Genomic DNA, 273,784 nt, shown 5'->3' on the forward strand with positions numbered 1-273,784 from the left:
CCGCGTACGTGGACTCTAATGAATAAAACAAACCAACACAAACAGCAACTAGTTACGCTCTTTCCGTTGGAGAACATATTGTACCGTCCCTCTCATTAGTATTATGTATCACAGAAATAGCCGCCTAGACGCCTGCGGCAACACTCCCCACCCTTACTGCTGCCTCTCGCGATAGTGGCTGCCTCACGCGATAGTGGCAGCTTCTCCTGTCTCGCGGGAAAACTGCCTCTCGCGAGAGTAGCTGGAGCGCGCCCCGCCACGAGGTTGCCTCTGGTGGTTGCCATGTTGTTGGGTCTCGTGCCTAGCTGCCTGTCGTGATATTGTCTGGCCGAGTAAGTTGCCTGTCCCGTTATTGTCTGGATCTGTGGCTGCACGTTACGGGATTTAGGGGGTCCTAAGGGAATATGTGTTTAATTTTTATGTTTTATATTTCATTTAGATTTTTTTTTTTTGTCGTCCACAAAACACCAGGTCGTTTCTAAGATGGCAGCTTCCTTTGCTTTTTCGTGCATGAGACTTGGTAAGGAGAGTCACTGGTTCATCTCGTTTCTGCCAAATTGTATCCATGTGGACTTCAAGTTGTTTTTTGGTTTGTTTGGGGAAATCACTGTCCTTATGAAATAATTTATTATGCTTTTGTAGTACACAGAACACTGGAATGTGTTTTTGACTCTTTTTGTGCCCTAAAATAGTGTAGGATTTTCATCACTTCTGAAATTTAAAAAATCACGTTACTTGAAGATCAATCATTAAAGCTATTTTGGAATCACATGCAACACTTACTCTCCAAATATTTTATTTGGAGGGACACTGAGTGAGCCTGTATGTATCAGTTTTTGAGTCAGAAAGATTGGGGTCAAATCCAAGGACTTAGTAACGTAGGACTTTGGGCAAAGTAGTCTTTGTCTCTGAGGCTCTTCCGTGAAATGAGGAAAAAGAACATCTTTGTGAAAGCAATGAAGAATAACACGAGTGTCTGAGACACGGGGGATGCTCACCAAGTAGTAGCTGTTTTGATTATTACTGTCCCTGTGGCTTCCCCCCACTGGGGTGGTTCCCGCAGGAACTTAAATACCAGCTGTAGGCTTAAAGCAGGGGTGAAGGTAAAGTGATTTTCATAAACAGAACCTTACGAAGATTAGGAGTCCAAAACAAAACAAGAGGATCTTGGAAGCAATCATTTGCTTTGCTTTCAGAGAGGTGCTTCTTTAGGCTCCCTCATGCATTGAAACCATGACTTCATTTTCCTGCCACTTTTGGGAATGCATTTCACACACACAGTGGGCTCTGTGCTTCAGGCCATTGCCCTAGACCCAGAAGAGAGTGGGAGTCTCTTGCAAAGCAGATTTAATGTAGAGGCCAGGGCTCTGCTAGCTCGTAAGCAGGGATAGCTGAGCAGGAGAGCTGGGGGAAAGAGGAGCGGCCTAAAGGGGCAGTGGCCAAGCCCAGTGGGGGACATCCCTGAAGGAGACCCCTTGGCAGGAAGGCATACAGTGGGGTGAGAGAGCAGGAGAGAGGCCAGGGGTCTGGGGCCCTACGGTTGAATGGGAAAAGCCACACACAAATGGTTAAAATGTTGCTCACGTCTATTATATCATGAAAAATTGGCAGTGACCAGAGCTGCCTGGATTAGGAAAAAAGGGTGTAATTCCATCCTGGGGCTTCTGGTGACTTGAGCTTGCGGTTTTGTGGTTTATGACATCACCAGAACCCCTGGCTGGAATTACAGCCTCTTAATTTACGAGTTGGTAAGTGGGAAGACTGAGGGTCCATTGGGCCTGCTGCAAATGTGGTGAGGACCCCAGGTCGAAGTTGGTTGGCCTGGGAGGTCAAGTTCTGGAGGCTGGTCTCTGGGAAGTCACTTTTCCCGTCTGTCCTGTTTCTTCTCTCCCTGATTCCCCGTCCCTCCTCGTTTACTCTAGTATCGCTTGATTTTCCCGTGCTTTGTTTTATAAAATACCCAAGTTAACCAGATCCCTCTGGCCTTCACCCTCAGGAAGCTGATGGTTTAACCTTTCCATCTCAGGACCCACCCCAGAAAGGCTGGAGTGTGGCACTGCTGACGTCTGACGGTGGAACCCTACTGTGAGCTGGGCGCTCACGTCTGTCTTCTGTTCTTCCCCCTAACCTCCCACCTTCCCGCCCAGGGCGAGGGCAGGAAGTGATGGAGTTTATGAGGGAGCCCGCCTGGGGTGCAGCCTTCTGAAACGTGGCGGCAGAGTCCTGCTCAGTGCTTTTGGTGATCTTGGTTCCTCAGCCTCCATTTCTTCTTCAACCGTTAACTCTGGTTTTCTGAAAACTTACTAGGTGCCAGGGGGCCCTGGGTCAGATCTGGGGTTATGGTGGAGAGGACGAGGGACAGGACCGCTGTCCTCATGAAGGCCCCGCCTGCCTGTTTGACATGGCCATTTGGGGTTGCAGAGGTCTCAGAGGTAGAATGTCTCAGCCTTGTGTCCAAATTCGCTCTGTCTTAAGTGGTCACATTCCAGTTTCCGCCACTGTCAAGCCAGAGATCTGAGTGTCCTGCTCGATATCCGTTATCCCCTCACCCCCTGCATCCCCGCCATCCGCTTGTCTTGGACGTGTGGTTCCTCTGAAATAGAGCCATTCCGGACCACTTTTCCCATGTCACTGATGACACTTCCCCCCTGCAATAGCATCTTGATCGCACCTCTTCTTTGTTGTTCTCTCTAATCCAAGGGCTCTCCGAGCGGGATCCTGGATGACGAGCAGCGGCATCACCTGGGGATTTGCCGGCTGCGCATGCTCATGGGCCTCTCCCAGAGTCTCTGATTATCAAACGCCTCAGGTGATTCTGATACACTTCGGAACACCTTCAGTCCGTTCTCCAATGAGGGAGGGTACTCGGCACTTCTATGCATTCTCTTACTCCCATTTTCCAGGTGACGGAACTGAGGCCTGATCTTAGAAGGTGAATCCTTGCTGCACTTAGAATAAAACTCTTCCACAGCCCTACACCACCTGGTTGGCCTTGCTCCCAGCTTCCCCGGGAATGGTGCTTTTTCTCGGACTCACTTGCTTCCAGACATTCTCATCTTTGGGCTGTAGGAATATACAATTCCCTTCCCAGCCTCGGGGCTTTTGCACACCCTGTTCCCTCTGCCTGGAGTGCTCACTCTCCCCTAATTTTACGTGGACAGCACCTTCGTCTCATTTTTCATGCTCAGCAGAAATGTCACCTCCTGAGAAAGACCTCCCTCGACTGTCTTGAAATAGGTTTTCCTGGTGTTTTTATTTCAGTGTGTTTCACATCTCTACACAGCACACAGAATTAGCAGTACCTTTTAAATTCATCCTTTTTCTTGTCTTCCGCTAGGACGTAAGCTTTTTGAGGACAGGGGCTGTGTCTGTTCACCCCCGTAGCCCAAGTACCTGGCATAGTGCTGGAAATAGGGTGTGGGATGAATGAATGAACGAATGAATGAACGAACGAACATGTTGCAGCTTATTTTGTGTTACCAACAAAGTCCTTACTCGTCCTTTGGGTCTTATCTCCAACATCACCGCCTCTGGGGAGCCTTCCCTCGTGGCCCCAAGCCCGCTAAATTAGTTCTTCCTACTCTGCTGCTGCACCATCTGGATTCTCACTTTCTTGAGAGGAAGTCAGGGGGCCGGTGGGGGGTGGGAGGAATGTGGGCTTGGGGGCCCTGAGACCCGGGTCACTTCCTGGCTGCTCCCCATTTTGCTGTGCAAAGTTCCCTCGAGTTTTGGATGGAGAGTGCCTGTGAGGGTCAGAGATGATGTGCACTGACCTTTCAGAGGTGGTGGCTGTCACTCGTGGAGCCAGTCACTCACGTGACTCCCCTCTCCTGCAGGGCTGGCCTGCCTTGTCCCCCATGGTGGCTGAGGGTGGAGGCTGAGGGTGGAGGCATAGTGGGTCCTCTGTGCGCCCCTCCCCCTGCATCTCCAGGGCATGGTTTGGGTGGCCTGGAGAAGGCCTGCAGTGTCTGTGGGTGAGCCTGGCACGTGAGTCGCAGGGAGAGGGAATACAGTTTGGAAAGCAAGCTGGACCTATGTACCCAAGCCCCCTCCAATGGCCACTGCAAACAGAGGAGCAAAGAAAATTGGGCTCACAGCTGGTGCCGAGGATCCCCTGTGCCGAGACACACCACTTAGCTATTTTGCAACAGTGCTCGGAAAGGCCCGGCAGGCCTCTCTTCTCCCTGAAGCCGCTCCCTTCCCACACTTGCCTGCAGTTGCATGGGTGGCCAGGAACGCGGGGGCAGCGGGTTCCTGTGCTGGGTGTCGGGCCTTTACCCCCAGCCCTCACTTGGTGATGGCTGGTCTGCTCTTTTCTCTCCTGGCCTCGCTGTAGGTGCCAATGTCTGCCGGTCAGTGTCCCAGTGTCCCCTCCACGGCAGTCTCCCTCTGGCTCAGAACTTCCTGAACTGCTTCGCCCACCGCTGACCTACACTGGGGCTGGGGAGCAGGGTGGGGGGCAGATGACCCTCCCCTCAGTTCAGTGGCATCTGCCACCGTGTGCTGTGTGTCTCAGAGGGTGCGGTGAGATCCTGGTCGCTTCCCGAGTGCTCCCTGGCACAGCATGCAGTCTTGGGACTCCCACTCTCAGGCTTCCCTGAGAAGATGTGGGTATTGTCCCCGCTTGAGGCAAGGGTGGGGACTTGATTTTTTGCCGTAGTACCTTTGCAGCTATTTACCTGATCTCAAATTTTCCTTTGAACTTACTGCTTAACATCAACAAATGTAGTCCATCTTAAATAGAGGATCAGTGTCGATTGCCGTGAAATGACAGTAATCATACAAGAAAGGTCAAGTTTGCACTCTATGCATCTCAGCTGTCTGCCTGCCAGAGACTTGAACTTGTGGCTTGCCTTCTCTTTGTTGAGAGGGAGAAGGGGAAGTTTTAGAGATACAGGAAAGTCGTGTGAGCATTAAACTGACTTTTCTGTTGACATAGAGAGTTGAGAACAGCTTAGTTCCTTGAGTTAAGGGTATTCACGGCCCTGTCTGGGGACCACCTACACCGTGGTCGGGGGTAACGGCCACCACTTACAGAGTGGAGGTGCTGAGCCTTTTGCACAGGTGAACTCACTTCATCACAACCACCCTCTGAGATTGTAGGACAATTACCCCCGTTTCCCAGAGGAAGAGGTGGAGGCAGCCGCCCCACGCCCGCATGGTGCGGAGTCCTGGAGGCAGGGTTGGGGCCGGCTGCCTGGCTCCGGCGCCTTGATCTCAGATGCTGCTCTCCAGTGTCGTGCAGGTGCCCTTGGCCCCAGCCCTCTGGGACCAGCTGGCCCTATGATGAGTCGTAGGTAGTGCAGCCAGGCTGTCTCTTCCCTGGACAGGGTGGGTCTGGCGTGGCGGAGGGGGCGGCTCTGGATAGCTCTGCTCCCTCTCGGGCTGGAGCTGGGGCCGGAGCTGTGCATGTGGCACTCGTGTGACTAGCTCTGTGCTCTTCACTGAGACATTCTCTTCGTCCAGTGTCTGCAGCAGATGGGGTACTGGGCTGGGCACTGGGGAAGCAGAGGCAGATGCGCCCAGGCCTTACACATGGCTCAGTGTCTGGTCGGGGAGAGAGACTTGCAAGTGGGCTCAGAGCCACACGGTGGAGTTCCGTTACAGAGCGGCGCGTGGTGGGCTGGGGCAGCTGTGGGCACCTCGCTTGGGTTGGGAGGTGGGTGGGGTTTGGAGAATGCCTCCTGAAGGGAGAAAGGGATGTCCAGAGCCCAGGGAAAGCCAGAGAAGAGGCCCAGGGTGACCAGCAGGGAGTGGACGGAGAGGCATGCTTCTGCTCTCTCTGGGAGGGGGTAGGCAGGTCTGGTTCCCCTCCCGCCATCTCTCAGGGAGCCTTGGCAGCACTGCAGAGAACTGGCACCAGCCCTCCTTTGACCTTGTTCTTTACAGGGTGCAGATTTGGGAGGCGTGCACAGTGACCAGTAAAGACATCAGCTCCACCGAAGAAAATGGGGCCCCTGGTTGTCAGCCCTGCCTGGAGAACCCAGGAGCACTNGTTTGGAGAATGCCTCCTGAAGGGAGAAAGGGATGTCCAGAGCCCAGGGAAAGCCAGAGAAGAGGCCCAGGGTGACCAGCAGGGAGTGGACGGAGAGGCATGCTTCTGCTCTCTCTGGGAGGGGGTAGGCAGGTCTGGTTCCCCTCCCGCCGTCTCTCAGGGAGCCTTGGCAGCACTGGAGAGAACTGGCACCAGCCCTCCTTTGACCTTGTTCTTTACAGGGTGCAGATTTGGGAGGCGTGCACAGTGACCAGTAAAGACATCAGCTCCACCGAGGAAAATGGGGCCCCTGGTTGTCAGCCCTGCCTGGAGAACCCAGGAGCACTGCCATCTGCTACATTTCTGCCTGGGACCCTGATGGGCCGGCCAGCCCTGAGCGGCAACCCTGGGGTGAGTTTGTCTGCTTTAAGCCCCACACTGGCGGTCAGGCGGGTTCCACGCGAGGACCGTGCGTTCTGTGTGTAAAGAAGCATTGCTTGCTGCTGTTACCAGTGTGCCCGAAATAGCTCTCCCCAGAGTCAACTTGAGCTTTGCTGATGACATGAGATCTGCCGGGACCCCCCTCGGAATTGGGGTGTCGTTGGTGTGCTGTGGTGCCTTCTGGTGAGGTGCTGACAAGCACCTTAGGGTGGGAGCTGCTGTGTTTGTGCTTGGAGCTCTGCAGCCAGGGAGCTGAAGGGCTGCGATGGGGGGCAGGGCTGTGAACACTGTGGGGGCTGTAGTGCCCCCCGGACTATTGGAAGGATATGTGAGCGTGGGGGAGAAATGGTGGTGGGTGGCCGAGGGCAGTAGTCCCATTCCAACCAGGCAGTGGAGCAGCTTGGGGTGTATTTCCCTGGAAAATGGCAACTGGTTGGGAATGTGCTCTGGAAAGAGGCCGGTGGGGCACCTGAGCACCACACATGTACTGGAAGTCGCTGGCTTAGTCTTTCAAGATAAGAGCAGCTTTTTTTTGAAAAATGTGGTTAGGCCACTCAGGAGTCTTTAGGTCACTGTTAGGTCTCAAGTCCAGCGATTTCTGGGAAAGGTCCGTAGGAATTGGCGGAGCTTGTTTTGCTCGGTGGAGGGGGCCAGGGTCTTCAGCTGCAGGTTAGAGAGGCATTCTGGGACTTTATCAGGTGGACACGGAGCGTGCCCATGGGGTTAGAGCAAAGCCAGGTGCTTGAGTCACGCAGAGGGGGGCAGGACGTGCCTGGGACGTGCGTGGGTAGCTGAGCGGAAAGGCCGTCTCATGGCTTCACTGACAGACACAAAAACGCCGAACAGGTTTTGGCCTGTATTGCTCTCCTCCAGCTTCCCAGTTCCTGTGTGAGAAGGGGTCAGACTGGCCTGGGTTGGGGCCAGCACCCATTCTGCAGGCGAGAGGGCACAGGGTGTCTGGGTTGACTGTATGCGGTGTGCCGGGGCTGGTGCGGGAGGGAGGGGAAGAATAACTCCCCCTGAGAAAAGTGTGTTGTCACCCCCCCGAGGGAGGCGTGAGTGCTGTGCAGGCTGTAATGCTCGATCTCCCTTTCTCAAGGGTGAGGAGTGAAAAGGAGGTGATTTGACCTGTCACCCTGTCTGGTTTTGAGGTCACATAAGAAGCACGACCACGGCTCTGGGTCTTCTCAGCCTGATCCCGTGGAACGTTTGCCCCATGTTGCAGTCAGCTGGGGTGGAGACAGTGTTTCCACATGAGGTCCATGGCCCGGCCACGGGGCAGGGCCCTGGCCCTTCCAGCCATTTGCCCAGTGCACTGATGCCCTGTGTTGAGTGCTCAGGGGTAAGTGACGCTGGAGTGACAGCAGAGATGGTGTTGGGGTCCGCCTCTGCATTTGGGGGTCATCACCATGGCTCTTTGGTCGGGGTTCTTTGCGGACATTCCTTGGACCAGGAGGGCAAAGGAAGAGGAGGAATATGAGGGGCTCGGACAGCGCCCCTTACGCTCTTGGTGCACTTCGTTCCCCTGCCCTCTTGGTTAGGTGAGAAGGTTGCCGTGGTGAATGTCCACCAAGTACCATTCTTGCCACTCACTGACCACAGAGCAGCTTCGAGCAGTGTTTCCAGAGTGTTTTCTGCGGGCTCTGGGCCCCGAGAGTGGACCGTATCGTACATTACATTGTCTCGGGCAGTGGCAGTGCCCGTTAGCTTGTCCAAGGGGCTCGTGAGTCCTGCAGTCAAGAAGCCTGCTTAGCTTTGTCTCATTTGGCATTTCCCAACCATTTTGACCACACAGCAGTTCTAAAATAATACTCGTTACACCCTGGCTGGTGTGGCTTAGTGGACTGAGCACCAGTCTGAACTAAAAGCTCGCTGGTTTCATTTCCAGTGCGGGCACACTCCTGGGTTGGGGGCCAGCTGGGGTTGGGGGCGTGCAAGAGGCGGCTGATCGGCTCATCGATGTTTCTCTCCCTCTCTTTCTCCCTTCCTTCTCCTCCCCCTAAAAAGAAATAAATAAAATCTTTAAATTAACACCTGTTTAAATTAGCACCTCTGGCTTCGGGGGATGTTCACGGTGCCCTCTCACCTCCACTGTTCAGGAACATGTGGGTCACTGCTCACTTCGCGGCGTTGCAGATTTCCCCAGGGTGACAGAGGCCGTGTTTGCTTATGTTTGATAATTCTGAAGTTACCCTGGGGCCTCACGCAGACTTCCACATTGCTCCAGATTTTCTGTGACAAAGTTTGTTCACCCTGCTACCAAATGTTTGTCACTTGCTCTTGGACCGAGTGTTTGGTGAGGCACAGTGGGAGGTGGAGACGAGAGGAGGGGACTTCCGGAGCCTCTGGTCCCCCAGGGGAACAGTGCAGCAGTGAATCACTGGAAAGAGCGGGGTGAATAGCCGTAAATGGGTGTCCTGTACCAGCCTGGGGCAGACTCGCACTCTGTGTGCCTGCCGTCTAAGGCCCCTCTGTGCCTGAAGCCTGAGGCTCTCTGCTCTCCAGCACCAGTCCCCTTCTTACTGTGAGGGAGCTGACACGCAGAGAGGTCTGTCCCTTGCCTGGGGTCACATGGTGGGCAAGTGATGCGGGCAGGGTTCAGACAAGCTCCACGGGACCCTGAGCCCAGGTCTCTCCAGATACCCCGGGTGGCTGCCACTTTCTGGCCAGATTCCCCCAACCCTGAAGCCAGTGAGTGTCAGAGGCTGTCGAATGGTAGAGTGGGCCCACTGTTTAAATGAAAACCGTCTTAGGAGACCTGAGCTGCCGTCCTTGTCACTGATGGGGACTGAGAGGAAGGCCACTTCGGCCTTAAGAAAAGTCATTTCTGACTGAGCGATTTATAAACACTCACAAACAAATACAAAGACGGCAGATAAGCTAAAGGACTCCGTAGTCTCTGTCCTGGGCAACTCTTCTCTGCCTCCGGGCCAAACCACGTGACCAGCCTGCTTCCTCCAGACCTTTCCCTGTGTGTTGCTTGTGCGTAGATGGACGTGGTATGGGGATGTCACACGTGCACATGTTCACTGTCACTCGGTGGCACCCTTGGAGCTCCTCCCACGCCAGTGCATAGTCTGATCATTCATTTCCTCCTACTTGCCTTTTAAAGCAGTAATTTTTCATTTTGAAACCAAAAAGTTGCAAGATTAATTCAGAGAATCTTCTAACACCCTTTCTCCAGATTTAATATTTTGCCCTGTGTGCTGTATGTATGCGTGTATTGTGTGTCCAGATAGTGCGTGGGCACGTGAACACCTTATATGTGATACAGCTTCCTTTCCCGACTCACTTGAGAATGGGTGCTACATGGTACGTCCCTAATACTTCGCTGCAGGTTTCCTGAGAGGAAGTCTACTCTCTGAGTAGTCGTGGAGTTTCCGCCTTCTTTCGACTTAATAATGGCGCGCTGCTTGGACCTAGTCCGCCACTGGTGTTCCGTTGTTGCTGGCTACCGGGGCGGCATCCTTTGTGGTGTCTCCCCTCCAGTCTAGGACCAGCCTGAGGTCGGACATTGCCTTCAGTTGTCATGTCTCTGTGTTCTCCTACGAATGTGGAACATTTTTACAGTCTTTTTGGGGGGCACCTTATGATAATGATATTTTTAAAGAATATAGTCACTTTTTATAAAGTGGACTGTTTCTTATTTTGGGTTTTCTGATATTCTGTCATCATCAGATTGAAGAATAGGTTCAAGTTAGGCCTTTTCCAGCAGAACATGTAGGTGACATGTCCCCAGGGGACCAGACCAGTTGGGGATATGAATTTGGATCACCCGATCAAGGAGTCATCTGATTTGTCTGCTGTGACGTTTCTGTTTTTCCCTTTGCAACTAACATGTAGTTGGCCGAGAGGTACTTAGGGCTCTGCAAATACCCACGTCTCGTTGGCACCCCCCGCCCCCCGATTTAGCACCCACTGATGGTGTTTGCCTGAGCCGTCTTTATCACGATGGCTGCAGCCTGCCCGGACAGTCCCCATGGCTGCCATGGGCCTGGCAGCTTGCTGTGAGCCAGGCTTCCCCCGCCGCCCTGTGTATTTGCGAAGTTACCAGTTTATTATGGACTCATAGGTTCTCATTTTTAGCAGTGTATGATTTATTACTGTCCTTCATTATTTGGTCCTCAAATTGTCCCAGATCCGGTCAGTGGGCTCCCCTTCCTGCATCCTTGTGATGAACCCAGCATTTTTTTTTGCGTACTCCATTACTTTCTGGCATTACAAAATGTTCCAGCCTCGTCTTGTGCCTGCGCTGCCTCAACCCTGGAATCATCCATTTCTCCAAGGACCTCTGGTTTCTTTTAGTCGGGAGTGGGATGGTAGACCAAGGTCTGTGGGCTGGCACGTTCATTGCCACTGGGTCTCATTGCTTCTGTCTACTGCATTCTTTCTAACTGCTGCTGGTATTTCACAGGCTGCACGCCAGTTTGTCTGTCGCCCTGCTGATGGCTATTCAGGGTGCTGCTTGCTTGCCCCTGCTTCACTCAGCTCTCAGAGAACATTCTCATTCATGCTGTCTGTGCATTCGTGCGCGGAGCATGTCTTCAGGGGCAGGAGGCGAGAGGTGGAGTTGCGTGCTCGTGGGTGTGTGTGTTTCAGATGTCCGCAGTTACTGACGACTGGGTCCCCACAGTGGCTCCGTCAAACAGAGCCCCACCAACAGGACTTGAGAGTCCTTATCTTCCCACGTCCTTTCTGATGCCTGGGGTTATCACACATGTATGTCTGTCTACCTGTGTGCATGTTTGAGTGACATGTATGTGTATCTGTGCATCCGTATTTTTTCATTTTGGCTGGGTCCTTTTAATTGCAAACATTATTATCATACTGCCCATTTGGGAGATAGGAACTACACCTGCTATTTGAGTGGAGAGAAGTTACTATAATGACTTGAATGGGTATAAAGTTATTAACTAGGTGACTAGAAGAGTAAACAGGGAACTGGAAGGAGTCATGCGGGAGGCAGTTTCAGCAAGAAGCTACCGTCTTTAGGGCTCGCAGCATAAAACCGAAAGGTTGGGATCACTAAGCTAGACACTTAGATGGAGGCTCTGTCACCCTGATTCTGATCTCCAGGGCCCGGCTGGTGCTGGTCTCTGAGCTGCAGGGTGCAGACCTGGACCTCTGAGGAGGGGGCTGGCCAGAGGGGCTGCAGCCTGTGGGGCGGATTCAGCAGATGCTGGGGGGGTGGGGATGGGGTAGGGGGAGAGCACTGGGGGGTAGAGCAGGAACAGGAGGAAGCCCATCCCTTTTTCCTTTTCAGCCTCACAGGCTCTCTCTAGCTTCCCCTTTTGGCCTGCCGCAGGGTTTGCAGAGTCCCACGCCCAGTGTCCAAGGCCAAGCAGAGAGGGGGAGTTTGTAGCCAAAAGACAGCATTTGGCGCAAACCTGAAATATTATAGCATGTGTCTCCTAAATCAAGAGGTTCTCCAACATATACACAGTGTCATCGCTATGCGTGAGAACCAGCGAGTTCCCAGTTTCTCTACTGTGCAATTTGTGTTACAGTTTCCCTGATTATCCCCCAGATGTGTTTTATGGCTGGGATTTGGGGTTTTTAGGGGTTAGAATCCAGTCAGTGTTCCTGCATTGCATTTGTGTGATAGGCTTCTTTCCAGAACAGTCTAATGTCATTCTAGAAAAGTCTGCTGCCTCCCTCCTCTCCTGCCTGGAAATAGCCAGGTGAGAGGCCAGGCCAGTTCAGTTGCACCAAGTCCCACGTTCTGAACATCCGAGTATTTCTCTGTGCTGTTGCTTTAGTTTTTCCTCTGTCCTCAGTGTCTCCTGTGTCTTAGGAGTCAGGTCTGCAGGCTTGAGTGGATTCATTCGTTTTTGTCAAGAATCCTTCATAGGGGTGTTGTGCCCTTCATTGCAATGCATATTTTAGCAATGAAGTCTAGGATCATTTTTAAGACTTTTTTAAACTTCAGATGAACTTTTGTACCTGGGGTAACAAAAGCCAGACCGTTCTCAAGGAAAGAGTGGGAAGGACAGCCTTTTCATCATTAGTACTGATAGAACTTGCCCTTGTCCTCCACACCTCCCCCCCCCACCCCACTCCCCCCCGCCCCAATCCTCTCGGCCAGCCTCCGGCCTCATCTGCAGATGTGCTGCTCCACACACTGGGATGTCCGCTCACTGAGACCAGGTCTCGTCCCTCGAGCATCTGGTTCATGGTCCACTGGGTTCCCCAGCTGCCCCACGACACACGCTGGGAGTATCACTGCTTCTCCCGGCACGCTGGCCTTGGCCTCTGCCAGCTCTGCAGGCTTGGCGGAACGGCCAGCTTGATGAGAATTGACAGTGATGGGGGAGTTTTCTCTGCGTTTCTTGTTGGCAGTGGTCCTCTTTGTCAGTTTTTTGGGGGCTGTTGTGTAAGTCCCACACTGTGTCATGCTCCCACCCCTCTCCCGATCATGCCTTGCCCACCTTCGACCCTTCAGTGTCTGCCTGCTCTACCACCCGGGGGTCTTGGCCATCCTGGTCTCCCTTTGGCATCACCGGGCAAAGCCTTCACCTGCTCCTTTGGATCCTTTTTTCTGGGCTTTATTTTCATCAGAGCCATTCACCTTCCCATGCTTGTGAGCAGAAGGGTCATACAAGCTTGTTCTGAGCCAAGTCCCAGGAGGTTCTAGGTTCCGTTCCTTAACTTGGGTGGCCCCACGGCTCCAGGTATAGTGACGTTTTGAGGAAGGCCAGAAGTAGGAAAACGAGCCTCTCAAGTTCAAGCAGAAATGGCACTGACCACCCCCCCCACCCCCTAGTGTCTGCAAGGTGGGGATTATGGTGAACTGGAGTGCCCATGAAAAAGTAACCGCAGATCCTTCATAGCTCCTTTTACCAAGAGGTGAAGTCTGTTTTCCTGCCCCTGGAGTCTGGCTGATCTTGTGTCTTGCATTAGCCAGTAGGACATTAATCAAAGGCATGTAGGCAGGGGGTGGAAGAATGTCTATTTCTCAGGGCCTGTCCTCTCTTGCCGATGGAAGAGCACCGAGGTGGCCTGCCAGGCAGGCGCGTGGAGGAGAATCCAGCTGTCCCTCGACACCTGCCAGCGCCCCCGAGTGCAGCCGTGCATGTGAGCCCGGGCAAGACCCACTGAAGAAGTGCTCAGCTGAGCCCTGCCCAAATTGCCGACCTCCGGAAGCATAGCCGAAAGGTGGTGGCTGTCAGCTTTGCGGTGGTCCCTTCCGCAGCCAGGGCTGCCTGCCGCATGTGCCAGCTGATGTGGCAGCTCCCATTCAGCCCCAGAGAGTTGCCATGCCAGCCTGCGGGCCCAGAAGCATCATAGCCTTAACTTTTCCAGAGAAGAGAAAAATGCAAGATAATTTTTATGTGATATATTCCAACTTTTAAATGATGACACTAATAAAAATTTAAAAAAATATCCTAGGGTCCCAAAGGAGCACCTGGGGGCTGTATCTGTCTCCCCAAGGCCGTCTCCCTCATCCCGCTTCTTGCTGCCGGCTCCAGTGTTGGTGCCCGTTGCTCTCCCTGACACAGGAAGGGTGGGTGGAGCCCTGGCTGAGGCTGGAGTGGAGGCTTCCTCTGGGTCTGCCTCAGGGCCTGGCATCGGGGTGGCTATTTGTGGCAGGAGGGGACTCTCAGAAAGGTCCGAGGAGGAGAGTTATGCTCATTCTTGTAGACTTGAATACTAAATTCTGTATTTTCTCCCTCACCTCTGTCTCCCTCACTGGACTTGGGGGGCTCTGAGAGGGCCATGTCTGATGGGCTTACTTTCTTGTCCGTCCTGATGCCCTGGCTGATGTGCAGCATGGAAGAACAGGTGACTGGGTGAATGCCTGGAATGCTCTCCATGCCTCCCTTTTCTGTGGGACAGGCCACGTCTTGTCCCGGCTTTGTCACCTTCCCCTGAAACTCTGGCGGGGGAGGCACCGGGCGCACATGCTCATCCAGCTGAGGAACTCAGGAAATAGAGTTTTCTTACATTTTTGTCAGTTTGTGGACAAGCAACCAATGGAACCGAAAGCAACCCCCCACCGAACACAAAGGCCCTCCACGCACTGAACACTGCAGAGGGTGCGCCACAGGGACGGGGCGTCCAGTTGGCTCTTGGCCGGGGGGGCTCTTGCTTCCCCTGCGCCTCGGAGCTGCTCTAGCCTCAGGGCAGCATGACATGCGCCTCTGAGCCAGGTGATTTACCCCGAACAGGGGGACTGTGGCATTTTATGGGCGTGTGCAAGCCTGACACGGCAGGCACCTGGCTGAGGACGGAAGATGAAAGCCTCCCGGTGTCTGGTCCCGTAGCTCCTTGAGCTCCATTGAGAGACCGAGAGTGTGGACATACTTCTTCCTTTCTCATTCGCCTCTCGACCTCTCACCGCCCAGGGCTTGGCCTGGACTGGGTAGGCCAGAAAAACTCTGAGCCAAGGCCATGAGAGGGCACAGGAGCGGGGGGTGGAGCCCAGTGGAGCCTCCTCTCCTTTCTGCAGCCCACTGTGCCAGGCTGGAGTAAGGCTGTTGTTGGGCTGGGGGGCACAAGCTTTTCTCCCTCCTCTAGTGGGTGGGGGTTTGGATGTCCAGCCCGGACTGTCTACATTAACTCATGGGCAGGGGAGCCGGGGAGCTTAGAGAATCAGTGGAGGGCAGGGCCCCACGGGGGTGAGGCCTTCTGATGGATCCTGCTGGAGGCAGGTCTGGTTCTTGGGGAAGGTAGGCATTTGGGTCTTGTCCAGTTCGGTCTGCAGTAGGTCAGTGAGAGCCGTGCTCCGGCAGGACCCCGTCCTTCTCACCTCCAGACCCATGCCCAGGCTGACCTCCCCCAGTGGCAGCTTAGTCCTTTGTCACAGACCCACCGTGAAAGGTAATTGGACACTTGGTGGAGGACATGGGATGGGTGTCTTCCTCTACAACACCCTGACATGGTCCCAGCCTCCCACTTATGTTCCCGCCCTGTGGCCCTGCTGCGTCTTCCTTGAATGAAATGGGGCCCAAGATGTCTGGGAACCCACCCCTCCTTGATCCAAGATACCCTCTAGCTAACACACAGGACATGGCTTTTGGCAGCGGGCTCGGGTGGCCAAAGCAAAGAGGGAAGTGAGATCCACAGGTGGACTTGGACTGTCCATCGGCTGAGCCCAAGCCCGCTTGCTCAGGAGGGCATAGTTCTTACTGCACCCAAGGCAGGTTTCTGCCCTTGACGTTCAGGGAGGGCTTCCCTCCTGCAGCAGAGCGGTGAGTTTTAGAGACTCACCAGCACCTCCCTCCGTGCAGGCAGATCCAGGAAAGCAAGGCCTTTCCAATGCAAACGGTTGCACAGGAGCCCCAAATGCTCCAGCCCAGCCGGTCAGCCTTTCCATGATTGCGTTTTACCCAGAGGTAGACTTTAGAGAGTGTGGGGCAGTGACTTGCAGGTTGTGTCCTGTGGGCGAGCACACACGTACTCTAGGAAGAGGGGACGGGAGGGGCAGCGGGCTGTTCTGGTGAACTGCAGGCAGGCTCGGAGCCCTTCCCGAGCTGAGGCACTCGCGCCTGTGCAGTTTGCAGGCTCCCTGAAACCTGGTCAGCTGCTTCCCTGCGTGTGTCTGCAGGCACTTGTGCGTCCAGAGGACGGGAAAGGGGGACAGCTGAGGCCAAAAGGCCCCAGAGCTGGAGCAGCAGAGTCTTGTTCCCCAGCCACACCCTTACCTCACACTTTTTTTGAAAGGGACACTCACTTGTGACACAAGGGTGTCACCTTGGCAGGGGCTCATCTGAAGCAGTCGTTCATGGGTCAGCTATTGTTTCCCCAGGAAAGACAGATAGCAATAGAAATACAAGTAATACAAATAATATAAACAGACACTATAACTGGTTTAACAGTGAATATTCAACTACGCCTCACCTAAAACGATCCTCCATCTGTTCACTGGTGAGTCTGCCCACTGAGCTGTAGATTTCTACTGAGTTGCAGCTTTTTTTTTTTTTTTAGAACCCCTCCATAGTAGGGGTAAAGGAGGCCTTTGAGGGATCCAGCCCTTGGTGGACTGTGGGCAGACATGTGTGCTTCTGTTAATCCTCCATGGACATGGGGTCTCATCCCTGAGATGTGAGGAGAAGCGTCGGGGGTGGCACTGCACGGCCTGGCCCTGACCGCCACATCCCTGGGCTTGGCGTGGTGAGTGAAGCCCACTACCTGCCCTCCATGGAGTGGGCAGTGGGGGCTCAGGGGCAGCGCCGGAGGGCGCTGTGCTTCCGGGACCAGGAAAAATGAGTGTTAGCTCCGATTTCTTCAACTCCCCAGTGGGTCTCCTTCTCTTTCTCCTTTGCTTGCATATGTTTTTTTGGTCTGCTGGTGGGGAGATTTCCAGATGGGATCCCTCAGGTTGTGGGAGAGGGGGTCAGGCTTGAGTCCTGTTAAGTCCTCAGCGTTTCCCCCGGTTTTGTGGCCAGATGTTTGGAAATGTTTGCTTTCCCAAGGCTGCCATTCATTTGTCTCGTTCTGCAGCAGACATATATCCGGTGCTGACCCTATGCAAGCACGAGGGAGCAGGCTCACATAAATACACATGAGAGTCTCCCACAGTGACGCAAATCCCTGTATAAATAGCATAAATCAGAATTCCTGCTCACAATGGCCAGCATCATGTATTTGACAAAGAACATTTATACAACAAAACCCTCTTTTGTTTAAGTAAAGTGGTTTTTAAAAATTATTTAAGTTTTTAAGATATTTTTCTATTTCACCCATCCTCCCATGCCCATCTCCTTTGGCAGCCATGGGCTTGTTGTCTGTATCTGTGGGTCTGTTTCTGTTTTGTTTGTTCACACGTTTGTTGAGATGCCACACGTAAGGGAACACACCCTGTGCTTTTAGTAAAGTGACTTTTAAACCACTTACGCCCAGTGATTGTAGCTTACCCGGCTGGCCCGATTATTACTTGGGACAGGGCGTGGTGGATGAGTTGTGGACCGGTTGACGTCTGTCTGATTTTTGGAGTCCCCTTCTGTGGCGGCCGTAGGGCCCGTCTCGGTCCTTTTCCCGATCGCATCGCCGGGGACCAAAACCCTTACTGCACTAGCACGACCCACTCAGCAATGGTTTTCTGCCTCTTGGGTCTGAACATCTTCCCGTTGGACAAACTGTCCTCTGTCCGTCTGTCCTCCAAAAGCCTTCCGGAACCCACCTTGGGTACAGAAGCTTTCCTTGTGACAGGGTTGGTCGGAAATGCTCAATCAGCAGAGAGAAAGACTCCAGGGTGGTTAAAACCCAGGGTCATAAATTTCTTTTACAATTCCATTAATCAGGTAAAAACCAGTATGTTAGAAATGAAATTCTGTCTGCATGTTAGGTCAAAGATCACAGGCGGCTATTGTGTGGCTCTGGGGAGGAATCAGGAACACAGTAAGGGCAGACCCTGTAACTCTGGTGAGCCGACTGTAGAAAGTCACAGATGAGTGAAAACGTTGTCTTGCCCGAAGGACTTGAATGAACCAAGGAGACTTTCCAGCACATGGTCGTGTCCGACCATGAGTCATTAATGGGTTTGCCAATCGCACTTTCCTATTTCTGGAGGTTTGTACCTGCCGGGGAAGATCTCTCTGGAGACTCAGTGGGGAAGAAGTGTCAGTGGGTCAATCCGTTAGCATCTTGTTTACGCTTTTCTCTTGTGTCCAACTTATCTCTTAATTGAGACGTTGCATTGTCCTGCAAATTCTAGTCATGTCGCCTGAATGTTTTGTGCTGGCCACTGAGGGGGAGAATATTTCTGGTGAAGGACGGGTGGCCAGGCAGGAGTTGAGGGAAGCCCAGTGAAGTTCACGGCCAGCACCTACTCAGCAACACTGCTCGCCAGGAGCTCAAGTGAGTTCTAGCGGCAGGGAGCTCCGCTGGCACGGAGGCTCTCGCTCTCTCGGCCCTCGCCTCTCTTCCTCAGCGTCGTGTACCAGTGTTCTGCAGCTTGCAGACGGCATTTTCCCTTTGAGTGGGGACCCCCTTGAAAATCTGAATTTCACGCTGGCACAAAGCAATGTCGATGGAGAACCAAACAGTCCTGCTCCCAGAACCCTGTGAGATCTGGCATCAGCCTTTTCCTGACTTTTAAAGATGTGAGTGTCTTCTCCCAGGAAAAGAAGGGAGCATGCTTCTTCCCTTTTCTGTGGGGAGGGTCAGGTTATGATCTTAGAACGTCGTCTGGTCCAGCAAGTTTTGCAACACAATGACCTCATCTGTATGAACCCAGATTCTGTGGGCTTTCAAAAAAAAGGCATAGAAGATTAATTGGAGGGGCTATTTGGAACAATGATACTCCTTTAATCTCATTGGCTGTGTCTTTGGTTCTTGTTGATTTAAAATGTTTCCCAATTGGTTACTTGAAAATGATTCCCAGATGTGCTTCAGCACTGGGTATTTTTTATTAAAAAAAACACAGATTTTTAGTTACAAAAAATGCAGGAAAACATAAAGAAAATGAAAATAGCCTATAATCAGATGTTTAAAAATTCAGTGTGGGTCCATACCTATATTTATTTATAAAAGCAGGTTTATATTGTATAAATAATTTGTAAGCAGTGTTTTCCAATTAATATATTATAAACATTTCCATGTCATTTCATATTTTTCTGTATCATCATTATAATAGCCTCATGGCTATTCCCTGTGTGCAATGCCATAATATATTAAACTCGTCCTTCACTGTTTGGACAGTGAGGCGATTTCCAACTTTCTGCTTTTATAAACAGTGCTTCACTGGATATCCAAATGCATGTATCTTTAGCCATGGTGATTCTCCTTAGGGATAAATTCTTACGAGCAGAATTGCTATGTCAAATTTTATGCATATGTTAAAAGTTAGTAATAGGTTCTTCAACCCTGCCCTCCAGAAAGGTTTTACCAGTTTGTCCTCCTGTGAACAGTGCATCCGCCTGTGGAAGTTGTCACCTGTCTGTCCTCTCATCAGCAAGTATCACACACAGGTTTGAGCCATAGTTGCTGGTTCGACAGACAGACATGTCGCCCAACCTTCTGCTGTGTGTCCTGGGTTATCCAGGGGGGTGAATAGTTTGTGTTTCCTCTTCTGTGATTTGCTTACTTATGCCATTTGCTTTTTCTTTTGTTGGAGTGTGGGTTTTCCTTAAGTGCTTTGTATGTGTTAGCATCGTAAATACTTTGGGAGTCCCTGGCCTTGAAAACTGGGGTAGTTGGGCTTGGTTCGGCGTGAGGATCGTTTTTCACTTGCGTGTGCTGTGATGGTGTGTGGGGCCCATGGCGATGGCCCCACTTCCTATGCAGTGTGCTCCCCATTCTCTTCCTGCGGGCCCCAGAGTTGGTACGGTCAGCAGGTATCTGGGGCTGGCAGGTGGGCTGTCATTCCTGCTTGGGGACCCTGAAAGCTACTGGCCCAGAGAGAGGCTGGGGTGGACTGAGAGTGGGATGGTCTAGCCGGCCAACAGGTTCTCTACCAAGGTGTGAAATCTGGCGGCAGGTGCTCTCTGAGGGTTGGAGTTCTAAAAGGGGGTATGCCCGAGGGGGCCCTCCCTGCCCAGCATCAGGTGCTTGAGTCAGGCTGTACGAGATCCACACCTCCCTCCCTGGACTGCTGGTGAGCACGGCCCGGGAGTCGCGTGCCTGAGGTCACAGGGGCAGCTGGGACGAGGACTCCGACGGGCACCGCCCTCTCGGGGGACGCGTTCAGGCTCTGCCATTTCCACAGCTCAGTCGTGGAATACTCTCGTCCGTACACGTGGGGAACTGACTGGTCTGAACCTTTCTGATTCATCCTTACAGAGGATTGAAATAAAGTAACACTTTTAAAGCACAGTCTTCACACAGCATTCCTGAGAACACTGAACCCACCCCACAGAGCCGTGGGGAGGTGCCGAGCTCTGGCTCAGATGAACATTGGTTTTGTTCACACAGCATTTTGCTGTGTGATTTTGGTTTCTGTTGAGTTGTCTTAGAAAATACACAGGTTCAGCTCAGGTTCAAACAGGGTTGCCTTTTTTTCTCTTCTTCTTTTTTTTTTTTTCTGGAATGAAACACTGGGGTTAGTTTCACTGTTTGGTAATAGTTCAGGTTGGGGCCCTGCCTGTTCGGGGCTCAGATAAAGGGTGCGGGGCTGAGTGTGGGCTGCGTTGGTGGGGGGTCCACGCGGGCAAGCTCCTGTGAACTGAGTTTCTCCTGTTCCTGGGGAGCACGGCCCCTCTTTCAGCCAGTGGCCTTCTCGACTCCCTGGAGGGCGCTTACAACTCCCAGGGAATGTGGCCTCGCCTGCTTGCCAGGTGGCGAGCGGGCTCTGTGTTGGGTCTGGGGGCAGATGGAGCTGGGCAGAGCAGACGCAGCCACCAGCGGCATGCTGGCCTCTCCACGCAGACCTGTGTTGCCTGGAGATGCATTTGGGTCTTTTCTCTAGCCTGGCCGGCACCTTCCTGACCTCCACTGCGAGCGGATGAAGCCACTGCAGGTGTTCGGGAGGACCTGATAAGTGATGAGTGGTGCTGGATTGAGCAGGATGTCTGTGGAGCACAGGGTATGATCCAGAAATTCATCATCTCACAGCATCCGTGTCTTGGCTCATCTGGCTGGGGGGCCTCTGGCAGGTGCTTCATTTGCTTCAAGCTTCCAGCGCTCATCTTGAAAACGGGGATGAGATAATAGCATGCTGCAGCTGCAGAGTGGCTGCGAGCGTCCTGCTGGAGCTGCACGTACTGGTTTCCCACGGTGCCTGGAATGTGGTGATGTGCTTAGCTGTCCCAGGAGCTTAGGTGGGACACAGCACACGTGCATGGATGTGACCCAAAGCCAACAAGGCTCCGTAAGGACCAGTCAGGTGCAGGAATCCAAGGCAGGGAGGGACCCCCCAAGGGTGTGGGAGGGAAGAGCAGGCTCCTGGGGTTCACGGGTAGGGGAGGCTTGCAGGAGAATTCTGCGGAAGGAGGGCAGCGGCAGGGAGATGCACTGCATTCCACGCAGAGCCAGGAAGAGACCGCCACCTCACCCTTCCAGGGCCTGGGCTTGAGGTGTCGGGGCTGGCCCTGAAGCCTGAGACAAACTAGTGGCACAGCTGGGGTGAGAGGTGGTTTCTTCTCCCTTGCATCAATATCCATCAATATTTCTGTTAGCTGTCATGCTTTTGGTTGCAAGGGACAGAATAACTCAATTCAAACTGGCTTAAACAGGCGAAGTAAAGCTGCAGCACTGTCCCAGCAGCACTGGTCTTGACTGACCCTCCGCATGGCTCCTGGTCACTTCCACACTCCTGTGCTCCCAGCTTCTCGCCCAGCAGAAGGATGGTGTGTCTCGCCCACAGGTCCACTGTTATGTCTCACCGGCCTGGCTGTGGTCATGGGCCCACCCCAGCCCATCGCTGTGGCTGAGGGCTCATGCTTTTGTTTCATTGTGTCATCTGGTCACCAGTGTAGACTTTCAAATGACAGGGTCCAGGGGTTCTGACCAGTAGGAGGCGGAATGGCTTCTGAGCAGACAGAAGCAGTGGTGCCCACTGAATGCTGGGACAAGCTGTGCCCATTCCCTGAGGGGCACCCATGGAGGGACCGCCACCAAGAGGTGAGGCCTTCCTTCTCCTTGAGCTACGAGCAGAAGCGTGTCTCGTTCCAGCAGAAGAGGCAGAAAAGCAGCCTGGCTGCCCCTGCGCCCCGGGGGAGGAGAGCCCTGTGGGGCTTGCTGTGTGATCTGGCATGTGGCGTGGGGGCCGGTCCAGGGTGGGTTGGAGAGCTGCCTGGTGGAGCTCCCGGTCACTGGACCATGGGGTTGAACTGGTGACCCTGAACGGTTCAGAGGCAGTGTGAGAGCTGGAGGAGAGGGAGCCACACTCACTGTGCAGGCTGACCTCCAGGCCAGGGTTCTGAGTGGGGGCGAGACTGTGTGTCCGAATGTCCCTTGTCACCTCTACCATTCTTCTTGGGCAGGGAGCTAGGTTGGCTTCCCTTCCTGAGTGACAAAGCTGGTAGTGGGCATTCGGCAGGCAGCCCCCTCACCGCTCTGTGGCTGCTGGGAGGAAGCGGCAGAGACAACAGCCCTAGTCACTGCTGTGACATCTTCCAGGGGTGGGTGGAGGGTGACCTCCAGCTTCCCGGTCCCGTGCTCACAGCCCCCATGGCCCGGGCCTCTTTGCACCTGGCGTCTGCAGAGGATTTGTGAGCGGTTGATGAGTGAGGTGAGTGCCCCGAAGGGAGGGCTGTTCCATGTGGGAAGTGGGACATAAAGTCAAGCAAGAGAGCAACTTCAGACAGAGCCCAGGACTCTGGGCTGCGACTTACCGTTCAGAGTTGGTTCTGAGCAAGAGAGCTGGGCTGTCACACCCCCGCAGCCTTCAGTCAGCAGCTCAGGGCTGCCCATAGGAGCGGTAGCTCCCACACCCTTCTCAAAACTTCTGGCCTTTTGAGCAAAACACAAGGGAGGAGAGGGTTGGGGACCAGAGCAGCAGATGGCACTGGGGTGCGGCTGTGGGCTGGGTGGAGCAGGGACACTGTCTGCTCCGGTATTTTCTTGTGCTCACAAAACTCCACCTCATCCGTTGTTGCTGGGAGCCCACAAGCAGATGTCTTCCTCGTGGGAAAGAGTCCTAGAAACACCCAAGTCTGTATGTCAGGGCCCCTGTGTTAACTGGGTCTAAGAAAACGGACTAAACACAATCTTCTCATCACACTGAACAGGACAGGGGGAGGGCTAGCTTCAGGGCTGGCTGCATCCAGGTGTCCAAAGGGTACATCAGAGACTCTCACTGTCCCTCAGCTCTGCCTTCCCCTTTCCCCTCAGCCTCAGGCGGAGGCTCCCCCAGTGGTGGCAGGGTGGGCGGACTCGGGGCCACCTGGTAGAAAGTTGGCTCTGCAGGAGAAAAAGGCGTGCGCTCTTCCGGCCCACAGAAGTACGTGGGAGTTGCAGTTGTCCTTCCAACCCACCCGGTGGTCCTTTGAAGTCCGTGTGCATGGTAGGCAGGCCCGCGTGGTTCCATTCCTCAGGGGGACCTGCTTTGCTTTCCACCTGTAGCCACTGCACAGAGAGGCTGAGGTGGTTCGTGTTTCTTCAGGCCGTCCTCTGTTTCTGTTTGGCTAGTGCCATGCTGGATGCTGGAGACACACAGGTGATTTTAATCAGAGTCCTGAGCCCTAGGAGCAGCGTACTCGTAAGCTGTGGGGAGTGTTCCAGTACTGGGTTGTCGTCATCGTTGTCATCATCACTGTTCACATTTATTCTGACTGTTGTCAGCCTTCCACACACTAACTTCCCGAGTCCTCCCAACTACCCTAGGGAGCAGGTGCTATCACACCCCCGTTGTACAGAGGAAAAACTAAAGCACAGAGAGATTTAGTAACATGCCCAGTCACACCACTAAATACTGCTAGTGCAGGGATTTGAGTGCTGGTGGGTTGATTCCAGAGCCAGGGAAGTAGCTGTGGTCCTCAGTGTGTGACTGCGTCATTCAGCGTCTTGGTGAAGACTGGTTTCACAGGTGTTGGTAGGCATTCCAGAAGGAAAGGGGCTAGAGGTTTAGGAAGTCCTTCTTAGAGCCTTTAGTTTGCTAAGGCATGACTCTCCAGTGGCTGCATTTCCCAGACTTAGCTGACCGTGCTCTCAGGGGTGGAAACGCCTATCAACATTGCATGGCGCCGGGACCCATGGAATGGTGCTTACGGGAGGCTGCTTTGTGGCTTGCTTTCCTCGCCATTTTTCCTTTTGGTAGTTTTCTCACTTTGTTTCTTCATGACAAATGTTTGGGTGTCCTTGTAGCACTCACCCTACTCATGTGACCCCTGCAGTGTAGGTGGGTGGATTTCACGTGGAGGCTGTTGTTCTGACACTTGTTGCTCGATAGCGTTTGTCACTGGCAGCGGTGGGGCTGGGGTGGAACGGAGCAGGCACTGAGCTGGACGGTGGCCCAGAGGGCGGGGGGCACCAGGAGGCCCGCTGAGACAGGCCATGTGTGGTCTGCTGAAACCCCAGCTGGCAGGGCAGGAATGGTGTCTGGGGTCTCGGACGGGTGTGGGGTCTGGCAGGGGGCCCCAAAGGAACAGGAGACCATCTGTGAGGTCTGCAGGCCCGGGCCCGGCATTGGCTTCACGCCTTAACGGGGCTCAGGGTTAGTCCCAGCCAGAGTGGCTTTGACCTCTGGCTCTTGTCACCTTCCTGAGTGCAGACCATAAAGGCTGGAAGGTTTGTGCCGTTTGTTCCTGAGTGAAGCAGGAATGAAGCACCTGAGTTTGAATTTCAAATTGTACTTGTAGGAACAATTTCCACACTTTCCTAGGACCTTCAGAGTGTGGGCACAGGTTCATGGGGCAGGAGTTGAAGATGCCATGTGGTCCTGACCGGTGAGAACTGAGCTGGAATTTAGTCTGGCTTCCCTAGTTCTCAGAATCCCAGCTCTGAGAAAGAAAAGACAAAAGATATAAGGCAGGTTTTTAAAAGAAGGGATGTGAAAACCCGAGCACTTTAAAAATAGGCAGTGGCAGCACCGTGTGGGCGCTGGGAGTTGTGGGTGCTGGCAGACTCCAGGGGAGGAGACCGAATGCGGTCTTCGTCGTGGCTGAGGTGGTGGTGGGCCTCCCAGTGCCTGCTCTCCCTGTGTCCGTTCTCAGAGCAGCACTTGTGCCTGGCTGGTCCCAGCCTCCCTTGCAGCTAGGTGAGGTCATCTGACCAAATTCTGTGCAATGAAGTATAAGAAGGAGTAGCGTGTGATAATTCAGGTCATGACCTTTAATGGGAGGGAAGGTCCTTCATCTCCTCTTTCTTCTGGCTGCTTGGGGTGCAGACGCGATGTCTGCACTTGAACCGCCATCTTGGACTATGAGATAATATAGGTTAAGGATGGTAGTGAACAAAGAAAGGAGGTGACACTGTGGAGCCACTGCACCAACCCTAAGTTGTCCATCTCTAGACTTTCATGTAAGAGAGAAATACATTTCTGTCTTCTTTTAAGCTACGGTTATTTGCAGGGGGCTGGCAGAGGGGAATTCTGTCACACAACCAAAATGACACAGCCGTAACACTACCTTTGTGTCCTAGGTGGGGGGTGGCCTAAAAAGTTAAATTCTGCAGACCCGAGGCCAGAGTAGAAACACGGAAGGCCTCTGGGCAGTGGCACGCCCTCCTGACCAGCTCAGGCTGCTGCTGTCTACGGCCTCGCTGCGTCCCTCCTTTTTGGCCAAAGCGGTGAAAGAGATGGACGTGGGGTGGTGGGGAGGGGAAGCTGTGACTGGTCCTAGCGAGGCTGGGCTGCCAAATGTCTTGCTCTGAAAAGGGAACAGGTTTCACATGGACAAGATGGAAGGACTGCTTGTTCCCTCTGGAAAGTTCTATTAAAACGACCAACCCAGACACACTTTAATATTAATGGGAAATTCCTCCCGTTGTTTATGAAAGTATTTTAGAATTGATTTTGAGAAGAGAGGAGAGAGAAAGAAGAAGCCGTTTGTTCGCTAAACGAAGCCCAGACAATTATTTATAGACACATCTGAGTGGCTTGTTTTAACATGGAGCAACTGTCGGAAAAGTCTCCGCTCGGACACCGGTAAGCACCCCTGATGCTAAGAATAAATTCATGAATGCCGTTTATGAGAGGCGACAAACGAGACAAGTAGCCCGCAGACCCCCCTTCCTGTTGAGAACCGGGGCAGAGACAGTCGTGTTTGTCATTTGCTCAGGGCGGGCACCGAGCCCAGCTGCGCGGCCCTCCCCGGGCTGGCCGTCCCTTCCAGCTAATGTGGTCCCTCTGGGCACTGCCACGGTGGCAGGCAGATGTCTGGTTTATTTCCACTCCTCCACTCTGTGATTTGTTTGGGTACCTCATCTCTCTTTCCCGGGAGAACATCTGCTCTTTCAGCAATGGAAAACACAGGAAGACCTCCAAGCTGTTACACAGGACTCACCCTGGTGAGACAGACCAGAGACTCGCATGATGTGGCTCTGGGGTCCGTGCCACATGCCACATGCGGCCACATGCCACACCTCCAGCGAGGGCTCCCGCTCCTCGAGCCCCTCAGGCTCCTGGAACTCGACCCAGCTGAGCGGACTTCCAGACAGTTCGCGCCCTCTGTGCCAGTGCCGCACGTGTGTTCATGGCTTTGACCAAGTTTAGGTCCGTTTTCGTGCCGTCTCATCTATGGATGGCTCTTTACCACCAGTAACAGAAACGGACTCACGGTAATTCAGAAGTGCAGAAAATACGGTGGCAAAGCCCCAAACCTGTGTGTGAAAGACAACCCGAATGCTTCTGCGTGCAAACAGCCATTTGGGGGAAACACTCCGAGCTTTCCATGTCTCCTCCCCCTGCCCTTTCCCTCGGGGTCCTCCAGGGGCCGAAGATACTCGGCTGGCTCTTTGGCAGGGAGCGGGGCCCTTCGCTGCAGCGGCCCATGGGTCTGGGTGGTGGGGCTGATCTGGCTCCGTGTCTGGTCCCCTGGGCAGGCCCTGCAGGGCGGGAGGCCGCTCGCCCTTCTCGATCTGTTTGCGGGTCACACCAGCCTCACTACTGAAGTCTTTGATCTTTGTCTCCTCTTGCCTTGGTGATGAGGTTCCTGTGTTTGGATGTAGCTGGTCCCACCCCGTGGGCCTCTGTGGGTCCACTGATACTTAGACTCCTAGGGGCACCTATCCATGCCAGGTGGCATCTCTGTGTTGCTTAGCCCCTCATTGTTGCTGTGGGGACACTCTTTGAGGTGGTTTCCATGTCTGTTTGCTGGGACTGCCATAACAGAACGCCATGGGCTGCATGGCATAAACAACAGTAAAGTTTTTTTCTCTCACAGTCCTGGAGGCTGGAGGTCCAAGGTCAAGGTTTTGGCAGGGTTGATTATTTCCAAGGCCTCTCTCCTGGGCTCACAGCTGGCAGCCTTCTCAGTGTGTCCTTAGTTCTCACTATGGTCGTCCCTCTGTTCATATGCACCCCTGATGACTCTTCCTCTTTTTATAAGGACACTAGTCAGATTGGATTAGGGTTCATCCTAATGACCTCATTTTAGTCCAGTCATCTCTTTAAGCAGCGTATATACATTTAAAGGTGCCAGATGATGGGACTTGAACAGATGAATTTCCGGGGACACCATGTGGCCCACGGCTGTTCCCTTCCCCTCGGTGTGTCTGGGCTTTCTCTTCTCTTACTGGGCCCTCCCAGGACTTGGATGAAAGCCCCTTGGGCACTTCTATCAAAACACCACGCTGAGTGGCGTCAGTCTGGGGCTCCGGAACAAGGAAGGGGGTGCCAAGCAGGAGGGAAGCCTGGGAAGTTGGAGGCAGCCGTGAAAAGTCCCTTCTAGAGTGTTATGGGCTCAGAGACCTGAGTCCCTGCTGAAGCTTGACGCAGCCAGGTGCAGGTGTTTCCCAAGGTGCCACAGTCAGGCACCAGGGCCACTGGACATCCGGTTGCCGGGAGCTTTGAAAGAAGGGCTTATGCGGGGAGTTCTGCAGGCTCAGAGCGCTACACAACGCCAACCCCCTTTGTGTAAGAAAAGGGGGAAATAAGAGGCCACATTTGATTTGCATTTGGGTAAAGAAACTCGGCAGCGATGGACCCACCAAATACCTAGTACAAGTGACTAACTAGAGAGGGTGGGTGGGTGGAGACAGGAGTGGGTGTGAGACGTCTCACTGTATGCCTTTGTATATTGTTTCTATTTCTTAGCCATTGGAAGGTATTGCAAGCTTTTTAAAATATAAATGAAAAAGAAAGCCTAAAAATTATCCATAGGAAAAAGATTGGAGGGAAACCAGGCCAGAACATTAGCAGTCGCTGTCTTTGGATGGCAGACCCACACATGATACTTTTTCCTTTGGGGTCGTTGTTCAGATGTTTCCTAAATGGACGCACAGGTTTTCATTTCGGTGTCAGGGCAGGTGCCCGAGTCACGGTCTGTGCGCTCTGACCCTGTCGGGGCGCCTGCCAGAGACAACCAGCCGATGTTTCTCTCCCTCTCTGTCTCCTTCCCTTCCCCTCTCTTTAAAATGAAATAAATTAAAAAATAAAACTAAAGCTAGACTGTGCATAATTGGATCTTTTTAATTTAGGAGGCACTCAGTCAGGTTTTTGAATATAACTACGTCAATAGACCAGAGAGAATCTATTGAGAGTTAGTTCTGGCTTTTCTGTGACGTTAAAGGACTATGGACCAGAAACTGCAAACGTGGGTTTGGGGCTGTTCCATACCAACGGCGTAACAGCATCATGTTTGAAATTTTAAACTGAGTGCCAGCCTTTAAAAATGGAGGGAGTTTGCGTCGCAGTCTGGACTTTAGCTGCTCCTGAGTGGTCGCTGGTCCCGAAATGTGGGGGCCCTGACTGCCTCTCTGACCTGCCTGGACCCCAGGAGCGTTATTGATTACAACTCAGGAATGTGCCTTCCTAAGTTGATTGCAAATTTTTCACGAGCGATGATTACATTATTAAAGATTATCTGAGTTTTGCATCTGCTTGTTACCTTTTATTTTTCAAGAGTTTCAAACCCCTTTGCTTCCTTGCTGGAGCCCTATGGGAAGGGCAGGGCTATAGCATCGCTCCCAGTTCCCGGATGGAGAAGTTAGGACCCCTGTGTAGAGACAGCACCCTTCGTATATTTTTAAAGGATTTTATTTATTTATTTTTAGAGAGAGGGGAAGGAAGGGAGAAAGAAAGGGAGAGAAACATCAATGTGAGAGATACACAGGCATGTTGCCTCTTGCACACCCTCAGTGGGGGACCTGGCCTATAACCCAGGCATGTGCCCTGACCAGGAAGGGACCAGAGACCTTTTGGTTTGCAGGCCAGCACTCAATCCACTGAGCCACACCAGCCAGGGCATATTTAAGGGTCCCTAATGCTCTTCAGGAAGTAGTTTGCAGTCTTCTTGCCTATGAATTTATAAGATCTCCTTTGAGGTTATATATATATTTCTCCCCCAAATAAAAATATATTACTGTTTATCTTCTGATTACATAAACAATACATTCTCAAAGCAGAGAGCTTAATGAATGTATAAGATGTACAAAAAGAAAGTAAAAATTCTCCCAAACATCTTCACACAGATAGCCACTGTTCATTTTGGCACAGGCCCTTCAAAACCTTCCTAAGCACCCTGGCTGGTGTAGCTCAGTGGATTGAGCGTGGGCCTGCAAACCAGAGGATTGCGGTTTGATTCCCAGTCAGGGCACATGCCTGGGTTGCAGGCCAGTTCCCAGCAGGGGACCCACTAGAGGCAACCATACATTGATATTTCTCTCCCTCTCTCCTTCCCTTTTAAAGATAAATAAATAAAACATAAAAAACCCCAGAAAACCTTCCTAAGCACGTGTGTGACGTTGGCAGTTATGTAAGCTTACCTAAGTGAGATAATGCTAATGACATGGTTTTGGAACCTACTTTTTATTTCAGTAATCCATCACCGACAGCTTCCCATATCCGTGTGCTGAGATGTGCATAAACACTTTTTAAGGGACAGCATTTCATTTTAGGTGCACACTGAGAAATCGTCAGTGACATGACTTTAACCAATCCTCCCTGGTCAGCTGTGTCGGTTGCTTCCTTTTTTCCATTGCAAACGAGGCTGGAGTGAGCACACTTGTATGTGGATCTTTGTCCACTTACTCAGTGCCCCTGGAAGGGTAAATCACTCATTTGAAACTGTACCTGTGCACATTTTAACTGTCAGCAGCTTTGGAGAGCTCTCAGATTTGAAAGGCAAGTCCATATTGGTGGTGTCCTAGTTTCTGTGTGCCCATGGGCATTAGAAAGATTGTAACAAATCTTTATCGACCATCTTTTATGTACACTAGGCAATATGTAAAGGCAAATAAAACACAATTCAGACCCTTACTGAGCTTGACCCCTAGTGTAGAAGCACACACACACACACACACACACAACTGTAATACAGTATGGTACAGGCTGAACTTCCAGGCGCATGAGTCAGGAAGCAAAATGGGTAATCATACCTGGGGAAGTCTGAGAGGGCAGCATTCCCGCTAAGTCTTGATGGATGAGTAGGACTACAGTAAGTGGAGATGAGGAAAGGCGTGTCACACGGAGAGATATACACGGAGAGGACAGCCTGACTGTTCAGGGGCTTGGGGAGCCTGGTCGGAGTCCTAGTGTAGCTGGACCTTAGCAGTGAGATGATGTGACTAGCCTTCCCTGGGGACTGAGTTTCTAAAGGTCCCTTGGTCTTGTCTTCTCATTCATGTGGGTCATGTCTACTTCATAAGATCGGAGGATTAAAAAGGTAATAAATGTAAGGTGCTTAAAATGGTGTCTGGCATATACTAAATGCTCAATAAATATTGTCATTGTGGTTATTATGTTTCCTTCATGATTCATTTGAACTCTCCTTTAGGCTGTAGCTTTCTTTTTTATTTATTCATTTTTATTTATTTTTGTTCTCCCCTGAAGATGTGTTCATTGATTTTAGAAAGAGGGGAAGGGGAGGGAGAGAGAAAGGCAGGGGGAGAGAAACATCGATTAGTTTCCTCTCGTATGTGCCGCAGCTGGGGATTGAACCCACAACCTCTTGGTTTATGGGATGATGCTCTAATCAACTGAGCCACACCAGCCAGGGCTGGGTTTTAGCTTTCTGAACAGAAGTCCAGTCATCTTCCTGGGCAGCTCTCCTGCGCCCACTCCTGTGGGCGGGCTCTCCGCCCGTCCCTGGCCCTGCTCTGGTTCTGCTTGAGAGCTCCCGGTGCCGCCGAGAGGGAGAGAGCAAAGGGACTCACATTGCTGGTTTCAATAGCTTGACTTCGGACAGTTTGTTTCTGTATTGAAGACTCTTACACGTCAGCCTGGACTTCTAATTTGGAAATGTGGAAAAGCCATATAATTTCAGCTATTTTCCATGAAGTGCTGTAAAGTTTTAGGCCCAGGCAATGGTGCTGTCTCAGGGTGATGAAATGGAAAAACCCACTGGGGTGGGAGATGTTTTGCTACAAGACACAGCTGTGTGTGATTTTTGGACAGACCCTTCTTCCTGGCTTTAGCTGCACGATATTGGTGGTGGTGGTGGTGGTAATGGTGGAGAGGAAGAGGACGGTGGTGGAGGAGGAAGGAGCAGGAGGAAGAGGAGACCTGCCACAGTGAGACTCGGGTGCCAGGCCCCTGACGTTTACTATTTAATCTTATTTAAACCCCACAGCAACCCTGCAGAGTTAGTGTGGTGGTCTCTGTTTTGCAGATGAGCCAACCGTGGCCCAAGACAATGACTCAACTTGTTTAAGACCCTGTAACTAGTGTCAAAGTCATGCTCAAATCCAGGCAACTTAACTCTAAAAGTGAATGGGCCCCCTGCTCCCTCCCTATGTTTTTCCTTTGGGGAAAATGAACGGATTTGGTGTGATGACCTCAATGGATGCTTTAAATTCTAAACTCCACAGTCCATGGAAACATGCCCACCCCCACCCAACGCCTGTGGATGGTGTCGAGTAGAATGGGGGATCTTTGTCACAAGCACGCTGTCCGAGCCCACCTGCCAGAGCAGGGCCGGGCAGCAAGACAGAGGGTGGAAAGTCGGTGTCATGGCCATCTATTTATTCTGCCCCAGGGCAGGAAGGATGGCGGGGCTGGTTCCTGTCCACGCTCCTGATGCCAGGGGGGATTAAATTCATCATTTGATTTGGGAAGTTTCAGCCACACCTTGTGAGCTAGTCACTTTTTATAGACAAAGGAGCTGGGATGGTTTCTGCAGGCGTCTGGGGGCCAGCACAGACTCAGGAAGGACAGTGGCCCCAAATGGCCGGGATCCTTGAGCCGCCCTGGTGAAGAGAGGCCAGCAGCGCAGTGCCCCCTGCAGGGCAGAGGCTGTCCTTCGCCCACGCAGGCTGGACCTGGCAGCTTAGCAGGGAGTGGAGCTTTATAAGGGGCCTCTGAACTGAAAGGGTGTTTAGACCCCCCCGTGCCGCTGGGGCCCACCCTGTTTCTCTAACAGGCACACACGTCAGGTAACAGTCCTTTTTGCGTGTGTGGCAAAATACGTGAAACACGGGACTTACCTCTTGATCGATTTGTGAGTACACAATTCAGCAGCATTAAATACACTCACAGGGCCGTGCAGCCACCGCCACCGTCCCCCCACTGCCCTTTTCATATCCCCCAACAAGACTGCCAGGCCCCACTCCTCCCCCCATCCCCTGGTAACCTCTGTTCTACTCCTGTCTCTGTGAATTTGCCTTACCTGGGTACCCCATGTAAGTGGGGTCGTGAACTGTTTGTCCTTTAGTATCTGGCTTTCTTCACTTAGCGAGATGTTATCTGTATTGTAGCATTGCAGCATTGTGATTTGTCAGAAATGATATCTGGTCTTTAGATGACTCAAGTGTGTTCACCATACACACATATTTGGTCTTCATTCCAGGTTCCTGGCTCAGAGCTCCGAAAAGCCCGTGGAATGTGTTGTGTTGAGAGTGATAAAAGTGTCTTTTGTTATGGGACTAGGTGACTTGGAAAGCAGCTGAGGATGGGGCCTCCTTGCCAGGTGATGGGAGGGTTGGCACTTCTATCCCCCTGGGGAGTGCGGAGAGACTTAAAGGTGAATCACCTGCCACTGCCCGTTGATTTAACCAATCACACTTCGGCAGTGAAACTGCCATAAGTCCCCAAGAGGATGGGGTTTGGAGAGGTCCTGGTTGGTGAAGTGGAGATTTGGGGGAGAGGGGAGCACCTGGGGGGCATGGCAGCACCCTGCCCCTTCCCCACTCTGCTCTGCACATCTGTTCCATTGTCTGTTTCCTGGGTTACAGCCTTTATGACAAACCAGTGATCTAGTGAGTGAAATGTTTCTCTGAGCTCTGTGAGCTGCTCTAGCAAAGTAATTGGACCGGAGGAGGGCACTGCAGGAACCTCCGATCTGGAGCCCGTGGTCAGAAGCGCAGGGGCAGCCTGGCTTCACCACTGGAATCTGACATGGCGGGGGGCAGTCTTTTAGTGCTGAGCCCTCGGCCTGTGGGATCTGACCCTGTCTCCGGGTCGGGAGTGTCCACATTGAGTTGAATGATCCTGAAGACCGATCGTTGGTATGGGCCCTCCGTTCCACGTTGGGAATTGAGTCTCAGAAGTAGCACAAGCATAGACCAAAGTTTCATTCCTCTTCATGGCCAAACACTAATCCACTGTATGTGTATGCCACATTTTCCACTTATTTTTCTGTAATCAAATACACACAAAACATCATCTTAACCATCATTAAGTGTTGACAGGTCAGCGGCATTAAGCACACTCACACGGTTGTGCACCCATCACCACCACTGTCTCCAGAGTGCTCTTGACCCTCAAAACAGAAAGTCTGGCTTGCTGAGATGCTGCTCCTCGTTTCCCTTCTCAGGCCAGACTGGCAGCCTCGCCGAGTGGGCTGCCTCCTTCTCCACTGCCACCATTTCTTTAAACTTGGTCTCTGTGGTGCCTGTCAGTTAAACTGCTTCCATGTTCGGTTAGGGCTTTGGGCTCCGAGCACGAATTTATAGCCACCACTCACGTCACCAGCCTCTGCTGCCTGGGGGAGGGAGGGTCCTGACTCTGACTCGGGCCCCAAACCCCCGCGGAGCCTCTGCTAGCCTGCTTCTCTGGTTTCCACTTCTGGTCCGGAAGGGGCTTTCCTCCTGGGACCCTCTGCGCCCACTCCTCACACTCAGCTCTCCCTCCAGCCGTTTCTCCAGCTGCTTTGCTCGTGTCTTACTGTGACTCTCGGGGGGCCTCCTTGTCCTTTCAGGCTCCCTTTCCTGCTTTGTGGCTTTTTCTCCTTTCCTTCTCCTCCACCATCTTTTTGGCTCTGCCTTCTTCCCTTCATTCTGGCTGCCGATGAGAGGGCGGGCCTGCGCTTTTCCTCGGTTTTGTTTTAACATTTCATGTTAGGGGTGGGTTCCTTTTATTCCATTTTCATCTTGAAAACTTGGTCGTCCGTGCCCAACCAGGCCGGACCCTGCCATATGCACACCTCGTTTGTCCTCTTGTGAGTGGCCACGGCTGTGAGACTTTGGCTCCTCGGACAGTTTGCACTTGCCCTTGCCGCCTCTGTGGCCCCTGGATAAAGTGGCCTCCCACTCCCCTGTCTGGACTTGCTCGTTCCTGCTCGTTCTGTATGTACGTGTGTGCCTGCTCTGTCTCCCTCCTTCCAGGCAGCTCCGTGAAGGCCCAGGCTCGTCCGCCCGGTTTGCTGTGCTTTGTCCTGCCCAGCAGATATAGAAGGCACTCAATAAACATGGCTTAGATCAGTGCATGGGGATGAACTTGGGACAGCATCGGAGCCTGTCGGAGGGGAAGTGAGTCAATGGTTTCGCTGGGTAGCACGCCACGGATGTCTGCTGGCTCCGATCCCAAACGGGCCCTTGCGAGCGTGCAGTGTGACATCCACCATGAGAGCAAACATCATAAAGCTAACAGGACAATGAATACTCTGGTTGTAGGAGCCACGTGCCATTTATCGGGCCAGTAGTTGTAATGCGGAGAGCACATGTTGTTGAGTGCGTACCATGTGCTTAGCTCTGGCTGTGTGATAAATGAACGCAGCCCCTCAGGGTGTCCGACTCGCCTGTCTGCAGGGTGGCAGTGGCTTGCCTGGAATGCGTGTGGCTTGGCTGCGCTGGGCTCTGGCTGCGGGCTGGGTCCAGGTGGGCTCCACGTGGTGCTCACCTGCCTTCACCAGCTAGTGCCGTGGGCAGCAACAGTGTCACAGAGGGCAATGCCCGCCATGCAGGCTCATTTCCCACCACTGTTAGCCCCTTACTGGTCAGAGAAGAGTCAAGTCCAAAGTCAAGGGAAGGGAAGCTTCCTCCATGTTCCCGGAGACAATAGCAAGGGTGTGGAGGTATAACACTACCACAGGGGCACACAGACATGAGGCCAGCGGTTCAGTCCTTGCCAAGTATGTCACTTGACCCACCAACAACCCTGCAGGGTTATGACCATATTATTATGACAGTATTACATATTATACTCTGCCGATAGTGTAGGATGGATATAGTAGTATACTGTATATAATATGTAAACACGTGTAACATGCACTCATGTGTATAGTATACTGCAACAGCCTTGGAGTCAACAGCCGCTGCTTATTTGCCCTGGAGGTACTGTGTTGCATTTCCAAGATGCCCAGTGCAAAGGCTGACCACTGTGGGAATTTTAGGCTCCAGACGGACTCATGGAGAGATGGTAATAGACAAGGAAGCTTTTGGGGATCCCTTAATCAGTTTGAGATGGGAAGCTCATTTAGGGCCTGGAACATTTTTAACAAGAGTCAGGATTCCCCTAGCATTCAGCTCCTGTTAATCTTGGCGGGAGAGAGGGAGACGAAGCATGAGGAGAGTAAGAGCCCTCAGGACTGATGCTGCGGGCTGGCACACGCAGATGCGCCCTTGCACGAAGGCGTCGCCCTCTGCGTGGAGGGCGGAGTCGCTGCCCCGAGTCTGCTCTGGAACGTTTCAGCTCCATCGTCTGGCACATTCCCTAACCAGTGGTCATTTGGCACAAGGTGGGCTGGTAGGAGAGGGGTCTGCCTGGAGGATACCATGCCATGCCCTGTTCTGTGTGTATCTGTGTTTGTGTGTTTATAGAAAAATTCAGTCCTTAGTTGTATGCTTGGCCTGCTCACCACTAATTTCTAAAAGAGATGTTCCAAAGCCTTGGCTAGGTTCACTCATCTCTCATAAACACTGTAGCTTGACTGTGGGCACCCGGAACTAATCCTGCGTGGGGACAAGTGCAGAGCCACCTGGGAGGTCTGATGTTCTGGAAGACCCACTGTGCCGAGACCTTTGGGTCACTTCCCCAGCATCCATCTTCCTTCTTTCTTTCCCAGAGGACCCCAAGTGTCCCAGCATGTGTTTGGGGTGGCCCCACCCCCAGGTCCAGAAGGGGACCTTTTTTTACTGGTGGGAGGCCATTAACCTAATTCCTGCTGCAGAAGTTGGTTCAGGAGGGGCTCCAACCAGAGGAAGCCCAGGGCTTCCTTGATGGTTGTGGGAAAGAGACGCTCTCTCCCCCTTGTGATATGAGTGAGGACGGCGAACACGGCTAGCTCTCCTGTGACCATGGGAGGAGCCAGCGTTTAGATGAAGCTGATGCTAGGGTAGGTGCACAGAGAGATGGCAAAAAATGGGTCCTGGGTTCATTGTTCAGCCACTAGATCAGACCATACCTGAAGCCTGACCTACCTTCAAAATCTTTGGTTCCCCTTAAAGGCTGAGCCTGCATGGGCTTTCTGTTACTAGGAGCTAAAATAACCTGCACGACCACAGCTGCCCGGCTGGAATGCTGTCTCTCATGGGCTGCCTCTGGTCCTGGCAACCCCTGTTCCTAAAACCACTGCTCTGGGGCAGTCCTCCTGTCTCAGCGACTTCAGGAAGCATGTCCGAGCATTGTCCTGGAGTTCCACTCAACTCAGGAAGAGTTCCTAGTCTCGTGCCGGAGACAGAGGTATCACGTCATAGCAAAATGGCGTGATGAACTTGAGGATGGAGTGTGGACTTGTGTGTGCAGTGTGAGCAGTGACCCCGGAGCTCCGTCACAGCCCCAGGCTACCTCCCGTTATTCTGACTAAAGAAGCATATTGCCTCCAAGTTGGGATATAAGCCCTGCTCAGAGGACTGTGAGAAGGTTTTATTCAGCAAAATTTATGGGGCAACCATCACCCACCAAACACTGCTCTCAGTAATGGAGAGAGCACAGCCAGTCTGAGCCAGCTCAGGCTGCTGCAACACAGCGTCATCGGCTGGGCGGCCTGAACAACAGATACTTATTTCTTATAGTTCTGTAGGCTGGAAATTCAAGACCCAGGTGCTGGCCGGTTTGTTCCTTCGTGAGGGCCCTTTCGTAGGGGAAAGAGAGACAGCAGCTCTCTGGGCTCTTCCTACGAGGGCACTAATCCCATTATGAGTGCCCCACCCTCACGACTTCACCAAAACCAGTTACCGAAAGGATACCACCTCTGTGGGGGTTAGGGCTTAAAAGTATGAATTTGAGGGCCGGCACAAACACGCAGTTCATGGTGTACAGTGAGCAAAACAGAGCCCTTGCCCTCATGGACCTTACCTTCTGGGGGAGATGAGACAATGAACAAATGCCCACTGTGCAATCCATGCTGGTCGAGGATAGAAATGCTGTGAAGAAAAACAAGGCAAGGTGGGGACAGAGAGTGGCAGGAGCAGAGGGAAGAGCTGTGTTAGAGTCAGTGGAGAAGAGACCCGGGAGGGACCTCGAGGCCTGAGGGGAGCGAGTTTATTGGACCAAGCCATGCCTGTTCTCTTGTGCAGTGTCTGTGGCTGCTTTGCTGCAGGTGGCAGAGTTGAGGGGTGACAGCAATTCACAACCCAAAAAGCCTGAAACGTTTACCACCTGGCCTGACAAAAAGTTGGCCGAGTGCTGTGCTAGGTTTTTCGTTGTAGCCTATCGCTTTTTCCTGCGTGCTTTTCTTCCTTCCTCCGAGCCACATCACAGGCCATAAAACATAAAAGTAGAGGGGGCTGTTCCTAACGGTGCACCCTGTTTTCATGGCATCTTACCCACGCTCAGGTGAGGAAGCAGGAGCAGGTGTATCATCGGGTGAGTTTTCCGAAGAGGGCCACTCCTAAAGTGATGCCAAGGATAAAAAGTGACGCCACATCCCCATAAAACGTCTATGACCTGCCTGCTCCGTTGCAGGCACTGTCCTAAATGTTGTTGGATTTCTCCCATTCGTAAAGTGAGGGGGTTGGAATGAGAGGTGGTAGGCCGTCGGTGAAGGTCCTCATCATCTCCAACACCCCCTGCGCCATCGCTTTGAGAGTCCCCCCCGCCCGCCGCCCCATCTGTAGGCAGGTGCAGGGCGTGCAGCAGTGCTGTGCAGTCGGACGTGCCAGGGAAGGGGCCTCCTTTCCAGAGATCAGCTGCATGGAGTGGGCTCCTAGCACACACACACAAAGCCTGGGTCTTAGGGACTGTTTTGTTTTGTTTTGTTTTGGCTCCTTCAGCTACAGCATGGGATGAGGAGGAGCCCTGCGTTCCCTGCAGGTACGCTCAGCAAAACCAACCCAGCTGAGGGTCGCCAGCAACAGTGGGGCATCTGGGTTGGCACTCTGATGAGGAGTTGTAGTGTCACCCCCTGGCCACCAGAGGACTTCCTCCTATTTAAGCAGAGGAAGCCATGTTCGGGGTTGTTCTGCACTATGCGAATTTGCTCATCTTCCCTTCACCTAATTCTCCAGCAACCCAACATGTGGATGCTTCTTGAGCTAGAAGGCACCGGATGGTATTCATGACAGCCAGCCAGGGCTGAACCGCCAAGTTCACCGCCAGCCTGCTGGGTGTGTGGCAGCTCTAGAGTTGCATGGGTTTGGGTCCGTCTTTGCAGCCCCCGCCACTTGAGTCCCCTGAACAACATGAAGTGTGTCCTGCTTCTGCATCACGGTCTCTTCCAAGATGCCCCCTCCACCGCCAGTGGACGAGGGACAGTGAGATGGCCTGTATTTAGCCAGCTTTAGCTTCCATAGCCCTGCACTGTGTACTTGCCGCCATTCTAAGCCCTTCACAAATGTGAACTTAACCCTGAAGTCACCCTATAGACAGCTGCTCTATTAGTCCCTGTTACAGATGAGGAAACCGAGACACAGAATAAATAGCTAAGGAACTCACTGAGGGTTGGGCGGCTCCCACATGGTAGGGCTGGGGTTTGAACCCAGGCAGTGACGCTCTAGCGGCCGTGCTCTTAACTAGTATGTTCTGCTCTGCTGCCCCCCTAGGAGCAGGATTAGATAAACAATGACACATTTAAAAAGTTTTAACCTATTTTTAAAACTATAAGTACATAACAGAAAATTTGGAAACTCAGAAGACAAAAACATCACCCTCAGTCTTACCCCTCCACCACAGTTGCAGCACACAATCTAGTGTTTTTGCTTTTATTTTTTGTGTACATTTGTGGTTCTTAAATATCTTGGTGCATGCAGTTTGTACCGTGCTTCTCCACTTAAGGTGTCGTGTCCTAATCTTACTACGTAACCTTCATAACCACTCTTAACTCTGGGGAGAATGTGTGCGCGTGGTGGCGTAGTGAAAGGAGCTGGCAGAAAAGAACGTCCAAAGAAGGACGGGAGCGGTACTGACTGAGCAGGGGTGCTTAGTGCCCCCGGGCCCTCTGGGTTCCCACAGCAACACGCTGGCAAAGGCTGTCGTGGTGATATATCATGTCAGTGGCAGGAGGTAGCAGCTGGCTCTCCGGGCCCCACAGTGTTTGGAGACTAAAGACAGCTCTGTCAGGGGACAGCCTGTGGGGAGAGACGGCTCACATTCACGCTGGCGTCGTGTAGTGGGGTAGATTCAGAGGAATCCTGAGTTCCAATTCCAGCTCCTTCAGCTGTGTGACCCTGGACACCTCAGTCTGCTTCTCTGGGTGTCAGTTTCCCTCACAGTCCCCGGTCTCACAGGGATGATAAAAGTACTCATGGAGGGTCTTGAGGAAGATGGTGTGTTGTGTCAGGGACACTTGGTCTACACGGGACAGCAAACTTGATCTACAGAGCATCAAGTAATAAAGACTTTCAGCTGCTCTCATAGCAAGAGGCTTGGCTGCAGGGGCTCGACAGTGTCGCCAAGGAGCCCAGATCTGTCTCTTCGCAGTCCACCACTCTGAGGCGTTGGTTGCGTTTCTTGCTTTTGAGTATAATTATTTCAACGCCTGCATCTGTGATGCAGTGGCACTGACCCTTCTGTATGGGAGCCCAGTTCCTGGAGGACTCTCTTGTCTGTCTGACAGGTCTGTCTCCCCGAGACGCTTCTGCGTCCCTCCTTGCGTGAGTGAGGAAGCCTCTCTGCGGACAGTCCCCCAGTGCTCAAACCACTTCCAACCCCACCGTCTAGGTCAGCTTGGGCTGCTGTGACAAAATGCCACCTACAGGGCGGCTTCAACAACTGGCGTTTCTTTCTCACAAACCCAGAGGCTGGAAGTCTGAGATCAGGGTGTTGGCAGATTTATCTCTCGGTGAGGACTCTTCCTGGCTTGTAGATGGCTGCCTTCTTGCTGTGTTCTCACAAGGTGGGTGGGGGTGCTAATCCCATCGTGGGAGTTCCCCTCTCTCGATCTCATTTAAAGCCAATCACCTCCTAAAGGCCCTGCCCCTGCAATGCTATCACATTGGGGGTGAGGACTCCAACATGTAGAGTTCGGGGCGGGGATATAAGCATTCAGTCCACAACACCAACTCCCTGTGCCATTGTTGTGTCCTGGGACCGCGCACGTAGTGGCTTCTGCAGTGTTATCAAGGGTTGCAGACTCCTGGCCTGTCTTGGATAGTCGTCCTCTGCAGAAAATGCCTTTCTCCACCTGGAATCTGCAGGCGGAGGATTTGTGCCTTTAAGTCAGCTGTCACAACTGTTACTTATTTTGGTGTGCAGTTATTGGATGAGGCAGGTCTCCTCTGCCAGCCTGTAAGCCCTGTGAAGTCAGAAACCAGGTCTGTTTGGTCCCCTGTTCTGCTCCAGAGCCAAGCCCCGTGCCTGGCGTGTAGCAGGTGTGCATGTGGCTCTGCTGTCTGAGTGACTCCGAGTACCTGCAGCGGAGTTTGGGGTGCCTCTGAGTGCATCTGTTGTGATCACAGTCTGTTCCCTGAGCCCCAGCGACTTGCTCGCACACGTCCTCTCCTCGACCAACAGGGACACACAGGGACACTTATTTTAGAAGCTGCTCCATGACCTCATGGCGGGCAGGGGCAGATTCCACAGCAGAGATTCCACAGCGGAGGCTGGTGGTGCTTGTTCTCTCCACCCGGGGCCCCTGGGGGTGTGGATGCCTCCCAGGGACAGCCCCAGCCAGCTGAGGATGAGAGCTGATGGGACGGGGCCCTGGGGGCCCCGCGCCGGCCCCGCCCCTGCCCCCGCATCCTCCAGTGCCCTAGGTGGGAGGCGTGCTCTGCACGGATTCTGAAGGCGTCTGTGGCCGCCTTCGTGGACGCCTCTTCTCTCACTCCCTACACTGGTGCCTGCCAGTGTGACCTCACACAAACAGCCAGTGTGTGATGGGGAGCTGCTCCGGATGGCACTTTGGGCTTCAGGCTCTAGGTTGGTGCCAGCATGACTTAAGATTTTTTTAAAAAAATATTTTATTTATGTATTTTTAGAGAGAAGGGAGGGGAGGGAAAGAGAGGGAGAGAAACATTAATGTGTGGTTGCCTCTCCCATCCCCCTTACTGGGGACCCGGCCTGCAACCCAGGCATGTGCCCTGATTGGGAATCGAACTGGCAACCCTAATGGTTTGCAGGCTGGCTCCCAATCCACTGAGCCACACCAGCCAGGGATACACTTAAGACTTTTGAGGCTGTTGGAGTGGTGTGAATGTACTTGGCACGTGAGAAGGATTTGGGGAGGCCAGTGGTGGGGTGTTAGGGATAAATGTTTGCATTTGCCCTGTGTTCGTAGGGTTAAGTCTGGTCCCCAGCATGGTGGTGGTTGGAGGTGGGGCCTTTGGAAGGTGATTGGAAACGGGGCCATCAGTTAGAGTTGAGTGACCGAGAGGGCCACTGGGTGAGCACAGCCGCTGAGGGGCAAGATGAAGAGTCAGACTGGGAAGGACAGGTACTATGTGATTTCACTAGTAGGTGGGATCTAAAGAATGCAACAAATAAACAAGCAAGACATGAGCAAACTCATACATGTGGGGGACAAATTGCTGGCTTCCAGGTTTGGAGGGGCGGAGGGGCTGGGTGAGAAAGGCGAAGGGACTGAGAAGTACAGACTGGCGGTTTCAGAACAGTCACGCGAGTGTGAAGTCCAGCTCAGGTAGCAGAGTCGGTCAGACGGGGGTAACTAGACACGGTGTCCAGTGGGTGCAGACGGACTGGGGGAGCACTTCGTAGAGTTACATAAGTGTCTGACTACTGTGCTGCACACCTGAAACCGACACAATATTGAGTGTCAACTGTAACTACAAAATAAAAATACATTTTATAAAAGTCATCACGGCAAGAACATCAGCTGGGAATCAGGAAACCCAGTCACCAGTCCTGGGGCTTGGGCGAGTTCTTTAATAAGGAGACCACAGTACCCACAACAGCTTCCAGCATTTGTTTTTCAATTATTTTTATTTTTATTTTTTAAATATATTTTATTGATTTTACCATTACAGTTGTCCCATTTCCCCCTTCATTCCCCTCCACCCTGCACACCTCCCCCACCCATACCCCCCCCTTTAGTTCATGTCCATGTGTCATAAGTTCTTTAGCTTCTACATTTTCCACACTACTCTGGCCCTCCCCCTGTCTATTTTCTCCCCACTGTCTATGCTGCTTATTCTCTGTACCTTCTCCCCCCGTCTCCTCCTCCCACTCCCCTGTTGCTAACCCTCCTTGTGATCTTCATTTCTATGGTTCCGCTCCTGATCTAGCTGTCCACTTACTTTGCTTTTGTTTTAGGTGTGGTTGTTGATAACCGTGAGTTTGTTGTCCTTTCACTGTTCATATTTTTTTACCTTCTTTTTCTTAGATAAGTCCCTTTAACATTTCATATAATAAGGGCTTGGTGATGATGAACTCCTTGAACTTGCCCTTATCTGTGAAGCACTTTATCTGTCCTTCCATTCTAAATGAAAGCTTTGCTGGATAGAGCAATCTTGGATGTAGGTCTTTGTATTTCATGACTTGGAATACTTCTTTCCAGCCCCTTCTTGCCTGTAAGGTCTCTTTTGAGAAATCAGCTGACAGTCTGATGGGCACTCCTTTGTAGGTGACTGTCCCCTTCTCTCTTGCTGCTTCTAGGATTCTCTCCTTCATTTTAATCTTGGCTAATGTAATTATGATGTGCCTTGGTGTGTTCCTTCTCGGGTCCAACTTCTTTGGGACTCTCTGAGCTTCCTGGACTTCCTGGAAGTCTGTTTCCTTTGCCGGACTGGGGAAGTTCTCCTTTATTATTTGTTCAAATAAGTTTTCCACTCGTGGCTGTTTCTTTCCCCCTTCTGGTACCCCTATAATCTGGATGTTGGAACGTTTAAAGATGTCCTGGAGGTTCCTAAGCCTCTCCTCATTTTTTGAATTCTCATTTCTTCGTTCCTTTCAGGTCGGATGTTTCGTTCTTCCTTCTGGTTCACTCCCTTGATTTGAGTCCCAGCTTTCTTTCCATCACTGTTGGTTCCCTGTGCATTTTCTTTCATTTCATTTAGTGTAGCCTTCATTTGTTCATCTAATTTGTGACCAAATTCAACCAGTTCTGTGAGCATCCTGATCACCAGTGCTTTGAACTGTGCATCTTGCAGGTTGGCTGTCTTGTGGTTGCTTAAAAGTATTGGCTCTGGGGCTTTGATTTGTTCTTCTGTTTGAGCCATGATTTTTGGTCTTGTTGTGCCTGTTATGTAGTGAGGAGCAGAGCCTCAGGTGTTTACCAGGGCGGGGCAACACTGGCTGGGTTGTGACGCAGTATGTGGGGGCGGGGTCAGAGAGGGAACAATGGCACTTGCTCCTCTCTCTCTCTCGGATTTCAGTTCCCTCTGCCACTTCCCACAAGCAAATTGGGCCCTACTGGTGCTGGTTCCTGGGTGGGTGGGCTTGTGTACCTTCTAGGACCCGTGGGTCTCTCCAACGAACTCTCCTGTGAGGCTGGGAGTCTCTCCCGACACCTTTTCAATCAGTGCTTTTAGGCTTTATTTCCTGTCGCTGGGGCCTTAGGTTACACAGTCTGTCTCGCTGCCCATTTATGCCGAATTTATCTGAGTGCAAATGTGCGACCATGTGTGCTCTGCTTGTTTCCTCCCTGTGCCCAGGGTCTGCTAGCCCCGTGTCACCTGTGCTCCCAGGTCTGGCAGCCACTGCCTTTTCCTGCCGCGACCCCTCTCTGCCAGCCGCTGACTCCGCCCCTCTTACCGGTTTGGTTGAATGGTTGTCAGACTTCTGTATAGTTCAGTTTTGTTCTATCCTGGTTGTGTTTTTGTTTCTAAATTTTTGTTGTTCTTAATTTTGGTTGTGCAGGGAGGCACAGTGTTTCCACCTATGCCTCCATCTTGGCTGGAAGTTGCTAGAATTTATTGAGCACTGACTGTGTGTGGTGCCGTATGTGGAATGAGTTATGCAGCTCAGTTCCCTGCACAATAGACAGTGTCCTATTTCCACTTTGCAGGTGAGACAAACAAACAGGAGAAACCCCCACGGCTGTGCTCCTGGTGAGGGGCCGAGCTGGGTTTTCCACCCAGACATGCCTACCTCCGGTTTCTCAGCTACTCCAGTGTGTTCTCACTGTCTCCCTTCCTAAAAGGGAGGGGTGGGTCAGTCACTGAGGATCTCAGGCCCAGTGACTTTGCAGCAGAATCTCTCTCTTAGAAGAAGGAGTCCCTTGGTAGCAAGAACGAGGCATCTTCAGAGTGAAATGAGCCCATCTCTAACGGAAAACGCAGCTTGACCCGACAGGAGAAAGTGCCAGTAGTGACCAGCACAACAAGAATGACCGTAAAAGTCAAAGCCACAGTGAAGTGTCACCTCCCATCCATTGGGAGGGCTGCTGCCCACATAAAGCCAAACAAAACCAAAGCCGGGAGAGTGACTGGTGCTGGTGAGGATGTGGAAACACCAGACCCTGTGTGTTGCTGGCGGAGACGTGAGGGGCTGCAGCTGCAGGAAGTACTGTGAAAACTCCTCAGAAACTTAAACACGGAGCCGCCATAGGACCCGGTAACATAGGACCCCTTTGGGGTGCAGATTCAGGAGAACCCACAGAGAGGCATGAGCACCCCTGTGTTCATAGCAGCGTCATTCTCAGTAGCTATAGGGTGTGGGAACAGCCTAGATGCCCATCGGTAGAGGAGCGTGCAATGACAGTGTGGTGTGTATGCACCAGGGAACAGTATTTCTCCCTGAGAAGGACAGATGTTGTGACACCTGGCACAGTGTGGACGGGCCTTGAGGACTTGATGCTGACTGAGATGGGCCAGTTATGAAAGGAGAGATGCTGTATGGTCCCACCCACAGGAGACCCTTGAGTCCTCCAGTGCAGGGTCAGAAAGTGGGCGGTGGGGGCCAGGGCGGAGGAGGGTGGGCAGGGAGTTGTTCGGTGGGCTCAGGGTTTCTGTTTTGAAAGAGAAATGCGTTTGGAGAGTGGTCGCATGGTGTGAATTCATTTACCACTGCTGACCAGCGCACCGACGGGTGGGTGAGACGGTCACTTTCACGTTACATGCTCTGGGTCCAGCAGATGCCTGAGTGTGGTCAGTAGGGTAATAATATGGGTGCAATAATTTTTGGTTTTAATTTGAATATTTCACCTAAGGGGTCATGTGGTGTGCTTGAGTATGATATTGTTATGTTACAGAATTACATGCTTATGATTTTGTAATAAAAGATTTTGTAATAAAAAAGGGGCCTTATTTATGTCAGACCCTTGTGATATTTTTATCACAAGCAGAGAAAATACTTAAAAAAAAAAGACACTAAAGCCTGTGACCTCAGAGCATGCAGTCGCAGCAAGGCCATCGCTGGGATACCAGGAGCCTGACACTGGTGCTGGAGGCATGGGTCTTGTCCTGGGGGCTCTGTGTGAGCCCGTGGTTGGACGGGCGGCTGGATCTGCTGTGACAGCTGCACGGGGGCACTCCAGGGCCAAGGCCACGTAAATGCCTCTGAGAGCCCTGGGACATCTGCCCTGCCTGTATCATTTCAGGAACTTGAGGACTCCAAGTGGGGGGACCTGACAGCTGCGGTGCGGGTGGCCGGAAGGGGGGGCGCACTTTTCAGATGGTCTCCATCAGCAGCTGAAGGCATGTGGCTGGACTGTGTGCCTTTGTGGCATTGCTCTGGAATGCCTTTGTGGGGAGAGGACCCTCGGGGACAAGACAGGTTGTTTTTTTGGAGGGTGAGGTGGGGACTTGGGAGGCAGAATGGCTTGATGGATTTTAAACTCTGTAAAGTTCAGAAATATTCAGTCCAAATTTGTCGTAGCCCTGGGTCCTGAGGGAGGTGGGCAGTGAGGGGGTGACATGCTCAGTATGTTTTCCCAAGAATAATGAAAAGTTGACCACTTGCTGAGAACAATAAGTGCCTGCCTGAGTCAGGTGGTGCTGTGCAGTCTCCCGACCAACAGTGATGGGCTTGCCCCTTGAAGGTGTCGGGTTGCTGGCTGCCAGCCTCAGAACTTGCAGGGTAAGCACGGAAATGCTGTGCCTTTTCTGAACCATACATTAGATGTCACAGGTGGAAGGGTGGAGAGAAGCAGCTGTCCAACAAAGAGAGAAGCAGCGTGGCCAACAAAGAGAGCGTCTCAGTCGAGTCCCTCTCAGTGGGGGAGGGCAAGGACCCAACTGTACTGCCTGAAGAAACAAAAAGAAACGCATGGGCTTGTGTTCAGGGCTGTGTCGACCTCAGGCCCCGCTGGGTCCGGGGCTCACATGGGGTCTTCGGGCACCTGCCTCTGTCTGACTTCCGGCTCTGGCCGTCCTCTGTTTTGTTGCCTTCCTGGGCAGCCTGTCTTCATGTGGTGGCTTCCACAGCTCCTCTTTCCTAGTAGTTCCTGCAGAAGTCCCCTGGCTGGCCTTTTGGGTCCAGCTTGAGTCACGTGTCCATCCCGACCCACTCACGGTAGCCGAGGTAAGGAAAGATGCGGAATGGCCAGGCCAGGCCCATGAGCCCGTGCCCAGAGCCAGAGAGCTGGGGAAGCCTTCCTACACCACAGAGCGGATAGCACGGGGCCGTGGCCCCTGGAAGGAAGCCGGGGCTAGTGCCAGGGGAAGGGGGAGGGGTGCAGGGTAGGCATCGGACACTGGTCCCACCAGGGTTGGGACCTCTGTGTTCCCTGGTCACCTCAGCACTGTTTTGTGTGAGTGGCCTCTTCATTCTTCTCCGCCGAGTCTCAAAGAGCAGGGAGGGGCCCAGGCAGGGTGTGCCTCCCCGGGCAGGCGAGTGGGGGCCGCTGAGCCTCTCTTGGTGAATTGAAGGGCTGTGGGGCTGAGACCAGGGAGAATATGGCTCTTTGTATTCTCCCGGGAAGGGCTGACTTGGCTTCTGTCACCTCTGTGGGTGAGACTAAATGTCAGTGAGAGGACTTGAGCACAGAGAGGCCGAGAAAAGGGACCGCGTCTCCACAGCTGGAAGTCAGTGAGATGCAGGCTCGGGGGGGCTGCCCTCGAACCCGACTTTAACTATTTGGTCTGCCCAGCTGTCCAGAGCTGAGACCACCAAAACGAGCCTCTGTGAGTCAACAGCGAGGCCCTGGGGAGCAGGTGCAGTGACACCAGGGTTAGAATTCAGGGGAATACTGAAATGCCCTGGACCTCTCCCCCACCCCACCCCTGCTGCCCCTGGTGCATAGGAGCGGCCCTGGCCTGGAGGGAGGGGTGGCCAAGAGTGGGCATGGGGCTGGACACAAGGCGGGGAGACCTGACTGGGCAGGCAGAGAGGGAGGAAGTCGCCACTGAGGGATTTTTAGGGAGCAGCTGGGAGCTGACCCAGTGCCTGCAGGGCTTTGTGACATTCTAGGATGTCGCCTTGGTAGGGAAGCCCTGAGAGCTCTTGGTCTGGTCACTCCAGTGAATAAGCTTCCGGTCACCTGTGGGTCATCCATCAGAATGATGTTCACTTGAGCCTGGAGGTTGTGCCAAGCCCCCTCCAAACTGCCCTGCCCTGTGCCCCCTCCAAATGCCCCCATTCTCTCAGGCCCCATCACATCCAGAGCCCCTGGAGGTAGTGGGTGGCCAGGGGTCTTGGTACTCAGAGGGGTTTTAAGGAGAGCTATTTGGCTGGGAGTGGGGGTAGAATTTGCCTTCACTGCCCCCCCCTTCCCCGTCGCCACCCTGTTGTCCAGCACGTGAGTGGGAAGTGGAGAGAGGCCGATGGAGACCTGCTGTCCAGCCTCAGCCCTCCGCCTTCCTCAGTGGCGCCACCCTGCCCCAACAGTTCTGAGAGGCCAGTGGCCCTGGAGAAGAAGGCCGTAGCAGAATGGTCCTCAGGTTAAGGTGAACTTTTCCAGGTGAAATGATGACTGGCCAGGTTGTTTTAACTAATGAGCTTTTAAACCACAGCAGTAAATATTCAGGGAAGTCTGGTAATAAAAAAAAAAAAAAATCCTGGTGTGCAAATTTCTGCTTTCACAACATAAGCACGTTCTGTCACCTCTCAGAGGCTGGCTCCTTTCTGTGGACAAGGCTGGCTTGGCCTACCCCTGTCTCGGGTGGGGCGAGGCCATGGAGTCTTGCCCACGAGGCACTGAACAGAGCCTGCCCAGAACTGACGCCCAGGAGATGAGAGCCATTCTGTACTGCTCCGGATGGGTGGTTGCCTGCTTGCTTGCCTGCCACGTCCCTCCCTCACACCACGTCACGGGCAAGTGTTTCCTCATCCCTCCCATCCACCCCACAGTGCACCCAGTGGTGGTCAGAGCTCCGTGCGTGTCCTTGGTCAAAGCAGATGAGCTGTCCACCCTAAAACACAACTCTGGGGGGCTGCGACTCCTATGAACCCAAGTCAGCCTAAAGCCATGGTGGCCCCCTGGTCTCTGGAAGTCAGGCTGAGTCTGTCTGACTTCATTTCTGGAGGCAGATGGACCTCCAGCCTTGCCCACACTGGGCAGTGAGGAGATTCTCATGTTCCCAGTACTTCCAACAAAGCCCCGTTGTGCTCGGTGATTCAGGAATGGGCGCTTGTCCACGGAACAGCACGTGTCTTTCTGCAGCGAGGACAGTGCCTTGCTGTATGTGTGAACTAATGTCACAGGCTTGTCTTCACTGTGGATGTTACTTGCGTTCTTTTCTGACGGGTGCTGGGAGCTTGTTGTAGCGGAAAACGCCAGAAGAGGGCTGTGATTCTTCCCACCGGGCAGCTGGACGTATCGGAGATATTTCCCAGGAGGCAAAGTTGGGTTCAAGGTGAATTAAAAGCAAAGTCTTGGGTATCTTTGCAAAAAGGCACTTACCTTAGTTGGCAGGTCAAAGAAAGCTGTCAAGTCACGCTCATGGCTGTGGTTAACGCCAGAGGCTTGCTTTGCCTCGACACGCCAGGGAGAGGGCTCCAGCAGAGAACTGAAACTGCCCCTGGGATGGGCCAGCGCCGAGGAGGCGCTGCAGGGTGTTTGCAGAGACAGCTGACTTGCCTCTTGGGTTGTTAATAATCATGAACTTGGGCAGTTTTTTAGGGCCTGGAGAAGCCCAGCCTCAGTTTCTAATGTTCCTAAGGGACAGTAGACCTGCTGGCCTGCTCAGTGTCAAGGACACGGTGCCCTGGCACTGTTCCTGCTGCCTGGCACAGAGGCCTCAACTGTGTGGAGCTCCGGCCCCTTGTGAGGGTCCCCTGCACAGGCAGGCCCAGGGCCAGCCTGGCTCATGCCATTTCAGACCTCTGCACTGCTGCGGACGCTGGAGCGCCTGCGTGTTCTTGGCTCCCTGGGACCTCCAGCAGCCAGGGGGACCGCGGTTTCCCCAGCAAGCCTTCCCGACTGCCCGTTCCCCGTGGAGCGGCCTCTGGTCCCCACACAGGCCTCCACCCTCGAGTGTAAGGAGGACGATTCAAACTCCTTGGCAGGGCCTTTGCTTTCTGGTCTGTCTCCTCAAGTAGACTGTGGGTTTTCTGAGAGCCAGGACCTTGGCTCTCTGGCTTCCTGTTGTGTCCTCAGCACGTGGGACATTTCCTGGCAGGCAGAAGGCATTCCGTAGATGTTCGCTGGCGTACCAGATGAAGACACGAATGAGTGGATGGCGTCCACAGGTAGTTTCCTGGAAATGTTTGTTTCCAGGACCCCAAAACTCCTCCGGTTAGCCATTCTAATGTGTCACTGTGTCGCCACCAGAAGGCCTCCTTTAAAAATCACATCTGTCACCTGTCATCCTTGTTACCGTCACACGAACGACTTTACGGGGTTCCAAGGGACTGGAGGAGACAGACTGGGCCTGGTCCTATCTGGGTTGGGTGGGGGGGAGTACCCGTGTGTGAAGGAATGGGTGGGGACGATCTGGAGTGAGGCTCTCGGGTGCCATCCAGAGGACCCCTGAAAGGAGGAGCCCAGGACCTGGGAAGAGGTTGCATGAAGCCTGGGGGCACCCAAAACTGGGGGTGAGGTCCCTGGTGGGTTTCTCGCCCATGTTTCTGGCCTCTTAGACAAGGCCTAACCCCCCAGGCTCCCCCCACTCACTTGCTGTTCATTCATCTGGCACACCCACCGCCTGCAGCGCACGGGGGGTCAGTCCTGGGTGTTGTTACAGCCAGTGGGGTTCCTTGAAGAGCAGAATGGACAGGCTCCCTGTCCTCATGGAGCTTACAGTGTGATTGGGGGAAAACAGACCCTGAACACTGCTGTCTGCTGTGCTGCCTGAGCACCATGGTGTCCCGAAGGGCCGAGTGGGCGAGGCGGCCGGCAGTGCCGCTGTCTCGGATAGTGTGGGGGTGCGGCCACGGGGGTCGGATCGCCTGGGCTGAGGATACAGGAAGGGCTCTGGTATCTGGGCTGGTCCTTGGTGGGAAACAGAGATGGAGTTCAGGTCCAGCTGCACGCCTTTTGGCAGATGTGCTGAATTGGGCCGAAGACCTTCTTGGGAAGAGTCCTTTGTCTGGATTGAACGGGCGTCTTGGATAGACAGGTGTGCTGAGTACCCTGGTCTGGGAGCTGACTAGGCACCCCACCCCAAGCCTCAGGTCGCTCCTTCCTAATGAGGGGCTGTCTCGGCGGTTAAATGAGCTGCTGCCACGAGAACAGTCCGGTTCCCCTCAGGGACAGTGCTGCAGGGTGTCCTTTGCACGTTCACCACTTGCCAACCTTCAGGGTGTTGAAGGTGGGCTGTCTGCTGATTCCGGAGAGCTGTCGGGCACTCTCCTGTGCGCGCCCAAGCCCGAGCCCTGACCTCCGTCTGCCGCAGCACCTCCGTGAGGGCTTGGGTTCCCGAAGTGGAGAGGTTAAGTGGTGCGTGCAGAGCCGGCTGCTTTCCCACTGGTCCAGGAGAGCCTCTTGGAAGGAGGGGGACTTGGCCGCAGCGGGTGGGGCCTGTGCCAGACCAGATGTTGACATGTGCTGACTCTCGGTCCAGCTGAAAACGTGGACTCTGGAGCGAGAGGGGTCTGGTTCCACTCAGCTCCACCACTGCTTAGCAGCTTTGGCTGTTCAGGCACGTTACTGCTTCTGCCCCATTTCTACATCTTAAAGTGGGAGTCGTAACAGAACGCTCTCACAGGACCCCTGGGAGGGTTAAACACAGAGCACTCGAAGCCGTGCCTGGCGTGTAGTCCTAAGGAGGTGCCCGCTGTCGGTGTCACTGCTGTTGTTCCTGTCCCACCTCCTCTGTGTCTTCCTGTGGAGAAGAGGCCTGTTTTGTCGTTTTGTTTGGTTCCCAGGGGCTGTGTCAGATTTAGCATAGGGTCGGCATTCAATAAATGTTGGGTAGGGGTGGATGGAGGGATGGGGAATGGATGGATGGATGAGGGAGGGGTGGATGGATGAGCCCGTTTTTACGGGGTGAAAAGTAGGGCTCAGCGGTGGATCTCCTGGGCTCCTCCAAGTAAAGCACACACTTCAGTGATTCTTGGGTTTCTGGACAACGTCCTCGGGTAGAGACTCTTCCTCCCTCCCTGTCTTCCTGACGTTTGTAGAATGCCGACCATGTGCTCCTCACTGTCACAGACACTGGGCATGATGATATGTCCTCTGTGCTCAAACATACATGTTTTCTCCCGTCTTTACCATGTTTTTTACCAGTGTGCACATACAGAGTCTCAGTTTTGCTTGATTCTGGCTCATGTGCCACTTATTTCTATGCCAACTTTTTAGAGAGGAGTGGAACCATTACTTTAGTTTCTGATGCTTCCTTCATGAAGGCTGAGCTAAAGGGTGCACCACCGGAAGCTTGGTAAGCTTGGGTAACTGGCCTTGGCCAGTGGGCTGCAGAGAAGTTCAAGTGGGAAGAGCCCAGAGGGTCAAGTGAGTGTTTTCTGTTTTCGGAGTTTGGCATCGTGGGAACTTGCCTGGCCTGCTGGACAGAAGGGGTCTGACTTGGCTGCCGGGGCTTGGAAAGATGGGCAGAAGACTCCCCCTTCCCCTCCACTAGCTGTGCATTTGTTTGGAGACTTGAAACTTCTGAGACTGGAATTTCCCTCTGGGTTTATTTTCACATCTGGGTGATGGTCTTCTGCCACTGGAGGACTTTTAATGAATCACTTCAGAGATTGCTTTTAATGTTTCCCAGACGAGAGGGGGCTGGCGCGGACGGTTTTCGGAGGCTTCCACAGGGCAGGGCGGACTTGGCTCCCGGCTGGCCGCCTGGAACTGTCCCTGGGGGAGCAGACAGGCTTTTTCTGTCTTTCTGGGAAAGCTGCTCTCCGGAGTCATCAGAGCTCTCTCTCCGCATGAGGGGAAGGTGGGATGGAAGAGGAATGAAAGAGGTGGAAGGTTTGCCCTGGCTGCGCCGCCCTCTGCTCTGCCAGGCCCCCGCCCGCAGTTGGGAGCTCCAGGAGACGGAGCCCGCTGGGGTCCACTTCCCGAGCGAGCTGGGGGGGCTCAGAGGGTGTGGGCCCAGCTCAGGACTTGCTGGCTGCCAGGGCTTTTGATGGACGCCTGTTCCCAGGGCCCTCAGCGAAGGCCGGCCATGGCCAGAGTCTCCATGACCACGTCGGGTCGCTGCCCCCCACTCACCCTCAGCCTCACAGACAGGCTCCTTTCCGTCACATCTCCCACTGTGTTCCCGTCACCTCCTCCCCCCAGCAAAGCTCCACGTGCTGGCCCCAGCTCAGGCACTCCTTTGGGTGTTTTCCACTTGCCCCCAGCCCAGACTTCCTCCACTCTATTCTGCCTGGCACTGAACCCCGGGGGTGAGACAGCTAGGAGGCATGACCCAGGGTCCCCTGTCCTGCCCTCTGGCTTCCTGTTGGACTTGCCAGGTGGGGAGCCCCACAGAAGATCTGAGGGGGAGGGGAGAGAGACGTGGAGCATTGATGCCCTGGCACCCTCCCCGCGGGTCACCTTAGGCAGCAGAGTGCCTTCGGTGTTTTAGGTCTTTGCAGGGTGGCCCGCCCTCTGCGCAGTTTTCTCTCTCTGCAGTCAGCGGAGGGCTGCCTGCCCTCATCCTTTGAGTCAGGCCTGGCCCCTGGAGCCCTGCACTCTTTCCAGGTTCCCCGTGTCTCGCCCACACCTCTGTCAGTAGCCTCTTTACGAAACCCTTTTCCATAGTCTCTTTTTAAAATTTTTTTTTAAAAGATTTTATTTTATTTATCCTTAGATGGGAAGGGAAGGAGAGAAGGAGAGAAATATCAATGTATGGTTGCCTCTCGTGAGTCCCCTGCTGGGAACTGGCCTGCAACCCAGGCATGTGCCCTGACTGGGAATCGAACTGTGATCATGTGGTTTGCAGGCCCGCGCTCAATCCACTGAGCTACACCAGCCAGGGCCGAAGTCTCTTAATTTGAGTCTTCCTACTGGAATTCAGAGTCACAGACACATGAGGTCGTTTTGTTCACCTGTGCCTTCGCTGGTAGCTTTTTCCTCTGCGAAGAGTTCCCTCCTTTACCTTGGCTGCCTATTGAGCTGCTCCTCAACCTTCCAGATTCCACTGAAATGTCACCTCTGTGACGCCTAGCTGGAGGTCGCCCTTGAGGTTTATCACGTTCCCCTCTCTGTGGTGTCAGTTTCCTGCGTGTGCCTGCTGTCCCCACCCTAGCCTCTTGCTTATCACACATCTGACCTGTCCCTCGTCAGGATGTTACAGTGTTTCATCCTGATCGGTCTGGCCCAGGGACTCTCCGAAGTGCCTGCTCGCAGGCCTGGCCGAGAGTGGGCGTTTACTGAGCGGTCGCTGTTAATGGACTGCTCTGTACTTTCGTGGGAGCAGCTATCTGGTTGAGAGCGTCTTACTTTTATGAGGGACCTTTTGGAGTTAATATTCCCTCCAAAGAAACTCTCTGAATTGGCAGGGTGGGGTTGGCAGGGCCAAGGGGTCTTCCTCCGGGCCTTCTCAAGTTACGTGAAGTCCAAGGCCTCTCTGTTGGTTCGCAAAGACAGAGAGTTGCTTCAGGTCGGTCTCCAGCAGGCAGAGGCTGCTCGGAAAGGGGGCAAGGTGCTTAACAGGGGCCCGGGGAGCAGCGTCTGCGGAAAAAGACAGATGTGAGCACCTCTCTGCTCGGCTGAGACACGCTTCCAGCGCTCCTGGAATGTGACTTTCTAAATGGTGACTGGCCCACTTTCTTCTCCTGTGGTCGGGTTTGTAATAACAGAGACCGTGACTCTGGTTTTGCCAGAGTGGAAAAGAAAATGCCATCTAATCGATTTTCGTGGTGGTTCTTAAGCATTTAAAAATGGTATTGAAGACGTAGCCCAGTCAGCCTCTAACATCCTGCGTGGGGGCGGACGCGCCCAGGTGCAGACTGACGGCTGCTCGGGCAGCCGTGGGAGGCTGCCTCCCGGTTAACTCGCTCTGTGCCGTTTTGTCTGAAAATGGAACTACCTTTGTAAACACAGACTCAGAGTAGTTTGGTCCTCCACGGCTTGGGGCTGAGATCAAAGCGAAGCGTCTCGCCCCTCATTCGGTTCAAGAAGCCAGGGAGCCCGCTGTGTTCCCGATACACCCTTCCCTGACTCAGGAGGATCACAGAGCACATCTTAGGTGGCAGAGACGCCGGGCCTGTTGCAGGCTGGCCTCTCTCTGCTCTGCAGGGGAGAGCAGGCCAAAGTGACAACATCTCAACCATCGGGATGTGTGTCTGGGGACGCCCCTTCTAGCAGGGTCCCACAGACGTCCATGCTGCTGGCAAGTGAGCGGGATTCTGAGGAAGAGCCCAGCATGGTGTTCACTGAGTTAAGGGTGTGGAGGCTGAGTGTTCTGCAGTAGTTAGGACAGGAGGCTTCTCGGGGTGTGGGGTTGGGCTTTCGTGGGGGAGGGCAGATCCGCCAGTGAGCAAACTGGGAGGGGCCCCAGGACTCTGCACGTGCTGCTCTCCCCGCAGACCCTCAGCTTCTCGTATCGTCAATGTCCTGCATCCCCCGATCCAGGGGCTGTCATGCAGCCACTGTGGAGTCCCAAGGCCCAGGGATGGAAGCTTGTGGACTCAGCTACAAAGGAGGTTTGTCCTGGGCATCAGTTGGAGCCCGAGTTGACCTCCCTTCTGCTGCCTACCTGAGCTTTCCAGCCCCCACGGCGGGCTCCCGTGTTCCATGTGGCCGTGGTTGGTGCCGCCCGGCATGACTGTGGCTGTACACAGCTTTATTGCCTCCCGGTCACATCTCCAACTTAGTAGATGCTCAATAAATGCTCGCCAATGGGATGATTCTGAACGTCTGCCTTCTTGGTCGCCCTAGAGTACAGCTTCCTTCCCCTCTTCCGCTTCAGTGTGTGGTTTGTGGACTGCACCCAGTCTCGGGAGGCCATTTCCATTGGTCAGAGGTGAGTGACATGCTTGCTCTGTGTCCCTGGCTGCAGGGTGGTGTTGCTGTTATTCCTGCTCTGTGACCGTGGCTCTCTGATTCTGGACCTTCTCCCACGTTGCAGTGTGGGGGCAGGGCAGGCCCTCTGAGTGTGAGCTGCTTTGTTTCAAAGGACTGTCCGTAAATGGAATTCAAGACATTTACAAACTCTTCAGTCAAAACGTTTTGGGAAGAATGGCCAGGTTTTGTAAGGGAAGGAAAAAAGGGTGGTTCGTGGGCAAAGGTGTTCCAAGTCATTCAGTGCTTCGGTGGCGATCCCCCAGTCGGGGGCTGTTGGACTGGCACTGCTGGGTTCGTGGTCTCCAGGCTGACTTGTCGTCAGAGCATCTTCACCGGGTCATATGTTGGGGCCCCGGTCACCTCACAGAGTGGCTGGACCTGTCAGGGAACACGTGGCCCTCCCCTGCCCTCCCAGGACCCCACCTCCCCTGTAGGTTTCTGTACCAGGAGGGCGACAGATGACCAAGGGGCAGAAAGACTTGCCCTTGGACTAGTGGTGGAGAGAAGTGGAGGGAATGTGCAGAGCTTTGGTCTTCCTTCCCCCACAGCTGGAGGCGGGATGTCTGTTCTGGAGCGGTAGAGGCTCAGACCGGCATTTGCCCACCGGGAGGAGAAGGATGAGCAGTGCCCGGAGGAAGCCGGAAGCGCATGCCCTCTGGTGTTCTCCCAGCCTCACCTGAGTGCACCTGCTCCTCCCTTCCGCCTTCTGCTCTCTCTTGGGCAGGTGTGCAGGGTAAAACAGACCCCATGGCACAGGCAGTGCAGATGCTGTCGCCAACTTTTATGTTAGTGGAATGTTCTGTGACCCAAGGCAGAACTCTTTCCACCTTTGTGCCTCAGTTTCCCTGTTTGTATGACACAACATGGCAGATGTCCTGATGTAGCTGGTGGGAGACCCGGCTCAGAAGAGGGGTTTGTCCTCCTCCGACCCCAGCCCTTCCCACCTCCAAAGTGGCCGCCTCTCCCCTCTGGTTGCCCCCCCCCAACCCGTCTCACTCTCAGCTGCTTGCCAGTCTCACTCCCTCGAAGATGCTTGGTGGTGGTGACCATTTTCTCTGCAGACACCCTGAACCTAAAAGGGTGCTGGAAGGTTCGATGCCGTGGGGGTGCCGACAAAGGGACCTCTAACGAGAGTGCTGCAGCCGAGATCTGCCTGCTTGTTTTCCGGAGGGGTCTTTTCTAGAACGCCTCCAGTCCTGTCGCAGGGGTGGCGCGGCTGCTGCAGAGTTGGGGTCCTACAGTTGGCTTCATCTGCTTAACACGGCAGCGGGTCTGCTTTTCTTGTCACTCAGATTACTTTGTAGGCGTCAGTTTTTCTGACATCTTTTGTAAAAAGTATTTGAACAATGTGGGGAAGTAGAAGGCATTTTATGGGGAGCGCCATTTGGATTCCACACGCACTGACGCTCTGCTTGGGTTCATTGAGTGCCCCTCCCGTGAGCCCCTCCCCTCCAGGCCCATCTGACTGTTGGGGTGCGTTCTAGAGAGCCGCAGACGTCAGCACCCACCCCAGTAGACTCCAGCACGTGTGCTGTGAACTAGAAGTCACTGCTCGCTGACAGGGTTTTCGAACATGCCGTGCGGTGCGCACTCTCTGCGGATGGCGGTTTCTTTACATAACTCGTCTCTCTCAGTCCTGTATTCCCACACTTGCTTACTTAGCGGTTAATCAGTGAATTAGGTAACAACGGGCATGTGACCCCTCTGTATTCCCCACTTGGAAGTGGGGGGCCTGGGCTCCCCTGTTCTCCAGAGAGAGTGATTGCCACCTGCCCTGATTCCATCCCATCTGGTGGAATCTCCATGTCCCAACAGTGGCTGCAGATCCCTCCCCAGGCCCCCCCTCCTCCAGCTCTTGGTCTGCGACGCCCAGAGCAACTTTCTGGGCTCCTTCCCTGCAGCCAGACCTGGGTGGGCCAGGTGCGAAAGTGCTGCTTCATTACCCACGCCCAAGTGACGCGCCTGCCGGCACCAGCTGCCATGCGCGCAGCTGTCGGGGGCTCCTCATCTCCCGAAGATCTCCCTGCAGCGCAGTGGGGTGACAGCGGTGACTGCTGTACCCATCTCTCAGATGGGGACACGGGCTCAGAGAGTGGAGGGGACTCAGCTTGCCTCTGGGTTCTGGCCTGGGTGGTTTCCCGTGTGGGGGTCCCCCTGTGGCCCCACAGAGCTTTCACCCTGATTCCCAGGCTGTGAAAGGGTGACTGTGCCGATCTGCTAAAGGTGAGTCAGGGCGAAGCCCTGGGAAGTTTGACTGGGGCACAGCGTTGCGGTGTCTGTGGGTTTTCAGATGACGTAATCGACTGTTTCTCTGATGGGGAGATGCGAGCTCTGGGGGAAAGATGGCAGGCTGTCCTTGCGGGCGCTGCTGGGACCATGAGTCAGGTGTGTAAAGTTTTGCCCCCAGAGAGAAGCAAGCTCCGGTCTCTGCCTCTCTGGACCATCTCTATGGTCCAAACATAGAGCTACCGCCGGACACCTTGGGTCAGCTTGGTCCATGTGCTGTTCCTAGAAAGTTTCATTCTTTTCATTTGGATTCTCGCCTTCCCCATTCTGAGGCTGATCATCTGTGGCCATTTCTCATCCTGTTTGCATGGGGCTTTTCCACCACCAGACCCACTCCACTCACTGTCTGCCTGGCCCGTGTGGGCAGGTGGGTTTGTAGGCCCAGCAAAAGCAAAGCTGAGCAGGGACACACCTCTACCCTTTTCTAGAAGGGAGCCACTCTCCGGTCCTTCACTCCCTGAGAGAGTCAGAGGTCAGGGTGCTCTCATGACAGTGAAGACATGTGGGGACCTAGGGATATTTGAAAGGCATTCATTTCCCAGTTGGTCCCAAACCGGAGGCCTTAGCGAGCAGTGCTTTGGTGCGTGCTGTGGCCGCGTCGAGGGTGGTAGGCTTTTGTCCTTTGGGTGCTTTCAGCACCTGCTTCAGTCTGGCCTGTGGTTTTTGGGAAGCCCAGGGCTCAGGCTGGAAGTGCCACCTGTTACCTGGTGACAGTAACACAGGCTTTCCCAAAGTGGGGCGGGTATTTAGTGATCTACAAGCCTTGGAAAGATGTTCGCTGCAATGGATTTATTTTCCTGGGTCCTAGAACAACATAGCAGCATGTCAAATTTAGGATTTTAAGAATACTATTACTTAAGAAGGAGCTGGTTTTAAAAAGTGTTATTTTTCCCTTTTTTTAAGTGAAGGATATGTTTTTAGAGCAATTTTGGGTTCGCAGCAACATTGAGAGGAAGGTACAGAGGTTTCCCTTGTACGCCCTCCCTTCGAGATCAATGCCCCACTGGTCGGGACACGTATCCCAGTGAGGGAGGTGACACTGAGGTGTCACTCTCGCCCATGGCCCTTGCTCACCTTTGGACTCTCTCTCAGGTCTGTGCATGCTGCGGACTTGGCCCAGTGTGCAGTGACACCTCTTCATCGTCACTGTGTCACACAAAGCGTTCTCACCGCCCTTGCAGTCCTCTGTGCCCCATTTAAAAGTCAATTTAAAGGGAAATTGTAAGTAAATACTGCTAAGGAGAAACGTCACAGCAGGCATGCATGGCATTGACACATGGATGACTGAAGCTTGGAAAAAACCGCATGGGACTTTTGCCGTCCTCTGCATCCTCTCTGGGTCAAGTTCAGGGGCAGGAGACTGGATTGTCCTCTCTCATCCCTAGTTTTACTCCTAACTCTCATCCCTTCCCTAGGTTCGAGGAACCTGGAACCTAAATATGGGGTGGAGTAGAGATGGTGGGAAGCTTTCCTTTTCCAAATCATGGCCTCTCCTGAGTCTGCTGTGGTGTGTTTGCCGTGCAAAGCATCTCAAAGGGACTGTGCTTTTGAAACTTAAGGAAGGAAAAAATCCGTGTATCAAGGCATTTCCTCCTCGGGGGGTGGAATACAGAACACTCTGGCTGCTGCAGGAAGCGGGGATTACCAGGGAGTGATGGGAAGGAGCAGGAGGAAGACAAAGCCAACCACACACGACCCTCAGGAGTTGGTGCTGTTGGAGAAAACAGCCCCCCTTTGTGGTGTGGCCACTCCACGGACGGACAGCAGTTGTGTGAAAGAAGATAAGGACTGTGCTGAGTACATGAAGTGCCACATCACTCTCTGAACCTTGGTTTGCTTACCCACATCATGGGAACACAAAAACATCGAACTTGAAGGGCATTGAAACGGCCAAATGACGTGCCGTGTGCAGAGCGTAAGCAATCGGGCCGTGGTCGCCCCTACGCTGCTGGTGATGGCAGGCAGGCAGGGTCCATTTTCAGGTGTTGGTGTTAACTTTGGGAGAGAGGTGTACCTCCAGGGTTTTTTTTTTTGCATCGGATTTCTTGCCCATGGGAACATCTTGACAGAAGGCACTGTTTGTTGGCATATTAACGGCTGTGCCCTAGGGCCACCGTTTTCCTGTGCCTTCATTTGGTCTATGGGGACAGGGAACATCCTGTCCTGTGGTTTGTGAGCCAGGCTGGGGGCACGGACAGCAGCTCTGGCACCGGCTGCTTTCTAGACTAGGTGCCAGCCAGTGAGGCCGGCAGCAGCCCGCTGGGCCACGTCCTGTAGGGACCGCTCTCCAATCTGGCTGCGGGTGCGACTGCGCTGTGGGAATTGGCGGGTCACAGCTGAGGGTCCAGGGAGGGTCCAGGGCGTGAACACGTGACCTTGAGTGCCGATCCCTAGAGCACCTGCCGATACAGCATTGGCACAGGGGACAGGATGGCCTGAGGAGGCTAGAGAGAGCGCCACCTTGATTTTCGATCTAGGTGACAGTTACTTGTGTTGGCTTCTGCCATGACCGCCTTTTCTGGTTTCTGTATTTGAAGCTCCCAGGGTGACATCTTGACTTTACCCACTGAGACTGCTTTGGGACTCCTGGCCTCTGGAACTGTAAGAATTTGTTTTTTTAAGATTTTATCTTTTTTAGAGGGAGGGAACAGGAGAGAAAAAAACAGGGAGAGAAACATCAGTGTGCAAGACTGGGCCACACCAGTAAGGAGAATTTCTGACTTCTTTAAGCCACTAAGTCTGCGGAATTTTGTTACAGTGGCCACAGGAGACTGGCACGTGTGGTTTCCCTTCATGCAGTGAACACACCTTTGCTGCCCGCCTTCTGGGAGGTGTTGGTCATCCTTTCTCTCCATGGTACTTGCTCAGGGGACAGTCGGAGGAGGTGCCGCATCCCATCCAGGTGTAGCTGTGCTGGTGACAGGTGAAGGGACGCTGAGCTCCCTGCTCCCTAGAGGCTCCGGCTGGCTCTGCTTGGTGGTGGGCTCTGAGTCTGAGTTCAGGGGTCCCTTCCAGGGGAAGAAGGGCCAGGGTGTGCCGGGAGCGGTGGGGTGGGGAGACTGCGTGCGCAGGCGGCTTCTTCCCAGCTGTGAGAACCAGAGCCAGGCTTGGGCTGGGCACGGGGGGCTACTGCTGGCATCTTCCCAGGGGACCCGAATTGGCTTCCTAGTGCCTCAGAGGGAGCGGCCTAAAATGGCACACATTTATTCTCTAACACTCCTGGAGGCTAGACGCTGGGAAGCAGTCAAGGGGCTGGTCTTCTGGAGGCTTTGGAGGAGAATCCGTTTCCGTGCCTTCCCCATGTTCTCCAGGCCACCTGCGTTCCTCGGCCAGGGACCCTTGCTCCCTCTCCGTTGCACATGACTCCAGCCTTGGCTTCTGTCACCACAAGGCCCCCGTGATGACACAGCCCCCACCTGGACAACGCAGGGTGCTCTTTCGTCTCGAGAGCCTGAACGTCGTCGCGTCTGTAGAGCCTCTGTTTTCTGTGGGAGCTCACATCTCAGGTTCTAGGGATTGGGGCGGGGACATCTTCAGGAGCCACTGTTCAACCTACCACACGCCGCCCTGGAGCAGGATGTGGCGAATGCTCCTCGAACTTCGGCAGAACCTTGGCCCCCAGCTCGCGGGTGTGGATAGTGCTCGGAACCCGGGGCCAGCCTCTCTCTGTGTGCGTGCGAACACCACTTGATTTGAGGCCACATGTAACTAGGTAACGGGGCCTTCAGTGGCCTTTCCTGAAGAGAACAGAGAAGTGCGACGTGAGGTGGTGGAGACAGCACCCAGGGCTGATGGCAGGACTCAGGGCTGCGTCGGGGCTTCGAGAGCTGGCTGGAAAGAACTTGAAGACGCCTGCGGTTGAAGCTCTGTTGACGTCCTTGCCGGGCTATTGTGGTTGCTGGGCTCCTGAGAGCTTCCCAACTTCTCTGCGGCCACATTGAGTGTGAGTCTAAAGCCTGAGCGAGTCTACGTTGACCGGGACTGCAGGCGGCTCTCCCTGTTGGCCACCGCAGGGCTGTTCTGCGCAGCAGCTGGAGTTGGGTTCCTCTAGGAAAAGACCTCAGGCTGCGACAGGTGCCCCCGACCTAAAGGTCTGCGGGGTCAGTGCAGGCGGGTGGGCCCTGCAGGCACGGCTTCAGGAACGAATGGGGTTTGTAGTGAGCGGAGAGAATGGGGCGGGGGGGCAGTGTGGTGAACTCGGAGTCTTTTTTAAAGAGAAGCAGCATTTGGAAGACACGGAGGCCCGATGGTGGGGCTTCTGCTGTTTTGAACTTGCTGTGACCGAGCGTGTTATGTGTAGGGCATACCCAGACAGCCTTTACTTGAGAATGAGCTGGGAGTTTGGTTGAGCATGATAGAGATGTAACTTAAAGAAGTTTAAAAAAAACAACAGGAAAACTTGGGGCTCAAATATCTTAGAGTCTGTAGACAGAGCCTGCCTTCAGGCGTAGCTGGATTGGGGGGCCCAGACGTGTCATCAAGACTTTCTCTCTCCCACTCGCTCAGTTCTGCTGCCTGCCCATTAGCACTGTGGTAACTCTGGACTTGTGTCCTCTCAGCGTTTGTGGAAAGGGACAGTGTCTTTCTCAATAATTTCACCTTCAGTTGTTGGGCTGATCCCCATTGGCTTTGTTTGGACCATGTGACCATCCTTCAATCAACCACCATGTGGCCATGACAGGTGGGGGTCTGATTGGCTGGGTCTGGGTCGCATGTCCCTCTCTGCCTCCAAGGCACACAGGTCTAAGTGAAGCACAAGACGGGGGAGCCACGGAAAGTTGGCCTCCCAGGGAACACTCGGTGCTGCTCATGGAAGGTGGCGGAGTGGACGCTGGTGAGACGGGAAGAGCAGGACGTCCGTGGCAGCTGGCGAAGTCGAATAGCGTATGGACAGGCCACAGCCGTCGGCTGTTGCGTTGCTTCCTAGTAGGGACGGGGAGCATGGGGTCACTTTTACTGACCTTTCTGAGGACACTGTGTCACAGCCTGTGGCCCTGCTCCTCGGTTGGGGGACCTCTTCCGTTAGACTTCACAACAAAGGGAGTTTATTTTATGAACCCCACAAACTGAAGAACAAATACACACATATATATTTTAAAAGAAACATTTGGAGCCCCTTAAAATTCAGAGCGTTACTTTTCCCAGATCAACTTTGGGGGACAAAATGAAGCACAGGGGCTTGTCCACATGTATAAACTGCACCCAGAAACACCTCCATTAGACACCTCTCTGGTGGGGACTCTGGGAAGGTCCTGATGCTCTTGGACACACAGTCGCCCTGGTGCTTTTAATAAGGGGAGGCTTGTTCTGGCCCGTTGTTCTGGACACGGCCCCTGATGCTCGCTACATTCTGTTTCCCAAGTTCTCCTTCAATTTCCTGTGGCATTCTTCCCTTTTTTCCTTTTTTTTTAATCTTTTAAAAAAAACTGTTAAAATTCCTTTTCCATCCTGAGTCTGCTTCCCGACTTTTTATAAGAGCTGTGTGCCACGCAGAGGTGGCCTGTTTTTTGGACGAAGACATGGACATTTTGTCTTTTCTGTTCCTCCTCAATTTGAATGGGGAATGAAATGTGACCAGACCCGGGGTTTGGTCAGGTGCCACCATGCCTAGGGGATGGTGATAGTAGTTTGGATACTTTGCCTTGTGAGCATCAAAAGCCAACTCAAACAGGCTTAAATACTCTGGCATGTTATTGGCTCAGGTAACTTAAAGGTCTAAGGGATAGGAAGGCTTCAGGCAAAGTTTGATCAGGCTGCAGTATGGCTCTCCTCTCCAAGAGGTCAAACATTTTCTTTTGTGTTATTCACTGATCAAGTCTAGTCACTTAGAATACTATCATAACAATAAATATATTTTTTAAAGATTTATTTATTTTTAGAGAGAGGGGAAAGGAAGGAGAAAAAGAGGGAGAGAAACATCAACGTGTGGTTGCCTCTCCTATACCTCTTACTGGGGACCTGGCCCACAACCCAGGCAAATACCTTGACTAGGAATCGAACCAGTGACCCTTTGGTTTTCAGGTCATCACACAATCTGCTGAGCCACACCAGCCCAGGCACAATAAACATTTTTTGGATGAACAAAATTAGATGTGTCTTTCTCTGTGGGTTGTGTGGCGTCAGGCAGTGCAGATCCATGAGTGAAGAGGCATCTTCTGTCTCTTGTTCTTTTTCCTCTCTCTCCTCCTTTTCTTTCTCTCTCCCTCCCCCTGGTTCTCCAACTTGCATTGTCTTCTTACTAAGCCCTCACGACTGCTCAGGGCCTCTCCGCGTGATGAAGAAGGGACAGTGGGGCTGGAACTCTAGAAGAGTGTGCCTCTGGCCTGTCCCTTTACCCTCCCCTGAGAGGCTGACGGCAGACGTTTTTCCTCTAAGCTCTCAGCCTGTTTCTGCTCTTCATGCTCCAGGTGAGTGGCTGGCCCCCAGCCAGCTGGACGAGGGCCTGCAATTCATCCTCTAGTCCCGCGGGTCTGTGTGTTCTTACACTGGCAGCAAACCCCCTTCCAGTCCCAACCACCGTCAGTTTGTAAAATGGGAACTCGTTTGTAAAAGCCCCCGTGACGCCGGGGATGGTACTGTCGTCACCCCAGGGCCTGCCTCAGGCCAGGTCTCAGAAACACAGATGGGGTCTGCTGGGCCCAGCTGTTCTGAATTTAAGACCTTTTAGGCCTCCGGAGCATCCCTGAGCCACAGTGTCTTTTCCCAAATGAATAAATGCACAGTGATGGGGAGTTAACTGGCTCTCCAGTTATTTATTTCAACTGTCCAATTTTTTTGCATTGTCTTATTTAAAAGTGTTTCGTGTCCTTGGGCTGAACCTCTCAGTGGAGGGACAGACGTGTTCCTGCCTCTCCTGCCACTCCATGTGGGCCGTATGTTGAGGACGCGCCCCCGACGACTGCTGGGCCCTGGTACCCCGCTGGCAGGCTGATCCTGGTGCCCCGAATCCAAGGTGAGAAGGAGGCACGGACAGAACCCAATGAAAATTACGTGGTTTGAGCTTAAATCAAGATCCCAGGATCAAGGGCTGCCTGTGACAGACCCCACCTAGTTGCCAGAATTTTTCAAATGGGCCCCTCTCTCGCCCAGCTGAGAATCCACAGAAGCCGGCCAGAGCCAACAGCGAGGAGAAGCCAGGACTTTTCTGCTTGTGGCGTGGAGTTTGCGGCCATGGCCTGGGCCAGGGTCCACAGCCACATGCTCACTGCACCCACCATGTCGTGTCTGCACATCACGCTTCCTAAGGCTTGGTGAGCCCAGAGACAGAGAAGGTGCCACTGGCGACTGAGTGCACGTTGTACCTGCCTCTCCAAGCCTGGGTATCAGGTGTTACCCTTCCAGGCATACCGGGGGGGGGGGGGGGCTATGTGATGGCAGACATGCCCCTGGTCGAACAGCCCTCCTGATGGGGGGGTGGGGCTCCGTCTGTGCAGGTTTCCCTCACTCAGCACTGTCATCCACGGCCTCAGCAAAGGTGTGTGGGGACGGCTTACCACGTCCGCAGAGGAGACAAACCAGCACAGAAAGGCAGTTCCAAAGGCGACAGGAAGAGATTCCCAAAGGGCTTAGGCTCCGACCACGTGTAAATGGAACAAATCAATGTCAAGCCTCATGTTCAGGTCCATGAAATCCACTCTGTCGCTTCCACATCCCTGGAGAGGCCTGCCTTTGCCTCCTTCCCAAGCTTCCAGCTCTGAATGTTTGCCCGGAAAGGTGCCTTCGGGTCTGCAGGCCCTCCCTCTGGACCTTGTTCTTCTCAGAAGTGGTGTCTGGAGCTCTGTGGAATGTCTCAGCCACCTCGTGCTGTGCCCTCTTCTGCCAAACCTCCCAGCTCCCTGGGACCCAGTTAAGGGACAGAGTGGGCAGTGGGTCCCCAGAGCCGAAGATATATGCAACTCTGTGCGTGGGTGGCCAGGAAGAGGCTTCGCCGGGGCTTTGGGGCAGGCTGTGCTGTGGGGTGGCCGCGGCGTGCTGAGCGTCACTAGCTGTGGGATGGGCAGCCGTGGACTCTGCTCCTTCTGCCTTCCTGTGCTCACACCGCCCAAGCCCCGCCTTGGTACTCCGGGGGCTTCCGGCCTTTGACCTCTGCTGGTTCTGCTTTGTTTCTTTCATGATTTTTTCTAGATAGAGATTTTTGTAGGCCTGTATGTATACGTCTCTGTGTACACGTCTCTGTGTATATATGTGTATATGTGTATCTAAAGTGTTCTCTGATAGTTCTTTTTATTTATATTTTTCTTTCCCAATTTTCTCTCTCTCCACATATATATATAAGTAACATGTGCAGCCTTCTGTGATATTGGTCATGGGTTTTATGTAACTAGGACTGGGGACTTGTGGGTCATTTCCGTGACCACTAGCAATGTATACTTGAGCCAAGAGATTTTTTCCTTTCTTTTTTTAAAATAACACTGGACAGTGTTGAATCTTTGGAAAAAAACATCACTTTCAAAAAAAAAAGCTGACGGCACATTCCATGTCCTCTGCAATGGAGAACTAATGAAGATGTAAGTGCAGGCAAACCTATAATTGAATCCAGCACGTAACGAGCACAGCTGAGCACGAAGCACACCCAGTGGCGGCCGCATGTGCCCGGAGTCCAGTCCCGCCGGGCGGCCAGTGCGGAGGATGTCTCTGGATCGTGTCTCCGGCAGCCTCGGCTGCCCTCAGAGCCAAGGCAGATACAAATGACTTGGGGCCAAGTCAGGGAACACCCCATTTGCCTTTGATAAGGCTGGCCTTCGGTTGATTGTTTAAAGGGTAAAGAGTGGAAAAACAATCTTGGGAACGAGGTATTTGGACCAGAGCTCTTCTCAGCGCTTGGATTCCTGTTCCCTTGACAGCATTTCTCAGCTCCTTGCCTGGCGACCAGAGGGGTGTCTCTCCCCACACTAAAGAATTGGGGCAGCCCCCCAGGGAGGTGCCTTTTGGTCCCAGCCCTCAGTTTCCAGCACTCAGGGCAAGCTGGTCGACCCCGCTGACCAGATCTCTGCATCCGAGGGCCCATCTGATGTGTGGGTCAGCGTGGGCGGGAGATAGAGTGGAAATATGTGTTTTCCTTTCAAAATTCCCCGTTGATGATTTCACTGCCAGACTGCCAGGTGTCCCCTGGAAGTCCCTCCCGGGGAAGGGAACGCATGCTATCCTGTCCTTGGCCCTGCGCTGCTTCCTGGCTGGGGAGGTGGAGTGCCGCACGGCCCCCAGAAACAGAGCCCGGGCTCTTTGGAAGCCCCGGAGTGGTCCTTGCAGGCCTCTCGGGCCCACCAACCACCCGGAAGAGCACCAGGCTAAAGACAGTTTGAACATGAGTGCCTCTGGCTGCTCCCCCCAGTGCCCACCACTCCCTCTTGTCTCCCACTCAGCCAGACGTTTGCTGAGTTACTGGGGTTCTCTGCTGGGGTCCCTGTGGCAGATTTGCATGGTGACACCTGCCACCCACCCCTGTTCCCGGTCCTTCGGGCTGAGGGCGTGCTCAACTGCACTGCTGCTGGCCCTTTGGGGCAGTGGCATTCTGCTTGTTGTGCCCGGAAAGTAGCATAGCAGATGAGCTGCCAGGCCCTGTCCCTGTGGCCTCGGAGGTTCGCGTCTGGAGCTGCAGGAAACCCCTGGGAGTTTGCAGAGCAGGTGGCCTCTGTCTGCCCCTCTAAGTTGCTGAGCCCCACAGAGGCATTCGGTGACATTCCTTCTGTCTGGAGCAGGGACCCCACTGACTATGAACCAGCTTGCTCAGCCTTGCCAGACAGGTCACAGAGAACCAAACCAGGGTCCTGGGGCTGGCTTTGTGTTCCCACCAGAGAAGATTGGGTGAATGAGCTTGAATTGCAACAGGACCTGCCTGTCCCCTGGTGTGGCAGAGAGGAAGGGCATGGGGAGAGAACCTCGGCTGGGAGACTGAGCAGGCTCCTGTGAGGTGGTGGAAGGCAGTGTGAGGTCGGCACCAGGTCAGCTCCAGGATGGAAGGTGGCAGCCCTGGGTCCAGAAGAGGGCAAAAGAGGAAATTCACTTCTCAGTGGATGGTGCCATGTGGTGTGGGTGGCCCAGAAAATTGCCACTGGGCAAGTACAGTGACGGCAGGCTGTCAGAGGTGGTTATAGCAATACACAAAAGGTAGGGACCTCGATGCAGTCACAGACAGATTGATTTTTCAGAACTTGTTTCTGACACTTTCTGTTCTAGGTCACCAGTGGGCACTGAATCGGTACCTGGCATCGTGTTCGGGCAGGTTTAAGAGAAGTGGCAAGGGGAGTGGTCTGCTTCCTCCAAGCCCGTGGTCCACTTCTGGTGTGTGTGCACACGTGTGCACATGTGTTCCCCTACACTGTAATGAAGAGAAGCCACAGTGGCTGAAGTTGTGGACCCCAAATTCACACCCACCTGGAAACACAGGCACATGACTTTATCTGGAAGTAGGTTCTTTGCAGATGAAATCCTCCTGGATTTCGGGGGGGCCCTGGCTCTGTCCCTAGAACAAGAGAGGAGGGCGCAGGGACGCACACGGGGAGAAGAAAGTGATGTGAAGACAGAGGCAGAGATGGGGGTGAAGCAGCCACAAGCCAAGGAGCCCCTGGCACCACCTGAAGCCGGGAGAGCAGAGGAAGGCGCCTCCCTGGTGCCGCCAAAGGGAGCGCGGCCCTGCTGGCCCCTTGATTTCAGACCTGGCCTCCCAGCTGTGGGAGGAAAAATACTGTGTTTAAGCCGCCCCATTTGGGGCCACGTGCATGACAGCCACAGGGAACCAGCGCAGAAGGCGAGGCACAGTGGTGTGCTCTGCGTAAGTAACCACGTTTGTGTCACATGGCTTCACCATCTCGGTCACACATGGCGGGAGCAAGATTGGCTGGACGTGTGAGGACGTTCTCTTCCTTTAAAACGAGGCGAGATCTGTGGCAAATACGGAGTGATGCTAAGACAATGACATTGGCTGTAGGTTACGAGGTGTGTGTTGGTATTGCAGAGACTTGCCTCTGTGTGGGAAATATCTTGTAATAAAGCTTTGTTTTAAAAGTACTTGCAAAGAGAGATGTTGGACTTAAAAAGAAAAAACAATTAAATTGGTTTGGTCTTGGCCCACTCAGAATTAGGCCCGCGTATGTGGGGGCCTGCGTATTGACGTATGCCTCCCGCACTTGAGTGACCGGCCGCCTGAGCACACCCCTGAGGTCAAGGTTGAAGGAGTTTTATTCCCAAGAGGATCCACACGTCCAACCCACTGCATGGTGTAGAAGGCCGTGTGCTTGAAGGGCGTGACCCTTTGTGAACGCTTCTTCAAAGGGCCTTCTCGGTGGCGGGGCTGTTTATCCTGTCCATCCAGAGCCTGTTTGTTCTCCAAGCTGCCCCCTGCGGAGTGGAGAGAGCAGGCCTGTGCCGTCTCAGCCCGTGTCGGACGCCAGTTCCCTGGGGTCTGGAGCCAGCAGAGGGATCTGGAGGCTCCAGAATGTCTGTTACAAGAGGGGCTTTGTGAGGCTCCAGAACCACAGCGTGTCCGAGAGGCCCCCCCCACCACGTTCACTTCCTGTCCCCAGGGTTGTATAAATGTCCCCAGTCGTGGTCCTTTCGGCCCTGGGTGGCACTCCAGAGCGCCTCGTAGAACCCTGGGGTGGGACAGGGCAGCGAGTACATGGCCAGCCCCGAGACAGGCTTTCATTTGCTGCTGAGGTGGGCGAGGACGTGGGCAGCGCTATTTCTGGAGCCTTCATTACGGCCCATTCGGTGCAGATGCCTCCTGTTTCTCCGTTGAGGTCTGTAATTACCCTTCCCTTGCCTGGGAGTTTTCCGAACATGGAGCGACCACATGCACGGGGATGCCCTGCACCCAGCAGTGACCCTGCCGGCCCTCTCGGAGGAGCTGCCTGGTGACAGCCAGTCGACAGAGGGTCAGAGGAGGGTGGAGGGTGTGCAGTGGAAGCCAGAGGTCAGGTGGGGCTGTTGGGGCTTGGGTTTGAACGAACCGCCTCCCTCTCGTCCTTGTCATGGCCATGATAGCACCCAAATCAACCTGTTGTCGAGTGGATGCGTGAGGCCTGGTGGTCAAGGCTGGAACATTCCAGCAGTGAAATGGAGTACTGTTAGTGCGTCATAGCCCAGAGAACCACACGCGCTGTCTGTCATCGTCCCTCCAGCCTCCGCATGGCTTCCTCCCTCCAGGTCTCTGTTCCACTGTTCCTTTAGGACCATGTTATCAAAAATATCACGGCTCCTTGGCCCATGGCCCTCTTCACCCTGTGCCGTTTTTCTCAGTAGCCCTGACCCCCACCTGCTGTGTTATGTAGTCATTTGTTGATCTACTTACAGTCCGTTCCCCTTTACCATAAGGGAAATGGCTCCGAGAAGCCGGAAGTTTGTCGGCCTCCTAAATCTGTTTATCGAACAAACGAACTAGTGCACTTTGATGACAACCCTGCGGAGCTGACAGAGTAGGTACTGTCACCTACTCACAAAGAGGAAGCTGAAGCTCGGAGCCTGAGGTGACTTAGGAAACTGCACAGCTGTGAAGTAGCTTGGTGAGGACGCAAACAGGTGTTCCTCTGCTCCGTCCGGGGCTCGTTGCACGGCACGCATCTCTGCCACGGCGGAGTCCATCCTGACAGCCAGTGTGGACAAAAACTGGAAAGCGGGGGTCGGGAGGACTGTGAAGTCCCCTTTGCTCCAGTTTCCACGCAGACCCGCTACACCAAAACCAGAGCGGGGGGGCAAGGCCTTCTGATGCATGTGGTTTCTTTAAAGTTCGCTGAGGGTGGCTAGGAAGCGAGGCTCAGGGAGTGTGTGAGGGAGCAGTAGGGAGTGTGGCTTGTGGTCGGGATGGGTCATGCAGAGCGAGTCAGAGAAGAATATTTCAACAACAAATAAGAATTTTCTAAGATTCTAAGACTGAAAGAAAATTCATGCATTCATTCAACAAATACTTACTGGGTTGCCTACAGCATACCCGGATACGGTTGGTTGATTCTAGGCACTGGGAGTAGAGGGCTGGGGAAAACAGGGCCTTGCCCTCCCCTGGGGGAGAAACATAAAGTCTGAGTGACTCGTCACGAGGTGAGTGAACTGCAGAAGAACGTGGGGCTTGCTGTCGAGAGCCCACTCAGTAATCTCTCAAATGGCCTCTTTGTTGAAAGGAAGGACTTGTGTTTAGAAGGCAGATTTGGGAACCCGTGAGATGTCCAGTTGGAGGCACAGCTGGGCACACATGTGTCCAAGCACAGCAGGAGGGGATTAGGGAGGGATACCAGTGGGAGGCAGGAGAAGCAACTGGCGTTTGGCAAGTCGAATTTGAAAATTCGTGTGGACGGTATCCTCTTTCTATTCAGAAAAATCCACTTTTTCTTCCTGCCTCTCATGGGGACTAAATTCCCTTTCTTTTCTTCATATATGGTCATGTAACTGAGTTCTAACCAATAGGATGTGAGCAGAGGTCCTGAGTGCAACTTGCAGGCTTGGCCCTTAACACCGGTTCCGAGCGCTTTCAACATGGCCGAGCTGCCACCAGCCTGTGCGGCCGAGGGACGGTGTGGAGTTTTGAGTTGTGGCGGACCAGAATCCCCACGCTGGACTGGTATACAGAAAGCATTCCACTTCATATTCCACTTTAGACATCTGGAAATTTTGGAGTTTTGGAATTCTTAAAAAATTTCATGCACTTTTTGGAGTCTAAGAATGAGTCTTACAGTGGGCACTAAATCCCTCCCAGTTCCTCTGTGTTCCCCAGCTTTCCTCGCAGTTAGGCTGGTCCAGGGGACTGTGGGGAAGGGGTGCGTACCCCCTCTAATCCTGGGCCATAAACACCTCCTCTGTGAAGCCATCTAGTCTCTGGTTTTGGCACTGGTGCACTCCTGGGGCGTTGGGGGGAGAAAAAGTGTCAAAGTCAATTGAAGCCCAGCTTACTGATTTTCTGAATTCATGGATCATGCTTTTGTTGTGTGTCTAAGAAGTCTGCCTCACCCGACGTCACAAGGACTTGCACACTCAGTTGCTTTTGCACCTCTGTTGACAATTGGGGGTTGACACACACATGGGCCTTCTCAAGACTTTGTTCTGCTGGTCTGTCTGCCAGTCTTTGTGGGGATACCACACTCGGGCTTTATAACAAGTCTTGAAATAAAGGAGTATTTTGTCTTCCAAATTTATTCTTTTTGAAAGTGGCTTTGGCTATTCTAGATCATTTTCATTTAAATATTAATTTTAGAGTCAGCTTATTAAGAATGTATGAGAAGTATTGCTGGGTTTTTGCTTAAGATTGCAACAAATTTATAAAACAACTTGGGGGAAATTGGTACCTTAACAGTATTGAATCTTTTGAGTCATGAATACATTATTCTTTCTCACTAGTGATTTTAAATTTTCAATATAAAGGAAAGGTTCTGAATACCATTTTTTCATATTTGACTTCAGATATTTAATATTTTAATACCATTGTAAATGAATTTTACACATTTAAATTTTTTTTAAGATTTTATTTATTTATCTTTAGAGGGGAAGGGAAGGAGAGGAGAGAAATATCAGTGTATGGTTGCTTCCTGTGAGTCCCCTGCTGGAAATTGGCCTGCAACCCAGGCATGTGCCCTGACTGGGAATCGAACCACAAATGTGTGGTTTACAGGCCCGCGCTCAATCCACTGAGCTACACCAGCCAGGGCCTACACATTTTAATTTCTAATGGCTCATTGCTAGTAAGTAAAAAACGATGATGTCTTGAATGTTTACCTTGCACCTGCACCTTTGCTAACTTCAGTTATAAGTTCTAGTACCTGTTTGGAGGGTAGATCCTGTAAGATTCTCTAGGTAGGTGACTATATTTGCAAATAAAAACTGCTCAGCGTCTTCCTCTCTGACACAGATGCTATGCATTGCTTTTTCTTGCCTTATTGCACCAGATGAAACCTTAGTACAAATTTGCATAGAAGTCATGATAGTGGACATGATTTGTTTCTGATTTTAGGGGATTGCCTTCAGTCTTGCACCATTAAGTTTGATATTAGCTGTAGGGTTTTCATAGCACCTATTAGCAAGTTGAGGAAGGTCTTTTCCAAGCTTTGCTTTCTAATATTTTTGTCAGGAGTGAATATTGACTGGATTTCTTCAAATGATGTCTCTGCATCTATTGAAATGATCGTTTGAATTTTTCTTTTACAGATACGGTAAATTACATTGATTCTATTTATATATAATGCTGGATTCGGTTTGTTAGTATTTTATTGAGGGTTATTTAACCTCTGCATGTGTGAGATACTGTGCACGTGCTCTGTCTTTCTCTGTAATGTCTCCGTCTGGTTTTGGTATCAGGGTACTGCTGGTCTCATATAATTAGTTGGGAACTAGTCCCTAAACTTCAGTTTTTTGGAAGAGATTATATAGAATTGGTATTAAATCTCTCTTTAATGTTGACAGAACTCACTAGTGACGCCATCTGGGCCTGGAGTTTGCTTGTGTGAAGGTTTATAACTAAAATTCAGTGTCTTTATTACATACGGATCTTTATTACATAGAGTATCACTTTGTTCTTAAATGATGTTTATAGTTTGTGTTTTTCAGTGAATCTGTCTGTTTCCTCTAAGTTGTAGAAAGTATGGGCACGACGCTGTCCAGTTGTGGCGTGTGACTTTTTGGTATTTGTGGGACCTGTGCTGGTGCCACCCCCTCATGGCTAACACGCTGTTTTGTTCTCTCTCTCTCTTTCCCGGGGAGTCTGGTTAGATGGTCATTATTATTTTAATCTTATCGAAGGAAAAGGAGACCTGTTGTTGCACTGACTTTTTTTATTCCACTGTTTTTCCTGTTTTTTAGTTGATTTAGGTAATGATTTTTATTCTTTCTTTCTTCCGCTTGCTTTGAATTTCATTTGCTTTCGACTTTTTTCCTAGCATCCTAAGATGGGAGCTAGTATCATTGATTTGAGATATTTGTACTTGGCCGCTTCGTGTTACGAGTTTCCCCGTGGGGCCTGCTTTGCTTGCACCCTGCACAGGTGTGTTTCCATCTCTCCTCTCCAGCCTCCGTGCTGTTGTCGTGCATTTTACTTGTACGTATATTGTAAACCCACCACGTCATGTTATATTTCTGCTCACACAATCAATTAAAAGACATTTAAGTAGAGAAAGAAATATCACATAGTTGCCCTCGGTGTTGTTTTTTTCCGTGTGTGTGTGTACGGAGATCCATATTCCGGGCTGTTACTGTTCTGTCTGAAAGAGTTCTCTTAACTTTCCTCATAGGGCAGATCTTTTGGTGATAAGTTCTTTCAGTATTTGTATGAAGCCTTTATTTCTTGTTCATTTGAAAGATTTTTTCACTAGGTATAGGATTTTAGTTTGATGGTTATTTTTCTCTTAGCACTTCAAGGGGTTGCTCCCATCTGCTCGTCTGCATGATCTCTGATGAGAAACGCAGTGTCATGTTTGTCTTTGTTCCTGTGTGCGGAGTATCCTTGTCCCTCTGACTGCCTTTAAGACTTTCTCCTTAGTGTCAGGGTTGAGCAGCTGGGTTATGATGTACTTTGAAGTGGCTTTTTGGTATTCACTGTTCTTGGAGTTTATTGAACTTTTTAAATAATAAATATATGGTTTTTTATTTTTCACCAAATTTGGAAAAGGTTATGTTATTATTTCCTCAAATGTTTTTCTATCCTCATTCTTCTCCTTGGAAGTTCAAGTTATACCTATATTAAGCCACTTGAAGTTCTCACACAACTCAGAAATGCTTCTTTTATTTTTTTAATCCTCACCTGAAAACATGCTTATTGATTTTAGGAAGACAAGAAGGGAGGGAGGGACAGAGGAAGGGCTGGGGGTGGGGGCAGGAGGGGAGAGAGAGAGAGAGAAGCTTCAACGTGAGAGAGAAACATTGATCAGTTGCATCTTGTATGCGCCTCAACTGGGAATTGAACCTGTGACCAACTGAGCCGCACAGGCTGGGCACTTCTTTCATTTTATAAAAAGTGTTTTATTCTCTTTGTGTTTTACTTTGCATAGTTTCTGTTGCTATGCTTTCAAGTTCACCAATTTCTCCTGCAATGTCTTATCTGTCATTCTTCTCATTCAAAGTATTTTTTCCTCTCAGACGTTGTAGTTTTCATGAGATGTTCGATCTGTGTCTCTTACTCTTTATCTTCCATGTTTCTACTTAACATGTTCAGTGTTAAGCTTTTGAACATGTGGAGTGCAGTTATAGTAACTCTTGACATGTTCTTACCTGTTAATTCTGTACCCGTGACATTTTTGTGTTCGTGTCCGTGGATTTCTCTGTTCCCCATGGACCATATTTTTCTGCTCCTCTGACCTGGCAGTTTTTGTCTGGATGCTGGAAATTATGAACCCCACAATCTTCCTTGCTCTAGATACTTTCGTATTCCTATAAATATTTTTGACCTTTATTCTGGGATGCAGTTAAGTTACCAAACTGGATACAGTTCGATCCTTTCAGGTCTTACTTTAAAATCTCTTTTAGTCTGGACCTGAGCGGGACTTTTGTCTGGGGCTAATAATTTTCTAGTACTTAGGTAAAATCTTTCTTAGTGCGGTACCCAAACCCCACTGACATAGGGCCTTTTCCGGCATCAGCCTGGCCGACGGTAACAGGCCCCATTCCTTCCTGTCCTTCTGGGCAGCTCTACCCCCACTCTCTGCAGTTACTCTGTAGACACCCCTGACCAGTGTTTAGCTGAGTGCTCCGGGGGGCGCTCTGCCGACCTCTGGGGTTCTCTTTGCAGCTCTCCCCTCTCTGCTGTTGCATCCCACAAGCTCTGGCTCTCCTGGGCTCTCTTTATTCTTAGCCTGATCTCCTAAACGGTGTCCGCCAGGCTGTGCTTGGTCTCTCCTCCCTTTGCCGGAGCCTGACGTGCCCTCCAGGCAGGAAGTGGGGGCGGTCCTAGGGCTCACCTCCTCTGTTTCCAGTCTCCCCACAGTGGCTGTCTTTTGTCACGTGGTATCCAGTGTCTTCAAAATCATTGTTTTATATATTTTGTTTAGTCTCTTTTTTCCTTAAATTTTCTTTTACATTGATTTTAGTTCAGTTTCATACTTATTTCCAGCAGGAGAGTGAATCTGGCCCCTGTTAATTCTTCAGAGCCAGAAGTGTAAGTCTTCACAACTGTAACTTTTTATACGGTCTGGATTGCTGCTCAACCCCCAGGGTCACGCTGATCTGCGGGTACATGGTGGTCAGGAGTAGGGTTCACCGTGCCCCCTGTACTTCCAAAGTGAGCGAAGGGGACGCGCCATAGGCCCCACTTTTTGCTTTAGCTACTCGTTACCATCTTTTTTCCATTTTAGACACATTTTCGAATTATAATATTGTATGGGCCCCGAGGGAGACGCAGTTCCGGGACATTCTAATGGACTTTTATCTTGAGGAAGAGAGTTTTATCTGAGAACTTGCTTTAACAGTGAAAGCGAAACTAGTTTATCAAGTTTCTAAGGAACCAAAGGAATGCAGGTGTAAAGATGTTTAAATAAATAGAAGTATGTACAATAAAAGTACAATGAAAGCACTTTCCTCCTCGGATTCTCCGGTCTGGGTGCCCCAAAGACACGGTGACACCCCTGAACCTTTTTCTGGCATTAAATTGTAGAAGTGAGTGTTTAAAGGTTCATTCCATTTTTTTAAAAGGCTGTTGGCTATCAACGAAGTGGACATGCAGAGAGAGATTGTTCCCTGTTCCCATCAGTGTCTCGCTGTCCACTACATTGCGTGAAACTTCAGTTCTAGCCAGGGAGGGCTCAGACACCAGTTCCTCAGGGAAGAAGGGACTCCTAGATCAGCCATTTCTCATGTCAAGCACAAAGGGGACCGGGGATCTTGCAGACAGAGTGCTAGGTTGATTCGGTGGCATTGCATGCCTCAGTTTACCTCATCTTCCTTGAAATGGGCCCAGAACTAACCACAAGAGGTTTGCAAAGCTCTTTGGAAGTGCAACATGTACAGGAGACCTGGGGTCTCCCTCACCATGCTCCTCCGTGACCCGGGCCTCCCAGCAGCACCCAGCAGTTCCTCCTCGGGGCTGCACCCTGGCTCCACGGCCAAGGGCACTGGGCTCTTGAGTCCTCGGGCCTCTCTGCTCTCCCCAAGGTGCTGTCTCCTCAGGATGTGATAGCAATCACCCAGAATGGAGTCAGACTTATCAACGTAATGAGGGGGAATCCTGTAGAAGGATGGATTATCCTGAACGTTTCTCTCACATGGGGACATCTTCCTATTTCTTGAGCATGTTAAAGGGAGAGGGGTTGCCTTTGACCTTGAGTTTTTGTCCATGGTAAAAATAAAAAGAAGGCTTACTTGAGATTAGATCTTATTAGACTTACCATTTAAATGTTTATCCATCAAATTCAGTGAGTGGCAACTAAACTTCTTGACATTTAAATTGCCTTGTGTTTTGTCCTTGGCAACTTGCCTTTGCAAATAAAGGGATGTCACAATTCTAAGTTAGAAGCACACAGGAGCATCTAAAATGCCATATCGTGGTTTGAATGCACAACAAAAGGAGGAGGAGGAGAAGAGGGGGACAACATGTGAATGTAAGAAAAGGAAGTCCACTTGACCATGAAGCGTGTGGCATTTTTCTTCTGCTCTCTGAGTGTCGTGATGTGAGCTGGTCAGGTCCACAACTGTTGGGTGACTTGCTCCTTCACTCCACACAGCTCTCCGTTCAGAAATGAGGACTGCTCCGTCTCAATTGCCCCTCCCCTGTGACTGTCTCAATCCCTTCTCCACGGTCATGTCTGAACATTGGACACGGTCAGGAGCTGCTCTCTGGGCCGTGCTCATGCCTCCAAGGCACGTTCCGGGGAGACTTTCCCTCTGTGGCCCCCACAGTGTAGGCCCCCAGGCGTGCTGCTGAGAGCAGGAGAGTCACCTCTGCCTTGCGTCTGGCCGCAGCCGGACCCCGTTCCTTGGGGTTTGGGCCTTCAAAGGGCAGATCTCCTCTGGCAGCTCCTGGTGCTTCCCGCTGAGGTTGCTCCGGCTTAGGCAGAGATGTCCACGGTCACTTCCAATGGGAAGACCGCCTTGGCTCACAGATAGAGCTGACTCTGGCCGGGCTTCCAGTCCCAGCTCTGCCACGCTCTGGCTCTGTGACCTGGGCAAGCCATCTCGGTTTCTTTCACCCTCGAGTAGGGCTGACGGAACCTCTGCTCTGGAGTAGCAACCAGATAGTAGTCGCTACTGATGGAGGGCCAGACTAGCCCAGAAATTATTTAACTTGGTGTTCACAAGAGTTCCATGGTGGGCACCATTTTACAGAAGAGGAAACGAGGCCCAGAGAGGTCAGGGAGCTTGATGGAGGCCACACAGCTGGCACGATTTGAATCTTCTGGATGGCAGGGCCGGCCATTACACTCGGCAGTCTCCTAGATTTCCTGTCGAGGTGTTGTGAGGGTGAAGTGTTGCTCAGATCAAATGCTACCCAAGGCCTGGCCTGAGCTAGCAGCTCCGTTCACAGTGTTTCCCTTGCTCGGTGCTCACCTCCCAAGTGAAGGAGATGGGGAAGTAGACCATGGTTCCAGGCACTTTGGGTTAGAGCTGGCGGGGAGCCCAGTAAGGCTCAGCTTCCAGTGACGACCCGTGTGAGGCTCGGGTCTGGGCTGCCCAGAGGCATGGGCCGCCACCAGGCCTTTGGCCTTGCTCTGAGCAGCTTTCGTTTTCTTCGGCTTGAACGATTGCCTGCATGAGCCGAGCGGTGTGATGGCTGGGAGCTTGGCACCTGGCCGGCAACAGTCCCGGGCGTGTTAATTTGCCTCTCTGAGCCTCGGTTCCTTCATCTGCACAGTGGGGTAACGATAGTTCTTATCCTTCGGGGCAGTGGTGAGTCCCAGCGAGGCAACACGGAAAGCACTCGGTGCTGTTTCCGGCATTGCCAGCACTCAGGGGAGTGCGTGCTCGCGTCATCCAGATGGCGGGCAGGAGGACAGTGGGGCCCCGGGCCTTCATGTGAAAAGCTGTCAGGAAACAGGAAGGCCAGAGTCAGAGAAAGACACGTCTGTGGTGGAGTCAGGCATATAAAAGCCCCGGCAGACCGCCCCAGCTTTTCTGGCCTTTGTTCTTTGTGTATCTGTTTTAAACCTTCCTGTCAAATATCTCGAACCACTTCTCAAGTGAAGCAAGAAGTCCCCTCCCCACCCCATCCCAAGGGAAGCATGAGAGATTCTAAAGGCTTCTGCTGAGGAGGGCGGAGCCTCACGTCCCCAGGAGCACAGGCTGTCCCGTACTCCGAGTCCCCCGGCCAGAGTTTGCTGTGTGTTACGTTTAAGGCACATAATTAGTTGTGCCTTTTTCCCGAGGCCTTTTAAAGAACCCTTAAATTCCCACAGAGTCCGTTGAACTCGTCTAAACAGTAAAATTCTTTTTGCGTTAACCTTAAGGGAACCGAGTGGTTTGCAGGAATGTCCAAGATGCGATCGTATAAACAAGACGGAAAGGTGAAGGGATTGCAGAGCCGGCCATCCTGACACCGCCGAGCTGCCAAGTTAGGACCAGCGTGTCCCACCCCAAGCTGTGTGCTGGGACAAACGCAAGCTCCTGGAGTGGCGGAGGCCACCACAGGTGGGCGTGGGTGGCCAGCTGACTGAACTCTGGGGAAGATGCCCCAAATGAGGCCACGGTGGGTTAGGTATGTGGGGGCAAACGCACCCAGATACCAGGATTTTTACCTCACCCTGGGTCCTTCATGTCCCGCAGGGAAAAATTGATTCAAGTCACTTTCTTTAGTTGACATTTCTGTTACTTACAGCCTCAACTACTCTTAACTAATAAGCAGAGGTCCAGGTAACTGCTGGAAATCCAGACAAGAAAGCCAGGTAGGGGGGAAAAATTCAGGGTTGGGTTCCCCCCCCGACCGTAATGTCTCCACTCTCTGTGGGCTAGAACTTAGCAGAGTGAACACTTAGAGAACAGCAGGGCCTGGTCAGGAGGCCTGGATCAGGACTTCCAGCTGGGTTACAGACAAGAGGCGAGAAGGCAGCAAGGGTCCCTGGGTCGTAAACTCACGGCCTTTCAGGGGTGTGTATTGTCTCAGAGAGCACCGGGTCCTCATCCCCCCTTGTGCTCCCCTGCTGGGCTCCCGTTCAGCTTTGTCAAATTACTCACCCTTTCCTGAACATTCTGTGCCTTGGCAGATCCATCCTCTTGGCAATAGAGTTCTGATCATCTCCTTTTCCACTCCTCTTTTTGGCTTATCTTTCAAGGCCCCACTCGGTGACCTCTTCTTGTGCCTCCCCCCTCCACAGGGTGCGCTGCTCCTGCTGCTAGGTCCTCGCAGCACGCTGACGTCACTGCCAGCTCTCCTGCACCCAGCAAGTGTCTGTTCCTTGGCACCAGGCTAGGCACTCAGCACGTGACCCTAACTCACTATAGACATGTTTATGTCCCCGCCATAGGGGGACTTCTTTGAGGGCAGGATCCATCTAAGTATCTCGACCATTCATGTTTCTTCCCAGAGCCCAGAACAGTGCGCGGGTGACAGCAGTGAATGCCTGGGCGTTCAAGTTATGTGCTTCTTGAAGTGTGGGCTCTGGAACTCCGGTTGCCTAGGATGAGTTTAGGGACCACACACCAAAAGGATCCCATCCCTGGTCTGCAGGTGTGGGGGACGGCTGCCTGGCTGAGAGTCTCACGGCCTTCACCGCACTGTGGGCCACCAAGAGGGAGGTTGCGTGTGTGAGGCTTCTGTGGATTGGACTCTGAGCTCTCCTTGGCACAGAGAACCCTCAGGGACTAAAATGTCGAGGAACGCATCTTGGAGCCCTGAGATCAGGGAACCCCTGAGAGCAGCTCCCTGGGAGAGCTCAACCCAGTGCCTTTCTTTGAGTTGACAAGCTGGTTGCAGGCATCGATGTGACCTCGGATTGAGAGCCTTTGAAGGCGTCCCACTAGCCGGAAGGTCAGTGGACTGGTTGAAAAGCAGCAGTTTGTCGGGTCAGGGAGACCTGGGCTCCAGTCCGGATTTTCTGCTAACTACCCGAGTCACCATAAGCAAACACTCCAACCTCTTCCAATCTCGGTCACTCATATTTGAAATGAAGCTAACGATGCCTGTCTCCCATGGCACTTGGGACGTCTGAGGGGTTTCACATGTGTGAAGCGCAGTGAGTGGTTGCTATGGAAGCCAGCAGAATCCCGCAGACTTCTGGGATGCAAGGGGGGACCCCGTAGATACTGGAGGTAAACACTGGAGAAGAGGTGGCAGCACGTGGGGGCATGCGCCGCTGACCCCCAGGGACAGAGCTGGGAGCAGCTCCCCACACAGCAGTGACTCCTCTGCCCAGTGTTCCCCGCAGGACAAGGGCCTGGTCGTTCTGGAATCTTCCTTCCTGCACCTGGGGCCTGGTGCATGAAACAGTACTCTCACATCCTCAGTTCCGGAAACTGACTTCCTTCCGGTCCTGGTGGCTGTCTTTCTGCGTCCCCCAGAGCAATGGCAGTGTGGCTGCACCTGTCCATTCTTTGCTTCCTCCTCTGCCATGACCTGGCCTCTGTCCATCCCTTTGCCTCTTCTCCCTCCACTCTTCCTGTCACTCTCCGCCTCAGGTCACTTTGCAGCACCCTGTAGACACTCCCTCCCACCACGGGGCTGTGGCTGCTGTTCCTTTCTCTCAGCTGGCCCCTCTCTGCCTTCAGCTTGGCAACTCGACCCCCTTGAGGGAAGCCTTCCCTACACACGGCCAGGACTGCTCCTTCCACGCTGAGCCCCTCACAAGCTTTCCTCTCTCTTTCCTTCATGCTAAACACTGGTGGCGGTGATGTGTTTATGGAATTCAAAAATTAATGCATATCTTCCATTCTAGACAGCCAGTGTCACGAGGTCGGCTCTGCTGACCACTGCACGCCAGGGCCTCGGCAAGACCAGCACAGCAGCCGACGCCCAGCAGACCTCAGGGGGCCTGGCTGTTGAGTGATGTCTAGACATTTCTGGCTTATTTGGGCTGCGGGGGAGGGGGCATCTCTGGGTCCCACACTTTCTCAAATGGGGTTGACTCCTTCAAGGGCCTGGGAAGGCTGGGCTGGGAGGTTTGCCAAGGCGCTTACAGGAGAGAGCTGGGGTTTGAGTCTTGGGGTGTGCGTGGCTGGGCAGGGGGCCTGCCAGGAGACCCTCTGCCAGTGGGGGCCCCTTTTGGAAGTGGTCCCCTCGAGGGACTCCTGGGAGAAAAACCCAACCTCCAAGAGAGAATGTTCTGCATACTTGACACATTTCCTTCTCTGGCCTCTGCGCGTTTTGGAAGAACTTGCGTCTTCTGTTTTGCTTCAGCAGCTGGGAAGCTCAAGTTGAGTTTATAGGCGCTTCTTAAAATCGCATGACAGCTAAAGGCTCGCAGTTTGCATGTGGGCCGCACCCAGGGTTCGCTGTGCTCCCCACCCCCATCGTCTCCTCTGTCGTGTGTCCTGACGCAGGTGTGCAGCGCCGTCAGCCACATCAGTCTTTCTGCAGTGGTTCGGTGGTTTTTTCTTTAAATCGAAGTTCATATAACATAAAATTGGCCTTTGTAAGGCATACGGTTCGGTGGCATTTAGTTCATTGACAAGGTTGTGCAACTACCACCCCTATCTGATTTCAAAACCCTTTCATCGCCCCAAAGAAAATCTCACCCCCTTTCAGCAGTGACTCCCCGCCTACCCCACCCGCCTGTAACCGCCAGTCTGCTCCCTACCTCTCTGGCTTTGCCCATTCTGCATATTGTCTGTGACTGGAACCCTATAACAAGGGGCTGTTCGTGTCCGGCTTTTTCCTCTGTGCGTGTTTTGGGGTTCATCTGTGTTGCAGCGTGTATCCATATGTTATTCCTCTGTGTGGTTTCTTGGTTTGATGGGTTAGACATGTGTGTCCACAGATGCTGAGAGCATCGAGGTCCCTCTAACCTGTGGCGGGAGGAAACGCTTCTCTGGGTCCCGGTCTCTGTAGAACACACGGTCCAGATTCCCACCCCGAAAGCTGTGTACGGTGGATGGCCCAGCGTCACATTCCAGAGGTCTTGGGCCCTGGGCACGAGCTGCCTCTCTCCAGAGATGTCCTCCCAGAGTAGACAGAGGTGTCGGCCGGCCTTCAGTGACAGGGGCAGAGGTCCCAGGCCCGAAAGAGAGCCGCCGGCGCAAGATGGCGCAAGATGTGCGGTGGCGGGAGGTGGCTCTAATTTAAGTCTCGGGTCCTGAGTTATATTGACTTGGGCCTGGCGGGGCTGCCGGTCATTTCTGCCCCTTGGGAGGCGTGTCCCTGGTTGGGCAGCTGAAAAGGCCAAGGCAGAGACACTGCGGACAACTGTGGTATGAGGTCCAGTGCTTATGTGGTGTGTCCAGACCAGAAAGGAACTGAGAGGGAGAAATAAAGGGAGGCAAATGGATTTCAGCTTCTTGAAGGGAACTCAGAGCGAATATAACTGGGCTCATATTATGGAAAGGGACCCCTGAAGGTGTTGACTGATTGGTGGCATTAGATGTGGTTGGAGAGAGGTGACGGGGACTAGATGCAAGTGACTGCAAACACCACTGCAGGCCCCACCCGCCCCTCTGTGGTGGGCCACGAGGCTCTCCTTCTGAAAGCTCCTACCAATGTGAGCGAGGTGGTTTGGGCATTTGGAGGGTGCTCAGAGCCAAGAAGGACCTGGGAATGTATTCCAGCTGTGTCACCTTCGTTCTGTCAATTTGGGTGAATGTCCTCTCCGACCCTCAGTTTTCCCGACTGTGAACTGGCAGTGACGGCGTGCTTACCGTGGAGAACTGTGGGGCGGGTTAAAACCGGTGGTGCCGGTGAGGCGCCCGGCGTTGTAGAAGGTGTACCTTGAAAGCTCGCCGTCTTCTTCCTTTTTTCTCATCTAAATGTTAGAGAACAAAACAGATCTTAGGTGAGCACAGTTACCAGAGATGCAGTGTGACCCCCAAGGGTAGGGTACAGTGAGGGAAGCAAAGAGATAGGATGTGGTGACCGCCTTGCAGAAGAAGGCTTCGAGATTTCAGGTTACAAGAGACAAAAGTAAATCTGGGTGACAGGCCATTTCGGAATAACCCCGAACAGCGCCTGGCAGATGTGAGGCAGTGTGGACTGTCCCTTACAGTGCGCCAACAGCTCTGGAGAGCCTCCTCCGAAGTCACGACGGGAGAAGGTCGTTCCATAGCGCTCTCCGTCCCAACACGGATGTGCCACGTTGAAATGATCTGCTTGTGGGTCTGGGCCTCTGTCCTCTGACCCCCTGGGAAAGCTGCTGGGCACAGCAATGCTTGTTTAGTGCTTGAAGTTAGCATGTAATGACTACTTACTCTATGAGGGGACCCTCTTTGTGCTGACTGTCTCTTTATGCATCCAACTAACCCTCGAAGGTAGGGTGTTGTATTCTCCCCAGCAGAGGAGAGATGCGAGGCTCAGGGAGGACCTGCTTGGCCAAGGTGACCAGGGGAGCAAGTGGCAGAGCTGACTTCTGCCCTCGGACTTCCGAGTCACTGCTCGGTCTGTGTGCCCCAGTGCAGAGGTGGGCCTGCCGAGGAATGCGCCAAGGAGGCCTTGTGACATTGCTGGGCACGTCTGCACTGGAAAGCTTTCCGTTGGCAGCGAATTGTAATGAGCATCGGGAGCAGCCAGCGCTGGAAGCCCGAGAAAGGCTCTGTCGGCGGCAGACCGTCACTTGGGTGGGGAGACCAGCTTTGTGCGAGCTCCGCAGCTCAGGAGTGGACTTGGCGGGGCGCAGGCAGGCAGCCGTTGGAACTGTTGTGAGAGAGCCAGGTGCTTGGGAGGTGATGTCATCCCTCAGAGCCACACCTGGATTTGGGAGGTGGGTCAGGCACGTACTAGTTGGGGACTGAGAAAGTAAGCTGCCCTCCCTGGGCCGCAGGTTTCTCGCCTTTACGATAAGGATGGTGATGGTAGCTATCCGGTGAGGTTATCACCAGGGCTGGAGCGAGTGCCTGCAACGTGGCAGCACCGGGCTGCTTCCGGGGGCATAAACACCTGCTGTTACTGTCAGCGGTCGTGGTGAGTGATGTTCCCGTGAGTGTCGCCATTGGCGTGGCGTGCCTGTAGACCTGGGTTTCCTTTGACCGGCACCACCAGTTCGTGGCGAAAAGCAGGAGTGGCCACCTCTTTGGTTAAAGCTTTAGAATGAACCCGAGAATGGAGGTGGAAGAACATCGGTGTGAGTGTGTATGAGAGTGTGTGTGTGTGTCATGCACCCATGGGTGTGCGTTGTGGAGTTCAGACATGCAGAAGAATACGCTAGTGCCGCGGAGTAGGCGTGTGCTGGGTGCCGTGAGGGCACGAAAGAGGGGGCTGTTAACGCCTTCCAGGCGCAGAGAAGGCTTCCAGAGCGTGTGACGTCTGCATTAGCCCTCGGCAGACGAGCGGTCAACCGTGNATGCCTGTAGACCTGGGTTTCCTTCGACCGGCATCACCAGTTCGTGGCGAAAAGCAGGAGTGGCCACCTCTTTGGTTAAAGCTTTAGAATGAACCCGAGAATGGAGGTGGAAGAACATTGGTGTGAGTGTGTATGAGAGTGTGTGTGTGTCATGCACCCATGGGTGTGCGTTGTGGAGTTCAGACATGCAGAAGAATACGCTAGTGCCGCGGAGTAGGCGTGTGCTGGGTGCCGTGAGGGCACGAAGGAGGGGGCTGTTAACGCCTTCCAGGCGCAGAGAAGGCTTCCAGAGCGTGTGACGTCTGCATTAGCCCTCGGCAGACGAGCGGTCAACCGTGTGAAGGGGAGAGAAATGCAAAGGCACGGAGTCTTGGTGGCACTTGCCTTGTTCAAGGACCAAGTTCAGGGGGAGCAGCGGCAGTGAGCTGGGAGGACACATGGCTGTAAAGGTGGGCTCTGTCCCCACTCCAGCCCAAGACAGCATCTGGCTTCCCACCCCAGAGTCCCCATGACACACTCCCATGGCTGGCCTCGTCCTTCACTCTTTCTGCAACATCACATGGCAGCTGTGTTCCTGTCCACGTGGCCACCCCGAAGACTGGGAGAGAAAGGAGCACACAGGTGAATGAGCCGGGAAGGAGCCAGAAGCCAGCAAGGACTCGGGGGAGGGAGCTGAGCAGGCAAAGCTCCTTGAGAGACCAGACCTTTGAGGGCCTACACAGCCTCTTCTGTGAGCACTGCCAGGGTGACCTCTGACGGTCCGCAGTGTCTCTGTGGTGGTGTGCCACGGGAATCCAGGGTGGAGACCATTCTTGGCGAGGCGCACCATGTTCTGGTACATCTCAGAATTTCCCTTGGAGGAGTCCCCGGTGTGCTGCCTGTCACAAAGATGTCCACGGGGCCCCCCATCACCTCTGACTTGTTTTCCCAAAAGTGCGGCTGAATTTGCTCAGTGCCATCTGCACTGTCTCACTGGCCACCCCTCCCGCCCATCTGTTTACAGGCCATCAGACATCTGGCTGGGGTGAGGGGGACACTGTGTGACCACAGACTCCACAACGCTGACTGTCTCCAGTGAGGGCTCTGCGGCCTTTACCCTGTTCGCCCTGTGTCCCAGCTGAGCGACGGCCCCAGATCAGCATCCACCGTGAGCTTGGCCTGTGCCAACAACAACAGCACCAGTAATAATACCAGTGACTAACGGAGAATTTATTAGGTTCCAGGGACTGTGCAGACATCTCATTTAACTTCCGTCCAGCTATCACTGGGCTGACGTGTCACTCATCTGAGGAGGACGGGAGAGGAGTTAACACAGCAGTTTCCCATCCTGTCCAGGGACCTGTTGCACCAGAATCATCTGGAAGCATTTCAGAAATGCAGGCCCAGGGGCCCACCCTGGGGGCTTCCGTACGTGGGCACATGAGGTGGTCATTGTGTAATGTAGAGGCAGCAGACTTGTATCGCCCAGGGGCCAAGCCTGGCATCTTGTGTGGCTTGCACATGAAAAAAAGTTTAAGTTCATTTCTAGCCTCTAAAAACCAAGAGTGTTCTTATTAAAATCCCGATTTCATCTCTTTGAAAATGCTCACAGCATGCCACAACACTTGACCTTTTCAATGGGGCTCACAGTCTCCAGTTTTCCACATTCCCCAGCATTCCCTAATGTCTGTCTCAACTTCGTCAGCATCCATTTTGCCATTGGATGAACACTACTCTTTTTCTTTTGGTAGAACTAAAGGAAATGAAATTATTGTCCTCTTAACTACGTCAAAAGTCAAAAAGTATAAGGCAGACCAAGAAGCTTTTCTATATGTGCGCGCGTGTGTGTGTTTAATGAGAGGGGGAGAGAGCAGCTTTCTTTATGGAAGTGTTTGGTAGTCACATCAAAGAATTGGAGCCCAGCGCCTTTTCCTCATTCGTGTTCCCAGCCCTACACCCACGCAGCAGCACCAACAGGATGAGGTGGGGGTAGGCGCCCAGGCTCTTGCAGCCCTTTGCGCCGCTCACTCATGGTCGCAGCGGGCAGTGTTGGACTCCTGTTGGCCTCCCTGTAAAACAGTGGTTCCCAACTGGGGGGAGTTTTGCTCTGTGTTTCAAGGGACAGTCAGTGTCTCGAATTATTTTCGATTGCTACAGTTGGAGGGAAGAGTTGCCAGTGGCATCCACGCACAGGCCAGGGGTGCCACTATACGCACTGCAGTGTGCGGGACAGCCTCCTGCAAGAGGGCGTTGTCTCGCCCCCATGCCAGCCATGTTGGGACTGAGAAACCCTGTGATAAACAGAAGGGTCCATCTCATCTGGCTCAGAAAAACTTCCACATCAGCCCTTCCCACCACACACAGATACTACTTTCATTTGGGGGCCAACAGCCTCAGGAGCAGGTAGAATCTTGAAGGATGAGTCAGACGGGAGGCGGGGAGAGGGTGTTCCCATCTGTGGGAGCCATGAGCAGAGGCGGGCACACGAGGTCATGCTCGTGCTCCCGGCACGGTGAGCGGTCTGCTTTGCCGCAGGATCGCCACAGAGCATGGGAAGCTGCGCCTGGAGAGGCTGAGGCCCAGCTGTTCGGGGCAGTGTCCTCAGTGCCTGGGGTGGGATGGAAGTTGGGGTGGCTGCCCACGAGTATTCCAGCTCCCCGTCCCCCCAGGACGTGGCAGGATTGCACTCCCTGCCCAGGGGACGTCAGGGCGGGCCACCTGACCCGAGGCAGCCTCTGAAGTGAGCAGAGGGGCGAGGAGTCACTGCAGGTGGGAACGCTTGAGACCAGGGCATTCTCTGTATTGCCGTCCCCTTTGCCTCTGGCCTGGTGACCTCACCATTCCAGGTGGGGGCTGCTGCACCAGCCTGGAGTCCCAAGCAGTGAGAACGAGTGAGGCCCAGGCAGCCCACAGCAAATGTGGACAAGCTGTGACCTTTGTGTTCGAAGCCACTGAGATCTGAGGGTGGTTCATCACTGCAGCAGACCGTGGCTTTCCTGTCCGGTTGGGACAGAAGTCACCGGCGGGACCTGAGATGATGGTAGATGGTACAGAGAGGGCCTGGAGCTATACCGCGTGCCTCGGTGACAGCAGGCCTCCCCTTCTCACTCTGGGTCACATCAAGGCCTCTCAGAGGGGCGCTGGGCTGTCTTCAGCCCACCCCCCACTCAGTACGTCCTATGGGCCCTTTTAACAGAGAGCGGGCACAGGCTCCAGTTTCTGTATTTAGCTCAAGTTTTATAGCATAGTTTCAAAATGGAATTTAATTTTAGGGTTGCCTTCTATTTATGGCAAGGGATTATAGTTTTCCATTTATGGTAGGGATATAAAATATTTTAAAATGGTAAGTAAAGAAAGTGAGTCAGTTTAAGGGCTTATATAAAGCCAATAAAACACAGGTGGTAGACACTTGTGGCAAAAACCCTGAGGAAGGTTTATGAACGGCTGAGGTCGGGGGAGTAGAGCCGCAGTGCATGATGGGACCGCTCACAGAAGAGGAAGGGCTCTGTCTCGCGAAGGGTTTAACCACCACAAGAAACACAACACTAGTAGTAATATTTCTGGGCTTTCTTCTAGCCAGATGAAAGCAGCTGCCACACAGTATAATTCAGAGGGGCCCAGAGTTGGGCCCTGAGTCGTCCTCACCACTCTGTGCACGGCGCACAGTAGGTGCACGGCCACTGTGTGTTGAGTGAGTGGGGAAAGAGCAGGCCTCGGTGTCCTTCCTGTGCTCCCCCGGGAGGGGTGAGCTGCAGTCCTGGGCGGCCTTTGCCATGCTCAGCCTGTCAGAAGCTTCCGTGAGCATGTCTGGGAGGCAGGGCAGAGTGCTGTCCAGCCCTGCAAACAGGTAGGAGAGTGGGAACCCAGGGGGCAGGGGCAGCTGGCACTGCTGGCCCGGAGTCGAGGGGTGGGACCCCAGGTGATGTGGGTGCATGTGTGTGTGTGTTGGAAAGGACAGTGGAGAACGGCCATTTCTAATACGAGTTTTAAACTGTCTCTGTGGGTCCTGTAAGTCCCCTCTTTCTGCTGCCCTGGCAGCCTGGCGGGGAGAAGAGGGCATTGTAGACTGGGTGGGGAGGCTCGGGCTTCCCAGAGCCGTGGGGCTGTGGCAGGCGGTGATTCTACCAGGACCTCAAGAATCGATGAGGCTGCAGCTGCCTTCTGGGCTGCCCACGAGTGGGGGAACGAATGAGTGGGTGACCGTGCCTGATAGCCTGGGGATACGATGCTCAGCGGTACTTCCGATGGGCCCACCCTGAACAGTGGGCAGCAAATCTTGTTTTCCAGATGCGGCTGTCACAGACTGTCCCACTACACATGCCCTCTGTAGTGCGACTGGACAGTCCCCTCATGTCTTTGTCCCCTCCTCTCATGTGTACGTGGGCTTGTGATGGCTCTGACCAGCAGCAGCGCAGGGTGAGCTGATCCAGTGTCACTTCAAAGGCTGCATCCTAAAGGGCAAATGGCTTCTCCCTGTTGCCTGGGACACCCACCCTTTGAGGTTCCTCTGTCGTGTAAAGGGGACGACCACTCCTGAGTTTCCATGCTGAGAGAGAGCCAAGCCTCAGGGAGCGGCCACATGAGGTCCTCTGGTCCATGTGCTCTGTCCCCAAGTCATCCCATCCAGAGCTTTGATGGTCCCATTCCCTAGCTGCAAGTCCCTGCAGGGCTTCCTGTCTCCCCAGCTGAGGGCCCAGACATCAGTGATCAAACCCTGAGGTTTCCTGACTGAATCCTGATTCCGTGCTGTCAGCTGCTAAGTGATGGGCCGTTTGTTACACAGCTGGTGCTGACAGAAGCACAGTGACTGACCGAGTGTCCCCATCTCTGGGGCCTCAGCCTGAGGCATCAAGAGGGGCTGGATAGGCTTAGTTGAGCTCGTGAGCAAGGGGCCCACTGCATGAACCAGCAAGTGCCTTTGAAGCTTGTGAGCAGGGCTGCTTTCCCTCCAGAGCCCTTCCTCCCTCTCCTAACTGTGTGTCCGCAGGAGGAGCAGAGGGCCCGGCTCTTGTGGCAACAGGATGACCTGGAAGCAGGAGACAGCAGCTGTCAGAGACGCATGCACACTCTTTCTTCTCCGACAGACGACCTTCCCTCAGGCCAGTGCCAGAGGGACCAGGGCAGGCTGTGCAGACAGGCCTGTGTGGGGGACAGGGTGTACCACCTGTCCAGCTACATCACAGTGGGTCATTCCCCACCCAAACAAGGGGCTCCCTACGGCTCATCTTTGGGGATAGGCCACTGGCCGAAGCGCACAAGGAGGCCCTCAGCTGACTTGCCCCCGCGATTCGTTCCAGCCCTCCTTCCCCACCCCGATGCAGAAGTTGGGCAAGAAACGGCCCCTGGTGACGTCCCCCTTCATCTGAGTCCCGTCCTCGGTGGGGAAGGCGGCATGCTGGCACAGACGGTTTTCAGATGCTGCTGTCCACTGTCTCCTTTGGTTCATTTGCAAGCCGTTTTGCAGGTGCTGTTCAAACCCGTAGTTTTCCTGCCTGGACAGTGTTGGGGGCACCGTCCAACTAAGGTGGTGTCTCCTGGCTGACGAGGAACGGCCCAGCCTTCTGGGCCTGGAGCCCCGCTCTGTCCAACAGAGAACACACCCATGTCTGAAACGAAGATTATTGCACCTTGAGGCCCTGCTGGAGGTTCCCCCAACATGTAGCCTGAGAGATGTTGGGGACACGTGCTGACCATGACCTGGGGGAATAACTGAGGGGCACAGGTGCTGTGGGGGAGGTGTCCTGTGTGAGAGGCCCACATGGCAAGTCCATTGTGTTAGCGGCCTGTCGACCTGTGCCTTGGAAAGGGGGGTCTGCTCAGCAGCTCCCTGGCTCTGTTTCACCGGAAGGCAGGAAGGCAGTCGGTGTGTGGTGTGTTCCCAGCTTCTCAAAGAGGGGGCTTGCAGCCATCCGTTTCCTGTAACCTGAAGCCTCATTCTCAGATGCACCGTGTTAACCCTTGAGTGAGACAGGGTTGGGTTGCACAGGTCCACTTCTATGTGGATTTTTCTCAAAAAAGACAGTGTTCTGCCCTGGCTGGTGTGGCTCAGTGGATTGAGTGCTGGCCTGCAAACCAAAGGGTCACCGGTTCCATTCCAGTCAGGGCACATGCCTGGGTTGCAGGCCAGGTCCCTGGTGGGAGGTGTGCAAGAGGCAACTGTACTTCGATGTTTCTCTCCTTCTCTTTCTCCCTCCCTTCCCCTCTCCTAAATAAATAAAGTCTTTAAAAAAATAAATAGTATTCTAAGTATAGCACTGTAAAGGTATTTTCTCTGATGATTTTTTAAAATAACGTTTTCTTCAGTTTACTATATCGTAAGCATATAGTTAGTTATACATACACAAAATGTATGTTAATCGACCATGTTATCAGTAATGCTTCCGGTTGGCAGCGGGCTGTCAGTTGTGAAGTTTTGTGAGAGTCAGAAGCTGTCTGTGGACTTCAGACCACTGTGTGGGTGGGCACCCCTGACCCCCTTGTGTTGCTGTTTAAGGGTCACCTGTGTTTCAGGTGACATGCGGAGGTGTGTGAGCTGGGGCCGCCTGGGGCACTGCAGCCTGGCTCTGTTACATGCTGTCGGTGGGATGGAGTGACAGACTCGTGGCGTCTCGGCCTGGCCTCTGCACCTTATGAGGGACGGAGAGAACTTCCAGCGCTGGAAGTTCTTCCAGCGTCAACCCATTTGCAAAGACAACTTGGAGAACCAAGAGTACCCGAGAAGAACTGGGATTCCTTCCTTGGGAGAAGGCTGGTTATATAATGGGTCTTCAGTTTTGTGGAAGATTTTCTGAGGTGGTGGCCACCAGCTGTTCCTCATCTCCGCTCTGGAACGGAGAGCAGGAAGCTTGGCTTCAGCAGCAGCCTGAAGCCAGTCTATATGGAAGGATTTCTGGACCCTGGAATAGGTCCGTGCAGAGGGGAAAAAAAGACCAGGCCCCTTTTCTGAGGACGCCAGTTAGAGCCCAGCGTCGCCTTGGTGCGGGCGTGGGGGCCGCCTGGCAGCCACTGGCTGCCTCTCTTGTCGGGCTCACTGGGGGGCGCCTCTGCGTGTTGTCTCCAGAAGCACTGGGGGTTGGAGGGCCTCGTTGCGGGGGCCTCTGAGGGTCTTTTCTGACCACAGCCCCAAAGGAGCTCTGCCCCATGCCCGCCTGGGACCCCTCAGTGATGACAGATCCTGCCAAGACCTTGGGTGTAGTGCCTAAGTGTTGGGGCTCTGCTGTCACTGGCTTTGTCCCTGGCAGTTCCCTGGTCCCTACAGCTGCAGCAAGGACCGCTCATGGCGTTCCGGGAAGGGCCAGCGACGTGCAGCTTTAGCAGAGTGCTTGGCACGTCACTGGCACCTCTGTCCCTGCCACCCATTCCTTTAGAGTTTATATTAAGTCTAAACAGACCCCATTTTTGACAGTGAAATTATTTGATTGTTGAGTTGACGAGTTCTACACTGTGACTGTTGGACCTACTCAAGGGTTCAAGAGGCACAACCTACCTTTGGGGAATAGGAGTTTGGTGACAGAGGGTGTTTCTCTCTCCCCGCAGCCCCCGTGTGGCACAGCCCTTGGGTCTCTCTGCCCTCCACCCAGATCTTTGCAGACAAAATGTCTCAGTTCTGTTAGAGCTCACCCTGGCCTGCCTCTCCCTCCGGTCCACCAACCACTGTCGCCTGGTCCCTTCTGGGTCTCTAATCCTCTCCAGCTACAGAACCCAGGGAGGCTGCCACAGATCTTAGGTCTGGCTCAGTTCTGACTCCAGCTCCTGCCCTGCTTGCTCCGAGGCCTCGGACAAGTTACTTCATCTCCCCGGCCCCGTTTTCCTCGTCTGTGAAGTGGGAATGAAAATCGTGCAGCCCTGCCGTATAGCTGGGATCGGTAGGGTGTGAACAAAGCATTTGGCACGAGGCCTCATGTGCAGCTGCCGGTGAACGCTGAGACCAGGGCGAGGTTTGGGGCATTGTTTCCAACCCTCGGCCCTGGCTGAGCCTCTTAGGGCCACTGTCTGGGTCCTTTAGGCCTGAGGTTTATCAGATGATCAGCACCGACCTACAGAGGGACCCCTCTACTTTTCTCCCCAAACCCCACCTCCCTGGGGAGGAGATGCCTCCCTCCCAGCAAGAGAGTTAGGAAGGGAGCTTCTGCAGCTGCCTCCTTTGCCTTGTTTCTTTGGAGCAGCTAATCTGATTGGCCAGCCACGGCTGGTGCCTGGAGCAGGGTCACTGCTCTCTTACTGTGCAGGGGTGTGGCCTGGCCTCTGTCAGAGATTTGTCACAGAAGGTACCTTCAGACTCCATCCCCTCCCTGCCCCACAGACTTCCAAGGAGGCCAGGTTTTGGGGGTGATTGGATGCTTTCTTGGCCATTAAGCAAGCCAGGGTTTCTCACCTTCATCACTGTTGATGTTTTGGGTGAAATACTTTTTGCTGGCATACTTGCAGGCTGTTTAGCAGCATCCCTGGCCTCTACTCTTTAGCTGTGGGGAGCACCCCCCCTCAGCTGGGACAGCCCAAAACGTCCCCAGACATCGCCCAGACATCTCTTGGGTGGGGTGGGAGGGGAGGAGCCCCTGTGGTTGGGAACTGCAGAGTTAAGCTGAGGCTTTGATCCACTTTTAGCCAGTGAGCCTCGATCTGAACATGAAAGAGAGGGGGGCCTCTATACCCACAACCCTTGAATGGTGGCCAGTCGGAGGGATTCGCCGTTCATTTCTTAAGAGCAAGAGACAGAGCAAAAAAGAGAGTGAAAGGGAGAGGCAGAAAGGGAAACGGAGGCAGAAGCGGGCAGCCAGTGGTTCCCATGCATTCCCAAGGGCAGTGGGTGTCTAGGGGCAGTGCCTGGGTGGCCGTGAGGGCGGCCTGCATCCAGGTAAACACACTCTGGGGCGGAGGGGTTGGCCGGTAAATATCAGTGACCCTCTCTCTCTGCACAGCGGCAACCCAAGTGTGGGGAAGGACACGCGGCCCCTTGTACAGAAACCCCATCTCTCTCCTCCCTCCGTCTCCCGGCCCAGCCAGCCTCTGCACACGGCCCTGGCTGGTCCTCCCCTGCCCAGACCCTCGGCCCCTGTCACCCATCACCGCTGAGCACTCAACGCCAGAGCTGGAACCTAGGTGCCTGGAGACAGGGTGGGGACGCAAAGGAAACCAAACTCCCCAGCACTGGGCCGCTGAAAACAATCACGGCCTTTTCCAAGGCCGGCTTTGCCCGGTGCCAAGGCAAGAGCAGCCCCGTCTGGACCGTTCAGTTCTTGCTAAAAAGCAGAAGGCACGTCAGGGCCGGGCTGGGCCACAGGACAGAGAGGGCTTTCTTCGCAGCCCCGGGCGGGACTCAGTGCCTCCAAGCGCTCATTAGCCCCAGCTGGCGGCCCACTTTCCTGAGCTGGAATGAAAACTCGCCTGGGTCATCCCTTCCCAGGCGAGTTTCAAAAGCACGAGGGCCATCATCATAATTGATGACTATTTCCTTTGGTCATTAATAGCCACGCACCCCCTCCTTACATGTGGGAGAAATGGTTGGAGAATATTTATGGCACGTGGCAGCTGTGTTTGTTTTTCTTTCATTCCACACGTCCCCCAAGCCCTTCCAGGGTAGCCCCCTGATTTAGTGATACCCAGAGAGTCCGTCTCTGGTTTTCGTGTCCAAACGACTAAGCTATGGTGACTGATGAGAGTTGGCGTGAGAAGGCGGGAGTTCAGAAAGGACTAGAAGAAAGTGTTCTCGGGGGTGGTGCCCTTAAAGGGGTATCCCCTCTAAACCTGTGTTGGAGGTGGGAGGCAAGAGGAGGCGGGGGAGATGACCTGAGCACCAGGGAGAGTTTTGTTTCTCCTCTCGTGCCTGGAAAAGGCAGTTACCCAGCATCTGTGGGCTGTCCCTTTGGGGAGGAAATCAGTATTTTCTGTCAAGACAGAGAGCTTGGGAGGCACCTGCATGGGACTGCCCAGGGGTCATTATGTTTCCCAAATATTAAAAATGTGAACGGAGCTCCCACTTTGCCCCAAATCTGGAGACCCCTGGGATGGAACCAGCCCACGGTATGAGGGACCAAGTCAGCACTCAGAAGGAGGCCCATTGCAGAGGTGGGCGGGGGTCCTGGTGGCCGCTGAGACCCTGCTTCGGGTCACTCCCACAACCTGGAGGAGGGATGCCAGAAGAACAGAACAGGGTGTGCCCTGCACAACTCCAGGGGGCACCATTTACCTGACCGCCGTGTGGTAGTCGCAGCCCCGGTGGTGTGGTATGCAGCCACACCTGGTGACCCTCCAAACTGGCAGCATCCCGACCCTTTCTTAGAGATGCTCCAGTACCCTGTTCTTAAACTCCCCCTTTTTTGCCAAATCCAATTGGAATTACATATTGAATTACACTTAAACTAAATGAGACCTGAATAATATGACAATAGTTGTTTGCTTTGGGGAAAGAAGCAAATGTATCTTCCCCACCCCTGGATAGCAGGTGGGGAGTACCTGCCTTTCTTTGCTATTAACTCCCATTGACTAGCCATTGGGGAGTCCGGACAGCCCCCTGGGGCAGAAGAGTAAAATCAAGTGCGAAGCCCGACCAGCCGCAGTCTCGAGTGCCCGCCGTACGGAGCTGGCAGGGGGTCCAGAAGACGCACGAATGCAAACCAGTTTCCGGAAGGCCCTCAAGCTGGCTGCGTGGGGACAGCTTCGAGGCTCCCCCCGGGCATCGATGCCAAAGCAGACGCAACGTTTCCCCGGCGGGTGGGGCTGAGAAGGACGCTGCTCTGGCCAGATGGCGGGGTGGTGGTGGGGGCGGATGTGGGGAGAGACGCAGGGCTGCATCCAGACCTGGGAAAGAGAACGAGCGAGTTTCTCAAGGAAGCGTTGACATCAAAATTCCTGCATGCCCCCCTCTCGGGGCTTAGAATTGTTCCCCTTATAGAATACAAGACATCAATTTCCGGAAGGGACAGTCATTACAGGATTGTTTTAAGGGTGGAGGAGGAGGAGCATGGGCAGGGCCCTTAGCGAAGGGGCGGAAGGCAGAGAATCCAGACAAAGCCGAGGAATCCAAACCAGCGCTCTACAGAGACGTGGGGGGCGCGGTGGCCTTGGCATGCGTTTCCAAACCGGCCTCTTCTGGCTTCGCCTCCCGGCTCCGTGGGGCCGTAGAGAAACCCTATCAGTTCTGGAGGCCTCGGCTTCCTCAACAGAAATAGGGGTGATAATAGCTAGTGAGCCGTGGGTGGTACGCACCAGACATAACGATTAACTGTTAATTCGGACGTTAGAGCACAGCCGCCCAGGAGAGCAGTGCTACGCTGGGGTGCGACTCACTGGGTGGGTTTCTGTTGTTGTTAGGGTTTGAGATGGCGTTCGGTTCTTAACACGGGTCTTTGCCAATACAGCTCAGTCCTCTGCTTTCCTCGTCAGGCCGAATGTTTTTGGGAACATGTAACCTGTCCACTGGGCCATAGAGGAGCTCAGACTCCAAGGCCCTCTAGGCTCCACACCACCCTCGTTTGCGTTTCCCCCAGCCCCGCCCTGCCTACCAGTATCTGGCCTCCTTGCGTTTGAGTTTGGCGTTCCTCATACTGTTTCTACCATTTTCCCACTGCGTGTTGGGTATCTATTGCTGCCTAGCAAATTATACCCGAATTTAGTGGCTTAAAACAAGAGGAACATACTACCTTGTAGTTTCTTCTAGTCAGGAATTCTGGGTGTCTGGTAAGTGCTTCTCATTCAGTGGGTAAACAGTGGGTCTAGAAAGTCCTCACCAAATCCTGCTTTGAAAGGCAGGTGACTGCTACATACATGTACCCCCAGACTGCTGTCCTGAACCCCAGAATCTTATCTGTTACGCATCTTCCCCTTGACCCCCATGGCCTCTAAGTAACTTAAACTAAGCTTGCCTATCTGAACTGTATTCCCTCTCTACTGAGGTGCGACAATCAGAAATGCCTCCTGACATTGTCAAATGCCCCCTGGGGTGGGGGTGGAGGGGCAGAACCACTGCTGCGTCAGGGCTCCAGAGCTTCGTCCCGAACTCTATGAACTGTACAGTGTATTGTGTTGCAGTGTGCAGGCCCCGGGCGGCTGCTGACCCGCCTCTCCGAGCTTTTCCCTTGATGGGACCTTCTTCTAGTGGAGGCTGTGTGTGTGCACAGTTCGCCTGGTTCCGCAGGGCCTGTGAGAACAAACAGCCACGCTCCCCGCCCACGTGCTCTTCTCCGGGCTGGCGTTTTCGGCTCCTTCAATATTTGCTCTGTCTCTCCATGTGTACTCAAATCGGCAGCTCTGGCATTCCCAGCGCTGGGCCTGACCCCTTGATTTACCCATTAACCATGGAAGATAAGGGCTCAGCAAACTTCCCTCCCTCCACTTATACCACTTCTCATCTCCCCGGCTTCCTGACATATTTGTGCTGTACTTTTGGCTCGGTGAGGGCTCATTGTTTCTTATACGTGTCTCTGAGGCCTTGTGGGACTGAGGTTAGGAGCCAGTCTTTTGTTTTTCCTGGAATTAACCATTACTTTTTTTGTTGTGGTGATGACTTCTTTGCTTAATTTTCTATGTGTTTATCATTAATTCAACCCCCGACTCTCCTCTTCACCCTTCTGACACAATCTCCGAGCCTCCTACCTGCCTGGTCTGGGCTGGCTGCCCTCTGCCCTGGCGCCCCCACCTGCCAGCCAGGGCCAGCCCTTCACCATGAGCTGGGCGAGCTCCTCGGCTCCTGTTCTGGGTGTCGTGCTGGGCCAGACACTGTCTGACCCACACTCCTTTCTTTTCTAGAACCTGAGAATGCGACGTGCTTTGGAAATAGGCTCATGGTAGATGTAATTCGTTAAGATGAGGTCATAACTTCTGTTTTCACATTTTTAATTTTCAAGAAACAGTTTTTGTTCTGTAAGTGTTTTTTAAAATAGCTGTTTCCCTTTCAAGGTTGTCAGTGACAATTTCTGGAAATTTGCTCCCTGCGTGGCTTCTGTCCCCTCCCGGTCACTCTGATTTGCTTGTGTGTCCCTGACATCCTTGCAGAGGCTTTGTGGTCCTCTGAATGGGGGGACTTCTGGACCGTGGGTTTTATTGTGGGGTGCCGTGTTGTGCCAGCTTTTAAGGGGGGCCTGTCTCAGTGTCTCAGGCCTCTTCGCCAGAGCCGGTCACACACAGCAGAGGGGTCTCCTGGCCTCCATCCAGAGGGGTCAGGCTGGCTGGCTGCCAGCAGTGTGGGTCTCAGCAGGGGACAGGGGATGGAAGGCAGACAGGTCCTCCATCACCGAACCCCCTCTTTCTCATAGGGTCCCCCGGCTCTCAGGCCCCATCACTTGGATCTGGTGGCACTCAGTCCCGAGTCCCTGATGTTTTACCCTCTGTGGAAAGCAAACAGTCTTCTCCCAGGGTGGGGGCGGGGCTCCAGGCATCTAACTAAGAGATGAAGTTCAACCAAACTCCATGATTCTTTGTTCTCCTTCCCCACAGCCTTGCGCGGTCCCAGAAGTGCCAAGCCACGGGGCCTGGAGTTCTCCAAGTGTTCTCTGTGCTCAGCATTAATCCAGGTGCTCCAGGGTTTTCTCGCTGTGAGCTTGGAACTCAGCTGTCAGGGCTGCTCATTTGCTAGTTATCCAAAAATTTCCTGGCTCCCAAACTTGTATTACTTTCACCTCTCTCATTTTTCCTTGTCTGCTTAGGTCTTTAAAAAAATCTCTTCAGGATAGTTTGAGTGAGGCTCCACGAGGGACTGGAGCAGATGCTGCTTTCGGTCTGAGCTCTGTGCTCAGGAGGGTTAGTGTGCACTTCCAGCCTTCCTTGGGGTGTGGTTTTGGAAGGGAGGCTGAGGGTGTGTCTCAGGTCTCTCTCGTACCCCTCCGTCATGTTACTTGGCCCCATATGCCGTTCTGGAGCAACGAGTTGCTATCCAACAACAAAAAAGTAACATACACTTACTTATATAATATCTCCCTGTGTGATCAAAGGAATCACATTTCCACCAGATGCTTTTCTCAGCACTCGGCCACTTCTTTCTGCCTCCTTTGTACCTGATCTGGGCCCTCTGCACGGGTAGAGTTGGGTGGGGGAGGTTTGTGACATGCAAGGTTGGAAGACACCCTGGGACTTGTTTTCTTTAGGGAGGTCAAGGGAAGCTGCTTTGATGAGATGGTGCGAGAGCACAGAACATGGGAGGGAGAGGACTGGGGCCCGTAGATGTCCCAAAGAGGGGGGTTTCCAGGAGACAGAACCACAGGGCCATGGCTCCAGGAGGGAGGGCAGGAGACAGTGTGGAGAGACGTGAATGGGAGGGAGTGCCGGGGTGGGGGCGGGGACCGGCTCTGGCCTGGGGTTGGAATGTTGACATTTTCCCTGGGCATGGTGGGAGCCTTGAGTAGCGTTCCATGTCGCAGCATGCGCTGCTCTGGCCGCAGGAAGAGAAGATAGTTGTGGGCAAGGCCAGGAGCAGAGCGCCCAGAGAGGAGGGTGCTCAGGTTCCCCGGGGTAGAGGGTGTTGCCCTGGGCCAGGGAGTAGTGGAGGCTGTGAGACAGAGCTGGATTCTGGGCATATCTACTGGTGGAGCTAAAAGGACTAGCAGGTGAGTCGGATATAAGGCATGCGGGAAAGAGAGGAGTACAGGAAACGAAAATGTTGGACTTCAGCCCTTGGAAGGACAGAATTGCCAGGTGTTGGGACTGGCAGGACCGGGGAAGAGCGGGTTTGGGAGGGAGGGGCAATTTTGGCTTATGCCAGTTTGAATTGCCTGCTTGATGCCCAGGTGGCAATGCTGAGCGGGCAGTTAGCTGGAGGTTGTAGAGCTGCCTGAAGCGCCCAGTGTGTCTGAAGCTGTTCTAGTGCGCCGCCGCCTGTGCGCCGCTTGTGCGCCGCCCCCAAGTCTGTGCGTCGCCGCCTTCTGTGCGTCACGGCCTTATATATGCAGCGGCCTTTTGGGCGCAGCCTCCAAGTCTGCGCCGCCGCCGCCTGTGCTCACTGCCTTCTGTGCGCCACCACTGCCTGTGAGCTTCCGCCGCCTGAGTGGTATCTCCGCCTGAGCGCGGCCGCCTATGCGCCGCCGCCCGTGTGCCACCACCAGCTCCGTGCTCCACCGCCGCCCCATTGTGACACTGCCTTCTGTGCGCCACCGCCAACTCTGTGCGCCAGCGCGGCTTGTGCACCGCCACCAACTGTTTGCCGCCGCCAACTCTGTTTGCCGCCGCCAACTCTGTTTGCCGCCACCAACTCTGTGCGCCAGCGCCGCCTGTGCACCGCTACCAACTGTTTGCCGCCGCCAACTCTGTGTGCCGCCGCCAACTGTTTGCCGCCGCCAACAGCGCCGCCTGTGCACCGCCATCAACTGTGTTTGCTGCTGCCTCCGCCAACTCTGTGCGCCGCCGCCAACTCTGTGCGCCAGTGCCGTCTGTGCACCGCCACCAACTGTTTGCCGCCGCCAACGGTTTGCCGCCGCCAACGGCGCCGCCTGTGCACCGCCATCAACTGTGTTTGCTGCTGCCTCCGCCAACTCTGTGCGCCGCCGCCAACTCTGTGCGCCAGCGCCGCCTGTGCACGGCCACCAACTCCGTTTGCCGCCGCCTCTGCCGCCTATGCACCGCCACCAATTCTGTTTGCTGTCACCAACTGTTTGCCGCAGCCTCCGCCGCCTTTGCGCCTTCACCAACTCTGTGCTCCGCTGCCAACTCTGCGCCTCTGGAGCCTGTGCGCAGCCACGAACTCTGTGCGCTAGCGCCGCCTGTTTGTCGCCACCAACTCCGTGAGCCACCTCTACCGCCTGAGCGCCACCGCCGGCTGTGTGCCACTAATGCTTGAGCGCCACCACCGACTGTGCGCAACCTCCGCCTTGAGCACCACAGCCTTCTGTGCGCGACCTTCGCCTGAGCGCCACTGCCGCCTGGGCACCTTACAGAGACCAGACCAGCTCATCTCCACTGCAGCCGATGAGGGCTTAGCTTCCCTCCACGTGGACGGGAAAGCAGGGGCACAGAAAGTTCAGTAACTTGCTCGCCGCCACTCTGTGAATAAACGTTGGAGCCGGGTCAACACCTGAGCCATGTGGCCCCAGAGCCTGCCCTGTATGTACCACGCGGCCTTGAGGTTGGTGGGGAAGCTGGAACTGGAGGGCCCAGGTGCCCAGCTCTCAGGCTTGCGGCGGAGCAGGCAGTGGACTCACACAGCCGTTCAAGTGAGGCTTAGGGGCCCAGTCTGGTCTGGGTTCAACAGTCTGTCACTTATTACCCTGAGGGACTTACTTGCTCCTCTCAGCCTTGGTCTTCTCCTCTCTCAGATGGCGATGACAGGGGTGCCCACCTCTCAGGGTTGTTGCGGGGTGAAATGAAGCAATGCGGGTGAAATGCCAGGTAAGTGTCCTCCGTTGTTACCACTACAGATGTTAATGGGCAGAGGCTGCAGTGCCTCCTCGGACTCCCACCCACCCTGAGGCCCCTGCAGGCGGTCTGTTGGGTGCCTGGGTTGTTGCACCAGAGCAGAGCTGATAGTCTTCTTGGGGATGGCTCTCTCTTTCCAAAGGCAGGAGTGGTTCAGGGCATTACCCGACTCCCACGATGTTAGGGAGACTTCGTGGCCACCAAAACCATGGTTCTTCTGGTCCGATGGCGTGTGTCTCAGCTCCCGTTTCCAGGATCCCAGGGATCAGGGCTCCAGGGCTTAAGGGTCGTCCAGGCTGGAGATCACACTCACAAGGAAGCCTCCTGCTCCCCAAGGCCACCTTGACCTTCCCCTTGGAGGGTGTTGGGAAGTAGCTGTAATCAGCCCCTCTCGCCACCCAGCATGCCAACGGCCTTGGAATGTTTCCTTAGTCGAGGCCAATCTCTGACTTACAGGAATGAAGAGTCCCCTTTAATTCCCTGGCCCAGAGGGATCCCAAATGCATTTAGAACAACTGAAGACTCTCAGTTCAGAGGGACACTTTAAAAAGCAACCAATAATTATAGTTTAGGAGCCACGAAATAGCCCAAAGAGACCAAGGCCTGTTCGTATGAGACCAAAGAAAGAATTTTGTTTACCACCTTTTCATTTATGCTTCACCTCCTTCCAAAAAGAATCTGAGGTGGGCTATGGGAGAAAGCAAACAAGAATCCCAGCTCCGAGACTCGATCCCTGGCCCTCAGATGGATGCCCTAGCGTGGGTGGAAAACCAGATAGATCGTGAGTAAGTCACGGAGCCAAACTGGTCGCAGGCAGGGGCAGCTGCTTGTGTGTATGATACCCACGGAAAGAGACATTCCAAATGCTGCTTTTCTGGCCCCTCCAAGGAATGGAGTTTTTCCCCAAATGTTGCCATGTTTAACTTACTGATTCTTTTCTGTTCTATGCACTGAAAGTCTACCGTTAAAATTCTTTGTTTTTAAAAAATATTTTATTTACTTTTAGAGAGAGGAGGAGGGAGAGAGGGAGAGAAACAGCAATGTGTGAGAGAGATATCCATCAGTTGCCTCTTGCGTGCCCCCAACCAGGGTCCTGGCTCCTAACCCAGGCATGTGCCAAGACTGGGAATTGAATCAGCGACTTTTCGGTTCGCAGGCCAGCACTCAACCCACTGAGCCACACCAGCCAAGGCCTATTGGAATTCTTACTGCAAATTTTCTGGAATAAGTGACAGGAATATAAATGTATCAGTTTATCAGGTGGTTCCCTCTGTAGCCCCAAACTCCTGGTCTAGGAGTTTGGGGCAGAAGAGTTAAGAGTCTAGACTCCTGGCATTACTGGGGGAAAGTCATGGTGGCCTGGGGCACGGGGGTGGTGGCCTGAGTGTCCTGGGGTCCAGGGCTGAGAGTGGGGACCATGTGGTGACTATAGAAGGTGGACAGCTGTGTGAGAGCAAGGAAACACTAACACTTGTCCACATCCCTTTTACATGTCTGCTCTGCAGCGGCCCATGAGATTGGCATTGTTCTGACTTTACTGAGGATGACACGAGGCTCCGAGAGGAGCCATGACGGGCCCGAGTCCCACAGCGACACAGGCAGCGAGTCCTGGCTTTTCCACACCGACCTAGCACTCACCGAACCTGCATCATGGAAGCGCTGGCTCCTCGGAGCTGCCGGAAGTCGAGACCCAGGGGAGCGGCAGGGGTTCTCTTTGTCCAGCCTCCTCCTCTGAGGGACAAGGACGCAACAGCCCCAAGGCCTGGGGCATTTTGAGTACCGGGTGACAGTGTGAATGTGCCCTGAAACTGGATTCCAAAGCCCGGGTCCTGCTGCCTGTTCACGACCACGAACTTGGACAGCTGGACGGCAGCCAGGACTCGCCCTGACACAACAGAGCTCCTGACCGTTCCCAGCTCGCCACCCTTTTCAAAAATGGAAAATTCCAGCAGCCACACCTGCTGGGAAGTGGAGTCTATTTTGCACTGGGAGCCACTGTGTTTACCATACCTGACCTTGGTCTGCCTCAGAGGAGACGGAAGGCTCTGGAGACGTGCAGCTCGGGTCCGGCTGCAGCCAGCCCTCAGCGGGGCCGTCGTGCTGCCTGGTGTCAAGTACTCCCAGGCGTAAGTGGCCTGGGTTCTGGAAATATTTTTGACACAGTCTGCTTTTTGTTGTTTATGGGATTGGATTTTTTTGGTAAACATCAGCGTGGATTCCACTGCAAACACAGAGTTCCCTGTATCATTCGCAGGTAAATTAAAGTGAACTTCACTTTTACTAGTGTCCTGTTGAGGAACCCTGCCAAGTTTAGGCAGTTGGGGGTCTTAGAAGTCAACTTGTTTAATAGCCACTATGACATATTAGATGGAGTTAAACCAAAGGCATGTGCCCAGTTCTCGTGGGGGGAGAGGCCGTATAGCAACAAAATAGAGGTATTCAGAACAGCATGACCAGTGGGCACATGATAGTACTCGAGAGTTGCCCGTTTTTGAGCATCTTCTCTGTGCTGTTTTCTCTGCAAGTTGTCACTGAATGGGAGTTGGTCAGACTGCCTGGGTTTTACTCCCAGCTTTGCCATTATCCAGCTGTGTGACCTAGGGCTATGTCTTTACCCTCTCCGTGCCTCCACTTTCCTCATCTGTGAAATGGGGGTGTGAGCGGGCCCAGCCTCAAGGCCAGGCTGTGATGGTGAAAGGAGATGTGTTGCAGGCAGCGCTGAGCCCAGGAGGCGGCCCCCGGGCCACACTCAGTGACCAGGAGTGGCTCTTACCCGCTGACTAGCGTGGATGTGCGTGCAGGTTTCTTTCACTCAGTCGCGAATGTGTGCCATGGGCCTAGAGCCACACGGCTTGTGGTGGAGCCGGGCTTGAACTCAGACCTTCCTACCTGGGCAACTCACCCCAGAGAAGAAGCAGGGAGGCATGACTTCAGGCAGCAGGTGGTGGGAGGGGGTGAGGTGGCTTTGAGCGGCAGGGCCACCGGTGTGTTGTCCCTCCTGAGGTTGGTGTGGGGGTTCTGTTTCCCTAAGGGAACCAGAAGAACCTTATCGTTGCTGAGAAATTGTTGGCCCGAGAGGAATTCCACTTTAGGACACAAGTGCGTCTGCGGTTAGGAGACTACGTGTTCCCATCTGGTCTGCAGCTTGAGGCCCCCCTTCCGGTCTCCCCCCTTCTGGTCTCCCCCCTTCTGGACCCCGTGGCCCCTTCTTCTCGGACACACATGGAAGAATCCCCTTCACCACCCTGAAATGAAATGAAATGTATCTAAACACATACTGCTTTACCTCCAGTTAATGTCACAGCCTAGTCTTACTAGAAAAGCGATTTCTGGTAAAAATCACATGCGCCGATGAGCAGGCCACACTGGGCAGGGGGGTATGTTTGAAGGGATCAGATGCTTGCTGCAAGCTCTAATGAGTAAGTTTGAGAGAAGTAAGACAATAACCAATTGAAGATTGTTGAAGCTTCCTTTGTAGTTAATAATTTGAAATACATCACACTAAGTATGCACGTCTGTCTACCACACGGAGTCACCCAGAAATAGAGACAGACGCAGGTGTGCTCCCTGGGTGACCCCGAGTAGTCCTGCTGTCGCCTGTTTTTCTGAAATGAGGACTCAAATCTTGGTCAAGTTCCAAGTAAAACAAAGTACAATCTTCTCCAAATTGACACAGGGTTACGTTCTGGGAAACTCAGTGTATATTAAACTGCGTAAAAAATACTTTGTGTTTACGTGTCAAGCTGAGCTAGGCTGTAGGTCAGGTCATTAGAAGCAGGTTTTTCACCTCCATAGATGTCTGATGGACCATTCAAAAGGCGTGTGGGATTATAAATCAAAATGTGAGTGGTAAGGCTGTGAAACTTCTAGAGGGAAACACAGGGGGTGGCAAAGGTCACCTAGGACCAACACTACCTTAAAGGTAACATTGAACTCTACTATCTGACGTGCCGCAAGATTCTGTTGAAAAATCCATAAGATTCTGTTTCACCAAATGACACCTTTGGAGGGCAAAAATAGAAGTCACAGAATGAGAAGATACATTTGCAATCCAAAAATTCATCAAAGAAGGGATTTCTGCAATGAATAAAGAGCAGTGAATCAATAGGAGAAAGGGCAGGGACAACTCAGCAGGAAACCGGACAGAAGACTTGAGCGGACAGTTCACGGAAGAGGCTGCCAGGTGGCCCACGACCACCATGTGACCCCACATTAGGCCCTCCCGAGTGGCTCAGCAGCAACAGACAATGCTACGTGTTGGTGCGGAAGTGGGGCGACATGAACTCTCAGTGTGTGGGTGGGAATGTTAGATGCTACAACTTCGGAAAATTTAGGAAAACAGTCACTAAGGCTGCACATACACCTGTCCCATGACCTAGCCATTCACCCTCAGGTGTATGCCCAGCAGAAATGTGTGCTCCTGTGAATCAGGAGTGTGGTAGGGTAATGTTCACTCCAATGGGTTCCCCAACATTCGTTCCTATAGCTCCAAACGGGGAACAACCCAGATGCCCATCAAGAACTACTTGCTGCAACATGGAGAGATTCACAAACGGGATGGTGAGAGCAAGAAGCCAGAGTCAAAAGAGTTACATGGCATGATGCCATTTCTAGGTTCCGGGAAAAAAGGGGGGATTCCTGGGGTTAGAAGTCAGGTGGTGGCTATTCCTGTTGGGTGGCAGTGACCACAGAGGGCCTAAGGGGGCTTCGGGGCCTCTGGTCGTCCTCCGGTTCGGGTCTGGGTGCTGGTTCCAGGGCTGTGCTCACTTTTTGAAAATTCATGGGCTCTTAGGATGTGTGCTTTTCTGTGTGCATGCCGTAGCTCAATAAGTTTGTAGCAGATATGTAAAAAGAATAAAATTAGCTTTATCCACCAAATGCCCTTGGCTCCCTGCTCACCGAGATGGCCAAAAATGTCCTCAAGGTCCCACTGTGAGAGCCACCAGCCCAAAACAAAAGGGGTTAAGACAAAGAAATAGGGAAATTCCCTCCGGGAAAGTAGCGGGTTGAGGGGTCGACTGGCTCGAGCCCAGGAGGAAATGGCAGGAAGTACGTGTGGAGGAAGTCCAGAGACAAGGGGGGATTGGGGTCGTAGAGCGTTGCCGGGATGTGGCCGCATCTGGTGACACGCACCTGTGTTCCACACAAGTGTCCCGGGCAACCAGCTTCCTGAAGTCCTTCCTGAGCCCTTTCCTGAGACCCCTGGGACCCCCAGATGCAGGGGGGTAGCCTCACCACAGACTTAAGTCTCTTAGTCTATCCACAGCAAAGCCGTGTGTGTTTGGTGGTGGGGATGTGAAGCTGATGACTTCCTCTTCGAGGCTGAGACATTCCGGAGCCTTAGGAATGTTCGTCACTTGGCTTCTTCTGTTGGCTGAGCTTGGGGACAGTCAGATCCCAGCCCCAGTGCTGGGCAAGGGTGAGAGATCCACACTTCACAGCCCTGAGGCCCTGACCCGTCCGTCGCTTCTCCCCCCCAGACCCCGTATTTCACCCGAGACCATTCATGCGCCCGCTGCAGCCACCAGTGCTGGTCCGGGCGCTGCTGTCAGCCGGTCTGCACATGCAGGGCCCGGGCTGGGGCACAAAGCGGGTGCCCAGACCTCGTGTCTCAACAGTTAAGAGTTCTAATCAAGCCAACAAGTGAGTGTTAAAAGCATAGTGAGCTCCAAGGGCCAACTACTTGGAAGGGACGCTTCAGACTCAGAGTCACGCTTCCAGAAGTCCCGCAACAACAGCCCTCCTCACCCCTGCCCCATTGCACACTGCTGGGGCTCCACGGATAACTGGGACCCCACGCCCTGCCCTTGCTTCCTGCCGGTAGGATGGGGCTGCACACTGGGCAGTATCCTACCTGGTAGTCGCTGGAAACGGGCTTGAGCTTTTTAGGGGCCTAGGATCAGCCCTGCCCAAAACCCTGGCCCATCTGCCTTTGGGGTTGATTTGGGCTCTTTGCCCGTTCAGCCTCTGCACTTCATGTATCTGGGAGGTGAAGGGTGGGATTAGGCCATGGACAGACACGCTTCCTGAGGCAGCCCCGCACAGCAGGGCTGCCTGCAGTTACGCGGCTCCCCTGCCCACCTGCATCCCTTCTGTACACGTCCTTCCCCTCCATCCCACAGGCCCACGGGCCTGCCCTTCCTGCTCGGGGTCAGGTGCCATGGCTTCTGAACTTGGGCCACAGAGGGTGCAGACCGTTTGTAGAGTGCACAGGACGGGGCCATGTCCAGATCAAGTGGTGGCACTTGAATTAGCTGCAGCTCAGTAGGCCACGGGGGAGTGGGAGGACCCCAGTCCCCACGGAGGCACGCAGACTGGGACCAGGGGGTCAGCTCACCTTGCACCTGGGCGGCCTGATGTGTGGCTCTTCATGTCTAAGAACTGTTTGTTTTCCTTTCATGTTCCTTCTTCGTAGGCTTATCTAGGGGACTGAGATCGGGTACCCTGCGGAGCTCCTGGCCTTAAGGCCCCAACCCCTTCCCCCGGGTCTTGAGCTTTAGGTTTTCCTGTTTTTCCTCTGTTTAATTATTAATACATCTAATGTGCTGAGCAGTACTTGCTAGGCACTCCTCTAAGCCCTCTATGTGTGTCGATTGTTTAATACTTGGCATGACTCTGTCCCAGTCCGCCTTGACGTGCGAGGGCCGTTTGCAGAGGGTGGTTGGCCGTCGCCCGAGAAGGCGCCGAAGTGTGCGGTCTCAGCCCAGCCCAGGCCCCCCAGGTCAGAAACCCTGGGGGTGGGGCCCGGCCACCTTCAGGCCTGCGTGACCTTCAGATGGCTTTGCGGCGCACTGAGGTTTTCTTGGCCTCTTTTCCCCATAGGTTCAGCTGCCCTTTATGATTAATAATAATAATCGCTAACACTTTGGCTCTTGCTGTGTGCCAGGCCTTGGCTAAGCGCTCTCATGCAGACTGTCTTCCTTATTTCCGAAGCATTCTATGAGGCTGTTACTCATAGTCCCATTTTACAAACAGGGAAACTGAGGCATGGAAAGACTCAGTGACTGTTCGAGGCCACCTGGGCTTGGACTGCTCTACGTTTCCATGGGGGTTATAATGAAAACACAGATGCGGCAACATATTATATGATTAAAAAAAAATCTATTCCCAGAAAATCTTGCAGCCTCAAGGGTTTTTCTTAAATGTGACCAGAAATGTGATGGATGAGAATTGCCACCCATTCTCAGGGTACATGCCTAATCTCGGCTTTTCTGTAGGTCTGTCTGGTGTCAGAGCAGACACAGCAGGTGACAGGCAGTGCCGAGTCCCCAGGGCAAGACAGCAGGGTGGGGACCGAGGTGTGGTGGAGTGCATGCCCAGTTCAAAGGGCGAGCTGCTCCATGGCACCAGAGAGGAGTTCCCCTGGGGGGGGTGTGGGCTCCTCGCCCCCATTTTATAAGCAGAGGAGGAAATCTGGACTCACGTGAAATCTCTGTTTTAAAATATTGACCCTACTTCAGTTTTGGAGACAGCATAAAGGCTGAACAGAGGACATCTGGGGGCCTCCTCTGTGTAGCCCACCTTTGGGTCACCCACCTCTGTGGAGTAGAGTAGGTGGCCTACATTGGTTCATTTCATTCTAATTCCCCAGATCCATTCTCTAGAATTTAATAATTGGAGTTTATGCATTTTCAGTATCCCCCTTGAGCTGAGAAGTAACTATGCAGGAAAAAACAAGGAGAAGACCAATCAGGCGCTTGGGTTTAATTCCAGAGACCCCAGGCCCACTGCCCTGGAGTTCGAAGGTTCCTTCAGCTCACAGTGGCTGGAGGTCCGCCTGCATCTCAGGCTCTGCGGGGCGGGCGCCAACAGGGATCTGAGAGCACCCTCCAGTGGACAGAGAGAGGCACTGCCGAGCGCCTTGGGCTGGCTGGGGGCCTGGAGAGCTCTCTGCGGCAGGGGTTCAGGCCAGGAAGCTGGAGAATGACCTGGCAGGGCCCCCAAGGTTCGAAAATGACTTGGCTGGGGCTCCAGGGTCAAAATGACCTGGCCGGGGCACCCGGGACACATGAAGGCAGCAGCTCTCTGCAATTGGAGAGGCACTCGAAATAGTTACAGTGTCAATAATAGCAATTATATCTATAATAAATAGTGAAAATAAATACAATGTTTAACAGCCTGTGATTCACAGTTCACCAGAGGTTTCATTTAAAATAGCCATGTAATCACTAAAAAACACTCTAGTAACATATATGTATTCTCATTCACAATATTTCAGCAATACGAAAGAACATACAAACATTTTTAAGGTCTTTTAGATAACTTTTATTTTGACAAAGTTCCACCCTTCCTGAAAAGTTGCAGGAATAGAGTTTCCATACACCTTTTATCCACCTTATCAGTTGTTCATGTTTTGTCACATTTGCTGTATCGCATTTGTCATATTTGTCACATTTGTTCCCTTTTGAAATACGTAGTATTTAAAAAACCTGTTCGTGTCTGACGCGTCACTGGGAGCAGGTCGTCAGGAACCCACAGGCTGCCAGTGAACGTCCCTGCCTCCAGGCGTCCCAGTCAGTGAGCGGCAGTGCTGGGCACACACTCTGCCCCCGCCTGCCACACCTGAGTGTCCCTTTGACGATCCCGATTACTGTTACTAAAACCTGGGTTTGTATGAGCGACGGGGCTGCGAGAGAGCAGTTGTAGCGTGTGTGAGTAACTGATGAAGGACGAATATCCCATAATATCAGAGCACCTACAAAGATGGATGTCCCACTGGGTCACGGGACATAAGAATATGAACGTCAAGTTCACAGCATAAAAACACGAACGGCTCCTCCATGTACAAAGAGGTGTTTCTGTGTTCATGTAACCCCCCTGTGCTGTGCCCCCTCCCTCTGTGGACACAGGCTGCCCACGGCCCCCACCTGACAGGGGCACGGTGAGGGTAAAACGGGATCAGTGTCGTACACATCACAGAATGAGCCTCCAAACTCATCAAAGGGAGATGTGCAGGTTCTGGGGTCGCACACAGATTTGTACACACATCCGCCGTGATGGCGTTTGAAATGTACAGGGGTTGACAGGGAAGCCAGTGGTCTGTGTGCGTGCACGGGCACCTGCGTGGAGGAAGCCCTAGGGAGAGCCACCGCCCATCTATGGCGGTGGGGCTGCAGGGAGGTGGGTGGGCTGGAGCTGCCGGAGGAGGACCTCCGCCGTGTGTAACTCCGAATGGCTCCACTGTTTCACGTGTGCATTGGAAACAACGAACAAGCCAACAAGAAACCACTCTGAAGGACACAGTCTCTGTTGGTGTGGCCTTACCTTTCTGCCCTGGGTGTACCCTGCTCTGATTCCATCTTGGCTGCTGTCATGAGGACTTAGGTGAGGAGAGGAAGCCATTTCTGTCTCACCCCTTGCATGGGCGTCAGTGTTCATTTGGGGACTGGTCTCTCTCGGTGGTCCTATCCCTGAGCCTCAGCAGTACCCTGCAGAAGGAAGTCTGGTCCAGGATGGCTCTGAAAGCTGGCTCCTCCCGCTCATAGAGCGCCCTCTGGTGATGGAAAGGCAGGGTGTTGAGGAAAAGCAGAAAACGTGGCTGATTCTCAAGGGGACTGGGCCCTCGCCGTTCCGTGTGGGGTAAGGAGCCTCCCTCTTGCTGTTGTTGAGTTGTCCCTCTCTGGGGTTGTCTGACTGAGCAACTGCAAATACTGGACGCCCAGTTACATTTGGGCTTCAGTGAAACCACAGATAACTTTTTGGTTTGAATATGTAGCTCGGGTGCATGGAATATGCTCACCCTAAAATCTTATTCTCCATGTATCTGCCGGGCACATTCCTGTGTTTGATGCATGGTGCTCGTGGGCAAGACTCCTGTGGCCGTGGGTGTGGCGAGGAAGGAGGGAGTGAGATGGGAAGGGAGAGGAAGTCAGGGCAGGGTGGGCAGTGTGTGCCTGATGGAAAAGGGGGAGGGTTCAGCTGCGTCTTGTGCTGTGGGAAGCCCTAAGTGGCACCAGTGTTCTGTGCATCTGGGGATGTTGCCACTCTACCCTGTCTACCCCGAAGTCCCCTGGAGGCTCTGAACACCAGACACCGCCCGGCCCTGCCCCCGGAGCCTGGTGCCGTTGCTTTGGAGGAGGCGCAGGCCTGGGGGTCTTTCAAGCCCCCAGACAAGTCAGATTTGCTGCCAGTGATTGCTGAGAGTCACTGCTGGAGAGCTGGGCCTGCAGAGATGTGTGTGCACATGTGTGCACGTGTGTGTGTGTGCACGAAGGTCCCAGGTGCCTTCGCTTTGCATATCCCCAAGTTCACCAGTCTGGGGCCCTCCCTCCTGAGAGCTCACATCCGTAGATTAATGGAAAGGCCTGGGGCTCTTCCCCAAATGTTCTCAGACCCCACCCGCCCCCGCTTAGGGTAATACTTCAGTGGTCACTTCCTGCCTCCTGCTTCCTGTTCCCACCGAGCACTTCACCTCATTCCTGCCTCCTCTGGGGACCGTCTCTTTCTTTCTGTCCACGTCAACTTTATGCTGGCTTCCACTGGCCAGCAGCCCACAGCTGTCACGCTGTGCAGATGTTTCCTGCAGGTCTGCAGAGAGCGGAGGGTGTCATCCCCGCAGTAAATTACTCTGCCCCAGAGTCCCTGCCTGACTCCAGCAAACCCTGCTTCCTCTGGCCGCTGCTGGCCAGGTGCCCAACGGCTGTTCCTTCCTTAGAACAGTTTGGCTCTCCTGTCCACGCGTCTCCGGTGCGTTCGAGCGGCTCCCAGCGCAGTGTGCTCCCCTCTGGAGGGACCTAGTGACCCCGCACCCTTCCTGGGCAAGCAGGCTCCAGTGCAGCCAGCATTTGAAAAGCAAAACAAAATCTCCCCTTCCTTCGAAGTATGCCAATTTTCAGGGATTTTAGCAAGTGATTTTAGTAGCTGGAGAATTGAGGTCCTTGGATGAAGCCCCATAGTTGGAGGGGTCAGAGGCACTCTGGTCCTGGAGGAAGGCAGCTGTTGTCTCAGCAGATGTTTCTGACGACCTGGGTTTGGGCCACAACTGTCCCACGGGGAGAGCAGGAGGAAGGGAATGGAAGACAGAGTGAAGGAGCCTGGAGATTAAAGCAAAACTGAACAGGTCACCCTAAAGCTCCAGTCCCAGGTCCCCGGGAAGGGACCCAGACAGGCAGGAGCAAGAGTCCTGATGAGGGCAAGGCCCAGGGTCCCCCTCCCTCAGCCTCTGGGATCTACAGGTAGGCAACCACAGCCAAACTGCCTGGGAGGCCAAGTCCCCAGTGTCCAGCTGCATTCTGCCCTTCTCCGCATGGCAACCTGTGACTGCTCTGTCTGACTCTGGGATGGCACAGGGTCCTGGCCACCCGGGAAACGCCACGGCTAGCTCTTCACACCCAGCCTGCTGCCTCTTCCCTGCCTTCCCTCCTTCTCTGAGATTTTCCCACAAGGAGAGGAGGCTTTGTTTTAAAAGTTCAGTGCAAAACTTCCCTCTGTGTTCCTGTTGAGTGTGTGAAAATTAGTAGGTGGGGTGAGGTCAAGTGTGGGTCCTCGTGCAGGGCTCGCTGCACAGGGGAGCCGGTCAGGCTGACTCTGCATGGCCTGTACCCCGGACCCGGCGGCCCAGAGGCCCTCTGTCCAGGGAGCGTGGGAAGAGCTGCCTGTGCAGCGTGGTTTCTGGCAGGGAGCTGTAGGCGGCCACCCTGGAACCTCTCATCAGTCAGAGCAAGGGGTGTGACCTGCACGCGGATGACATGATTCATGGCACAGACTGGGTTCAGACTCAGCGGGGCGTGTTAACACGCAGACAGGCTGCCTGCGAGGCGAGGGGCTGTGTGTGGGCGGGGGGTGGTGGTGGTGGTACGTGGCTGCTTCCATTAGCTGCGGAGTCTGTCCAGGGGGGGCTCCTTAGCACCTGCCTTTCCGAACAGCCCCCAGGCGCCAGCAGCATGCAAGTCACAAACATTCTTTTTAAAAACCCTTACTGTTACTTACTGCTCTGAGCTCCCAACAGGAACCGGTGGAGTCTCCACCCCCTGGGAAAGAGCCGGCTTCGGCAATTGGCTGCACAGCAAACCTCTGAATGGGAATAGGCCTCGGACCCTCGGGAGTGTCCTGAAAACTGGCCCAGGGGGCTGAGGGGGGCTGCTGTGTCCGCCTCGGACGAAGTGCTGGCTTGATAGGCTGAACTTTGATGGCTGTCTCCAGTGTGGGAGAAGCAAATAAATAAATATCCAGGTAGATAAGTGAATATGGTAGGAACAGCTGAGACACAGAGGCTTGCAGGGTGTCCCGCCTTTTGGGTTTCCGGGCCACACGTTAAATACATTGCAACACGTAGTCACAAAAAAATGCTCGTCATGTGTTAAGTAAATTTATGATTTTGTGTTGGGCCGCATTCCCAGCCATGCTGGGCTGCCTGCCGCCCACGGGTCTCAGGTCGGACGCCCTGGTAGAGGAAGGCGGAGGGTGAGACCGAAGCCGTTCTTTGTCTAAAACTAACTTTAAATTTTCAGATAGTTTTCGATTTACAGAAAACTAGCAAAAGGGACAGAGGGCGTGCCTGCGTTTCGGGCACCCATTTCCTCGATCAGGTCTCTGTTAGCACGGGGCATTTTCACAATAGGGAACCGTCTGATGCATCCTTTCCAACAGATGTCGATTCAGAGACCCTCCTTTTTTACTCACTGTCCTTTCTCTGTTCCAGGGTCTCGTGTCGGGTTCCCTGCTGCAGTTAGTGACCATGTGTCCAGGCTCCCCTGGGCCATGACAGTGTCTCACACCTTCCTCGTTTTCACTGACCTTGACAGTCGGAGAAGTACTGGTCAGCTGTCATGTAGAATGTCCCTCCGCTGGGATGCATCTGTTCGTTTTTCTCAGGATCCTCTGAGGCTACAGGCTCGGGGGAGGATGGCCCCTCGTCAGGGGACGTGCCGTCAGTGTGACTCTGATGGTGACCACTCTGGCGGTGACCTTGATCGCCCGGCTAAGGGAGCGTCTGTCCGGTCTCTCACCCGTCCAGTTTGCCTCTGTGGGGAGGAAGTCCTCATGTGCAGCCCGCAGGGAAAAAGGGGGTGCTGCCCCCTCCCCGGCCAGGAGGGGCTGCGGGGATGGTATGGGTTTCTCTGCAAAAGGGGGACTGGAGCCGTTCATTTGTTGAGAATCTGTTAGTGACCAGTGGGGGTGGGGGGGTGGGGGGGCTATCTCTGGTCTCCGGGCCCAGAATTGCTCCTCTGACCTTGAGGGAGAGGAGGGGAGGCGGCTCGCGGCAGAGGAGGAGGGAGAGGGAAGGAGAGCCCACAGGCACACACAGTGGAGATGGCAGGTGTCCCTGAAGTTGGTGCCCCAGGCTGTCCCCATGGTCCCACTTGAGCTGAGGGATGTGCCCCAGAATCTTGACATGATATACTCAGGAATTTACCAAATGATAGTGGAAAAGTTTTCTTTCTTTTGCTCTGAGCAAAGTGTTAAAAAAAAAAGAGGTCAAACAGTCACAGAACCACAGCACAACAATCTGTCCCGAGAGTGTCTCCTCCTTCGTCCCTGTTTGGGTGATGGTCCAGCACTGACCTGTGTGCCTGCACCTCCTGGATCAGCCCGCTGTCTCTCGGCGAGTGTCCCCAAGTCCCCTGCGCGGGGGGCACAGGGCTCTCAGGACTCGCAGGCAGGTCCCAGCTCTGGGGGCGTGCCACCAAGAACTTTTCCACTGTGCAATGAAAGGGAAGACTCTCCCAGCTCGGGCTGTTCCAGGAGCGGCGAAAGCGATCTGGGAAAACAAGGCCTGGCTTCCAAACGCGAAGGTTATTTTTATCGGAGGGACAGCCATCTAATAAAATGCTTAGATTGCCAAAATATGTCTGGCCCCTGGGAGGCACTTACGTGTTTGTCCTTTTGATTGTGGAGATCACTTGCTGTGAATGTCTCAAGGTCGGTGAGAGCCTGGCCAAGGTCATGCTGTCCCTGCCGAAGGAGTTGGTGTCACCCGAGAACTGAAGTTTGTTTCTGGAAGGGAAGACTGAGGTTCCCACGTGTCACAGCGATACCACGCTCCTTCCGCACTGCTCGCCCGTTTGCCCCACCCCCCTTGCCCTCCAGCGCTCTGCTTGGGCTGCAGGAGATGCTGTGTTCTGGGGAGTCCCGTCCTTGGGCCACCTGCGGGCTCTGGGCCTGAGTGCATGTTTTTCGCTGAGATCATTTTACTGAGGCGCAGTTTCCTCATCTGTGATGGGGCAGATCCCATGGGATCGCGATAGTGCATGGAAGGCACCTGGGTGTGTTCATGGTGCTCACACCAAGGATGAGGCGAGTCAGAGGGGAGCAGACACCGGGCAGGGTGCCAGCCGGGCCAAGCCTGGGGCAGTGACCCAGAAGCAGGGGGCGCAGCCTGGATGCTCTCTGACCTCAATCCCTGCTTGCTGCTTTCTCTGGCCAAGGGTCTCCTATGCCACGGCCTGCCCTGGGCTCGGCCGTTATTTCCATCTGGCCAGGCGGCCACGCTCCCACTGACCTCCTGCGCAGTGGGCGGCCCCAGGGCCACCAGGGACTGGTGTTTACTCACCCCGCCTCCATCTGTTTATAGCCGTGACCCTGACAGGACCCAGTGCTGTGGTCAGGCCTGGGTGGCTGCCCCACAAAGATGGCTTTCAGGCCACACTTGGCTGAGAAACAGGACAGAATCGGGGGAGAGAGAAGGCAGAGTCAGGCCAGGGTCTGGTTCAGGTTGAGGGGAAGACAGGCGGAGATAGTAACAGTGCCTGTGTTTGAAGCTCTCACTGCATCCCAGGCCGCTGTGCTAAGAACTTCACGTGCACGACCCCAGGTCCCCACGGCTGCGGGGACAGAGAGGCTGAGGCGCTGGCCCGAGGCTCCCAGCTGCTGCTTGGGGGAGCTGCGCTTTGAGCCCTGAAGGCTCTGAAGGCACAGCAGGTGCTGTCTCCACCTCGGTGGTCTTGCCTTCCTGGGTAAAATTAATAGCAACAGTTGCTGCTAAAATGTTACCTGTAGTCCTCAAAGCAATTCTGTGGATGAGGAGACAGGTTCAGAGGGGACCGACGTGGTGGCACAGGCAGGAAGCGACAGACTTGGGTGCGTCGCCCAGCTCCTCCAAACCATAGGGGAAGGGGCCGGGCAGACAGGCCCAGAGCTCTGTTCTGATGGAAGGAAGGCCCTCCTTCCGCCCGGGAACCGCCCCAGGCAGACTCAGCCCCTGCGCGTTCCAGCCGGTCTCCCTGAAGCCGGCTGGCATTTGGGGCCAGAGGCTCCGCTTATAGTGAAGGGCGGCTTTACTCAGTGGCTGGGCAGACACAGTCCTCGGACGTGTGGGGAGGCGGCAGGCTGGGTCCCGGCAGGAGAGAGGTGGTCCTGGGTGTCCCGGCCGCCTGCAAACCACAAGGTGTTCCCAGCAGGCACGGGGTGAGGAGCACGGAGTGACAGGTGACAATGCCCCTTTGTGGGGATTTGACCTAATAACACCCACCGTGTTTCATCCACCCCTGCCCAAACGTTTATGGGTGGACTTGTGCTTGGAATGGACACCAGTAAAACCCTAGCTTATTAATAACTTGTGGAATGTGAGTTAGTTTCTGTTTGTTGCCACAGCTGGTGGGAACGGCTGCGTGGACGTGGACTGTGTTTGGTGGGTGTGTTCCAGGAGGTCCGGCCCAGTGTCTGAGGAGTGTGTCCTGGACAGGCGTCAGAAGACCGGTGGCTGCCGTCAGTGTGGCCACCATGGGCCGCAGCAAGGCACACAGGGCGGGTGGGGACAGGGCAGGGTTGTCAGAGGAGGTTCTGCGGAAAGCACGGGTGGGTAAGACCGCCCACTCCTGCCTCCCTGTTGGTAAAGAGGGCGAGAGGCCTCCACGCACCCGTCTCAGCCGGCACCGGAACTTGCCCCTCAGCCCGCTTGCCCCTGAGGGTGTGCGCTGCCTGAATGTCTCCCCAAGTATCTCGGTGCAGCCCTCATCTGGGGGTGCTGGTAGAGGTGGGAGTGGCTTAGTTTAATGGAACCAATACACTAGGTCCCCAGGTAACGGCATTTCATGGTGACGTTGATGAACCAGAGGCCCAGTTCCCGGCAGGCCCCTGCCTGCGCGGGCGTCCTCACACCCCACCCCCAGAGGTGTGCCCAGGTGAGGGGGCGCACCCACGCTGTCCCTCTGGGAGTGGGGGCCCGTGGGGGTGGCCCTGTGGCGGGAGAGCGGCCTGCACAGGGTGGGGAAACGGGTCTCCTTTCCATGTGTCTTCAGAGTGGGTATAGCTTGCAATTATTTCAGTGTTTAAAATTAGAAATGTTTTAGGTCTTTATGTAGAAGTTTGGTGACATTTCTGTGACCAGAAAGATGCCGTGGGAGCTTAACTGTTGTTACCTCAATTAGCCTAGGGTGAAATGGATTTTGTTAATTTCATTTCCCTCAAAGCTGTAGTTCCTAAGAACCGACCAATGATGTTAAGTCAGGATTTACTACAGGTTACAACCCATCACATTAACAATACCCAGTAGCAGACCCAACTAGGAACGGTGTCTCTTAAAGTGCTCTCTGGTGTAGCCAAGGCTCCTGCACCCGCCGAGCTTCTCAACCAGAACATACATTTCCCCAAGATCCCCAGGTGACCCTCCCGCACACTCAGGTCTGGGAAACACTAACAGAAGGCACTGCCCTAAGCCAGTGACCAGCGTTGGCAGCGGTCCAGCGGAGGAGAGGACCTGCATGTCCGCCCGCCCCTGCTGCGCCTCCTGGCTTCAGGGCGAGGGTGGGCCAAGTTCTGCCTGCGGATCCATCCCGGTGGCCGTGAAGTCTCGTGCAGGGCCCAGGAGTGGCCTGTAGGCAGAGGGAGGGAGGGGCTTCCCTTCACACCCTGGGGTCCAGGAGTCTGTTGAAGCTTCCGAGTAAGAGCAGCGAATGATTTTATTAAAAAACTTAAGCTGTTTATTGATCATTCACTTTTCTAAAAAACACAAACGTGACAAAAAATAAACACACCCAAGCCTTCCTGCCCTGAGGGGAGGAAGGTGGCTTGGACAGAGGGCTTGCAGCATCCCCTCGACCTAGTGTCGGAGCCTCTGTGTGCGTCAGGCAGACGCTGTCACCTCCGGGAGGGGGACACACACAGCAGGGTCACAACAATGTGAACGCTATCCGATGCTAACAGCTTGTACATTCTAGTTTGCGACTCCGAGAAACAATGTCAGATAGGCACAGGCACGCACTCTGGCTCCCCGTTCCTGCGCCCTCAGAAACTGCGTCTCTGGGGCTGCGCCCGGCCTTTCGCCGCAGCTGTCATTCACGCCCAAGTGCGAACCCCAAAGTCTCCAAGTTCAAGTATGAAGGTTTGTTCCAGGACAACCCCAGGTAAGTGTAGTGTTCCTGTAGATCTCTGTAGTGTCTGCTGGGGCCAGCTCCTCGGACAGGTGGGCCAGATGGCAGGGGGACACAGGCCAGACTGGCTCCCCATTCACTGTGGACCCCACCCCAAAGTCAACGGTGAAACCAGGGACGTCCCTCGCCTATTTCGCTCCGAAGCGGTCCTGTTGGGAACTGAATCCACTTCTTCCCCTCTGTGCGGCGGAGCTTCCACAAGATGTCAGGCATGTCCTACAAAGAGAGTCAGACCAGAGTGCTTGCTGAGAAGGGGCTACGTTTTCTGAGTTTTATGTCTCTAGTGGAATTCATAATTAAATGGGAGACTTGAACGAATGTCTGACACTCCACAGGGGCACAAGGACAGCGCTGCTCTTGCGTGAGTGTCCGTGGGAGCCCGGGGCTCGTGCTTTGCTCACTCGCTCATGCTCATCAGAAACCACGACACCACGAACAGCGGGAGCCCCGGGGTGCGCCCGGTGCTCACCGACAATGGCTGCGCCCGAGTCCACGGCTGCGCTTGCTCGTGTTGACGAATGTCCTCCGAACGCTGCACAGAGCACTGTTCTGTGCATCTACAGCCGATTTTGCAAATTAAACCCCAGATACAAAAGGGGTGTGCTTAACAGAAGAAGCCATGGTGACCGAGAGTGGTGAACTCAGCCTCCTTGCAACACAAGGAGACCCAGCAGGGCTTCAAGCAGACCCGAGTGCCACTCAGGCTGTGGCCACTTGCGAACACGTGGTTCAACTTCACATCTGAGTTGCAAACCCAAATTTAACTCGAGTCCAGGGAGAGACTCACTGAAGCAATTCCAGAAGAAATCCGATTTTCATCTGACTTTCCCTCATGCAGCCCAATCATCCCAGCGGTCTCTAATGCAGCGTCTCTGTGTGGCTTACGTGCTGTGCTCCGGGGCACGGGCAGGCACACAAACACACAGGGACACGCGACGGACCAGCTCACGGTGGAAAATGACTGAGCAGCAAGGGGAGTCCACCCATGTCACTCCTCTGCACAGACAAGGCACGCACTCGTCCCCAGGGGTGGCTTACCCCTTTCCTACCCGTCCCTATCTAAGAGATGACTGCTCCCAGGCCAGACAAGATACTGGACCTTAGGACGTGTCCTGGGCTGGGGCTGGAGGGTCCTGGCCGTCTGGCTCTGGGGGCGGCGCCGGCACGGCTTCTTTCTTCTGGGCTGCGAGGAACTCGTGGATTGCTCGCTCTATCTGTGGCCTGAAGATGTGGTTTAGTTTGGGGTCCACCACCTGAGAGATGATCCTGTCCACTCCAGCTTCCAACATCCCTGACCTTGAGGAGACAAAGAGACTGTTCTGTTACTTGGCTCCCTCGAGATGCTCTCATCGTCAGCAAGTGTTGTGGGCAGGCCCAGGGGCCACCCACCTGGTCAACGCCCCGGCTGCTCTGGGGAGTCCTTTCCAGGGCCAATCCGAGTCCCCCTTCAAAGGAGCAGCGCGTGACCAGCAGCCACCGCCCACTCCCCACATCACGGTCCCCACCCTGGCCACCTCAGCACTGGACAAAGGAACTGAAGACCATGAAGCGGCCCGTCCCAGAGGCAGTGGGAATGCAGTGACTCGGCAGGAGAGAACCTGGGGACAGGACAGTGCTAAAGAGCATCACTGTGCTGTCCCAGGCAGCGGGCTCCAGACCTGACGGTGTCTCCCTTGCCCCCTGTTCTCTTACTGGCCAAGCAGGGGAGCCTCCACGGCAACATGGCTGCTGACCCCAAACCCGCGTCATGGGTGCGTGCTGGGGACTTACACTGCACAGCCAACAGCTCTGCGTGGCCTGCAACTGTGGCCATTCCTTGGAACACACACCAGGGACTCGGGAGCAGACAAGTAAACAGACAGGAGACCCACTGGTTCTAAGGTCCCACAGGGCTAAAATGCACCCCAAATCCTTTTCTGAAGTAGAGCGAAAATCAGCCGAAGTGTCAACATCCAAGTGCTTGGGGCTGGGTAGTGAGGACAAGTGTGGATGCCCTGGAAAACGGCAGCTCTCCAAGGCCCGAGGTATGTGAGCTCGGTCGTGAGCACATGGGCCGCTGCTACTGCTCTTCCTTCGGGCAGCAGAGCCCTCGGGCCAGTGAAGCCTCTGCTGGGGTCGAACTGGCCTGCAGCGTCACGCAGCGCAGAGGAAACGTGCGAGACGAGAGGCGGCCTGGGCCGCCGGGGCTGGGCAGCATGGAGAGTGCTCCCTGGACTCGGGGCAGCTGGCAGGTATCGGCCGGGACAACACACACTAGTGCCCCATGCACTCGCGGGGAGCCCGCCTCGGACACGGTGTGCCCTCCGGGGTGAGCACCAGGCCGCGGAGAGCCGGGAAGCGGGGCCACCCCTCCTCAGTCATGAGCCCCTCGCTTCCCAATGGCACCCCGTTTCCCAAGGCAGATTCCCTGGGTCTTCCCTGGACGCGGAAGCCCGATCAGGGAGGACATAGAGCAGCTCACTGTCCTGGGGGCTGGAAAAGTGTTTGAGGGAAACGTGAAATCTGGTCAGGAGTCTGCACCAGAGGGGCAGCAGGCAGGCGTCACGCGATTCAAGCGCCTTCTGTCAGCACTAGTTCAAGTCACAGTGCGGTTTCTCATGAAGCCCAGCATGCCTTGGACCCGGACTCCAGCCTCCGGCCCCGACGGCCAGGCCCGCCAGTGCTGGGCTGCAGGGTCTCAGCGGGTCAGAACCCTCCAAGGCTACGTACGGTGTAAACCTTCATTCCAAAACCATTCAGACTGGCCTCAAAGTCGAAATGTTAGTAACAATCACAGAGAAATGTCCTAGGATCAAGTCCAATCAAGTCCAAATTCATGTTTCTGGTTAAATACATCCTAGATCAAATAAAAAAGCTAAAAAATGCACATGCGTGGTAAGCTAGGTACTCACTCGTGAGGATCAAGACCCAGCTCCCTGGGCCCAAGGCCCAGACATCGGGGTCTCGGCGGGAAACACCACGGGTGTGGGGACTGCACGGAAACCTCCAGGACAGAGGTCAAGTTTCGCCTTTGGGAGCATCTTTTGATGCACCTGCTGGAGACGGGCACAGGAGCCCACAGGGGCTGGAGACACTGGCAAGAACTTCAAGGTCTGCACCTCCTTGGCCCCGACTGCTGATCCAGGAGCAGTTTGCCGCCACTTGTGTGGATGGCAGCTGTGAGGTGCCCACACCCCGCCCACCAAACAGTGACGGCCAATCATTATTTGCACCTCCCGCCGCGTGTCGCACACTGGTGCCGCCGCTTTTGCGCCCTCGCCTCTGCTTACTTACTGCACCACACTCTGCCGGAGGCCGTTCCGCAGCTGGTTCTTGTTCATCGCGGGGTTCCATTCCTGCTTGTCCAGGTGTGTCGACACGAAGTTATCCACTTTCTGCCGCAGGTTTTGGTAAGCTGGCTAAAATATTAAAAAGAAGGGGCAAGGTCAGAAGTTACAAGCATCGCAATTTTGGTAGCCAGTCAATTCGAACACTGCTTTGTGTAGAAACACAGATTTTCAAGTTCTTACCAACATCCTCGTGGGGCCTGCGAGACCATGCAGCGGGCAGAGTATGAGTTAATGGCTAACCCGAGTGCCCGGCCTCTGTGGGTGGCACAGCGCCAGCTGCTGTATGTTACTGTCTCATGTACTTTTCAGGTAACTCTCCGAGGGAGGCCCTAGTAGCCCTCTCCTGCCCCTTCAGAGATGAGAAACGGAGGCTGGGAAGAGGTGGGCAACTTGCCCCTGTGGCACAGCCACAGCAAGACTGGGCTCTTTCCGAATCGGAGGAACTGGGTCCCAGCCTGGCTCCATCACCTACCAGCTCTTTGACTTTCAACGAGTCCAACAGCCTCTGGGTCTCAGTCATTTCCAACCTGAAAATGGTAATAGTGCTGCCCCCCACCCGACCTCGCAGGGTAGTCTCAGCAACAAAGAGAGGCTCGGGAAGGGCCTCTGCATACAATGAAGGGCCCCCCAAGCCTCAGTACGATGCAGCAACACAGACTGCAGTCAGGGCCTGGAACTACAGACACCGTGGTCCAAAAGGAGCTGAGAGGCACTTGCTGATTCTAGACCCGACCGGCACCAGGACAACATTGGAGGGCTTGGCAAACACCAGGAACGCATGTTCCGAGCCCGGTGCCGTGAGCTGCTCTTCTCCACACTGGGTATAGTACGTGCACCGCTCTCCCCTCCCACCACGTGAGGCTAAAGGTGGCTGTACTCCTGGCTTGCTCTTGTGCCCTGACGACCCTCTATGGCAGCATGTACTGGGTGGCCTCTGCCCCTTCAGCCTGGACCCAGGATGAGTCCACCCACAGCCAGCAGACCCAACCCAACCCATGGCTTGGACCCACGCCCAGGCAGCCTGCAACCCACAGCTGAGCCCTCCAGCTGCGGCCTGCCGAGACCAGCTGAACTTCAGGGATCTGCGGCCCTCAATTCTTGTGGCTTGCCTGCCTAGCAACTCCTTTCTCCTGGTAACCATCCTCCCCTCTTTCCAAGGGTAAGGCAGAGGGTACCATGTTCCTTTGGCCATGGCTGTGAGTACCTGATGGCGAAGTCAACGCAGACATTCCCCTGGGATTTTTTTTTTTTTAAACTGGAGCTGAGAATCCCTTTCCAGAGGAGGGGCTGGAAGAAGACACAATCAAGAGATACTAGTAACTGAAGGGGTGGCCCTGCTCTGCACAATAAGCATGACGGCAACGAAGAACAGGGACGAGAGGCAGCCCTGGAGGAGCAGCCCTGGACGGAACGTGCCCCGCCCCCCGCAGCCTGCTCGCTCAGCTGTCCTTGGGTTCCGTGGGAGCTGGAATCAGATCTGTTCCTCGCAACCGTGCACCCTCACATTGTACCTTCGGTCCAAAACAACAACTGGTTTGAGATGACCGTTTACTAAAAAAGGACGAAGAGCAAACGTCCCCACCAAACCTGAACAGTTCTGACCTCACAGAACAATCCTTACTCATGAAGCAAAAGGGCCTGGGGTCCCGCCACTCGCATTTTATCGCGTTATCTACCCCCTTTCTGGACCCCCGATCAGTTTGCTGTTTCTTTAGAGTTTGGATGAACTGCCAAGTAAACTGCAAACATCACCACCTACCCGGGGCCTGAGAACATGCACTCCTAACCCGTTTCAGATACTGCTGCTGTTTCAGGACCACATGTCGAGAGCCACGGGCCTAAAGCCATGGAGAAACTCGAGGTGTGCCTGAAAATACTCTATGTCTGAGAATTAAAACAACCTGGGAACGATCAGCAGGAGGCACATCCAAGGGGCTGTTAAGTGGGGGATGCTCAGTTCCCTGTCCTCCAACAGCTTCTCAATATTAATTGAGAAAAACCCACTCTACGTTGATTACACCACACAACTGATTGGAACATAAGAAATATGAGTGGGAACGTGATGGGGAGCAGAACACACCAAGAGTCCTGGGAAAGGTGGGAGCTGACATCATGTATCTGAGCCCCCCAAATAAGAAAACTGGAGATACCTCATGGCCAGAACCACACTGCTCCACGGCTTTTTAGTCTTGGAGGAGAGTAACAGCACAGACCTCTCACATGTCCTCTCACATGCACTGTGAGGTCTGCGTGTCTGTCCCCACCCCAGTGCGCAGGCTTTGAGGATTGGTTAGTGGCTGACTTCCTGTACCCACACAGCACAGCATGACGTGGGCCAATGCATGTTCAGTGGGGTTTTCCTAGCCTTAAGGTCTTATTTGATGCTCACAATCTTGCGAGGTGGGCTCAGAGAGGGGAAGTCACTGCCAGTCAGCGGCGGAGCCTCCTGAACCTACAGCCAGAGTCGTGTGAGAGAAGGTTCTGAAACGAAGGTTCCAGCAACTACTGCATGTCTGACACAAGACATTCACTGGATCCAAACAGCCTGGGCAACCACCTAGCCTGAGATCGCATTTTACTGGGGTGGGTTTGACCTAAGGCATTAGGATCTAACATAGGCACCAAACACACTTCCATCAGCCGTGGAGTACAAAACCGGGGCTGGCTCTACCACAGCGCACCTTCTCCACTCAACGCAGGGGCAAGACAGCAGTCACGGAGCCAGAGAAAAGGAACAAATGCCTACAATACTGATAATTGTGCATTCAAACCATTGTCGCCTTATTTACCTGGCTTTCTCCGCTGTTAACATATTGGGGTTTTGCTGAGAGGTTTAAAGAATCTCATCTTGGGAGAGACAGGGTCTAGGCTCTAAAACTAGTACCAAAACCCCAAGCTCGGAGAAGCGGCTGGGCCTAGGGACTGGGAGCCCAAACCACGTGTGCATTGCTCTGAAAGCTCCCAGTGCTGCCCCAAGCGGTCTAACTTCACGAGTGATTTTTAAAGGTATCTTTTGTTTCTCTCTCCGCATTGGAAACGCCAAGGTGCAACCTGGGCGGCCTCAGGCCCGCCCGATCCCGTTCGGTCCAGGCGGCTTCCGTACCTTGGTGTCCACGTCGGCCAGGCAATCTCGGCGGAAGCTGTCAAACAGGCCCCGGCTCTTGAGCTGCTCCACGATGAGCGCGATGAGCTGCGGGTCGCCGGGAGGAAGCGAGGCCGGGTTGCTGGGGCCGCCGCTCCCGGCCCCTGCCGCGCCCGTCCCCGCCCCCGCCGAAGCTGGGCCAGCTCCGCCACTGCCCACAGCACCCGTACCCCCGCCGCTGCCGTCCGCCATGGCTGCACCCCGCGCCCGCCGAGGGGACTTAATACGGCTCCTTACTGGGGACAGAGGGCGGGGGTCGTGCAGAGGTGGTGGCGGGGGAGGAGGAGGAGGGGGGGACGGCGGCAGGGGAGGTGGCGGTAGAGGCGGCACCAACCGTACGCCCCAACCGAGGCGCTCCTCGGATGACGTCACAGCCTGCATTTGCATTGTGGGGCGGGAGGTTTTCGGCAGTTACCGCCCGCGTTCTTATAGGCAGATGTCTGGCGGACCGAACTACAACTCCCGGCAGGCTTCGGCTCGCTTCTCGCAGTTTGTGGGGCTCTATGGGAATTGTAGGCTTAGGCGCTCGTGACATCTGCAACCTAGGCTGGTGTGTCTCGTCAGTCACTGCAAGCCGTGCTGTAAATTAGCACCTCCCAACAGTGCTTGGTTATAAGTCATCCGCTGGGCTAGGTAAAAATACAGGTCAACAGGTTTATGCTTTAGATCAGGGGTGTCAAACTCATTTTCTTCGGGGGCCGCATCAGCCTCGCGGTCACTTTCAAGGGCCTGGACGGGAGCTCCTTGCCCCTAGTAAGGAGTAGTTACAGTTACACAGGCCTAAAGTTACATTCGGCTCTTTGAAGGCAACCGCGAGCCTGATGTGGCCCGCGGTGAAAATGAGTTGGACAGCCCTGCTTTAGAGAGTCTCGTCGACTTTGGGGGGTGTCTGGGCCTAGGAATCTGTTTTTAACGTGTACCCCCTCAGCCCCCTTGGACAGTATTGTCTGGGACATTTGGGAGACAGTGGACTAGTCAAAGTTCTGTTATGAAGAAAAGTGTGGGGTTCCTCCTCTTTTTCTGATTTTAGTTGCAATGCATCCTTGTTTCATAAAATTGGAAAATAAGGGAAATTGTCTTCCTGAACTTTTTCTTACATATATGGGTTTCCTTTCAGGCATTAAATATTGTCAATAATAGTAATAAACTAGTGAGTACGTGGAATATGCCTTGCCTGCCGCTGCCAACTTTACACACACCACTTCACAATCCGAAAAGCAGATACTGTTGTCATTGCTATTTTACAAATGCAGAAGTGGGTGCAGGGAGTTCGTTCCCTGATCACATGGCTGGAGACAGACAAGAAAGATTTGAACACAAGCTTTCTGAATTCAAATCTTGTAATGTTTAGCTTAAGGTATACCACATCCCGAGAGCTAGCTGGGGTCATACACTGGGAAAAGCTTTATACCCTAATTTCTTTGTAGATACAGTTCGCCTTTGGAGCCCAATGGCGGCCACCACTACCCTCTCTATTTGTTGCAGCCTTTGCCCACTGTTACCTCAACTCCTGCCTGCACCCTGGGAATTAGGCCTGCTGTTATTCCTCACCTTTAGTGCACCCTGGAGGGGAATGTAAATAAGTTCTGCAACACCTTTGGGTTCTGGGAAGAGGCAGAATAGGCAGATATCTGGGATGCTGTCCACCCCAACATTTCCTATTCAGGAGAGCTTAAGTGAACCCTCAAAAAAAAGAGAAATACCCAGTTTAGTTTATTTTCATCCTTCAACATCAGCTCAATGTTCCTCAGTGGTTACGGTAATGACAAGTGTTCTTGGTACATCTCGGGCCTCGAGATTGCCCAGTGGCTGTTCCCACTGGTTGACTCTGCACTGATCACTCACTGTTGGCTCCAGGAGAAGCCCGTATCCATCCTCCAAGCCCCTGATCACTTGGACCTGCTTCATCTCCATTTTTGGCCCATCACACCTTACTCTTTCCTTAGGGGAAGCTTTTCTGACCATCAGACCTAATCTGGCCTCCTCTCACTGGGACACTCAGAGCTTCATTCTCATAGCAATGATGACAATCAAAACTGAATAATGTATCTGCTAATTGGCCACCTGTCTCCCCTGCTAGGGTGTGACCACTAGAGCTGGGACCACAACCTGCCCATCACTGTGTCCCCAGTTCCTGACACAATCACTGCCAAGCTCAGAGAGAACAAGTGAGTTCCTGTCTGTAACCTATAGTCATGGGACACGGTGGGGGTGGGGGGGATGAATAAAGGGGTGGGGGTCACTCAGAGCCACAGTTTTCAGAAAAGAAGCATTATAGCAAAAGGCAATGGGTTACTCTGTCGTGACCTAGTGGGCTGTTTAGTGACCCTGGAGATTGGCAGCAGATGGCTTACCCTTTGGCAATCTCACTGTGAGTGCTGGGCACCTTGTGTCCTGGTTGCTGGAACCATGAACCGTGAGAAGATGCTATATCCTCTACCTGTGACCTCCAAACTGGAATTGATATAAGTGGGGTGGGGGATGGGATTTAAAGGTGATTAAGACGAGGGGAGGCTAATTATTCATCCAAACAGAATAGGAAGCAGCCACTACATCCCAAATACACTCTTTCCTCAGGGAATGTGTGATACACAGTAATGGTCACCAGGGGGCGCCATTGCTACATTAATAATCCAGGACCTCTACAAATTTCTACAGAAAACGTCTTGATTTTTGCTCAGGTAGTAATTTTGTTTTCAGGTATCCTTTAGGAAAAAAAAAAAACTATTGTTGGGTCTCAGTAGTAGTATCTGTGACAAGTTGTCCGATCCCAGCGAATTGCACATAGTAAGGGGCTGGAATATTTCATGTCAAAGACCACATAAAAGTGTGAACCCACCGCAGCCCAAAGCCTCATCTCGAAGGGGGAAGGGCAGGAACCGGCCGGCAGTGAGATCCACAGGTTGCAGCGGGAGCTGTGGAAAAGCCGCGAGGGCGTGGAACTTCTGCATCGATGGTGCTGGGTGGGAGTCCCGGCCCGTCACTTCGGGGAGGTGTGACTCGGGGAAAGTGGTGTCACCTCTTCCAGCCTCAGTTCCTTGGGGGCCTTGGAGAGGGTTAAGCACCATTCTGACAAATCCATTTATAATTCCTGGGCCCCGGGCNGAGCTTCATTCTCATAGCAATGATGACAATCAAAACTGAATAATGTATCTGCTAATTGGCCACCTGTCTCCCCTGCTAGGGTGTGACCACTAGAGCTGGGACCACAACCTGCTCATCACTGTGTCCCCAGTTCCTGACACAATCACTGCCAAGCTCAGAGAGAACAAGTGAGTTCCTGTCTGTAACCTATAGTCATGGGACACGGTGGGGGTGGGGGGGATGAATAAAGGGGTGGGGGTCGCTCAGAGCCACAGTTTTCAGAAAAGAAGCATTATAGCAAAAGGCAATGGGTTACTCTGTCGTGACCTAGTGGGCTGTTTAGTGACCCTGGAGATTGGCAGCAGATGGCTTACCCTTTGGCAATCTCACTGTGAGTGCTGGGCACCTTGTGTCCTGGTTGCTGGAACCATGAACCGTGAGAAGATGCTATATCCTCTACCTGTGACCTCCAAACTGGAATTGATATAAGTGGGGTGGGGGATGGGATTTAAAGGTGATTAAGACGAGGGGAGGCTAATTATTCATCCAAACAGAACAGGAAGCAGCCACTACATCCCAAATACACTCTTTCCTCAGGGAATGTGTGATACACAGTAATGGTCACCAGGGGGCGCCATTGCTACATTAATAATCCAGGACCTCTACAAATTTCTACAGAAAACGTCTTGATTTTTGCTCAGGTAGTAATTTTGTTTTCAGGTATCCTTTAGGAAAAAAAAAAAACTATTGTTGGGTCTCAGTAGTAGTATCTGTGACAAGTTGTCCGATCCCAGCGAATTGCACATAGTAAGGGGCTGGAATATTTCATGTCAAAGACCACATAAAAGTGTGAACCCACCGCAGCCCAAAGCCTCATCTCGAAGGGGGAAGGGCAGGAACCGGCCGGCAGTGAGATCCACAGGTTGCAGCGGGAGCTGTGGAAAAGCCGCGAGGGCGTGGAACTTCTGCATCGATGGTGCTGGGTGGGAGTCCCGGCCCCGTCACTTCGGGGAGGTGTGACTCGGGGAAAGTGGTGTCACCTCTTCCAGCCTCAGTTCCTTGGGGGCCTTGGAGAGGGTTAAGCGCCATTCTGACAAATCCATTTATAATTCCTGGGCCCCGGGCAAATGTTTAATGTATTGTGGTCAAGAATTCACATTTGGGTAGGGAGGCGATTGGATGAACCTCTGTCTCCTGCTCTAACTGCTACATTTATGAGGGAAGGGATTGTGGGTTTGCCTTTGTCAAGGTGTTTTCAGTACTGAGAACAGGCTCTTGGTAAGAAATATGAGGCGGACGAAAGAAGAATGAGTAAGTGGGAAATGTGCTCTTCGCAGTATATGTTAGGGCTGCCTAAGATTTTTGTCACTGCTCTCCACCAAGTGTTGGAGGGTCACCCGCATTCAGAGGGGTCACGTACAATCTAGCGAGCTGTCACAGTTGCAGTGACTCCGGACCACAGTGAGCAGGGGAGTGGCCCTTCTGACATCACCCCCCCTTCACCTCGCTGCTCTTCATTTTTCTGAGACTCATGGTGGGGCCATGTGATTAGTTCCAGCCAGTGAGTCCTGAGGAGAAGTGACATGTGTCACTTCTGGGGCCTCTAATTGCTGCTTCCCATTTGTCTTTCCCTCTGTCGTGGTGACATGGGGCAGTATTTGAGGTGGTGGCTGCTCTGTCAGTCTGAGGTCTCAGGATGACCTGCATTCGAGCCCAGGGCTGACCTTTGATGGACAAGTACAGTGAACAAGGGGTAAATCTTTGCCGGTTGTAAGCCAGTTGGGTTTAAGGTTTTGCTGTTACTGCAGCCCCCCCCCAACCCCCCGCCCCCTCGGCCTATCCTGACGGCAGCGTACTTCCATCTGCCTGTTGCCTGGCATCTCAGTGTCCTTCCTTTTGGGGGGGTATCCTCCATCCTCTGAGACCTATATGAAAACGCCAGACACCCACCGTCCCCATCTCCCTTGCAGCTCAGGTGTGGGCATGTGGCCAAGGCCAGCGGAGCTGGGGCCACAGTGCAGTGTCAGTGACTCCATGTGTGGCGTCGCTGGGCTGGTTCTGCAGCAAGAATCTGGTCTGTGATCCCAGCTCTGTGATCTCTGCTTCCAATGGCTGCTTCCTAAGCCTCCTGTTTCCTCCATGAACTGCCCAGCACCCTCTCAGTGAATTCCCTTGGATTGATACAGACAACCAGGTGGCAACGCAAGGCTGCAAGGAAGGCAGGAGGCTGAAGATGGGGCGAGGTGCACCTGACTTCCCTTCCCCATCACGAGCTTCTGGTCAGGAGCAGCCCTCGTCTAGGCCCAGAGCAGGCTAACGGGTGCTGGGCAGGGGGTTCTGGTCAGAGCTGGTCAGCCTTTGGGCCTGTGAGCCTCACTTCCTTTTTCTGTAAAGCAGGGCAGGTAAGAGGACCTCACTTACAGGGTGGGGGTGAATATCGCATTGGAGAGAGGATGTATGTGAGAGAGTTCTGGAAACCGTGAAACCCCTATGCGAGTTCATTACATCATTCTTGGAGGTGTGAGCTTGCCTGAGTATGTCCAGCTGAGGAGTCCAGGTTGATGTGACGGGGACATGGAGACTGCCCTCCCTGACATTACTCTGTCCCTCAGCTCCTGGGAGGTCACAGACTGGCCCTTGCAGTCCAGGCCCATCTGAGGTTCTGCCCAAGAGATCAGAGACCCTGGGCTTAAAGGAGTGAACAGATTCCTGACGGGATTGGTATTGAAAGCACAGAAGGGTAAAGGTGAGAAAGGATGTTAGGGATGATTTTTTTCCAGCCCTTCTCAAGGCGCAGAGCTCAGAGAGGGAGGACCACCAACCCCAGCCACACAGCAACTCTGGCTGAGTCTGGGCTTGGGCTTCAGGTCTTCTTGCTCGGACCGTGTGCCGCAACCCCGGCGCCGTGATCCAGGCCAGTGAGAGGACTTGGAAATACAGCAACCCCCGCCCCCCCAGATTTATGGCTCACTGACCTTGTCCCCCGTCCCCTACCCCACACCCAGAGAAGGACGCCCAGCTGCCCCATTCCCCTTTCCCTTCCCATCCATCCAAAACACTTTATTGAGGAAGGGTGAAAAATCGCTGAATCGATCTTTTAAAATCAACACAGGATCCGAATCAAAGAGATTTGGAAGAAGAGAACTTTCTCATCCCAGTGGCTGCCAACAGCCCGGGCCCCCAAGCTGAAGCGCGCCCTTGTTCTCAGCTGCTCTGCCCCAGATTCGCGGGCTGCTCTCCGAATCGTTGGCAATTTTCTCTGCACTGTCCTGACAACCTCCGGCCATGAAATTGAAAAGCTAGGCACCGAATCCTGCTCCTAATGGCTTTGTCCTTGCCAGCCATCCGACAGAGAAGCCTGGCAGAGGGAGCCTCTGCTAGCTGGGCCTGCAGGGTTGAAGTGCCCCGGGAATGACAATGGGCCCTTGGTGCGGGGGGCCAGGGGGCAGTGTGTGGTTTGCCAGGAGTGAATAAATGAAAGGAAGGGTGAGCTTTGAAAAATTCCAGTGTCTCAGCAGAGGCCCTGGTGCCTGGACTGCAAATGCTGAGCCAGGCACATTACCCGGCACCAGTGGTCCCTGGGCCTGGGCCTGGGTCCAGAGCTCCGGGCTGGCTGGCCGGGGAGTCGGAATTTGAGGAGGACATGGCTCCAGACTGGGGAAAGTCCTGGGAGGCCAGCCCACCTGGCCAGCTGGCTGTCTGGCCATGCGCCCCCAGCCCCCACGTGTCACCCCTGAGCCCAGACACCAGCACTAACCCCACATACCACCACTGCTGGCCCCTGCTGAAGGGATTTTAAGAAATCGTCAAAACCTGAGGAGCTTTAATTACCATCAATTAAGAAAAAACTTTCTAGAACACTGTGGAAGGGCTCATTTGTATACAAGGCTGTCCCTGAGCTGCAGGGGGGTGGGGCTTGGCTTCTGTGCTGTGTCCCAAGCTCTTGGCACCCACACTGGGGACACTGCTGGGGGAAGGAAGGGGACAGTGGCATTCAGAGGACTCTTTTTTTCTGCATTGCCCTGGAAAATGAGCAGGGAGCGGGAAGAGAGGCCTCGGCCCTGGGCCTGCAGGGCCACCGAGTGCAGTCTGCGACTTCACAGCCCTGGGGCCCTTGACCAGGCTGCCTTCCCTGCCCCCACCCCCTCCCACTACCCTGTCTCCTGGTCTGTGAAATGGGAATGGCCGGGGTGACTGCTCAGAGGAAGGCCGCAAGTAAACCTCGGGCTGCGTGTCCCAAGCCTGTCCCGTAGTCTGTGCTCAGTGAAATGACAGACCAGCAGCTGGCACCCTCCCCTGGGCCCAGCACCCATCCCGACGCAGGGAGGCCCTTCCGCACCTTCTCGGGAGCATCAGCCTCCTCACTGTGGAGCCCGGGGTTCATCTCTTTCCTGGACAGGCCTGGCCCTGAGTGGACCCTAGGAAGCTGCATCAGTCCTCGCTGAGGGACGAGGCGTGTGCCCTCCGTCACCCCGTCACTCGCCCACTCACGTGCATCTTCATTGAGTTGCCTTCCCTGTGCCGTCCATCCTCTGCCGAGATTTGAGCTGAAGGGCTCAGTCACAGGTGGCACAGACTCGGTCCTGGAGCTCACAAGCAAGCAAGACACCGAGGGGCACAGTTGAGACTAGAATGGTTTCTGCTCACAGTTGAGTGCTTCCCTGGCTGGAGTCCTGATGTCAGTGGAAGTGGGTCTGTCCGATGGCTATGGCCGGTGTTTGTAAACTCAGAGATGTGGCAGGGTCCCCAGGGTCTGGCGGAGTGTCCCCCGTGTCAGGTGCTGTGGCGGGCACCGGGGTCCCCAGGACACGAACCAGTAGTGCAGAGGGCCCTCGCAGAGACACTGCGCCGGGTGAGGGACGGCAGGTGGCCTGTTACCGCTTGTCTGTTTTGTTTCGCTTCAAGACGTGACCTTGTCACCAGACTTCCCTCGAGACGAGCCTGACAGAGTCTCGAACGGAGCTCGTGCCTCGGCAGGTTAGGTTTTCACACCCAGCAAAGTCAATCACACCTGCTCCTCGTGCACTGGGCGCAGAGGGAGAGCTTCGCGTGACAGCAGCCTCTCTCTCTCCATCCGGCCAAGCAGACTTCGCGCCTGAGGGAAGATGCTGCTTCTGTTTCCAGGCCGATGTCCTACCGGGTTCCGCTGTCCCATTCCAGAGTGAAGCTCTCTGCTCCTCTTCCCCTTCTTCCCTTCCCTCTCTCCTCCCCACCTCCTCTTCCTCCCCTCCCTCCCCCTTTCCCCTCCCTCTCCTGTCCTTCTTCCTGAATCAGCCCACAGCGATTTGTCTTTGATGCGAGTGCAGGAGCCCTCAGGCCACGTGCGGAGGGGTTGGGGGGGAATCGGAAAGCCCTGGGCCCACGGGCCTCACCTCTGGGTGCTGCGCGTCCCTGTTATTCCCCATCAGCCAGGCACAGTTTTGCCCCACAATGATCTCCGAGCCCATGTTTGTTTTTGCCAGTCTCTGGGTTCTGTGAGGAATAAAAAAGGACAGAACAGGACAAGGGCTTCCCTCTCAGCAACGTCCATCTCAAGGAGAGCCTCTGGTCTGCCCAGCGCTTTCTATCTGAAGGTGGCCGGAGGCAGCCTGCGAGGCGCCCACCGCGGGTGCTGGCGGACATGAAGGGCAGGGCGGCCGCAGGAGGGCTCTCGGGACGCGTGGGGACTATACCAAGGCCTGACGTTCGGGGTGATCTGGGACTGAGGGGCTAGGCAGGCATGTTCTGATGAAGGAGGGGACCAGCATGACCTCTCCCTGGAGCCCCTGTCCCCACACCGGGGCCCACCCTTCTCCCTGCACTGAGTCCCATCCCCAGGCCTTCCCTTCCCCAGGTCATCCCCGACCTGATCCGTTCCTCTCACTGAAAGGGACCAGCCCTGTTGTCTGCGCTCCATGTACCGAAGTTTTCCTCCCAGGAGAGCTGGGTGTCCGGGCACTGTGGAGACAGTGAGGGGGCGGGAAGGGCACGGACTTGGGGTCACGCCGCCCTGAGCCGGGGTCCTGCTCTGCTCCAGGCGAGTCAGCCAACAGTTTGAGCCTCCAAGCTCTCTCCCATGAACTGGGGGCGACAACCCCTCCCTCCCAAGGCCATTTTCAGGATGAAATAAAATCAATCATGGGTGAAGATTGGGTGCAGGTGGGACACCCCCAAAATACTAGTTGCAGCTTCTCCCCAGTTCATTTCCTCTAAGTACCACGGCAAAGAAGACGGAGGGGCGGTGTTCATACTGGGAGCTGAGGGTGCTGGGCTTGGGGCCTGGCCCCGGCGCAGGGACAGGCCGTCTTTTGGACGATGGCTCCTTGTCATCTCAAAATATATATATTTTTGCCAATCTGACAAAAAATAGGCCCAGTTGTGGTTGATTTACAAATCAACCACAGTAACAATAATAGCCGTAATTGCCTACCCTTTTTGCTCCAAAGTGACTTTTGAAAAAATAAGGTACCTATACTTGTATATAAGGAATTTCTGGCACCAAGAGTTAACCAATCAGATGCAGTCTTATGTGATGTGACCAATAAGATGCAACTCTATTACGTGACCTGTATATTTATGGTTTAGGACCGGGCACATGCACCGTAGGGGACTATTGTGCTGTTGGCCTTTATCATTCACTTACTTGCCCATCTCAGGGGAAAGAGGTCCGAGCGCCTGACTAAACAGTCAGGTGTTGCGTGTTTTAAGAATCTGGACATCTCACTGGTCGAAAATCCCTGACCTAGCCCATGCACACGAAGTGCCCCACTCTGTCTGTGTCTGGCACGGAGAATGTGCTAGCGTCGCTGCTGTGGTGACAGTGGCTGTGCCCAAGCCACAGAAGTTGTTCCCCTCCATGGCATTGGGCAGAAGGACCATTGCACCGACCATAGATGTGAACAAGTTGTGCTGAAGCAGCTCCATCAGGTCTTCACAAAGCGTTGCTCGCCGTTTCTAATACGGGTAGCTGCGGGCTAGAAGCGGGTTTGGAAGTGGGCCCCGGGGGGCCCCAAGGTAACTGACTCTCTTGGGTCACCCTTTCGAGCTCCCACACAACATCCTGTTGTCAGAATTCACACAATACCAAGAGCTCGTCACGTATCAAGAACAGAGTAACCCAATCTGGGGCAGCCTCATGGTGGGGCGCTTTGTTCACTGACCTCAGAAACAATCCCGCTTGGGGACAGCCCGCCAGCCGGCTTCGGGCAGGCCGGCCGGGGGCAGACCGTTCTCCTTGTCCACTCCCCGGAGTAACAGCTGCAGAGGCCCATGGCTAATGCTCCAGTCAGTTTTCTGTTTGCAGGGGCCCAGCCTGTTGGATGGGCTGCTCATCGAAGGATCCCACGGAGGGTGGTGGTGTGGAAATGAAAATGGAGGGGGACCCAGCGAACACTGGGCCAACCCCACTGTGTTTTAAATCAGGGCTCCGGTTCAATGATTTTCAGACTTCCCAGGCCCCCGGAGGCCCTTGGCAGGTGCGAGGAACAGAGCAGAGGGACCCAACGTGAGGAAGTCCCCAGGGACAGAACTCCTTGCAGGGAAACCAAAGTCAGGAGTATCTGCATGTACTGACACGAGTCTAGATCAGCCGGAAATGCAGGAGAAAGTAGGCTGTGAAACCCACAGGGGGCAGGCATGTGCTCACCCCTCCCCCGGATGACATTTAGGAACAGCAGTTATTGCGAGGATAGTAAAAACAGCAGCAGCTCACACCGAGTGAGTGCTTACTACGGGCTGGGCAGTTTTCTAGGCACTTGAGGGTTATTAATACATTTAGTTCTGGCCGCCGCCCTGGGCGGCGGTAGGGGACTAGTCTCCCATTTTCCAGAGGGGCAAACTGAGTCTCGCAGAGCAAAAGCAAGAACAAAGAGGTGGTAGATTCTTAGATCCACGTGGTCCCAGCCATCAAAGAGCCCACAGTCTAGTGATGGGGTCACTGGGTTCGGAGAGCAGATAAGGAAGTCTGTGGCTAGCTGTAGGCAGACCGTGACTCATGACATCCCCACAACTAAGAGACACGGGGGGTTAGAGAGCAGGGGTGTGGGGGCGGATCCCAACGGGAGAGCGAGGAGGAAGGAGAAAGGGGGGTGGACCTCCCCATGGAGGTCGCTGCTCCAGTCTGGACAAAAGCGGGGAATCCCAGCGGCTAGAAAGTGCACGTGGAGCCAGGTCGGGAAGCCTGCAAGGCCAAGTGTGAGGCAGCGGGCTGTTCTCTGCTGATAGCAGAGAAGAACAGAAATGGGGGTGGGGGCAGCCCAGGGCCTTGGCTTAGGGAAGGAAGAACCACCTCTGAAGTCAGGCACCTCTGGTCTTAATCTCGATTTTCTCCATGACTTTGCTCTGTGACCTTGACAGAGTTGCCTGACTCTGCTGAACAAAGAGGACGGGACTTACCTGCATTTCATAGGCCTTTGGAAAGAGTTAAATATGCTAATATGAGTAAAGTGTGAAGTACGAAGCAGGTGCTTCATGATGGTGGCCAGTATTTTTATCTATTAATAATATGAACTCTCCTGTTTGTCTCATTTTGCGGGGGCAAGGGGTTCCTGTCTGCAAAGGCCTCCCCTCCCTAGGACCTGTCCTTCTGAAACAGGGGCGATGCAGATCCACCTTGTCTTTCTGGATGAACTCCTACTCAACCCTCAACACCCATTTCAGAAGTTTCTTATGCTCTGAAACCTTTGCCAGTTTCCATGGCACCAAGCAAGTTGCTCCCGGGGCTGTGCCTACACCCTGCCCTCCTCGCATCCTGTGGTGACTGTGTCCACTTCTGTTCTGTCTTCTCAGCAGGGGTGGGAGTCCGCCCCAGGCTCTGCAGGGCTCCAAGTGTGGTTGGCACCCTGGGGAGTCCCCAGACTCTCTCAGGAAGTCCTGGAGGTCAAAAATGTTTCCATAATAATTCTAGGACCTTATTTGCATTTTCCATCCTGTTGACATTTGCACTGGTGGTGGGGGAGCTGCTGGCCCCTCCCACGGGTCACGGAAGTGGTGAGCGGGGGACCGCCACATCCCTTACCACCGCGCACCGGCCTCGAAACATGGGCCGGTCTCCTGAAGGGCATCCTTAAGAAAGTGGTGAAATGATTGGCTTTGTCAAGTCTCCATCCTTGAGTGCATGTCTTTTTCATAGTTGGTGGGGACAAAAGAGGGAGCACAGGTAAGCACTCTGTGCCCCCGTAAAGCATGACGTTGGAAGGCCACGTCATGTCAAGGAAAGGCATGTGGCGTCGGTCGGACTCGTGAGCTGGGCTGGTCCTTGCTGTCTGCCCGGTCCCCTGCCCACCGTTTTTACAGGACAGGCCATGGCGATTCGGAGCTGGCTCCCGGGCAGGTGTTTTCTCAGAAATGAACGAGGGCGCCTGGCACTCTAAGGAGCGCTACTGGCCGTGTTTGTTGCCCATGGTACAAATCAGGCTGTGAAATGAAAATGAAGAGTCTGGGGGCCTTGATCTGCCCCCGCGAGCCTGGCATCATCCATCCCGTGCAACTCTCCAGGGAGAGCTGTGAGGACACCAGTGAGTCGGAACCTTTGACCCTGCGTCACGCAACGTGTCCATATTCGGAAGGTCCTCGTGAATCAGCGCGTTGTATGATGTCGTGAAATCACGCCTGGGCTTCAGGTGCGTTCAGAGGGCAGGACAGACCAGTGGATTTTAGTGGGACACAGGAGAGAGGGTCCTCCGCATGGCTTCAGACTGGGCAACGCGGCAACCCCTACAAGTCCGGCTGTGCTACGCGAGAATGTCCGTCATTACCTGAAAAGGCTACTAAAATGCTTCTCCCTGTCCTCAACCCTGGCCTTTAGCCAAACCCTAACCCGAACTATAAAAATAACCCTCGCTGTCACACCAACCAGAGCCTTAAAAACAAACAGACGAACAAACGACCCCCCCCTCTTTTCCGACCACGTGTCTGTGCGAGGCCGGGGGCCTTTGGCACAGCGGAAGCGGGTCCTGGCGGGCGGCCCCGAACCCAGCGCTGACGCAGGGAGGAGAATCCAGCGGCCCGGGTTACAAGGGACCGAGTGAGAGGTGGGCGTGGACGTGGGGCCATGCCGCTCTCCTCACGAAGCCCTTCGTCCTGCACAGTAGAGGTTATTTTTATAAAACGCCTTACATGTGAACACGTCATGGGTTCGTTGTTCTTGTTAAACGCATGAGTAGTTGTGTAATTCTTCAGTTTCTGTTTCTTATATGCTGAGTAGATGCAGGCCTGCTTTGGGGTCCTCAGTGATTTTTAAGGATGTGAAGTCGAAGAGCAAAGATTTCTGAGAGCCGCTGGCTCGTGGCCTGGCACAGAGTAGGTGCTCCTGACCCAGGTGCAGTGTCTAGGCCTTCGGGGGCGATGACAGGCCCGGCCGCCCGGCCTCGGTGTCACTGTCTCTCGGTTCTTCCAAGAACAGTGCCTGGCCTGCCTGGCCCTCCCTCCTGTGCTGCTGAGCAGGGGCCGAACGTGCTGCCCGGGAGCTGCTGCGGACCGAGCCCAGCCGCCCGGCGGGTGCTCAGCCCGGTCACCCGGGAGCCCGCACGGCCCCCTCCCGGACGGCCTCTGCACGCCACGGGCTCCGATTCCATCTGTTTTCTGCCTCTCCCCCTGGGGTTAGGCCAGAGTGGGAAGCCCGTGCGGAACTGCTGAGACAGTGATTTGCAATTAAATTTAAGAAATGTCAGAGGTCGAGCTTGGGGCAGATCTCGGCTATTTTTAGAGACGGGCCCTCACAGAGCAGAGGTGGACTGTTCCCACTCTGGCTGCAGGAAGAGGCCTCCTGCAGGAGGCCGAGAGCTGACCACTCCCTTCACGCTCAAAGGCGGAAAAGGGCGGGGAGTGGTGAGCCTTCCCTGACAGGCTGTAATCCAATCTCTCCTCTCCCTCGCTCTCCTTCCTGGGCCACTCCCCCAGGGCCTGCCTGTGCGGCCGCCTGTCATCAGAGCCGGGGCCACGATACACTTGAGGACCCAGTAATGGGGCCTGGGACCAAAGCTAATTACCTAATGCATCAAACTGGTGAATCAAGAAACCCAACCACCTCAAGACCTTCAGGGCTTGTGGAGGGTGCGCTAACCCTGGGGTGCCACTCTCTGGGGGGCAGTCTGTAGGGGTCTTAGGTGGAGTGTCCCAGGTGACAGGCTCTGAGGCCCATGGGGTTCCGTGGGGTGGGCTCAGGAACCACACTGGTGGGGGACCAAGTGCAGCAGGACCAGCAGGAGAAGCGGGGCCGAGAGGCAGCTGCCACAGGGCCTCAGCCAGTGGCCCTGGGCACTCAGAGCTCGGCACCTGCTGAGTCGTCCTGAGTGGAGGCAAGGGGTCTCGGCTTGGTCTCTGCACAGTGGTCCGTCCCTGCCTGTCACTGCCTCCTGGGGAGGGCCTGGAACTAAGGCCACACAGCCCTTTTCAGTCTAGCGTCATTCCCAGAGAAGGACTCCGTGAGAGCCACCAGCAGCCAACACCCCCAGGGGCAGAGGGAGGGAAGCCCAGTCCTGATGCCGCACCGGGCGGTGCAGCCGGGCAGGCCCACAGGGAGGACGCTGGGAGCGGAGGGAGGCGAGTCAAAGCGTGCAGGGGGCTGCAGACAGCAGGCTGCACTCTGAAATGCAGTAAGTGCTGATTCAAATGACCTGGAGGGGAGCGCAGGGCCTCGCTGCTGAACGCGTTTGGATGAAAGAGCGGACAAGTAAATGAGATCCCGTGTGGAATGTCAGTGCGTAAAGAGGATAGAATTGCTCTGGGGTGGGTGTTTAACACGCGAGGCTGGGGTTCGGGTTGGGTTTTGACTGGGACAGAGTCTTCTGAAGGCTGGGGACACCCACCATGCATAGGATGAAGCCTCCCTCCTGTTTCCATCCCCCGTGAATCCTGATTACAGCCAACCCTCGACCAACTCAGAGATTCGGGTCGCCAACCGCCGCCCCCCCGCCCCCCCCCCCCAGCCCCACGCTGTGGAAAAGCCGCGTGTAACTGCAGTTGGCTTTCTGCATCTGTGGACTTCGGCTTCCGAGGGTTGAAAATACGGACTCTGACCCTTGAATAACACGGTCTGAACCATGCAAGTCCATTTACACATTGGTTTTTTTCAGTTTAGACCTGCGCTGTTCTCGTGCCCCCCCCCCCCCCCCCNGCAGGCCCAGCGCCTCCCGGCAGTGGGGCCTGGCAGGGCCTGAGAAAAAGGCTCTGCTTAACGTAAACTTTACAAACTAAACCTAGTGAGGGGGTGTGAAGGACCATGGGGAGTCCGTAAGAGCCCAGGCTGTCTGTGGGGTACAGCAGGCGTGGTTGAGGCTCAGCTGAAGGAGTCAAGTCTGGGAAATGCCGGGTTGGGGGGGAGCAGACAGGAAACAGGCGGGGGGGGGGGTGAGTCGGTGCGGGGAACCTGCCCCCAGCCCTCTGCACTCAGTTGAGCCACAGAGAATGCCCTTGACCTCTCCTGTCTGGGCGGCTCCGACCTTACCCCTCCTAGTGCCAGAGCCAGCTCCTTCATAGTGCCCCCCAGCCCCTCCCCCCTGTGAGCGTCACCTCTCTCCTCGCTCTCTTCCCATAGCGCTGTGCGGGTGGTAAGGCTTCCTATTCTAGCGGAGCGGGGCACACCTCATTCTAGTCACTTGTGCCTCCTGCAGCGCAGAGCACACAGTAGGTATTCAACAAACGTTGGCTCTGGACCTGCCCCCAACTAAGCCATGGCCAGGTGATGGGTATGTGCCTCGATTCAGGGGGATACACGGAGGTGGGAGCCGGCACAGAGCACTGCGGACTGCCCTGGGCTGTGGGCACCAGGGCCCCTCGACGGCAGTGTGTGGAGAGAGGGCATCCTTGGCGTGTCTCAGCTCCTGGTCCAGCCTGCTACCAGAGTTAGTGAGTGCCTGCCTCACCAGAGGGTGCCGGGAAGGGCACACAGTGGCCTGTTGAACTTGAATTTCTGATAAACAGTGAACATTTTTAGTATATGAATGACCAGGCATACCTCTACTAAGTAATTATTTGTTGTTCATCTGAAATTCAGATTCAACGGGGGCATCCCGGGTTTTCATTTGCCGAATCTGGGGCCTCGCCCTCAGCCGTCCTTTGTGCTTTGGCTGGCCTGGCTGGGTCTCATAGGTACAGAACCTCCATGGACTCAGGCAGTGGGGAAGCGACTCAGCCTGCCCCGGGGTCACAAGGCCAGCAAGTCACAGTGTCTGGATTAGAACACAGGTCTGTGACTCACCACCCCGTGATTACTCCTCCCAGAGGAGAGGCGGGGGCATGACAGGGGACAGGAGGTGGATGGGAAGCTCACGTGACAAAACTGGGCGCAGGGAAGGAAGTGAGGAGGTGGGGACCAGGACTTGGGGCTTTGTGGAGTGAGTGATGGCGTTAATGTTCCTGTTATGTGTTCATTGCCACACTAACCATTGATCAGCTACCTTCCAGGTACAAGGCACTGTGCTTGTTTCTCTGGTATCTGAAATGGGCCGATAGCCATGGCTTGTCCTTCCCATTTTACAGAATGGAAGAGTGAGGCCACAGGCCTGGGAGGTACAGGAGCTGGGGGTTTTCCACGGCCTCCGAGTGGCCCTGAGCTCCGGGCCCCACCTACCAGCCCACANCCCCCCCCCCCCCCCCCCGCCCCACGCTGTGGAAAAGCCGCGTGTAACTGCAGTTGGCTTTCTGCATCTGTGGACTTCGGCTTCCGAGGGTTGAAAATACGGACTCTGACCCTTGAATAACACGGTCTGAACCATGCAAGTCCATTTACACATCGATTTTTTTCAGTTTAGACCTGCGCTGTTCTCGTGCCCCCCCCCCCCCCCCCCCCNCTCCCCCCCCCCCCCCCCCCCCCCCGGCCTTTCTGACAGAGAGCGGCTGCAGGCCCAGCGCCTCCCGGCAGTGGGGCCTGGCAGGGCCTGAGAGAAAGGCTCTGCTTAACGTAAACTTTACAAACTAAACCTAGTGAGGGGGTGTGAAGGACCATGGGGAGTCCGTAAGAGCCCAGGCTGTCTGTGGGGTACAGCAGGCGCGGTTGAGCCTCAGCTGAAGGAGTCAAGTCTGGGAAACGCCGGGTGGGGGGAGAGCAGACAGGAAACAGGCAGGGGTGGGGGGGTGGGGGGCGGAGTCGGTGCGGGGAACCTGCCCCCAGCCCTCTGCACTCAGTTGAGCCACAGAGAATGCCCTTGACCTCTCCTGTCTGGGCAGCTCGGACCTTACCCCTCCTAGTGCCAGAGCCAGCTCCTTCATAGTGCCCCCCAGCCCCTCCCCCCTGTGAGCGTCACCTCTCTCCTTGCTCTCTTCCCATAGCGCTGTGCGGGTGGTAAGGCTTCCTATTCTAGCCGAGCGGGGCACACCTCATTCTAGTCACTTGTGCCTCCTGCAGCGCGGAGCACACAGTAGGTGTTCAACAAACGTTGGCTCTGGACCTGCCCCCAACTAAGCCATGGCCAGGTGATGGGTATGTGCCTCGATTCAGGGGGATACACGGAGGTGGGAGCCGGCACAGAGCACTGCGGACTGCCCGGGGCTGTGGGCACCAGGGCCCCTCGACGGCAGTGCGTGGAGAGAGGGCATCCTTGGCGTGTCTCAGCTCCTGGTCCAGCCTGCTACCAGAGTTAGTGAGTGCCTGCCCCACCAGAGGGTGCCGGGAAGGGCACACAGTGGCCTGTTGAACTTGAATTTCTGATAAACAGTGAACATTTTTAGTATATGAATAACCAGGCATACCTCTACTAAGTAATTATTTGTTGTTCATCTGAAATTCAGATTCAACGGGGGCATCCCGGGTTTTCATTTGCCGAATCTGGGGCCTCGCCCTCAGCCGTCCTTTGTGCTTTGGCTGGCCTGGCTGGGTCTCATAGGTACAGAACCTCCATGGACTCAGGCAGTGGGGAAGCGACTCAGCCTGCCCCGGGGTCACAAGGCCAGCAAGTCACAGTGTCTGGATTAGAACACAGGTCTGTGACTCATCACCCCGTGATTACTCCTCCCAGAGGAGAGGCGGGGGCATGACAGGGGACAGGAGGTGGATGGGAAGCTCACGTGACAAAACTGGGCGCAGGGAAGGAAGTGAGGAGGTGGGGATCAGGACTTGGGGCTTTGTGGAGTGAGTGATGGCGTTAATGTTCCTGTTATGTGTTCATTGCCACACTAACTATTGATCAGCTACCTTCCAGGTACAAGGCACTGTGCTTGTTTCTCTGGTATCTGAAATGGGCCGATAGCCATGGCTTGTCCTTCCCATTTTACAGAATGGAAGAGTGAGGCCACAGGCCTGGGAGGTGCAGGAGCTGGGGGTTTTCCACGGCCTCCGAGTGGCCCTGAGCTCCGGGCCCCACCTACCAGCCCACAGAGGCCTCTCTGCCTCGGGGCTTGCTGCCCATCCCTTCTCTAGGCAAAGCAATGCAAATTGAAATCCCTAGTACATGTTCCGTTTGCATCTGCCTTGGACAGGTAGGTCTGCTGTGGCTTATCTGATGTTTAATCCTAGGTCCTGCGCCCTGCACCTGGCCACAGTCCTCCTTGCATGCGAGTACCCAGCACGGATGCCCAGCCATGTCCCCTTTCTGTGGTGTGGGGTGAAGGGTGTTGGGGGAGGGGGACAGGAGCTCGGGCTTCAGCAAAGCCAGAAGTTGGATCCAGGCCTCTGATGCCATGGTGATGGTTACTATAGTAACAGCTCAGCATGCCTACCAGGATCTGCTGTGGTTTTCATAGACTGGAGCCACCACCAACGGGGAACTGGGTAGTGGTTAGAGCCCTGCCCCCTCCAGTGAGGGACACGATGGCTTGTCTTGGGGCTGCCACCCCTGTGCCCCCATCTGCCACTCCTGCTACTTCCTGTTCCTATCCCTTCTCCTTGAGCTACACAGTTCGGCATCTTCACCTGGCTAACTGCCCCTGGCCTCACCCCGATGCTTTCTTTCATTCGGGAACTACTCACTGAGTGGCCACTAATACAGGGCGTGGTTTTGGCCTCTGGGGGCCGAGGCAGACGGGACCCTGCTCTCACGGAGCGGCCAGGGCTCAGTGGAGGGACACCAGCAGGGGGAGCACCTGAGTAAATGGACCAGATTGCATTCAGGCCGCGCCATGGCGAGGACAAAGGGGGTGACAGGGTGGAGCCGTGGGGCGGAGGGGTTAGGGAAGCTGCACCCAAGGAGTGACCTCTGAGGCCGTCCCCACCTGCACAGTCTGGTCCCCGAGTCACAGCACTGATGACATTATAATGTCACTGCCTGTTCCCACCCTAAACAGCTTCCTCCTTGAAGGCAGGAGTGAAGTCTCATTTGTCTCTGTGTCCGCAACATCCAGTACATAACAGGGACTTGATGAGACACACATTCACCGTGTTCCATGGGCCAGTGTCACAGAGGGCCCTCCTTCCCCTGTCACAGCGATTCCCTGACGTGAGTGTGACTCGACCGCGTTTCATCACTGAGAGGCTGAGGAACCAAGCTCAGTTAGGTTAGGTGACTACCTTCAAGTCCCACAGCCAGTGCGCGTAGTAGGGCTGAGCTTCGCACTCGGTCTGCCCTCTCTACGCTCCTTTTACGTAGTGTGGTAACAGCGGCTTTATGGAGATGTAATGTACACTCCACACGATCTATTCTTTTAAGGTGTATAAATTAATAGTTTTTAAGTTTGCGAACAGGCCTGTGTGAACATCAGAAAAATCCATTGCAGAGCGTTTTAGTCACAAGCCCCGAAAGGACCGAGCCCCTCCAGCAGAGGCCCCAGCAGAGGCCTTGTGGGAGGACTTGAAATTCAGGCGTGGGCTGCGGCTGTGAGTCTGTGCCTCGGAGCTCCGCGTGGGTGGCCGCCTTTCTCTTGGCAGATCAATAACGAGCTTTTGCTTATTGGCATTTTAAGGGTGTACCCTTGGCTTCTCCGAATGAAGACCCTGATTCTCCACCAAAGATCCCCAAACGACCTACAGACAAATAAGTCAGATTCCAGGAGTGCCTACAGAGGGCTTTCCTGGCCCACACCGGGGCGGGGCGGGCGTCCACGCCGCCGCTCAGAATGTCTGGAATGTCCCGACCCCACGCTTTTCCTGCCTGGGGCTTTCCGGAAACCTGGCTTTCACGGCACGTGCTGGGGCTGCAGTGAGGGGGAGATCGGGGGCTCTTTGCACCCCGGGACCACTCTGCCCTTCACGAAGGGCCTGTCCATGTGTCCAGTTCGCTCAGCCTCGGGACCAGTGGGTGGAGTAGGTGACCGAAGTCGGTCGCTGCTTTCTGAATGTCCAGAGAGGCTCCGTCCGTAGTGTCAGGTTTTCATGTCCCTCTCCCCCTCCCCCTTCAGCAAACCGGGAGCCCCTGAGTCTCACTCCTGAAGATGTGTCTGGAAGGCGTGGGTGGGGAACAGGTGCACTTGTCTTTCACCTGCACTTGGAAGCCCCTGCTGCTGAGTTCAGCATCTCTCTCCTAGCCCCGGCCCTCCCTCCCTTGGAATCAGGCCAGACGTCCGGGTCCTCCTCTGGCCCCAGGGTCAGGCTGCAGCCCGAGCAGGGGAGTGGGCTTGGGAGAACCTCCCCGGTGCCTGCGCCTGGCTCACGCCAGCGCTGCCTCCTCTGTCCTTGCTCAGAGACTGGAGCCAGCCCAGACCAGGGGACGCCAGAAAGAATCTTTGAAAGGTGGCTTGCTGGATCCTTGCCAGAGTCTTTGGGGGTGGGGGCAGAGGTCCAGGCTGGGAGGTTGCTTGGCTCGAATAACCACCGCATGGTGATCCCTCCACTGGGTGCAGGTGTTGCCCCCAGCACCCCCAGCACCCCCAGCGCTAGCAGGCCTGGGCCTGGGAGCCAGGGGCCGAGCTGCCTCGGGAGATCCGGCTCAGCTCGCGGCAGCCATTTCTGCTAGAGTGGGCTCCACGCTGTCCTGCTCCTCTGGGTGGCTGGTGCCCACATCAGTGTCCACAGGGCGTGTCTGGTAGGTGCCATTTCCCTCACGTGCCGTCTCCCTTGCTCTGAGGACGGGTAGGCTCACAGGGTGGAGAATTCTCCCCAAAATAAGCGGCCCAAACACATCGCCAGCTACCCATGGCTGCTGAGTAAGGTTGCCTGTCCCCACCCCGTCCCTCTGCGCCACGGGGTTTGGAACGGGACGGCTGTGGGCACCCACATCAGCCCCGCTACCCCCTTCTCCCAGGGCGGTGAGGTGGCAACCACACAGTCTGGTGTGTGGCCTTCCAGACCCTTCTCCATGATCTTGCTAATATGTCCAAATACGTTCATTTTTCTGAAATTGGGTCGCACCGCGTACCTTCCTCTGTAGCTGCTTTTCTTTTTCACTAAAAGCTCCAGAAAGGGTTCTAACGTGTCCCAAATATTTCCCCATAGTCGAGGGAATTCGCCGGGGCCTCCTGACCTACCTTCCACCTCCCAACTGGCTTCACCTTCTCTGAGCTCCCGTCATGCTGTCTAAGCACCACTCGCGATCGCCGTTGTAAGGTTACCTGGGGACAGTCTGCCCCTCTCAGATGCTGACCAGGGGCCACCAGGGTCAGCGTGCTGACAGAAATGGGGGTAAGGCCACAGACAAGGTGGCATGGGGACGGTGGCAGAGCCGTCCCGAGGAGGTGCAGACCCGCTGCAGCCAACCAATGCCAAATGGACACGGGATCGTCTAGTCTTTTCAAGAGAAGCCGGAAACCTGGACTTCGGCTTGAAGTGGCCTGTATTTTAAAGATGGGAGCCGTTTTCTGTGCAGACGGAGCACTCTGAGCTTGTCCCGGCCACCTTTTACCCCTGGGGCCCGGCGCCAGTCGTGGGATGCAAAAGCAGCGCCATCAGCGTCCGCCGTGCGAATGACCGAGTGAGCAGACAAGCGTTGTAAGTGGAGTCTCTGGCTGGGCCACGGTGCGAGCTGTCAGGGACCCCCTTTCTCTGATGTGCTGATGCAGCTGCCGGGTGGGCCTGGTGGCCGGGAGTCACAGGAGCGAGGACTTGGGTCTCTCTGCCTCTCGGCAGCTGCAGGAATGGTGTGGCACCGCACAGCCCTGCCTTCTGCCCCCTGACTTCCTCCACCCAGAAGGAACCCCCTCCATTTCCCCGACTGCCTTGCTGGGATTTCTGGGGCCAAGGAGGGTGCTGGCCACCTTGCCAGCTCCCAGGGCCCCACGTGAGCCATGGGCATTCTTGGGCACTGGAGAGCATGTGGGAGGGACTGAGGTGCCCTTAGTTGGGGGCCGGGGAGTGGCCGGTGTCAGCACCTGCCAAACACGTTATCGCCCCTCAGCCAACTCATTTCATCGGCAGCTCAGACACGCCAGGGGAGAGAGGCCCTTCTGTGAGCTCAAGGCCCACCGGCCGTTTTCCAAAGCCTGCCAGCACCAGGGAGAAGCAAGCCACGCACCCTCCCCACCCGCAGGGAGACGGCCTGGGCTGCCCCTTGTGTTGCTCCACAGGGTGGCTGAGAGGCTCCAGGGATTTGTCCTCCACCCCCACTGTCCCCAGGCCCTACCTCTGCCCTCCCCGAGGCTTTAGCCCCTCCCCGTCTCTCAGCAAAGACTGGCTAGTGTCTGCTGCATGCAGGGCCAGGGAGGGGCGCGGCTGTATCCCCCCTCCTGTAACTGCAAGAGTCCAACCGAGTAAGCGCAGACATACACTCAAGTGAGTGTCAGGGAGGAAAGAGCTGCGTGAAGCGGAACGCGGGGACCTGACCAGTCTGGGCAGACCATTTGGGCCGAGCCCCGGAGAGCAGCTTTGAGCAGGGAGCGCACCCCCCTGCGAGGGACTGTCAGGAGGCGGTGATGATAGCCCATGGGGAGCTATCATGGTGGGTGTCGGAAGATGAGACAGAGGAGTGGGCAGACTTGGGCTATATTTAGGGGGATCTGGTGACAGTTCGGACGGGCGAGTGGGCAGGTGCCAGAGTGCTATCGGTATTTGTGGCTCCTGCACTGGGGTGGTGGGCGGAGCCTCTGCTGAGAAGGGAAGTCCTGTGGGGAGGGGCGCTGTGCGGGGCAGGGACCTCTGAGCCCGCCCGCGGGACGACGCGCCCTGCTTCTGCAGCGCACGCCTCGTGCTCAGAGCCCCGGTCAGACGCTCCTTCCTCTGTGCTACTTGTTCACATCCCCAGTGGGGGCCCAGCTCTTCCCTTTGCTCGTGGCCTGAATCGCAGGACCCGAAGGAATATTTTGACCGGGAGGCAGGAGGCGGTGAAGCTGAGGGTCATCTTGGCTTGAGGGAGCTGAAGGGCAGTGTGTGCATGTGCGCGTGGGCTCGTGTGAGAGAGCCTGACGAGGGGTGGAGGAGGCGAGCACAGGGAGGTGGGCAGGGACGCTCAGCCTTCTCCATCTCTGTCCCCAGGAGCTGCCCAGCTGTGGCAGTGAGGGTCACGGCCCCCGAGACAGGTCCCCCTGGCTTTGAGTCTAGACTCCTGCATGTGATAAGCTCCTTGAGTGAGCGGTGGGACTTCTCAGGCCGCAGGGCTCTCGTCTGTGATAGGATTGGAGCGGCATCCGTCCCATGGGGCTGGTTCGAGGAGTGAGCGATGCCTTGTGCAGACACTCAGTCAGGACCTGGTCTGTGGCAAGCACTAGGACATAACCCCTGAACTCCCCAGTGCCCCAACTCTGTGTTGACCCTCTGTCCCCATGACTGGGCTTGTCTCCTGGTTACTTCTGTGCACAGAGGCCGGTCCCCAAGCCTTCCTGCTGGCACTCTGTGAAGTGACACCCCTATGTTTATGCGTGTGTTTATGTGGGTGAGTCGATCTTCTCCATAGCTCCAAGGGGATTGTTCGGGGTGGGGTCTTACTTTACTCACCATTCTCTCCCTGGCACCTGGCGTGAGCTGGCACATAGTAGGTGTGCAACAAGCATTTATCCAGTCAGTGAATGAATGCAGAGTGTTAGTCCCTTCCCTTTCTTTCTCCTTCCCTCCCTCTCTCCTTGAACACCCCCCTCTTGCTCCCCCACTAGCGGAGCTGACCCTGCACCTGGGGCCAGCTTCATTGTCCTCTTGGGGTGGACGCAGCTGGTAGCCAGAGCCCTGGAAGGAAGCGAAATGGCTCAGACAGATCCGAAGCCCCCGAGACCAAACGGCACGGTCAGCGTCCACCAAAGCACTGGCACTTCTTTCTGAACAGGTGGCCACTCTCCCCTTCCACACCTCTGAGCCCACTTGGGAAATGACACTTCCTTCTTTCCATCTTCAGCCTCATCTTTATTTTCATCTGATTTAAGAGCTCACCATTGTTTCATACATTTTAAACGAAGGTCTCGGATTGGGATTCAGCCCCAACGCCAGTGTTTCCCCGTGGGCCAAACTCTGCGCGTGCTGTTGGGAGATTTTACCAAAAGGTGCTGCCTGGATGAATGAACCCTTCCTTACAACTGTCGGCGAATTTGTTCCTTCTCGCAAGTCCCACCAAATGAAACACATGCAAGAAAAGGCTCCCCAGCGCCCTGAGAGATTGAGACGCGTCGTGCCAAAATGAAGCTGCTTCTGTCCCGTTACCTTTGGCAGGGAGCGGAGGTGAAGACGTTTACATGGAAAAGAAGGAGCAGCAAGCAGTTCGACCCCCACCGCCGCCCTGCTCCCTTTTTCCCCTTCGGGAAATGGCTCGCCTATGCACGGGAAATGCAGCCCCACCAGAGCGGGCAGTCATGTGACAAGAAGTCTGTTTGCGGGGCGGGACTTGCACCTCCCCTTGGAGAAGCTGCATCTGTTTGAGGGAGACGACAGGGAGGCAGCGTTTTTGCTGGGCGACGTAGAAGGGCTTGAGAGCATCGTGACAAGCACATGGCTGAGTAGTGAGACCCATTAAAAAAACATGAACCCACCCGACCCTCGTGGTACACACACCGGAGCCCTTGCCAGTGTCCCGGATGGGAGGGCCCAGCACCATCACCAGGGGGCTCATTAGGATTCTGGCGGGATCAGGTTTCTGGTCCTGCTTGTGATTTCCATTTTCTTGGGACTGACAGAAGCTGCCTGTGTACATCCTTTGCTTTTCAACAGGAGCATCTCAGGCCAGTTTTTTAAAAAATGCCCCCCCAGCCCCACATCGCCCCCTCCCCAAAGGCATAATGTCAAAGCTGAAATGGGCTTTTCTAGGCTGTTCCAGGAGAGCTGTCCCCCATCCCCACCCCCACTTATTTTATCTATCTATCTATCTATTAATTTATTTTGCTTTTGGTGGTGGGATTCAGAGCTCTGGGCGGGCAATTGCATTTCAAAGCTGGAGGGCTGCATCGCACTTGGCCAGCACGGCTGAAGCCAGCGAGACAGACCATGGGCTTTGAACGTCTGGCCTGGCCTGGCCAGGAGCAGGCCTCCCGGGTCTGCTTTTCCAGGATGGGCTGGAGGAGTGTGTGCTTTTGTCCTGCAAAGGGAAACCGAAGTCCCCCCCTCCCCTCCCAGCCCTGGCTGTGCGAACTCTGCAGCTAGGTGCTGCTGGCCCTCTGAGGGCCGGGAGGTCGCCTTGTTTGTGAAACGCTGAGAGTTGGCAAGGATCCCTTGCCTTCGTCTGTCACTCTGCTTCCTTGGAGTGCTGCCGTCTCTCCGAAAACCCGAGGCACCTGTGTGTCCCCGACCCAGCCTTCTCTCCTGTCGCCAGCTGAGTCACGAGGTTTGGGGATGAGATCAGATTCCTAAAGCTGCTGAGAACAAATGCCAACACTTGTTCAAGAAGCAAGCTGCTGCTGTGGCCAGAACTCTGCACTGGGAACTGCCTGGAGACAGACCCAGAGTTTGTGGGTCACATCTGTGACCCCAGACAGTGCGGCTGCTCTCACAGGGACTGTGTACACCCTGGGAAAGGAAAGCACACACCTCCATCACTGGGAAGGTCTTGGCTTGTGGTAGGTGCTGTGAGCAGAGTGAAACAGTGATTTCAAAGACTAAGACTGGAGGGCTTCTCTGTGGAGGTGACATTCAAGGTGAGGCCTGATGAGAAGGAGCCAGCCACGGAGAGATCTGAGGAAACAGCATCCCAGGCGGAGGGAGTAGCGAGTGCAAAGCCTCTGAGCAGGGACAGATGTTGGCACGTCTGTGAAGCAGTGAGGAAGCCAGTGTGGCCGAGGCCTGGTGATCGAGAGTGTGGGAGTCAGGGAGGTAGGCACAAGCACAGGAAGGAGTTCGGGGGAGACGCTGAAGACCTTGTGGTAGATATGGAGGCTGGGGAGAGACGGGGAGAGATGAACGACCTGGTTTGTGTTGGAGAGAAGAGCTGCGCTTTCTGGGTGGAAAGTCGATCCGAGGGGCGATGGTGGGGAGTGGGCTGCCAGTCTGAAAGCTCCTGTCGCGCTCCAGGTGGGAGAATGAAACTGTTTTATCTCCTGGGCACAGAGCCACCTTCCACAGAACAAAGAAGGTACCCTTCTTCAAGCCTGTGTTTCTCCGGCTTTGGCTCAGGTCGGACGTGGACGGCGGTAGCGAGCCAGGAGGTCAGGGGCCCTCTGAAGTGCGTCTCACCAACCACGCCCTGGAAACTCACCTGGGTGTGAGGGTCTGCCTTCCTGGGCCCAGTGTGGAGTTGGAGCAGACCCCCACTGGAGGCCCACAGAGGCCCCGAGGCGCCTGTGGCAGGTGTGGGTGCAGGCAGCGCCACAGCGATGAGGTGTCCCCAGCAGGGTCCCGGCAGGAGACAGAAGTGCGTCCAGCTGTCTCCACCGAAGAGATTTGAATGGGGGGACCACTCCCGTAGGGCTGGAAGACTAAGGGGACGAAGACTGGGGTGCCAGATCGCAAGTTATGGGGTCCCCGTGCCCAGGCCCCTTTGGAATGTGCCATCGCAGCCTCTCCCATTAAGAGTTGGAGTCCGCTTTCCTACTCCTTGAATCTGGCCTTGTCTGGTGACTTGCTTCTGCCCATAGAATGTGCCAGAAGTGGTGTTGTCCCACGGCCTTGGCAAGGTTTCCAGAAGCCTTACAACTCCTGCCTTCCCCTTCTCGGAAGGCTCCCAGAGACGTCCGTGGGAAGAAGCCAGGTCTAGCCCAGTGGGTGGTCGGAGGCCAAGTGCAGGAGAAGCATGGCAGCCAGCCGGCGGCCAGCACCACCCGCCAGGCGGGCACCCGCCCAGTCCAGCTGTCAGGTGGCAGCAGCTGCATGGGCGATCCCCGAGGACCAGCAGAGCAGCCACCCCACTGAGCCCAGCCCGAACTGCGGTCACCTGCGAATCAGTGAGGATCACAGTAAACCAGGTGCTTTGTTACACGGCGGTAGATAGCTGATACAAGTGACAACGGCGGAAGCTTTACCTTCCCCAGGTCTGAAGGGACACACAACTGCTGGGCCCACATGCCTTACGAAGGTGGGAGCTGGGACAAAATGCCCCAAGCATTTCCCTCCCCCTTTCCCATGTCCTTTAGGTGCCCTCTATTGGGCAAACTTGACCGGAAACCAGAGGTCAAGAGAGAGGGGTGATGCAGTCCAGAGAGGTCAAACCCCTTGACGGGGGAATGGCTCTGGGGGGTGGGGGCACGGGCGGTGAACAGCACAGAAGGAAAGAGGCCAGCGTATGCCCATGGGAGTTGAGTCCTCACACTTACTCGGGCTGAGTCCCCCGCCCTGATGGTCCAAGGGAGCCCCCAGTCCTCGGAAATCGCACATGCTCAGAGGGCCAGTTTCCCCAACAGCACTTGATTCTTGAAGGAGGAGAAAGACTTTGAGATGGCTCTGTCGGTCACTGGGTTTTCTGAGCTCAGAGGGGTGATTGTCTCACAGTTCACTGGGCTCACGGCTGCCAGGATGTGCCCCTGTCCCCTGTGAAGGGGACGTGCACCAGTGGGCCCCCATGGCCTCGTCTCTCCCCCTTGGGTTCTCCCCCAAACTTTGCAAGGGCTCCGAGGCCCCCCGTGGCGGGCGAGCACTGCTCTCTGGGGCCTGCCCTCGCTGCAGGACCCCCAATCTCCAAAGTCCTACTGGTGATGGTCGCGGAATTTGGTGGCCTGGAACCGGTTTGTGCAGATACATGTGGGGCTGGGGGGAGGAGCCCAGATGGAGGTGGCAGCGTTGGGAGAGTTTTCGGGAAAAGCTGGACGAGGAAAGAAGGCGCAGTAACTGTTCAGCTTCTCCCAGAAAAGCCCAGAGGAGGAGCCCACGAAGGTGGGCCGGGCGGGGGGCTGCCTGAACAGGATGGGGTGGGTGTGTCCTGCTGGCCAGCCCTCCTGTCAGCCCTGGCTCTGACTCCCCACAGGGACAGGGCCCTCCTCTCGGGATTTCGCCCCCACGTTGGAAAAGCAGCCGCAGGAATGAGAAAGGAGCCCCTCTTCCGGGAGACAGACCTCACACTCCCCCTTCCTCCTGGGCCTTATGACGCTGGGGCCCTGCCTCAGGTAGTGACTCTGTCGGGGGACTGGAGCGGAGAGGCCGCAGGGCGGTGACATCTGTCACGAAGCAGTGCAGAATCCAGTGCCCTCCATCCTCCTGAGTGACGAGCCTGGTCTACGCCCCGCTTCTCCCATCTATGGCAGCGGGACAGTGATGCTGGTTCTCACCGTCTTCCCTCCGCTGCCCCCGACTCCGGGGATAAGGCTGGCTTTCCTGCCTGAGATAGGGAAGGGGCGGGTGGGCCCGGGCGGGTGGGCCCGGCGGGCTTTCAGACAAAGGCTAACCCTTCCTCCAGCTGAACAGCCATGGGGAGGGACGAGGAAGAGGGACAGAGGCAACTGGGAAGCCCCGAAACTAGGCCGAGAGGAGCGTTTGGTCGGAGAGCTGACATTTACCTACTGACCTCTTATTGGCGGGGCCGAGCTATTGGGGCCTTTGTGCGGCAGCCCTGGTCTGGCTCAGCTCTCGGCCCAGGCACCCGCCACCAGCACTCCCCCAACTCCCATCTGAACGATATCTTTGTTTCACTTTGGTGAGCAGGCCACCTCAAGGCCAAGGTGACGGTGACCTCTGGCCCGCGCACAGCATGGGACTCCCCCTGGGGACCCTGGTAAAGCACTTACGCAGGGCAGGGGCTCTCGTTTCCCATCCCCACCACTCTGATCAGCGCTGACAACACATTAATAAATGAGTGAATCACCGTCTTGCAGAAGAGACAGCGGGCAGAGCAAGAGACCCGAGGAAGGGCTCCGGGAGGGTTTGTGAGGCGGGGGTGGTGGGGGCGGGGTAGGGAGGCCTGACCTAGAAGGTGGCCTTTGCTTCTCTGCCACCAAGAAAGAAGCAGCTGCCTGGGCAACATTACAGAGGCAGCCGGGCTATTAATAGGCTGGAGCACTCCGAGCTGCTGCCTCTCTGACGTTCAAAAAGGATCTCCTGTGTGAAATCGCTCCAAGGCTGCGATTTCGCAAAGACAATCAAATATAGATTCTTGGGAGTGAGCGTGGGGAAGGGCGTGGGTGGAATGCAAGCCTGTGCCGCAGTGCGACTCGATCCCGAGTGGTTCAGGGGACTTGCGCACCACCACTCAGCCCACGTATCTGAGCGTGGACGGCAAGGTGTGCCTCCGGGGGTGGGGGCGCCTCCCCCAGCTGCCTGCAGACATCAGACTCTGCTCTGTCTCGACAGGACTCAGGGGTGGGAGTGTGACACCCGGGAAAGGCCAGGGGATTTGACCAGGCCCGCTTTAATGCCCGGGAAGAAGTGGAGGGAGTTTCCTGAACCACTCAGGGTGCCCGGGGCGCAGGTAACATAAACCCCAACTTAAGATGGCTTAAACACAAAGGAAGATCTGGTCACCAGCAGAGTGTCTTTGGGGCTGGTTACCTCCATGACTCTTTGTATTACCAAGCAGTTGGCTTCCTTTCATCCTACTGCTCTGGCAGCCTAGACCAGTCAGTCCTGACTCAGGCTGCTTTCCTTGTGGTGCCAAGGGAGCTGCCACAGCCCAGTCATCACACTCAGATCCAATACATTTTTGCCAGAAACGAAAAGAGACTGGCTTTCTCCATTCCTCACTCTGGGAGTGAGCCAGCATTTCCCAGGGGCCTGCGGCCGAGCTCTGGCCAGAATCATGTCCCATGCAGTGTTGAGTTCAACCCTGATGGAGAAGGTGGGACTGTGCAGCTGCCTGGCCAGATTGGGTTTTAGTCTGGGGCTTGAGTGATACGGTAACCTGGTCTAAAAAATGGAGAACTGAGTAAAGCTGGGGTCCCATCTTTGGTCGGAAACTGTTGCGCTGCCCTCACTCCCCACCGCTGACCCGTCCCAGTCCTTCTGCTGGACTGTGTCTTGGTCTCCCGGGAGGCAGCCGTGTCCTGCCGGCCTCTTGCCTGCAGCTGGCTCCCTTCGGCATCTCGCTGGCAGTCAGGGTTGGTCTGATCCCTGCACTCATTTCATTAGCGAGTTGACTTTCACGGCAACTGATTGAAATCTGTTGAAATAATCGGAAGTAATGAAAGGTTATTAAAAAAAAAACAATGACTCTCTGACTATGTGACTCTGTATTAAAGACAATCTCCAAGCACCCTTCCAGCTTAACGTCTGACTCTGGGGACACGAACGGGGTGTCCTGCCCTGGTGGCTGGGCTTGGCCTCTGGCAGGTTCTGCAGTTTGAGATGAAAAGGGGTTCCTCTCTGGGCCTCAGAAGGTCAGTCCAAAAATCGATTGGAGCGGGTCAGATTTGGGATAGCAAATCATGTCAGCCGAGTGGCTGAGGCTGCCTGCAGCCCCCTGTTAAGGACTCAGAAGTTCGGTGGGGGCAGTGCTGTGATCCATTGGTGATGTCTGCCCAGGGCAGAAGAACGGAGAGGGGCTGGAGACTTCAGACTCTGAGTCAGAATTCTTAGGGAGTCTTCTAGCTCCAACACCCTTGGTTAGTATTCCTCTGTCTCCATTGCATACGTGAAGACCTTTAAGAGGCCATCTAGTGTCATTAGGATGTTGTCCTCTGATGGGCCCAGTGGCTCTGTGACCTTGGGCTGGCGGTTCTTCAGACACGACATTATTTGGCCCTTAGGATTTCTCCATGGATACAGAGGCAGAAATGGAATCTTGGTGTGGACCCTTTATAAAGGAGTATGTCCCGCTTCGTCCAATATAGACCAATATGGATTATAGGTAGGTATGGGTGTGGGTTGAGCTATAGACGTATACATACAGACAGAGCGTGTGTGTGAACACACGTGTAGTTGTCTCCCAGTGGTCATGGGGGGTGGTGCCAGGCTTCCCTTCAGATACCAAAATCCAGGATGCTCCAGTCCCTCATATAAAATGCCAACAAATTTGCATATAGCTTGTATTTGCATACAGGCAATAGCAGGGTGGGCCTACAGGTCACTTCATTTGCGTGGATTCAACGTGTCAGTTCATGGAGTAAATGTAAGTTTTGCTTTTTGAAACTTTCTGGGATTTCCCTTTTTCTGGAATATTTTCCACTCGTGGTAGGTTGAACCCACAGATGGGAAGCCCGTAGATGCGGAGGGCCGACTGTGTATGTAACACAGACACACACAGCATCACATACTGAGCAAGCATGACTGACACGGACCAGCTCGTTCACTTGGTCGTTCAGCAGGTGTGTGTGGTACCCACTGTGTTCAAGGCAGCGCTGGGTCCTGAGGGCACAGCAGGGGACAAGGCGGTGAGTCCCTGACTCCCTCAAGGAGCTTCCTTCTAGAAGGAGAGGGATGGTAAGTGGATGGGAACGTAATTGCTCACTGCACGTAAGTGTAGGAACCTGAAGGAGGTGAGGGAAGAGCATTCTGGGCAGAGGGAACAGCAACTACAAGTGCTCTGAGGCAGGAAGGAACTGGGCAGGTTCAGGGACAGCAAGGAGGCCAGAGCAAAAGGGACACGCTGCACCGGGGGAGCCACGTGGGCAGGCAGGGTGAGAGGCTGGCGAGGCCGACCCCCGCGGGGCGTGGAAGTGGGCAAAGATGCAGACGGTGCTGGGTGGGACTCAGGCCGGCGTGGCTCCCAGCAGGGGAGGGACTTGGGTTTCAAAGGGTCCTCTGGCCACTGTCAGAGGCAGGGCAGGGATTGGGAGGGGACACAGCAAGGCGGAAGCCAGTAGCTGAGTCAAGAGGCTGTTCTCCCAGCAAAGGCATCAGGAGACAGTGCCTCTGGCCAGTTAGGGGCGGCAGTGACAGGTGCTCAGATGCCTGGCATGTTTCCCAGACAGAGCCGGCAGGATCTGGGGGTGGACGTTCTTTCAGAAATGACTCTTCCACCTTTGGCCTCAAGCCGCTGGTGGAGGTGGTGCTGTGGACTCTGGAGGGGAAGTCTGGGAGGAGCAGGTGCTGGGTGAGGGACTCAGGGTCCTGCTTGGGCAAGTCAAGGTGCCCACAAGGCAGCTGCGGGGGAGCCTGGGGAGGGAGCTGGGGGTGGCGTGCACCTGCTGGTCTGTGTTTCAGGGCTGTGTCGGAGCCAAGGCTCGGCACTTCACATGGGTCACGGTCTCCAACCCTCACGACAACACTGGTGGACAGGTGACGCCATCTGTTCACTGCCTCTAGAACTCTGTGGGCTGTGTGGCCTGTTCTGACTTCGGCTCCGTGGACGCGTGAAAGATTGTGCAGCTGAGAACTGATGTGCTGCGGTCCTGTTGTTCCATTTTTCAGATGAAGAAACTGAGACTTAGGTAGCTGGCTCAAGGTCTCTGAGCTAACAGTTGGCACTGTTGGGGTTCCTGCCCTTGATCTTCCCCTGTTCCTTCTCCTGAGACACCCGTGATGCTTAGCAGTGACAGCACTTTGTACCTGTCCTTAATGAGGTTACCGTTCTCAGCTGTTTCATACATGGCATCATGTACATGCAATGTGCCTCCTACAACATGCTGTGCGCTGCAAGTAACATACAACGCCTGCACCTGTTCCATGATCAGGAACACATACGTGGCTTGGGGCTAAACATGCACATTTTGGTATGTTATTTCAGACTAAACTCTTCCAGGCTCAAATTTGCATGTATTGAAGCTAGAAAAGGACATTCTTAAGAATGAACAGCCTTGACCTTGCGCAGCTCAATCTGTCTTCCCTTGGAAAGCCAAGGAAAGGTTGATTTTTCCCAATACTTACCCACGACCTCCCTTGGTTTCCAAGGGCCACCAGCTGCCCCTGAGTGAAACCCTCAAGTCGGCCCATGTCTGTGCCTTTGGGGTTTTCGGACACCCACAGCTGCGGGTTCGGAACCGGGGAGGGGATTTCTGCCCCCTGCACACGGAAGGCTCCTCGGTAAGAGTGGCGGGGAGAGCGGGCCAGGCCTTCACTCGGGCCTCTGCCCCAGCCGGCTCTCAGGCTGGAGACAGCTCTGATGCGGGTCTAAGTGGAGTGTGGTTGGGGGATTCGGAAAGGGTCCTGGTTTCTGACACATAAAAGTCTCTGATTGTCCTTGACTGTTTCTTTCGTCAATTGGTGGCGGGGGTGTCTCCCAGGGACTTGGCAATTCAAGAAGAGAAAAATTAGCTAAGTCTTAGAAGGACTTAACAATTTAGGCTTGTCAATTCAAGAACTAGAAACCAGACAGCCTCATGTAAAAATGGGCAGGAGACTCCTCGAGTAGAGATTCCCCCAAAATGAGGCAGAGAAGTGACCCATAAGCACGTAAAAAGATAGTCAACATCACTAATTGTTAGGGAAAGGCAAATTAACACCACAGTGAGGTAGCACTCCTACCCATTAAGGTTGCTGCTATAAAAACTGAGCAAACGAAGATAACAAGTGTTGAGGAGGATGTGGAGAAATTGGGCGCCTGTGCCTTACTCATGGGAACGTAGGTGGCGTGTCACTGTGGAAGATGATATGGTGATCCTCCACCAGTCACACGCAGGGCCTGCCTGTTAAGGGACCACATTCTCTATCAGATATGTCATTGGGGGTGTCTCCTTGGGACCTCTGTGATGCACAGCTCTGGGGGGCCGCACTCCCGGTGTTTTCTGGGGTTGCGCTCCAGGAAAGCGCCTCTGGTGTTGTGTGACCACAGCCCCTGTCCTCTGCACCCCTCACCCACTGTCCCCCAAGAGTTTGTTCCAACGGTGCCCTCCCTGAATGAAATCCCGACATGTTTCATCCTTTTGTTCTAGTGTCAGCACGAGTCTCTCTTCCTTGTCATGGGCTTTGATGCTGGTGTCGTTTGATATCGTCCAGCAAGGGGCAAGTACCTGATAGCTGGAGGCTTGTACAGAGAAGGACCATGAAGAGCACTTTTTCAGAGAGCGGATCTGAGCTCTCACCGAGGGCTAGATTTCCCCGTGGGTTTGGCGGCGTTAGCCAGAGAGCGGCTCCTCTCCAGGGGACTGGGTCCAGCTGCACTCTGGCCACAGCCGGCAAAGGCTCGCTGCTTCCGTCTTTGTGTGATTAGGCTGCACTCCCTGCACAACCCCGGCTCCCCTCCCCACACCGACGTCCTTAACCTCGGTCCCATGGGCAGAACCCTTTGCCCTGTGAGCTGGCCCATCCGCAAGTTCCAGGATTAGGCCTTGGAGGGCCATTGGCTCACTGTTTCCGCAAGGACATTAGTCCATTCCCTTGCTTTTCCACCGTGCAGCGTGGGCCTGGGAGGCGTAGGTGCTCACGAAGCCAGTCGAGTGGGTGAATAGCTGCCGTTTATCAGGCAGGTACTAGGTGGTGGTGAGAAGTGCCCAGGTGCGTTGTCCCATTTGCTCTTGACAAGAACCCTGGGTGGTAGGTTTTTGGTCCCATGTTACATATGGGGAAACCGAGGCCCAGTGAGGTGACATGACTTTGTCCAGGACCAGCCAGCCAGCGAGTGGCTGAGCCGGACACTCGAATCTGTGCCTTCCTGTCTCCAAAGCCCGAGGCCCACGCTCCCATCTTCCGTAGCTCAGGGAGGACGTCTCAAGCCTGGGCATGTCCCTCCTCACAGGTATCTCGCCCACACCTGCTCACCTTTCTATGTTAGCACTTCCTGTTCCAAAACCGGAGATGGCTTAAGGCTTGTCCCCTTCCCGTTCGTGGGGGAAATGCCTTAGTTTCCCCTGATGAGGTCAGTTCTGCCAACCTGACGTGAGGGTGAGAGGAGATTCGGGTGCCCCCTTTGCCACGTGGCGCTGGCCCCCGAGCCTGGAGCATCGGCCTCCACGGGAGCGTCTAGGCGTGCAGACTCTCGGGCCCCGCTGCAGAATCAGGCTCTTTGACAAGCTGTGTGGCGCGTTCACACGTCGGTCTTTTTATTTTTAATGGAGGTACAGGGGACGTGTAACACCGTGCGCGTGTAAGGCCTACAGGTCGAGTGATGCGTCTATTGTATCTACTGCAGCGTGTTTGCCACCTCGGCCCGTTAGCCGAGACCTGCACCGCATCGCACGGCTGCCGTTTCCTTCTGGCGGCGAGGGCATCGAAGATCTGCGGTGATGTCTCACTTTGATCCCCGGGCCGCACACGAAGTCTGCAGGACGTACTCACCTTCCGGCTGTGTGTCGGGCCCGTCAACCAGCATCTCCCCGACGGCCCCACTCCCTCCCTGGCAGCCACCTGTTTTCCCCCGGTTGCTGAGTTCGGCTGTTTCAGCTTCCACGTGGGAGTGAGATCATGACCTCCCTCCCTCCGCACAAGGCCCTCATGGCCATCCAAGTGTCTCTGATGACGGCTGAGTAGCGTCCACGCATCTTCTCTCCCCCAGCCCACCGAGGGACTCTTAGGCTGCTTCCCTCTCTTGGCTATTGTGACTAATTCCACCATAAACATGGGAACAAGTCATTTGTTCAATATCCTGTTTACATTCCCTTTGGATAAAGACCCAGGGGTCGGATTGCTGGGCAGGCAACAGTCAGTCGGTGGGACGGCGGCAAAGGAAACCATCAGCAAAATGAAAAGGCAGCCTGCAGAGCGGAGGAGAATATCTGCGAATCATTTATCTGATCAAGGGTTAAGAGTCAATCTAGAGAAAGGACCCGTACCACTCAGTAACAAAGCAACGGGAACGACAGCAAAATCCGATGGAACATGGAAGGACCACCACGCCCCAGTCTCTGTGGGGCCCCAGGAGAGATCCACGCTCACAGAGAGTGCTGGAGAAGATGTTAGCTAAGGATGGCAGCAGGCTGGGCTTGCTATTTTTATAAGAAAGATAAGAATCTGAACTTCTCCTGTGATATAAATAGTCTCCAAGGCCCTTTAAAGTTACCGTTATCTGGATCAGAAATAGAAATAAAAGAAGAAAAGGGCAAAAGAGAAAGACTCACATTCTTCTGGTGGAAAAAAAAACAAGGAAGAAAGGAAAGAAAAATATATTGAGTGTTTCCTAGGCCACCTGTGTGAAGAAATAACAAAACTGCCCTTGAAATACCAGCAGGAGAGAACGCTGGAGCTTTACTTGACACAGTTACTGGAAATACCTTTTTGTGGTTCAGGGAAAAAAAAAACCATTTCAATGTATCTGTCATTTTTTCTTCCTAGCATGCTTACAGCTCCGGGTAAAGCCAACAGCCAGTTTTCAACTCTTTTTGATTCTCCTCATCCTGTGGTTAATAATTTCCAGTTGACCCCGCAGGCTCCGGCGGACCGGTCTCCTTAGCAGCCGCCCAGCCTGGCCTTGCCTTGTCCCCAACGGGGACCCTCCCAGTGGGTGTCAGGAACAGTGACTTGGTGTTTCCTCCCTGGGAAAGAGGGCTGTCTCCCAGAACCGTGAGGCCCTTCTTTATAACTGGGCCACGAGAAGAATTTTCTCCCTGTTTCCTGGGCAGTCGCTGATAAAGGACATTCTGTCTGCTGCTATTTATGTATACCTAGGCTGAGCAAATCCCAGACTCTTCTCTCCCCAGCCCCCTCCAGAGCTGGTGCTTTGAAACCACGGGACAATAATGGAAGCCCAGAGCGGGTCCCAGAGCTATGCCAGCTGCAGCCACCACCCAGGGGTCGGTTTCTCTGCCTTTCATGGCCCTAAAAACAGTTTCTTTGCGGGGGTGGCAGGAGGGAGCTGGGGGGAGGTGGGCTAGAATAATCAGAGGGCGCATCCCTGCAGCCGATAGCATCCCCACGCACATGCCCCCTCCCACGGGGCACATCTTTGCTCGGGAGCCCTGTGAGCATGGGGAGGGGGCTGCAGACAGGCGCAGTGCGTTTCTGATCATCTTCAGCTCAGTGTATCTGAATGAGCCAAAAGGCTGCAGAACAAACCGGCACACTCCAGGGTGTTCCTGCAGTGTGTACCTGCCACTTCCTGTTTATCGGATCCGAGTGGGAAGCCCCTGGGACTCCTCCTGCCTGTGTTTGCTCTCTGCTTCCTCCGAGATCCCTGACGTGCTTCCCGCCTGCCACCTGGAAAAACAATCCGCTGGGGACAGGAGCCCGGGTGTGAAGCCTGCTCAAGAAAACCAACTTGCAGGTTGGGGTTGCATCTCAGGTCGGCCTGAGTCTCCGTCTTTCGCTGCCTGAGGTTTTGGGGGCGCCCTAAATCCCAGTGCGGGGCCCCAGTCTGAGGCCCTCTGAAGTGATTCACTTGGGGACTTGAGGGGATCAGCCGTGGGGAGTGGGGAAAGGTGTCTGAACCCTGCCACCCTCGCCCACCCGCCCCTGTGTGTCCCTCACTTACACAGTTCCCTTTCCGGAGCTGGCATGCGGCAGCTGGGCATTCTCGAAGGGTTTCCTGCCTTCACCGCGGTGACACCACCAAGCAAGTGTTCATCCCAGGAACACCTGAGTGTCCTTGGAACTGAGCCTTCCAGGCAGTCAGGTGGTGCAGCTGGTGCGGCCGGGCCTCTCTCGCTTGTTATGGGGACGATGCAGAACCTGCTGGTGAAAGAGAGTACGGGCACCAGCAGCATCATCCTCCCTGGGCGCTTGTGAGGATGCAGAGTCCCAGGCCCCACCCCTCCCGCTGGTCCGAATCTGCATTTCAACAGACACTTGCTGCCGCCGCCCCCCCCGCCCCCCCCCCCCAGACAATCCAGCTCCCTGCCCTCATTAGGAGGACGCCTGTACAGACTTTGGACAGTTTGTGCTTTTAAAAATCTCATGGGTAATTAACTCGTGCAATTGATCTTGCCTCTTTGCCAAGAAAAGCAGGTTCAGTTCAGTGGGAGTGTTGGCTTATTTGGCCCCGTGTATAAGGCATGTCACGTATCAGAGATTTAGTAGGTACACATCGAAGAGAAGAGGTTTGCGAATGAATGCGCCATGTTCTGAGGCAGAAAATCCCAACACGGGGCGGCCAGGCAGGTGATGGGGTGTGTGGAGGGGGCAGGTGTCCTGGCTGGAGGGGTCGCTGCTGCGCAGTCAGTCCTTTTTCTTCAGGGACCCCGCCCAGAGTGGGCAGAGTATGATATTTTTCAAGAGAAGCCAGAATTGGATTATTTTGGAAATCACTTAATATTGGCAATTAATTAAAACTATTTTTTTTAAAGAAAGACAACGTGGGGTAGGCCCCACCAAGCAGGCTACAGAGCGTGTTGGGGCTGAGGGCCTGTCAGCTCTGCCGAGCCCCTCCACCCTGGATGAGGCCTCAGACTGGGGGTGGGGATGGGGAATTTCAATGAACAGCAGAGAACACGCAACTGGAGCCCCCAAAGGGGTGCTGGATTCTACCTGCAGGCTTCTTTCTTCAGACTGTCCACTTCTAAGTGTCTGCGGGCCCCCTGCTGAGAGCCAGCCTTTATGCTGAGGCTGGGGATACAGCAGTGAGCAGGACAGACACAGTCCTTGCCCTTACAGGATGCAGCTGGAAAGGGGACAGATGGGCTGGAGAGGGAAAGGGTGTTCTGTGCAGGGACACCAGCATGGGCAAAGGTCCTGAGGTGCAAACAGCACAGCGTAGGTGGGAAGCTGCAGCTGGGTCTGTGCCGGGGAGCCCGGTGTTTGATGCAGGGAGACCTGGGAGCTGAGGCTGGAGAGGGAGGATGGGGCCAGACGACAGTGGTCTGTTCTGTATGTACAATTAAGGATCTTGAACTTGGACCCATAGGTCCTGAAGAGTCATTAGTAGGTAAACAATGTGGCTAGTTTTCCTAAATTCACACCGGCTGTTAAGAGGAGGATGGACTTAATGAGAGGAGCCTTAGGAAAACACCAGAATTCTAGAGAGCAGTCGGGGGTGGGGGGTAGGGGGCTTGGGCAGTAGCCCAGGAGTGGTGATGCCGGAAGGGAGAGGTGGGTGCGGAGCTGGGGGCAGGGGTGTGGTTGGGCTGGTAGGTGAAGGAAGATCAGGTGTCCATGAGGTGGGGCTGTGGGAGGGATCGTGGGCAGGTCCTGCCTGAGAGGTCTCTAGCCAAGACCCTGAGGTTCCCACGCACTGGACCCCTCCAGGGGCCACACGACTGGACACTGCCCCTTTCAGGAGCAGTGTCCAGGTCCGTGTGTCATTGGGCTGGAGAAGGGAGGAGCTTAGGCAGGACTGGTGGAGCTGCCAGCGATTCGTGTCTACCTGTTCCCTTCTACCTGTTCTCCTGAGTTGATACATTCGTAGCATTGAAGGGTTTTATGGCTGGAAATGGGATTTGCGATTATTGGGGCCCGAGTTTCCCCCAAGTGCAGAGCAGGTGGAGGAGATGATGCCCTGTGGTCTGCAAGAACAGAGAGGGGGCGCGCACTCGGTGCCGAGTAACATCCAGGTCCCCAGTGAGGAGGATTGCATCCCCTTTGGGGCTGCACGGGAGAAAATCTCCCTGTGGTGAAATCTCTCCTGGGGGTGGGCTGCCTTTGGCACCTCCCAGAACACTTGCTGAGTGCCCCCAGCCTCGCCCCCAGACCTCGGACCCAGGCCCGGGAAGGGGCAGGTCTAACCAGCAGTGTGAAACTTTGTTGGTTTCCTTTCATGTTTCCATCTGTCTTCTCCAGTTAAGGAAGTGTTCACGTTTTTTGTTTACATCAGCGATTTCAGTTTTTAAAGGGGGCTGATGCAGAGACAAGTACATGAAGTCAATGATCGTGTAGGTGTCTGTGGCTGTGGCACCTTGTGAACTTGCAAGGAGGTGATGAAGCAGAGGAGGCCCTGAGCCTGCCACCCTTCCACTGTGTGGAAGGAACATAGCCTGGGAAGGGCCTTGCCTGGAGGTGGGCGGTGGGACCAGGAGGGCGGGCAGGCTCCTGCCAGCCCACTGCTCTCCCCTATGGCCCTGCAACAGCTCCCAGCTGCAGTCCTTGTTTGTGTGTCTGGGAGCCAAGTTCTGATGATGGAATTCTCCAGGAGGGCGTGTCTCTTCATCCCAGTCTGGGACAGGGCTGTACCTTCCGGTTCTGTCTTGGACCTGAGAATCCCCGGCCTGTGGGCACCTCGCTGCCTGTCTGCCCCTCTGGGATTCCCACTGCTGGGCCAGGCACGGTGGCTCTGGCTCCTGGCTCCGCCTCTCGGTTTTCCTCCTACGCAACCCCAGCGAGTTCTTCCAAACTCAGGTGAGGTGTCACCTCCTCTCAAAAGGATCGCCAGGCCCCTCAGGCTGGTGCCCCTGACTTGTGGTCTCAGCCCCGCTCCTCTCCGCTTCCGTGGCACTGGTCGTAGGTCCTCGTCTCTCTCTCCGTCACCCCCATCAGGATACATGCTCCTTGAAGGCAAGGACAGCGTCATCCTTAGCATGGCTTTCCCAGGGTCTGGGGCCTGGCACATACGTGTAAAAGGCCCGCGGTGCAGTTTGTTGAACAATATAATAGTAACAACAATAATCGCTGTTTATTGAACAGTCACTATGTCAGACATTATGTGGTAAACTTGATGATATTATTTCACCTAATCTTCACAACAACCTCAAGAACTGGGAAAACTCCCTTCCTCATGGTATGAATGAGGACGCTGAGCTCAGAGAGGGTAAGTATCCTGCTCAAGGACACACAGCAGATGACAGAACCCAGGCGGCCTCCGGAGCCACATTCTCAGGGAGTTATGGGAAGGCGGGTGTGACGGCAGTCTCTCTGTGTGTCTCCCTCTACACACACATGTGCATACGCACACACGTGCACACGTGCAAACTTGGTGAGGCTGATGCTCATGTCTGCCCTTCCCGCTCCTCCCCGTCTGTTTGCTGTTTGCTGACATGGCTCTGTCCCTTCTGGGACCCTGGCTGTGGCTCCCTATGGGTGCATCCGCCCTCACCACGTGGACGTGCCGGGCAGCCCACGAGGGCCTGGCTGCCCTCCAGGAGCTCGTCCGTCAAGCCGTCCTACAGCGAGGTGACGCCCTTGCCATGGCCGTCCTCAGGCCCAGCTGCCAGGCCCGTGTGCAAACCTGTGCCGATTTGATTAGCTTGTGTAGTCGGCGCTGCTGCCGGGAGCAGGCTGAGGCCAGCAAATGACATTCTGCCGCCTGCAACTCTGTAATGGCTCTTGGAAGGGACATTATGTCAATATCTCACACGACCGCCTCCGATCCCACAGGACGACGGGGCGGCCAGGCCCGGGCCCTGTGGTGCATCCGGGGCCTCCTTTGTAATCCCGGGGCATTGAAATCCTCCGCCTCCTTGAAGGTGGAAAGCCGCCCATCAGATGGGCCGCAGCGGGGGCCTGGGCAATTTCCTCAGCACTGGTCCTTCTGGGAACATTTATCAGGGGGATGATGGCAGGGCAGGTGGGATTTGTGCCAGAGAAACCGGACCCCTCTGAAGAACAAAAGTCCCTGGTCCCGGATTGTTTCAGAAGGAAACGAACAACAGCAGGAGCAAGCCACCAGTTGCTGACCTCTGCCAGTGTCCCGGCAGCGACATCGTCACACCGAGGCCCTGGGCAGACGGCAAGTCGGGGCTCACTTCTGAGTCAGACAGGAGGCCGAGGCTCTCGGGGACGGACGCCAACCTGCCCACAGCCGCCTACTGGGAGGGGAGGCAGCAGGACTTCTCGGGGCGGTCTGACCCCAGGCCCCGCCCCTAGCCGGTCAGGAGGGATTGAGAATATCCGTAACCCCCAGATAAGCCACCAGGTAGCGCAGCGCCTTGCAAAGCCAAGCTGGTATCAGAAACCCCTGGAGGCTGCCTCAAAGCTAACAACTTGCTGGGTTGCACCCCGGCCTTATGGTGCACCTGACCTGGACTGGACCCTGAGAACTTGCATTTCTAGCAAGTGCCCAGGCGGTGACGAAGCGGCCGGTCCAGGACCCCCACTTCGAGAACCACTGACCTGGAGAGCACCTGGTGTACGCCCAGGACCCCTGAGGTGTGCGAGGTGGGCATCTGCACCCACGTCTTTCTGCCTGGACACTGGGGCTTGGAGAGCTGGCTTGGCTTGTCTGCGTCGGTCTGTGGGGTTTGAAAGGGGCGAGTTGTCCACAGCGGGAAGGCCACAGAGATGGGACTCAGCCCCAGTCTTTGATTTGCCTCCAAAGAAGCGGCCTCAGGGAGGGGGACGCCACAGCGTGATTTCGCCTTCCCCAGAAAGCGCACGGGAAGCCCCTGCAGGGCTGACCCTGCCACCGCCCCAGCAGGTCTCATAGCTTGTCCTTGGCCAACACGGATTCAATACCATCGACTAGAGTCCACAGTTGGCCTTAGAATTCCCTCCGTGCGTCACGCGGTCCTGCGGCCTGTGACAAATGCACAGTGTCTTTACCCACCGATACGACGTTGCGTGGAATGGAGTCCCTGCCCTGAAGTGCTCTGTGCTCCGCCCGTTCCCCCTGCGCCCCAAACCCAGCTTTCTCCACCTTTTCCTCAGGGTGTTGCAGTTTGCAATGATTCGATTACAGGATTATGTGAAGGAAGTCTGCCCCCGCCCCCACGCTGGGCTGTCTGAAGCCCCATGAAGCCATCACTGCCCTGGACCTGGCCCTGCCACGCTTCGGCACCGTGCAGGACACTGGTGCTCAGGAACGTTCTGCTGAATGAGCAGATGGCTGGGTGGGTGGGAAGGGGTGTGGAGAGAGCACGGGAGGCTGGAGGGAGGGGGTGCCAGGGTGGGAGAGGGAGGCACTCCCCCAAATTAACTTCCCCCGGCCCCTTCATTTCCCCGCTAGGAAAGCGCAGTGGCAAAGAAAAACTGTCCCTGAGCAAGGTGGCTGTACCCACTGGGGGTCGTCTTGGGGTCAGAACAGCCCTTTCTTGCCTCATTAAGGGGACAGGGATGACAGGCCCAAGGACCTGATGTCCCAGGAGCCCCGCCCTGATGTGGCTCAACAGGGTTCAGTTTGTCTTTGTCTTCGTCGTCGTGACTTTTGGGGTCACCTCCAGATTCTCTGGCCCAGTAGATGACGAAGCAGGTAAATAAAGACGGCTCATTAAGGAAACACGCTTCCCTGAGTATCTGCCCTGGTTCCTCCTAAATTTAATCTGTCCGTGAGCCAATTTCCAGGACAAACACGCACTGTCTTTTTTATCTCCAGAGCCTTAACCTCGAAGCCATTCACTGCCTTTGGCTTCTCCCGAGGTCCCTTTCTTACGTCCCGCCTCCTCTGAGGCCGGATGAAGAAGCCCTTCCCCCGTGCCCACCCCAGGCTGGGTGAAGGGCCAGCAGGTCCCGTGGGGCCCCTGGGAGAGCAGGCAGGGCACTGGTAGGGCCCACTTGCCAGCAGGCAGGGCCCGACCCATGAAAGCGCCCTTTCTTCTCTGTCACAAGGCTGCTCCGGCCACGGGGCCCAGGGCACAATCGGATTGAGTTTCCTTGGTGGACAGGTTGGCTTTGTTCTGCTGTGCAGATTTGCGTCCGCTTGACTTTCTGGGTTGCTGCTGGGACGCTCTCTGACCTGGTTTCACTGAGGACACTCGGCCTTTGCTGGGGCCGCAGGGGGGCGGTGGGGGGGCTGCAACGCAGGGATGGTTTCAAAGATCCCTCTGGGCTGAGGGTGGAGGCAGGGAGGAGGCCGAGCGGGCATCCGGGCAGCCGGAGTGGGGTTGGGAGGGGGGTTGCTGCAAGTCCAGTGCTCTGGAAAGTGTTAACTTGTCTTTCCGAGACACGATTGTCCTTGCTTGTGAAGAATGCAGAAAAGGAGAAAGAAAGAGAGTCGTCCACTCGGTGGTCGACTGGGCCCTGCCTGAAAGATCGATCGCAGCTGAGGCAGCCCCCACGGCCGCCCCACCCACCGTGTGTTGGCCACTCCCTGGATCCCATTCTGGCCCCTTTCCCCGCCTTTATTTTTTGTGTTCCCAAATACCAATGTGCCCCTAAACAACACTGGGTTTGATGTGCTTGTTTTCCAGCTTCATCCGGGGTGCGTCTTAGCTCCTTCTGCCACTTGCCTTTTTAGATTTGGGAGCGCGTGTCTTGGATTCGCCCACACGGAGGGGTGCGGCTGCGATTTACTGGCTGTATTCCACGGTGTGCACGTGCTCCCGCCGAGGGCCAGCTGTCTGCCGGCCTGCACAGCACCGTGACGGCATCCGTGTGCCTGCCTCCTGGAGCACTCGGGCATGGGTCTCTGGGACACTTGGGGATGGGACTGCTGGGTGGTGGCCCCTGTGCTCTTCCCACGTCTCCATCCTGAGCAGGGCCCACCGGCCCTCCGATCGGCCTTGATGGCAGCAGCCCTGTGCAGGCAGGCCCAGGCCAGCCCCCCGCGGGTCCCTCCCAGGGCTCATCCACCAGCAAGGCCAGCGCCCCTGCAGCTGGCTACTAATTAGGTCACAAGAAAGTGTCACTCTCTCACTCTGCCTTTGTCCCATTCCTTGGGCTCAGGAAGGCTCTGCTCACAAGCCACTGGGCTCAAGGGACACAGTAATAATAGCAGCTACTGAGCCGATGGCACACCAGGCACTGATCAAACGCCTTCCTTGCATGTCACCCCAGTCTTCACAGCCGGCGGCGCGGGGCAGCACCGCATTGCCCCACTATACAGATGATGCGGCTGGGCCAGGAGCTTGCCCAGAGTAGCTGGTGCTAATCAGTGGGGAGACCAGGCCCTCCCCACCACCCTGTGGGCCCGTCGCTTCCTGGAGGGAGAACCGACTCCCGCCCAGTCCAGGCTGCCAGCACTCCCTCACTGGCAAGGAAAAGAAACAGAGCTCGAAATGAATGTCAGCAAGAAGGGGGACTTACTGGCTGGCAAAAATAAATCCAGACAAGACAGGTGGGAAGCCCCCCTCCGGGCACACAGGGTCCAGGGTGACCAACGTTATCAGAAACTGCCTTGTCCTTATCTTGATGCCTGCTGGGTGCTGCCTTCATCGTCCTGTGAGAGGGGCAGACACGGGACAGCCCGCAGACCTCACCTCACTTCCTGCTAGGTCCCCCAGTTCCTGTTAGAAAACAAAACCCAACCGACCCCACCCACCCGGGGGTGCTGAGGCGTTCAGCCTAGGCTGCCTGTCCTTCCCTGGAGCAACGCCAGTGGCTGGAGGAGGTGGCTCCTGGCGAGGCTGTGGGGAGGAGCAGGACTCAGCCTGCAGCCACAGAGGGGGCCACTGCACAGATGCAGCCCTGGGCCAGGGGTGGGGTGGGGGACCGCAGGCAGAGTGCCGGCCCCCACGGCATTTCCCGCAGCCACAGGGCTTGCCTCTGCTGAAAAACAGAAGAGGCCTCAGGGACCTCCTGCTCCGTGAGCAAGCCTGTGCCTGCACCGGGGATCCAGCTAGGCCGAAGGAATTCCCCCGGTAATAGCCTACCACTTGGCATTCAGGCGGGGGAGTGTTTTTGCTGGCATTTCTAACCAACCAAACCTCCTTCCACACACCTCACCCACGGAGGACCCGGACCGGCAGGAGGGTGGATGTCACACCGCGCTGCTCAGGGGAGCGGCAGAGCGTCTGGGTGCGGCGGGGGTCCCCGGTGGGCCTGCTGATGGCAAGCGCTGAAGCCCAGGTGCCATCCCCCAGGCCACAGCGAGGAAGCCACAAAGGTGGTGTCCTCCCCATGCAGTGGAATTGGCTCCGGGCAGGGGGAAGGGAGACAGAAGGCAGGTCAGGGAGCCCCTGACGAGACAGGAGAAGACCCTGGTGGGCGGCCTGGCCCCATGCTGCCCATCTTGCCCCTGGGCTGCTCCGACCCTCCAGCCACTGTTCTGCTTAAAACTCACCAGTGCTTCCTGCCCTGGCTGGTGGGGCTCGGTGGATTGAGCTCGGGCTGTGAACCAAAGGGTCACCAGTTCGATTCCCAGTCAGGGCACATGCTTGGGTTGCAGGTCAGGTCCCCAGTGGGGACCATGTGAGAGGCAACCACACACTAATGTTTCTCTTCCTCTCTTTGTCCCTCCCTTCCCTTCTCTCTAAATAAATAAATAAATAAATAAATAAATAAATAAAATCTTTACAAAACAAACAAACAAACAAAAAACCTCACCAGCACGTCCTAAGAGCCTGAGGCCACCTGAATCCATTCTCCTCCTCAGCCATATCTATCCCTGACCTTCACAGCCAGGGGCAGAGTTTGCTGAACCAGAGACCTGCCTCTAGCCTCTGGGCCTTTGCTCAGTGGTACTTGGGAGAACAAACCAGGTCTGGGCAGCTCTGCCTGGGTCTCTGAGTACAGCAGCCAAAAGAGACCAGATTTGGGCTTCATTCCCCTGCTGTGAGTTTTACCTGGAGTGATTTTACTGTCCCTGATCCTATAATGCTCATTTCAGGTAACACCTCCTCCAGGAAGCCTCCCCTGATGCCCACCCTTTGTTCTTACACGCCCTCTGCTAACCCCTATCAAAGCACCCTCAACTTTCCACAGTGCTAAGTTTTCTGTGTGGTGTTCCTTCCACTGAACTACAAGTGCCTCAAAGGCAAGAATTGGGTCTTCGTTTCTCTTTTGTCAGTAGTGACCATCTGCAGAGGCTCTGGCACTGTGGCCCCTGAATGTCAGCCCCACGAGGGCTGGGATTTTGTCTGTTTGCTTATCCTTTTATTCCAAGTGCCCAGGACAGTGCCTGGTACAGGTCAACATGCTGTGAATGTTTATTGAACGAGTGAATGACTCGGTGGATGGATGGGTGGACGCCAAACTGTGCTGAGTGGAATTCTGCTATGAAGCTGTGTGAGCTTAGGTCAGACACTGAATGTCTCTGAGCCTCCCTCTGTTCCTCCCTAAATGGGGGTAGGAATTGTGCTGTTCGCGAAGGGTCGGTGGGAAGATGCTTGTGAAAGTGCGCAGCGAATGTCAGACACGCAGCCCAGGCTGGCTGCATGCGAATCTAAGTCTGACCCCGAAGGCCTGGGACAGATCCCCGGTGGGCCTCACAGTTGTCCATCTGAGCCCCGCCTCTGCTGCCCTCCCTGTGTGGTCCACAGGAAAGGGGACCACAGATCCGTGCCCTTTCTCCTCAGCCAGGGGCCAGTGACCTCTGGGGTCACCCCTGACTGCTGGGTCAGCGGATCTATTATTGTTCGGGGGCTGTGACGGCCGCGCAGCTCCATCGAGCCCCCAGAGCCCAGCTGGCCTGTGCAGCCACGGTCACGGTCCCATTCCCTGAATGGCTCTTTCTTTAAATAGAGACGAACTCTTCGGCAGGCACAGGCGAGCGGCTCCTAACTCAGCCAGCTGTCCGACCACTCTCTCAGGTCTCTCCGGGTCCTAAAATTCTAGAAAGGAGGCAGCGTGGAGGTGGAATCACACAGACGTGGGCTGCGGTGCTGCCCGCCCCCGCCCCCTTCTGTCGTCTGCTCCACGGGGAAGCAGAACCTACCCAGCAGGGCCGTTGTGCGGAGCCGAGAAAATGGATACAATGCCGCCGGCAAAGTGGCACCCACTAAGGAGCTACGGAATGATCAAATATGGAACAGACAGACACAAGACGAGATAGTTATATGATTATGAGGGGGTTACAGTGGCTGCGTTTCAGTGGATTGACCCCTTCTGTAGAGCTGAGTGTCAGAGAGAAGGAAGGCACACTGTGCACAGGTGCTGGCACACGTGTGTGCACGTGTCTGTGTATTTATAGAGAGAGACATATATGGTCCAAGAATACATGCTCTGTGTTATGTAAGAGAAAACAACGTCACAGGAACATGCATATCTATGAGTGAGCACGTTTGTATAAATGAACAAAGACGTGTTTGAAATGCCAGCTCAGTGGCCTGATGCCCCTCCAACAGGCCGTGTCTCACTGTTGCTAATGCACAACCTAAGAGCCCCTGGACACACTCCCCTGTGGTCTCCGTGCTGTTCCTGTCCCTCGCGCCAGGGGCAGTCTCCCTGTCATAGGCCTTCCTGGCACTGCTGATTTATCCTTCAAGGTGCTTGTCATGGTCCATCTTCCACATGTACTTGTGACTGTGTCCATGTCTCCTCCACCAGGCTGCACTGTTAGCTGCAGTGAGGGCAGAGGTCCCGTCTGATTTTGCTTCCCATTTTGTCTGCAGCACCCGTTGGAGTATGTGGTCCAGTGGAGATGCCTGATTGCGTGGACCATGGACGGGTGGTCGGATGGATGGATGGACAGATGGATGTATGGTTGGTCAGATGGGGGGATGGTCAGATGGATGGAAGGATAGTCAGATGGGTAAAAGGACGGTCGTATGGATGGATGGATGGATGGTCGGATGGGTGGTGGATGACTATTACAGATTTGCCCTTGAGGATCTTACTGTTCACTTGGAGTCACAAGATCTAGACCCAGAAAAGGTCAGTATTTACTCCAGGCCCTCTGTGGTCAAGTGTCCTGCGCCCAGCGACAGAAGGACCTAGTCCGAGAGGACAGAGAAGGGGAAGGGCCTTGCAGCTGACCGGGGTGGAAGGAGGCCACTCTCGCCTCCTTGAAGTGCTCCTCGTCTGTACGAAGTAGGAGGCACATTCTCAAAAGGCCAAGGAGAGCATCTTCCAGCCGTGGTTGGTCTCTCCGTGTCTTTGCTGAAAGTCAGCGCTGCGTCGCTTCCATTCCTCAGTCTGTGTTGGCCGTTCCTCATGCCAGGCCCTCCCTGGTCCAGGTTTTGGGGACACCAGTGAAATAGAGGGTCCTGGCTGAGCACCTCAGAGTCTGGGGGACAGATCGGTAAGGACAGCACAAGCAGGCAGAACACGGCAGAGGGGTGTGAGCCCACCGGGGAACAATACCGTCTAACACTGTGGTCGTGGCAGGCAGTGGGACAGGAGGCAGGAGGAGGAGGTGCGGAAACTGGTGAAGAGCAGACCTACACTGGCAGACCTGAGAGACTTTGTCAGGCGATTCCTGGGTCAGCCGCACGTCAACTAGGAACCCGAAGCGTGCTTGGAGGACTTGTACAAACTGGAAGGTTTTCATGGGCAGACAAGAGGGTGGACGAAGAAGCCGAAAGAGTGGATCGTTTCAGGCAAGGTCACCTTCTGTTGGGGGCAGGCTGGAGTCTCCCCAGGCAGGTACGTTGTGCACCCAACACAGGCTGCCTAACTAGCGGTCACAGGGGATTCCGGACGGATTAGTGTAAACCTCTACCCCTGGGAGAGGCCGGAACTGCAGTTAGGTTGGTTACGGAGTTTGGTTTGGTGACGTGGCTTAGCAAAAGGGACTCCGTTTGGGTCTGTCGTCCCTGTCTTTGACAGCACGGATTCGGCAGGAGGCTGCCCTGAAGTATAGAGGATTAGGGGAGGGTTTCGGCTTCCTGGCCCGAGTGCTGACTGCTTGTGGGAAAGATGAGAGAGGATTTCGGGAAGTTCAGTGGGCCCAGCCTGGTTGGTCCTGGCCCTAGGCTTTCTCCTGAAGGCGATGGGGAGCTATGGATGGCGTTTAAGCAGAGTGGAGGCCTGATCAAGCTTGAGGCAAGGTGGAGAAGGGGTAGCATGGGGGAGAGGTAAGGAGCTTGGTGGTGGGGTGGGGGGTGGGGCATGGCAGGTTTGAAAGCAGCGCAGTGCACTTGGCCATGCTGCTTGTCCCTGGAGCCTCTGACCCACCAGGTGCAGGCCAGAGGGCCGGGCTTCTGCAGGGAGTGGGGAGGAGGGGTGGTGGGCGGGGTTGGGGAGGAAAGATCGTGGAAAAGTGAAAACTGTAGCCCTTGGCACCGTCCAGAGGAAGAAGGGGGGGTGTGGGATATGGGGAAGGGCCAATCCCGACTGCGGGTGGGGTTTTCTCTTTCCAGGTGGGTGCGGGGAGGGAGATTTCGGAGGGAAAGCATCGGCCGAGGGGGTGTGAGAGAAGCGTCTCTGGATTGCACAATAGCAGGCGATATATGGGTTAGAGCATGTGTGTGGCTTCATTTCCTAAAACACTCTTTTAAAGGAGATAGTCTTGGGCCAGAATCGTAAACTCATGCCTGCGAGACAAAGCAGGACATATGAACGAGGGCAGTGAGCCACGGGTTTAAACCACAGCAGGTCAAGTGGGATGGTCAAGTGCAGGGACCCCAGGCGGCCGTGTCCAGGAGACGACGGAGAGAGAGGGGTGGGGACTGTGGCTTAGTGAGAGCGTAGGGCCAGCCCAAGGGAGTGGCGTCAGGCCAGCTCCAACCACGTGTTGCCACGGAGGAAAACAGGTCTGATGTGGCCACCGTTTCCAGTGTTTCAAAACTCACTAGGAAATTTGGATTTTGACATGACACGTCTGATTTGTAAACTGGTGAGTAGTCCGTGTGGCCTGCTCTGTACAGACAAGCAAAACCCCCTCCCAGCCCCTGGGACGCTGTGATTCTGGAGAGAGAACTGAGTGGGCGTCCTGGTGGGGCCTTTCCTCCCACGGTCACCTCTAAGTGGGCCCTTGGGCAAGCCCTTCTCTCTCTCCGGGCCTCAGTGTACCCCGCCTGTGTAATGGCAGGAAGATCTCTAAGGGCCCCTTGCAGCTGAAACTTTTTTCTCCTTTCTCAACTTCCCTAGATTACCGCTACCTTCTGCTGAGTAAGCCCCTACTATGTGCCAGGCCCTGGGCAGCTTTGTCCGAGATCACGCAGTTACTTATAATGGCAAAGGCTGGTTTCTGGCCCCAGACTGTCTGACTCCAAAGGCCATGGGCTTAAGTACCTCGTTCTGCCGTGACCAGTGAAAGCAAATCATTAGAAATGAAGGTCATGCCCCGGGGAAGGGAAAGGTGTTCAGTTGCCTTTAACGCTGCTATCCAATTTCTAGAAAACCCAAAGAGCGGTTTTTGGTAGCTCATGGGCCAGTACAGATGGTCTCCAAAAGCCAGGGGCTAGAGGCCTAGACGAAAGGTAAGAGGGCCTCAGCGTGGCAGCGCCCCCGGGCTCACCCAAGGCTCAGAAAGGCCCCACAGGCCTGTGGGGTGCTGGTTTGTGCGCAGGGCGGAGGGCACCCCTGGGAAGGGTCTCACGGCAGAAAAGGGGGCATTGAGATGCAAGAGTGGGCGGGGCAAGGCCCCTGTTGGGAGGCAGGGGACACTTCGTGCAGCTCATGGTTGTTCCTTACTGGAGTGTGGGCCCCGGGAGGGGGACAGGTCACACCCAGCTGAAATGCTCCCCCAACCCGCTTCATCTTCAGTGATTTCAAATCTCATCACTTTCTACTTGGTCGTTGAAGTTGGAAACCAGGGTTCACCTTCGCCTCTCCTTCTCTAAGGCACAAATTCCATCCTGCACTGAGTTCCGTGGCTCCCCCCAAATGTCTCATGAACGCGTCAGCGCCCCTTTCTCTGCACTGTCTGCCCTGCCTCCCTGCTGGTCTCACAGCCCCTCTTCCTCCTCTGCAGTTGACTGGGGCGGGGGTTTTGTAAAATACAGATGAGGCCTCATCACTCCTCTGCTTAAAAAACCTCTCGGTTTTTACCGAAAAGGCCCATTAAGTCTTCTCAGGGCGCCATTAATCACAGCTGGCGTCTCTCTGTGACCTACAAGTCCCCTTCATCGACCTTCACACACTATATTCTCCAGCTGCCTGGACAGCGGGGAAGCTGCCCACCGAGTGGATGTGCGGGCTGAGGACCCTGCGTACGATGTGCTCTCCCCCCAGCCAGCGGTGGGCCGTCTGTGCTGTAGCTGAGAGTATATGTGGTATTTGCCTTGCACATCCGTGTGTGTGTGTGTGTGTGTGTGTGTGTGTGTGAGAGAGAGAGAGAGAGAGAGAGGAGAGAGAGAGAGAGGTGCCAGGGTGTTTCGACAGTGACAAAGCTGTAAACATTGCTGCTCATTTGTTCCTGCAGCCTTGGAAGGCCTCAGCACCTCACCTCTCCTTGGATCAGAAAAGGTCACCATGGGGAGGGGAGGGGATTCGGGCTCCCCGTCCCTGCCCCCATTGCCCCAGCTGGCCCCTGTGGCGTCAGCTGTCAGGGACAGAGGTCCTCTGGCCTCAGGCCTGGGCCCTCTGCCAGCCACTGAGGCTAAACATTTACCTAAGCCCTGGGCCATATTTGCTTGCCCCCCCCCCCCCAGTCACTGTGCATGCACCGTCTCTGCTCCCAGTGGTCGCCTCTGCAGCAGGTGGGTGGGGGGAGCAGGTCACCTGGGGTGGCGGTTTCCCTGCACAAAATGGGCTGGCTTAATCAAGGTCGGCTTCAGCTCCAGAAAAGTAACCTTGGCAATGCATTCACCTCCCTGTTCTTTTAAGAGCAATGTGTCCTAAAGTCTAGCACTTTCATCAGATCTGCCTNTGTGCCTGCACCGTCTCTGCTCCCAGTGGTCGCCTCTGCAGCAGGTGGGTGGGGGGAGCAGGTCACCTGGGGTGGCGGTTTCCCTGCACAAAATGGGCTGGCTTAATCAAGGTCGGCTTCAGCTCCAGAAAAGTAACCTTGGCAATGCATTCACCTCCCTGTTCTTTTAAGAGCAATGTGTCCTAAAGTCTAGCACTTTCATCAGATCTGCCTACCCCTGTAACTGTTATTTGCTTAGCGTTTTTCATTGCACCGATGTGCTTTTAAAAATCTAAATGTCTATCCAAGCTTTATGTCAAGCAGTTATAACATGGCTGTGTTAGATCTAAATGTACATCTTTTAAAAACCGATTGAGTGCATATTAAAATACACCTCGCCTGCCCTGTGTGGGGACGGGAAAGCCCTAGAAGCCCCCTCTCGCTTTCCTCTGTAAAGGTGGCAGTCTGCCAAAAACCCGATTCCCAAGCAGCTCGCTCCAGAAGCTGCCTTTTGCATAGGAAGCTGCCTTACGCCCTCCCTCCATCCCTGGGAAAGAGCTTTCCAGGCCCTCAGAGGCAGACGCTCCAGTCCTGCGTCAGGGCGTAGGGAGACCGGGGCTGTGGGTGTGCTTCTGAGGGAACGCCTGCCTCTTCCTCCCCTGCTGGGATCCTCCCCTGGGGACCGGTGGCTCCACGGTGTCATTGCCTGGGTGATCCTGAGCAGGGTCGCAGGATCCTCACTTTGCAGGTGGAGGCGGGAGGTGGGGAGAGGAGGGGGAGGAGGGGAAGGGAGGGGGGAGAGACAGATGCCCAGACAGATGGGCCTGGCCGCCAGCTCTGCCCAGCCTCATGAATTCCTGCCCCCCCACCCCCACCCCCCGGCCCTGCAGCAGGTCAGTCAGCCAGACCAGGCAGCATCTGGGATGATTCCAGGGTGAGACGAATAAATCAGCCTGGGTAGGTTCTGCTGCCCAGGAGATGGAGGCAGGCAGCCAGGCCGAGGGCAGCCCGGGAGAGGGGGGCCCCGGAAGCCCTGCAGCGGCCAGCCTTCCGATGACGAGGGGGGACCTCCCTTCTGGCCGGAGTTGGTGGCTTTGGACGCACTGGCTGTGTAGGGCTGTGTCCCCAGAGCCAGTTGGTGTGTGTGGGGGGAGGCGAGTTCTTCCCGGGGCCTGGCTTAGTGACCCCTGGGTCTCAGCCCACTACCCCCTGGTTTCACGGGTGGCAGGGACTCCTCTTCGGGGAAGTCTTCCTGGACCCCCAGGGGCCTGTACCCAGTGCTGATGAGCCTTCTGGAAATCGCGATCTTGGCTGTCTATGGAAGACCTCCCTTCCACGGAGCCCTCTCCTGTCCTCTCCTCTCCTCTCCTCCCCCCCACCATGGACAGACAGGTGCCCCCCTCCTTTGGGTCTCCTCGTTTCACCACCTGACCCGGAGCCTGAGAGAGAACAGTCGGTGCGCATGGTCACCATGGGGAGAGTCGTCTGCCCTTTGTAGCTCAGCACAGGCAGGTCTCGGTGACATTTCCTCCTCCTGGGCCTGAATGGGGCTTGATTGCGTGTCCTTCCGCTGCACACGCCGTTAACCCCGAGGGGAGGAAACAGAGCGCCCTCCCTTTCCCCGCAGTTCCCTGGTGCAGTTTTCTCTTCATGGCTCTCACTTTCCAAACATGTTTCCAGTGGCTCTGCCGTTGTTACAGGAAATCCAGGGCTGAGCTGGAAGTTGATGCTGCCTGGTTGCCATGGCAATGCCAGCTGCTTCTGCCTTAGCAGCAAGGGAGAAGCAGCCACGATGACAAGATGGGATTTGAGCCTGAAAACAAAACCCGGCAGGTCCTTCCCAGTGTCTCGTTAATGCCCAGGCCTCCACACCACTCCCCGCTGCCCCCTGGTCCCCGTCCCACAGCCGATCCGCTGATACAATGAGACGAGCCTTCTAGGTGCAAATGGAGGCCTGCCCTTGCCCCCGCCCTCGCCAGCCACCCCTGAGATGGTGAAGGCCTACTGTGTGACATACGTAGTCACTAGGTCAGCCCCTATACCAGCCTTCCCGACGCCGGTGCAGAGGTCTGCCCTCACTGCCACCCGGACAATCTCCCGTTCTGGACAGAGAGCTGACTGGCAGCCAGCGTGAACCCCTTTTCTGATGCCTGGGTGTTAAAAGGAAATGACTTGCGTCTGAACAGACGGTGTTCCTAAACGTGGGGGCGTCGCTTGGGCCTCTCCAGGGCCTTTGCACCTCCGGGCCCCGAGAACAGACTCCGTGAAGAGACCGTGAATGGCCGGCGGGACATCTGAGAAGCATGTCATCTTCACCACAACGCTGCGAATCAGGTACTGTCATCGTTCCCACCTTATAGGTGAGGGGGCCACGGCTCAGCGAGGCCCTGAAGACCCTCAGGAAGACAGCGCTGGCAGGCAGCGGAGCCCAGATTTAAACCGGGATGTCTTTTTCCGGGTCTGAGGTCTTCGCACAGTCTGGCAGCACTATCAGGAGCAAATGTGAAGGGTGACAGTTACAGCCCCCAGTTTACGTACAAGGACACTGAGGCTTCTGGAAATGAGGTGAAATGCCCATGGTCATGCAGTTATGACATTGGGAAGCCAGAATCTGGACTCCATCTGCTGCGTTGCAAATTCAGCTCACCCTGCCAGGTCAGAGACTAGGCGGGAGGGTGTCTTGGACACAGGAAGGTGCCACCCGGCTGGGAGACCCTGGGTGTTTTACCAGCAGGAAGCTCCCTCCGGAGCCCCAAACACGCTTGGAGCGTGCTGTGAGGGGACCAGCCCAGCTGGGAGACCCAGACTCCAGCCAGGGCCCGGGCTCATGCCGTGACCCAAGCAGAGGAGACGGCTGCCCCCACACCCCCCTTGGCAGGCCCCGATGTGACTCAAGAGCAGGTGGTGCGGCTGAGAGGGGCTGGCGGCTGCTGTGCCGGGCCACGCCGGTTGCAGCATCGGCTCACGAGGGTTAGCCCTGGCTCCTCGGCCCATGCACACATCGCCGAGCCACCAACGACTGAACTCTCTCCTGAACAGGCCCCCAGACCCTGGGGGAAAGCAGGGTTCTCTCCCTAAGGAACCCCCTGACCTTCCAAGGAAGAAGGCACCTGCTGGATAGTTTTTGAGGCTGGTCAGAGGAAGGCCATGCTGGATGCGGCCTGGCTCAGGACCTGAGGGGTGGTTTGCCTTCTAGGGGATGTACCCCCCAAAGAAAAGCAAGGGAAGAAAACAAAGGAAAGCAAAATATGAGAGCCCCATATTTGTCACCTGGTGTTCCCAACCACTCAGTGTTCTGATGTCACCCTGTGTTTTAACAACCCAAATGATACCTTGGGTTCTTGGCCCCCAGCCAGCGGTGCCTCCATGTTTTGCTTCCCCACTGCTCTTCCTGTCCGTCCCTGTTTCTCAGCCCCAGTGTGGACCCGCCTCTTCCTCGTTTCCCTCTCGGAGGGAAACAGGTTTGGGAGTCACCCAGGCCTACGTTTGGATCTCCCAGGCCACCGTTCTCGGATACCCGAACTTTGAAAAATCTGTTCTGCTTCTGGAAGCCTTCCTTTTCTCCTCGTGGAAGACGCTGCGTTGCCGGCTTTGGAGATGAAGGAAGGGCCCCGAGCCAAGAGGTGCTGGCAACTTCTAGAACCTGGAAAAGGCCAGGAATACAGTCTCCCCGCGAGCCTCCAGAAGGAACATAACCCAGCCACCACGCTGACTGTAACCCGACGAGACCCATTTTGGACCGCTGACCTCCAGCACTGCAAGACGACGTGCGTGCGTTGTGTCAGGCACCGTGTTTGTGGTACTTAGTGACGGCAGCCGTGGAAACTGACACGACAGTCCCGAGCTCCCCACACGCAGCCCCAGCCCGGTACTGCCTCTCTCCCGACTCTCCCGCCCCCTCCCCGAAGCCCAGGTCTGTACCCACAGGGTGCTCCAGGGCACCCGGCCTTGGTTCTCTGGCCTGTAAGGTGCAGCCCACCATTAAATGGCCTCATGGGCTCGCTGTTAGGGTGACGCAGAATGATGCTGGTGAAGTCTCTTAGCAGCTCTGCCCAGCATGGAATTGGTGCCTGATGGTATTTTTAGTTGTGGAGCATAATTCTGAAACTTTCATTTGCGCTTCTAGAATTGCCTAGGGCTCTGGCCCTGGCTAGGGCCCCACCCCTCCCTGCAGGGTCAGCTCCTCCCTGTAGCAGGGACCAGCAGGGACCCTCAGGGGGCCAACTCTCCCCTTCCTACAAGCTCTGGAGGCGACAGGCCCCTCCCTGCACACTGTCCTCAGAGCAACGAGGGAAGGCAACCTGGGTTCAAACCTTTTCTTTACCACTTCCCACCTGTGTGGTGTTGGGTGAGTTTCCCCATCACTGTGAGCCTCAGTTTACTCCTTTGCAGAATAAATGAGGTCCGGCCTGGGGTGTAGGTATGAAGGTAGTGTGTGCTTGTGGCTGGGCACGTAGTAGGTGCTCAATAAAGAGCACTGACTGCAGGTGTTCCACGCTGAGGAGGTCCTTCTATCTCAGCCAGCACCCGGTCCAGGTTTGGGGAACCCTGGAGCTCGTACAGTCTGTGACCCCTCTTCAATAAAGAGCATCCATCCTGGAATTACAAAGCAATCTCAGCAAATCTTCAAGCTGCCAGTTTAATCCACAAAAGTCCATTGCTTCCCTGTATACTAAGAACGAACAAGTGGGATTTGAAGTTAAATACCATTTACAGTAGTACCCCCCCCCCAATGAAATACTTAAGTATAAATCTAACAAAACGTGTGTAAGGTCTATCTGAGGAATGCTACAAAACTCTGATGAATGGAACTGAAGAAGAACTAAATAAATGTTCGTGTATAGAAAGACTCCGCATTGTCAAAAGGTCAGCTCGCCCGGACTTGATCTGTAGATTTAAAGCAATTCTACCAAAATCCCAACAGATGTGTTTGGATCTTGCCTAACTGATGCTGAGATTTATGTGGAGAGGCAAAAGGCCAGAGTAAGCAGCACAATATTTTTTTTAAAATACCGGTTGGAGGGTGCACACCACCCCCCTTCAAGACCCACCCACCCACCACGCAGCCACAGCCCCCGAGCCCGCACCAGTGAGAGAAGAGGTGAGCAGAGCAGGGGAGGGGCATGGAGAGCCCGGCAGCCGACCCACGCACGTGCAGGCAACTGGACTCCAACGGCGGAGCAGAGAGAACACAGCGGCGGAAGGATGGATTTCACAACGTGGTGCTGGAAGCCATGTAGCCGCCTGCACAAAAGTTAGTCCGAACACTGCCCGTATTTACACCCTCCGCATAAATAAACATAGAATGGACCCGGGCCTAAACGTAAAACACAGAACGATGAAACTCCTAGGGGACAGCATATGGGCAAACCTGGCTATGGGGAGGCCTTCTGAGACCCAGCACCAGAGATGTGGCCGTGAGACGTGAAACGGTGACCCGAACTTCACACCACGAAGGATTCTGCTCGGCAGAAGGCACGAGCAGGAGAGTTAGAGGGCACGCTGGGTACTCGTATTGACTTCTCTCTCTCCAGATGAGGAAACTGAGGCTCAGAGAGACTAAGTAATTAGCTCCCACCCCAGAGCTACAAAGGGGCAGGTCTAGGATTCAAACCAGCCACTTCCTCTTGAGTGAAGCTTCAAGCAGCAGCGGCAGGCCCTCCCCTGGGGTCTCCAGAAAGCTGGAGGCTGACCTTCCAGCTGAGTGTCCCTGGCCTGGGCGGGCGCGGCAGGAGCGCAACCGGATCTGCTTAGAGAGGCTCCGGTTTGTGCTGGTCACTCAGCCAGAAACCCGAGCTGCTTCCAGACCGTCCCTGCCAAGGGCTGGAGGACGGCTTGGGGCTCAGGGATTGGTTCACACTGTTCCAGCTCTTCCCTGGCAGGCTTGGTGGCTCTTGGCCCGTATTAACGGCACCATCTCAGTTCAGTAGCAGGGGAACCACTGGCCACCTGGGACGCTCTAAGGGGAGGCGGCAGGTGGTGAGCAGCATCCCTCCTTCTCCTTGCCCCTTAGTCCTTCTGGTTGACCAGCCCCATACTCCAGGTGGGGCAACAGATAGCTCAGGTGAAGGGCTGCCCAGGTATGCGAGCCAGTTTCACTCCTGCATGTGCATTCCTTGCATAGCCCAAACCACAGCCTGCCAGAAAGTTCCAGGCCACCCTCCTGGGGCCTGACTCGATCAAATGTTTGTGGACACCAGTGCGTTGTCATCTGCACAAACCCCACGGTCNAGAGTTAGAGGGCACGCTGGGTACTCGTATTGACTTCTCTCTCTCCAGATGAGGAAACTGAGGCTCAGAGAGACTAAGTAATTAGCTCCCACCCCAGAGCTACAAAGGGGCAGGTCTAGGATTCAAACCAGCCACTTCCTCTTGAGTGAAGCTTCAAGCAGCAGCGGCAGGCCCTCCCCTGGGGTCTCCAGAAAGCTGGAGGCTGACCTTCCAGCTGAGTGTCCCTGGCCTGGGCGGGCGCGGCAGGAGCGCAACCGGATCTGCTTAGAGAGGCTCCGGTTTGTGCTGGTCACTCAGCCAGAAACCCGAGCTGCTTCCAGACCGTCCCTGCCAAGGGCTGGAGGACGGCTTGGGGCTCAGGGATTGGTTCACACTGTTCCAGCTCTTCCCTGGCAGGCTTGGTGGCTCTTGGCCCGTATTAACGGCACCATCTCAGTTCAGTAGCAGGGGAACCACTGGCCACCTGGGATGCTCTAAGGGGAGGCGGCAGGTGGTGAGCAGCATCCCTCCTTCTCCTTGCCCCTTAGTCCTTCTGGTTGACCAGCCCCATACTCCAGGTGGGGCAACAGATATCTCAGGTGAAGGGCTGCCCAGGTATGCGAGCCAGTTTCACTCCTGCATGTGCATTCCTTGCATAGCCCAAACCACAGCCTGCCAGAAAGTTCCAGGCCACCCTCCTGGAATGATCAAATGTTTATGGACACCAGTGCATTGTCATCTGCACAAACCCCACGGTCTGCACTTACTGCGTTGGCTCGGGTTCACGAGAGCTGTTTTCCCTCCCTGCTCTGTGTGGCATTTTCATTGCTAAAAAAATCCGGCCCGGAGCCACTTAGATGTCTGTGGCTTAACAGAGTGGGCTCGGGCCTGCAGTTTGGAGAGGAAGAAGGCTGGCAATTAATTTATCTACTGGGCATGGGCCGCAGGGATGGAACCACTTAAACCTCCCTTTGTAAAGGTGCGTGCTGCGGTGGAAAGTAGCTTCCCGGCAAAGAGACGGGGCTTTAGTCCCAAAGCTGCCCTTTCCAGTGTGAGAGCAACCGCCTACACTTCGTCAGAGTTTACTGTGAGCTAAAGCGCACCCGGAACAGCTGTGAACTGGGTAGTGTCACACCTGCATTTTTCAATGAGGGAGCCGAGGCCCAGAGAAGTTAAGTGATTTGCCCAAGGTCACATAAATGGCAGAAGGCAATTTGCTAATGTCCATGTACTCAGAAAATCAGGGATGATCCTTCTCATTTTATCAGGGGCTTGGGAAAGTTAGGTTCTGTAAGGGAGGGCTGCTCAGCGCATAGGATGTCCTTTGTTCTTCCCTCCTCCTTCCTCCCTCCCTCCCTCTCTCCCTCCCTTCCTTTTTCTTTCTCTCTCTCTCTTTCCTTCCTTCCTTCCTTCCTTCCTTCCTTCCTTCCTTCCTTCCTTCCTTCCTTCCTTCCTTCCTTCCTCTCTCTCCCTCTCTCTCTCTCTCTCTCTTTCTTTCTTTCTTTTTTTCATCGATCAAAGGTTGTCATTGCGTCAGGTCTGGGCTAGGTCCTGGAGGGACAGCCGGAACAGGCAAACAGTGCCCTCTCTTCCCCCCCCCCCCCCCCGGAAGCCTGCCATCTTGCAGGGAGGCAGGTGACTAACAGTGACCCTCACACTGTCTCATCCCCCCTGGTGCCAAGATGGTCAACTCTCCATCTCAGCTGGCTTCTGCCTCCTCCCTGGTTCTAGAGCTCGGGGGTGATTCCTACTGGCAGCCAGATTTGGGGAGCCTTTGTCGTCTGTCACCCCTTAGCATGTTATGTGGTGAAAACTCGGCCCCGGGCTGGGGCCAGAGAAGTGCGGCGTCTGCCCCAGTCCCACGGGGCAGGCATGGCAGCTAAGGCAGGGTTGGAACGGGGGCTGTCTGACCCAGGCACCAGAGTAAGGCAGCCCCTTCCCCGACCAGGCAGCTGGGATGGGTTCAGAGTCCTTCCCACTGTGAGCCCCAGTCCCCAAGTGTGTGCCCTCTGTGTCCACCAGCCTTCTACGTTCTCAGAACAGAAGTCACTCCTTTCAACAGCACACGGGCGGGCATCTGCACTGTGCCCCGTCCTCCCTCGGGGTCCCCTACTCCTTCCGCCCTCTTGTTAGAAAGGACGGTGAGCGCCCCTCCCTCCCCTGTGGCCGTTGCTGGTCTTGCCACCCTCCACCAAAGTTGCCTTTTAGCCGGATGCCTTCCAGAGTGAACACTTGCTTAGCCAGCTTTCCCGCTGGGCACATTCGGCACAGCATGACCTTCGGGTTCCAGTGGGGACCCCTAGGTGACGGGCACATCTGTTGCTATGACAACAAGGCTGCTCAGGCATCAACGCGCAGAGAACACCTCAAGGATGCCCGGCTCTGCACATACAGGGTTGTCTGGAACCTGCACCCCGGCTCTCCCAGGCAGGTCTTATTCTCCCCGTTTTGCAGGTGAGACAGCTGAGGTGCAGGGAGGGGCCGGAGTTAGAAGAAACGCAGGATGAAGTGGGACCCTGTATGGTCAAGTTGTGAGCACCAGTGGGTGGGACCTAGGTCTGCAGGGATCGCGTGGTTGGACTCAGTCTCTCAGACGTGCTGTTCACCAAGGTTTTGGGTCCAAGTGTCTCAGGACCCAGAGTTGGGCTTTGACCCTTGAGTTTGTGATTTCCCTGAATTTGATCATTGTGACATTCATAAATGCCGAGCATAGGACACTGTTGAGTTCAGAGTCCCGAGGTTGTCCCCAGGGACCCGCCCCCTCCAGCCTCTACCTCCCCACTGACCAGCACTCTCCAAGTCCGGACTCGGAGGGGACAGGAAGAACATCCTCAAACCCGTTCTCATCACCCCGCCTCCTCCGGCTTGTCGTAGTCTGAGGCTGCTGTGGTGGACCTCGGTTGTTTTTAACCTTCATCTATGCCTCTTTTGACATTCACTGTTTTTATTTTCCTTTGGGGAATGTCATAGATTGGAACTCAGCCTCTAATTCTTCATTCACGTATAACTGGATTCAATAACTTACCCTTTACCTCGTGCACTGCGGTCCCTCCCACGGCACCGTTGCTCAGCCCACTCAGGAGACTTGCACTGACCAATGAGATGCCAGTGGGGGCGAGGTGGGCCAAGGCCCTGAATGTGCTTGTACGTGTGGTTCAGGCCTCTGTGCCCCTGCTTTCGGCAGTGAAACCTGATTGGACCTGTAGCTTGGAGCCGAGCCCAGGCCACCCCAGCAGGGGCACATTTGTTCTCAGATTCATGAGCAAGAAAAAAAAGCTTATTCGTGTAAGCCACCAGGTTAGGTGGTCATTACCCGGAGTGAGCGTGGTGAGGGCCAGTTCCCGCAGGGAAGCATCTCCCTTCCACGGGTCTGGGCACCACGTGGCCGGGGTGGGGGGGGCACAATCCAGGCATGGTCAGCAGGTGGACCTGCACCTCAGACTCTCCATTGCTCCCTTCCCCATCCTCTCTGCCCAACTCCCACCTGCACTGAGCCCAGGGACTGCTCCTCACCTACAGTCCCCACGGGGCTGGTGACACTCTTTCCTTCCTTGCCCCGCGCTAGTCCCAGCTGCCTCCACACCCTTGTCGGTGCCTTAACTCACTCCGTGTCTCCGCAAACAGACCTTCAAGCACTTTATGCTCAGAACACCTCGTCCTTCCAAGAGGGATTTAGCCCGGCCCACACAGTAGTTCTGATCCTAGCTGCTGTGGGCCCTTGGGTGAGCTACCAGGGGACAACATGGGGAATACACTTGTTGTCCTTTCAAGGCTGCAGTGAGATAGAAATCAGGTCATGGCTGGGCAGCCCCCAGGCCTGCACTTCACTCCCAGGGGCTGCGGTCCAGGCCAGCCCTCTTGGCCTGTCTTGCCGTGGCCAGCCCCCCAGAGAACTGCTGGGCACACGCTAAAGCATTGATAAATATTTATAGTCTGAGAAGCCCTGTGGTCGATTTTCTTCCTCTGACCTTTTGATTATTTTTTCCTCTTGAAATAGCAGAATAAGGCCCCTAGCGCCATGGCGACAGTCTCTATAGAAATTCATAGCTTGTTCTCTGCACACCCACGACGCCAGTGGGAGGCTGGCACAGATTCAGACCAATAGAGAGGAGGCATGTTTAGCCTTGTCCTGGTTACGAAGAACATTTTTTTTTTTGTTCTTTCAAATGGACCTTCCTGTCCCCAATTCAGCATCACCTAGCTCTCTCCTAATGTGGGTTAATTTTCCACCAGCTCCTAGAAAGAGTATATTTCCAGTCCCTCCTGGGACAGACCGGAGTTTCAAGCAGGATAAAGCCAGTTTCGGTGCATAGAGCTGGAGCCTGTGAGGAGTCTCGGGCTGTCCGATCGCATTTCTGCCAGGGGTGGGGAATGTGTTTGCTTGGAACAGGTAATCCCCTCGGACGCTGTAATCCGAGGTCAGAAATAGACTTGTGTGGCTACCAGAAATCCCTGCTGTGTTTGGCTTTTTCCCTGTCAGGCTTGCCCTGGTAAAGGTTGGCAATGTATTGGGTTTAAGAATGGAGGTCCTTGATGAAAATCAAGGTGGGACTTTGTTCCTTTAAGAGGGTCCTTGAAGGCGGGACCGTGAGAGCATCACGGAGATGGGGGCCAGATGGCCAGCAAACGGGATGGCAGTGAGGTAGGGAGAGGACCAGCTGGGCAGTCTGCTTTGGCCATCTTGCAGCAGAGCTGCCTTCAGCTGGTGGCTGGGGTTGGAAGATTTGGGTGGGGCCTGGGCCCCCTGACCCTGGGCCCTCACCTTGGCCAACTGGCCCCTCCATCCGCCTGAACTGGGACTCAAAAGTTCTCGCCCCAAGAGGCAGCAGGAAGGCAGCAAGAAAAGTATGCGCCATGGGGTCCCACGGGTGTGGGTTGAATAATCCCAGCGAGGTTCCCCCAACAGGGATACAAGTCGATTGAGCTTCTGTTTCCTCATCTGCAAAAGAGGGTGATGATCCCATCTCACAAGTACACTGTGTGGCGAGTACGGATGATGAGTTGAGTATAGGGTGTGGGGTGAGGCAGGTGCTCGGGAAATTTTAGTGGCCCTTCCCCTCTAAGAACTCTTTAACAGAGAGGGCCTCGGGGAAAGTCTTTCTCTGAGGGTCTGGGGTGCTGGCAACCTAAAAAACGAAACCTCCAAATCCTGCACGAATACCTTTCTAAGAATGCAAGTGTATCGCTTAGGACTAGCATCAGCTGCCTGTAACAGAAAACCCAGATAACAGTGGCTTATACAAGATAAGAATTTACTTTTCTCTCATGTGAAACAAGTCTTGTCAATAGTCAGGGCCTGGGATGGCGGCTCCCTAGTCATTTCCTCCGAGGAGCCAAGACTCCTCCTACCTCTGAGTTCTCCTGTCTTTAGAGTGTGGTCTCCATCATCAGTGCCACTGCATGGTCAAAAAATGCTGCTTCGGTTCCAGCCATCATACCCACATTCCAGGCATGGAAGGGGAACAGGTTGCACCTCTCAGATGAGTCAGCACTTTTCTAAAAACTGCCAGAAACTCCACCCAGTGACTTCCACATATAGCTTACTGGACACCCCCTACAGCAAGGAAGGCTGGGAAATTACTGGGCAGGTGGACACCCCCAAAGTAGAGGGAGATTCTACTAGGAAGGAGTAACAGAGAATGCGGTCCCTGCCACAGCCAATGACGCAGCCTTTTCAGTTTCACCGGAAGGTGTCCGGGGCCAACATTGGGAACATCGCTCTAGAATAAGGAGGCGTGGATGTCTCCCTGCCTTCTCCACTATTGGCTCTGGCCCAGTGGACCAGCCGTTTCTGGAAGGACCGTCAGCGGGAGTGACGTCAGAAGGCTGTGGTATGCGGCCCACTCAAAAGCAGAGCTGTGGTCAGATCCCGGCCCCACCTCTCCCCGGCCGTGTGTCTTTGGGTGAGTGGCAGTGAGGCCACGCTGCTCTTTTGGGCCTTCCCTCCTCCCTGGGGCTCCCTCTTCCCTCCTGCTCGGAGTCCCGCAGGTCACTCCTCTGGGGACTTTGCGCGTGTCCCACACCTGACCCTGAGCCTGCAGACTTCTTTCCCTGTGGTGTCAACGTCACTGTCCCTTTTAGTCCTTTTTCCTTCACCCTGGGGAACGTTTTTCTATTCTGCAGGAAGTGGGAGCACCTTGCTTTGCTCTTGTCTTCCTCAAATGTCTGTGGCGAAGCCATGAGTTCTTGCCAGGTTCCCGAGAATCTCATCTCTGAAGCTGGGAAGCCACGGAGGACTGCTGACCGGGTGTGATAAGGGACACCACGGAGTGTGGAGGCCCAGAGGACGCGCCCCGTCTGGGCCCACTGTCTGAGGGGGGTGGCTTGGGAGGCCTGCGACGTGCCTGGAGGAAGGGGGAGGCAGACGGACAGGAAAGGGTGGATGGGCCAAGGGCAGAGCCTGTGCAAGGTGGGGAGCGTGGGGTCAGGCCCAAGTGGCGGCGGCGTGTCTGTTGGAGGGAGCACGGGTCGTGTGTTGGCGGGCTTCTCTAGATAAGGCGGGAGAAGCGAGCCGGAATCTAGTAACAGAAGGTCATGAAGTCAGGCCTCAGCATTCGGATTTTATCTTCAGGAAATGTAGATCCGTGGGAGGAGGGCAGGCAGGCGGCGGCGATGCGCAGGCTTGGCTTGGGAACATGTTCTCAGAGCCAGGGCGGGGGAGGGGGGCTGGAGTCAGCCCCCCGGAGAGGTGCCAGAGCCAGCCGCGCAGGTGGGCACCACAGGGCTGCCAGGGGGAGCCGGCCATGGCGCACAGGGGCCAGATTCCTGGGGGACTGGAGGGAAGGGCCGTCTGACATCTGAGGGGAGGCAGGGACACGGAGAGAGACCGTGGCGACTCCGCAGTGTCCCACGGTACCATCCACCACGTCGGCAGGGCGGCGATCCTAGGGAAGAGGGTCGGAGAGTTGGCAGGAGTTAACTGGAGTCCAGCTGGGAGCCAGGGCTCCGCGGTTGGAAGCTCTCTGTTCTCCTGTTCCAAACCCACAGAAAGCCCGGGGACAGGGCTTTAGGGGGACAGGGAAGCCCATGTGATGAGGGCCTGAGCAAGGCAGCCTCGAACTCCAGTCCTGTCTCATGGTCGCCACGGACAGCAGGTGCCCGGAAGGGGCCCTGGGGCTTGTTTTCGGCCCCACCATCCTGAGCCGTGGCTTTTGGTCTCCGTGCTGATCTTCCTGCTGGCAAGATGCGCGCTGCATCCTAACTTTCTGTGTTTCAGGGAGAAGATCAGAGAATAGGACATTTGTCCTGGTTCAGCTGGAGTATTGGCGTGGGCACTTGGGGTGACATTTATTTGTGTCCCGATGCGGACAGAGTGTGGTGTGTCTGGCAGCATCCTAGCAGGGCGATGAAACATTCGGGTGGGGACGGGGACAGGAGGCAAACGGACCTGCATTTGCGTCCTGGCCTTTCTGCAGATCTCGGAGTGGTCACTGCCGCTCTCCGAATGTCCCTTTCACCGTCTCTAAAGTGGAGACAGCAGGGACTGGGGGTGTTGGGGGGGTGGTTTTTGTGACATGCCCACTTCCTTTACCATGTTAGTGCCCTGCCCTCCCCACCCCGCTTTGCTCCCCACAAGGGGGGGCACTGCTGTTTTGCAGAGCTGCCCCAGGAGAGCGCCAAGTTCAGGGCCATGACATGGACTGGCAGTGGTGGGGTTTCACGCAGACACTGTGGGGGAGGGGGACTCGAGGTACCCAGGGCAGGGAACATGTGGGTTGCTTGGCTACTAATTTTTTTTAATCTACTCTGTTCACTGAGGGCTATGCCAGTGAGTAGAACCGCAAACTAGAAGCGAGAGAGTGGTTTTTAAAAAGCCTTAAAAGCTACCGTGTCACCCCAGGGTTTAAGCTCTCAGAAATAGTGCCCCGCTTGACCCCAGATGCCACTGCTCTGCCCATTCGCCTGGCAAGGCTGTGAGCGAGCACCGGGCACGTGCAGGCGGCAGTGGTGGCCTGGCATGCGGGATGAGTCACGGCCGCCTGCCCTGGCCCTGCCTGCCAGGTGGCCACTATCTTTGGACATTTTATTTTCCTTTGCGGGGAAGGATAATTACGGCCTCCATGCCCCGTGGCTGTATCCTTTCTGCCTCCCCCAGACGGAGGCAACGATCCTTCACAGTCCACTCTCTTTGCAGGAAGCTGGGGGCTGGCGGGCGGAGGGTGGGGCGCCGAGCAGGCCCGAGGTGGGCAAGGGCAGGAGCCTTTCAGGGTTTGCACGGTGCTGAACCGTGCACGTCAATCACTGCCCAATGCAGCTCTTTTGCAAAAGAGCTTAATTGGCCCGCAGGTGGGTTGAATTTTAATCCCAGGAACTGTACCAATGCAAGAGAAAATAAAACAGTGTTTGTTCAGGACAGAGCTGTGTGGTTTACACAAATGGAAGAAAAACATCTGGGGACCTCAAGTGGTAAATGGTCGGTCAGGGGAGGGATGATGGCTGGATGAGTGACTAGATGGATGATGGGGGATGGGTGGTGGCTGGCTGGCTGGCTGGGTGATGGGTGCTGGGTGGATGGTGGATGGATGGATAGACATGAATGTTAGTGGACAGGGTGCAAGAAGGTGTTCAGACGGCAGGAGTCCACGGATGGTCGCGTGTCTGAAATGAGACGCCGCACTGTACGGAGTGTGCTCCAGACAGATGCTGGATTCAGAGACGCCAACCCAGGACAGAGACAGCGTGGCAGTGTGTCCTAAAGCGCTCCTCACGCCTGGGCGAGTGGCAGAGTGGGCGGTTGGGTTGTTGGTTGAGCTGCGTCACTAGAGGAGAGCATTCGTTTGGGAAGGCCCTGGTTGCGAGGTTTTGAGCCCATGTCCAGCGGTCACAGTCTCAGGTTTCACTGCCTCCAGAAGCTGGGCGACCTTGGCGAACTATTTCACGTCTTCGGATGTCAGTTTGCTCGTCTACAAACGGTGCCTGTTTCATGGAGAGGATGGAATGAGCTCGGAGGAGCCCCTGGCGTGTCATTAGAACTTGGTCCATCGCGACGGCACTTGCCTGAGTCACTTCCTCAGTGCACTTGAACTATCACGGAGCACGTATTTCATGCCAGGTCCCTGCGAGACACTGAGGACCTAGGCTTGTTTGATTCACAGCACAAGTATTTGCCAAGCACCCACTGATACTGTTAAGCCTTGGGCACTGACTTAGATGTAAACAGGCAAGAGCCCTGCCCACAGAGGTGCCCCAGCATGGCGAGGGAGAGAGACACTCGGATAGCTTATCATGGAGGGGTCCTTGCCGAGTGCCAGGGCTTCAAGGGGCTGCCGCCCTGTGGGCTATCCGCCCCTTCTGCAGGTGAGAAAACAGAGGCTCAGAAAGTGCAAGGGCCTCGTCCGGGCCCCCACAGCTACTGAGGGGCTGAGCCTCGGTCAGGAACACAGAGCAGCCCGACTCGGGAGTCTCCACAGCACGCCGCTGCCAGGGCCCATCTCTCGAGCTGCTGGACAAAGTGTCCCAGCTGGCAGAGTCTGGAGTGCATGCAGGGTCCCGAGGTGGCGTCTCCCTGTGCCTTCCGTTTGTGGGGGACGCGATGTCTGAGCTCCAGGCGGTTAGAGGAGGGCCTACGCCTCCCGGCAGCAGGAGGCGCTGGTGTGTCTCCGTGTGCGGGAGGGTGTCTGTGAGTGTGTGTGTCCCTGTGTTTGCACGCCAGCGTGTGGAGGGGAGGTGAGTGGGCCTGTCTGTGTGTCTAGGTGTGTCTACCCTTCCAAGTATGTCTCTGTATTTCTATGTGAAGGAGAGAGTGAGTGCGTGCCTGAATTGGAGGTGCGTGCGTGGATTGGCATGTGTCTGTGCTTCTGTGTGTCTGTGTGTTTACTTGTGTGTGTTTTTCTGTGTGTGTGTCTTTGGGGGTGTGGCTGTTTTGTGTGTGCACATGTGTGCATGGCTTTTGGTATATGTCTTTCTCTGTGTGTCTGCATGCTTGTGTGCATGTTGGTGCCCATGTGTGTGCCTCTGTGTGGGGGGAGGGTGGTGTGACCTGCCCCGTCCCTGCCCCGGGTGGCTTCTGTGGAGCTGATCTAACTTGTCCTTCCGAATCCGGACAACAGTCATGTCTGTGCCCTCAGCCTTATCTCCCGGCTGCTGCTCCGCCAGAGGAAATTGGATTTTCTTGGCACCACTGTGCCTCAGGACGTCCCGCTGGCTGTGGTCTGCACGTTCTGCTCTCCCAGGTGTTTGGCTTTTGGTTGTTCGATGAGTACCTGCCAACGCAGACATTCAGAGACATGAGTTTTGGTTGGTTTGTTTGTTTGTTTTTAAAGAATCATACCAGGGTGGAGCCTTAGCTGTTCATCTTCCTTTCTGTGGACTTGGGGCTGGGGGGAAGAGGAGGGGGCTCGGCTGTAGGAAGAGTGTGGCTTGGTTAGAGTTTCCAGCTGGTCCCTTCGACAGCTGTGTGACCTCAGGGAAAACACTTTACCTCTCTGAGCCAAGGTTTACCTGCTAAATTTACATGGTCCTTTGGAGGGGCAGATATAATAGTAAATGAACGTATTTTCAACAATGTGTAAGGTCTTTAAATGGTGCGATGTCAAGGCAGAGAGGCCTGATGGGAAGACGCTGGGCTCAGATGCCAGGCAGAGGGGCCTCAGGGGTCTGGCTCCGTCCTTTTCCTGGTGTGTGACCCTGAGTGAATTAGGTTACCCCTGGGGCTCTCAGGTTGCTCCTCTGTTAAATAGGATGTTACACAGAAGGCACCCAGCCTACTGCTGGCCACTGTGAGGGCCTCGAACTGGGAGTTATTCATATTTTTAAATAATACAACGGGGGCAGGGGGGGCGGTATTCATGTCTTCCGACTCTCCCGCTTTCAGAGAGTGTAAGCCAGGTAGAGCCCCTGCGAGGGAGGGGAAGCGGGCGGCAGGATAGGGTGATACTTGTTTTTACTATTTCAAGCTGCTCGGCATCGGCAGGCTGCTCTCAGCATCCCCACGTTGTTGGCCAGCACCTTGCGTCTCATCTGGAGCTCAAGGCTGTTCTGACCGCAGACGGGGCTCTGAGAACTCGGCGGCCTCGAGCCCAGAGCAGTCCAGGCTGACTGCCGGGGGCCCACCTCCCAGGAGCCAGCCCCTCCACCTGTGTCCTTCACCTGGGCTTCTCACTTCAGCATGACCTCAGTGCCCCTTGCTTTGGAAGATGCTGGCTGTCCATCCCCCCAAAACATGCCTCATACCACGCTGCTCCTCAGATCACGTGGGCCAGGCTCTAGGTGCCTCAGTCTAGGCTCAGGCAGATGTCTCTACTCCGTGTCCCAAGCACATCCTATCTTCACCTGTCCCCCCACCGTGTGTGATGTCCTGGGCATTCAACTCTCTGCTCCATGTCTTCCTCCCTCCCAGCCGGCGCCCTCCTGGAGGGCAGGGACATGGGTCGGTGGAGGTCACGGGGAGGGAACACAAGGAGACCAGCTGTCTCCTTCCATTTTCTATCCCCACTTCTGACATCACTCTGCTCAGTAACAGACGTCCCAGAGAGGTGTGCCTGTTGATTTTGGTTTCGGTTGTTTTTGAAGAAAACAGGCTTATCTCCTCCAGACCACTTTTCTCCAGTATCAGCAACACTCAGGCCAGGGGGCGAAGACAGCCCAGTGCTGCAGCGCCCAAGCTGGGTTTGCTCAAACAGCCGCAGCGTCCGCACGGCCTGCGTGATTGGGAAGTGGTTGGGGACCAGGGCCTGCGATTGCACTGCCTGATTCCAGACCCCAAACACAGAGAACCTCTTTGCACCTCAGTCTCCCCATCTGTAAAATGGGGCTGCTTCATTGTCCGTGACCTGTCCTGTGGGGGTTTTGTTGAGATGAAATGGGATCGCGTGAGTAAAGCTCTCCACCCAGTGCCTGGTGTAGACTGAGTGCTCAGTAAAGGTGGGCCAGTGTCCTTGTCATGTGGCATTTGTCACCAGTGGTTGTTAGACCAAGGCCTCCATTTGACAGTCACGGAGACTGAGTCTCTGGAGTAAGACATCTGTCCCGATCCTGCCGGAGCCGGACTAGTCCTCGGAGTGACTCTGCCATTTCAGATGAGTTGTTTTGTGGCCGTTCGTCAGTCAGGGAGAGACCGATGGTCTTTCTGACCCTGATGCGGTGTGAGCCTGACCTGTGCGCCCTTCTCTTGCTCAGACACCTGGCTGGCTGCTGGGCCTCTGGACCACCTCCCTGTGCCGAGCACAGGCCCACACAGGGCAGCCCTTGGACCAAATCTGGCCGGTGGCTTGTTTTGGTAAATAAAGCTTTATTGGAATGCAGCCATGCCCATTCCCATGGCTATTTTCTGCGGCTGCTTGCTCACTGTAATGGCCAAGCTGAGGAATTTCAACGCAGACCATAGGGCTTCCAAAGTCTAAAATATTTTCTGTCTGGGCCTTTACAGAAAGAGCTCACCCGTCCCTGGCATTAGCCTGAGGATGGAGCAAGGCTGCCCTGGTTGGGCTGAACCAGAACCTGAGCATCTAAACCCCTCGTCGCCCTCCCCCAGCCCTGGCATTGGGCCGAGCGCCGAGACCAGATCACTTCGCCCCACTGGGTCTCCTACATGTGGTCCCCCAGCTCCTGCGCCGGCGCCGCTGCCCCAGCTCCGCTGCCCCAGCTCATTCCCGTCCCTGCCCCTCTTGACTCTCACACTCCTCCAGGGCCACCTCTGGGCTGTAAGGCGCCTGAGTCAATTAGATAAAGACGTCCCCCCTGGGTAGAGGAGCAACGGGGGCGGGGAGGAGCCTCTGTGCAGGGCGGCACATGCCTAACCCTGCCGATTAGGCCCCGCCAAGTGGAGCTCTTCCCTTCTGATCGTATCCATCGCTCTTCCCTTCTGATCGTATCCATCGGCTATACTGTCTCCCCCCTCCCTACGCAGGTGGCCCTCCACACCCAAACTAGAGTGACCTTTCTGTCAGTTTCTGTTCCTCGCCTGCTCAGCCCCTCCTTGGCCACCCCCACCCTCAGGACACAGCCCATGTATGTGACATTTGAGGCCTGCCACAGTCTCCTCTTTGCCAGTCACCCAGCCCCACGCCTGGACACCTGCTCAGCCCGCACCACACCTGAGCACTGCCTTCCAAGTCGGGGTACCCTAACTTAGACCTCCTCTGTGAACTTCTCTGTTCTCCCTCTTATCCACCTGGAAAACTCCTGGTCAGCCTTCAAGGCCACCACGAGTGTCTCCTCCCTGCTCTGCCCTCCCAGATTCTCCCAGGCACACGTGAACGCAGCCCGGGTCAGAAAGCCATGGTCGTGAGTCTTGACCACCAGCACTTTCTGGAAAATGAACTGGACTAGAAAACACAAGAGAGCGGGCAGGTGCGGTTGTAGCGTAGGATGCGTACCACGGGCACACCACCTGGGTTCAAGTCTGCCCCTACAGTTTATTAGCAATGACCTTGGGCACCTGATTTCACGTCTCTGTGCCTCAGTTTTCTCATCAGGAAAATGTTATATTGATTCATTTAATCTTCATGAGAAGCCATGAAGAAAACACTATCATTATCATATACGTCTCTTAGAAAAAAAAATCTCTGGGCACCGTTAGTCCTGCAAGCAGATCAGCTAGTGTGTGCACGCCTGTGTTACAAGTGTGTGCACGCGTGTGTGACCACAGTTCATGATGAGCGCTGACGGAAAGCCTCTTCTCTGAACCGTCCAGCCCCTCCCCACCCCTACCTTCCCCATAAGAGACACTCCAAGCTTGGTTGGAGTGGGGTGACTTTCTGAGGCTGTCTGGTCACCAAGAGGGAGGAAGGCGCGGGGGACCCTCCGCTGAGAAATGGAGCTCCCGCACTGCTCCGGTGGAAAGTGGCAACTCCAGCTGACCTAAGAGATTTCTATAATGAGAGAAAACCAATTTAAATGCAAATAGCCCACAGCCCTGTTGTGTTGGGGGAAGGCTGGGCTGCACAGAAGAGCTGGGAAAATAAAACATAGCCCGCAGCACGAGCCAGCGAAGCCAGTGAGTGAAGGCCAGCTTGCCAGTGGACAGGAGGGTTGCTTTATGCGCTGAGAATTAAGGTCTAAACGAGTGAATGGGAGTCACAGGCCTTGCTGGTGGGGCTTCCTGGTGCCCACTGAGGAACAGGTATGCCCAAGGGGGCCGGTCAGCAGCCACTATGGTTTACGGTGCCCCCAGAGGGTGTCCGTTGTCACGCAAGGCATAGAGAGCGGGGAGTGCACCGCACACCGACCTCTGAGGGACTCACAGCCCAGGGGACTGTCAGACCCCAGGTCAATTCTGGGATCTTATTAAGAACTGACATTTATATTGAGCATTTACTATGTGCCGAGCCCATGGCTAAATACTTTCTGTGATGGGCCTGCTATCATCCCCATTTCACAGACAAGGAAACTGAGGTCCCAAGAAAGTAAGAAACCTGCCCTGGCTGCTGGGATGGGGACCCAGACAGGAAGGCTCCGGGGCTCTGGCTTACACTGTCCCCGGCGTGTGGAGAGGAGACATGGGGTGCGTGTCCTCGGCAGAGCCGAGGAGCCTAAAGTTGGAATGCCCTGGGACAGTCTCCCAGTGGCCGTGGCCCGAGGCAGCCAACACAACCCGGTTCAAGGAGCCCAGAGTGTGGGTGCTGTGCCGTTGACCGGCCCTGCGCCCTTAGAGGCCGCCACGCCGTACGTCCTGCGTCGCATTTGCCTCTGTGACAGGAAGGGGCTGTAAACTTATGTTACTCTGGGGCCGCAGCCGCCACCGCCCGGCTGACGGAACGCCCGCCCTGCCTTCTACCCCTCCTGGCCCGTGTCCGCCGCCGTGGAGCGCTTTCATTCCCTCCTCTGGTTTCATAATTCAAGGGCAGCACCATCTGCCACCCCAAATCCGTGCTCTCTGCCAGCCTCTTATCAAAACGAGAGGTGGGTGAGGGCTTCAGCGGGTTTATTTCAGGGGCGGAGCAGGAGCCGGCCAAACCGGACGGGGACAGCTTTGGCCTTGCATGCCGTCCTTAATCTCCTCAGCGCCTGGTAGGGCCCCGGGGCCCATTCGTCACTGCCACTGCCTACTCTGGCCAAATCGTGCTGGCAGTGATGGTGCTGGTGGTGGTGGTGGTGACGTTCACCGAGGCTCTCCTGGGATGGGCGTTTTCTTCTGGCTGTGTACAGCCCCACTTTACAGGTGCGGAAACTGAGGCCCCGGAGGCTTAAGAAACGTGCCGAAGGCCACACAGCCAGCAGCCAACAGAGGCTGACTTTGAAAGGGCTGTGAAACACATACACACACACACACATACACACACAGAGGCAGCCTGAGGGGAGCTGGGCGGCACAGCTGGGCACAGCGGCATAGCAGCCGAGGCCACTCTCCTTCATTCAGCATTCGTGTGGCTCATTTCCGCGCAGCAGCCCACCATCTGCCAGGTGCCGCTCTCTATGCCAGGGAGCCAGAAGAGAACAAGCAGAGGCCCACGGGCCCCTCACCTAGGGCACCAAACGAGCAACTGAGTAAACAAATAGGATGATGTTGGGTGGCAGTGATGTGTCCCAAAGAAAACAGTCGGGGATGTGAAGGGGTACTGGCTGGCCAGGGAGGGCTTCCCGGAGGGGACTTCCGAGCAGAGTCATGGGCACTCAACCGTACTGCAGGGTTTTAAGCCTCAGTGCAGGGGGCATCTTTCCTGACCTTCCTCTGAGGCGGGGCCTGTGCTGTGCATTGGAAGGTGTCTAATGCATCTCTGGCCTCCACCACAAGATGCTGGTGCAGCCCCCTCTCCAGGGTGACAACCAACATACTGTCTCCTGACATCACCCGATGTCCCCAGGAGAGCAAAATCCCGCCTGGGGTGAGACCCCCGAGTCATGCGATGAGTAAAGCAGGCACCGTGCAGAGAAGGAATAGCGAAGTGGGCAGAGTATTGGAGAGGCAGGAAGAAGCTAGTTTGGCTGGAGGGGAGTGAGCCTGGGCATCCTCAGGGCAGTGTGCTCCTTGAGGCTCTCTAGAAAGTTCTTAGCACACGTAAAGGCTTTCCCCTCTGCTCAGGCATTGTATCAGCCACGCCCGGAGGCACAGCACGTGCCCCATGGTGGTAGCAGCCTGAGTGGTGGGACAAGACACGTGTGCTGAGAAGGCAGCTGGCAGCATGGGGCTGTCCGTGGGAACAGAATATTCTGGACAGAGGGCAAGCAGAGAGCTACTTTGAAAGGAGTGACCACAGAGCAAGAGGCGGTAGCAAGGCAGTCTCTGGGCTGCTACTGAAGAGGTGACAACGGACATTTGAGGCCTCCGCCTTCTCGGCATCCCAGCCTTTCCCTTTTCCATCAGCAACTGTGCTGGCCCCTGTACCCCCCCAGCATGTGATTTTGGTGGAATCATGGTGCCCACCCCCACCCCCGGCCTAGCCAAGGGGCTGGCATGAGACCCAAGCCTGGCCATCAGAGTCTTTCTTCCTGGAATCAGAGTATTAGGCAGAGAAACCCAAGGGCAGAGAAAGGCTGGAGTCAAATTTTTTCCTGATGGGAATGCAACGGCAGGCTCTTTTATTCTGGCATTGCGCGTCCCGCCCTCTACTCCCTGAGAAGGCCTCGAGTTTTCCTTTTCCTTCTAGTGCTCTCTCAGGCTCTATCTATCAAGTTCCTCAGGGTGGGTTTCTGCGGCTGGAAACTCCGACTGGAATGTCGACAGTGCAATTAGAGCCAGGAATAGGGAGGCTGGCTTCTGATGGGCTGTACTCACCGCTTTTTATCAAATAAGCCCTGTGTCCCTCTCTCTCCTAGCAACCTCGAGCTTCTCTGGGGCCAGGGCCGGGCCTCTTCCCCCTCGTACCCACAGTACTCACAGGGCTGGCTGCTCCTTCCTCGTCCACATCCTGGTTTGTCATTACTCATTTCTTTGTGGGATGATTTGTTTAAGGTCACCCTCTCCCACTCTGCTGGAAAGTCCCAAGGCCATGGAGCGTGTGCGGCCTGACCCAGCAGGGGCGACCAGCTGTTCCGATTTGCCCTAATCTGTGGGTGGGGGGGCGCTTCCTGGGACATGTACGGACATCTGGTGCGAACCCCAGGACAGTCCCCAGCACACCGGGGTGGTGCTCACCCCACCAGCGCCTGGTGGAAAAACTCAGCATCATTTGTCCCTGACACTCGAGAAATATGTTGAATTTTCCCACCACCACTTATTGAATAGACTGTCTTTACTCCACTGTATGTTCTTGCCTCATTTGTCAAATATTAATTGACCACAAAGGCCTGGGTTTATTTCTGAGCGCTCTGTTCTGTTCCATTAGATGTCTGTTTTTGTGCCAGTACCATGCTGCTTTGATTACTATGGCCTTGTAGTATAGTTTGATATCAGGTAGCATGATGTCTCCAACTTTATTCTTTTTTTCTGAAGATTGCTGAGGCTATTTGGGGTCCTTTGTGGTTCCATACAAATTTTTGGAATGTTTGTTCTAGTTCTGTGAAATATGGCATTGGTATTTTGATAGGAATTGCATGGGATCTATAGATTGTTTTGGGCAGTATGGACATTTTAATGACCAATGTAACCCCAATAAGTTAAATACAAGTATTTTTAAAAAGAAATATGTTGAAATGAACTGTAGAGGCAGCCCTGCATCAGGCACATTCTTTCATTAAAGCATCCCTGCCTGCTATGTGCCAGGGGACCAGCTTGTCAGAAGCAGAGGTTCACCGGGGGACTTCCCAGCAGCCAGGGCTGGAAATGTGGGGCGGAACCAGACAGGTACAGCAGGGAGGAGGCCTGGGAACAGGGGCCATTCCGGACAACGCTCCTGTGGCTCCTCCCAGGCATCGGGAACAAGGGGCGGGAGCTGGAAGTCAGTGCATCATTTGGTCGCTTCTTTCTCGGGTCCAGGCTGTGCGCGGAGGGGATTGGCTGCTTTCTCTCTCATCTCAAGCTCGGCGGTCTGCTAGGTCCAGCCCACCCCCAAGGACTGTGAATTTCTCTGTGGATATGCGACCAGTCCCACACTTTGCGCCCCACGGAGACCCAGTGGCTGAGCTGTTTGGAGGCCACTCTCTGGGTGGCTTTCACTTCGGCTCCCTCAAGAAGTGAGGCGACACTGACGGGCAGCCAAATCACTTTTTGGGAAATCCTCGGAGAAGGATTTTTTATGATTCTCTGATATCATCAGAGAGGAACGTTTCTCTAGAATCTTCCTAAAATGCCCTAATAGGTAAGAGGCAGAGGGTGGCCTATTCTCTCCTTAGCTTTTCTCAGTAAAGAACCAAACCACATAAAAAGGCCTCTAGGCCCCTGGCCTGCAGGGGAAGGTTCTAGAAGGTGAACCGAAAGGAAGTAAAAACTCTGAGTCATGCAGTTTGTTTTTCCTCTTTAAATTCCATTTCAATACTTACTACCCCGAAAGAGCCTCACTCTGGCACCGATCCCTAACGCCCCTCCAAACCTCCCTTTTAAATGGAAATCACACAGGCCTCCAGCCCAGAGTCTTCAGCGGGCAGCCCTATGCCTCGAGAATCCCATAACACAGCCTTCTGCTCACAGTGCTTCTTTTTATGGGGAGCTCCTTCCTATTTATGGCAGGAGGTATTGGCTTTCCATTTATGGGGATGAGTCTGTTTCCCTTTGGAATAGATGTATTGAAGTTTTAAAGGTGAAAATGTTAAAGAAAAAGAATGAGGGAGAGACTAGACCAAGACGCACGTAGCAGTCACATGATTATTGATGACCCGGAGAGACCTGGAGTTTGAAAATGGGTGGAGGTCGGAGGGACAGTGACCGGAGGGACAGTGACCGCAGGGCCACTCCCCAGAGCAGGCTTCATTCACGTCGTTCAGCAGATGTCCAGCCTGGAGTTTCAAAGGTGGCTCCTTAAAGGAACGAGAGACCGAGACACTGGGGAATGCCAGGAAATTCTTCCTGGGACCTGCACCAGACAGAAACCTCCTGAGATGAGAGGGAGTAGGTCTGTTGCTGAACTTGGCCAAGACCCTCCTGGTGAGGAAGGGGATCTGAACAAAACACACACAGCACGTGCATGCATGTTCCCTGTGGAAAGCCATGGAGCCGTAAGACCGGTAGCCGTGGCGGGGACAGGGTAGTGGACTCAACTGTCCCAAACCCAGGCCCCGCGCTAAGCTCTGCATGCGCTTCCGAAAGCCTCACCCTTGACCCTTTTGGCAGCCCCATAAAGCTAAAGCTAATAATAACAGCTGACATTTCAGGAGCACGCACTGTAAGCCAAGACCTCTTCACAGCACCCTCCTCCTTCATCTCCTCCCAGCTGGAACCCTTGGGGCCCGTATTCGTGCTCCCGTTTTCTGGACGAGAGCACTGAGGCACTCAGAGGCTAAGCAGTTCTCCACGGTCACAGCTAGGAGAGGACAGAGGCCCATCCCAGCCCGGGTGGTCTGGCTCCGGAGCCCACCGACCACTGTGCTTTCAGGGAGGTGGCTGAGCACAGACAGGCTCTCCATTGGATGGAGAATGCGGGCTTGAAGGGGGAATCGCCAGCCTCACACAGCACAGCTAGTAAATGATGCAGTCAGCGAACCCACGTCCCAAGAGCGGCATTTTCCCGAAAGCAAGTTATTTCATCAATTCAGCAAACACCGTGCGCATCTGCAGTGTGGGGCGGGGCGGGGGGTGGGGGGCAGGCGCCGTTTGTACTCACCAGCCTCAGCAGCTGGCGGCCAGAGGTCCATCCTTGGCCCTCACCCCCAACCCCAAGTAGGGAGGCATCTCAGGGACCTCTTACTGGGGATGTTGGATTTCTGGGTGCATCTTAGGGGGACCTGAGAGGGAGTAGGCCTGTCTGTGTGGCCGGGTCAGGAAACCTGGGCAGGGGCTGCAGAACCTCGATTCTGGTGCCACTTTCTGCCAGAGTCTCTTTGCACGTCCCCGCCTCACTCTCCCCGCCACCCCCCCCCACCCGCCCCCGACAAAACGGAGCTGGTGCAGATGGACTGCATACACTGGGTTGTTGCGAAAGTCTGTGTCAGGGGTGTCCAACCTTTTGGCGTCTCTGGGCCACACTGAAGGAAGAAGAGTTGTCTTGGGCCACACATTAGATACACTGCAACATGTAATCACACACACAAAAGGTCTCATATTGTTTCAAGTAAATGATATGATTTTGTGTTGGGCCGCATTCATAGCCACCCTGAGCTGCCTGCAGCCCGCAGCCTGGGCACCCCCGGCAGGTAAAAGACCTTCACCCCTGGAGCGAGAGGAAAATGGGAGCTGTCTGTTCTCTGGTGAGGTTTTTTTGTTTTTTGTTTTAATTAGAAGTTATTGCTTGTTTCTTTTTTTTTTAAGATTTTATTTATTTATTTATTTATTCTTAGAGGGGAAGGAGAGAGGGAGAGAAACATCAATGTATGGTTGCCTTTTGTACATCCCCTGCTGGTAGTTAGCCTGCAAGGAACCGGCCTGCAACCCAGGCATGTGCCCTGACTGGGAATCGAACCACGATCGCCTGGTTCACAGGCCCGTGCTCAATCCACTGAGCTACGCCAGCCAGGGCTGCTTGGTTCTAATTACCAAAAGTTTTGGAGTTCCAGAAAAGCACACAAAAACAAGTATTGTTCATTATCTCACACTACCCATGGATGGTTTTGATTAGTCTCTTGGTGTATTTTTTTCTGATGACATAAATATAATACAAATGTATGTACATGTATAATGATTGCTTCACTTAAAGCCCAGTTCCTTCCCATTGTGCTTGAATAAAAGCCAAACTCTTCAGACTCACCTTGGCATTTGGTCTCCACATTCTCTGGCTCATGCCTGCCTCGCTCCCACCCCCTCTCTCCCGGACTCCTTCCTCCTATTTTTTCTAATACTCTGGTCACACTGCCCCTCAAAGGCCTTAGTCCCTCCGTCTGAAATGCTCTTCCCAGACCCTCACGACTGGGAGTTTTCAATAAGCAGGTAACAGTCTCTCCCTTGTCACTTACTCCAAACCAGGATGTCTGACCTTTTTTTTTACGGCATTGTCCTACTCTCGGAAATTATCTTGTGTATTCTCAGGCCGCATGTTCGCTGCCTGACTTCCCCCAGGAGGTTCTCCAAACTCGATCCCCTGCAAACCCCCAGCGCCCAGAACTCGGCCTGACGCACAGCACGTGAGCTACTTAAGAAGGGATGTATTAGAGCGATGTACTTCCAAGCTGAGATCATACTGCCTGAAGGTTTTGCCAACTTGATTTTTTCGCCTCATCTGATGCGGCCACAGTGCCTTTTCACGGCAGCGGAGAATTCCATTGTGTAATGGGTCATTGTTTTTAACCAAGCCCCTGTCGCTGACTCTTGGGGGTGCTTGTGGAGTTGCAGCAACCGTTCTCCCACACCCGAAGTTGCCGCCTCCCAGCTCGTTTCCCCAGGGCTCCTTTCAAGTGGCGAAATCGTGGGATTAGAGGGTGCACGTAGTTTTAATCCTCTTGACAGATACCGCCAGAGTGACTTGAAGACCGGCTCTGCCATCACTGCATTGGCTTTTGTGACCCTTTTGTGAGTGCAGGGTGTCCTTGTCACCTTACCCAGGAGAGCAGCGGTTGAGGACGCTGGCCAAGACAGGTCACACCCGCCGATTCGGCAGACGAGGCCTTTCTTTCCCGAAGCGGGCCGGCCCGTGAGCGCTGCTGACCAGGCCCAGAGCCTGGGGGAGGAGCCCTAAAGGTGGTGATGGACCGCAGCTGGAAGTCACTTCCAGCCAGACAGGGCAGTGTGTCATTCTGGACGCTGATGACAGCCTGCCCCAGCCAGACTTTGCCAACTGGAGAGACCTCTTACTCTCCAAAACCCAGTTCGGACTCGGCCAGCTGGCCCCCCTGATCCCTGCCCGTCCCCAGGCAGGGCTCGCCTGCCTTCTCTAGGCCCTCCTCCATCACCTTCCTCGAGACCCAGCATTGCTCCCCTGGGAGGAAGCCCTTCGGGGGCCCCTCCCAGCCCAGAAGCGATAGAGCTGTGATCACCGACCTCCCCTCTGGCATTCGGTCACCTCGCCACCCTCTGCTATTCATGCGGCCTTGGGCCTGGATAAGCTGAAGTCCCTGGCCGAGGGTTTTTGTCCCTCTGGAAGCTTGTCCACAGTGTGACTGTCTGGGGTATGACGGTCAGGGCCTTTGGAGGGATCAGACCTAGGATTGAGCCTCGACTCTGCTACCTACTGACTCCACGCGTTTGGACATCGTGTTCCATCCTTCTGAGCCTTAGTTTCCCTACCTGTGAGGTGGGATGATTGCTGTCTGACCCAAAAGACTTGCTCTGAGAATTCAATACGTGTGAAGTGCTTAGCTTAGCACCTCACACGGAACAGTCGCTAACAGCAGCAGGCAAACAGGCGTGTTTATCCTCATTTTCTCTTCTCGGACCTCTGCAGGAGCCGAGCCAGCGACATGCACGACGCTGAAAGGAACTATTTGTGGAATGTGATGCACAGATGCCACATAAGCTTCACTGTGGGGCATTCGGCTTCCTAACCAGCACTGGGGGGGGTTTGGTGGACCAGAACTGTTTTCTCAGGATCGGGGGCAGGAGAGGGAGACAGACGTCCCTGTCACTCGTCAAACCTCACGCACGCTAGGTCCCGGGCACTCTTGAGAGCAAGCAGACGTCATATCTCCCCGAATCCCCACACCAATCTGCTGCACAGATATGTTTTAGTCTTTTTGACGACACGACCCACCATGAATTGACCACCTACTGTGTGCTAGCCTCAAGTGAGGTCTAGTTTTTAAAATGTGATTTCATTTGAACCCTCACTCTGTCTTGATGAAACAAGGACTAGTGTTCCTGAAGAGCAAACAGGGTCAGAAAGTTTAAGTAAACCACCCAAGGGGTGATGGGTAGGAAGAGGACGAGCGGTATTTAAAAACATAAAATAAAAATCCCCACAGAAAACAGAGACTTCGGCTTTACCACCTGGCCTTTTGATATTCTCATAGAACAGAGTGCTATCTTCGGTCGGTGCTTAGTAGGGACTGTGTTGCGGTTGCGCGGTGATCTCAGACCTTCTCTCTAACAGGTGCTTCTGCTGGAGCAGTTTCTATTTCTGGCGCCCACCACAATCTCCAGGGAGGCCGGTCCCCCCCCTCCCCCTCTGTCGTCAAGACGTCCCTGTTTTCCTCCCGCCCTGTGACTCAGCACCGGCTCCAGATGGCTTCCTGCGTTTCCAGCCCCGCTGGCCGGGCGCTGAGGCCCTGCCACGGCAAACCAAAACCGAAAACGCGTGGCGACCAAGAGTGGCAACCCTCCGTCCTCCACCGTCTGATGTGGAGACCACGTGGCCCCTCCACCCCAGCACGTCCCCGATGCCTCGGAGGGGCCGCCTGGGCGGGACACGGGGACCAGTGAAGGAGCAGAGCCCCGTTCTGTCACCCTGCTGTCCCCTGGGACTGTTGACCTCAGGAAGTTCACTTCCTGAGCTTCAGTGACCAAGTAGGGGCCCTGAGGTTGCCCCCTCTGGGGGTCCCTGAGTTCTGGTGGCCAGGTAAAATACAGAACGCTCAGTGCTACAGACTTCATGTTCCGGTCCCTCCAAATCCCTGTGTTAAATTCCAGCCCTCCGTGTGGTGGTGTTGGGCGGTGGGTCCTTCAGGAGGTGCTTGGGTCACGGGGATGGAGCCCCATGAGAGGGGTTAGTGCCCTGATGGAAGAGGCCTCAGGAATCTCCCTCCCCCCTTCCACCATGTGAGGACACAGGGAAGAGAATTGGCTGGCACCTTGGCCTTGGACTCCCAGCCTCCAGAACCGTGAGAAACAAACGTCTGTTTCTAAGCCGCCTCGTCTGTGGCATTTTGGCATAGTAGCCCAAACAGACTAAGACAATCTGTCAAATTTAAAGTTTTAGATAAAGTTTTTCAGGGAGGGGTATACGTGTGTTCCAAATATTGCACTCAAATAAGACTGGGTGTCCGGTAACTTTACTTGCTAAATCTATCAACTCCAGGCCCAATATGGGGGGAGAGAGCAGATGAGAAAGTGCTTAGTCACCTATCAAGCCCTGTGCACTCAGTGACATCTTCTCCAGGAGACGCGCACGTCTGCCCACGAAGACTCGGGCTGAGCATAGAGCAGGCGGGCTCGCGGTTGCAGGAGATGTGGCCCCCCCGCCTGTGAATCGGGGTGCCTGGGTCTTGCTTGTCCGTTCACTGATCTTTGCACATTTCACCTCGGAGGCCTCCCTGCTTCCGCCGGTAACTCTCCCAGAAGCTGGAAGGGGCAACTGGTACCCAGAACTTTCCTGTTGACTGTCTCCTTTTGACTGGTTGGGGAAGTTAGAGGATGTGTGTGCAAGCTTTCAGCCCCAGCATGCTAGCAGAGCACGGCTTAACACAGAAAAACAAAGGGGACAATCAGCATGCTATATATGGACTGCTTGTTTATTCTGAGGTTTGGGGCGTCGCCTCCAGCCAGAAATCTGAAGGAGAAGGGATTTCAGTCTGTGTTGTTCCCCAGCACTGAGAACAGTGCCTGGCCCCGGAAGGGTGGGCTCTTCGATTTCCTGAGACCGCCTCAGGGGCTAGCTACGTTGGAGAAAAAAGTACGTGCGTTGATAATCTGCTGGAAAGGAGCTTTCTGGAGCCCACCAGTGCGTGTCCTTGCTGAGGAGACAATTGCCACAGCCCTCCGGGTTTTTAGAGCCACTTCTGTCACCTCCTGAGAGAATTTCTCCCACTCAGTGGCCAACTCAGGGGTGTCCAGAGGCCAGGGCCTAAGGGCTGGGCTGCTTGGTCTGTATTCCCCAGACTCCCCAGAGATCTGCTGCCGTGTGTGGGGTTTCGAGTGGACTCACCATTGGCTGCTGGGACACCATGCATGCCCAGTACCCACGAGTGCTTGAATTCCCTGACGGGCTGCCTCTCCCAATAAAGGCAGGGCGAGCCGGCTCCGGGAACTCAGCATCCAGAAGCCCCCGGAGCCGTCACGGGATTTGCCCCTCAGAAGTATCGTTGGTGATTTGGGAGTGGCTTGCCAAAGCTCGAAGCTGTTGTAGTGTGGTCCTTCCTTCGGCTCTGCATTGACTCTCTGTATTTCAGCACCGCCCCCCGAAGTTCTCAAAGCCGCCTCTCTTCTCCGCTCCCATCGCCTGCCCTGACCTACACCTCCCAACTCCCCCAGGACTGCTGCCCCCAGCCCTTCCCCTCAAAGCCACCTTCCCGCTGCCCCGAAGGGATCTGTTGGTGAACCAGTGTCAGCTGCGGTCATCATGTCCCATGTCCCCTTTTTTAGGAAATTTGGCAAGCCCTGTGCTCTCACGAAGGTGTTGCTAAGTTTCTTGGTGGGAGATGGGGAGTCGGGGTGGTACTATCATGGCCATTTCTGGCTTTGAATTCCTGCTTCCCCTGAACGAGCCCAGTACCCACACACTCGCACGCTGACGCCATCCAGCTCAGCATCTCGTCCGCCCCTCTTTTCCACCCCAGAAAATTCACACCTGTCATTTTCTGTGAGCATTGGACTTCTCTGAATTTTTTCTGGGTGGAGAAATTTACACACCGGCAAGGCTGCAACTTAGGTGTCCTTAGTTATGGACTTTTCAACAAATAGGAAATGCATGGGTTCAGCCTCTTCGTTCAAAGAAGGGAAAGCGCCAGAGAGAATGCTGAGGAGGTAGAACAGGAAGGCTGGGGAACGTGGTTTGTTGACATCACCACGGAGTGGGGAGTGGCCATGAGGCCCCTGGGAAGCTTACCTCCCGGACTTCTGTCGAGAGATATAAATAAACTCTTGGATGCCAAGCTGCCGTGAGTCAGGTTTTCTGCGGCTCCCAGCTGCCGCAGTCCTGTCGGACATACTCTCGGCGAGCTCTGCCCGTCCCCGGGCTCATCACGGTCGGGCCCCTTCCTTAGCCATCCTCATCTCTCCTCCTACCACGTCATCACTAGCCGAAAAGATACTCTTTCTGGATCGCTCACAAGTCTGCAGCTCTCTCTCCAGAGAGCTGGCTCTCCGTGGGGAAGGAGTCGGTCTTGCTCCCTCGATAGCTCTTGGGTCTGGCATAACGCCCAGCACACAGTAGGTACACAATAAATATTTGTCACTAAATGATTGAATACAGTTTCGGCCGCGCCGCTCCCCACGGAAAGGATACAATTCAAGCTCTGCAGACGGGCCGGTGAGGCCATGGGCGCTGCCTGCTCCCCCACCTCACTTCTAACCACACGGTGCTGCTGCCCAGGTCTGAGCCCGCCGTGGGCCTTGGCACAGGCTACTCACTCATGCACGCACACATTATTGAGTACCTGCTGTATACCAGGCACGCTTTGGGGTGTGAGATGACTCAGTGAAGCAGGCGGAGGGAGTCTCTGCCCCGATGGAGCTCAGCAGAGAGGGCTTACAGTGGCCAAGTAGCTCCAGTGCGGTCAGTCTTAATCAAAGAGGGGATGAGGGGATTCTGAGAGCTCTTCAGTCTCTAGGTAGCAAACTCCTATTCCTCCCTCAAGGCCCAGCTCCCATGTCACCTCCTCTAGGAAGCCTGCCCCACATCCCTGGGGCCTGGGCTCCTGGTACTCCCCAGGACCCTCACTGGACAGCGTAAGCCACAGAACTCAGCCCAGTCTGTCGTTTTAGCCCCACCCATGTGCATCTGTCCAGCCAGCCTGTGAGCCCGCGGAGGCAGGATCCAGTCTCACTGACCTCCGTGTCCCCACGGTCCCGTGCACGGCTCGGCACGGAGGTTTGTATTGGGCTCAGCGGCTGACCTGTCCCTTCCTTGGCCTCCTTCCCTTTCCCTGGTGCAAGTTTCAGGCCTCCCATGGTCTGCCCCCTGCACACTCAGCTCCCAGCCATTTCTTCACGCTGTTCTGAAGTAACCCCTTCCTTTCCCGGGGAAGCTGTGGAGTGGGAGCAAAAACTTCCTCTTTGGCTGTCTGAGCAAAGCTTGGATGAAAGGCCAGAAAATCACCTGAAGGACTAGGGAGTGATTTCATTCTCCTGTATTCCTCAGGCTATGCTCCTCTTCCTCCCCTCCCACGTCTCAAATTGTCACCCAGCTACATACTCTTCCCAGAATGCACCAGATTTCTCATGCCTCTGCACTTCTGTACATGCTGTTCCCCTCTGCCGGAAATGCTGTTCCTGTTCCCTCACCATCCCTTCCCGACAAAAGCTGCTATGCTCTTTGAGGCCCTGGCTCACACAGCGCCTCTTCAACACAGCTTTCCCCATGCCCCTCCCCCATCCTCAAGCGAAATGGATTGTTCCCATGGTGCTCTGCGCTCCCTTGGCTGTGGCCTCATCCCGTGATATCCTGGTGGTTCTGGGGGTTCATCCGCGGCCCACTTACCCAGTTGCGCAGTCACGGGCAGGTTAGTCTGGCCAATGAGGGCACAGCAACAACGTTAAGAATGAATACAGAAATTGGAGAAAAGGAAAACAAGGACAGAAGAAAAATGATGGACCAAATTTAGAGTTAGTGCTCCTAAAATGAGCCCACAGAGTCCAGAGTATTTCCAGAGCCTGGCTGCGCCCATGGCTTCATGCTTCCAAGGGACCTACGTGGTCCCAGCTGAAACCCTGCCAGTGCTGGGGGAGATCCGCCTAGAGTTAAGTGAAGCAGGACAGTGCTGTGGTCGAAGAGCAAGCACTCTGGAGTCAGACCATCCGAGCCCCACTCCCAGCTTTGCGCTTACCAACAGTGTCCCAGACCTTTGTCCCCCTGACCCTCGGTCTCTTCATCAGCGAGGTGCAAGTGTGTCAATGTTCGGGGTCCCTGGAATAAATATAAAGTGCACACAGGTAGCCCTTGCTCGACTTCTATCATTCTGTTGTGATTATTAGTTGGTGGTCTGGTGCAATAACCCAGGTCAGAAGAAGGTCAAGGCCAATGACAAGGCTTAAACTAGGAGACAGAGGGTGAGACGAGAGAGGAAGGCAGGTGGAATATCTGTTATCCAGGGGCATTGGTCGGAAATTTTTCTTTTCTTTGTAAATGACAATAACCCAACTACAAAATACAGTGAAGCAAAGAGGAAGGTGTCCGTGCACTTAGCTGAAATGCTCCAAGGTACATGTCTGAGTTTCACCCAGGGCTGGAAGGCTGGGTCTCCCCCTGATTTTCTGGGGTGGCTTCATTCTTAGACAACCGCCGTGCACGCGGGAGTCCTGGTTACTCCAGACTGACGTGCCCGTGCAGCTGGCGGCCTGCCGAGGCGAGGGTGTCTTTCTCAATATTTCTTGGAAAGTCTTGGAACTGTCTCGTCGCCATGTGTCCACCATATTCCCATCCTGGAGCCAGTCACGGCAAGAGAATGCTCTGATTGGCTAAGCCCAGGCCATGTGATGAGTCTTGGTGTTTGGGGAGGGGGAGGGTCCAACTTCCCCTGGGAGGAGTGGGAAAGATGGTCTTCAAGGAAAACTGGGATGCTGTCACCCAAAGCAAGGGAGGCATGCTGGGGAAGGAAAGCCTGACTGCTGTGTCCTACAGAAGGGGACATGTAGGGCCCAAGGGGGTGCTGGCTGTGGAAGGCCAGGGAACCAACAGCGTCAGCGCTAACTGGGCAGTTCTGAGCCTGTGGCTTCTGACTTTGGTCGCCCGTTGGCCTAACAAGCATGAGTCAGCAGTGAGACTGCTGCGTGCGGGGTTTTGCAACCGACCTCTCCCCTCTGTCCCGGGGCCCTGCCCCTGTGTCGGCACACCCCTGGGGCTGAATCCTGCTCCGGCCTATCCCGGGGAGAGGGCGGGCGATGGCTTCCTCACCCCAGCTCTCCCACTTCAGTCTCCCCCCTCGACCCAGGGAATTATGGAGACAAATGTGCAATGTCACTTCCACTTTGGCTGAGCATCCTCTAGCCAGGGGCTCCCCTGCCCGCAGCCAAGCAGTGGCAAGACCAGGACTGCTTTATTAAAGCTCCAGAGATGAGTGGGGTCCAGTCCTCCCTGCCTCCAAGGTGCTCAGGGTTGCTCTGGAGGGCAGACAGGTAGCTGCCAGCTGCCGTGCCTGAGTCCTGTTAGAGAAGGACAGAAGCACAAAGGCTTGGGGAGAGCAGAGCCTTCAGCCTGGGGCGGCCAGGAGTTGGGCGGCGGAGGCCAGGTGAGCTGGCTCCTGAAGGAGCAGGAGCTGGTGGGGTGAAGGAAGGAGGCCAGGGGCACCCCAGGGGAAGCAGTGCACGCACCAGGGACAGGCGCGCTTAGGAAGCTGTAATGGAGCCGGCCGGGAAGAGGAGGGGAGGAGACGGCCCAGGGAGCGGCTGACGAGCTGGTGTTCAGGAGCACTCATCCGGGCCGTGTCCAGGTTTGACGGAGACCTCTGAGGTCATGTCACCAGGGCCAGTTAAATAGAAGCCTGTGCAGAGTGAGGGTCTCCCTTCTGTGTGAAATGGACGTCTTGAAGATTTGGGGGCTCCCTAGGGAAGACACGGGGAAGCATGACTTCGTGGGAAGCCTCATTCCAGCCTCTGGTATCTGGTGGCACATCCAGGTGCCAGTTTTTATTCCCTGTATCGCCACCCTCACCACCCGTACATCCAGCCCCCTCCCGGGAACTCACACTCAGGCTGTACAGCAAACAGCTGGGCGGAGCCGCACTCGGCCCCTGCCCGGGGCCACAGGCCTGGTAAAGCAGCCAGGTGCGTGCCCAGCCGGGAAAACCTGCAGGTGCAGGTGCGTGCCACCTGGGAGGCCAGGAGGGCCAAGACATCTCTCCCTGTCCCCCTCTTTTGTTATTTCAAAATGTGGGGAAGGCAAAACCCCTTTGTGGTCTGTTCCCGGGTGTGTTACCTTGCCAAAGCCCCCGGAGCCCGAGTTTCTCCCAAATCTCTGTGTGAGAAGCAGGACCCTGTGCTCGCTCCCTTCCCCCTCCCCTCCTGGCCCCCTCTCCTGGCCAGACCAGCTGCGAGGAGGCTGCATCTTATAGCAGGCTCACCCTGACAGGGTCACAGACCTCGGTCTCAGTGTTTTCATGACGTATATAAATCAAGGTAATACACGATTCAATTTTAAAAACTTTTTTCACCTCCTAACCAGACAAACAGAGCTTCCCAATGACCTGGAATTAGGCCCAACTCAGGGTCTGGCACCAGGACATGGTGGCGGTGCGCGGTTCTCCACATCTGCCTGCTGTGTAAGGGGCCTCCAGGCAGACACTAGACACCCGGCCCACCTATCAGCCCCTCCCCCAGCAGTTGGCAGCCACAGGCTATATGGTCCATCGTAGGGAAAAGGGGCTGGGCCTGAGGCTGTGGAGGCCTGGGAGGTGGGCCTGCACATTTCACTGGGAATCCCGGTGTCCTGGGAACCTGGAATCACATCCCGGGTCCCCCAGGACTCCTCACTTGTGGGTGGGGGGAAGAGAGCCGGGTCTTCCGAAGGGCAGGGAGGGCCCCAGGCTGGAGCCCCTCTCGTCCCGGTCAGAAGGTGCTGGACAGGCAGTGGGGGGCAAAATTCAGGTTCCTGCTTCTGCTCTTCCAAGTGAGACCTTGGGTCAGGCCTGGGACCTCTTCCGACCACACTCTCCTCGGGCGCAAAATGACTGGGTCAGCCCTTTCCATCTCCGAGCTTCCTTCTGGCTCCGCCCAGGGTCTCAGAGCTGACCCTGCCCTCCTCTGGCCAGTGGGCTTCTGCGGCCACCAGCTTCCCTGGGCCTTCCTGTCAGGTGCCACCACCCCCGGAGCCACAGTCAGGCTCAGGATGGAACACTTTGAGCCCCGTAACTGCAGGCCCAGAACTGAGAAGCAAGCAAACTGACAACCTTTTATGTATGACTCAGCTGGTCTGGGGCAGGCTCTCCCAAGCCAGGTCTCCAGTCAGGATCTTTAAAGAAAATAAGTGAATTGGGCAAATTGAGAGGACAGAGGGTCTCTGTGAATTCTGCAGGGCTGGGGACAGCACTGGAGAGGACAGATAAGACCAGAGGAGGAGCAGGGGGGAGGGGAGGGGAGGGGAGGGTTTGGGACAGGGAACCGGGAGGAAGGAAGAAACCATTATCACCGTTTAGTGAATTTTCCCAAAACTTACATACATTTACTCAGCGATTTAACAGTTCCGTAGGTCAGTAAAATCTTCTTTCCAATGCCCAGTTTTTAAAATACATTTTATTGATTATGCTATTACAGTTGTCTCAGTTTTGAGAGCTGAAGAGTGAGTAAGTTGCTCATGTTTTACTTTGTCAAGAAAGGGTGTTAAAAAAGTAGTATTTACTCAATTGTTTATTTGTTTGGCAAGTATTTATGGAGGGCCGACTGAGTGGCAGGCATTATTTTAGGTTCTGAGATGCAGCTGCGGACAAGATGGACCCAAACCGTGCCCTCGTGGGGCACGTCAGGCAAGGGACTCAAACCAGAAGCCAGTCATGGCCCTGTGGCAGTGAGCGCTGTGGGGGAAAACCAGGCGGGCGGGGCACACTGGGGGTGGGTGTGCTCCAAATAGGGCGGGCAGGGAAGGCGTCCGTGGGTGGGAGCTGTCTGAGCGAGTTCTGAAACTGGGGAAGGGGTGAGGCTCGTGGGTGGGTGGGTGGGTGGGTTGAGGCTCTAGGCAGAGGGGAGAAAAGTACAAAGCCCTTAAGCCCTTTCAGGCACAGAAATAAAGATAGAAGACTGGTATAATAGAGAAGAAAGGCCCAGCCTTCTCTGAGGAGTTGGAAACCTATTATGGTGATCGCTCTATCACTGTCCTGTGTCTGTCTCTCACTGCGTGAGTGTGTGGGGGTGTGTGTGGAGGGCGGGGGAGAGATTTGCACCGTCATCGTTTATTTGGTTATGGCGTCCAAGGGTAAGGACTTGTCCCGAGTCAGCGTTTGTCTGCTGCAGATTAACAAATGGCGGTTGGTCCTCATGGCGTTTTAGAGGCGAGCAGTCAGTGTCTGAGAGGGAGCGGCCCTTGCCCAGGGTCACAAGAGCTGGTAGTCACAGGCTGGTACACAGGTCCAGGGCCTGTGTCCTTAACTGCCAGCCAGCCTGGCCTGCTTGGCAGCCACGCCCCCGCCCCCCCTCCCCCGACCTCAGCCCCAGGGCCCCACCAGTGCTGATTAAGAGAACAGCTTGGCCATCTGGTTGAACCTGATTTTCCATCAGTCCTTCTCCTTCTTCCCCACACTGCTGGCCTGGGAGGCCCGGTGGGCGGGGTGTAGGCAGCACTGAGCTGGCCGAGCGGACCAGGTGGGCGGGGCCGCAGACTTTGCTCCTTTCTGCAGATCAGCAGGCAGCTCCCTGGCGCTGGGCCGACCGGGGCCTCTGGGTTGGCATTCGCTCTGTTCAGGAAGCCCAGCTCTGCTGGCCGGTGTGGCTCGGGAGATAGCGTTGCTTCAGACAGATCTGAGCCAGCGGGCACACTGCAGACGCCTGCTCCGTGCCCGGCTCTGTGCTGGGAACTTGTAGGTCATCTGCTGAAATGAACCTTCTCAGCAACAGCGTGAGGTGGGCAAGAGAGCCGTTCATCCGTCCATTCACTCACTCACACCTTTGTTCTGCCGAAATTTGCTGACCACGACTTCACTGCAGAGAGCAGGGCCTGAGTCTCCAAGAGGAGTGGGCACTGGGCCAGGCACTGTATTGAAAGAAGTATTAAGTCGGCCTAAGGTCTCAGGAGAGGTTCCTGGGGTGGGTGGAGGGGTTTGCTCAGGTTGGCCAGGACCTGGACAAGCTTTGAGAGGAAGTGAGATTCGGGTTGAGCCCTGGAAGCCGAGGCCTTGGAAAGTTTAGGGCGCAGAGAGGGCGTGAGGCATGGGCACCGCCCGAGCCAAGCTGGGCCGCCGAGTCACACGGGGCGTGTTTGGAAACGAGATCCGGCCCTCTGGAGCGGGACGCCCCTGCCGGGCAGTGGAAGGAGAGGTAGCCGGGACAGAAGGCTCCCCAACTGGCCTCTAGTGACCTTGGACTTGTCACCCGCCTCCCCGACTCTCCGTCTGTCATCCTGTAAATCAGGTTGAACAACCCTCCGGCCGCCCATCCCACAGGGAAGCTGGAAGGTCTAAGGAACTGGAGATTTTGCTCTGCCGAGAGAAGCATCACTTGCCTCCTTTGATTTGGGCCTCTACACTCCCGTGCCCCCCTGTTTAGCCTCTGTCGTGGTGGGCACATGGGACTCCGGGTTTCAATGGTCTCCTCGGAGCTGGCCTCTGACCACAGCCCACCAGGTACTCCTGGAGGTCAGGCCCGGGCTGCACGCAGCCTGTGTGCCCGGTGCGTGGTGAGAGGGCGAGCTGCGGGGTCAGCCTCCCCGAGGTCTGATGCATCCCCAGTTGGGTACAGGCGGCCCGTGTGCCCCCAGCAAATCGCTTCGGCCTGACCGGTTCCAAGGGGTCCTCCAGGAGTGGCTGCTGTCACTGGTATAAATCAGGGCCCTCCCACCTTTCCCAGGAATCCAGGGGCCGGGAGGGCCCAACTCACAGGATTCTGAGGGGCACCCACTGTCATTGGTCACTGGTTCATTCACTCACTCAGCCCTCGGCAAGTGTCTGCTGAGCCCCTTCAGAGCACAGCGGCCGGGTGCTTTGGTCACGCAAAATGTTTGAGACAGTGTCTGACCTCAAGACAACATAAAAATTAGCAGGCGGCCCATAATTACGTGCCCCACGGAGGGGGCGGGCAGTGGTGTGTTGGGCTCAGAGAGAGGAAGAGGCAGGAACTGGGAGGTAGGAATGTGATGCGGGTGTGCGCGAGGGAAGACCTGGAGGGGGCGACCGTCCGCACCTCGGGGTGTGGAACTCGGCGCAGCTGGGTGGAGGGAGGGGGCACTCCGGGTAAAGGGGGCTTCTCCCCGAGCAAAGGTGCAGAGGCAGGGACACGTGTGGCAATCAGACAGCCTGACCTGCGTGGCTGGATGGAACGGGTAGAAGGAATCTGGTTGTTCAGGTGGCCAGGGCTGGGCCGCAGAGGGCCAGGAGGCCGGGCACTTCCTGCAGCCTGGGATTCCAGGCAACTGACACACAGGTGGAGGCCGGCACCCCACTGAGCTCACAGGCTCTGGGGAGGAGCCTGGAAGGCAGGGTGCGGAGACCAGAGTCTGGGTGGCTTCCCTCCTCACCCAGCAGGCAACGGATGGGATAGGAGAGGGGGGAAATACTCTGCTTCCTGAAGCAGCCTCTGCCTCCAGTTTGCTGTGTGCCCTCAAGTAGGTCACTCTGTTGCTTAGAGCCCTGGTTTTGTAAACGTGTGAAATTGGAGGGACTGGGCCAGATTGTCCCAGTTGCCTCTCCAGCTCTGGGACTCCGACCCTCTTACTGCTGACTGTAGGCACGCAGGTCATTTCACATCTGCCTGTCCACCGTCTGGGCCATCTCCCGCCCCACCAGCCAGCCACGCGGTTGGCCTTGGTGGCCATGTTTGTGCCCCGGGTTCCTTCTCCCTGCACTGAGCTCAAAGAACCAGTGCAGAAGATTCCCTGATCCTACCAGGATGTTCTCCATAGCAACCCACTGCATGCTTTGGAGAATTGAAACCCAGATACCCAGGCCCTGAATCCACTGCCTAGGGCTCGCCCCAGCTGCGTGTTGGTGATGACCAGCCTCCGTCCGTGCATGGGAACTTTGCTGAGCAGAAATCTGTTCTTGCAGCCAGACAATTCCCGATGACGACCTCAGTGTCATGACAGTGCCCTACGCAAAGTCACATGAATCCCACTTTGTAAACGTGACTGTGTGAGAAAGGTCACGTTACTTTGGCTCCTTGAAGTCTAATCAAACAGGACCCTGAGTCCACATTTTTGCTGAGGCAGCTGGAGATTGGACCTCAGCTGTCAGCGAGGCGAGGGGACCCCTCTTCTTCACCCAGCCTACTATCTGGAACAGGTCCTCAGTCCATCCTTCTAGTCATGGCCATGGTGGATCTCCTCCAGTCCCCCCTGCCCGGCTCCCGACAGAAGGGACCCTACTCCTACACCGCCAGGCTCCCAGTCCCCTCCACTGACGCTGCTGGCCTCCACCCCGTCCCCAGTCATGTGTGCGCGGGGTGCTCTCCTCTCTCTGCAGCACAACCTCGAGTTCAGGCTTTGGAAATGCAAAAGGCAGGGAGACAGCTTGTCCTAGCATCTTCTCTTTAAGGCGCCGGGGAAGGTGCATTGAGGAAGGAACAGCGAGAACAAGAGCACAAGACACTGAGTAACGACCCGACACCCTGCCGGTGCGCGTCCCTGACAGCTGCCATGGCCGCGGCTCCTGGGGAGCGCCTCTCTCCTGTGGCTGCAGTCCTCAGGCCCCATACTGTGTCTGCGGGGGCTCCTGGAACCCGGGCCTGCGGCACAGGACCCGTGGGCTCCGAGCGGTGAGCGAGGGGACAGGGGAGAGGACTACACTCCCTAGGAAGGGGGGGAGGCTTTCTGGAGGAGGAACATCTGAGCAGGGAGTGGAGCACAGAGAAGGATCCGGACCCCGGGGAATGAGTGGGCTGGGGTCACACGGGAGGTGTGGGCAGGGGCAGCAGCACGTGGGCCCTCACAAGCCAGGGTGGGGCGCGTCATTTCTGCTCTAAGAGCAGTGGGAAATGACAGGAGGATTGTAGCTGTGGGAGTGACACGCACTGACACTGAAAGGCCACTCAGGCTGCTGTGTGGCACAGAGATGGGCAGGGGACGCCAAAGGAACAGAGGGGAGGTGGCACGGTGGTCCCAGTGAGGCGAGGGGGAGGCCTGTCCCCTTTCGCATCTTGGCCCCTGACCCCACCTCCCCTTACAGCATTCTGCAGCCAGCAGGTCACACGTTGGGAAGGGAAGATGAGGAAATCGGTGTGTCGAAACCTGTGGGTGCCCACGTCCGTGGCCAAGGCTCTGTGCTGCTGGGGGTAGGGCAGGGCCCAGGCGGCCTCTCCACAGGCTGGAGCTCAGGAGGGAAGGGCACAGCCTTCAGAGGACAGGGGCCAAGGGCAGGTGGGCGTGGCTTACAAGAGCGTGGGCCTGAGCAGGGAGCAGAGCTGGCTCGACCCCAACTCTGCCGCCAGCTGCTTGCTTTGGTCAGATGAGCTTACCTCCCTCAGCCTCGGATTCCTCACTTGCAAAAGCAGGATAATAACAGCACTGACTCTGCAAGGTCAAGTGTGGTAAGCTCTCAGCACCGAGTCAACACAGGGCCAACACTCAGCAACATTATCATCACTGTCCTCGTTTGCTACAGAAGATCTAAAAGATTTACTCAATCAGCTCAGGCTACCTAGAGACCAGGAGACTTCCCCACCCAGAGGTGATAAATTCACTGGTTAGTAAGGTCGGCTACTCTTTTACACTCTGTGAGCTTCACAAGGGCAGCGGGGCTGGACCTTCAGCTGGTTTTCCTCCTTCAGGTCCCATTGTGGGCCCTCCCACCTGTGTCCCCCAATGCCGTGGTCTCAATGTGTTCACAGTGTACTCACACTGTCCGGGGTTACATGGTCCCGGTCCGTGTTCCCTGCTGGACCGTCTCCATTACAATGGGACCCTCCCCAAGCATCACTGGGCTGACAGGAGACTGGTTAAGGATCCGGGCTTCCTATTTATAGCCAAAATAATCGAAAGCAAGATCTTGATAAGGTATCTGCACGGCCCTGTTCACAGCAACGGTGCTCACAACAGCCGGGAGGTGGAGGCAACCTGTGTGTCTATTGATAAATACATGGACAAAATGTGGCATCTACAAGCAATGGAATATTACTCAGCTGTGAAAAGGAAGGGAATTCTGATCCACTCTGTAGCACGGATGAACCTTGAGGACAGTATGCTAAGCCAAGTAAACTGGACACAAAAAGACAAAGTCTGTGCAATTCCACCTACGTGAGGTTCCTGGAGTCTTCGAATGTATAGAAACAGAAAGTGGAGTGGGGGTCGCCCCAGGCTGGGGGAGGAGGAGCTGGGGAGCCGACGTCCAGTTCGGACGGACCAAGTTGCAGTTTTGTAATTCAGAACGCTCTGGAGAGCTTGTTGCACAACGACGTTAACATCCTTAACGCTCCTGAAATGTGCATCTAAAAATGGTCACGATGGTAAATGTATGTGATGCATTTTTTAATCACAATTGAAAAAAAAGACTCCAGGTTCCTGAGGACTGCAACACACACACACACACACACACACACACACACACACACACACACACAAGAACAATGCTGCCAGTCTCCCTGGCTGGGGGTTGCCTGTGGCGGGGGAAGCGAGTCTCACCTAAGAGATTTGGGGAAGGCCCAGTGCCTGGCGCTCTCATGGTGAGTGCTTCATAAGTGTTCCCCTGCACTTGTTACCCTAGGTGCTCGGTGCACATCTGTGATGAACAAAGGCAGCAGGTGTCTGAAGGGTAAGTGACTCTTACTCTGACTGTGTTGGGAGCTGTGGTTGGACCGCTCCATCCTCGGTGACCTCCGCCCCATCTCCAGTCCCAGGGGGTGGCCTCCCCCCTGCTAAGGCCAATGGTCTCGTTTGGATTGTTGGTGGTACTCGTCTCAGCGGATCGTTCGTTCCTTCCTGAAACACTTTCTTCGGCTGGCCTCAGGGATGCCAGCCGGTGTCCCAGTCTCCTTTGCTGGTGTCCCCTCATCTTCCTGACTGCTCAGTGCTAATACACCCAGTGATTGCTTCCCTTCCCTTCTGTGTTCCGTCTCCACTCATTCCCCGGGGGCCTTAGCCAGCCCGTGGCTTCTTGTGGCATCAGTACCCTGGCAGTTCCACCCTGGGCTTCGGCCCCCGAGATCCACACTCACCTATTCCCTCCCTCCTCAGTGCCTCCGCATAGATGTCTGACCACATTTTGCTGAACAAATAGAAGAGACCCAATTCTGTGTGTCCAAAATAAGGGCCCACTCTGCTCCAGCCTCCCGGGCCTTCCTGCACTCCTGCAACACACCTAGTGGGCCACTGCAGCAGGGCATTCGCACTGGCATTCCTAGGGACCTGAACCCTCTGCCTGCTGATATCTCCGTGACGCGCTCCCTCCATTTGACCAGACTGGACTCCTAGGTCATCTTATCAGCGGGGCCTCCTTTACACAGGGTAATGCCGCGCCCCTCACCTTGCTATACTTTTTCTCTGCGGCACCGATCGTTACCTGACATGCTCTGCGTCTCACCGCGCAACCTTGTTCTCAGCCAGCACCCCCGAATCTCAGTCCGGTGAGAGCGGGTATCTTGCCTGACTCACACACGTCTTTCCGGAGCCCCATCCCCAGCACTTGGCAGGTTGTCAGTAAATATGTCCTGAGTGAGTAAATGAATGAGTGAGTGAGTGGGCTCGGTGTGCCCATGCGTAAGAGGTGGTGGCCTGCGGGGACGAGTTCGTGAGCTCTAAGCAAGTTTACTGGATGACTTCCCACGTCCCCACCTAAACCGGGGAGCAAAACCCACTGGGTTTTCTCCCTATTTCTGTGATGATGTCTGCAAGTCCGTGTCCCCAGTTGGCCCCTCCAGCTGGCACCTTTACGGACAGGGACGCTGTTTGCCCAGGGTGCTGGGGGGCCCCTGGGTCCTTCAGGAAAAGGGCCCTAGAAATGCAAATGCCCGCCTGGAGGAGGCTCGGCTTGCTGTGAGCACACTGCAGAATGGGCAGAAAGTCTTCACTGGTGGAGCACAGACCTCCCGCCCCCTCCCCCTGCACTCAGGCTGGGGTTTTCCTTCCTCTGTACAGTGGCGAGCCTGCCCAGGCCACGACGCCTGGTGACGTTTCCGATTCCCTGGCTTTCTCCGTACGTAGGTTGCTGCAGAAGTGGGCCCCTGGCACTCCAGAAAGACGTAGTCCAGCGACATGCATTTGTACCTCTGGTCACCCTCACCAGGAGGGCCTGGACACGCATGCACACACACACACACACACCCCCTCGATGAGGTCACCCTCACTGACCCGTGACACCACAGGCCTGAGAATGGGTGAGTCACGTGGCAGGCTGAAGACTCACATGGCCTGCTCACAGGCTCACGTGCAAAGGCAAGGGGAAATAACCCCGATTCACAAATTCGATAATCTTGGCAGGAATCTCTCGCTCCCCACTCCCCCACTCCCCCCCGCCACACACATTCAGCTACTCTCTCCAAAACCAGGAGAGGCCTGGCTGCTGGAAGGAGAATGAAGTGGTGGTTCTCCGTCTTCCTTGGGAACGATGGGGTGGGCGGCGCCTCACTCTGCACACCAGTAACAAAGGTGTGTCTTGGCCCCAAGCTGGAGGGGACCTGGGCTCTGGTCACAGGTGCCTTCTCCTTCCCACAGCTCACTCGAGGCCCATGTGGTTGCAGACGGAGCTTTGTGCTGGGGCAAGTGGGAAGCCGCAGGGAGTGCCGATGGTTTGGTGTCTGCGGGCGAGCTCACGAGGGCGCACCTTTTTGCACTCTAACACGCCTGCCAAGCACGTGCCTGCGCATGTGGCACACTCACAACTAACACAGCAGAGGGGGGTCCTTTGCACAACGATGCGACAGAGATCTCAACAAGCCGAGAATAAACGAGAGGTGTCACGCTCTCCACCCACTGCGACGTGAGGAGCTGCTCGGCCTACACAGAACTTACCGAGGTGGAGGCAAAATCCAGCTTTTCAGCCCCGAGGCCCCACCCCCTCGAGGTATAAAGGGTTGAGACCGAAGAGATTGGAGGAAAGACGATCTTAGGAGAAATGAGGATGCTCTGGCATTTTCCCTCCACCCCTCACCAAGGCAGGTGGTGGGGGAGCTTCCTCCTCGTTCTCAGCCGGAGGCTGGAGGCCAGAGGACCCCTGGGAGAGCCTGGCCTATGTCCCTGGAATTTGGGAACACAGGGGCCTGGTGTTTGTCCACCTCCTATTGGTCTGCAGGCGAGAGGGCCTGGACTGAGTGAGGAGAAGGAGAGGAGAGGAAGGTGCTGAGCTGGGAGCGGCCAGCATGCTTTGTGGCAGCAGAGGACGCATGAGCACCTTCCCCGGATACGTGGGTCTAGGGAAGAGACAGCTGGCGGGAGACCCGAGGCAGAAAGGGCGCCAGCTGCTGTGAGCCCAGTGATGGGTCTACAAGAGGTGGAGAAAACCCCTGCCTTACAGGAATGACAGTTGGGAGCAACCCCCCACCCCCGCCCCAGGGATGAGCGTTTCCAAGAACCCACTGCATAACCAGGAAGGAAGGAGCCAGGCTTAAACCCAGAGCCAGGGAAACCCAAGCCAGGGAGCCCCGGTGCCAGGGCAGTGCTCCTGCCCACCCTGCTCTCCTCCTGGAGAAGCAGAGGAGGCCTGGGCGCGCCTCCCCGCCACCCCCCCACCCCCCCCCCCGGCCGGCCACAGTGTGGGGGGGAGACGCACCTTCGCTTTAAATAAAAGATGGAGTTTCTTCAATTACCCATGCTGGCGATTTTAATTATGGAAATGAGGCTATTCCCGGGACTATAATTGTGTGGGGAGAATTCGCTGTTATATGGGAGGAGTGACCAAAGAAATTATAGCTGAATTCTCTCCACTCCAAGATTTCGCCCAAGAGGGCAGAGACGGGGGAGGTGGGCCCGAGGTGGGCAGGGGCCATCCGAAGGGAAAACAACCTTCATCCGTGGTGCCCACGCTCCAAGGGGCTGCACCTTTCTCCCAGGGCCGCACCTCTGTGTGCAGTCAGCCTGGTGGGAAGACCCAGCAGTTGCATCCTGTTTCCTGCCCACACTCCCACCGGCACGCACACTCGGGCCCCGCGGGACTCTGGGAGATCCAGTGATTTGATTTCTGTGCCTGAACTGCACGCAGGCTCATCATTAACGCACAGGCCTGCAGCGCGCTGGCCACGGCTGGCCCAGGAAGAAGGCGGGGCTAACCACTACCAAACCCCCATCTTCCCCCCCTCTTAGACTCCAGGATAACGTGTGAAAAACAGGACAACTCGAAACGAAACCCCAGCACATCTGAGACCCCAGGTGATGAGTCTCATCTGTTAATACATTTTCTGTCTTTGGCCAGAAGGTCACAGGGTGACCTTGGACCCTCTATTAGGTCGACGTGGAAATGGCAATGACCTGCAGAACTGAGTGTTCCCTGTCGGACCTCACACTGCATCACGTCGAGATTCGGTGTATCACCGAGGGTTACGATTCACACCTCGCAGGAGTGCTACGGAGGTCGAATGCAGCACAGACCTCATTTGGCTACAGCCGGAAGCCAAACCCACGGGTTCTCAGATGGGGCTCTGCTACGCATGGACAGGACGCGGTGCCCCGAAGCTGCCGCCAGCTCTTCGCCCTCCCAGACTCTGTTTTATTCTCTCCTCCCCGCGGGCTCTTCCTCATTCCCTGACCCTTCGTGCTCACAGGCTCTGCTCCCAAGGACGGAATGGCCACTGCTCTCTTTCTCTCTGAGGATAGTCTTACGTTACTTCTTGTTTTTTGGCAGCTCCTCTCTGCCCCTAGCATTGATTCTGTCACTGTCAGGTCCCTTTTTTTTCCCTGTTTGGTTTATTCTAGAGGCTTGGAGTGGCGTTGGCTGCTGTTCACACTGAAGAACTGAAAAGCTCTTTGGAAGCTCATTAGCGAGGCGTGTGTAGGCCGGCGGTGAGCTGACTCTGCTCTTGGGCCGGTCAGCTTCCTTAGGAAGGCGTTCTGCCCGACTGCGGGTCTCTGTGTTCAGGGGAGATGTCCACTTAATGCCCCCGTGAGATCAGGGCCTCTGACCCTGTCCCCAGTCTGTCTTCCCTCACAGGAAAGCACCCCGGCTTTTGTTGTGATCAAGGAGGGACATTTGTCTGGGTTCGCTCTGTGAGGCAGGCAGAGGTGCTGGTGGTGGCGGAGATGGCCATGATGACGGCGGTGGTGACGGCAGTAGTGGTATTTGGTGGGACTTGTCATCGCCTGCTTCTTTAACCATCCCCCCTATTCCCGGCTCCCCTCTGCACTCCACCTTCCCGCTGCCTGCTGTCTCCCTTTCCCGGGCTGTTCTGGAGGCCTCTGTCTTCTTGCTTGTAGGCCGAGCTTAGAGACTCCCCCAGTTGGCAAAGTGGGTTACTGGTCACCCATCCGCTTTCCAGTTTCATACCACTGACATGTCTCAGCTCCTATTCTCTTTGTCTTTGCAAATGCACCCAGTTTTTTTCCTTTGTCATTCAGTGGTGTCTCAGGAAGAAACATAAAAACGACCGAAATGGATCTCCATTTTAAAGTGGCAGTTCCGTGTCACCCTTTCAAAGACTGCGACATTATTCCTTTTCCTCTTCCTTTCCTCTCGGTCTCTATTTATTTTATTTTGATATGAAGACTAGGTTCCATTTGCAAGCGCAGTGAACACTCTGGAATGCACCAGTAGCTGGAAGCTTGTCTCCCCCCCAACATAAGCTCAGACGGCAGGTGTCTGGCATTCTCCGGGGACAGATGAAGTCTGGCCACCTCATTTTCCCCACTTTTTGGAGTGTATGTTTTTAAAAAATGAAGACACTACTAAAACAAAATTTAGGAAAATTGAGATATAATTCAAACATTTGCATTTACCAAATTCATGCTTTCAACATGGAAAAAAATGACAAAGCCATATAATTATGCTATTCACAAGATAATTACAGGATTTATTAAAACATTAACTCATAACACCCAGGCAGAATGGAACGGTAATGAGACACAAGCCTAAAACAGTGTGATGAATATCCCCTTTGAATTTCATCAACGCGCCTCAGAGATAACATCGGCTTTGTGATCTTAGGCCACACGTATGCTTCCGTGGTCCACGTGTCCCAGCGCACTGCCCCCCACCCCCACCCCGTGATGAGGTGCCCCCTGACACATCGATGAGATGCACCGGCAAGGCAGTGAGGGCAGCGTGGAGGGACGGGCACCCACTTGCGGCAGTGGGCCCGTCTGAAAGAGCAGCGAGCCAGGCGGACCGGCTCGGTCAGCGGCACGCCTCCTGGCCACAGGCACTTTCTGCTCCTGGCACAAATCGCAGGCTTGCACATGACGTCTCTCTGGAACTGAATGTCCCCTGGGCCCTGACAGGTAAACAGAAAAGCAGTTAATTGGCCAATGTGGCTTGTCTCCCTTTGACATATTCGGGCTTCCTGAGGCTCTGAATCGGAGCCTCTCTTGCCAGTTCCCCTACCCTAAGATTTGCAGAAGCTGTTTACAAAATGGGAAGAACCCCCCCCCCCCATCCATTTTCAGTCTTCCTTAATTTCTTCCTATTTATCTGTGTCATCCAAGGTAGATGCACACATGCACGCACACACAAGGGTATCTGGAAATTATCTGGCTCAGGAGTCGGAACTGAATTCAAATCCCGTCTCCCCTCTTTACCAAATGCGTGGTCTTGGGTACGTGATCACTCCTCTGAGCTCCAGGTTCTCATCTGTACAGAGGGGATGGTAATGGTGTTCACTCTGTAAGGTTATTTCAGAAAAAGCTCTGAGAACGAATACCTGGGAAATGCGGATCCCAAGTGCTGCCCCCTAGAAGGTGCTCCCTAACCAGTAGCCCAAAGCATTATCACTGATTCTTCCACCCCATAAACACCGGTTAAACAGCTGTTCAGAGCCCAGCAGCAGGGAGAGATCAAACGGAGTTCCTGTCCACCAGACGACGTGCTCGTGGGCCAGAGGTGGACGGCAGGTGCCGTGCGCGGCTGCGCGCTAACACGGTGTGTTCCACAGTACTGCGGCCTGAGCTGCGCTGGGCCAGGAAGACAGGAGGGAAAGAGCAGACTGGTCAGGATTTGGTCAACGCAGCTGGTGGAGGACCTCGGAGTATGCTCGGAGAGACACTTCGGTGGTCGTCCTTTGTACACTGAACACCGAATTACAAGGCACTTGGGATGTTGCCACCTCGCGTCCCTGTCATTTTTAATGACTGCGTCCGATGACGCTGCTCCGAAATGCTGTGTGTTGTCTTGCACTGTCTATCCCCCGTCGTCCGGTTTTGAGGTCATTGAGTTGGAGCTATTAGAAGTATCCCTGTGATGAGCATGCCCTTGACAGTGTTTCCTTTCAGGAATTATGTCTGTCAGGTGAATTCCAGGTCCAAGGGTATGGACCTCCTTTTAAAAAATTTTTAATAGCGTAAAGAGAGAGAGCAGATTTATTAAGCAATGGTACACTCCGCAGAACACGGAGCCGGCCAAACCTGAGCAGAGATTGACCTCTAGGCCCGGAGGGATGGAATGAACCCGTTTTTAACAGCTGCCAAGTCGGTGTCCAAGGGTCCATTCCCTGTAGAGTATCATAATTTCGTGTGTTTCATCAGAATAGGTAAAACTGGTATTCCCATGCTGGTTTCATTTCCGTTTGCTTGGTGAGTTTCTCGCTGGAGGAATGGAATTGAAGCGAATATTCAGGGTGGGCCTAAGGGAGACAGGGTGCAGGAAACGAGGCCTGGGAGGCGGGTGTTCGCGGAGCCTAGGGAGGGGCCCACGTGGAAGCGCTTTGCTGCTGACCCAGACCGCAATGCTTAATCGCCTTGTTTGCCTGCCGCCTCTCTCCCGTGGCTGACCAAGTGAATAATCAACACCGTCATCATCACCCCTGAATTTGCAATGAGGAAAAATGGTCACTTCTAACCCTGACCGCCTTTTGGGGAGAGTGGGGACTACTCAGTGCGGGTCCGAGGCCCTGCAGAGCACGTCAAAGGGTGGGGAGAGCAGCTGACACCCTTGATGGGCATCTGGGGCTCTGCCGTCATGGATGGGCGAGTTGTTGGGGGCAGGGTGTGGTCCGGCTGTCCCCTGTCTATGGTGACCTCAGGGAAGGGGTGGGGTGAAGGCCCTTCCTCAGGAGAGAGGACAGATTGGACTTCCAGGAGGCCCTGAACCAGAGGAGACACGGAAGGGGCAGGTGGCCCTTTCTCCCTTGTGGTTATTCCTGAAGAAGATGGCGGTGGGATGCGGGGCCCCGATGGACATATGCTGGTTCTTCCAGATCAGAGAGGGTCCTGAAAGGAGGTCAAGGTGGAAACATGCATGTGCCTAGAAACCTACCCCCCCCCCCGTCCCTCCGCAGGCCCTGGGGACAGGTGTTCAGGCTGCGCACAGAACAAGCGGGTCTGGCTTCAAGTTCAAGGGCACTCGGGGCTGACATCCCCAGACAAGATCCCTTCTCCTAACATGGGAATGGTCTGGCCCCAGTGGGGTTTGGTGGGTAAGGCAAATACAGATGTGTCCCGTCGCCTTCAGCCTCCAAGACTCGGCTCTTTGCCCCAGGGCACCATACCAGCACCACCGTTTCCCACAGGCGCCACGCCTTCAAAATGTCTGGCCAGCCTTACTCCGAAGAGGCACGGTCCAATCCGGTGGCCACTAGACACGTGTGTCTAGTACCAACTGACATGTGTCCTGAGTGTGAATTACATGCCAGACTGAAAATGAGAACAAAGATAAGCTCATTAATAATTTGTTTTATATTGATTGCAGGTTTAAATGTTAATATCTTGAATACATTAAAGATGCTACTGAGTGCACTAACATTTCCATGGCTTCCTTTTTGAGTTTGTTAATGTGGCTATGAGAAGATTTAAAATGACCTATGTGGTTTCTATGATATGCATGGACAGTGCTTCCCTAGAAAAGAGGTTAACATTTCGCAGGAACTGTAGGTGTTTTGTCTTTCCACAAGGGTGGTGTGTGGGGTGTATGTCTGTGTGTTTCTGTGCGTGAGAGAAGTTGAGCCACGGAGCAGAGGCAGAGCAGCCCGCATGGTAAGCCAGGTACTTTTGGACTTGATCCCGTAGAGACAGAGGGATTCTGAAGCTCTGAGGGGCGGGTTGACCTGCCTAGGTCGTTTGGAATGGCACCCGGAAGCCCAGTGGAGGAGGGCCCGGGAGGTCTTACAAAACGCAAGAGCCCTGAGAAGCAGTTCAGTGGAGCTGGGAGAGAAGAAGCCAGCGACTGTCTCGTGGCCTCAGTCCGTGCCCAGGTGCCTTCAGGCTCAGGCTGGCCTAGTGGTTGAGAGTCTGGGTTTGGAGCCAGACGGCTTAGTTTGAATCCTGAGCCTTCCCCCCATGACCTGGAACGAGTCACTCAACTTGGATGTGTCTCAGTTTGCCTACCTGTCAAGTGGGGTCTCGATGATCTGTAACTATTATCGGTGGGTTGTTCGGGGGCGTGTGTGTTTATAGATGTAAAGTGCTTAAGACAGTGGCAGAGTGGCCCTGCTTGGCCACTACTCCGCTCTCGTTTCAACACCAGGATGTGGTGTCGAGAATGGGTTGGCCTGGGTCTCGTGCCCGGCCCAGGTGGACTGGCACCGGGCTCGTTACCCCAAGAACAGCAGAAACGGGGAAGGTCGCCAGCAGGTACCAGCAGCAGCTGCGCTGGCTGCTCCACCCTCCTGGCTCTGTGACCTTGGCCAAGTGACTCAGTGGACCTGCAGCCCAGCCTCCACTTCTGCCCTGTGAAACCTTCCTAGAGATACCGTGCAGTGGACGCAATCCCCGCCCCACCGCAGGCGACCAGCAAGTCACTTGAGGCAGGGTTGCCATAATTCTAGGAAAGACCTGACTGCAGGGAGGGACCAGAGGATTACCTGAATGTGGGCGCTGCCCTCTTTGGGGTTAGAGCTTAACCTCAAACTCTCCAGTCAGTGCCAGCGGGAAGGTCGGCAAAGCTGGGGCCGACGGGTGGGCCCTGACCCGAGTCTGTTTGATAAACATCCCCAGCCTCCAGGACGCCTTCCTTCACTGCCTCAGCCCTGTTGGTCCAACCTGTTCTTTTGTAGCTGGGGTTTTGTAAGAGTCCAAATTCCAGGCTGGGGCAGGATAAACAAGATCACATGCTCATGAATGGTGAGTCGGCCTGGAATGCAGTTGGCGGCGGATTTCCGTGGGGGAGAGTCCATCACCCCTGGACCAGGGACAGGGAGATTGTTGGAACAGAAAGGGGGTTCCAGGCTCAGCAGCTGGGCTGCTCGGCATTTTTCTCTGCCTTTGTTTGAGGGACAGAGACACCTGCTACCAGTGGGGGGTTCTGTGCTTCCACCTCCTCTCCAAAGAAATAAAAGCTTTGTGGTCAAAGCTTACACGGGCCCGGAGCTTGATGGCTTGCAAAAGACTCAATTCTACCGCCCCTCCAGCTTTGCAGGTGGGAAGGTGGGAGCTCAGAGAGGGGGATTGACTCACCCAAGGACACACAGAGAGGAAATGGCAGGACCAGGATTAGAAAGTCTTCTACAGCCCTGACCAGCGTGGCTGAGTTGGTTGAGCGTCATCCTGTGAAGTAAAGGGTCGCCGGTTGGGTTCCTAGTCAGGGCACGTGCCTGGGTTGTGGCCTGGTCCCTGTTGGGGGTGTGCCAGAGGTAACCAATCGATGTTTCTCTTTCACATGGATGTTTTTCTCCCTCTCATCCTCCCTCCCTCCCCCTCTCTCTAAACACAAATAAATACAATCTTGGAAAAGGAAAGTCTTGTACAAAGCAAATCGGGCCAAAACAGAGTCTGTGCTCCGTCTTCTGGACCCGCCCCAACCCTTCCTTCTGGGCGAGGACATTTGACCTGAACACGGTCTGGGGCCGGGGCCGGGGCAGGTGGGAGGGCGCCTGGTTCCAACGTGGACCTCCTCATGGTGGGGAGAGATTTTTCCTCTTACCCTGGTTCCGAATGTTCGAGGTTTTCCTCCTTGTTCCTGCCCACACTGCTCTCCTTTGTTCCAACCCAGCCCCCACCTCTGCGGCCCACCCCCGGCACCCACCCCATTCCTGAAGGGATCGTGAGGCGGTTGGTTCAGCAGGAAGAGACCTGAGCCCAGTTGCAGGCCTGGCTGCAAGCCTCAGCCTGACGTTGGGAAGTTGCCGGCCCCTCCGGACCTTGGTTTTCTTCTCTGGCAGAGGGGTGTGCTGGGTTGGGAGGAGCCGCCCCCCCCCCCCGCCCCCCACGGCCTGCAGCTCCATTGCAGAAGGGCTAGGGCCCAGGCTGATGCGCGGCCCTGCCCGTACCTCAGTGCCCTGTCTTGCCAGGACATCTGCCAGTCTCCCCAGGGCTCTGATGGGTGGCCCCGGCTGCCCTCTTTGGTGACTTGAGGGCATGTGTGAGAATGGATGGTAAACAGAGGTAGCCACTCTGAAATGCGGCCCCTTACCCTCTGCCCCACAGGGCCATGGTCCCTCAAGGCAGCTGCAGCTGGCCTAAGGCAGTAAAGGTTGGGATGGGAGCGCCCCAGTGGCTCATCCTCTTCATTTTTCCGGCCGGTTCTTGCTTCTCCCGAATGATTTCCAGTTGGCACCAGGGAGCCCAGCGCAGGTTTGACGCTGCCAGTTTTCCGGAGCTGGTTCTGGGCTGCTTCTCCCTTGGCCCCACCCCAGGCCTTCCCGCTTCCCATGCCAGGTGCCGTTTGGGGAGGGCGTTCTGGGCACATACACCAGGCAGCCACACTCGCGACTACACCGTGAACTTGGTCTTGCAGTGGTCACTTTACCAATGTGGAAACTGAGGCTCAGTGAGGTGGCGTGACTGTCATGGGGCTAACGCGCTACCTGGCCATTGCAGCACCCTTATCGTTTGGGAACAACAAACCCACACACGAACCCCAGACCTCGTCTTTCCAGTTGAACACCCAGATTCCGTGACATTCGCGCCCTTTCTAAGCTCGTCGGGGAATCTCCCGGCCACGTCAGCACTAAGCAAAGCCATTTGGGTTTTAATAACATGGTTAGAAAATAGTGTGACTTTCAAGTCTTTATTAGCCCTGGAATGCATTTTCCACAGCAGGAATTAGCTGACACAGGCAGAGTGTCAGCTGGAAAAACAAGGTCTGGGGTAGGTGGCCCAGAAAAAAACCTGCTTCGGTGCCCAGAGCCTCCCATTGATTTCAGCTGCCAGTTAGCACAGGCCAGCAGGACAATTGTCGTCGGTGAACGTGCCATTGGGAAGGGTCCCCACTGCTAACAGGGGTTTGCTTGGTTCTTGGTATGGCTGCTGCTCTCATTTTTAGTAAGAAAATGACCTGCCTGTCATCCCCTTTAAACTCACCCAGTAATAATTAGCCAGCCCCAGAGAGACGCTGGTTACCTTTAACCTTGGCTGGATGAAAGCTCAGTGACCCATTAAGTCTGGGGAGTCACTTGACTCTGGCTGGTTGGGGAGGTCATCTAGTAGATACGTGATGGGGAAGGGTTGTGACGACTCCCATTTGTTCAGTTCACGGTCTTCAGAGCCCAGGGGAACCTTGAGATCACGAGCAAGGCTTCTCCGCAAACCACGGAGTGGCGGCCGAACCTGGTGCTCCCTGTGTTTTTACAAATGACGTTCTGGTGGAGTACGTGAGGGTCCATTCACTCCCGAGTTGTCACTGGCTGTTTTGGCACTGCCACAGTAAGGCTGAGTGGTCACCGCAGAGGCTGTAAGGCCTACAGAGGCTAACATAGTCACCAGATGACCCCGACAGAAAGCTTGCCGACCTCTGCTCTTGTTCACAGAAGCCGGGTTTGAATCCCGGAGCAACCGCCCACCAGTGGTGTGACCTCGGGCAAGTCACGTTACCTCCGCCCTCTGCTTCAGTTTTCTCACTGTTCATTAAAGGTAGCAGTGGGCCCTAGGTGGAGGGCGCTGCCAGCGCTCACCAGCTCCTTCAGTCACACACACACTTTCTGAAACTCAGGCAGGGCCAGGGGACTTGCCTTGGGCAACGAAATGGAAGCGGAAGTGACGTGCATCGCGTCTCCACAGAAGCCTTGAGAGGGATGGGTTTTCCACGCTCTGTCTCTGCTGTGGTGACCAAGGAGGCCGCGTGACTTGGATGCTGCAGCGGCAATGTGGTCAGGTGGATTCCTGAGTGATTGACACGAATGGAGATGTCCCTCGACTCTCATTGGATGTGTAGCATGAGTGGGACAGGGCTCTTTGGTGTTTAAACCACTGAGATCCAAGCTCGTTTGTTACTTCGGTGAAACATAGCTTATGCTAACTCATCGGCCCACTGACAGGGTTTGTCTTAGGAATGCAGGAGTTAGGCGTGGACAGTTTTCAGAAACAGCAAGTATTCAAAGCATGCCAGCAGAAATTACTAGCACCACATGTCAGTTATCATCAATAACCATGCCAACTGTTTTCCATCAATTACCTCATTTTCGGCTTCACAGTGACCGTGAGGTGACACTAGCATTTAGTGGGCCGCTGTCCTGCGTCAGGGACATTGCTAGACTCTGGGACACAGAAATAAATCGGGGGCGCTCTCGGCGAGTGGAAGGGAGGTCCGTCTAACCCAGACTGGGGTGGAAGTGACACTAAAGGACAGTGTTGCCCAACGGGCTCCTGGAAGGGAAGGGGGTTTCCCAGGCGGAGAAGGGAGGGGGCGCTCCAGGCAGGGGACCCAGCACAAGCAATGACATAGAAACAGAGACTGTATGCTTTCAGTGGGCTGGTGTGTTAGAGGAACAAGGTATTGGCTGGGGATGCAGCAGATAATGTCGCTTGGTCGCTTGGTCATGCAATCTGCCTCTCCATCACCGGCTTTACTCTACAGAGACCAGCAACTCACAGGCTTTACCAGTCTCCCTCGCAGCTAGAGATGACCCTGTGATACCATCTCATCCCCAGAGGTGACGTCATCTCCAGGGTAGCCACCTTCTCAGAAGAGCGTCACGGGCCGTCCCAATTTTTTCTCCCCCAGGCTCCTTAAGCCAGATAGACCCAACACACACATCAGCACCCCTGCCTCCCCCAAGAACAGCATCAAAGACCAGACGGCACTCAGTCTAGTTCAGTAGTTAAAGGGCCACGATGAGAACCGAATAGCCCGGCTCTGCCACATACCAGCTGCGTGACCGCGGGCAAACCGTTTACCGTTTCCGTGTCTCGGTTTTCGCATCCGTTTAAGAGCCTTGGTTTCCATGTACTTGTGAGGATGGAGTGAATGAATGCATAGAAAATGCCGACATGGATAAGCACTTGATGAACTTTATTATGATGTTATTATTGCACCAGTTGTTACTGTTAATCATAGCATGATGGAAGGCGGCTCTCGGGACCCTGACCCCCCCCTCCAACCCCACTCGGCTCTTCGTACTTGCAGAGCGTGAGTCTCTACCAGTGTTCTTCTGGCTGCCGGCGCCCAGTCTGCTGAAACCCCCTCCACACTCAGAATCAGTTTTCTTGCCCCAGGGACTTGGGTCCCAGCATTCCTCTATAGACCCTGGCTCGCCCTGGCCCCACATTACCCTGGTCCCTCCAGGTTTGCCCACGGCCTGCCAGGCCCCTCTGCATCGTCATCAGTGGGGGCGACAAAGGAGGGGAAGTGTGCCCTGGCAGGCCGGGCCACGTCGAGTCCTGTTTGTGCATTTCCACCTTCACGCTTCGGCTGCTGTCGCCCCTGACTCATCAGTTCGTTAGCGAGCTCCAGAGCCGTCTGTCTTCCCTGCGGCCCCGCATCAAACAGCCCATCGTGCCTGGGAGAGGGCAGCTCTGAGGGGCAGGAGTGTGCTCGTCCGCTTCTCTCCGCACCTGTCCTTCCTTTCCCATTGTTCTGGGACCAAGGGCCACGGCTCTTGTCTCCTCTTTCTGTTGCAGCGTCGGGGGCCTGTGCGGAGAATTTCGCCTTTTCCCAGTGGCGAGTCACGCAGTTTGGGGCTGGCTGATCGGGATGGTTATTCTTTTTCATAAGAGGAGCCCCCATTCACTGAGCACTTACTGTAGGCCGGACGGTCGGCGAAGCACTTCCTGTGGACTGAGCTGTAGCAGGTTTGCAACGACCCCGGGGGGGGGGGGGGGGCAGATGCTTGTCCTCATCAGGCTTTTACAGCCCAAGCGGTGGTGGCTTAGAGAATCTCCTGCCCAAGCCACGCAGCTAATGAAGGGACACAGGCCGGGCGTGACTTCAGCTGCCCATCTCCTAAACTGCGCCCTCCGTCTGCGCTTCTCAAACTTTCGGAGACGTGCGCATCTCGTGGAGACCTTGTCAGAGTGCGGATCCTGGCCTGGCGCCTAAGATTCAGCGCTTCTAAGAAGCGTGTCCGCGCTGCGGCACACGCATGAAATAACGCTCTGGATGGCACGGTGTTTCCTCTTGCTGTGTGGCTGACCACAGGGTGTTCGGTTAAGTTCTCTTCTGGATAGAATTTCCTGACCGAGAGTCCTGGAAAGGGTCGGGGGCCAGGAGTGTTGGGTTTTGAATCCCACCTGCTATTTTGGTTTCCATGACCTCGGGCAGCTGCCGCTTTCTGAGGCCCAGCTTCCTCATCTGCAGGCGAGGCAGGCGGTGCCGCCTGATGGCAGCTCTGAAGGCCCAGGTGTGGTCCTGCCCCTGTGTGACGGGCTCAGCAGAGAGAGTGGTTATTCCAGCAGGTTGTCACGAGAGGAACGGAAGCCGAAATAGTGCTGTTGCCAATAACAATGCCTCGTTGAGTGGGCCATGGGGCGGTGCCCTGGCTCACAGCCCTTCAGTTTTGCTTCCTTTCCCCAGACTTTTTAATTTTTTTTACTATTGATGATCAGGGGTGAAGAGATTCATAACTAGGGCATTAGCTACCTTGGCACCCGAGTCCTCTAGAACTCTCCGTGAGGTGCTGTCTTACACCTACGAACAGGTATTCCCAGGCCCCTGCTATCTTCGGTGTAAAAAGATGAAGCAGAAGAAAAGCCTGCCCCACCTCCCAGTGAGATCCCAAGGAGTGCTGACCGAGCCCTGACCAGCCCTGATGCCCAGCCCTGGTTCCCCGGCCACAGAGGCCCCATGCAAAAAGGCAGAGGCTTCAGGAGACACTGCTAGTGTGACCAGCTGACAGCTTCGTGGGACTTTTGGTACTTTTCATTGGGTCCCTTAATTTGTCCTTAAAAACAAACAAACCAACTAGATATGGTGGGTTAATGATGGCTACAGACCCATGGCCACGCCTCCCATGAAGAAGCAAAGTGTGCCTCCCTTCCCCGGGAGTCGGAGCCGGCCTTGGGACTTGGCTTATGTCTGTAGGATGTGGCAAGCCGTCTTCGGGGCTTCCAAGACCATGCCTTAAAAGGAAGGCTGACAACTTCTGTGTGCTTCTTCCTGGAAGCCAGCTGCTTCCAGGAAGCTGGGGCTGAACCACTGGGGTGAGAAGCCATGGCGTGGAGAGAGGCCTGGGGGGCCAGGCCATCTTGGGCCTGGTTGTTCCAGCCAGGCTTCCGGTGGAAGGTGCCTCCCTCTGCCGCATGCGCCACATGGAGCGAGAGCCCCGCTCGGCTGAGCCTGGCCAACCCCCAGGCTTGTGAGAATAACATATCACCACTGTCGACCCCTACTTTTGGGATGCTAGTTATACAATTGAAAAGTAAAACACTAGACATTTCCTGAATCAGTTTTTTTCTCCAATCTTCCCCTTCCATTTATACGCCCGACAACTACTTGCTATGTGTTACGCCAATGGCCCTGAGCACAGCCTCCACACCAGCCACACAGACGTCCCTGAGAACCGGTTCGACTGCAGGTTCCTAGCCCCACCTCACATCTCTGCACCAGAAATTCTGGGGTGGGACCCAACAACCGGTAGCGACATGCCCTCTGGGCTGTTCTGATACAACGTCAAGTTCAAGAACCACTGGGCTAGGCCAGTGGTTCCCTACCCAACTGCATGTCTTAGTCACCTGTGGACTTAAAAATAGACACTTGCCAGGGCTCACCCCTGACCCGCTGGGTCAGGCAAGGCCCAGGTGTGCGTGGCACTTCAACGGGCCATGTTGATTTTGTCAGCACGTGCCACAGAGGAATGAAAGATGACCTCCTGGCGCTGGGCCCTCTAGACCGGTGCCCTTGAACTTTGATGCAGATGTGAATCACCGGAGGGCTTGGCTGGACTGCCAATTCTGATTCAGCAGACCTGGGTGCACGCTGAGATCACGCATTTCTCATAAAATCCCTCATGAGGCTGACATTTCGGACCTCCCTCAGAGTAGCAAAGGTCCAGAAGTCGCCGTCTTCTCTGAAGGGTAGGTGGCTGAAAATGCAGTTGTATATCACACGCACACAGCCAAACACATTTTAGAAATGCTGCCGGCGGAGGTGGCTTTGCAAGGCTCCCCTGGCAGTCTCCCTACCCCTCCCGCACAGTCTTTAAGCCCCTTTGAACTTGGCCTCCAAAGATGAAAGACGGAACAAACGGAGTTTTGTCCAGCAGACACAGAGGAGGGCAGTCTGTTTCTTCCCAGATTGTTTATTGTGTAAAAGCGCACATGGTGTAACATGTACTGTCTTCACCATTTTTGAGTGTGCAGTGTGGTGGTATTAAAGAAATTCATAATTTTGGCTGCCATCACCGCCATCCGTTTGCAGATTTTTTCCTCATTTTTTTAAAGCAGAAACTCTGTCCCCATTAAACAACAGCTCCCCCCTCCCCCTGCCCCTCCCCCAGCCCCGGGCCCCCACCTGCTTTCTGTCTGTGATTTTTGACCTCTCTAAGCACTTCATGTAAGCTCAGTATCTGCCTTCGAGTGGCTGAGCTTGTTTCACGGAGAATGATGTCCTCGAGGTGCGTCCATGCTGCGGCCTGCGTGGGAATGTCTTTGTGTGTAAGGCTGAATGATATTCCACTGAATGCAAAGACCACGGTTTGCTCATTTATCCAGCCATCGGCTGGACACGTAGGTTGCTTCCATGTTTTAGCTACTGTGAATAATGCTTCCATAAACGTGGTATACACATCTCTCTTGGAGACCCGAGGCCCTGCTCTCAATTATTTCTGAACACATGGCCCCAAAGTGGAATTGCTGCATCGTGTAATCCTATTGTAAAGTTTTGGGGGGGCTGCCACACCGTCAGCCACAGCGCAGCACCATTCCCACCGAAAGTGCATGGCGGGGTTCCAACTTCTCCACACCCTTGAGAACACTTGTTATTTTCTGGGGGGCTTGGTAGTCGCCACCCCAACAGGTATGTAGTTGGAAAAGCACGTTCCAAGGTCAAGGGAAGAGCCTTGCTGAGGAACCTCAGCAGAGCCACTCGGTGTGGCTGGGGCAGCCTGGGGAAAGGGAGGTGGAGCAGGAACGGGTGTGTTGTCTCGGTTACCAGTGATCTTGAACATCAGGCTAACAAGGCTACACTTTATCTCCCGGGCCTGGAAGTTTGCGCGGCGAGGAAGTGACCCCTCTGTGCAGTCAGGTCCTGGTTCCCGCATGAGGTAGAAGGGCTGCCCCCCGTGGCTGTCCCCCATGGCTGTCATGCCTGCAGGAGTCACAGGACAAGACTGAGCGACAGCAGAAAGACGTAGGGGCTTGGCATGACATGCAACAGAGCAACATTTTGAAACGGTGTGTCTTGCCTCCCTCTAAAGAGAGCAGTTCTCCAGTGTCCAAGAGGAATTTTCCTAGGCAGGAGCGCGGGTACGGTTTCCGCTCCGGGAGAGGGGGGCTCTGCTCACGTGTTCTGCTGAATGGCATTCCCCTCACCACGACGGACAGAAAAATGCACGTGGTGGCGTGAACATGCCCTCTGCCCGGCTTCTGGGGGGCAGCCTTGGTTACTATGGAAAATTCCCGATTCTAGGCATCAGCAGAACTTCCTAGCTAGCGACTGTTATTAATAGGTGCTTCAGCCTTGCGCTGACATTCGGATTGCGTTCTCTACTGTCATCACGCCAGCTGGGTGATTAAGCCCCTCCGTATTTGAGAGGCAAAGAGAATGCATCCACCTTCACCAGGCCGCCTACCCTTTTTAATAACCCACGCGGTCCTTCTCAGTTAGCATGAGCACAAAACTGCGGCCGTGAAATGATTTTAACAAGACCATAAAAAAAACAAAAAACAACAATTTGCCGGTGTGATGTTTAGGGAGGAGGCAGGGAGGGGACCCACCCTCTCCCCCATCCTCTTTCTAAACTAATTAATCTGCTCTCTATGTCCTTGTGTGACCGCTGACATTTTTCTGGTTCACTCGGTTTGAATGGCTGTGCAAGGACCGCCACCAAGCTCCCAAACGGCTAACTCGAAAGAAAAGCAGGGTCCCCAGAGTATTCTCGAGCATCCAGCAAATGGAGAGGAAGTTATTTGGGGTTAATCAAGGTGCTCCGGTTGCAGTCACATCTTGCCTCCCAGAAAGGCCTGAAAACAAAGAGTCAATGTTTGAAGTCCGACTCGGGATGAACCAGGAAGTGGTATTGACCTTGCTATGCTCATTTGGTTTGCTTTTGTTTGATTTCACTTTATTTTATTTTAGGGTCATCATTAGTTTTGTTTTTTTTTTAAAACACAGCCTGCTTTGGATGAAACCAAGGACAACGATTCCTCATTTTTCTATCCACTTCACCCCCCCCCCCCGATAATTTACATCTTTCCCGCTCACACTAGCTGTTACTGGAAGCCACTGGCTGTTCCCCCAAACATCTTTACAAGCAAGTGGTCTATTCTCAGCCTGGTAGTGACTGGACATTGATTAATGGCTGGGAACTTTAGTTTCTGGCAAGGCAGGCTTCAGTGCAAGCTGGCGAGGCCTCTGGGTGTTCGGTCAGCCTCTCATCAAGGCCAAACTCAAAGGCGTAATCAAAGCCCCTGGACGCAGCACAATTGTGTGTGTGTCAGACACGAAACCCCCTTTCTGAGAACCGAGCCGGAGCAGCGCGCCTTCCCACTCCTTCAGACTGATGTTTACTACCTGCTTTGGAGCTTAAAGAAAACACTCCCTCCTGAAAAGCTCTTTCCCATCAGCAAGGCCTTAAAAACTTGTAAGTCCCATCTCCCTTTAAATTCCCAAGAACTGGAAGCACCGGTAATTCCCGGTATAATTCAACTGCATTTAAGCGATGTGCAGCGAGCACCTGTCAGGTGTGCCATGCTGATGGGGGGCCATCTTTGGGGGAGCAGGATGACGCCGATAGAGATGCTAACTTAAGGAAACCAGACTGCTGATATAAGAGGAGCACCGGTGTGATGAATGGGAGAGCTGCTCATCTCGGTAGCTAGAAGTTTGCATCACCCCCAGCATGCAAAGCGTGAGCGTACACAGCTGCAAGGCTGCCCTCTCCTCCAGCCTGGGGCGCAGGCACTCGGGGACTGCTCGCCCCTGGTTCACCGAGTCACTAGGGAAAAACGGGGCTGGGGTCGTGGGTCACTGTGGGGGTGATGACAACCAGGTGATGGACTGAGGAAGGATGGAGTATTTGAGTCCTGCAGGGTGTGCGTCCCGAACGTGGCACTTACTCACTCTGGGCTTGTCCAGTGAGAGACAGGACGCCCACCGCTCAGGGTCACGGAGAGGCATCACCAGATAAAATACCCACACCTGCTCCATCGCCGGCCTCTACTGCCTGTCCCTTCTCCTCGGTGTGATTCTCACTGCGTCGACCCCAGTGTGCCCTGTGCGGAGGTGACGGGCCTGCGAAGCCCTGCCATGCTGCCCCCTCCCAGCCTGGTGTCTCCTGCCCCGGAGCCCCATGAGGGTGTGAGGGTGTTGGCTCACGCTTTGCGGAAGAGCTGCCCGGCCTCTTTGTCTGAAGGAGGGGCTGCGGGGAAGGGAAGTTACTGGGAAGAACAGCAACCCCAGTTGGGCTGCTTCCTGTTTTGAAACCCAGGGACTCGCCTGCAATCAAGGATGAGTAGTGGAGGGCTGGGGATGACAGTTCCCAACAGCCCGCGAGCACAGGGCTGCCTGACACCTGCGGTCAGCAACATTTGGTGGCCTGGTCTGGGGTAGGAAAGGTAGCCTGTTCCTGTGTGTTGCCATCTGTAATGCACTCCCCTATATAATGCACACCCGTGTTTTCGCCCCGGACGTTCAAGAAAAAAATAAATCTTTCACTTTAATTTTCTAATTTCCTATTTAGAAGCAGAACTGATGATTGTATTCCAGGGCATTATTTTGCATGTGGATATCATTATTGCTTTCTAGAGTTACACTTTTAATGTAGATGCATACATAAAAGAAGTAAAAACATTTACACAGACGCAGAATTAGTACTACTTGTGTATGATGTGCATCCTTATCTTCCCCTCAAAAATGTGGGCAAAAACGTGTGCATTACACACGGCAAAATACGTGTTTTACACCAGCCCGTGGGGTGTGCCAGTGCACCTGTGCTCACCCGGGCTTCTCCTCCCTTGTCCACGTGGGTGGGGAGCCCAGCTGGGACTGCAGCTGGGGCACTCACGCGCTCGCTGCCGGCAGCTCCCTGGGAGCACGGTCCTCGATTCCACTCCAGAGCCGCGGCGCACCCTCTCTCAAGCCGTTGTCTCGTGTCCAGCTACGAGCAAAGTCCCCTGGTCCCTGCTTCTCACACTTGCAGCTTTGCCTTTCTGCTGCCCCCCGGGCCACACAGCAATGTCACTTCCCAGAATGCAACGTTTTTCTCCTAAGCTACAACACGTTAGTGGACTTTTTCCTTCTAGGGTGCAAATAGTGCAGCTGGTCATGTTTTCCTTTCTGTCCGGGACCATAGGAAGCTCAACGCCAAATTTGTCCCTCGATTTTAATAAAAGCCTAGAATTCTTTGTTTTTATGTTCCAACTTCTGGTCTGGACCTATGAAAGCCATCTTTCCCTAATCTTGATTTGTCCTCTAGCCTATTCATAGTGTTCCAGTTTGTTGTATTGTATTCTGTTATTGCACATACACAATATTGTACGCATCGTTGGAAGCTGCATGTAGAAAGGGGTTAATTACATATAAATAGTCATTGGGAAGGTGATTTATCAAATGTTAATTTTTTAATCTGCCATCAGCACATAATCTGGGAAACCGAGGTGATGGGGGGAGGTGGTCCATGTGTGAGAGAGACAGGGACGCTCCGACCAGTGTATGTCTCCGTGGTTGGCTTGGCCCCCTGGTGACGGTTGTCACCTGAGTGAGTCCTGAGTGGTATCTGCTGTCTTCTGATAAGCAGGGTGACTCATTGCCCTCTGGCCTATACATCTGTCGCAGGCTCCTAGCCCCTCCCTGGACCCCAGAGTGGGAACCTTCCATGCGCTTTCTGCTGGGTACCAGACTGTTTTTCTTCTTGTTTTTATTGCAAACATAAGCATGCCACTTTCCCACTTAAACCCTTTGCTGTTACCACAAGCTCAGCCTTGAAACTTCCTAATCTAGTGTGACCCTCTCACAGAAGGATTGAGAAGAACCAGACCCAGAGAGGTAAAGGGACTTTCCTGAAGCCACCCAGCAAGTGAGTGGCACCATCAAGACCCAAACCGAGGCCTCGCTCCTTTGGTCATTCCCTGCTCCACCCACACATGTGTTTATTCCAGAACTGTCTCTGAGGATGGACAGGCATGGCACGCCTTGCAGGGGCAGATGCACACAGGACCAGACGAGATGACTCCCGAGTGGGCGGAGTGCCAGGCAAACCACCGAGGGGCATCAGGCTGGAGAGCGCGTGGGTTGGCGTGGAGAGGCAGCAGAGGCCACTCTAGGCAGGGTAGTTGGGTGGAGAAGGCCACTGTGACTGGGACACTTGAGCCAGAGCCAGCCTGGGGAAGCTCTGGGTGTGGGCAGGTGCAGGAGGCCTGAAGATGGCACCGGCCTGGCTTGTGCTGGGGCAGAGACATGCTCGGGCGGCTGGGGTGCACAGAGGAGCTGGTGGGAGGCAACCGAGGAAGAACCACGGGGCCATGGCGGGGCCTCCCACTCTGTCACCTCGGCGCCGCTTTCAGAAGCTCATCCCAGGCCCGGGTGCGTTTGCCGACCAAAGACCTTGTATTGAAAAACTGTGGAGGGGCTGGGGAGCTGGGCCTTTTCTTCTCCGCCCAGCCCCCCTGAGACGTACCCTTTCCTGCTGGATGAGCTTTACACCAGTGGTATTTTTAGTCTCCTCTCTCCAGCTCAGAGGGTGCACCCACGTGAAAGAGGAGACCAGTTTATCTCTGCGGTTGAGAAATGCTCACACGGGAGAGGCAGCGTGATAGCACAGGAGAGCTGGGCTCGAACCTCAGCTCTGGCCCTAACCTTGAAGCAGCTCTCTCTGCAGGCAGATTCCCTTGCCTGCCCATCCCGCCGTGACCCATCACTGAGCGGCAGCTCGTAAGAACAGGTGTTTGTAGGGCGCTCATGGGGAGCCAGGAGCTGTTTACGGATAGCATCTCAATTCTTCGTAAGCACCCCTGTCTGGGACTGTTCATGTCAAGCCCCTTACACAGATGGGGAAACAGAGACCCAGAGAGAGGGACCTGCAATTCAACCCCTTGCAATCCTGCCTCTTGCATGGGCCTGCTGTTGGGAGGCTTAAAAGCACAAAGAGCAAAGTGTTTAATCACCTTCTGTTTACCCTATAAAAGTGGATGGATGTGTTGCAATCCCATGCTCCGTGGTGGCAAATGGGAGGAGGTGGGGCGGGGCCAAGCCGGTTGGCCTGTTGTTCCCTGGGGTCCCCAACGGTAGCTAGACACCCGGACACTCTTCCTGCCTTTCCGCCCCTGTAAGATAAGTGGGTTTAGCTTCTCCCCACTGCACTGTGTTCCATCCCCCTTTCCTCGGCATTTCAGTATTTGCTCACAGACCGCCGTCTCCCAGGCAGAGCGCATCCCTCCTCTGGGCTCCCACTGCGCCACGCACATCGTATCCCGGCCCTTACGAAGCTGCCCAGTAATCGGCTCACTTGCCCATCTTCAATCTAAACATTAAAAGGTGTAAGACAGGCTAACAGACTGTTAAGTAAAATCGACTCTATCCACATGCCCTGACAAATGTATCTATCTGACTGACGATCAGGAAGACCCAGGCGAAATTTAGAAACTGCAGACGCCAGACATTGCAGTGCCGGTCCCTAGGCCCAGGCCTGGCCCCTGCCACCACCTTGGCCTCCGTGCGGTGCCGACATGGGCCTCGTGCAGGCAAATACCTGAGGGGGCCTCAGCCTTGGGTCGAGCCCCATCACCTGCTCCCTGTCCCTGCCCACAGCTGCCCTTCGGGCTCCACTGGGCTCCTTTGGCCCAGGCGTAGCTCCAGGCAGCCGGCTCAGCCTTCGGGAGAACAGACCTCGGGGAGGAGCTTGCACAGGTTCCAGAAACAGTCTTGTGGCCGTTCGGGCAAAGCGTCCGTGGTCCTCAGTACGTGTGTATGGCGCACAGTCTGGAATGGTACTTTCTACCAGGTAATGTGAGCCACACAGGTGTGTGGCACAGCCCTGGCTGTGGGGTGCGGGTGTGGACCTGAACCCGCACGCAGCGTGGGTGAGGCGCTGGGGACTGAGGAGGTCAGGGCAAGCTGGGCCACTCTACCTCCCAGCAGCTTGTTTCAGCTGAAGCTCCCCAGCTTTCCCAGGCAACGTCCCGCTCCTCCGAGTCTCTGTACATCCTCGGGGCCTTGTTTTACTTGTCACACAATATCCGGGGACTCTCTGTCCTCTCCCTCACCCGCTCCCTGGGGAAGTTGTGTACAAATGTTGGGTCTGTTTCTCTATTTGGCATTTCAATTCTGAAACAAGTTTGCTTGTTCTTTCTTAAATACATTAAGGAATTCGGGTGGAGCGTGTTGCCCCAGGAGAATCTGTTACAAAAGGAGAAGCAGGAATAATAGTGCAGATGCGGAGGATAATAGTTCAGCTAAGAAATGAGGTAACGCGCGGGGAAAGCCCGACTCCGTGCCAACTCTGAGATCTCAGATACTCAGGGGATTCTCCTTTGGTCCGGTGGGAGAGCCAGGCACATAAACAGGCCATTACAAAGGAATGGAAGTTTCTGAAACTCACAGGGGAGGGTTCGGAAGAGGCTGGGGGGTGAGCAGCAAGGAGCGAGTCACGGAGGACTGTGGATTCCCCCTGGAAAGATGGAGACGCCCAGAGGGGTCTCAAGGAGAGATGTGACGCAGCCACACGTGTGTGTCGGCACGATGGCCCAGGCTCAGGTCTCCAGCGGGTGGAGGGCAGACCTCGGTGTGGACCTGTACCGGCAGCCACACAGTACTGTGGCCGGCTGAGGAAGGAGGAAGCTAATACTCGCCCTCTGCGTCCAGCGTTCTCTGCAGCTGGCACCCCCGTCCGTCCAGTTGACCAAGTCAGGAACTTCGGCAGCCTCCTACCCCTACCCCTGTTACCCTCTGTGTCTCCAAGATGCATGTCATCCACATCCTCACTCTCTCCCTCATTTCCCCCGCCACAGCCAGTTACCATTGTCATCATCATCACTAATTCTTATCCCCAGTGGCCTCCGCACTGGCCTGCCTGCCTCCAGTGCCTCCCTCTCCCCGCTCTCCCCCAAAGCATCCTTGCTTCAGCGCAGACTCATGCTGACTCTCCTCAGCCAAAAACCCTTCGGTGGCTCTGTCAGTCACGGTTCCCACTGCACTCAGAACTCTAGCCCACTTCCACAGAAAATAGAGGCGCGAAAGGGTAGAGAGCGGCGCATGAAGTCACCAGAAGTTCGCCTGTAAGCTACACGATGGCAAGGGGCGCGCCTGGTGTTTCAGTCAGCCGACGCTGTGTAACAAACCGTCCCAACACTCGGTGCCTTAAAGCAACCACCACCATAGACCCAGTATCTCTCGTGACTCTAGGTTGACTGGAGAAAACTCCATTCACTGCACGGGGTTAGGAGACGAGGGATGGGGCGGTCTGCAGAGACGAGCGAGAGGGAAGCTGAGACCTGCCCCGGGCTGGGAAACAGAGGGAGGAAACCTGTTATTGGAGGCCACCAGGAATGACAGCCACGGAGGGGCAGGGCTCCTGACAGACACGCAACGTGCAGGCAGGTGCGGGTGGGGGCGGAGACCTTCCCCTCTCTCTTGTTTCTGGACTTACGGTCTCCCTCCACCAAGTGGGGGTGAGACTGCTGACCCGAGAGGCTTCTGAGAAGTTAACCTAGAGATGAACGGGGAACCACCTCGCGCGGTGCTTGGCCTGGGGGTATGTTCTCGATAAACATCTCGTGAGTAAGCAGTAACAGACTAACTAAATATTTTCATAAGGCACATGCACAGTTTTCTTCCTGCAAGGAAAAAAAAGAGTCTCAGATGATAGACTTGGATAAATTATGCCCCCACTCCATGCCGTGAGAGGCGGAGAGGGAATTGTTTGGCATATTAGAGCTAATTAACTCCGAGTCGGATGGGGGCCCTGCCAGAATCCAGGCAGGATTCCTCAAGTCAGTCCCGCCCCGAATGGCTCCACGGTGCCTGCACCGGGAAGGAAAATAGAAGCCAATTAATTCAAAACATTTGGTACCTTGTAGCCTCAAGAGGTTCAGCCGGAAGCGCTTAATGACTGCCTGAAACAGCAGGTGTGTTGGTGGCACGTGGTAGGTGGGACAGGGTCGCTTCACCCGCCGTGCAGGGTGGCCAGTGTGACGTCCCCTTCTAGGGACTGTTGACTCAAAGGCAAAACGCAAGCTGGGGCTCCATCAGGACCCTTGGGTTGCAAGGGAGGTTGAAATGACAGGCTCTTTCTATCACCGGGAGTCACGTTCGACTTTTTCCAGGTGAGAGAGAGAGGGGAAGGGGACTGATCGGGTACCACGACTGCGTGGGGTGATGGGCTACATGGCCTCGGTGCATCCTCAGAGCCCCCAGGACCGGCAAAAGAGGGAACACGCTCGGGGAGGCCGGGGTCTTGTCCCAGCTGAGTGGCGCATGAGGAAGTCAGACCCGGTGTCTTCACTCTGTGCTGTGTATGATCTGAGCCCCACCTTGGGGCAGACACGCTGGCCCTGCCCCGGCGGTCTGGGCCGTGCAGCCCCCACAGGGGCTTTGTCACCGCGCTGGAGGAAAACCGGCTGTCAGTCGGCCTGGGAACTCCTGAGAGCGGGGCCCGGGTGGACAGTCTGTTTCGGCCTCTGCCCCCGTGGCCGCTAACACCGGTTTTCAATGGGTCAGACTCACATGTGTTTCCTTTCCACATCTTAACATGGCAGAAATCGGCGCATCATTTCCCACTGACACGGTTCATCTTTCTCAGTGGAAATAATGCCGCGCCTTACACCTGTCGGTGCCTCGCGTGTATGAAACGCATTCCTGTCATCTCCTTTGCTCGTGGAATAGCAGCCTGTTCTCAGATCAGCGGGGGGTGCCCTGCCCATGTCCTTGACCTCATCTCCTCCCAGGATGCCTTGCTCTGTTCTGCTAGCCTCTTCTCCCCGCCTCTGACCACAGCTTGTTCCTGTTCTTCCTGGGCGTTGTCGGTCACCTGGGCGACGCTCTCTCTCCCTCCCTCCTGGCCGACAGAACCCTGATTTAACTGATGCGCCCACCCAGTGGGGATGGGGGGTTATCCCACCCCATCCTGATCAGATGCCCGGTGTAATTGTGGCCAACACCACTTCCCTCGCTCGTGGTCGGTTGGGGTCGGCCTTGTGAGCCAGCTCTGTTCTAAGGAGCGCCGAGCTGGGGCCCTGGGGGAGCTGCATTTCCCTGGGCAGCTGGGCCCGACTGTGGCTGGAGTGGCAGGTGGCCGTCCTGGAGCGCGGGGAGGAGACCATCCAGTCTTGAGGTGCCGGGTCTAATGGAGCAGTGACACACGAAGGGTCCCCAGGCCTTGATGACAGGCTTGAGCATGGCCCTGTCTGCCCACTGAGAGAGGTCGGAAATATCCTTCTCACTTAAGCTGCCTTGAGTCTGGGTTTTCCTGGCATATGCACTCGGCTGCTTCCTCTCGCCTGAGCCTCGCCCCCTGGCTGGCTCCATCTCGTCCTCCTGTCCAGCTCTGAGGTTATCCCCGTCACCTCCCCGCTGGACATGCCTCTCCCGCCAGGCTCCTTTCCCCTCCCGCAGAACCGTGTGGACCCATTGGGCCCCCCTGGGTAGTAGGGGACCCTTCTTCCCCTTGCCGGCTCCACAAGGGCAGAGGCCGTTTGTCTTTGCCACCTCCTGTCCCCAGGACCTAGTTCCGGGCCTGGCACACAGTGGGCGCTCTGTAAACCATGCCCAGGTGAGTGAGGAATGCAGAGCCCACACCCTCCGCAACAGGGTCTCACCGTGGGCGAGGCCCCACCTTTTGGGACCCTTCCCCTCCCTCCTCTTGGACACAGGCTCCTTGGCACCCAGCCCATAGGCACCATATCCTGCCAGCACACTAGCCTGACGTCTCCCCCTGACCGTCAGCCTTTTCTCTCTGTGTCCAAACTCTTGAAAAAGACCCAGCCACCCCCAGGCAGCTTTCTGGCTGTCGTTCGGGTCTCTGCCTAGGATGGACGGCTGCACTCTCTGGCCGAGATCCTGGGCACGGAACTGGAGTGGCTGTATCATCCTCTGGGCCACCTCTCTGCCTTCTCTGTCAGTAGCCCCCCAGCCTGCTGCTGGGGTGGGGTGGGGGAGAGTCATGGTGGCAGTGGCATCACGGACCCCAGGAAGCCCTCAGAAGAGGGACATGGAGCTCAGACAGGGGACGGGCCCTGATAGTAGGCAGTAAGTAGAGGAGAACCTAGGTTTCCTCTCTCTCCAGCTTCCAAGATGCTTTCAGTAACTTGCTACTTCTCGTAGATGGAGACGCAGAAAACTGGGATCAGACCCCAGAGTGGCCATGACCTCCAGGGTCACCTGGAGCAAGCACGTCATGTGAATTCCATGAGCCTCCGTTGGCCCATCTGCAGGTGGGGTGCTCAGCCAGCCCCCTCATGGGTGTGTGTGTGGGTGCGTGCTTCTTAGAAGATGGAAAAAGGGGTGCAAACACGTTAATGCAGCTTCTCCTCTAAGTCTAGATTGAGGTCCATCTCAACCAGGCATTTAAAGAAGTGGCCTCTCATACACGGTCAAGCCTGTCCTCTGCAAGATGCTTGAGCCAGAGACTCTGCCGTCTGCTGGCCTCATTGGATGGGCCGTCTCTCCCAGCCGGGGACATCTGGTGCCCACGGCAGATCCATTAGCTGCCTTGGCGGCCCCCAGAGCAGACCGCTCCGTCCTCTGCCTTGATCCAGGCCACCATGAAATATTTAAGCAGCCCTGACAGCAGATAGCTTACTCTGGCCGGATTCTGCTAGGATCGGGGTTTGGGTTACAGATCAGAGGCCTGCCCAGCCAAGGCGGAGAAGTCAGCAGCCTGGCGCAGGGCTGTCTGCAAAATGGGGAACAAACACTGAAAAGTACATTGCAACGGAGGGTGCCACTTTTTTAAACAAATGCAAACTTTGCAAGCTCAAACTTGCTGCAGGCTCCTGAGGAAGGAGCTGAGACCTGAGAACAGATTCCAGACTGGAGAAGTGCAGACTTTGGAGCCATAAAGATCTGGGTTCAAGTCCCGCCTGGCCACTCTCTAACTATGTTTCCCTGGTGAGTCACTGCACTGCACTGAGTCTCAGTTTCTCTACCTGCAAGTTGCGGGGAAAACCCCACCTCCCAAGGCTCCTATGAGACTTAGCCACAATAAGGTGTTTGGAGGTACCTGGTAGGTGCTTACGTTATGTGAGTTCCCCCCTCCCATCCAACAGGAGCCTTCTTCTCTGGGTCAGCTGGAGGAATGAGACAGCCAGGTGTCACCGGATGAATGTAGGGCGGTTGTGTTAAGGGTCACCTGGTGCTGGAACCGAATTCACTCCATCCAGGCAATTAGAATGTGCCCTAGACTCCTAGAATTTCTTCACCACTCACCTCATTCAAAAAAAAAAGAAAAAGGTCCCATGGCCGTTTATGATATCGTGCGTTTATGTCCATTACTGTCAATCAAATGGGAGTAGGAATGGTGACAGGTAATGTGTGCAGGGTGCTGACTCTGCACCGAGTACTGAGTTCAGTGCCTTGCACACACTCACATTCACGCAAAGATTAACAAAGAAATGCAACATGCCGGCAACCAGGGAAACATGTCCGCTAAGCACCGCTGGTCCTTTCTGGCTTTAGTGCCAGCGTGGCCCTGAGTTCAGGGTCGCGGATGCAAAATAAATAGTCTCAATGGGAAAAAAGAAAATGAGGGTGGGGGTTGGACTAGAGAGCTTTAGAGTCATGGTTTTCCCCACAGGAGTCCCAGCCGTAAAGGGGTTTCTGTGGCTGGGAGTCCGGAGCCCTGACAGCTGATTGGCAGCCGCTCCCTCAACGTCAGGTCACGTGTGGCCCCGCTCACCACCAGCAGCTTCCGACATCAGTGCGGAGCAGCGGATGCATTTTTAAATCCTCTTTGCCGTCTTTGCCAGCCAGCATTATGATGGAGTTTCTCAAAGCAAAGGTCACAACTTCCAAGCCCGTCACGTCCCGCCCCTGTGATTCTGTGTGAGGGGACCCTGGAAGGCCAGTGGGTGCCATCAATTATTAATGGGGTTATATCCAGGGTGCCTCGTGGACACTCACCCTGCAGGCAAAGAGCCTTCAGCTCAGGGTACAAGGTCTCCCTTCGCAAAGGGAAGACACGAACACTTTGTGTCGATTTGGCTCCTTTGACGTGGGGTGCCATCGAACAGGCTATGGGCTGGATGGTTGCTTTTTGCCTCCTGCCCGGCCATGGTCCTCGTGGGCTGAACACCGGGTCTGTTGGCCCCGTGCAGAATGCCGAGTGCCTCCTAGGCTCCCTCCATTGCCTCCCAAACTCCCCCGGTAACAGAGCAGGAAAAAGAGGCTCTGAGGGCTGAGGGGAGCTCCTGGCCCAGACCCCAGGTCCCCTGACCCTGGCTGCTCCTTCCAGAGGTGCAGTGGCAGGCTTTGCTGCACAGAGATGACAGGTCCCAGGGCTCGAACCTGGGACTCTAGTTCACCTCCCCGCTGCCCAGTTTCCAGCCACCCATTGGCTACACGGGCACTGTCCACCTTTCAGGCCCCCGGACTGGCGGTCCTAAAGGGCACAGCTGTGAGCAAGACGCCAGATCTGTGTCCCTGTGAGCTCACCGTCTAGTGGGGGAGGTGGACGATAAGCAAGGAAGCTGAGCAGCGGGCAGAATCATTCTCACTGGGATGAATCTCACGGTGGAAATATGTCTCATGGGGGGCGGGGGCTGTGGCAGGGCAGGGCACTGAGGGTGTGGAGTCACCATTTTAGACAGGAGGTCACATTCTCTGAGGAGGTGACATTATCTGAGCATTGCTTGATAAGTAAGCAGCAGATTATGGCGGTGAGGGGGGAGCAACACAGGCAAGGACCTGGAGGTATGAAGTCTCCGGGACAGGGACTGAGACGGGAGTGATGTGGCCGGAAGGTCACAATGAAGCCAAGAAGGGCGTGGGGGAAGTTGGACGCCAGCTAGCCACAGGCCCTACGGGTGCCTGGAGGGGCAGAATATTTCCTCAGAGCCATGCGGAAGCCCTGAAGGTTTGGGCATGGAGGTGACAGGAAGCTTTGAGAAAGCTTAGCTGCCGGCTGTGTGTGTCTTTGGGATGGGGTGGCGGCAGCAGGTGCCAGTCAGGGAGGCCAGGGGGCTGCCGTGGGGGTCCCAGCAGGCGTGCTGCAGAGCGGTGCTCGTAAGAATGGAAGAAACGGGCAGAGCGGGGTCAGGTTTAAAAACCAACCCCTCAGGACTTTGGAGTGGCAGTGGGGGTGGGGAGGGAGTGTGTTCCGAGTGACTTCCAGGCCCAGGCCCCAGCCCACCAGGTGGAGAACAGGGCCTTCTATTTGGGGGCTGTTAGAACAGGACCATGAGGACAGGGCCTGGGGTAGGTCAGGGCCCCGCGGGAGGGATGCTGGAGCCTGGAGTCCCACCCCGAACAGCCAGGCAGATAAGAATGCCCTGCTGGGCCCAGAGCCTGCCGGGAGCCCCAGGCAGCTGGCCCCGCTGCGGCCGGGGCGCTGCTCGCTCTAGATTGGGTTCCTGGAAAACTGTTCAATTATTGATAAGGAGCCCTCCTGACGTCACCGAAAGATGGAGAGGCTCTTTCCTGGCTTAAGTGATGCCTCGCTGCCCAGCAGGTCTGTGTCCTTGGCTCAGCAGCTGGAATACGGCGGGGGGGGGGGGAGGGGGGGGAGTAGGGGAGGGGACAGTGTACTAGCTGAAATGGTGACATAAGGAACACTCTCAGGACGTAACACGAATAATGACGACACTGTCATAGCTAACATTTTCTGAAGGCCTGCATCGTGCCAGGTGGGGTCCCCAGGAGCGTACTCTTTGTGTTCTGTGGGAAGGTCATAGAATGAGCTCTGCTTTACAGGTGGGAAGACTGAGGCAAGTGGGGGTTAAGGAAGTTGCTCTGGGCCACCAGCTTGAAACAGGCAAAGCCAGGTTGAAAGCCAGTGGTCTGTTCCGAGTCCCCAGGTGGAGAGTCAGGGCTGGCAGCAAAGGGGCTGCTTGGCGTCATGTTTAAAAACAAGGTAGATTAATTAGCCAGAACAACGTGGGAAACTGTTCACTACTTTACTTAGTCTGATTTACCAGGCCCCTGTGCAAGGAGTCTTGTCAGGCCGTTTCACAGATGGGAAAATTGAGGCCAACAGGGATTTTCCCTCAGGCTGGGCAGCTGCAGAAGGACAGACCTGGAGTTTGAACCTCCGTCCTTGAACCCCACTTCACTGCTTATATACCTGCATGTAAACTGTATAAGTAAATTTCCCGGGTTTATGGAAAAGCACCACAGAGCACGTGTCGGGACTACTGGAGTGTTTCCGGCCCCTCCCCGAGAAAGCCCAGTGGGACGTCCACTCTGCAGCCAACGTTCCCAGCTGCCTCCACATTTCTCCCTCCAATCTGGGGTGTGTGCCTCCCTTTTCACGATCTTTGTTTTGCTGTCTTTGAGGTATTCTCAGTGGCCCTCCTACTCATCCCCCCTTCTTTCCTTTGTCATGCGACCGACGCGCATTGGGCACTTGTTTGTAAGCCGTCATGATGCAGGAAGGACAGCGATGGTGGTGCAGGCAGGCTGACACTGGACCAGCCGGTGCTTGAATCCCAGCCCTGCCCTCCACTAGCTCTGTGACCCGGCACAAGCTGTTTCACCTCTCCCAGCCTCAGTGTTCTCATTTGGAAAATGGGCTAATCCTACCACGTGCTCCGCAATGACTGCCACAAGAAAGAAACTGGTCACAGCTGTGAAAATGTCTGATAGGGACCTCAACGCGCAGTCGGTGCTCGCTGAATGTTGACAGCGGGCTTTGGGTGTGAGTGGAGACCGAAGGATGAGACGCAGGCCCTGCCCCGGAGAGCAGATGGAGCCCAGGGGCCAGACTGCGACCGGGCCCTACCAAGGGCGGAGAAGTGTCCTAACAATTCGCAGGAAGGAGAAAGGCTTGTCATGAAAGTGTCTTAGCTTCTACAGAACAGCCTAGAAATGCATTCCTCTCTCTCTCTCTCTAAGGGGTCAGAAAGATGTTTTTCTAGGCCAGATCAGACGCTGCCCTGAATCCTTAGTAAAATAGGGCAGAAGGTAATGGGACGGACTCAAGGGGACAGCACCCGTGACTGGGGCCGGGGGACTAGGAAAGCAGTAGACAGCGTCAGGTCCCATCCAGAGTGGGAGCTGCAAGTCCCGTTCTGCCCTGAGGCCCTGCTTTGCCACTTCCTAGCCGTGTGACTTTGGACAAAGGGCCCCAGCACCCCGAAGCCTCAGGTCTACCCCCTACAAAATACAGCCGTTGTGGAGACGAAACAATATGCAAATTCAGGGCTCATGGAACATGTATTTTTTTTTAACAGCTTTTAACTCTGTTCTCAACTCTGGTTGTGCCTGGGGCTCTTCCGAGGCAGGTGGATTTTATTGGCCGATTAGAATTTTGGCAGCTCCGTGGTAGGCACTTGACAAGTTTATGTTTTCACCGTTTAACAGAGGAAACTGTCAGAAATACGTGTGCTTCGAATCAGCGGGAGCAGGCCAAGGGCGGGAGAGCGGGGCTCCTGCATCCTGTTCTGAGCCGAGTGCAGGGTGGCATCTGTCAAAGCCCGCCGCCTCAGGCTCATGTTGCAGGGTGGAGTCAAGGTTGACTTTACAGGGAGGATATCCATGGCACCTTAGTTAGCAGTACCCATCAAAGAAAGACCAGACTGTGAGTGGGCCGGCTGCATTGGCAGTACTCAGAGCTTCCCTAAGCACGTGCACGCATGGGCACAGACAGACGCATGGACACACCTGTGCGCAGCCTCTCTTGGGCTGATGCATGCAGTCAGCTCATGCATATGCATGAAGTCAGTGGTCAATGACCAATCACGAGACACCTTCTGAGCGGGGTGGGGGGGGTGGGGAGGAAAGAACATCAGACCAGAAAAACAGAAGTTTTCGAATCTTTCATCTCCTGAGCCTCAGTTTCCTCGTTTATAAAAATGGAGGTATCAACCAGGGATCTTGGGGATATGTAAATTAGAAAATTAATATGCAAATGACCTGACAGTATTTGGGAAGTAGGGGCTTAATAAATGCTGGTTAAACTGCAATCTGTGAGAGACCACATCCACGGAGCAGGGGAGCAGAGGGTGACGTCAGCCTTCCAGCTCGGCCAGCACAGGTCCAGCTGGGCTGCAGACACCCTGCTCCACGGCCCTGAAACAGACCCCCGTCCCCGTGATCACGAGCTGCTCCCTGGCTCCAGATCTTCAGTCCCAAGCGGGCATCGGTCTCTCCGTGCTCCCAGTTCAGAACCGGGTCTCAGAAGTCCTACCTTTGCCTGTCCAGACCCGCCATCCTCTTCCTCCCTGTTCTCTGCCCTAGGGAGTCTGATCTTTGTGGACTGAATCTATGGACTCCCTTTGCCCTCTGGTTCCTGCTTGGGATCAAGCAGTGTGGAACCTGGCAGGGGACTGGGAGGATGGGGGGGGTGTTGGGGTGTTTGTTCCCCTGCCTGCCCTTCCCTGGGCCACTGCAGGTTGGCTGAGTCCCTCTCCAATCAGTACTCGGTCGCAGGGTCCAGGCCATCGGTCATTCAGTCCCCTTTCCCTTCAGGTGCCAGCACTCAGCTGTGTCGGCCCCAGGGAACAGAGCTCTCCCTGCGGCTCCCCCTCACCTCCTCCCCCGAGCCCCCCTGCAGTGCCCTCATTTGTGCGCACCATCTGTCTCCCGCCAGCTCTGTCTGACACCTCCGGGTCGTGGGCTGGACACAGCTTCACTCCCTGCATATAATTTTCTGGAAACTTGGCCCCGGCGAGGCTGTCCTTCGAAGCTCTGCACACATTGTGTTGGCTGTTCGCTCTGGGCCAGCCAAGAGTCCCTTTTCCTCCCACTTCTAAGGAGAAGTGGTGCCCGGGCCTCATCTGAGATCAGAACCTCAGACGTGCGTGTGGACGGAATTCACACGGGCCACCAGGGTCTATTCATCGGCCACACGTGGGGACCCTCAGAGCTCCCAGACACACGTGTGCCAAGCCCTCAGGAGAATAGCTGGCGTACAATAGGTACCCTTAACCTTATTTGATCATACCAGGGACAACTTTATTTCCTAATGGTTCACAGATATTGTCCCAAACCTCCATTCTGCCCTGCCTCCTTGTCCTGTGTACATGTGCAATGTGTAGAGATGTCATCCACATTTTTTGAACTCCTACTAGATGCCAGACACTTCAGACCATGTGCTAGACAGAGGGATTGCCGCGCTGTCCACTTCCTGCTTTATTCCCCTACTAGCTCATGACCTTGAACCAGTCACTTAAGGCCCCAGGGAGCACCTCTGTCTCTCCATTTGTGAAAGGCGTACAGTAATTGTGCCTCCCTCCCAGAGCTGTCTCGAGGATTCAATGAGATCAGCTGGGTCCATCACGCTTGTGCACACTGTCCCATGTAGCACTCGTGACAGTCCTAGAGCTGCATGTGATGGTCACAGCTTTGCATGTACGTCTGTCTCCAGTGCCCGGTTCCAGCACACCTCTGCGGCCACGGAGATTATGTTGGGGACAGAGTTCAAGAAGGGGTGTAACTAGTGTATTATCAATGGCTACCGTGCACTGTGTTGTTACTACATTCCGGGAACCAGGCCAACCACCTCACACATATCCTGATTTCAACTTGGAGTGGGCAGTGGGGAAGCCATCGTCAGCCTCGTTCTGCATGAGAAAACCGGGGCACCGAGGGTTAAGTTACACGCACAGGGCCAGCAGAGTATGTGGCTCCAGCTGGATTGAACCCCGGTGTCTCCTGGGAGTCACGTTCTTAACCTCCATGCTTCTTTGCTGACAAAGTCGGGGGACCCCGCAGAAGCCGTGGGTGGATTCTGCATGGGGAGCGCCACCCGGCAGATGCCCACATCAGGTGGGCACCTTCCGCAGCCGCCGTGAGAAGCCCAGCTTAGCCCCGAGGCTTCAAGTGCAGCGTCTGACGCAATCCATCCCGCTACTGAATGCTCAGTAGCTCGTGTTAAAAAGAAAAAAAAATGGAAAAGGAAAGGGAAAAAAATGCTCTTGAAATGCTAGGGAGGTGGGAGGCCCAGACCCAACCAATTGAAATGCAGCAGCTGGCCCCACTGAAGCCGGGCCCAGTGGCCACCGAACAGGAAGCAGGGGAGGACCCTTGCTGTCCAGGCCATCAGCATCCCCTCCTGCAGGACAATGAAAGACGAAGGCGCTTTGACAAGGCCCCGTTCAGCCAGCCCCCCCCCCCCCCAGCCAGGCCCAGCTGTGCAAAGCAGCATCCCCGTCTCAGAGGAGACCATCTGGGGGAACAAGGGTCCCAGTGTAGTCCACCCCCTCTGTGTGTGCTGTCATCCCCGGCTCTGCCTCCCCTCCCCTCACTGTGTGCACCGGGGCGGGGGGGACTCTGCCCCATTTCCCCCTTAAAGGCATTCGCTCCCTTCCAGGTTGGAGATGGGGACAGGAAAATGAGATCTGGCTTCATCCGACACAAAAGGGGGTGGGGTAGAGGACATTGCAAGTCAAACCCAGCATGGAAGGGACCAGGGATGTGCTGATGAGGTGGAGGACCTCCTGAGGGAGGCCGCCCCTGGGACGAGGCAGTGGGCAGCTGCCACTATGTGGGGCTGGAGCTGTAGGTTGAGAACTTCCGGCCTGATGGCTCCAGGGACAGGCGGTCCTGGATTCCACACCTGCCTCCATCCTGGGGCCCCACAGCACTGCGTGACCCCACTGCCAGGCAGTCTAGCTGGGCCAGGGGCAGAGGTCAGCTGACCCAACGTAGACCAATCGGAAGGGACATACCTCAAGGACAGGGTTTGTTTTGTTCTGTTGTTTCCTATTTGGTGCCCTGCTATATCTCAAGTACCCCAGGAATGCCTAGCACATAGTAGGTATTCAGTGTGTAGTTACCTAATCTTTCTCTGCACTTGGAATCAGGATTCAGCCAAGGAACTGGTCTCAGGGGGGGCACCACGGGGGGTGAGACAGCTACGTTCTGCAGATGGACTGAGAAATGTGTGGAGGAACATGGAGGAGGAGTAATAAGCAGGAAGGAGCAGGGTGGAGGCAGAGGAAGTCCAGCAGGCTTCCAGAATGCACCCCTGGCCCCTAGGGGAATGTTCCCCTCCTTTCTCCTGGAGCTAGCTAGAGTGGGCCTTGATGTTTAAAACTAGGTCATTCTAACTGAAAACGCATGTCTCCCTGAAGTGACTGGTGTAAATTCCTGTGCGCTCTTGGAGTGTTTTTAGCTGAGTGCATTCAGAGGTGTGAGGGACCTGAGTCTTTGTCTGAGCTGCTCTGCCTGCCCCCCCCCCCGCCCCCGCGGAGGCCACGGGATGGGGAGGTGGCAGGGCACTCTGCAGCCTGCCGGCTTGGCTCCCACCAGCCCTGCAGTCTGTGGCAGGCTCTCTCACTATTCTGAACCTCAGTTTCTCCCTTTGCAAAACGGGCATCTGCAGGTTATCGGACAAATACACAGCGCTTTGTATGGTGCTCGGCACACGGTTAGTGCTGAATCAGTAGTGGTAAGGTATCCAAAACACAGGCGAGCAGGGTTCTTATCAAATAGCAACTTTAGTTTTGTCCCCCATGTCCCTTAAAGCCTGTTCGTTGTGTGCAGTCTGTTCCTCGCTCCAGAATATGGGCAGATCCGTGAGTTTCCTAGCCCCTGTTAGGTAGTATAAGGTCCTGTGGTCCCTATAACCCGGGAACACCGCCTCCATCCATTGCTTCCATCTTCTTGCCTCATCCCACTAGGGCCGGCTGCCCGGAGGCCCCTGTGGGTTTGCTGCATCTGCTCCTCTGTTAGCTTGCGCCCCTATTTCCTGGTCCCTGCAAGGATCGTGGGGGGAGGTGCAGAGAGGGGAGGATGGGAAAGTTCTCAGCTGCTTGGTCCCGTCAAGGGCTGGCTGTGCACTCTCTGATGTTCCGAGTTGGCAGGTTTTCTGGAGACGTCCTTGCTGGGTGACGTCCTGACGCACCTACCTCTGACCTGCCACCGTAGGGTCACACCCCTACTTCTGTGCACTGCTGCCACTAGCCACTGGAGCAAGACTCAGACCCAGAGTCACCACAGCCCCAGCTGCAGAGCGCACAGGACAAGCTCTCTGAGGTGCCGATACACCAAGGGGGAGGGGAAGCATGATGCCTCTTCTGAGGGTGGCATCACGGGGTCTTCCCACAGTTTCAACCACCTGACCCCTCCTCCCCTCCGACGTAGGGAAGAACTGTAAGAAGTGTGCCATTGTTTTTTGGATTGTTCTTCTGTAAATTCTGCACTTGGCTGGCCTTGACCATCCTATGGAACTCAGCAGCTGTCCTGCCTCAGTGCCTCTGTGAACACTTCGACTTGCTGTCAGTAATAAATTGACATGTGCATGTAACCTTTCCATTCACAAAACGTGACCAGACATATTGTCCTACCTGTTCCTCACAGCAATGCCATCAAGGTGGTGAATCTCCTGTTCCTGTTTTTCTGACGAGGCAGCTGAGGCACAGACATATCAAAAAGCTGATTCAAGGTCACACAGTTAGACACTGAGAGCCAGATGTACCATGCCTGCCTCCTTTCTACTTCAGCACACAGCTTCCAAGCGGGAAGGCCTGCCTGTGGGGGCCCTGTGCCCTTGCTTTGTGCTGCCTGGTGCATGGGCACCAGGCCTCCGTGGCCCCAGGGCCCTCCTGATCCAAGGGCTGTCCTTGAGGCCTGTCTGGAAGGGCAGCAGCCTGCCCAGTACAGGTGGGAGGCTATCTTGAATTGGATCGAGGCAGCCAGTCCTGTGACTGGCAGCTGGGTTTGGAGAATGAGCCAGCGCAAAGCCTTGCTTCCTTGCACATAAAGCACCCATTCTCCACCCCACACGCTGGCACAGACAGACAGCCGCAGCCCAGGGCCTCCGAGTGACGGACAATGAAACAGAAGCAGGCTAGGGCCAAAGATTCCTTTTTCTTTCCCAATGCAAACCCAGAGCATTCTCAACACTTGCATACAATGTGCACGTGAGCTGAAATTTTTATAGGAAAGGTAGAGATTTCTTGTGCCAGAGTTTTGGGGGCAGATGGCTGGGGGAGCTGTCTCTGGAGACAGCGTTATAGCCTGTGGCCACTTCCTCCTGGTGGTCAGCGCATGGGCCAAAAATACACCGGCTCTCATTTCCCCCACGTTCCTCATATACCCATCGCGCTCTCTGCCCCTCCCCCTCCATTATTGCTCCTTTCTAGGAGCCAGCCCTGGGCCAGCTAGAGAGATGGGAGCTATTTCACACCTGCCCGCCGTCAGGTGGGGGAGACAGGAGAGGGAAACCAACCGTGAACATGTGGGGTGACAGAGTAAAGATGGAGACACACGCGGAGTGTGCTCTGGGTCCGCACAGAGGGGTGGGGGCAGGAGAGATCAGAGGGGACCTCCAAGGGAATTTGCTCTTGGTGCTAACGGATGAGGCAGGGTGGCCGTCTCCCCCATCAGAACAGACTCCAGACTTTATACTGGACTGGGTGGCCATCCGCTCGTGGTGGACCGAGAGGGCCCCGCTCCACGGAGGAGGTGGTGCCAGAGCTGAGCGGTGAGGGCGTGTTCGTTAGGTAGACACTTCAAGGTGGTGGCGGGGAGGGCTCCGGGTGAAGGGCCAGTCCCAGCAAAGAGGCTGGGGAGAGAGTCCATCCATTGGGGCAGCTACGGGGACCTCTTTGTCGCGGACCCCTTACGAGGCCCGGAGTGGTCAGGATGACAGGGAGGCGGCGCGGTGGGGAGTGCCAGGGCAGGAGATGGAGTCGCAGCAGCACGGCACTTTGTGGTGGCGTCTGTGTGCCGGGCCTTTACACCGTCCGTGCGGTCCCAGCCGCTCTGGAGGAGGCGGAGAGATGGCCAGGGCAGGACGGGGGGAGATGTATATAAAACAGTCCCTGGCCCACAGTGAGTGTCATACAGGTTATTATTATCCCGGAGTTACAGACGCACAGACCACATGCAGATACACTCTGAGAGATAAGACAACCGCCTGGACAGCCAGGCCTGTCTGGCACCAAACCCCATTCCCTGAGCCCACACCCCCAAAGGGGAGCAGGGCCGTTCAGCGCCTGCGAATTCCACCACACGTACTTGGGAAACAATGGAATTTTAAGCACGTGGGCTATTCTCATCGGAATTCTCAGCGGCCTGCGCCCTGGGGTAGGTGTGTGGCAGAAGCCTAGATCTGTGGTCCCCCATTCATCTGGGCCCCGACGGTGTCTCGGGGCCGGAGCGTCTCGGCGTTCCCTGTGATTTCCACACCACCTAAACGCAAGCCTGTGCTTCACGTGAGGCTTGGTCAAAGACACAGCAGTCGGGGCCCACAGTGGAACGCCTCTCTGAGCACTCTTACCGTACCACCCAGCTCTGCTGGGCAAGTAAAGGCATTTTCAAGCGTGGCTTTGACAATATGCAAGGCCATACAAGCTGTAGGATTTAACACCCTGGCCCAGGGCAGCTGGGCGACGTCCAATTTCCTGGCTTCGGAGTGGTCAGCTGCTCTTTGGGTGAAAGGCCCTTAGAGGTCATCCTTGTGTTCTTTTGTCCTTGGAGTGTCTAGTTCCTTCTGATTCTTAGTGGCCAAAGCACCCAGATTTTGTTCAAATGCCAGTATTCATTTTCCCAGCTGCGGGAACACAGTGAAAATCTCGTAGGCTCACTCTGGTCTTGTGCATGGTCCCCCTGCCCTGGTGTTTGTGGGTTTCAGCTTTGTGCCCCAGAAATGAAGGCGCCATACAGGTGGGAGGGCTCTCCCCAGGACAAGAAGGAGCTTCTGAGCTGAGCGAGACTTTGTCGATTTAAACATCAAAACTCAATTGAGTACAAGAGCTATTGCTTAGATCCCTATTTCTAAAGTGACCCAGCCTGGCAGGCATGAAATAACATCCAAATTCCACCCCGCCCGGGGAGAAGGAAAGAAAAATAAAATCCAGTAACTCCATCGTTTGTCTCTTATGAACGCACCTTACAAAGATTTTTCTTGCAGAGACTCCTGCACCGAGGGCTAGATAATGATGTATTTTTGTGCATTCCATTAAGTCCCCAGCTCAGCAGCACAGTCTGGGACTAATTATTTTTTAACTAACTAATCAGCATGCTTCAATCATACATTGGGCCTTATCAGTAGAGCCCACGAAAGGAGAGAACATATTATTATTTTAATGTGGTTAATATGCAAAAACGCACCGCATCTGTAATGACCTGCTTTTACTGAGCAGCGGGGGCTGCAAAGAGGAACCACTTCTGCACAGAAGGTGCTGGCTGCCAGGCCAGCTGGTCAGAGGCAGCAGGCACCCCGTGCGCCCCCCGACTGCTCCCTGCCAGGGCCCTGTGCCCTTCAGATGGGCGAAGAGGCGAGAGTGATTTCCTCACTGGGGGGGGGGGGGAAGCTGGATGCCTCGTGTTTGTTCTACTGATAGAACCAGTTCCACCCGCTTTGTCAGTTGGGGGTGGAGGGGGTGGAAGGAGTGTTCACTCTAGGATGGACACGCAGATACACAGACACACACATATGCATGGAACCTGCGGAGAATAGGGTCCAGATCCATTAATAAGGGGTCCCCTGTAAACTAGCGATTCTTGCCTGCTCTCCTTCTATTGGACGTGCCAAGCCATGCGCAGCGTGTCTGCCCCGCAAATCCATCCTCTGCCCTGCAATCCCCTGATAAAGGGATTCATTTATCAAGTCGACCTGCGTGCCCGCTTTGTTCCTGCCTGTGAGCGGCTCCTCCTTGCTCTCCAGCTCTGATTTGGAGCCAGGGCCCCGGGGCCCCAGGTTCACCTGGCTGAACTGCAGCCTGGGTCACATCCCCACCCCCTCCAACCACCAGGTCCAGCTTTGAACCAGAATCATCTTGCCACTCCGGCTCACCTAGAACAAGGGGCGGGGCGGGGGCAGAAGTCCCTGCTGGCCTCTGCGTGACACTGGATCAGGGTCCAGCTGCATTCTTTCTGTCCAGCCCCAGGGCCAGCCTGATGGGGCACATTCTAGAGCCGGGCTCTGCTTTTGTGTTTTCAAGGAGGACATTCCCTCTTCTGTTTTATTACTTACATCTTACTCTAGCAGCTACTTTTAAATTATGAAAGCAATATCCATGCTCATTGTAGGAGATTTAGAAAAAGCAGAAAACTATCCATTAAAAAAAAGAAAACAACCTGTAACCGCACCAGCATGAGCACCCCCACGTGGGGTACTTCCTGCTGACCCTTTGTGCCGGTGGCCAAACAGCCAGCCGTTGGGAGCAGTCCCGGCTTCCTCTGTCCCTGAAGCCATACCAAAGCAGGGTGGGGAAGAATGGCGCTGTGTTCTCAGTGTTTACCCTCGGCAGTCCAGGCGGCGATTGGAGTCACATAAACAGCCTGTGTGTGTGTGAGTACTCAGGGTCTCCCTGTGATTCTTTCATAACCGCCTTGAGAGGTCATGGCAGAGTCTAAATGTGAGACCCTGGGCCTACAGGAGGCTCTCCTGGGTCCCCTGCCCCGTCCCCAAGGGTCTCATGGAAGAGACCCTATGACCTTCACATTTCTCTTTCCTGACAACATTGTCCTGTTAAGATTTTCCCAAGTCAGTAGAACTGCAGCCCCAACAGGGTTTGGATGGCTACCCGGCATTCCATATGTAAACTGGCCGTTTAATCTTCCACCCGTTCTTGAACATTTCAGATGATTCCTTTCTTCCCCTGACAATAAACAATGCCTCACAGAACATCTTTCTGTGAAAATCTTTGCGCCTCTCCGGAGTTATTTCTGTTGGACGGATTCCTAAAAGGAAAATTACTGGCTCACAGGGCAGGAACGCCGTAGTGTCTCGTTTCTTCTTGCTCGATGGGCTTCTAAATAGGGGGTTCTGGGTTACCCTGAAAGTTAGAACACTTTCATTGTTTCGATTAATCTTTAATTGCAGAAGCAGTTCACAGAATACACAGTCCTTGTTAAAGATTTTACAAGTTAAGGCCTAAATCTCCTTTAACCAACTCCTCCAATCTCTGGACTCTTCAGAGGTAGCCACGGTTCTCAGTTCAGCAGAAGCTACCAATACGTTTCGTTAGTTCTCTGTGTACTTACATGAAATTTGTATCTATCAACTAATAAAACCATGCATATTCCTGTCACTGCAGAAAACATGGCATTTTTGTGTGTGGATTTCTTTACATGAACAGTATCATGTTGTATCTCTCTCTTAGAAACTTGAATAAACACACGTATATATGTATATGCGTGTATACATACACATGTACATATGTATACACACATGTGTGTATATATAAACTACATCAGACACAGCCTAGTTCTGACAGCGATCACCTATGCCTAAATATGTGGGTTCATCTTAATTTTTCCCCGTTTTGCAAACGCATATACTGTCATACAAGCAAGTGATTTGAACAATTTTTTTTTCCTGCAGTAGAAATCAAGAAATAGACTTTCCAGGTTATGGGAGATGCACAGTTTTTTTTAATTTTAATGGATACCACCCAATTGTAGAAGACATTTTCAGTTACTTTCGTTAGCGATGGTCTAGACTGCCCTGGATTTCGGCTTATCTGGACGTGGTTCCGAAGTGCTGTCCTAGGCGGCATTCACCCGGACGTCTGTTCACGTGTTCGTTCACTGGCCCACCTGCCTCCATCTCCTGAGGACCCGGCGTGGCCTGGATTCAGAGCACATGGTCGGTGAATATGGGGTGCTGTCCCCTGGGCCAACCACATCCTCAGGGGGCCTCAACCTGACACTGGATCCCTTTCCCCACCTGCCAATCCCAGCTCAGCTTTCTAAACTGCTCTCATATATCACCTCTTCTTGGAAGCCCTCCCAGGAGCTCAGACTGAGTTAGGAAGCCTATCTTCTGTGTCCCCACAGCACCCTTATGTACTGGTTTGTCATACTTACTGCAATTTGGAATTTAGTCACCTATGCCCTGTTCCACTGGATAGTCTCGGGATCTCAGAGGTGCTTGGCTTCGGGGCATCACCCGACTGTATTTGCAGACTTTTGACTTCACAGGCAGCGCATGTGTGCAGTAGTCAGTGCCTTCAAAGGGAAATGGGCTGAGTGTGAGCAGCGTTCCCTGTACAGAACGAAACAGAGAAAGGGCATAAAAAAAACTAGGTGGCTAATAACTGACCCGTGATGGTGATGGTGCCGCAGATGAAAATGGTGAACAGTTGGTCACTAGGGTAGACCAGAAATTGTCACACACAAAAATCTAGAGCCACCTCATTCACCTCTCCTCACGTCAGTATTTCTCTGTGAAATCTAGAAGTGTCCTGGGCAATTTATTTTTTAAAAATGTATCACTGGGAATGACAAACAGCAGGAAGGAAGCTGCCCAAACAGTTGGAATATGGTGGCTGATTACCATAAATCTCTGGGTAGGATCTTAGCTATGAGAGAAATGTCGGAAAAAAAATACTGAAAATAAATATATCAAAATGTTAATAATGGTTGTACCGGCAGAGTGAAAGAGTGATAGGTAATTTTCTTTATACTTTTTTGAACCTTTCAGATTATTTTACCAATGTATATAAACTCATTTTAAGTCAGAAAAATAAAAATAAGCAAAAATAGTCTAGCCACTAATGAAGTTTGTAAGAGAAACATTTAAAATCATCTGTGATGTTTGTACATATATGACCAGAGAAAATAATTCCAAAAGGACTGACCAGAAATAGTAGCTCTCAGATTGAACAGTCACTCACTGAATGTTAACTGAAGGCCCTGGGAGGTGCCAAGGACAGGACTGGGGACAGGGAGTACAGTGCTGACCTTGGGTACACTTCCCGCTCTCATGGACTCCCAGTCTGGTGGGAGCCCCAAACTCAAGTGCCAATGGGGGCCAGGCCCGGAGAAAGACGTGAAATCGGCCAGCAGGCCCAGGCCTACTCTCTGCTAATATTTGCAGACCCAGGGGAAGTGAATAAATGGAAGTCCCTTGGCCATGTGTCTAAGTACTTACCAGTTATAAATCGAGTTAATAAACTGAAGTACCTGCCAGTCCCCTAACTTGGCAAATATACCTTTGCAATGACCTCAGATTTCCTTACCTACAAACGACAATATTGGCGGAGCTGGTCCCCAGCCCAACGTCCCCCAACCCCCACAAACACCATCTGCTCTTCTCCCACAGCTGACTCCTGCTCACATGGGGTGGGTGACACCTTGGCCGGCATATCCAAGTTCGTTCCTTTCCCTCCTTCTCCAAAACATCGTGGTTCCGCAGACTCCTGGCAACCTGGAGAGGGGCCATAGTGGGGCCCCTGAGGCATGTGGCCAAAAGCAGACTGCGTCCCCCACCCCCCCACGCCACCGCCAGCCCTTTACTCCGGTCTTAGGGCAGCATTTTCACCCGGGCCGGCTGGGACTGTGGTGAGCCAGAAGACCAATGTCCTGTCTGCAAGAGCAGCGGCCACTCAAGTCCAGCCCTGAACTGCCTGCCGTGTGTGAGAATCTAGGTGGATATATCTTCCACTCTTTAAGGAGAAGACACAAATCTGGGTTTTCATATGAAATTGTATGATTTATGCATGTTATCAAAAATAATAATTTTTAAAGAACAAGTGAGTTACTCTGTGGGCCAAACCTAAAAGATCTGTGACCACCTGCCTGTGATTTTTATGGAAGGAAAGAAAATTAAAATTCCATTTCCATGTTGTTGGATCACTGTTCGGTTTTGAAAATGATATTCACCAATTCATCACATCATTTAAGCCCATTGGTAAGGGATGATATGTCCCCATTGCTGTATATAGGTTTGAATTCCATGCATCTTCGGTTCTCATCACAAATGCAATGCACTGGGTCCCTTCCAGCACTGACGTAATGTGTCCCGTGAGCCATCGGGATGTGAGGTACAGATTTGCATGTTTTTCTTCCCTGATGCTGACTTGCATCATGTCCTCCTCTGGCTGAGAAAACCTAGGCAAACACCTCTTGCTGCACTTCCCACACAGTGACTGCTGTCCTGTCTGTCCCTCCGAGACCTCTCTTCATGTCACCAGGCCCTGCCACAGAGCCTGTCTTATAGCAGATGCCCAATACATTCTGCTTGTTCTGAACCGAATTTGTTGGTGGCTGGTTCTCCGTGATGACTGGCATCTTCCCCATTGCAAATTGATAATAATCAGAGATGCTATTTCTTGGCCATTTGCTAGGATATTTAATAGAATCCTCTCAACTGACCGCTCAACATTTTATCCCCATTTCCCAGACGTGGAAACTGAGGCTCAGGCAGACAGAAAGAACTGCTCATGAGTCGTTTGGCTGGCAAATGGCAGAGGCGGGACTTGAACCAATCTTGCCTGATTCAAAAGTTTTGTGTTCTTAACCAGTAAGCCAGGACTCCTTCAAAGTGCCACTGATGGCCCTTGAGATGCTTTGTGGTAGTTCACAGAGGAACTCTTATTGTAGTTACTGGGCACAACATACTGACACTTCTATTTACATTAGTTGCACAAAAATTTCCTTTTCAACTTAGGAAGTCCTAAAAAGTTGAGCCCATGTACAAGTCACGTTGGGCGAACCATAAATAATGCAGAAAGAAGTACAGCCAAAAAGATGTGTCCTAGGGTCCACAAGAGGCTGGAACTTGAAGAAACACTCCCTTATAAGCCACCGTGTGTGGATTAAAAGGAAAACACACTCACTCAATGACACCAATTTTTCAACTCACCATGGCATTTATAAGTTCGTAGGAAGTTGCTCGGAAAACGCAGCCCAGACCTTGCTTAACGAGGACTCTGAGCAGCCTTGAAACTTCTAAATTTGTAGTGTGTTTATTTCTTTTCCCTCTTTCTATTTTTGGAACACAAATGGCCGAGGGGGTTTTTAAAAGGGGGCTGTAAATAAAAAATGAGCCAGGGGCCTGGAGTGTTCCTCTGCTCATTTCCACTTTCAGCAAATGGTGAGTTACGGGCACCCCTGGCCATGGGGGTTTCGAACTGCCGAGCTGCCAGGCTTTGAAGTAACAGCGGCCCAGGAGTGTGGCCATAATGCTACCCATTTCCCCTGCTAAATTATTTATGTGTTTATTATATTTTACATGGGCTGCTGAACCTGAGGTACCTCTGTGGGGACCAGGCCATTGCAAGAAACCCATTACTGAGAATGAACTCAGCTGCGTTAGACACTGGCGCGTCCAGGGGTAGGTGATGGTGTCCATTAATATTAGATAATTACTGCCTCTGCAGGTGTGTGGGGTGGTGAACTGTGTGTGTGTGTGTGTGTGTGTGTGTGTGCACGGGCATTATCCAGTCGCTTCAAGGCAACCCACTTCATTAAGGAGCTGTTCAGCGCTGAGGGTGTATCTGTAAGGAGCAGCTAAACACGCTTCAGGGACGGGACCGAAGGCGGCTCGGCTGGATGGAGCACATCACCCGGTTTAATGTGTCTCGCGCAAGGCGGTGTGCTAAGTTTGTAAAAGCACTCGCCAGGATGTACCGGGTGGATTTGCCAGGAGAGTGACAGTGTGGTGCAAGTGATATGCTGCTGGGGACTTGATGTCTGCTACTGGGAGACTGTATTTGAGGAGACTTCCCCCCAAATGCCAACAACAAAATGTAGAGAATTCTGCGCTTGTTAGCTGAGTTCAACCACACAGTTATTACTTTTGGACTTCCTTGTGACTTGGGTAGGGGGGGAGAAAAAATATTGATTAATTCAACTGCAATTCCACCAACACTCGTTAAAGGCCTACCCTGTGCCGGGCATAACGCCGGGTCCAGAGGATACGAAAGACCAAGAAAAGAGTCCTGACCTGAAGGGATCCAAAGACTCAATTAGATGATAGTCAATTATGTGGCCCAGCGTCTGTGCCACCCAAGGAAATACCACCTCTGCCTGGGGCTCAGGTGGGCAGGCCAGCAAGGGCACACGAGTAGGAGGGGCAGAAGCCCCGATGGCGAACATGGTCAGTGTCCTTGGCAATTAGATACCCGTGGGGCGGCCCAAGGCAATGGCGTGATGAGCAGAGAAGCCTCTCACTGACTCCTCCAAAGACTTCCCCTTCTCCTTTCCGGCAGAATCCTGGCCTTGTTTCATGTTTCATGCTGGGGTCCCTTGGTCTCAGAGAAGCTAGGCCCAGGTCTGGTCTAGATCAAGGCACTGGGCCCAGTTCTAACCAAAACGATATGACAGGAAGTGTGTCGGAGGGCCCCTGGGAAAGCGCTTTTCTCCCAGGTCACAGGAAAGCTCATGACCTGAAACTCTCAGCTCCTGGAAGCCCTCGCCTTCTTGCCTCAAATGCCCTGCCTGATGGCTGGAGCTGCTGAAGACAGGAGACATCTTAGGGCCCCGAAGGGAAGGGAAGGCTGAGAACACGCAGAGATCCCAACCCGGGGCCTGCCATCCCCGGCCAGCCGGCAGCAGCACCCTTGATGTCTGAGAAAAATAACCCCTTATTGTTCACATCGCTATTACTCATGTATTCGGTTCCTTGCAGCAAACGGTATTGACTGATTGAAAGATCGTGGGACCTCAAGAGTATCAGGGCTCGGAACAATGCCCTCGGAAAATGGCAAGAGGTGATACTGACCTGCTGTGCCCGTGTCAGGGTGCCGAGTGCGTGGGATGTCACGTTAAGGATCTGACGGCGTGCAGGCAACAGGGGAGCAGAGGAGACGACTGTGGGTGGAACCCAGACAGGACGGTGCACAACCCTGAATCACAAGATAAGAAATTCGGCTCCTTTTCCGTTCTCTTTCAGTCCTTCCAATGACACAGACGACTTTCCAGACTGGTAGCCTGTCGTTAGCGCTTCTCCAACCTTACAGATGTTCCTCTTTAACAAAGGCAAAGAAGGCCTCAGACTTCAGAGGCATACGAGATGTAGGAGAACGCAATACATTATTTTGCTCTCATTGTTTTTAACGTGATCGTTTCTTTTGGGTTATAGCTAGGGATACTGGGTTTTTACTTTGGTTGGTCAGTCAAGCTCCTTGAATGTGTAAATTTTTTTTTCTTTAAAGGTAAGCCAGCTTACAATAAAAAAAACTATGAAATGAATGATAGTGCAGGAGCTACACCAATATGGCAAAAAGAAAAGAAAAGAAAAGAAAAAGAAAAATTGTGATGCTGGGCGAGAATCACTGAAGTTTGAAAAATATATCAGCACTACACCAGGAAGCCACCGGAAGTGCTTAAGCGATAGATTCATGTGATTAGACTCTCCGTTTAGGAAGAGTCGGTGAGCAAGGCTAATTAAGTATCAAGCCATGATGGCAGCCCTTGTCAAAAAAAAAATCCGGGTGAGGAATGACCAGGCTTGAACCAAAGCAGAGATGGAGAGAAGGAGGAGCTGCTGAGGCCAGTGTAGGAGGCAAACCTGTGGTCCAGTTAGAGGCGCGAGAAGGAGAGCGAGGAGTTTAGGATGACTCCCACGTGGGTCCCCACAGGCAACTTAGAGAACGAGCCACGGCCCCCCTGGGTGAGCTGGAGGGAATAATGAATGGGAGGGGCACTAAGGCTGGGAGGGAGGTGATGGGTTCCGTTGGTCACACCGAATTGAAGGTCCCTGGTTAAACCCAGGCGGGGTGGCCGGTGGACCACGGGCTCTCCCAGCGTGGTCACCAAACCAGCAGCACCAGCATCAATGGGAAGCCTGTTAGAGATGCGGGTTCTTGGATCCCATACCTTTCCCATCAGAAACTTTGGGTTGTTTTAACTAGTCTTCCAGAGGATTCTTAGGCACCAAAATCTGAGGACCGCTGGGCAGAGGAAAAGTTCTGAGTTGAGATACCTGGGGAAAAGAACTGAGTTATTTAGACAAGGCCCTTCCCTGGGTCTGGATTTCATCAATGGCACAATGAGGGCATGGCTACAAGACTTTGGGTTGGTCATGAAACATCTCTGGGTCTAAGGACCCCACCCTCTGATGTCCACCTCTGTTTTACTCCATGGCCATAGAACACCACTTTTTAACTATGTACGTGAGTGTGAAATAAAGACCATACTTCCAAACCTCTTTGCCGTTAGCTGTGACCATACAGCTAAGGTCCGGCCAAGGGGAGGAGAACAAGAGTGACGTGTATGTCTTCTGAAAAGTGTCCTCAAGGACAAGGGCTGTGTCCACCTTTGTCTTTTCCTCCTGCCTTCCATCTGGAATACAGACACGAGGGCTGGTGCTTGAGCAGCTATGTTAGATCAAAAGGCAGAAGTTACATTTTGAGGTGGGAGAAACAGTGAGCTGGAAGGAAGCTGGTTTCTGATGACTTCCTGAAACCATGCCAGGGGCCCTGTGCTGACCCTCCCAATCTCTCTTATGCGAGAGGGGAACTCTTTTGTTTCAGCAATTCTTCTTTCGGTTTTTCTGTGCTTTCACATTATGATGAGAAAGTCTCTTGTACCTTCAAACTTTTTAAGAAAATACCATGAGAAAACTTAATCGGAATTCTTGGGGGGCCGTGCCTGGGAATGTGCAGCTGATGGACTCCCACGGGAACTAATGCGCACTAGAGTTTGAGGCTGGATGCTTACGAATCAACCCTTACAACTGCTCATTAGTAATATATGTACTCCAAGAATAGGGAGCCAGCAATGTGGGCATAAAAAGAAAGGATCAGCTTTAGTGTTTTGTCTTGTTTTGTTTTTTTTTTTAAATAGATGACTTTCTTTGAACCTTTATTGCTAAAGGGTTCTGAAATGACTCTTTTGGTCGTAAAATTTCTGGCCCTAAGGAAATCATCAAACTGGATAAACTGGACCAGGGACTGAGTTGATGGCTATGTTGGGGCCATGGTTTTGCTCTTGGACTCCCAGCTCTCTGGGCCCCAGACCCTGCATCTTCCTGCAAGCTCCAAACGGCTATTTGGTTTGCAGCATCACAGTGACAGTCCTTCAGCCTAGCCACAGGGTGTGCACGTGTGTGCAGCTATGGGGAGGCATGGCTAGGGCCCTGATGCAGAGAAGTGATGTGTGTCCAGTTAAAGCCGCAGGGGGTGGTCTGGGGCAGTGGCCCGTCCACCTAGGTGGCTGGAACCTCAAAAGAATCCAAGTCGTGCCACATGAGGCATGTCACTGGAAGGCCAGCCCCTGGTTCCAGCTCACCTAAGTCTTTGCCAGCATACAGTGACCCCAAGCAAAGTGCATCTGTGTCCGGGACCTTTCCAAGCCATTCATTCAGTACCAATGCATTGGAGGAACTGGCTTCACCACTCCCCATCCAAATGGCATGTCTGCTATGGACGCTGTGTTAATGGTAACACATTAAATGGGAATGCAGGAGGAAAACACTGTTTAAAATGCAGAGGGTTACAAAACAACAAACAAAAAGAGAAAATGTAACCTAGCAATTAGCTGCTGAAAAAAACAATGGTGCTTTCTGAGTAAACATATACACTTTCCAATGTTGAACCAGGGTGAAGAGCGGAGGTGGGGTGTAATGAAACCTGCTTCAGGGACTTGGTGTTCTTTCTGCCCTTCTGGTAGTGAGCTCCCAGGTACTATTCCCACGGTAACTCCACTCTTCTCTCTTCCCCTACCTCCACAGAACTTGCTTTGGGCATCATTACATTTTTTTTTTGGTTTCACTAAGATATATATTCCACCACTACCTTAGAAGGCTTATTAACACTGCCAGGCAAATGCTTCTGGGTATTAATCTCTTGGGGGACTGGACTGTGTACCTGCCTGGACTTGTCTCCTCACTGTGCTCACCACCCAAAAGCAGCACCAAGGACACGGTGCCCTTTAGCTCCATCACGGAGAGCTCCTGGGCCACCCCCTCTAAAAGGATCCATTGTTTCCAATATTTCTGCCTGTGGTGAGCATGTGCTCATGTATAATTTATGGTAGTATCTGGTGGCTTTGTTGGGACGGGTGTCATAATTCCACAGTGTGCTCTGTGTCTCATGGAAATGGACCCAAGCAGGGCTGATGCGTTGTGCAGCACCAGGGGTCGGTGTGCACACCATCGAGTCTTTGGTGCTGTGCAGAGCCACACGGCGCACGGCCTGGGCAGCCCACAGGGGCAGCCCTGATGGCCAAAGTCATCAGACGGGCTCCTCGGAGAGCTCGGGTGTGTGTGGGTGCGACAGGCTGGCAACGTCAGCATCAAAGGCAGTGGTGGAGGACCTCAGAGCTGGGGTAGGGCAGAGTTCACTCAGTGTGATTATGGGGTGAGATTTCTATCGTCTGCCAAGCTTTAAGAGTGACTGGTGGAAGAGATATTAGGGCTGTGCTTTCTGGGAGGCTCCGGGTTTGGGGTGTGGTTGACCTCAAACCCCAGAGGGGGCTGGGCAGTAGCCAGCAGGGTACATGCATCTACCGACCTGCAGGTCCTCTAAAGGTGTGTCAGGCAGGGAGGTTTGGTTTGGTTTGGTTTCCTTTTTAAACATCTAGTAGCACCTTCACGGTTGGGCAGAGGTTGCTTTCTCTTCAACCCAAAAGCTTCCCAGTGAGATTGCTTCATGGGAGGGGCCCTCTCCTGCCAGCAGAGTGTTCAAGCCAGCAGTCTAGTCCTCCGCAACACTAGATCCCTTTGGAGATCCTAAATGGAGCTGCTGAACTGTTGTCATGGTTACCCGGGACCGTTTCTGAGGCCAGAATGTTTTGCAGGAGGGCAGCCCTGAGCTGGGTATCCTGGGTTTCTGAGTAGGCAACTGAGCCAAGAGAATTGCTTCCCCCTTCCTTCTCCCACGCTCCTAGTTCCTTAACGGGGAGCGTGGTATCTACACTGATCACTCTAGCTTAAGCCCAGCCCAACCCTGCTGCCCACGATTGTCACAGTTTTACAGGATCAGGCTGCCCTAGCAGCACCCTGACTGTGGCTCGGGAGTGCCTCCTCCCCCTACAAACCCACACGGGTTCCTGGATTCACTCATGCACGCAGCTGCTTCTAAGCCAAAGACATCTGTGAGCAGTTCTCTGCATTTAATAGATTAATAAGGAACTGACATTTTTGAAATCCTCCTATGAGCCCAGCACTTCGCATGTATCTCATGTAATTTACCAACCTCGTGCGGGAGGAAATATCATTCGCACTTTATCTCTGAGGAGCCGGGGGCTTGGGGAGGGGATGCCTGGGGCTGTACAGCAGGAAGTAGCAGAGCTGGGATTCAAATTCAGGTGCGTAGATTCCAAAGATAGTCAGTCAGTCAGTCCTCTCTGCTCCAAGCCATGGCTGCCATTTTAGCCACTGAAAATTGGTAGCTCCAAAGACTCTCAGCCATCTACTGGGCACTGAGCATTCATTCATTCATTTAATAAACATGTCCTGAGTCTGCTCTATGCCAGACCTTCTGCTGGCTACCAGAGACAGAAAGATAAATCAGACACAAACTTTGCCCTCAAGAAAGGAACCCACTGACAACCAGCGGTATTTACAAAGGGAAATCTATCAGATGCTAGGGAGGGGGGCAGTCAGTAACCAACCTGGGGGAAAAGACACCTAACTGAACCAAGCTACGTCTGAAGGTGTGTGTCCAGTTGTGGG

General features: G+C 54.8%; 2 protein-coding genes across 4 annotated transcripts; one reads left to right on the forward strand and one right to left on the reverse strand.

Annotated features, from left to right (window-relative positions):
• Window positions 1-100,074: 100,074 nt before the first annotated feature.
• LOC118994963 (keratin-associated protein 16-1-like) lies at window positions 100,075-221,187 on the forward strand. 2 transcript variants are annotated; one of them, XM_037057793.1, is made up of 3 exons: window positions 100,075-101,534; window positions 103,067-103,815; window positions 220,726-221,187. In XM_037057793.1, the coding sequence occupies exon 1, from the start codon at window positions 100,097-100,099 to the stop codon at window positions 100,901-100,903; it is 807 nt and encodes a 268-aa protein (XP_036913688.1). In that variant the 5' UTR covers window positions 100,075-100,096; the 3' UTR covers window positions 100,904-101,534; window positions 103,067-103,815; window positions 220,726-221,187. The 2 variants fall into 2 exon arrangements, with proteins under 2 accessions (XP_036913688.1, XP_036913686.1); XM_037057791.1 differs by lacking the exon at window positions 220,726-221,187 and having other exon boundaries at window positions 103,067-106,519.
• Window positions 118,382-125,684, reverse strand: BOD1 (biorientation of chromosomes in cell division 1). Of its 2 annotated transcripts, XM_037057795.1 has the most exons (4): window positions 125,303-125,684; window positions 122,144-122,268; window positions 119,970-120,166; window positions 118,382-119,086 (listed from the first exon to the last, which is right to left on the reverse strand). In XM_037057795.1, the coding sequence occupies exons 1-3, from the start codon at window positions 125,531-125,533 to the stop codon at window positions 119,971-119,973; spliced, it is 552 nt and encodes a 183-aa protein (XP_036913690.1). In that variant the 5' UTR covers window positions 125,534-125,684; the 3' UTR covers window positions 118,382-119,086; window position 119,970. The 2 variants fall into 2 exon arrangements, with proteins under 2 accessions (XP_036913690.1, XP_036913689.1); XM_037057794.1 differs by having other exon boundaries at window positions 118,382-120,166.
• Window positions 221,188-273,784: the final 52,597 nt, after the last annotated feature.

This window comes from Sturnira hondurensis, unplaced genomic scaffold (genome assembly GCF_014824575.4).
Source record: "Sturnira hondurensis isolate 20B ecotype Veracruz unplaced genomic scaffold, ASM1482457v3 Scaffold0009733, whole genome shotgun sequence".
In the NCBI taxonomy this organism is placed as follows: Eukaryota; Metazoa; Chordata; class Mammalia; order Chiroptera; family Phyllostomidae; genus Sturnira; species Sturnira hondurensis.

What these genes read in the sequence shown, in the direction of transcription:
- LOC118994963 (XM_037057793.1), top strand. Translation starts at nt 100,097, where the DNA reads ATGCAGCGGCCTTTTGGGCGCAGCCTCCAAGTCTGCGCCGCCGCCGCC.
- BOD1 (XM_037057795.1), bottom strand. Translation starts at nt 125,533, where the DNA reads ATGGCGGACGGCAGCGGCGGGGGTACGGGTGCTGTGGGCAGTGGCGGA. An exon ending in TGGCCGACGTGGACACCAAG is followed by an intron (nt 122,269 to 125,302) that starts GTACGGAAGCCG and finishes TTAATATTTTAG; the next exon opens with CCAGCTTACCAAAACCTGCG. An exon ending in CTCCGGCAGAGTGTGGTGCA is followed by an intron (nt 120,167 to 122,143) that starts GTAAGTAAGCAG and finishes TGTCTCCTCAAG; the next exon opens with GTCAGGGATGTTGGAAGCTG.